The 241228-nt window shown below is 41.4% G+C and overlaps 2 protein-coding genes across 3 annotated transcripts; one reads left to right on the top strand and one right to left on the bottom strand.

Moving 5' to 3' along the window:
- Positions 1-52816: 52816 nt before the first annotated feature.
- On the top strand, positions 52817-113800 carry Prkaa2 (protein kinase AMP-activated catalytic subunit alpha 2). 2 transcript variants are annotated; one of them, XM_040757046.1, is made up of 9 exons: positions 52817-52957; positions 74519-74660; positions 90062-90155; positions 90725-90869; positions 92485-92572; positions 94470-94694; positions 101163-101667; positions 105995-106121; positions 106560-113800. In XM_040757046.1, exons 1-9 carry the CDS (start codon positions 52864-52866, stop codon positions 106796-106798), a joined length of 1659 nt encoding a protein of 552 aa, XP_040612980.1. In that variant the 5' UTR covers positions 52817-52863; the 3' UTR covers positions 106799-113800. The 2 variants fall into 2 exon arrangements, with proteins under 2 accessions (XP_040612980.1, XP_040612981.1); XM_040757047.1 differs by lacking the exon at positions 74519-74660 and having other exon boundaries at positions 52894-52957.
- Positions 113801-117678: 3878 nt separating this feature from the next.
- Fyb2 (FYN binding protein 2) lies at positions 117679-220886 on the bottom strand. Its single transcript, XM_013114976.3, has 20 exons — positions 220622-220886; positions 188583-189321; positions 185470-185628; positions 183219-183252; positions 155191-155291; positions 147870-147904; positions 145797-145828; positions 144903-145002; positions 143684-143843; positions 137078-137192; positions 136948-136988; positions 135008-135071; positions 133980-134078; positions 132206-132237; positions 130629-130689; positions 124058-124135; positions 121355-121448; positions 118917-119073; positions 118801-118834; positions 117679-118403 (listed from the first exon to the last, which is right to left on the bottom strand). The coding sequence occupies exons 1-20, from the start codon at positions 220628-220630 to the stop codon at positions 118391-118393; spliced, it is 2157 nt and encodes a 718-aa protein (XP_012970430.2). The 5' UTR covers positions 220631-220886; the 3' UTR covers positions 117679-118390.
- Positions 220887-241228: the final 20342 nt, after the last annotated feature.

The raw sequence follows: 241228 nt of genomic DNA on the forward strand, positions 1-241228 counted from the left end.
AGCACATAGTGTATGAATGTACAATTCTTTCAAGGGTCTTTATTCAGAGATGGAAACGGTTCTAGCCTTTGTTTTTATCTTTTGTTTATGTTGTTGTGGTGGTTTTTTTTGGGGGGGGGAAGGCAGGGTCTCTCTACATAGCCTTAGGTTATCCTGGAACTCACTATGTAAACCTGACTGGCCTCGAAACCACTGTGTTTTCCTCCTGAGAGCTGGGATTAAAGGTAACCTTGTGCAGTTGGTTCTAGCATTTTGAAAAGGTTTATTTATTCTGTATGTATTAGTGTTTTCCCTGCTTGTATGTCTGTCCACCGTGTGCATGCAGCGCCCATGGAGGCCATCAGGGGTGTCAGATCTCCTAGAACTGGAGCTACAGGTGATTGTGAACCACTGTGGGTACTGAGGATCCAACCTGGGTCCTTTGCAAGAACACTAATTACTCTTAATCACTGAGTCATCTCTGCAGCTCTGGGCTCTAGCTTTTGGGCACATAGTACAAATCACTGGCTGACCACATTATTGGACCATTCCAACCCTATATCCCACCTGCAACCGTCTTGATATTCCTTCCAACTGTACCCCGCTGCTATCCTACACTGTAGGTCTTCCTCCCTAGCTAGCAAACTGTTTCTGTTCTGTGCACCCTGACCTTTCACCTCTCTGGGCCCTGGCTTGATTTTTGCACCGAATTAATTTCACCATCAATATTTTGTTTAAGCTGCTCTTGTAACACTCACCTCAGTATAATTTGATCTGAGTTAGCACAAAATAGTTGTTTGTATAAATTATTATCCTCACTGAGTGTCTTTAGTGTTCAAGGTTTGAGGTATGCTGAATTAGGCTCAGACTGGGGCTGATTAACGATGAGACTGGCAAGGAAAGGCAAAACCCTGTCTTCTGAAAGCAAGATGTGCCAAAGAAGCTTGGGAGAGACATGTCAGCTGCTAATCCCCATTCAAAGCAGAGCAGGTAAAAGCCCCTGGCATCTAAGGAAAGTTCCCTTAACTCCCCGGTCAGGAGAAGCAGCATGGTCTCTTACCTGTTAAAACAGCAGTAGTGATGTGAAGCTCATGCCATGATTAATAGCATTCTGAAAGGAATTCTGGGTACCAGCGTCTTTTCCCTGCCCACCCAACCCTCTTCCATCACAGCCGTAGCCCTCCATGAAACTCAGAGACCAAACTTGAGAATTCCAATCGAAAAGAAAGGCAGCTTTTGCTAGCATTCTGCAGCCTTCTCTAACTTTTACCCCAAATGCTTGGGCCCCCAAATCATCCTGGGTCTCCATTTCCCAGTCTATCTGATTTCACATTTCACAAGGGGCTATAATATGCTTCTCCGACGCCTGAACCCCAAGGCCTATCTTGGAGAACTGAAGAAGCAGTGATGAAAGGCACTGCTCAAGTAATAGCTCAGTGAAGTTCAGATATCCCACTCTGGACTCCCAACCTCCTCATCCGGAAGATGAGCTGCATTAAGAGGAAATGCCTTTTAAAAGTTGAACTCCTCTGTCCAGTGGCATGATCACTAAGCCATCATTGCTGTTTTCACAAATTACTAAGATTGTTAACTTTTGCCCATACTAGTTTTGGTTCAAGGAACCTATGTTATGTTTTGAGGTCCTCTGGCTTAAACTCAATTACTTATTAGGAAAGATAAAAATCTGTTACCCCAAAAACAGATTTAAAAAGATGATAAATGGATGTTTAAATAAAAGCTTTCTATTTCCATTTACAGGGCTTTGTAGGCCATTACTTTGACTAACTAAAAGATCATGGTGTTAATTGATGCGTGTAGTTCTATGCAAACAAGATTATATTTGGATAGCTCTCGAGGGAACAGAATATTTGAAATACTCGTTAAGATTGACTTGAGCAAGTCATAAAATATAGTGTCAATCTGATTCTTTAGGTAATCAGATACAAATCTGCTTCATTGGATATATAAATCTGAAGCCCTCTTGACTTTTCTTTTTTTCTTATTCTATCCCCCTCCCCATCCTCCCTCTCCACAGCTTCAAACCTGACAGTTGAACCATCTAGCCGGCAAATAAAACGCAGTGAAGCCAACTTGATGATAGTTTACAATGGTGTCATTTCAAAGTCATTAAGTAATTAAAATTCCTGGTAAACATAGCTTACCCAAACTCACACATTAAAATGACAGCCAGTTCACTAACATGGCTGGGTAAAAGCTATCACATCAGCAGGGATAAATGCCTTTTTAAGAGTAACTTACTACATGTGGCAACAACAGCACGTCATTCTTAAACAACCTCCCTCCCAAGACATTTAATAGCCTTCATTTCTAGGATCTCTCCTTACCTCATAACTTTCTCTCTGTCTCTGTCTCTCTCCCTTTTAACCCCTAGTATCTACTTAATCATTTTTAACCTTGACATCCAGTTAACCATTTTTATTTTTATTTTTTTGATAAACAGGTGCGAATTGGCTCTGAAAATATTTGAGGGAGAAGTGGCAGAGTCCCTTTACAGAAACTTGTGGATGACAAAAGTCTGAGCCCTGTGCTTTTAAGTTGTGGAAATTAAGAAGCCAATGTAGCTGGAAAGTGCCCATCTACCCAGGTTCCTCAAAACTGGTACACTCCACCTGTGATTCATCTAATCAAAGCAGGCTGGCTTGCTACTGTGAACACTGCATTCGATAGCTTGAGTAACTCCACACTTACCTCCTTAGTCAAGGCAGGACGGAGCGGGAATGTAGGTCAGAAGATCTGGGCTCTGCTGTTTGACCTGAGACAAACTGAGGAACCAGTCCCATCTTCACTCTTCTCAAAACTTTTAAATGAGGCTGGTATTTTCTTCTGTGGATGACTTGAGTTTTAAAAACGAAAGAGCATCTGAAATCACCTGGTATAATGGGCAGGTGAATGTTAGGAAGCCTTGAATTTGGTCCCCAGCACTGCAAAAATTAAAATAAACAATGTATTAAGTGAATACTATTTCTAGAACACACACAACTTTAGTGTTCTTAGTCACATTTTATTGATGAGAAAATCTAGGCAAGGCAATTGACTGGATGGAACCAGTTTTCTTACTGATAAAGTGAAAGTGATTCTCACATTAGCTCCTGCAGTGCCAAGACAGCATGCTGTGTAATTTACAGAACAATTTCTCCCCTTTCCCTGGAACGCAGGACATATTGTTATGCTTGCTTCAGAAAGGCAGACACAGAATCCTGGAAAGATGAGAGCTTGGCTTAGGTTGGAGGTGAGGAGATTCCTGAAGCCCTGCTAGAAGCCAGATTTATTCATTTCTAAGTCAATATTGTCTTCATCCCACAAGGCCTTGTTCTGGAAGATGCTCAGAGGCTTCCATTTCCTCCCAGTGGTGCCCCAGAAGGCACTGCGAGCTCTCTTGCAGAGCTGACCTTGCTTTGTTTTTGTTATGAGACCAGGCTTTAATTGGTTTGTTGTTTCTTACAGGATGGTAAGATCACAATATCGTTTGACATCATGTCTTTGAAACAAGAGATTTGTGTTCATCATTTGTCAAGTGGGTTGTTGTTACAGAAAGAGAGCTGTAGGAATACCAAACAGGGTTGCTTGGAGGCAGCCTTGGAATCACGTCACCATTTTCCCCTCTCTACAGCTGGCACTCTTTTCTTTAGCTCAATGATAGAGCTGCAAAAAGTGAATATTACATTACTTCATGCAGTTAATATTGATGGGGCAAAACAAAAGTTCAGGGTGTGGGCCAGTTTGAGATACTGGAAATGAAGGTGCTGCAGGGCCTGCTTTAGACAAGGCAAAACCAGCCCTCTGCTCATACAAAAGGAGACTTATGCTGCCACCTTGTGACATTTCAGAAAAATGCTTCAACATGAGCTGATGAAGGCCTGGAATAAAATGATAAGCAGAGTAGGTAGATTTTGAAGATTGGATTACTGGTCATTTATTTGGTAACTATTTAGTGGATGTCTACTATGTATGCACCTAACACTTCCAGGAATGCCAGGAGCCATGCAACTTCTTTGAGGGACAAGATCTGAGAATCGCATGAACAAATTCTCCTTGTGGCAAGGTGCTGGAGAATCTGACCTATGTTGGCAAGGTTAATGGATGGTTTACTGCATAACTCTGGGCATGACCCCAGGAACATATGTGCCACCCACTCTCCTTGCTGTCTTTGTTCAAACCATACTGTTGGTTGCCTTTAGTTTCACTTTCTCAGTCATGGACAAAATGACAATTACAAAAGGAAAATTGTTTATGATTTATTAAAGCCACCGGAGATCAAAACAGCAAGGCAGCCATACTAGTTAGCTATAGAAGCTAGACAGTGGTGGTACCCACCTTTAATTCCAGGACTCAGGATTAAGAGGTAGACAGATCTCTGTTAGTTCAAGGTCACACTGACTACACGAAATTGATCCAGTCCTAAAAGAAACAGCGGACTTAAAGGTGAACTCAGCTCCAGGGATCACATGCCTTTAATCCCAGCACGAGGGAGGTGGAGACAGGAGTGATATGGCTGGCAGAGGAAGGAACATGATGAGGAGACAGGAATTCAGAGCCATTTTGCCTCTGAGGATTCGTGGAGACATGATTGCCATTTCAGCTGGGTAGAGGTAAGAGCTAAGTGGCTTGGCTGCCTTGCTTTTCTAACCTTTACCTTGAAGCTTGAGCACCATTATCAGTCTCTGGGACTTTCATTTTTTGTGTGTGTTACAAAAAACTTCCCCCTGATGACTCTCCCCTGGGTGAGCCAGAGGGGATGTTGTTAAAAATATTCAGTAGACCCGATTCTGCCCCCAAAGCCTTTGATGTTTCAAGTGTGACCATGAATTCAGGCTTTTAATAAGAACAAAATGTTACTTTTCCAGTGCACCTTGTGACTAGCTTGAAGGAGTCACAGTAGTTCATGATAATACTATAAATTTGCATAACTGCTCTTGAGGGAATGATGTTAACCACAAAAGTCTAGGAGAAATGCTAATAAATAGATGATATCAGGAGTTAATGGGAGCAGTCTAGGAACAGAGAATGGAGCAGAATCATAGAAACCCACAGTGCTCTTATTTCTAATAGCTGTGCCAATACTGCAGGAAGTTGAGAGGAAGGGGACTCGAGAACAAGGGTTAAGCAGTGTCAACTATTAAGAGTAAGTTTCCAAGTTAATGATGCTTATAGGATGACAGGAAAAAAAAACCAGGTATATACTCATAGGAGACAGAGTAGTACAGAATGACAAAAGAATTGATCCAGCCTTGACCGGTGACTGTAAGAACTTAGAGTTTACCAGAAGTAAATATTAACCACTAAAGACAAAACTCTCTGTCTTGCTTTGTGTGACGCAAATGTTGCCAACTGGGCACACTGTACTACCTGTAGGTGTGCCTAGTGAGAGAATTTCCTTTGTTGCTTGCAATACTGCTTATTCTTTTAACCTTAGAGCTATGAATCAAGCAGAAAATAGTTACTGGGGGGAAAGTTGGGGGACAGAAGGGGAATGAGGTAAAGGAACAAACTGGCTATTATTGTAACCATTATTAGAAACTTAAAGAAACAAATCTGATTGTAAAACTGTTCATGCAAACTACTGAAACAAGGCCCAAGTTATTCAGGGTCACTTGTTTGAAACAGGTGGCCATAGTTTTTTCACTGCGTGGACTTCACACATCTGTCCCAGGTTGATGAACCCATTTGGAATTAGGATTCCAACACAGGAATAAAGACTACACAAGCAAATGAACAAGCAAACTTCTACCCACATGGAGCCTCTAAGTATCCGGTTATTATATCCATCACCTCATCTTAAATTCTAAGCAACCACAGGAGTAAGTCTTTTCCATTTAAAGATGAGCGTCCTAAACACGGGAAGGTGAAGAAACTGGTTGCAGGTGACTGCCTGACCAGGGCTGAGTCCCAGACTTAAACCCAGGAAGAGAGGAGACGCTAAGATTTTAATCATTAATCAACACTGAATAAACTTTGCCCTCTGTCTAACTTGTAAGAAAAAGACAAATGTTTCTGAAGTGGCTGTTTATTTGTGTTTGTCTGAAAGGAAGTGATAGATGACTGTGTATGTGTCTATGTTCAATAAATTCACAAATATATATGTCCTGTATATACCCTCACTGCGTCTCTGTGTGCATAATTACTCGCTGTATCCATATATGTATTTATTTGCCACTTAATCATACATCAGGTTTTTCTGAGTACCCATGCTATGCCAGGATACCCATTAGGATTGGGGGATGACCAAGCTAGAACTCGGGATTGCTTCCTTCACAGCATTAGTTGTTTTCTTCAGAAAGACTATAATCACAGACACAAATCAAAGTATGTACTTTTCATTTTATATGATAAGGTCAGTCAGGACTAGAAGAGATTTATTATTCACCACAGGGGCCCCAGTGAATGGCCTCCAGCACATACAAATCATGGTTATAAACACAGCTGAAAGGATTTGTGACAACGTAAGTGCACAGAAATAAAAGTACCAGGTCTCCACCTCACATGCATCCTTGGCCATCTTTTCCTGCTTTTACGTTTTTGGTTGTAGAAAATGCACATGCACTATACTATACAAGTAATAGTTGTGAACCCTAAGGTCCATTTGCTGATCTTACACTATTAGCTTTTACACAAATACATGTTTGGCCATGAACTACATCCAAGTCAAACACCTCAATGGCTTCCCTAACCACCTCCCAGTTAATGACCCCTCATCAAAGTTAACCAGTCTTCAGAGTTGAATTGTTCATTGCTGAACTTCTTACAACCAGTATCCAGTATGCATGGTGCCTTGGGTTAAGTCCCCAGCATCCTTATGCTTCCGTATTCAATATGAAGTCTGAAAGGGCCATCCAAACTCTTTTGTGTATCTCTGTGTCTTTCTTTATCACTTACTGTATGTTACCCCACTTCCCGACACACCATAACTTAGTTGTTCTAAACTGTGTTGTTTCCATTTGTGATCTGTCATGGATAAAGCTGCCAATGAGCCTTCTCTTGCATGGGTCTTGCAGTGGGATATTGTCATTTTATTAGGCATACTTCACAGGATATCTATGTTTCCAGCTAGTAAATACTATTCAAAACTGTTTCAGAATAGCTACACCATCCTACGTTCTGACTGGTTGTCTTGATATTATCAAGCCTTTGGGGTTCAGCCATTCTGGTGGTTATACATAGGTATTTCACTGTACTTTTAATAGGCATTTCTTTAATGAGTACTGTATCATGTGCTCACTGGACATTTGTACATTGCTATGGAACAATGTTTGTACACTGTAAATGTGTATTGCTCTCATTGTTAATAAAAAGCTGATTGGCTGATAACTGAGCAGGAAGAGATTGGGCAAGACAGCCTGACACAGAAAGAGTGCTGGGAGGCATAATCAGAGGAGTCTCCAGCAGAATCAGGAAGAAGAAAGATGGTCATACCACACTGAGAAAAGGTACTGATTTATGTGGAAAAGCATAGATAAGAAATATGGGTTAATTTACATGTAAGAGTTAGCTAATGACAAGCCTGAGCTATTGACTGAGCATTTATAATCAATATCAATTCTCCACGTTGGTTATTTGGGAGTGGCTCCCAGTACAGGAAAATATCTACCTACAATATATATTACTAAGTGAGGTACATATTCAAGGTGTTTGTCCCTCCCTTAAATGTTTTTCAGGGATTATCTGTCTTCTTTATGGAGAATATATTTCCCCTATCTATAACTTATCTTTGTACTTTCTTGATTCTACACTTTAGAAGTCAGCAGAATTTTTCTGAACAGGGCCAAATTGTAGCTACTTTTAGGCTTTGCAAAGTATGTGATCTCCATGGCAACTAACCAACTTTGCCATTGTATTGCTACAGTAACTACAGAACCTTCCACTGAGTAATGTTGATGAGTGAACTTGGCTATGTTTCAATCAAATTTATTTATAGATACTAAAATTTGAACTTCATATACATCTCACATATTACAAAACTCCATCTTCTGAGTTCTCCACCTATATAAAAATAGAAAAGCTATTCTTACTTCACAAGCTGCTTGGTGGAATGTGGCAGGCTCGATCTGGCTGATAGTCCATAACTTGGCAAGCATCAGTGTATTTTATAAACATAAGCTCTTCATTTTAATGAATCCCAATTTATCCAACTCTTCATCACTAATTTTTCCTATGTAAGAAATTTCTGCCTATTGCAAGTGTTATGACTATATCCCCTTCATTTTATCCTACTAGTTGTATTTTATCCATTTTGTTGCTGTCCATAATCCCTCTGAGACTGAATTTTGAATGATAAGTGGATCAGAGGCCAGTACTTCTGTTTCTGTGCACTCAAGCGATTGGTCACCTTTTGCAACTATGACACGTATGCACTTTGGCTTTTTCTCTATGCTCCTACGTTAAATGAAATCTCAGAGAGTCATTGACTCAACAACTACTCATTTAACCTTGTTGTGCAACGTAGCTATATATGATTGTATGAGAAAAGGGCTAAGTGGAAAAAATTTCCCAGCTTACCAGAGTGTACATTTACCAATTTGATGTATGGTCAACAGAAAATAATTATTCTGGAAATTTAACCTAGTTTGTCATTGCAGTTCCACAGTAAATGTGAAACTAATCATGGCCTTGAATCATATTAATAATTATAGTCAGACTTTCTTTGGACCACCAGCTCCTAAAAAATGACATGGAGACTTCTTATTAATTATGAAAGTTTGGCCTTAGCTTAAGCTTGTTCCAAACTAGCTCTTAAAACTTAAATCAATCCATTTACATTAATATACATTCTACCTTTGTGGGTCATTACCTCTCCTCTGTACTGTATGTCTGACCAATCTCCCATATCTCACTGGCAAATTCTTCTTTTCTCAGATTCTTCCAAGTGTTCCTGTCTCTACCTGGAAATCCCACCTGCCCTCTCCTGCCTAGTTATTGGCCATTCAACTCTTTATTAAAGGAATCAGAAGGTGCCTTGACAGAGACACATCTTCACAGTGTACAAAAAGATTATCCCACAACAGATAATTGCTATGGTCACGCGAACATCTGTACCTTAGGTAACTCACTTGCTTCATACATGCACACACATGCACGCACGCGCGCGCGCGCACACACACACACACACACACACAGAGTTCTAACAGGCAATCTTTAATTTAGAAGGAAAAATATGAGTGTGAGAAATGTCTTAATAAAAGCAAAAGAAAACCTCATATTTTAAAAGACTCATTTACAAAACGTGCTTGAATGTTTTGCCTGCATGTATGTATATGCATCATGTGTGTGCCTGGTACCCTTGGAGGTCAGAAGAGTGTAGGCCGACTTTTCCTATCCTGCAGCTGCTCTCAAATAATCACTCAGAAACTTAATATAAATTATAAATGATTGGCTGATAGCACAGGCTTGTTACTACCTACCTCTTACATTTACATTAACCCATGTTTACTATCTATGCTTTGTCGCATGGCTCATGGCTTGTGACCTCATTTTCTACACATGCTCCTTCTTTAGCAGCTGCCTGGTGTCTCTTCTCTGACTCTGCCCTTCCTTATCCTATCATTATAATTTTGGCTTTTCCCACCTAACTTTATCCTTTTCAGCTATTGGCCAGTCAGCTTGTTCATTAAACTAATCATAGTGACATATACTCACACAGTGTACAGAAGGATTATTCTACAGCAGAAGAGAGCATCAAATTCCCTGAAATTAAAGTTATGGAAAAGTGTAAGCTGCTGTGTGGGTACTGAAAACTGAAACTACACCCTCTGCAAGAGCAGTGGATGCTCTTAGCTACTGAGCTATCTCTCCTGTCTAAACTTCATATCCTTTAATTGACTATAACAAACTGAAAAGAAACCTCTAAGAAAGGAAAGTTCAATGTTCTTAATAGCCAAAACCTGTGAAATTACCTTATTTGGAAAAGACAGGAGGCACGACTGATTCTGATGTAATTAGATTAAGAATTTTGTGATAAATTTATCCTGCATGACCAGGTGAGCCCTAAAGTCAATGACTGTGTTTTTACAGGAGACAGAGGAGGAGCTGGGTCTATAGCTCAGCAGAGAAAAACTGACCCAGGATGTACAAGACCCTGTGTTTGATCCCCAGGTATGAGGGGGGACAACAAAATGAAGACATAAGCACACAGAAACTCACAATAAGACAGAGGCAGAGATGGGAGTAGTGTGACCAGCAATGCAGACCCATTCCCAGAAGCTATTAAGAGATAAGCAACCAGGTCTTCCTAAAGACCCTTGAAGGAATCTAGGATATTTTGCCTCCAGAACAGCAAAGCCACACATTTCTCTTCAATGACTAAACATAATTATCTTCCCCAGACCACTCTTTTATTTCCTAAATCTTGTATGACAGAAAATGAAATGCAAGGGACACACTGAGGGGTGTGATGGCTATTCTTGGTTGTCAAGTTGACTCTATCTGAAATGAACTATAATCCAGAAATGGAGGGCACACTTTCGAACCAGACCTTGAGGCAAGCAGACAACATAACTTTGACCCAGAACGTGAGACTGGATGACACACACCTTTAAATCCACATCTTGAGCCTGGAAAGCACACCTTTCATCTGGGTCACACCTTCTGCTGGAAGGACAACAGAAGAAGGAAGGGGGTCTGTTCATTCTTCACCTGTTTGTCCTTGCCTTCTCAGAACATTCATTTTTCTCCATAAGTTCTGTGACTCTAGAGAACCCTGACTAATACAAGAGGCATCTGCCCTGGGTGTCTTTCCTTGACCATGTCTCTATTCACCAGGTCCACATTTCCCCAGTCTATGTTCTCCATAGAAGTTGGCCAACTCTGTATTTTTATTGGTTTTTTTCTTTATTATCTGTCTTCCTCCACTACACATTAAACTCTGTTAGGATAGAATTTTTCCTCCTAACTTATCTCTTTCTAATACCTAGTACTCAGTAAATGTTAAATAAATTAGAAGATAAACAAATGTATAAGTGAAAGCATGAAGGTCCCATGCCCCCATGCATAAAGACTACAGGGAGAGGCCATGATACTTTCCATACTGTCAAACCAGAGTCTTCACTTAAGGAAACCTGCTTCTTCACTGTTCATTAGATTAAAAAGAACAGCCATGAGCTAGGGAATTCATCTCACAGCATCCTATGGTTCAGAACAGCCCATTTCCCCTAGGCATTATGCTCTTGGTGTCTACACCAAGTTCCATAGCTTCCATTCCATGTTCTCTCTCTTTCTCTTTCTCTGCTCCCCTCTTCTCCTCTCCCTTGTCCTCTCTACATTCTTTTCTCCCTTTCTCCTCCTCAGACAATCTTCAGTGGCCCTTATCCCCCATCTCTAATGATTGGGAGATTTAATGGACTGTATCGGGGTTAACCTAGCATGAATAAAAGAAGCTGGACTGAGATAATATTTACATAGAAAAACAAGGAAATAAACTTCAGTAACATTTTTAAACATCTAATGCATGGTTGTTTTCGTATTTACTATCTCATCTCTTCATGCCATGATATCTGCCTACTCTGTGCCAGCCCTCTGTATTTTGAGTGTACCGTCTAATGGGTGCAGTGTATAATGACCCTATGAGATCTGTATTAGCTTATCTCTGCTTGGATATTATGAAACTCAACGAGGTTAAGTTGTGTTCTTAAGCTCATAAAGTATAGCCAAATGCAGCAACTGGAGGTTTAAAAATATATATATGTTACCTCTGTTTTATAATCAAAGGAGCCATAAAGAACATGTTTCAGTATCATGTGACTACCCAGTCTGAACCATGTATCAAGCTGGTTGTTTTCAAGCAAATCTCAAGTTCAGCAACTTCAGAACTATACCAAGGCTAACTGCATCAGAATTCAGTCTCCTATCCATAACCTCCAGAGCCTCGATCCATCAATGTCACAAACTTCCATTGATTATTTCTGTCCAATGAACCACAAAGCCCACCTCTAGCACCATCCTAAACTCAACCATCCTTCTCTCCTCATCCGCTGTAATAAACTCTTGACTTTCTTTCCTGTATCTGGACTAGTCCACAGCTCACTATCCAGGTAGAATGATGTTGAAATGGAAATTTTATTGTTTCATTTTCTTAATCTCTCCCAGTCCTCCTCTACATGGGACTAGAGAGATGACTCAGTGGTTAAGAACAAAGGTTGCTCTTCCAGGGTACCTAGGTTCAGTCCCCAGCACCCACATGGCAGCTCACAACTGTCTGTAACTCCAGGTCCAGGGGATCTGAAACCTCATGCAGACATACATGCAGACAAAACACCAATGCACATAAAATAAAAATAAATTTAAAAACTATGTTCCTTCCCAACTTGAGGCTTTTTATATTATTTTATTATGTTCCTTATTTTTCTGTTATCCAACTCTCCCTTTAAAAAAAGACTTATAGAAATGCATATACCACAAATATACCTGTTTGTGACATATAATTGATTGGCTTTGGTGTGTTTACAGAGAAGTATACCATACTATAGTCAATTTTAGATTTTTTTTATCTCCTCTAATTAATACTTGAGCTAACTGGCTGTCACTCCCTGTCTACCCTTCCAGTCTTTGGTAGTCACTAATGTACTTTCTATATGTATATGCCTGTGCTGGACTTCCTACAACTGGAGTTACATTGTATATCACCTATTGTTGTTGTCTTTTTTCAGTTAGGATAATACTATTAAGGTCCATCCAAGTTGTCGAGTATGACAGTACTTTCCTTTTTCTCATTGATATTATTCACCCAAACAAATAACTATGTGTTTTTGTTCATATATTCACCTGGAGATTTTTAGATTGTTCCCACTTCTTGAGTATTTTGAACAACGCTGTTAACCCTTCTTCTACATGAAATGCAGGTCTACTTTAGATGGGTCAAAAGAATTGTTCTGACTTGCATTAAAAGAATCACTCTTTGTTTTTTTTGTTTGTTTGTTTGTTTTTGAAAGTAGACTGGGTGTAAGCAAAGGTAAAAACAAGGACTCTGGAGAGCATTGTCCTAATAAAGAGAAAGGTGGCTGTGAATTGAATTAAGGAGGGAGGGTAGGTTAGGGAGGTGGTCAGTTTCTGGGTATAGTTTGAAAGTCGAACAGGACACATCAAAGGTAATTCCCAGCATTTTGTCCCAAGTAACCAGAATGATGAAGGAGTTGCCGTCAACAAGAAGGAGAAGGATTCCTTTGAAGTGAAGCTGGCAGGGGGTGGGGGTTAGAACTGTTTGGACATGCTAAATCTAGAATAATCTCTTAGATGTCAAATAGATAACTAGATCTATATTACAGATATCACTTAATTTTTCTTGATAACATCAAACAGTTTTACTAGTGTATTTTTTAATCCATTCAGTGAGTAATTACTGAGTGCCTGTTATGTATAAAGTGCCATTGTAGGCATCTAATATTTTTGGCCTGGACTGAGTTCTGTGTGTTGCCCATCATCAGTTAAAGCTGTGTGGACTATGGAGGTCTATTTGCTCTGTGTCAGGTCCACAGATAAAGTGAGGTTGGGCATTCATCACATATTTCCCATTACTGCCTCAGGTTCTTCAGCTTTAAAATGGAGGGTCATGCAAGATGGTAGCCAAAATCATCCCAGTCTTGACAACTCCTTCAAATTGCTTATTGCAATTAAAACTGGATTTCTCAGATGACATTTCCTTGGCCATTTACTAGGTTTAAACAGATTTCTGTCTTCTCTTATTTCACCAAGCAATGAAAACAGAAAGTATTCAATTTATCCCTGATTCTCTTTAAACAACAATTCTTTATCCCCTTATTACACAAGTAATATTCAAGGTAAGTAAAAATTTCTACTATGTTGACACTGTTTTCCTTCCCTAGCCCTTCATAGCATGGTGCCCACACCTCTGAGGAGGTATTTCTAATGTTCTGTCTGATGGATGTGGTTATGTGTGAACTCTGAAGTTGTATTTTTTCTGAGGGCAGTGATTGTACCATACACATCTTTACATGTTCTAAGAGTTCAAGTCAGTGCGTTGTCAAAAACAAAGATCTCCCAACACCCTCACCCTACCCCAAGTACTTTAAAACAGATAGAAACTCATAATGTGTAAATGTGACATGTGAATATTTAATGTATTCCAATATGTGGATATTCTATATTTTTTGACATGAGGTATTTATTGTGTATTTTTCTTTTTCTTACTTTCCTTTTTTGTTTTTTGAGACAGGGCTTCTCAGGGTAGTCTTGACTGTTCTGGAACTTGCTCTGTAGACCAGGCTGGCCTTGAACTCACAAAGAACTGCCTACCTCTGCTCCCAAGAGCTGGGATTAAAGGCATGTGCCACCACTACCAGGCTTATTGTGTATTTTTATGGTACTGAAGATTACACCCAGGGTCTTGTGTGTTCTAGGCCAGAATTCTACCAGTAAGGCACATTCCTTGCCCCCTTTTAATTTTTAATTTTGAGATAAGGTTTTCCTAAATTACCTGCTGTGTGATATTTTGATTGTGCTCTGACAAATAAAGCTTGCTTGGACTCAGAGGACAGAGCTGGCCACTAGCTAACCATAGAGGTTTGGAGGATTGTAGAGATAGAGAAAGGAGACAGGAAGTAGTAAGGAGGGGAGGAGAGAGGATCCCCACCCTATTGGACAGAGAAACTGAAGAGGTAGGAAGCAACTGGCAGCTGCTCCCTGTTCTCTGATCTTTCAAGTTCTTACCCCAATATTTGACTCCCGATTTTGTATTGACAAAGATTAATTAGATTAATGATTCAATTACCAGTTCTAATCTTGAATTTGTCATCTTGTTACCCAGTAGCTGAGATTAGTCTTTACATGCAGTCTTTAAAATTGTGTTTCATTGATAGATCCACTCATTTGTATAATTGAACATGTGTTATATATTAAGTCTTATGAACAAAAATTTGTTCTGTGAGAGACTCATTGATACTCATTATGGGTCTTAGTGCTGAGGCAAAACATAAAGTCAACTTTAAATACAGTGATGTAGAATACAGCAGAAGGGTGTTTAAAACAAAAGAGGAGATAGATAAAGGGCCATTCTTACCTGCAGGGAAAAGATGACAAGGCAGGTGCGTCAGTTTGTGACTCAAAGCTGTCATCTGACAGGAATTGTTGCAAGTAGGACGTTGACTCACTATCAATCAAACGGGTGTCATTCCTGCCATTTGAAGAAGCTGAAAACAAGACAGACATTGGTGGTGGTGCATACCTTCAATCCCAGCACTCAGGAGGCAGGGGCAGGTGGATCTCTGTGAGTTCAAGGCCAGCCTGGTCTACAGAGTGAGTTCCTGGACAGCCTTCAAAGCTACACAGATAAACCTCATCTTGGAAAAGCAAACAGACAAACAAATAAATAAGACAAAAAAAGCAGCAACAGAAGACGGAGGAGGAGAAGCAGTAGCTGAAAACAAACGTGTAATGGTTGCAAGGAGAAGAGCCCTTTTCTGTCCTCAGGTATGGCTGGTGTCACCAGCGACAGAAGAGACCAGCAAGAGCATGGAGACAAGAAGCACGGGAAACAACAGCAGAAGGGAGGGAAACTCCATCCAGGACCTGATGGGGAAAAATTGCACTTGGTTAGCCTGATGACTCTACTGGAAAAGATTCGTACCATTAAAAGCAGAAATAAAAAAGGAAGGTCACACAAGCCAACTCAGGTGTCCTTCAGTCTCTTAGAAGAATGAAAAGCTGATTTATCCTTTCCAAAAGAAAAAGAAAAGAAATATTCTTTATTACAACATGTAAATTCATTTTCTTCATTTATTGATTGTGTCGCTGTAATATGTGACAATTTTATAATTGAACATAGGGGAAATATTTTGTCTTAATTCTCTAGCCTGTAGACTGGAGTGAAAGTGAAAGTACACATTCCAAAGTTCATACATAAAAGTTCATTTCTGCCCTGGACCATTCTTTCTAGATTGTTCTTCATGAATAAACAGTAATTATTCAGGTTCCAGTATTTGGTCCACTTTCTCTAACCAATGACAGGAATCAGGGGAAAAATTCCAAGGCCCATGCTTAAGGATATGTCTTAGCTTTTAATGGGCATGTTTCTGAGTTCTCTTATATTTTTGGTTGTGAGCCTAGCCTTTAACGGCTGAGCCATCTCTCCAGCCCCTGAGTTCTCTTTGGAAGAGAGTGCAAGTCCTCGGGTTAAATTAGTCACTGATTTGATTTGCCTTGATGTTGCTTCAGCTCAGAGACAGGTAACAGCTGAAATCATGGGTAGGTTAAGTCACTTCCTTGTTCCTGCATTTTTCTATCTCTTAAATGAGAGGGAGTAGGTTCTGCAGTGTCACATACCTACTATTGGTAAACATTTTTTTTAAATTTAGGTTAGAAACAATCTTGTTTCACATGTCGACCCCAGATGCCTTTCCCTCCCCTCCTCCCCTGCCCTCCCCACCAGGTCCCCCAGTCCCCCACCCAATCTCCACTTCTATCACCAAGGAGGGTGAGGCCCTCCATGGTGGATCTTCAGTAACTGTCATTTCATCCAGGGCAGGGCCTAGGCTTTCCTCCAAGAATCCTGGCTGAGAGAGCCTCCCATATTGTGGCACTCAAAGTCTATTTTTATGCCAGGGGTGAATACTACCCAAGGCCCCATAGATTACCTAGGCCTCCTCACTGACACCCACAGTCAGGGGGCCTGGGTCAGTCCCATGCTTCCCACACAGCCACCAATCTGGAGTTCAAGAGCTCCCCCTTGTTCAGGTTAGCTGTTTCTGTGGGTTAAACCAGCCTACTCTTAACACCTTTGCCCATCAGTTCTCTCTTTCTGACACTGGATTCTAGTTCAGTTCAGTGTTTGTCTGTGGGTGATGCCTCTGCTTGCATCAATTGTAAACTTTTTTACACTTCGGCGTCACAGTTGAACTTTCGTTCTGTAACAGACGCACATTCTTCGTGTTTGACCATTGAAATGCTCAGATTTCTAAGACAGAGACAGAAGACGAAGACGTGCAATGGTATTTTAAGCCAGGCAAACATATGCATAACAAAGGCCTAGAGTTTAAAAAGTGATCGAGAGCCCATGTCAGCCAACAACGACAACAAAAGTGACCTCCATTTGGGAAGCCAGGGTGCTATGTAAACTCCTCCTGGGCTTTGTTACCTGGACTCTGGATTCCTTAATTGTCTCTGCAGTGAAAGACAGGAAATAGAATCCAAACTTCTGTAATTTACAGGCTGCAAAACTGGACTGAGTGTCCACTTTTGGTACAGAAAGAAGACACCTCAGCAAAATTATTCCTTTATATCTTTATTTTATGTGTATGAGTATTTTGCCTGCATGTATGTATGTGCACCATATATGTGCCTAGTGCCCACAGAGGTCACAAGAGGGCATCAGCTTCCTTGGGACTGGAGTCACAGATGGTTGTGAGGAGACCACATGGGTGCTGGGAATTGAACCAAGGTCCTCTGGAAGAATAGCTAGTGTTCTTAACGGCTGAGTCATCTCTCCAGCCCCACACTATTGCTTTAATGCACGAAACCCACCAAGTCTTAAAACCACTGAGACTGTGATGGTATCCTGTACCAACTCCTCATTTTATAGACAGATAACTAGTCTAGAGAAACTGAGGGGCTGATTAAGGTAGAGAAAAACACAAAATCTCAGATCTTAGTCCCAGTCCATTCCACTTTTCAGCACGCCACATTTTCAGGCTTGTTTTCATGTGAAAGACTTTGTTTCAACAAAAATGTAAGAAAAGGGAAACTTGGCCTTCATACACCCTCTACAGGTCCTTCCAATCTTCACACGTGGTTTTCAACCCAAAAAATGTGTAAATGCGTACATTGGTTTGTGTGTGTGTGTCGTCACTTGCTAGACTGGGAGTTGATTAAAGACAGGAATATCACATAACAGTATAATAAATGATCATGCATAAATGACTCTTTAGGAAAATAATTGACGCACTAACCATGTCCAGACATTGTTTTGCTGAAGGCTTAAACATCAATTTATTCTCACAATAAAGACAGGTGTTATAAGAATTTCCACATTGTAGAGTAGAAGACAAAGGTACTGAGCTATTAGCATATTTTATGACCATTTTTCAAGAAGTATTCAAGTACAAATTATCTGAAACATAAAAAGGGGTCATCATTCATTTCCTACAATATTGCTTATTAGTCCAATTGTATATTTTATGCATTTCCTTCTAACACTTTTTTATAATTTTCATACAGATTTTATTTAACATATTATAAGTGCCACATCTCTCACTGATTTATAGTTTTCATAACCATCTCCCTGTGCCTAGACTTCATTTCAGCCCAGCTCCAACCAGGTCCCAGAAAGTACACAGTGATTTAAACACAAAAGTCCAGTATACATAATTACCAAAGATATGAGCAGAGAAAGAGGTTATTGCAGCGGGCTATGGGCAAGCACTCCTGAAGGCTTAGCAGGTTGGGCAGCAGTCATGACTGGTGGGAGCACAGCAGAGCCCGCTGGACTATCAGAGAGACTCTCTACTGTCCAGCTGGAGCTGCTGGTTCACAACCACTGGGCAAGAAGGAAGCAAAATTATCTGGGACCCAGGCGAGGCATAGGTTTATATGCAAATGGTATAAGAGAAAGCTACTTTCTCACAGAAAAAAGCTGAAAGTTATGGATCAGAATTTTTCACTTTTGTACTTTATTTCTGATCCTGGTCTTGATACTTACGGTGCTATCATGCTGGTCAAACACACCAGACAGCTGAGTTTACAAGATGTGTTTCACCTTGTACTTTTTTTTTTTTTTTTGGTTTTTTGAGACAGGGTTTTTCTCTGTATTGTTTTGGAGGCTGTCCTGGAACTAGCTCTGTAGACCAGGCTGGCCTCGAACTCACAGAGATCCGCCTGCCTCTGCCTCCTGAGTGCTGGGATTAAGGACGTGCACCACCAACGCCCGGATTTCACCTTGTACTTTATCAGAGTCAACCACAAATTGACTAGTTACGATGCCATAGCATGCCACAGTGGGAAGAATACCCTTCCCACTTGCAAGATACACAGCACTGTATGCAAGCCCAGAGGTATGGCCAAATCAATCCCAAATCACAACTTCTAAGCATATATGGTAGTTATTTTCCTGTAGCCTGCAAAATACCATGACCAAAAGCAACTTGAGGAAGAAAGATTTTATTTATGGTTCCAGAGGGCTAGAGTCCATAATTGTGAGGAAGTCGTGTAAATATGAAACGGAAGCTGGCTGGTTACATTTCATCCACACACAAAAAGCAGAGAGAAAGAACAGGAAGTGGGGTGAGACTGTAAACTTTCAACACATGCTCCAATGGACATACTTCCAGCAAGACCCAAAGGTTCCCTAATCCCCCACCCCAACAGTGCCACCAACTAGGATCAAACCTATGGAGTTCTGATGACAACAGCACATATTCTGGGACCATTCTTTTTTTTCCCCAATATATTTTTAAATTTAAATTAGAAACATGCTTGCTTCACATGCCAATCCCAGCTCCCTCTCCCATCCCTCCTCCCTTGCCCCTTCACCAACCCCTCTCAGCCCCCCACCCAATCCCCACACCATTCCCCAGGAAGGGTGAGGTCCTCCATGGGGAATCTCCAGAGTCTGTCATTTCATCCAGGCCCTCCCCCATGTGTCCAGGCTGAGAGAGCATCCCTCATTGTGGGATGGGCATCCAAAGTTCATTCGTATGCCATGGTAAACACTGATTTACTACCTAAGGCCCCAGAGATTGCCAAGGCCTCCTCACTGACACTACATTCAGGTGGTCTGGATCAGTCCCCTGCTAGCCTTTCAGCCCTCAGTCTGGGGTCCAAGAGCTCCCCCTTGTCAGGTCAGCTGTCTTTGTGGGTTTTACCAGCACGATCTTGACCCCTTTGCTCAACACTCCTCCCTCTCTGTCACTGGGTTCCAGGAGTTCAGTTCAGTGTTTAGCTGCGGGTATCTGCCTCTGCTTCCATCAGTCACTGGACGAAGGTTCTAAGATGGCATATAAGGTAGTCCTAAATCTCATTATCAGGGAGATGCTATTAAGATAGTCCCTCCACTATTGCTTAGTTTGCCAGTTGGTGTCATCCTTGTAGATCTCTGGAAATCTCACTAGTGTCAGATCTCTCCTCAAACCTATAGTGACTCCTATTATGGTATTTCTCATCCTGGTCTCCTCTATTCTTCCCCCAACTCAACCTTCCTGCTCCCCCAAGTTTTCCTCTCCCCTCCTCTTCTCCTCCTCTCTTTTTCCCAGCTTCCTCTCCCCTCCCCCAATGCTTTCAATCTGCTCAAGAGATCTTGCCTTCTCTAGGGTATCATGCATACTCCCTGTTTCCCAGACTCACTGGCAATGGGATTGTAGGCTGGCACTCCCTGATCCATGCCTAAAATCTATATATGAGTGAGTACATACTATTTTGTCTTTTTGTGACTGGGTTACCTCACTCAGGATGGTTTCTTCTAGTGCCATCCATTTGCCTGCAAATTTCAAGATCCCATTGTTTTTTTTCCGCTGAGTAGTACTCCATTGTATAAATGTACCACATTTTCTCTATCCACTCTTCATCTAGGAAGCATCTAGGTTGCTTCCAGGATCTGAATATGACAAATAATGTTGCTATGAACATAGTGGAATAGACATCCTTGTTGTATGAATGGACATCTTTTGGGTATATGCCTAAGAGTGGAATTGCTGGGTCTTGTGGTAGACTGAGTCCCATTTTACTGAGGAATCTCCATACTGATTTCCAAAGAGGCTGTACGAGTTGGCACTCCCACCAGCAATGGAGGAGTGTTCTCCTTTCTCCACATCCTCTCCAGCATAAGCTGTCATTGGTGTTTTTTATTTTAGCCATTCTGACAGGCATAAGATGGTATCTCAGAGTTGTTTTGATTTGCATTTCCCTAATGGCTAGGGATGTTGAGCACTTTCTTAAGTGTCTCTCAACAATTTTCGACTCCTCTATTGAGAATTCCCTATTTAGTTCTGTCCCCCACTTTTTAATTGGATCCTTTGGGGTTTTGGAGACTTGCTTCTTGAGTTCTTTGTAAATTTTGGAGATCAGCCCCCTGTCAGATGTGGGGTTAGTGAATATCTTTTTCATTCTGTGGGCCTCCTTCTTGTCTTGTTGACTGTGTCCTGTGCCTTACAGAAGCTTCTCAGTTTCAGGAGGTCCCATTTATTAATTGTTGATCTCACTGTCTGTGCTAGTGGTATTATGTTCAGGAAGCTGTCTCCTGTACCAATTCGTTCAAGGGTACCTCCCACTTTCCCTTCTAAGAGGTTCAGTGTGGTTGGACTTATGTTGAGGTCTTTGATCCATTTGGACTTAAGTTTTGTGCATGACAATAGACATGGATCTATCTGCAGTTGTATACATGCCAATATTCAGTTATGCCAGCACCATTTGCTTTTTTCCTTTGTATAATTTTAGCTTCTTTTTCAAAAATCAGGTGTTTGTAGGTTAATATCAGGGTGTTCAATTAGATTCCATTTGTCTACCTGTCTTTTTTTGTGCCAATACCAGGTTGTTTTCAGGACTATAGCTCTATAATAGAGCTTGAAGTCAGGAATGGTGATGCCTCCAGACATTGCTTTGTTGAACAGGGTTGTCTTGGCTATCCTGGGTATTTTATTTTTCCATAGAATGTTGAGAATTTTTCTTTCAAGATCTGTGAAGAATTGTGCTGGAATTTTGATGGGGATTGCATTGAGTCTCTAGATTGCTTTCGGCAGGATTGCCATTTTTAGTACATTGATCCTACCTATCCAAGAGCATGGGAGATCTTTCCATTTTCTGGTGTCTTCTTTAATTTCTTTCTTTAAAGACTCAAAGTTCTTGCGATACAGGTCTTTCACTTGTTTGGTTTGCGTTACCCCAAGTTTTTTTTAATGTTGTTTGTGGCAATAGTAAAGGGTGCTGTTTCTTTGAGTTCTTTCTGAGCCCTCTTATCATCTGTATATAATAGGGCTACTGATTTCTTGAGTTGATCTTGTATCCTGTCTGGGACCATTCTTATTCGCTATCAGTTCAGGTCCAATCAGGACACAGAAGCCATGCAATAACGTAAAAATGGGATATTCAACATGAAGGACAATTAAGCTATCATAAAGACTAGCTACAAAATACAAGACTACCCTAGCAGTGAGGGAATTCCCAAGGAAAGACAGATGTATACAGGAGGCATTATCTTCAGAAGGCCATGGCTCAGACCTCATGGTAGAGAGCAGAGAAATGTACTGGTGTGGTATGGACAAGAGACTCCAGAAGGCATAAGGCCTGCACTCAAAGGCCTTTGGGTAATGGCTGTCAGGCTGAGCTGCAGTGAAACACAACTGATAGCTTCTAAGCAATGGCACAGTCAGAAAAGGCTCCTTCCTCTTCGAGCATTCTTCTAGCGTCCTCTGCTGGGAAAGCACAGTATTTTCTCACTGTGGGAATAGGTTATGCAATTCCACACCTCATCAAGCAGAAAGTATTGATAGGTACATTTGGAGCAGAAAGGTAACAAATCCATTACTGGCATGAGAAGAAGAGGCAGTCTTTCCCAGGGAAAAGGGACCCTGAAACACCACACAAATACACTGAGAATTTCTAGTTATTTTCCAAAGAGACCATTTACATGGGTAACTACCTACTGGGAAAGGCAAATACCAGTATACTTTCAAAATTCTTGGAGCAGGGTCTGACATTTTACATTCATACTTTGATGGCTAACTTCATGCCAACTAGGTCAGGCTATGGTGTGGTGGGTGTATGATCAAACCACAATCCAGATGTTGCTTTGAAAGCGTTTTAGATATGAATAAAATTAGAATTAGTAGACATTTAGCTAAACAGATTGCTCTCCTCAATTGAAGGATTTACTATAAAAGATAGATCTTCAGATTGCCTGTGGACTTGAAATACAGTATCCATTTTACAGGGTGTCTCTGGAATTACCAGTCTCTGCTATGACATGAGACAATCTCCTAAATTTCTTTCTTTCTACATGTAGGTACATGCATGTACACACACACACACACACACACACACACACACACACACACACACACACCACATATCCTGTTGGTATTGTTTTTCTTGAGAATTTAATACAGATACATTGAAATCAGTGTCATCATAACTCCCTGCATTCTAATTTTCTTTCTATTACTGTGAGAAAGGTTTGGTGGCAATGACTTTACCTTCTGAGCACCACGATGGCCCCTACAGTGACTGACAACCTGAATTCTATTCCCAGGACCTACAGGGTAGAGGGAGGGAACCCTCACCCACAGATTATCCTCTGACTTCCATGTGCATTCTGTGGCATGAACCTAATAGCCCCCATCCCATGACAACAGCAAGTCCATCATGACCTGAGCTGTGTTAGGACCATCAAGTCATAAACCTAGCATTTTCAGTACGAATTCATCATGAGATGGAAATGTCATGCTTGAGATCAAGCTCCAGCAAAAACAGAGGCACAAGTAAGTTGCATGATTAGGTGTCTTGAGCCATGTTGCTAAACCCTGGAGGAAATACTCCCTGAGAGGCATGAACTGCACAGAAAAATGGCAGAGTGTGCATGCCACAGAGATGTACCTCTGCATCTCTCAAGAAAGAACTTGGGGTTCAGCTTCAGTTACAAAGGGGAAAGTCAGTTGGCAGTCTTCATTTTCAGCTTTTTGAAGACTCACTTGGGTTTTGGGTCTGAGATTTTGCCTATTTGAGGCAGATTCAAGCCAGCACATAACCACAGTGCATGTTTCAAACTGAATGTTGGCACCCTGACCTGCAAATTCATATTGAACCCTAACCTGAACAGGCTAATGCAGTGTTCTGCAGGCTGGTTGCTTATGCCCAGTTGGGACTTTTAATCTTTGCTCCAGAACTTCTCAGATCCTTATTGGAGTTTTATCCCCTCTCTTTATTGACAAGAACTAAAAATACTGATGACTTGTTTTTCTGTGGTTTGGGCTTGTTATTTAGATTGTTGGTGTCATTATTATTTGTTTGGTTGAGTGGGAGGTAAACCCACTTTTAAAAAATTATATACACATACTCATATAGATATATAATAACATTTGAATCCTCATCTCTTTCTTTGATATACATTAATATAATATACATATACTCAATACTTTGCTTTCCACACTTAATGATATATACTAAATAATGCATACTTCTTGTTAATTTGCAGAAAATTTTGTTCCTTTAAAAGCTTTTAGTTATGGGAAGACAGTCACAGGCCTGCACAGCACCCTGCACAGGTGGGCAGGCGCCACTGTAATGAACAGATATGTGGTGGAGAAATGGGAGAGAAGGAGAAGTGGGGTGGTTCATGTGTGCTGTGGTGAGAAGAACATAAAACTTGATGGCAACGAGGAACAGGCTGTTTTGAGTGGCCAAGGCTGCCACCTGGGACCATATGGGTCCATGGCCCAACTGCAGCCAGAGTCTGTGATGATGTCCATGGCCTGTGTTACCACCAAAGGCTATGGGAGAGCTGGTCCCGGTGGTCTGGGAACCAGAGAACTGATCCAGCTACTCAACAGTCAGCTCAGCAGGAGAGCTGGCCTGGAGGGAGAGCTGACTCTACCCCTTGCTATGCTATGTGTGCATGAGAGCTAGTCCAGACCCAATCTCCATGGAGGCCAGGATTGACCAAGTCAGCTACCACCCAGACACACATCCAGGGCCCAACGTCTACCCCATCTATGAGCTGCTGGAGGGACCTGTCCCGCAGAACCATAATTTCAGGATCTTCATGACTTGGGGCAACAGCAGGATATACAAGAGAAGTTTTGGTGAGGGTCCAGTATTGATGGTGTACCAGAAGCCAGAGGCCTTGAACCAGACCAACAACTCATTGCCATGAACATTTGCTAGTAAAACTGCTGATCAAAAGGGTATACTGAGTGATACACCACAGCTCCCAAGGTCACTACAACAAAAGAATATACAATGGAGAGGCAGGAAAGATGGAGAAGCAAAATGATTTTCTTTTTCTTTTCTTTTCTTTCTTTTCTTTTCTTTTGGGGAGAAGGCTACAAGGGTGGAGGGGGGACATGGAATGACTGGGAAATAAGTGGGGTTGGGGTGTGTAAAAGGAAGCTTTTCCTTGAGAGAAGCCTTTCCGCCAGCCTGGTTCTAGAGCCGCATCAGTCCCAAATAAACACACAGGAGGCTATATTAGTTATGAAGCTGTTGGCCTTGCTTGTTTCTTACTGGCTAGCTCTGACTTAAGTAATTACCCCATAATTGTTAATCTAAGTATTTCTCTTACCAGAGAATGGTTCCGGGCTTCCTACACCCATGGCATTACATCTTGACTCTCTGTGTTTCTCCTTCCCAGAATCCTCCTGGCCTCCTAGTCCCTCCTATCTAGATTCCCTATAGGCTCAACAGTGCTTTATTGACATAAGACTTTCCCAACAGGGGTGCATATGAAATTCCCAAAGAATCAATTTAAAACTTATGTTAAAATTTTTATTTTATATGTATGAGTGTTATGTGACAAAACTTTTCCCGGAGAGACATAACACACATGTCTACTCACCCCAGGAAGGAATTCCATGATAGATCAAAGTATGAATACCACCAAAGTCCAACTTGGTAAACCAATGAGTTTTATTGGGGTTACTTACAAGAACTGACTCAAAGACAGCTGCATCATCAAAGCCCACCTCAGCATGGTTGACAACTCACAAAGCTGGGCACTTAGAGCACACTGCACAGTCTACAGGCAGCTCAACAGCTTGGAGGGTGTCCTTTCCAGGTGCCTTAGCTGTTTAAACGTCTTCCAGGCAGCTTAGTTGCTCTGGTCTTTGCAGTATTTCTCCTCTAACTGTCTCTTTTGCAGCCCAACCTTTCATTCATTCGAGAGGGATCTCAGCTTATATTATTTACTCTGCAGAGAGGGGCCTAGTGAATCTGGTCAGCTTCAGGGACTTCCAGAAACTATTTTGAGTTGTTTACTTTCCTGCTTAGGGAGCTTCCCTTCTGAATAGAACGTTTCAATCTTAGAGAAAACTGTTACACAACAATTAGAGTTTTGTCTGCACACACACACACACACACACACACACACACACATATTTGAGTTGTTTACTTTCCTCCTTAGGGAGCTTCCCTTCTGAATAGAACGTTTTAATCTCAGAGAAAACTGTTACACAACAATTAGAGTTTTGTCTGCACACACACACACACACACACACACACACACACACACACACACACACGATACTGGAAGAGGCTAAAAGAGGACTTAAGATCCCCTGGAACCAGAGTTACAAATGGTTGTGAGTTGCCATATGGGTGGTGGGAACTGTACTCAGGTTTTCTGCAAGAGCAGGAAATGCTCTAAATGACTCTCCCAACATCATCTCCTTCTCCCTCTGTTTGATGTTCTGTTAAACAAAGGTACTATAGAATAGCATGTTCACCTAATCCGCTATTAATGAATTGGACTCTTGTCAGTCTTTTTCTGTCAGCTTGTTTATTTTAAAGTAGTTTTAAATATATAATTGATAAGTCAAACTTAGCAGCTTTGGTAAATATTTACCATGATTGACACTTGTCAATATATTTCTTTTCTTTAATTTGCCCCCTTCCTCTGAGGACATCTGTCTATCCAGTCAAACAAGTTAGACACTTAGGAATTTCCTCCAACTCAGCTTTTCCTCTCTGCTACCAATGATGTAGACATAAAATTAAAATAACTTTATCTCATAATTACATTTATCTCCTAATTATATTTCAAATTGACTTCTGACTTTTAATTCCTAAAATGACTACGTTAAGTCATGACCTTGTGAACCAATTTTGGATGTGCTTCCTTACACACACTGGTTATCACTATCTTAGTGCACAGGAAAGAATATGAAATAGGAATTTGCTTGTATTGGAAATTCATGCCCCTCCCAAGAAAAGATTACTAAGTTTGTCTCCAAAGGCTGAAGAGTCTAAGTAGACCAAGAATATTCTACTGGAGAGGCAAATATTGCCTAGGGTACTGTTACATGAACATTTGGGAAGAATGGGAGAAACCTAAACAAAACAACACAAAACAAAAACAGAAACTCAGTGGGCTGAAAGCACACCAAGCAAAAGAAAACAAAGTTCAGAGGTGGTGTTGGGTTGGGTGTGAAACGCCCTCTAATTGTTTGAACACTTGGGTCCCCAGTTTGAGGCACTGTTTTCAGGGGCTGGGAGGCCCAAGGATCCCCCATGGAGCTGGACTTAATGGTCACAGCCTCTTTTGTGTTGGCCTGGTCTCTGTTTCCTGACTACTGCCCACATGATACAACCAGCTGCCTTTTTGAACCCCCAGCCAGGAAAAATCCTTCTTCAAGTTGTTTCTCTCAGGCATTCTTTCACAAGAATGAGAAAATGGTGGCTTCTGTAGGAAGCATCTAAACTATGCATGGTTTGAAGGCAAGGTTAAGCATGCTTCACTGTATTCTAATACATACAAGAGAGTCCACTGGAAGAATTTAAGCAACAAGGAAATGCAAACAGATTAGGGGATGGGAAACATCATGCTATCTGTAGGGTGAACAAAAACACATGCAGCCCAAGCGAGAGATATGGATACTGCTGCATTCTAGCAGCAGTGATGTGGCAAAGCAAACATTCTGAAGACATATCCTCAGATAGGTTTAACATTAAATTATGAAATCCATTTTCTACAATGGAAACAATGCTAAGAGGATTATTGACAACATATATTTAATACATTTAAATGTTTAAAAATATTTAGAGTGGCATTTAATGAAGGGGTCATTACAGAGGTGTTCCCTCCCTCACCCTTCTGCTTCTATGAGTGATGGGCATAGAAACACAGAGAGTAACTTAGGTTCAGGAGTGGGAAGGAGTCGAGTGGAAACAATATGCTGATTTGGGGGTCAGGCTATGACACAGGTATCCTTGAAATTCTAAGACAGGTTAGTGCCAGATGGAAAACAAGGGCAGAGAGAGGTGTCTGTTGATGGTATGTAGTTGTGAGTCACCTCATAGTGATTTAATTTGAATTCATGGGTGGACACGAGAAGGCCTCATTGTGTAACAAGGGAAGGAGGGGTCAGTCTAGCTCGAAGCCTGAGGGTTGATAACCTGCATAGCCAGAAGAGGAGGAGTGCCCAGAACCCGGGAGAAGAAGCCTCTGGGTGGAGCTTTAAAAGGAGGGCAGGGGAAGGTAGTGAAGAAAGGGAAAACTATTTCCTTGTGTTTGTTGCCCTTGAGATTAAGTCGAAAGGAAACCATAAAGATGACTGTTAGACTTTGAGTCTTAATTAGGGTTTCTATGGCTGTGATGAAACACCATGACCAAGAAGCAAGTTGGGCTTATACTTCCACAGCACTGTTCATCATCAAGGGAACTCAGGACAGGAACTTAAAAAGGCAGGAACCTAGAGGCAGGAGCTGATGCAGAGGCCACAGAGGGGAGCTGCTTACTGGCATGTTTCCCATGGCTTGCTCAGCCTGCTTTATTATAGAACCCAGGACCGCCTGCCTATGGATGGAACCACCCACATGGACTGGACCTTTCCAAATGTCTTAAGCCAGATCTTATGAAGGCATTTTTCTCAGTTAAGGTTCCCTCCTTTCCCTCCTTTGTTTATGTGTCAAGTTGACCTAAAATCAGCCAGCACACTGTGCAACAGTCTTGGATCAGGGAAGACTCAGTGAAGTAGTAGAGGCGAAAACCTATGTATAATGGGTTGAGTGAATAGTGGGGGAGAAAATCGGGACACACTTCTCAGTGTGAAGAATTCTCTGGAGGATGAGGTGAGGCTCGGGCCTTTTAAAGATGGAAGGCTATTTCACATGCAGATGCAATAACAGTCAAGTGAGAGGCTGTGCTGAAAGAGAGACAATGACAAAGGGGCTCAGTCTGAGAGGGCCTGGGAGAGTTAGAGCTGCATGGCAAAGTTAGTTGCAAAAATGCAGAATGTTAGCACACTCCTTTTTCTGCTTCCTGGCTTACTAAAGTAAGATTTGAGAAGTCCCAGCCACAAGCGCAGACCATAAACTCCACCATTCCTTCCCTGCCACGATAAGCAAAACCCTCTCAAAGCGTGGGCTGGCAGGCCTAGGCATGGAAGAAAGGCTGTTGCTGGCAGAGAGTACTACACTGTGGTGACTGAGCCACCACACTTCTCGAGGGGATTCTTGGGTGCCTGGATCACACCTCTCTGCTACCCAGGCTGGTCTTTTGCCCTTTCGCCTGGAGAAGTAAGGGTTCGGTGAGATGACTCAAGCCCCAGTCTTCCTGCTGTAGGACAGTGCCCCAACTGTCCTGGGAGGAAATCAGCTCCCTTAGCACTCAGCTGTGCCTGGTTCCTTGACCCCTGGGATGGCCAAGGGCCAGAGGCGTATGAATGCAGCCTGGAACACACAGTAGGCAAGCAATGACCGCTGGCTGAAATTTCTATTAATAGCAAACGTCCTTCTGGTCAAGGTCCTCCAGTGTACCAGGAACCTTCGTGACACCAGCTCCCTCCCAGGGTAGGGTTCATGTGAGAGGAACAGCGAGAGCATAGCTGTTCCTCACCCCTGCTCCTGCTGTTTATAGCCCGTGGGACAGTGTGGTGCATGAGTTCTGTCCGTTCTGTGACATGGAAGTGAGTGCTAAGCCCTATAGGGTGCTTGTAGGGGCATCAAAAACACTGACAGCTGGTAGGGCTTCCAGATCCCCTTATGTGACTATACCAGGCTGCCGTTAGTGTATCCAAAAGCATATTCTCCAGGTCTACTTGTATCTGGGCATCAGGGAAGCATCCCAGATGTAAGATGCCCAGGCTCTGGGGGAGGTCTGTATTACCTCTGGGTAGCTCCTTCATCAGCACCACCACCCAGGACTCAAGAGCAGGCCCTTGTGGGGGACCCTCCAGAGCACATGAACAGGAAATTGTGTTCTGTCTGCTCCAATGTCACCAGGATGATATTGCCTGGGGTAGGGTGCTGGAAGCAGTTGGGAAAAGTCAGAGAGGTATAAGGGACATTTACTGGAAGGTAGTAGCTAGCTGCCTTTGGTCTTGGGCTCTCCTACAGTCACCAGTAGATTGTGACAGAGACAAAGAGAGTGAAACTGGCGTCGCTCCCGGCTTTGGAAAGGTATTTCCTGAGAGTCCAGCATGCCTACAGCCTGTGTGTCTTCCTGGATGCGGGTGCTCTTCTCTTATGCAGCAGCCAGTTCCTGCTGGCAACTCATGCTATGATGAGAGACAAGAGGCCAGCCACATCCAAGGCCCTGGCCTGCTTGCTACAGCTGCTCAGGCATCCGTAGGCGATGGATATATATATGTACCCTCTTTTGTCAGCCACACATGTGCTTGCCTAACGAGCCTAGAAGAGGGCAACAAGATCCCTTGGAGCTGTAATCACAGACAGTTGTTCACCACCTGATGTTAGGTGCTGGGCATTGAATGTGGTTTCTCAGAAAAGGCAGCGAAGTCTCTTCACTGCTGAACCTCAGCCCTGGCTAGCACTTTAAGAACCACTGTCTGTTCTAGAAACTGCAGGCAATAGTAAGTTGACTCACAGGAATAAATAAATAAGCAAGGACACTTGCCAGATGAAACAGGAGAGTGTGGGGGGGTGGAGATTCAGCAGGTGCGGTTACATCTGTTGATCCTGTGGTAAGATTGGGAGGGAAGACCCGCCCGCTGGCTTCTCCTTTCTCAATTAACTTTGAAGAGAGGTTATCATTTGAACGTGATAGGGATAGGGGAGAGGACCTGTGAGAAGAGAGGCTGTGAAATCAATAGCTCAGAGGAGGGAAGGGAGCTCTAAGAGGAATGGCAGGTGGCAGTATGAATGCTACGAACTTATCATCCTGTTGTAGATCAATCCAGATTGATCTCCGAAAGAGATGGAAATGAACCAGCCAGGTGCAGGCTTCAGCTCTCCACTCTCTTGTATCTTGGGCTGGAGCTCCTGAAAGCAGGGCCTAACGCTGACAGCTTATGTTTTTGTTTTTGTTTTATTATTAGAGAGTGTAACTCCATGGAAGAAGAGTTAAGGATCAAGCTGGTTTGGGAAGGGTCCACTTGGAGCTAAAGGGAGCTGCTGCGAAGAGACACATTGCTGGAGTGTCACCTGAGGACCATTCACCTAAGTGTGGAGGTGGCAGGAAAGATGTTTATCCATTAGCTACAAGATTGTAGAGTGACTGGTCAGTGTGGCTCTGGAGACTAAGATAGGAGGGTTGTGTGTTGAGGAAGTCCCAGGCCCGCCGGGGTAATGTACTGGGTCCCTGCTTTACAAACAAAGCACAATATAATCGGTTGACGCCCTGTGCTTCTGGGTTGCACATGACTTAGTGTCAACACCTAGTATGGTTCAAAAGGGGCTGTGACACAGATGAAGGCCTGAGATTGGCTGGAAGGCAGAGTGGGAGGCAAAATGATTCCAGCTCAGAACTATGTGATCTTCGTCAGGGCATCTGGGAGAAGGAAGAGATACTGCTCTAGTGCGGGTGGCAGGAGGCTTTACACAGCAAAGCCTAGTGAGAGGCTGGAAAGGCGCCCTGGAGGAGGATTATGGGACACTGACATCTGCTTCTACCCAACCCCCAGGCCAGGCTAACAAGCTACCCTTGCCACACACACCCACAAGCCCAAAGCAACAGTTCAGGCTTCTGCATGAAGCAAACTTGAAGTCAGAGCAGGGCAAAGTCATCTCATGAATTCTGAATGCTGCTATTCTATTTTTTAAAACACATATCACAGAGTGATATGTTGTGCTCTAATATCTTGTGTTCCATGGTTTATTTTGAGACAGGTAAAGGACTGTTTTACCTGTCTCTGAGAGCAGAATGGGTTTTGGGTGTGAAGAACTGACCCAGGTATTTCAGGGTGCTGCACCCCTTCCCTCTACAATCATCCTCCACGTCTTCATATGCTCCCCTCACCCTGAGCATCATTAGGCACACTGCAGGGGGATCTGGCCTCTAGACCCTGCTCACATGCTGGAAACAGGGCATAGGAACCTGACAGGTCATATGACAGAGGAGCAAGCACCTCATGTCTCTTCTAAGCCCCCTTTCCTCTCCAGTGTGTCTTTAAGTAACTTTAGAACAGTTAGTGCATTTTTATATGACAGTTTGTGCAGAATCTGCTTCCACACAGAAAATGCATTTCATAAGATGAGCTTCATCTGAAAGACAGAGGAAAATCATGCGATACAGGGATCATTAAGAGGACCAAAGAGAGACCACAGTAGGGGATTTTAAACAAATTGGTACTCTTCCTCTGGAAAACCAGGCTAGAATTTGATGAGGTAACATTTGCAGGGCTGGCACACAGAAAATGCTGTACATAAGGGAATGAGAAATAATATTAAGCTAGTGTACACACAGCTTAAAACCTTCCTGGACACTTTCATATATATTATCGTAGATAACTTTATAGCATTGAGATGAATCTAAAATGTCAATTAATATGTATCTCATTATGTATACATGTAAAAAATTTCTGTCTTTTGTCATGTAGTAGCCTCTTTTAGAGAGTCAGTATAGCATAGTGGTTAAAGTCACAGGTTCAGGGCCACTAAGATGACTTAGCAGGTAAAAGCACTTATTGCATAAGCCAAATGACATGAGTTTGATCCTTGGAACCCCTGTCTAGGTGGAAGAAGAGAACTGAGCTGACTGTTGTCCTCTGACCTTCACACACACACACACACACACACACACACACACACACACACACACACACAATGGATTTGACTTCTACCTTGTTGATAACTGTTTTCTTTGACTTAGGCAAACTTCTTCAATGTCTGTATCCATTTCTCCACCAGCCAAGAGGATAGATATAATTCATGCCTGGGAGATGTCTGTGAGGATGAGCTCATGCCTGTACAGCCCTCAATGCTTAGTAGAGATTAAATGTTAGTCATTACCATTCAAAATTCAATTTCCCAGAAGGCAGGGGTAAGTTTCTACTTCTCTGTATTCTTAGTCCCAACTAAATAGGATGCTATAAAATGTCTCCTACCCAGTCTATACTTCGAGGCTTTAGAACAAGTGAGATGTGAGCTGGGGTGGAGAACTTGGATGTGGATCTTTGTAATGCACTCTGTTGTTCTTTGAGGTAGAGGAGGGGTGAAAATTTAGACTCAGAGGCTTGTTGTTGTTGTTTGGTTTTTTGAGACAGACTGGCCTCAAACTCATAGAGATCTGCCTATCTCTGCCTCCTGAGAGCTGGGATCAAAGGTGTGCGCCACCACCACCCAGCTGAGGCTCACAGGGTTTAAGCAACTGGCCCCAGTTTGCCCACCTGTGAAGGATGAATTAAGTCTGTGTCTGTTGGAGTCTGTCCATTGTACTTTGTACTGGAAATAAACATGAATAAATGGATGAGTGGATTTGAGGAGGATCTGGGTCTGTCTTTGGAGCCCCTCCTGTGTCTATTTATTTACCCCTGTACTCCCAGAACTTAGCACAGGGCCTGCTTCACAGGAAGAGCTCAATAAATATTTATCATTAACTGAATAAATAAATAAAGGAAGGAAGGAAAGGGCAAAGGAATGAACCAAGGCATGGGTGGATAAAATAGCTTCTCAAAATGGCATTTTTTGCCTCAATATTCAACCTTAAGCATTCAGAAGTTGCTGGATTCATGAGGATGCTTCTATTCAGTGCCAAGAGAGACTAGAGGAAGCAGTTCATTGCCTTTTTACTCTAAGTGCCAAGTCAGACCAACTGCTTCAGTCACCTGCGCTCACGTTTTTGTTTTATAAAGCGAAAAAGCAATGAGTTTCCAGTTGCATGAACATCGGTTGCATTTGTTTGGCTGAAGGTTTTCTTAGAACAGACCAGGGAATTAAAAAAAAAATCTGTGTAGTGCATCCCAAGCATGTTTTTCTTTTTCTACTCAGAAAATTTTGTAAAAACATTTTTTGTTTGTATTTTAGAGGACTGTATCTCCTGGCTCCTAGTGTTCAGGCTCGAGCTAGTAAAGACCTACGGGACTCCTGGAGGGGCTGTTACAGATGCTCGCTTCCTCTGCTTGAAATTAATCCCTCCTTCCTCTTAAGGGAGAAATGTAGTAAGTTTGACATGGAATGGGCTTGTTTATAATAAACTGTCAACATAATAAAAACACATTCATATGTCTACAGGGTACAATAAAAAACTATTGCAAAAATTGGTTGTAAAAATAATTTTGATGCCGGGCGTTGGTGGCTCACGCCTTTAATCCCAGCACTCGGGAGGCAGAGGCAGGAGGATCTCTGTGAGTTCGAGGCCAGCCTGGTCTACAGAGCAAGTTCCAGGACAGCCTCCAAAGCCACAGAGAAACCCTGTCTCGAAAAACCAAAAAAAAAAATAATAATTTTGATATAAATGAGAAACATGGAACAGTCGAGGGATGAGCAGAGATGCATATTTGGGGAGGAAAGTCCAGTTCACACTGGTGCTTATGAAGCATTCCACAACTTCTCGTGGCCGCATGATTTAGAGGACATAAGAATGCTCACACAGAAAATGACATCACTGGTGTTTGCGTGGTTGTATTTTCACTACTCCCATACAAATCTTCAACATTATAATCATTTGTAGAATGGAGACATTGCACAGAGAGAGTCAAATGTCTCTTCTATATGCTGTGTAGTGAACATAGCAGAAAAATATACAAATGAAGGGATGACCTGAGAAAGCTCTGCTTTGGGTAGAGGTTTAGAGTTTTAGGTCAAGACAGATCAGGGACACGTATTACACCCCATGCAAGGGTCCCTTCACACTCCACTGGCCAAGGAAGTCACACAGACAAGCCCTCCTTTAATGTAGAAACATATTTCTCAAATGGTGAGGGGAAAGAGATAGGACAGTAAAAAGCTGAAAAAATACACAAGCTATTCTGACTACATATCCCAAACTAACAAGAGTAATTACATAATAAAAATATAAATTTAAGGAAAAAATTTAAAATGTCTTTATTAACCTGTAAAGGAAATGACAATTTGGCAATTGTACTGGGAGTTTAGAAAGAAATTGAATACATTAATTCATACCTAACAAAACATAAAATGAAAGTTTATTCATCCTTTTGAAGCCTTCTTTCATTGATTGGGCTAACACCTAACATTTAACTTGTCATTATTCTTTCTGGTTATGTACTTCTAAAGATAGAGGTATTTTCTCTTATCAGTATATATTTAGAACCTAGGAAATCTCTGGCACAGACTAGGCACTCAGCCATTGCTTGTTAAACAGTTTAATAAACTTGTGAAAAATAAATACAAAACATGGTGCTATGTTTTAGTTCAAATTATCAATATTTTATTTGAATATATTTATTTTCATCCTGTAACACAGGAAATCTAACTTATTCTCCAATCTCTTTCCAATCTTCTTCTACCTGAGACTTTACACTTTTTCGCTTCCCTCAGTTATTTATAAATACATTTTAAATTTATTTAGAGAATTTCATACATGCATATAATATTGTAATTATATCCGCCCCCCAACTCTACCTCCACCTTTTCCTGGATCCCCCTCCCATAACCCCCTTTCCATATAATGTCTTCTTTTTGTTTTATATATAACCTACTGAATCCATATATACATGCTTGTGGGGCCATTCACTGGGGCATGGTCAATCTACCCAAGACTACATCCCTAAAGAAAATTGACCCTCCCTCCCCCAGACAGCTATCAACTGTCAACAGCTCTTCAGCCAGGATGTGGACTTTTGTGTCCCTCTCCCCTCCATGGCAGAGCCATGAACAGATTGATCTTGCAGAGGAATTGTGCATGCAGCCAGAGTTACCAATAATGCAAGAGCATGATTGTCCTGTCATGTCTAGAGGATGCTGTTTCACCTCAGTTCTCTCTGGCCTCTGACTCTTACAATTCTTTCTGCCTCCCTCTTTGCTGATGTTCTTGGAATCTTGAGGCTATGGGGTGTGACACTGATGTCTCATTTGTGGCTGAGCAGTCCACGGATGCTTGTCCTTTGTGTTTTCACCCCTTGTGAGTCTTTATAGTATTCACCATACTCCTCTGATTAAGACTCAGAGTTGCTAATCTCTGAGTGTAGAGATACATATTTACAAGAGAGTTTGATGTCTGTCTAGCAAAATGATACCATGAGCTTCCAATCTGTAGGTTCTCAGCCAGATTTACAACACCAGGATTGAGTTCCCTTCTGTGGAATGGCCTTAAATGCAATCAGAAAGTAGTTGGTTACCTCCATGACATTTGTACCATCACTGTGGCCATGGGTAGATCTCATTGTTATTGTAGCACCCAGAGTTCACAGCTAGGTATGACTGTTCATGGATTTTCTCCCCAAGCAGTTGGGTAGGAAAGAGAAAGGACTAAGAAAAGGGATAACTAACATGAAGATATCTCAAAATATCCATATGGAAGTTCAGTTTAATAAACACACACACACACACACTTAAATGGAGTTCCCTTGTATGTAAGATAATGATCTTCCCAGAAACTATAGGTCAGTAAAGAAAAAGCCTACTGCCAGGTGTGGGACACCTTCCCTCAAAATGTAGCTTGGGCATGGTAGCAGGAGGAACCCAGGAGAATAATAAAAGCTATTGTCATTGCCTTGATTGTCCATCAGAACATGACAGCTAGGCCCTATTGCTGAAAAAACTACACATGCCGGTCACAGGGCTTGAAGAAATCAAGCGCTGGAAATTAACTGGAAAACTCCTCCCTACTAAGTAACTTTACAATATCCGTGAAGTTACTTTACTTTAAATAAGTGAAGATGGGTATTCTTTGTTTGATATACATGTATTCCTTGCAGATAAATGCAGAGACAGAGAGCACATAATCTATACAGAGTCTTTCTACATTTGGAAATATCTCAGTGATGTATTTACTATTCATTTACTACTCTACTGATGAATATCAGCTTTTGAGTCAGATTCTTCTTACATTTATATCTTTTGTGATTTGTTTATTGTGGAAAGCTTTGGAGACTGGCATTATGTATTTATGAACTTGTCAGGAGAACTGTTATCCCAGTAGCGCTGTTAAAAAGATTGCAAACAGGCTCTGTAATGCAGTGCCGTCATGGTAAGGAGCAGATAATAATATAAAGGAATGGGAAAGTTGATATAATTCCAAAAAAATGAAAATGGAAATGGTAGGCTGCAAACTGCTTTCTATTACCATTCAACATATAATAAACATTTCAATATCTATAAAATGATTGCTGAACTTGCTTGGCTCAATTGGGTATTTTCATGATTTAAACTTCACAGTGAAGTCATGAAGTAGTTTATACAAAATTGCATCTTTTCAAGTCATCCAGAAATAATATTGAGGCATCCTCTCTGCAATTCCCCTTGCTCTCGCAGACCACAGCCTTCCAATTCTGCTGCTGGTTTTAGATAGATTACATAGCAAATATTATTTTAATGTAGCTACTCTCAAGGAAAACAGATTTTGCTTATGAATTTTACATGCTGTGTTATTTTAATACAGGAAACTTAATTGTTCATGATAACTTTTGAAGTTTCAGATGGATGTCATCTTTTAGCCAAGGACTTGTAAGTGGCTTTACTGTTTAATTTTTCTGATTCATAAAAATGTGGTAACAGTGTAGATTAAGTTACTTATTCAAAATCCACATGACTTGTCTCATGAACTAACAACTTACAACAAGTATTTTGATGTGTGTGTGTGTGTGTGCGTGTGTGTTTGTGAGTTGTTGTTCATGCTCTATGTGCACTCATGTGCTTGCATGTGGAAACATGAAGACAAGTGGGGTACCATCCTCAGGAATGCTATCTATCTCTTTTAAGACATGGTCTCTCTTGGCCTGGAGTTCATCAATTAGCCTAGACTGGCTAGTCATCAAGTCTCAGGGATCCTCTTATCTCTGCCTTCACAGTGTTGGGATTACAATAGCAGACCTCCCCACACCCCTGGAATTTTCATATAGGTTCTTTGGATTGAGTGAGCCATCCCCTACCAGTTCAGATAATTTTAATCAAGGATCTTAGCTATATCATCAGAAAAATACAGTTGATGTGGGATAATGCTCTTGTTCACTATAAAGATTTGTCACTCATATTGGTTTAATAAAATGCTGACTGGCCAGTAGCCAGGTAGGAAGTATAGGCAGGACTACCAGACTAGGAAAATTCAGGGAAGAGAAAAGGTAGGGACAAAGGTGCCAGTCAGATGCAGAGGAAGTAAGATGAGAATGCCACATGGCTAAACATAGATAAGAAATATGGGTTAATTTAAGTTGTAAGAGCTATACAGTACTAAGCCTGAGCAATAGGCCAACCAGTTTGTTATTAATATAATCTTCTGTGTGTTTATTTGGGACCAAACGGCTGCAGGACTGGACGGAACAGGAACTCCTGTCTACACATAGCAATTAAAAATAGTTTATGTAGCAGGTATGATGGTATGAGTCTATAAGCCCAGTACTCAGAAGGCTGAGGTAGGTGGGTTGCTTCAAATTCAAGTCTAGCCTGGACTCCATAGTGAGTGCTGGATTAGCTAGGGCTATATAGCAAGACTCTGTCTCAACCCTTTTCCAATAGCTAACAGCTGAAATCTTGGAAGTCTTGACTTATTGCTGAGAAATATTTGCAACACAATAAGAACAAGTTGTTTTGTCTGCAGATTGTCTCTATTAGGAGTATTCTAGCAGACACAGACTCAACTAAGACATGAGACAAAAAACTGTAACACTGAGTTCCCAGCAGCAGAGTGAGAACATACACATTTTTGTAGGGGATTTATTTTTAATTTATATTTGAAAAAATTTCCTTAACAGATGGAGAAAAGTAAAGGAATATTCATGCTCCGTTGATTGAACAGGAAATGAGGTGTAGAATGTGCTTTCAAGCAAACTAGGAATTGATTTTTCCAATTCATAAAAGCTAAGCATTCTCTCTACTGCCAGTGGGAACAGCTCCTCATCGGATACCTCTCAATGCTTTCAAGTCTTTAATGCAAATCCACAAATAAATGTTTATGCCACTCTCTTTCATGATGTAGAGGAAAGAGCATTCTTTCTTCAATGTTCGGAAACACTGTCAGTGGTTGGAGTTGCCAGTGTGACATGTTCTCTGTTTCTTTGACACTGTGGCAACCCTTTCATGAGAAAAGTTTGGCATTTTCTAGAAGAATCCAAACTTTATAAAAATGATTTTACACTTGTGAAATGAGCAGAATGTTTCTTACATTTTTGGATAGAGATGCAACCGGAAACAGGCAGCCCACAAAAATGCAGAATGGACTTCAGTGGCTAACTAAGAGGAAAGGTAAGGGGCCAGGAGAGAGAGGGGGTAGGGGAGGGAGGGAAGGAGAGCAGTGCAGAGGACCCATGTGACAAGAGTGGAAGATGAGTTTGAATTTGAGTAATACAGTCCAATGTTCGGAATTAGTTAAACTGACGGGAAGCATTTAGAAATGTACCCTTCATTCAAGGTAAGGTTGGATAGTTCTATCTCAAAAACCAGTCTTTATCTTACAGATTGACTCAATGGGCAACTACCCAATTTGGCCTTTGCTCTATGTGTATCATGAAGTTACTATTAGATTTTAGAATGGGAAAGTATCCAGCAGAATGGTGTATAATCATTTTTTGCAAGTCTGTTTATCAATGGAATTTGTCATAGTCAGTGAAGCAAAACTCAAGAGAGTTCTTTCCTAAATAACTTAAAAAGGTTTGCTGAAGAGGATAGAATTAGTAATTCATTTTAAAATTATTTCAGAGGGACACATCTGTTTGAGGAGAAGCCCTGAGACTATAAGCCATGGGATAGGTCTTTTGTACCTGTATTGAAAGAAGTAGACCTAAGTTTTCTGAATATAAATCAGAAAACACAATAAGAACCTTCCAAATCCATGTTTTTCATTGTTCCCCAAACATTTAAAGGTTTTAAACACACATACAGACATAGGCACAGGAACAGGCACAGGCACAGACACACACAGACACACAGACACAGACACAGACACAGACACACACACACACACACACACACACACACACACACACACGAAATCCAAGCACAGTGGCATACAGCTATAATCTTAGTACTTGGGAAATTGAGGCAGGAGGATGGTGGATTCAAGGCCATCCTAGGCTACATAGTGAGATCAAGAGTCTTGTCTCAAAAACAAAATGAAATAAACAAATAAAAAAAAATCCCTTCCCCTCCACCAAAACCCCAAACAACAACACCGCGAAGATATTTAAGAGTGACCCCTCTATTCTTCATGAGGAAATGTTAAAGGTATGTTTTTCACACTATGGCTGAAGACAGCTTAGACCTCTGTTGTTTGTTTTTGGAAAAGCTCAAGCAACGAGTTTCTCATTATACAGCAATTTTTAGCATTCTCCTGGTCTCTCTACCTATAATCTAGTATAATGGGACGTTTGTAATTGTTAAGTAATAGATGTGAATCATCAGGTGGATTCAATAATGAAAAAAAAAACCACTTTAAAACAAAAACAAAGCAGGACTGCTCAGGGATGCCAAACAAGAGGGAAATGTCACATTTGCATGAGGACCTCCTCCTGCCACACCTGCTTGTCCATCCTTCTTCCCACTTCACCCTGTACAACCTGTCTGAGCCCCTAGAGTGATAAAACCAGTGAAAAGAAAAGTAGGAGAAGGAAAAAAGCTCCCTCCAGTGCTTAGGGATGTGGAAGATGTTCCCTGAGACAATAGTAAATGACCCCGGCTGTAAGAGAAGACCCACACACTAGACTGGAGCCACTCTGTAGCTTACTAGGATGACTGCCGTGGCTGCTCGTAAATGACATCTTGAGAGTGGCTCGACACACTGCGTGGAAAAATTTGTTTCAGGTTCTGCATTGTAAAGGACTGACAAATAAAGGAACAAGCTGACATTTTTCATTGTTACAGTTTCAGATACCCAGTCCATCAAAGCTCATGATGCCACCAGAGGGCGCCAGATGGACAAGTCGCACCAAGGAACATCTAGTAAGTATGGGTCACCCGGTTCTGCAGAGGGCAGAGAAGGCAGAACTCCATCAAATCTCAGGAGAAATTCAGCTCCTGCCACCTTTCTGTTTGCCACCAAAGCTAGCATAGGGTTAGGGTAAAGGAATAATTTAAAATATAAACTTGCCATTTTACTTCGAATTTAGTTCATGAAGAACAGTATCTTTTAGTCTGTACAAATAAAGTATTCCTGGGTGTAAACAGAGATAAATTAGATAATGAACTAATTTTGTATAAGAGGATGGGCCTTTCACTTGACAGTGAAAATAATATTCTTCCCTTTATTCATTCATAAAATATTTAGAGAATGATTATAATATCGTCATTCTCAGCTGGGACAGGAGGCTGTTATAAATACAATAGAGTAAATGCAATAGCTTATTCATTGTTTAACAGAAAAATTATATCAAAACATCAGTTTGAAGCTTTTATAGCTCTGTCAGTGGGAGAGGGTAGAATTGTGCCAAGTACATGTGGATACAATGTGGCGTGTGTGTGTGTGTGTGTGTGTGTGTGTGTGTGTGTGTGTGTGTGTGTGTGTGATTAGGCTTTTATAGTCAGTTAAATCAAGGATTGGTCTAGAAAAGGATAATGACAAAAGTGACACAAATGTTCCTCCACAGGACCAAGGTTAATCTTAGGCAGGAATAATTAAGAAGTTCTCTGTGGGGGTGAGAAAAGACGGACATGATTGCATGATGTATGACTTGAAAAGGTAGTCACCCCTTAACTGTTAAACAACTCCTTGTTAGAACATTTATTGAGTAGCTTGACGCTGGAGACATAACCAGGATACAAGTCATGACCTTGAATATTTTGGGCAGAGGACATACATACCTGAAATAGGAGGAGGAAGAAGAAGAGGAGGAGAAGGAGAAAGATGTGGTAGAATAAACAATGTTATAGCACTATTTATTGCTGGAATATTAGATTAAAAGGAAGAAAGGGACAGGAAAGTTACCGTGAAGCCATACATGAGGTAAGACTTCATTATTTACCAGCCATTTATTTAACTCCTATGGATAAAAGACTATGTTTATTGTGCTTACTCTGAAAAGACTGACAGATGGTGACTGGACATGGAACAGGCAGATTCAATGGTGGGTTTAATTAAAAATATACAAGCAGATGGTATTGTTAAAGACAGGCTGACTGGTTGTGTGTGGGAGTGTAAGAAAAGGATTCACGAGGGAGGTGATCTTTCAGAGACATGCAGATATTTGTGAAGCAGGTCATGATGAGTCCAAAAGACTAAGGGAATTCTACAGCGATAGCAAGAGTAGGGAAAGGCGGACTTCAAGCGATGCCCACACAGAACCGAAGGAAGTTTGATACAGTTATTAACTATTAAATATCGCATTGTTAGAGCATCAGAGCTACTGAGTAGGAAAAATAAGGCAAGAGACTAGGTTGGTAGGGACCACATATCATAAAAATACATAAACTCAGACTTAAAACTGAGAATTATTTTGTAGAGTAGTGATATCTTCTTTTTTAATACTTTATTTTATTTATTTTTTATTCGTTTTACATACCAACCACAGTTCCCCAGAGTAGTGATATTTTCTTTTTTTTTTTTTTTTTTTTTTTGGTTTTTCAAGACAGGGTTTCTCCGTGGCTTTTTGGAGGCTGTCCTGGAACTAGCTCTTGTAGACCAGGCTGGCCTCGAACTCATAGAGATCCACCTGCCTCTGCCTCCCAAGTGCTGGGATTAAAGGCGTGCGCCACCAACGCCCGGCGAGTAGTGATATTTTCAAGCTGGATTCCACTATGGTTTTTGTTTTGCTTGTTTGTTTGTTTGAGTTATAAGGAAGTATGTTTAAGAAAAAAGGTAAAGAACACACCCCAAGGGCTGATTTTAGAGGTACATAGGCTAGGCTACCTAGCTTTAAATATTAATCATTCGGTAATGTAAAGCCTTTGAACACTGTTGGTGAGGGGAATGATAAATTACAAAATGTGCCTCATGTGATCAGTCCATCTGCAAGGTTATGCCTGAAAGCCATTTTTCTCCTTTAACATATATTTATTCCGTGTCTTTCTCAAATCCATCCTAATTACCTGCTTCCCTCCAGGGGCCTCCAGTGCTATGGGGTGTTACCATTTGATCTCTGATCAATTACAGGAGCCTCTGACTTCCTGTTCTGCACTGTACACTCAATCCTGCCCATGAACTTGTCACATCACTTAGAGCACAGGCTTCAGATTTACTGAATATACATGGCTTTCTGTTGTGGCCCATAAAGATTTCTCTGATTTATCTTGGCTTAAGGTCAGAGAGTTCAAAACCAGTATTGCTCTTTCAAGGTTAAACAACAGAATGTTTGGCCTAAGGTGTGGCACTTGTGTGTCTTGCCTTGACAACAGGATATTTTGTTTAGAGTTTAGTTTCTTCATGTTTTGGGTATTGAGAAGATAATTACACTTGCTTGTTCTTTGTCTCTTGCCTATTCCTTTCCTCAATCCACACTCCTCCTTCCAAGCACGGACCTGACAAGCCCAGACAGACTGGACAGATGGTCCCTCAACGTGGATTATCTACAGCTTTCACGGGAGTGTAATTTTCTGGAAAGCAGATAAATGGAGTCCTAGAAGGCTATCCAGTTGAGACGATTGCTAATGGTCTCCAGTTACTCATTCTCTTCCATGTCATCAGATCTTCCTTTCCTACGTGGGCGTTCCCATCGGTGTACCAACACGCTACATTTTCCTTCATCCTAAACAAAACAAAAACGACCTTTGTCTCCATCTATTCATTTGCTGCTGCTACGACCTTCATAGATAAATTCACATATGTGGGGCTGGGGAAATGGTTCACTGGGTAAAAAGTTCAAATCCCCAAATCCTACCTTAAAAAAAGTCAGATGCAAAGCACAAACATCTGTAATGCCAGCACTCCTACAGGGAGATGAAAGGCTGAAATAAGAGAATCCCCAGAAGCTCATGGGCCAGCCAGCCTGGCATATGCAGTGGGACAAAAACAGAGACCTTGCCTCAAACAAGATGGAGGGCAAGGACCAACACTCCTGTGATCTCCACACATGCACTGTGGCATGTACAAATGAGTACAGAGCACATGTACACACACACACACACACACACACACACACACACACCTCAAATATGTTTCTGCTCCCTTTTATAGCAAAGTTAATAGATATGCTTCTTTATTCTCCTTTTTTTCCAGAAACTAATTTTATTTAAATTTTTATCTTCATCACTCTTTTCAATCATTTGTCAAAATCATCAAGTCTATTAGCCTCTCCATTCTCCCCTTGACCTCTTAGCTGCATTAGATGCAGTAGATAATAGTGTCTTGAAATGACTGGTGATACATCATACTTTCCCCCCTAGCTCACTGAGTACCTCTTTCTTAGAGACCTTTGATAGCACCCTTTCTTTTCTTTCTTTCTTTCTTTCTTCCTTTTTTTTTGGGGGGGAGGGGGTTTTGAGACAGGGTTTCTCTGTATTGTTTTGGAGGCTGTCCTGGAACTCGCTCTGTAGACCAGGCTGGCCTCTAACTCACAGAGATCCACCTGCCCCCGCCTCCCGAGTATTGGGATTAAAGGCGTGTGCCACCAACGCCCGGCGTTGAGCAGAAAATCTTAAATTAGTTAAACAAGGAATTTCCCTACTTTCTTAGCAGTATTCCATCCGACAGTGCACTCCACCCACTTGTTTAGGTATCCACCTTTGCTCTTCTTTTAGGAACTTGAGTCAGATCTCTTTTCTGCTGCTAACCCTCACTGCAGCCACCCCGTGTGCCTAGAATGAGAGCACTAAATACGGAATGCTTTGCTGTCTTCCTGGAAGGCCTGGGCTTTCTTCAGCAGATGCTACCATTCCGAGCGTCAGGAAGGAAAGGTGCAGCACCTGGCTTTCTCTTTACTATGTCAACAATGTCCAGTGAATACGACCAGAAGACGGCCAATCAATATCGCCAAAGAACAAATGCATCTAGAACAAAAAAATAGTACACCCAGATAATCTGGGAACTCCAAATTGCTTTGACAGATAGTTTCATATTACTTTAATCATAACAGTATATTTTAAAGTTGTGTGTGAGATATTCATTAAGACAATTACCAATACAATTTGATTTTATGAACCCTGAGTCTTGAGACTTAAAAACCTTCAAATACGGCAGTTGGATTTCAAAAGCCGAGTTCTCTGGCAAGGCTTTAAAGTCTTTTTTTCTTAGATGGAGAAATATTTTGTTATTTATAAACATTTGGAATTACCCAACTTATCTTGTTTGCACTAATTAATCATGTAAAAGTTCTGTGCTTAAGGCTAACAGGATCGGGCTAACAAGGCTAACAGGATCGGGCTAACGTCCGAAGCATTAATACCCGTCTGAGGTCATTAAAAGTGTGTTCAAAAAAGCTTCAAATAATACACACACTGTTAGTTTAGACAGGGGTTGTTTTAATTCCAAAGGACAGCTGTAACAGAGATGATAATCATTTCAAGGTGCCAGTGCTATCTGCTTACTCAGCACAGAGATAGTCGCAAAATCCATGGAGGGGGTCAAGCTTGAACTCATCTCAAAAGGGTGCTGGAGCTTATCCTCACATGAGCTGTCAACACATACATGAAAGCAAGATTCCCAAAAAGCTGGCAAGATCCATAATGTTTACACAGCAAATCAAACAACCTTTGTTATTCCAATTAATACATCTGCTTGTGAAGAAATCCTGATCCAAACAGTTCATGTTCCCTTAGCTACATTCAGTATTATAATGTTGACTCATATTGAGGCAATTTAGAAATGTATGCAGTTACAGAATGGAAATAGATTATGTTGAGTATGACATTTACTACTAGGGTTCTTGCTAAAAATAACATCTCAAAGTTATCATATTTTCTTCAAAGATTTTTAGGTACCGCCATGTGCATCTGGTCCTCTTTAAGAGTTTAGGCCTGGCCTGGTGTTGGTGGCACTTGGGAGGCAGAGGCAGGCAGATCTCTGAGTTCGAAGCCAGCCTGGTCTACAGAGTGAGTTCCACAACAGGCTCTGAAGCAATAGAGAGAAACCCTGTCCCGAAAAACCACACTCCCAAAGAGTTTAGGCCTATGAAGTGTTATTCTTCAACCTTAAAAATAAGTGATAATAAATGTCAAGGGGTAAATTTTTAAATAATATATCAAGATTAAAGCATTTGTTGAGAAACTTTGAACTGTGAATTACTGTACTTTATAATAATCTTATTCTATTATTTATCATCTATCTATCTATCTATCTACCATCTATTTATTTTTGTCATACTGGGAACTGAATCTAGAGCCTTCCATATACTAGGAAAATGATTCACCAATAAGCTATATCTCCAGTCTTCCTTACCCTTTCAATTTTTTTTGAGCAGTGGTCTTGCTAAATTTCTCAGACTAGCTTTGAATATGCTTGTAGCTCAGACTAGTCCCAAACTCACTCTATAATTCAAGGAGACATTGATTGGCAATACTTCCGTCTCCCAAGTAGCTACAGATACAGGTCTGCACTTCCAGGCCTGGCTTCTTTTTCTTTTAATAATTCCATTCTAAAACAAGAAGTGAGATTTAGGGTTGGAATTCCTTAACAATGTAAATGTAATGTACAGGAAGTCTGGTCCAACACCAGTAATTTTACCAATGAAAAGTGAGAAAATCAGTTTAAGAACATACTGTTAGGTGTCTAAACTGGAACATACATATAGGATTTTTTTATTCTAAACACAGTGTTTTCTCTACTATATCTTATGATCATAAATAATTACTGGGCTAAATCTAACATGGTTTTGGTACATGAGACAGGTAAAATAACTGTAACTGTATTTTTTTTAAATAAATTGCCTCTCATAAAATAGGTGAAAACCATTGTAGACAAGAAACCTAAGAGGTATATCAACAAAATGCTTAATGTGACTTTTTAAAAAATGTCTTTCAGGCCTGGTGATGGTGGTGGTGGTGGTGGTGGTGGTGGTGGCAGCGGCAGTACATGCCTTTAATCCCAGCACTCAGGAGGCAGAGGCAGGTGGATCTCTGTGAGTCTGAGGCCAGCCTGGTCTACAAAGTGAGTTCCAGGATAGCCAGGACTGTTACACAGAGAAACCCTGTCTCAAAAATAAAAAAAAATCTTGTTCAGAATAAACAAAATGTAAAAGAATATTCTAAATACAAATAAAGGAAATTGGTTTAATAAAGAGCTGAATGGCTAATAGCTGGGCAGTAAGAGGTTAGGCAGGACTTCTGGGCAGAGAGAAAATAAGAGGAGATATCTTGGCACAGAGAAGACACCAGAGGAGATGGAGAGGAAGCAGGACATGCAGGAGGAAAGGTAAAAGCCATGAGGCAAATGGAAACATGTAGATGAATAGAAGTGAGTTAATTTACATTATAAGGGCTAGTTAGAAACAAGCTTCTTAAGCTAAGACTGAGCTTTCATAGTTAATAAGAAGTCTCCATGTCATTATTTGGGGGCTGGTGGTACAGAGAAAGCCTGTTACACATTACTGTACATTGACACGATAGTAGGGTTGACAATTACTGGAGTGGCAACATGAAAAATTAGCAGTGAGGTCCACAAAGAGAAACAGAAGAGAAAACTTGATCAAGTTTGGAGAGAAGCATGGGGCACTGAGTTCAGATCTCCAGCACCCAAGTAAAACCTGGGTGCTCCAGTGCACCTGTGATCCCAGCCCTGGGGAGCACAGACATATCTATCTGATTCTTGGGGTCTTCTGGCCAGCTAGTCTAGCTGAATGGGTTATCCCCTGGTTCATGGAGAGACGCTGTCTTTAAAATAAAAGTGTAGAGTGATTGAAGAAGATAGCTAACATTGATCTCATAGACACAAAGACATAGGTGGGAGAGTCTTTCTTGTCAGACTTTCTTTGTATTGTCAGTCCCCAAATAATAACATAGAGACTTATTAATTATGAAAGCTTGGCCTTTAGCTTAGGCTTGTCCTCAACTAACTCTTATAACTTAAATTAACCTGTTTCTATTAATACATGTTCTGCCACATGGTTCATTACCTCTCCTCCATACTGTACTTCCAACTTCCTCAGTGTCTCACTGGCATCTCCCACGCCAGATTCTAACCCAGAGTTCCTCTCTCCCCCAGAAGCCCTGACTATCACCTCTTGCCTAGCTATTGGCCATTTAAGTCTTTATTATGCACAAGCACACATATCAACTTGATCAATCCTTTTTTTTTTTAAGGAGAGATGAACAGAGAGGAAGCAAATCCTAGGCAGAGATGCAGGTCCCAGCAGGGGATGTAAGGAGTAGTGAGGAAGTGAGCGAGCCAGGCCACAATGGTCGGGAGAATCTTGCAGCCTGATTGACTAGCGGTCACAGTATTTATTTATACTGAAGTTAGTAAGTAGCAATACATTCATGTTGATTAAAACATAGATCATATTATTTTTGTTTATGGATATGTGTTTTACATCCTTTTGCTCATTTTCTAGTTACCATTAATAAACCATGACTGAACTGAGTTATCATTCCCAATCATTTTCCCTCAAGTTTTGACATCATTGATAAACAGAGTTATTATTGTCACTCATCAACTATGTAACTCAGAGCCTGATCTCAGGCTGGTAGCTTTTGTGGTTACAAGGACACTAGATCAAAACAAAAGCTTCAAGCTAGTGCAGGCAGATGGCCATGTTCTAAGCAGTGTGTTATTAACTCTTTTTTTTTTAATTTTAGAACAACCTTTTCTCATTTTACATACCAATCCCAGTTCCCATTCCCTCCCCTTTTCCTGCTCTCCCCACCTTCCGCCTACCCCACACCTATCTACTTCTCAGAGAGGATAAGGCTCCCCATGCAGAGTCAACAAAGTCACTTTGAGGCAGGTCCAAGGCCTTTCCCCTATCTCTAGGCTGAGTAAGGTATCCCTCCAAAAAGCAGGTTCAAGCACTAGAAATAAATCCTGGTCCCACTGCCAGTGGCCCCACAGACTGCTGGAGCCACAAAACTGTCACCCACATTCAGAGGGCCTAGTTTGATCCTATGCAGGTTCCCCAGTGTCAGTCCAGAGTCAGTGAGCTCCCACTAGCTCAGGTCAGCTGCTTCTGTGGGTATCCCCAAAATGGTCTCTTGAGAAAATTGGGAACATGGGGGGGGAGAGGTGAAAGGGGAGGAGAAGGGGAGAAAGGGACAGGGGTGGGGAGAAGACCATGAGGGGATGGGATGATGGATATGGGGGAAGGACAGAGAGGAAGAGCAAGTAAAGACGTCTTGATTGAGGGAGTCATTATGGGCCTATTGAGAAACTTGGCATTAAGGAAGTTCCCAGGAATCCACAAAGATGACCCTAGCGAAGACCCTAAGCAATAGTGGAGAGGGTGCCTGAACTACCTGTAATTATCATCATAGAATCTTTATCCAGCAGATGTAGAGATCTATACAAAGCTCTGGGCTGAGCTCCTGGAGTCCAGTTGACCAATCATTTTTAAGGGGAGAATTATCCAATCTCTCTACAAATTACAAAATTTGAAGAAGTAAAGAGAATACAGACAAAAATGTGAAATTTGAGTATTATAGATGTTGGATGGTTAATTTATTTTTAAAAATTTCCTGAACTTGGAGATGGCTTGCTGTATCTGGTAACACCAGCGAAATCTAGTGTAGTACTTCAGTCTAGTACAGTGGTTTTCAACTTGTGAGTTATGACTTCTTTGGGGACCAAATGGCCCTATCACAGGGATCATCTAAGACCATTGGAAAATGAAGGTATTTACAGTACAATTCATAACAGTAACAAAATTGCAGTTATGAAGTAGCAATGAAGAACTGTATTAAAAGATAGCAACATTAGGAAGGTTGAGAACCACTAGTCTAGTAGTATTCCTGTCTCCCACTCAGGTCCTACTTTAGAATATTTGAAGGAAAATAACGGCAAGGTTCAATTGGAGCGAGTTAAAGCAACAACAGCTAGACCAGTAGCCTGAACTGAATAGTTTCCTTGGATACGAATCTCAGCTATTTGCCCTAAACAACAGTGACCCTAAAACATCACTGGAAGATAATAAAAATGGGATATGTTGCATTTGCAATATTTTAGGTGAGATCCCTTAGGGCTGCAAGGAGATATAGACACATATAGAGCCATCTATATAGAGCATTTTGTATTGCTGAAGCAAACAGGGAATCGTATATGAAGTATACAGTGGGAAGGAAGATGGTATTGACATTAAAGACCTTTCTATTTGTCTCACCCATGTAGCTTTCCATTTTCCCACTAATAAAGCTCCAACAGGATTGAAAACGGGTCTGCTTTAGAAATAAAAAAGTGAGAACTGGTCTCTGGCTATGAATACATCAGCTTACAGAGTACCACACTGTTTTAGCTGTGATGAGGAAGATGGAAAATGACAAGTTGGTACTTGATCTGAGTCTGCAGCTTCTGCCTCTGGTTTTATAGCCTGGGGGTGGGGCTATAAAATAACTTTCCTTGATGGGAAATAATTGTGTTTAAATGAACTTCTTAATCAAGAAAGTATTATTTATGTTTAGAATAAAACTCCAAAGTTAGTGTAATAACAATGGCATTTTAATTGTTGGTGAATAGCTAATGCAACATGCTTTAAGATCTCAGTTTATAGCTTCATGTAGCATCACATTTTAGAGACTCTTCAACATCATCTACTGGGTGATTAGGACAACACAGACATAAATATGTGACCCTAAAGCACAATAGCTATACAGTTTTCTTACCCACTTGAATGGTTAGCGAAGGAATGACCTTTAATTGGTGAAAAGTTCAGTCTTAAAAATAGCTGGGGAGCTTTCTCGAATTGCCAGCTAGGTTGAGATTCTTAAGTGAGACTTCTTGTCAGCAAGAAAGGTGATCTGAAGAATGAACCAAAATAGCTTGTGTCCAACAGCTGTGATGTCTATAATTTATAAGCTGAGATCATCTCTCATCAGATCGCCGTGTACACACAAGCATGAGTTTGCCAGTTGGCTGCTTAGTAGTTATCAGAAAACGAAGTTTTGTTATACACCTTTCTTGGTTCACCATTTACATATGAACAGTGTGACTTGAACTTCATGTTTGAGGAATGTGACCACGAAATTCTATTGGCATGCGTAGTGTCACAAATGTTTGACTAACCTTTAATAATTTATCCCCAAATAGCAAACAACCCTTTTTCTGTCCGTTTTCAAGGGCAAAACTGCAAGTATTAGTAATGTTTTGAAACGTGTATGTATGTGTTCAGGCAATGGCTAACTGGAACTAATGCAAGTATGAGGCTTCATACTATTTCTGTAACAGGAAGCAAATCATCTTCAGATATGGAAAGATAGGTCAACGCTAAATAATGGGGGGCATTAAAGCAAGGAGAGAAGGATGAAAGGGGAGGGAGGAAGAAATTGCTTGATCATTAAATTACCTGCCATCTCTAATACTCTGGTCATTATGATTTGAGTTTCCTTTACTATTTTTTCACTTCCATCTCCAGTACACTTATCTCTTTAATTTTTTTCATTTACGTCATTCTCACGATTCACAATATTTTTATCACCTGCTTTGCATAAACTGGAACATGTAACTTATTTTTCATATTTCTTTTCACTATTTTCCCCTTGTCCAGTCTCTCGTATATGTGCACACACACACACACACACACAACGAATGTGCTCGAAGGTGCAGATATACGCTTAGGGTCGTGTCTGTCATTTATTGGGAATTTTTGTTCAAATTAGTTAAAACCAATAGTGCTGGAGTGGGTTCTTTAATCTATAAAACATGACTGTCTATGTAACTGCATGAAGAAAAGTGAGGACATAACTGCTCCCAGGTATGGTTAATGTGGGGCTTGTCGACTTGACACAGAGTTATCAGAGAGGAGGGCACCTCACCTGAGAAAATGCCTCCATAAGATCCAGCTGTAAGGCATTTTCTTAATTAGTGATTAATGGGGGGAGGACCCAGCCCATTGTGGGTGGTGCCATTCCTGGGCAGGTGGTCCTGGTTTCTATAAAAACGCAGGCTGAGCAAGCCACGGGAATCAAGCTAGAAAGCAGCGCTCCTCCATGGTCTCTGCAATCAGTTCCTGTCTCCAGGTTCCTGCCCTGACTTTGATGATGAACAATGTTGTGGAAGTGTAAGCCGAGCAAACCCTTTGCTCCCCAACTTGCATTTTGGTCATGTTTCCTCCTACTGCAACAGAAAACCTAAGATAGTGGAAAAGGTTTATAGTAAATAAAAAGCGAACAATACGGGCAGAAGCGAGGCAGAGACATGTGGGAGGGTCCAGAGTGAACAGGATCATACTGAGCAGGACCATGTGAGGAGAGAGGGCGAGGGAGAGCAAGAGAAGAGCCTGGACCAGTGTAGCCAAAATGGCTGAGGAATATGGGGGTCAGTGGCAGTCCAGTGTCTGGGCTGCATAGTTCAAGGTAGGGGGCGGGGTGTGGTACCCAGGAGGACCCTGTAGGGTGGGAATGGAAGGATGCTGGGAGAACCCGGCGGCCAGCATCACCTTTGATTGATTCATTTAATAGGCACCCCAGTTAGCCGTTTGTCCTTGGTTTGAGACCTAACCATAACATGATTAGAAACTACAAAACAAGCATGAGTTACAAAATAATTGGACGCTATCTGTAGAGGGCACAGACTAGAACGTTCCCAGACAAACAAGCCTTGGCCGGAGGTGCATCCCAGGGGGTAGGGGAGGGCTGCCCATTCCAGCTACCTGCCCCGAGGCAAGTCTCGCTGTCCACACCCCTGTCCCCCCCCCCCCACTTCTCGGCAGATTCTCCTTCCGTCTCTGTCGCGCTCAGATTCGTCCCTCCCATCTTCACTCCCGGGGGCTTTCCTCGGGGCGCCTGGGCTCTGCGCCCCACCGGCTTCGCCAGCCCCACCGCGCCCGGCGCCCCCGGCGTCCCCGTCCCGCCCCCTGGGCCCGCTGCACTGTGGGTAGGCGGCGGCGGCGGCGCTGAGGGCCCGCGGCTGAGGGAGGCCGTGTGCGGAACATGGCAGAGAAGCAGAAGCACGACGGGAGGGTGAAGATCGGGCATTACGTGCTGGGGGACACCCTGGGCGTCGGCACCTTCGGCAAAGTGAAGAGTGAGTGCAGCGGTGCGGGCGGGAGGCCGGGCGGCAGGTGGAGCGCCCGCGGGCGAGCCGGAGCCCCTGCACCTCGCGCAGCAGCCCGGGCGTGGGTCGCGGTGGGGTGGGGAGGACCCGCGTTAAGGACTATGCCTTGGCGGTCCCTGCGAGCCCCCGGTCCCTTCTTTACCCCTCAGCGCACTTGTCTGCAGAACTGGGCGACTGACCCAGTCTGGAGGGCCCTGGAGCATGGGGAGGATGGGAGAGTCACCGCGTTGGATTGGGAGTGGGTCTCCCACTCGTGCCAGGTGCCCTTCGTGGAGCGTCACCTGTGGCCTCAGTTAATCCTTCGTGTGGCACGGTCGGGGTATGGTTTTCACCTTAAAGGTGAGAGAACGCAAGCCCCAAAGCTCCAGCGGCACGCCCAAGGTCACAGAGAATTGGCAGATTCAGGGTCTGAAGTCTAAGATGTCCTCCAATTTTGGCCTTGCTGAGAGGTCCCTGCCTTCCCTGTACCAGGCCTTTGATGGTGGAGTTGACTGGGGGGCATGCCTAGAGCCAGGAGGTAGGGGGTTCCTCTGCTTGGGGTGTGAAATGCTGGAGTGCAGTAGGTTGTACTCCCCCCACGTCCCCATCTCTGCAGGTGGGTATGTGTGTAAAATGTTTGAGGAAGGCTTCTGGGGTCAGGGTTGCAAAATGATTTATTGTGATGGAATTTGTGGCCCTAGAGGTCAGGATTGCTTAGGCATGTGTTCTTGAGGTTTGTTGTTTTTGGTGAAGGGGTTGCAGTTAGGGTTTAGAAAACAGTAACAACAATGGTAGCAGCAAAACAAAACAACACACACACACACACACACACACACACACACACACACACACACACACACACACACACACACACACACACACACACGGCTTTGGAAATTTCACACTGTACTTTCTAGTTAAGTATTAAACTTTGCTTTCTTATTAGTTAATAAGAATCACGTGGGGTTTTGTTACCTGTCCTCTTAACAGCTCTTGTTAAAAATGCTTGGTAACAAGTTGGGAATTACCAGTGAAGCATTAGCTTTTTTTTACATTGTTGTTGCTGAATGAATGTTAGGTAAGCAGTCTAGAAATGTTATGCTGAGGAGGGAGAGACGCATCATTTCTCAACGACTGATTCCTGTTCTCTTGGTATATGTTATACCCATTTGTACAATGACAAAACACTGAGAGCTCTTAGCACACGTGAGGCACTGTTCCAGGCAACAGACTTCTAGGAAAGAACAAAACCTGAGCTTTCTTGGGGCTTACTTTCTACCAAGACAATCACAAAACTTGTGTGAAGCCTGAGACTAGGGGAGGAGAGGGCAGCTTCATGAGGTTGGCAGATTATAGTGAAGTGATCACACGTGGCCTCCCTGAGCGGGTATTTTTGTAACGACCTAAACTGTTGCTGAAATTCTTTGAAGTCTTGTGAAGGCTGTGAAGTTGAGATGACAATAAGTCGGGGTCTTAGAAAACCAGGAGATGGTCCAGAGGTTAATGAATGATGCTGAGACATCTTTGCTGAGAACTGCTTTGTTATGACATTGCACAGTTAAGCAGTTACTTTGCCATTTAGGGTCAGTTATATAACTTAGCCCCATATCCTTTCACATTCTGTTAAGTGCTTTTGTTTGCCCAGCCCATTGTCAAAGGATAATTTCAATCTATTTAGGTCACATTTTCTCTCTGCTTCTAAGCACCACCCTCCTAAAGTATAAACCTAACAGAAGAGACCTTTGGTTTATGAGGAAAATCCTTTTCCTGGAGAGGCCTGGTGGAATGAGCGACTGGTTGAAGTTTTCCTGACAGGATTTCATCTTCCCTAAAGGGACACTGTGGTGCGATAGTTAATTTTAATCATCAGATTCAGACAAGGTAGACTATTCTAGGAAGGGAATCTTGATGAAGGATCACCTAGCTTGTGGGCGCGTTTGTGGGAATCGCCTAGGTTGTATTACTTGAAATGAGAAGACCCGCCCATTCTGCGTTTGGGCCTTAATTGTACAAGTGTGGAGAGAGGGCTGAGCACTAGCAAACATGCTGCATTCATTCTCTCTCTGCTCTTGACTGAGGGTATGCCTGCTTCAAGTTCCTGCCTTGACTTTCCGGAAATGGATGGAGCCTGGAATTTGGAGTTGAAATATTCCCTTTCTCCACTGAGTTGCTTATAATCAGGGTGTTTTATGACAGAAATTAAACTAGGGCACGTGGGTCGTAGTCAATCCAACTCCAGTTGTTCAGTTAATTCAAGGGGCTGGTGAAACAAAGCATGTGCATTTAAAAAATACGTTTTTACTCATTTGACAATTTCATACTTTTATACAATGTGCTTTAATCAAATCCACCCCACACTCTCTCCCTTTCAACTCCTGTCATACACCACCACCACGTTCCATTCCAGTTTTATGTACTGCTTTTTAACCCCCGGAGGCCATGTGGTGCTGCCAATCTGTGTATGGGTACAGGGCCAACCACTGGAGCATGGGCAACCTACCAGGAGTCACATCTGAAGAAAACTAGCCTCCAACCCCCAGCCAGACGAGCAGCTGTCCACTGCCAGTAGCTTCTCAGCAATGAGTGGGCCTTCGTGTGCTCCTCTCTTATCCAGGGTGTATATGTATACATATATATTTAAAAACATCAAGTATGTTTTGCATATTATAAAAGCCAGTGATTGTAAGTGTACAGTTCAACAGTTTTTCTTTTTTCTTTTTTTGTGGTTTTTCTCTGTATTGTTTTAGAAGCTGTCCTGGAACTCGATCTGTAGACTAGGCTGGCCTTGGACTCACAGAGATCCGCCTGCCTCTGCCTCCTGAGGGCTGGGATTAAAGGCGTGTGCCACCAACGCCTGGCCAGTTCAACAGTTTTTAGTAATTTTGCCAAGTACAACCATCATCATTGTGGCTTAGCTATAGAACATCTATTTTGCCCATTTATAATTAATCCCATTCCTACCCATAACCCTGGCTACTACTAATCTATGCCTACTGTGTATAAAAATGTCTTTTCTGGAAACTTAGAATTGGTGTCATTAAATATGGAGTCTCTTATGTCTAGCTTTTTGAACAGTTTTTGAGGTTCACAGCTAGCACGACAAGTCACTGATTTGTTCCTTTTTATTGTTGAGTAATCTTCCATTGTATATATGTGGCACCCTGCACTCCTCATACAGTCACTAGCTGCTGGACATTGTCTTGAGTTACATGCAATTACAAATAGTGCCTCGATGCATTTTCATTTGCAAATCTGTATGTGGATGTGTGTGGTTTCCCTGAGGAAATACTTAAGAAAACAACTTAGAGGGGAAGATATCAGCTACGTTTAAGAGGTTTCAGTCCATGGCTTCCTGATCCCATTTGTCCTGTGTTGTAAGGAGGCAGAACACCATGGCAGAAGTATATGAAGCAAAGATACTTACCTGGTAAAAGACTGGTCCACCTCCTACCCCCAATAAGGCCCTCACATTAAGAGCACAGCAGGGATAGTTTGTTGTTAAAGACAGAACACTCATGGTCCATTCCCTTTTATGTGTGCTACCAACTAGAAACTTTGGGGATCAATTCATATCCAAATCTTAACAATGGGGACACGTCTCTCTCTCTTTTTAAATCTTGGTACTTAGGTACTTAGGAGTAGACTTGCTGGTTCCTATCATAGTTTTATTTTTAACTTTTTGAGAAACTGACAAACTTTTTTTTTCTATTTTTATATCCCTACCAACATTTTTCTTTATCAGTATCTGTTATAGTTTGTCTGACTTGTTACAGTTATTCCACTGGGTGGGAAATAGCTATTTGACCTTTTAACTTTGCATTTTACTATTGACTAATAGTATTGACCATCTTTTCATTTGTACTTATTTTCTTTAATGAAACATAAATATTACTTGTTCTGTTTTTTAGTGTTTTTTTTTCTTTTGAGACAAGGTCTCAGTATGTAGATATGGTTGTTATCTTGGAACTTGGTATGTAGACCAGGCTAGCCTGAAATGGCTAGAACTTAGTGTTTGTCCTGTATAGTAACTTATATTGGAATTTGATTCCCATACTGCATTGATGGTGGTGGAACCTTATGAGGTCTTTAAGGGGAATCAGTGCCTTCCTTTAGTGGGTTGAGTAATGGTGGGACAGAGTGTGGTTATAAAGCAACTTTGCCCTTTGTGGTCTGTGGCTTTCCCACACACTTGCTTATCCTGCTTTTCTGCTCTGAGTCACATACCATGAACTTGTTCCCAGAAGCTGACTAGATGCTGGCACCATGCTCGTAGACTTCCCCACCTCTGTCGCCACTAGCCAAAATAAACTTTGTCACTTAATAAATTACCTCCTCCCAAATATGCTGTATACCAGAGAAGACAGGCTAAGACAAGTTGTTCATCAACGGTTAAGCTGAATTAAAAGGATTAAAAAAAAATAAGCATTTGCTACAAGTCTCTTGCTGAACATGTATTGCAAAAAAAAAAAATTCTCTGTGCTTTGTAGGATTTTCCCTCCCTCCCTCTCCCTTCCCCTTCACTTTCTTTCATTTGATAGGAACTTATATATCCCAGACTGGTATCCAACTCAATAAGTTGCCAAACCTGGCTTAGAGTTTCTGATCCTCATGTCTCTACTTCCTAAGTGAAAGGATTACAGGCACGCACCAGCATGCCCTATTTATGAGGTTCTCAGACATGCTAGGCAAGCACTCTATCAGACTGAGCTACATCTTCAGTCTGATTTTCATTTTCGTAGTTGTTTCTTTTGAAATATAAACATTCTGAAGCTTTGAGTTCAAGAACAGCCTGGTCTACATAGTGAGTTCAGGGGGAAAAAGGGATAGGGGATCAAATATTTGATACCATTATTCAGCCTAGGAGGTCTGAAAGACTTGTGGCTTACTATATTTTCTTATGGATATTTGGTTGTTCTGACTTTTACATGTAATTTTGTGATGTATTTTTGAGTTCATTCTAGAATATGGTATGAGATGAAGCTAAAGGTTGACCTTGACCGTGTGGTAATCCACTTGTCTCAGCATGTTTTGTTGAAAACTCATACATGAATTGTTCTAGATTTACATGTTATAAAATTAATTACCACTATAAAACCTTAAAAATGGATTATTTAATTTTATGCGGCAATGAAGATGTGGAATAGAGGCGTGAGGAGCATTTTATGTACTTTCATCACTATTATGCTATTTAAATTTAATTTCAATTGTTGACATATAAATTTATTGATCAAAACTTAATAAGCAAAAATAGAGTATAGCTTTTATATAATAGCACAGTTCAAATTACTTTTAAAAGCATATAAACTCTTATTTGCTAATAGGTAATTAAAGACTTATTTAAAGTGAACTAAATTGAATTTTCTCCTTTATAGGGCTATAGTTTTGCTGGTTCTAGACAATGTCCTGGAAACAGATTATATGAGTTGACAGAGTTGAAAAGTAGTGTGTTTTTATCTCTTAAAAATTTCCCCTGAATTGATGGTTTAAAGCCACACCCACTTTGGGTAGGATAGAACTATTATTTGGAACTCTTATAGTTAGACCTGTCCTGTTCTTCTCTAACTCATCTAAAGGTGGTAGAACTAGAATAGATTTTTTTTTTAGTATGTGGTTTACAAAGACTGACTGAAGGAGATTTATATTTATACTGCCAATTATTCATTTAAAAAGAAGTGCTTGCTTTCCAGGTGAGCACTGCTAGGTGTGGCGTATGAGAGAGCTGTTACATGTGTGCAGCAGGAGATGCTTTGCGGTTGCAACAGTCTTTCTAGTCAGCACGGTGTCACCAAGAGCATTGGTTTTTCTGCTTCTCAAGTACTTGTCTATGAGGCCTGACTTTTGAGAAATTAAGTAAATATTTCACAAGTTCCCCATTTTTGAGATGGAAAATTTCAAAATGTAAAAAGTTCTAAATGGCCAGTTGGAAAGTTACAAGTTATACCTATGTTTTTCTTGATTTATTTTTTACTTATTGATAGTCTGAAAGCCCGGAACAGTTTGATCTCTGCCCTTGTTGTCTTTGTGTTCTAAAATAGAACATACATACTTATAAGGACCTTAATAACAAACTGGTTATTAAGCTAACTTGGAAAAGAAATTGATTTGAAATTGCTTGTGTTTAATTGCTGGCCTTGGTTTAATAGAAGTCGAATTACTTGAGAACAGAGCAGAAATGTAGATATGACACATGTAAGAAAAGGACAGTATAGCTAGGTATGGCGGTGCAATAAGCCTTTATCCCAGCACTCAGGCTAAGATGGGAGGATCATGGGTACCAGTCCAGGTTTGGCTACACAGTGTCTGCCTCAAAAATAAAACAAAAGGGATATACATGTGTAATTTTTCAGTGATGGAAGTCACAATCTTAAGTCTTTAAAAACTATTTTCTAATTACTACGCTATGTACACTTGAGTTTATTGCTCTCCGAGTAGTCTTCTGTTACTAGTGGTGGATACCTGGTGGACATGTCCGCAGACATGGCACTTGCACACCATCTGTAGTGTACAGATGTTGGAGTGTGATGACCTAGTGCAGAACTTGGCCTGTCATAAACCAGGTGTGGCCTGTGCCAAACTCATATGTTCCTTACATGGTTGTGAGAGGCACACGACAATATGAGAAGTCTGAGAATGGAACTTTATTTGATGAGAGGAATTTGTGAATAAAGATGCCCAGCAGTTCCTAATTGTGTAGATACTGCTCACTTTTCTCCTCTCCCACTCACCACTCCCAAGGCAAGTATAAGGCATGCTGTGTTCGTCTCATGGAGTATACTTGTGTCCCAGATTCCCTGAGGAAATCAGATATAGCTCCATGGACTTGGTCATGGTCTCGTGCTGACACAGCACTGTTTTCCCTCATTTTTGTTGCTGTCACTGCTTCTATAAAAACAGGGCAAAATGCTCACTTATCTTGTGGTTCACGTCAGCTTTGGCAATGCTCTGTATAGTAAAGCCACTCAAATATCCTTAGGCTCCTGTGGTTCCCTTAACGATAAGGAAAATATTTTGCAGAAAAATTAATTTTTGAAGTCAAGTAAGTAATTTAATTTGTTCTAGCAGAAAGATCTAACCTCAAATCCTTTATGAGATAATTAGTAAGTGGGTCTCAATGTTGAATGTTCTATAACAATGAGAGTAAACCTTAGCATATTTAGATCCAAATATGAGAGTAAGTTTGTGAATCAGGTCTATACTTTTCTATTTAAGCAAATGAGAAGAATATGCAAAGCGATGTTTATTTTGATGTGGTAAACCACCTTTATTTTTAGCATGGTGCTAGTGAGGAAGGAATTTCAGGCAGTTTTTATCTCTGCTAATAATAGACACTTTTCTTCCCTGCTTCAAGGGAGCAGTGCCCTTGCTTAAGTGGAGACCTGTTTAATAGTTCTCGCCTCTGGCAGATTTTCCTTTGTTTCTCTTGTGGTGCCTTTGCTTTTGAAACATTAAAAATTCTTTCTTTCAATGAATCATTCTTAGTTTAAAAAACTTTTTAAAAATTTAAATTTAGAAACAATCATATTTTATATATCAATCACAGTTCCCTCTCCCTCCCATCCTTCCATCCCCATCCCATCCCTCTTCTGCTCCATAGAAAGGGTGAGGTCTTCTATGGGAGATCATCAAAGTCTGTCACATCACTTGGGGCAGGGCCTAGGTGTTAGCCTGTATGTCTAGGCTGAGAGAGCATCCCTCTATGGAGAATGGACTCCCAATGTCCATTCATTCACTAGGTATAAATGCTGTTCCATTACCAGAGGCCCAATAGACTGCTGAGGCCTCCTAACTGACACCCAAGTGTAGGGGGCCTGGTTCCGTTCTATGCTGGTTTCCAAGCTGTTGTCGGTCTGGGGTCCGTGAGCTCCTCCTTGTTCAGATCAGTTGTTTCTGTGGGTTAAATCATCCTTTTATGTAGTTAAAAACACTAAGAAATTTGCATCTCTTATTCCAAATGGTATTGTGCTTAGTTATTAAAATATTTTGCTCATTAGGTTTTCATCATTTTATATATTATTAAAACCCAGCGGGCAGTGTTTTCATTCAGTACTGCTGTTTTTTCTAAATTGTAAATTAGCTATAAACCAATTAAATTTGGTTGCCACAGTGGGAAAATAATGAAATTGAATGTTTACATATACCCCCAATTCTTTTTTTCTAAATTCTTACTTTATTTGTACAATTCTAATAGTATGCATTGTTTTTGTTTTCCCTCTTTACTGTTTTAGAGTTGGTACTGTGTGGGATTCCAGAACTGATTTCAATTCTCCCAATGCAATTAATGCAATAATACCACCAGAATTTATTATGGATTTGCTGTGATTAATTATTGAATGCCAAGCACAAATATTATTGTTTTTTTTTTTTTTTGGTTTTTCGAGACAGGGTTTCTCTGTATTGTTTTGGAGGCTATCGGTCCAGCCCAGCCTCGAACTCACAGAGATCCGCCTGCCTCTGCCTCCCGAGTGCTGGGATTAAAGGCGTGCGCCACCACCACTCGGCTCACAAATATTATTGTTAATGTGGCTACAGACATTACTACAAAGAGCTGACTTACTAATTTCAACGAAATGAGAATGTTAGCACAATTTGCTTCAATGATTCTTGTTTCCTACTTATGATGTGATGAGCCCATCTTCTCCCAGATTCATACCAGGTCCTCTCTTCACAGCCTGTTTCCGTGCTCTGTGAATCATTAGATATTTTCACAGCTGTATTGCATACTATCAGTTGATTTCGGTATGAAAATTGACTTTGTTTTTCAGAATACCTTTGTGATTAAGATGAAATGTGTTCTGGATGGTTTATTGCTGCTGGATAACTGTTCTCAAAGAAGTTAGGTATGATCAGGAAGGGGATTCTCTGTCTATACTTGAATTGTCTTAAAGATTTATTTTTATTTTTAATCATATGTGTGTGTGTCTGTGTCTGGGTGTGTGTATGTGAGTGCAGGTGACTGCAGAGGTCAAAGGTGTTGGACCCCCCTGCAGCCAGAGGTGTAGGCAGTTGTGACCCGCCTGACACAGGTGCTGGGAAATGAACTCATGTTTTCTGGAAGAACAGTAGATGCCCTTAACCATTAAGTCATCTCTCCAGCCCATATAGTTGAGTTTTTATAAGTGATTTTGAAATGGACTCAGATCCAATAAGAGTTGCTGTTTAGGATGTCAAGAAGCTAGATGAAATAACTAGTAGACAAACCATAGAATCAGACTTTTAACTTAATAGAAAGTTTGGGTTGCTAGAAACCAGAAAAGTGAAATTCAATAGTGGCAAGTGTCAAATCTAGCTCTTAACTTAAAACCCAAACCAAAACACAGGTGGTATATAGCAAATAGAACAATTGGTAGTCGTTCCAGAGACTTAGAGTTTTAGGTGACCACAGGCTTAAGAACTATATTTTGAGAGCTTAAATGATAAAATTGTTGCCAGGTGGAAAATAGATGTGCAGAGACAATGTTAGTTGGTTGTGGTAGAAGTAGTTTTGTTTTATTATACTTTGTCAAGTTTGGGATAACAGGTTCAGTCATTGGTGTTACAGCTTGGAAAATAATATAGGCAGTTGTGATTTACTCTGAAAGTAAGATTTATCTTTAGGAGAACTCCACAAGTGTGCTGTGTGACCTTTTGTAGAGGAACTGTGATGGTTTTCACAGTCAAAAACCAGGTATGCCTGTGATTTAAGCAGCTAAAGTACCATCATCTGGAAGAAAGAGTCGTCTAGTGATGCCTTGGAGACTGATGCAAGGAAGTTCATTATAAGCCACAATTAGATTTGTTTCCAGGCACCCATACCATGCATCAATGAGATTTCTGTCATTGACCCACTTGCTCAGGTGTAGATGGTTGTCCAGCAGCACGGCTACTGCAGACTACATGGTTTACATAGAAGGTAGGCATCGCTACCCTATAATGATGTGCTTGTCAGCTTTCTAATTCTGTTTCTGGGCATCCATTTCCCTAGTGTTATTGACATCTGTCCTGGCTATAACTTGTGTGAAATCAGCTTTCTAGTTAAGAACAGCTAAGAAAACAGGAGAAGAAACCCCAAATAATTACACAACCATCTGTTTGAAGACAGCTAAAAATATTTCAAGGAAACTCTCTGAGGAGAAAAATCCACTGGAGTAAGCCTGATGTTTTGAATGGTTTGCTATGTTTTGAGGATGCTGAATGTGAGACATCATGCAGAGAATAATAGCCAGAAGAGAGATAAACTGAGCAGTTCTAGTTCTGAGAAGAAAATGGAATTATGTTTTTCAGAGCCAGTCCTTGGTAAGCATGTGAGTTTATGGTAGCAATACCTGGAAGATTAAAAAAATTCTGTTTATGGTCAGGTCAATGCCAGAATGACGAAGAATATCTACTTGTCTTCTCTAAAGGAAAGGAAAATCAAGTGGGGTCTCTACGGATGTTCATACACAACATTCAGCATTCTAGGAGAGGTCTGTGACAATAGGACAAGATGAAAAGTGATTCAGATTTTCAAGTTACCAGACATGAACTTTAACCTAATCATATGCTCAAGATCAAGTTTTTTTCCCCAGTAGTAATGGACAAAGAAAATTTGTAGAACTGAAAAATGCAGTAATCAAAATAGAAATTTCTAGGTGTCTTAACAGATTATAGTCTACTGAAAAGATCAGTGCACTGAATGATATAGGTCAACAGAAAACATCTGGATTGAACCACAAAGAGACAAAGGATTGAAAGAATGGCTATGACACAAATTGGAACACAGTGAAAGCCCACTATGTTTATTATTGGAACCTCAACAGAAAAAGTTCAGTGTAGGTCATGTGTGAATAGGAAAATAACCTTAGGTTTTCCTTTTTTAAAGTGATATTTTAAAACATTTCAATTATACGTATGTGTATGTCTCTGTAGGGGTTTGTGGCATATGGATGCAGTGTCCACAGAGACTAGAAGAGTATATCAGATTCCCTGACCTGGAGTAACAGGCAGCTGTGAACAATACCTTATGAGTGCTGGGAACTGAATTCAGGTTCTCTGCAAGAGCAGTACATGGTGTTGCTGCTGAGGCACCAAGACTTCAGCATTCTTAGATTTTCCTTCTTTAAATTTCTTGAATGTATACTAAGGCAAATAATGCAGTTTGTCTACCAAACATTTAAAATTATTATCATTTATTATAATCATTATTTGTGTGTGTGTGTGTGTGTGTGTGTGTGTATAGACATAAAAGTGTCTATGTGCCATGGGCCATGGTTTGGAGTCTGGAGGTCAGAAGACAATTCTTGCCAACTTGTCTGATGTGGGGAATTTTGAATTCAGGTCATTAGGCCTGTGTGCAAGAGACTTTATCTGTTGAGCCATCTTGCCAGCCCCTGATGGGGGAAGTCCTTCTGTGTATATGTTTGTCTTATTTGTTGTTAAATAAAGCACTGTTGACCAATAGGGAAACAAGATAGTTGGGACTAGGAGTCAAGGGGGATTCTGGGAAATGTAGTCAAGAGTAGAGAGTCACCATGTGATCCTGGGAGGAGAGGATACACGAACCTGGTGTTCTCTGTAAGATAAGACCTTATAGAAATATATATTGATCATGGGTTAATACTTAAGACAGAACTAGCCAATGATAATCCCTGGATATTGACCGACAGCATTGTAACAAATAGAGTCTCTGTGTGTTATTTTGGGGGCTAAAGTGGCAACAGGACCCAGGCAGGAATCCCATAACAAACCTCTAGACATAATATTTATGAAGATGGCCTGTAATCTGATAATTGATTGGGCTGGAGAGAATATGGAAAAAGTGTAAGGTGATTGTTTTTACCAGAAACATACTTCCAGCTTTCATTTAAGGTGTCTGTTCATAATGTATACACATGGTTTCCCACTCAAGTCTTTTTACTAGAGTCAACAAGGTCCACTTATTGAGTCTCACAACCTAGTGTGCCCTGTGTGAAGCCTGGGCAAGGAAATAACAGTTCCATGTTTTAAGGATGTGTGATCAGCTCTGGCTTTTAAGGACTCGAGTGATCACACTATATTGTTATTCTGTATCATCTGTATCCTAAATCCATCTTTGAAAACTAAGTAAACTGAAATCAACTTAGTACATTTACTGTCTTTTAAATACTGCTTTGGATTCAAGAGCAGTGATTGTCACAGGATGGGCATTGCACAGTTGTGAAGGGAAAGAGAAAGTGGACAGGAGTGATTTTTGAAGATAAGAGGTGAAAGAAATAAACTCCCAACTTTTGCCATTTGAAGCAGGGGGTGGGGGAACTTAAAAATAAAGCAACAATTTTTGTTTGTTTTCAATAGATACATTGAATTTGTTGCCAACATAAGCACAGCAAAGGACACACCAAAGAGAATTATCCAGTAACAAGAAAGTAATCCCAAATGAAAGCAAGAAGCCTGTCTTAGTTGGGGTGGTTTTATTGCTGTGAAGAGACACCATGACCATGGCAACTCTTCTCAGGAAACATTTAACTGGGGCTACTTACATAACTGAGGCTTAGTCCATTATCATGGTGGGAAGCAGGGCAGCATGCAGGCAGACATGTGCTGGAGAGGGAGCTGAGAGTCCTACAACCGGAATCGCAGGCAACAGGAAGGGAGAGCAACATTGGGCCAGGTTTTGGCTTCTGAAACCCCAAAGCCCACCTCCAGGGAGATGCTTCTCCAATAGTGCCGCTCCCTGTGACCCTGTGGGGACCATTTTCATTCAAGCCATCACAAAGTCCAAAAGGAAATAAAGGGCTGACAGAGCAATAACTAAATAGATGACTATTTAGATATAGATAATATGTAATAAAAGTCCATCCCCCAAGGTTTAAAATATGTATCAGAATTAAACACAAAGCAAAATGTGAGAGTAGACCAATGTGTTCTGAAGCCCTTGAATTATCTGAGAAAAATAAAACTTCGAATTTGTGTTCGACATTAGAGAGTCAAGGCTGCATATTACAACCTCAGGGGTAATCTAAAAAGTGAAACCTAAGGACTCTTGAGGTGAAAGCTAGTTTTGTGTTTCACATTTTGTAGAGGACTTTAAATCATCCCATAACTCATTATAAGAGATTTTATGGAACTTGAAATTATATTTATTCAATATATTAAAAGAAAATCATTTTCGCAGTTAGAGGTGATTCATGGAACTGGAGAGGAAAAGGAAATGAAGCTTGTAGAGAGAGCTGCAGGAGGACACAGACTCAGGCCTGGGGCTGGACAAACACGAGAGGGTGTGATTAGTGACTGGCGGTCATGTGCCTGGCAGCGTCTGCGTTTCCTGAGCTGTAAGGACGGTCAGAAAACTTAGATCCATTATCCATGACTGGAATGCTAGTGTATCTTCTAGCATTTTAAAATAGCCTCGTCTATGCTGATGGACTTTTTCTGATTATGATAAACATTAAACTAATCTTATGGAATCTCTGGTTGACTTACATTTTAAAGAAATATTTTAAAGTTAGTCTAAAGCCAGCATAAATAAAAAATTAAAAAAAATAAAGCAGAAGCCAGGTGTTGTGGCACACTTTTTTATTATTATTTTAATTTTAAATAGCTTGTTTTACATGTCAATCTCAGTTCCCTCTCCCTCCCCACCTCCCACATTCCCCCACCATCCCGCTCCCCAGCCTTCCACCCTATTGCCACTTTCTTCCACATAGGGGATATCTAGAGTTTGTCATTTCACTCAGGGCAGGGTCCAGGCACTTCCCTAAGAGTACAGGCTGAGAGAGCATCCCTCTTTGTGTTATGGACACACGATATGTGTTTGTATGCCAGGGATAAACACTGATCCACTGCCCAGGGCCCCATAGGTTGCCCAGGCCTCCTCACTGACTCTCACACTCAGGGGATCTAGATCAGTCCCATGCTGGCCTCCCAGCTGTCGGTCTGGGGTCCAAGAGCTCTCCCCTGTTCAGATCAGCTGTCTCTGCTGGTTTTGCCAGCCCATTCTTTGCCAATTTGCTCATCGTTGGTCTCTCTCTGTCACTGGGTTCCTTGGGTTCAGTTCAGAGTTTAACTGTGGGTGTTTGCCTCTGCTTCCATCAGTCACTGGATGAAGGCTCCAGGATGGTTATAGACATCAAGTTCATTATCAGGAATGGGCATTCGAGGTGGTCTCCCCACTATTGCTTAGCTTGTGGCACACAATTTTAATCCCAGCACTCAGGAGGCAAAGGCAGGTAGGTCTTTTGTAAGTTTGAGGCTACCCTGGTCTACCCAGTGAGTTCCAAGACAGCCAGGGCCACATAATGAGATACTGTCTTAAACACCACCCCCTGCTCAAATTAGAAATCACATACCTTGAGGTTAAAGAAATTAAGTTAGAATTTTCACTTAAAAAAAAAGTCCTCAGGCCTTTCCTGAAAGATTTAAAATAGCCTGCCTTTTCTCTGCCTCTTCCCTGTCTTTTTTGTGCCTTATTTTCTTAATTTATTGCCATTGAACCAACATTGTTTCATGTTTTATACTCTCCACAAAATACAATTTCTACTTATTTTCAGCATTCAAAGCAATTCTATTAAATTTTTTTATTTAAATTAGAAACAAGCCTGCTACATATGTCAATCCCTGCTCCCTCTCCCTCCCAGCCTCCCATGTGTCTAGGCCGAGAGCACATCTCCCCACGTGGAATGGGCTCCCAAAGTCCATTCATATGCCAGGGATATAAATACTGATGCACTACCAGAGGCCCCATAGATTGCCGAGGTCTCCTCACTGACATCCATATTCTGGGGGTCTGGATCAATCCCATGCTGGCCTCTCAGCCATCCATCTGGGGTTCATGAGCTCCCCTTGTTCAAGTCAGCTGCTTCTGTGGGCTTCACCAGCTCTGTCTTGACCCCCTTACCCATCACTCCTCCCTCTCTGCAACAGGGTTCTAGGAGTTCAGTTCATTGTTTAGCTGTGGGTGTCTGCCTCTGCTTCTATCAGCCACTGAAGGAAGGCTCTAGGATGGCATATAAGGTAGTTATCAATCTCATAATAGGGGAAGGGCATTTAAGGTAGTCAGCCTCTCCCCTATTGTCAAGGCAATTGTTTGCATACTTCAATAAAAAATATTTACTGATCAAAAGAATGAAAAATAAATGCCCACGCTCACATGGTCTTTTGAGATATGTGAACTCACCCTTTCAGTACTGAATATATGCTATATGTGTCTTCAATGAGAAAGAGCAAAACGTTGAGCAGAAAGATAAGAAAACTGAAGGTTGGGGAGGAAATGTATGTGAATTAAGTGTCAGGTTTCAGATAAGAAGAGTGTTGATGATAAAAAATAAATCATCTGGCTGGACAATGGTGGGGCATGCCTTTAATCCCAGCATTCAGGAGGCAGAGACAGGCCAGCTTGGTCGAATTCCTAGGCAGCTAGGGCTACTTAGAGAAACCCTGTCTTGAACAACAAAAACAAACAAACAAAACCCAACAAACCAAACCAACAACAACAACAACAACAACAACAAAAACCCCACCAAAACAAAGCCCCAAGCCCAAACATCTGTAATTGTTAAGGAGATTAGTGCCAGCAGAGGAATCTGGCACTCAGCACTGGGACAGCAGGAAAGGTCCTCAGAACAAGAACTCACAGAAGGCTTCATTTTACCAAAAATCAAATTTGTTTGAAAGGAGGGAGACTAAACTAAGAATGATACTGTAGGGGTCCCTCCCCCATCAAAAACCATTTCCTAGGAAGGTATTTCCCCAGAGTCAGCATACAGTGGCCAGTACATCACAGTTCCAGAGAGCCACAAAGGCTGAGCAGTGTGTGCCAGGGTCAGAGTTCCTATATGTACTTCAGGCAGCAGGGCTGAGGGATGGGGCCACCCAAACTCCTTGAGCCCAAATGATTCCAAGAACCCTCAAAGCCAGAGTGGAGCTGTAGGATTTGGTGTTTACCCTGATGAATTTTCTGTCTTGCTTCAGTCAAGTCCTTTCTTGCTGTGTCCCAGAGTTCCCTTTTCTAATGGTGATGTTTATTTTGTGCTTTTGTATATTGTAACAATGTAACTTCTTTGATTTTTTTAAAGTGGCTCCCAATTAAGAGATTACCTCGAGTCCCAGCAGAAGCTGGGATTTGGGAATTTTAAACAATGTGGCAATGAGTAAAGATTACAGGGACTTGTGAAATTAGATTGGATACATTATACATTGTCAGACGTCTCTGAGTCTATGAGGACAGGGTGGAAGGTTATAGCTTAAACTGTGTTTGTGTGTCACTTGGCAGTGAGGAGGTTGCGGTGGCTAGTCTTGTTTATCAGTTTGATAGGATTTAGAATCACCATGAAAACAGTTCTGAATATGTCAGTGAGGGATTTTCTAGAATAGCTTAATTGAGGTAAGAAAACCTACACTAAATGTGGTCAGCACCATTTCACAGCCTAGGGTCCTGGACTGAGTACGAAGGAGAGAGATGGTGGAACTACAGCGTTCAGCATTCATTTCTCTGCTTTGTCAGTGCAGATGCAGTTTGACCAAACACCTCAAGGTCCTGCAGCTATGACTTCCCTACTGCATTAGTCTGTGTTCTTGAACCGAGAGCTAAAGTAAGCCCCTTGCTACTTGAGTTGCGTTTTTTAGGTATTTCGTCACAGTGTGATGAAAGTGTTCTCCTAATTCCTAGTGTCCTCTCTGTCACCTAGACAGGTTGCCATCTACCGTCTGAGTTTGGAGTATTAAATATGCCCCTACAACTCTTAGTATGGTACTTAGTCATAATCCAAAAATAAAAAGTTTACTGCTTTCACAATCGACCTATCTTCAGAGAATTCAAGGACTTCGTAAAAAGGAAATTTGGAGAAAATCAGTGAGGCTGTTTCGTTTCATCACCAGCAAAGAAGAAAGGAGCCTTGTGCTATTTTGGCAGGAGCCTGGTGATTGTAGGTGTTAGAACATATATATGCACATCAGGTCACTCCTGCCTCCCGGAATTAAAGCTCTAAATATGCATGAGTAAAGGCCAACAAACAGGGCCAACTTCTGCACCAAGTTCTAACTTGTTGATAGATTTAATAACCTTTGGTTTGTCATAGTTTAGGTATTGATTCAGTGTCCTAGTTTTTTTTGATCAGAATCCCTTTGCATATCCCTGTTTGGCCAAAACTACTATGTAGACCAAACTTGGGGTGATCCTCCTCCCTCTGCTAGGAAGCAAGGCATATACCATTGTGTTCAGGGCCTCCAATAGTTCTCAATTAACTTTAAAATTACATATCCTGCCTTAGTTACTTTCTTGTTCCTCTGGTAAAATACCTCAGAAAAAATGCAATGTAAAGAATATCTTTAGTTACAAAGATATATAGTCCACTGTGGTGGTGAAGAGTATAGGGCAAGGGAAGATACAGTGTTGGAAGTCTGACTGAACACATTGTATCCACATTGCATCAGGAAGCAGAGAATGAACAGGAAGTGAGGCTGTGTAATAAAACCTCAAGAGCCATCCCCAGTGACTTACTTCCTCTGGAAAAACTCCAACTCTTGAAGATTCCACTACTTTCCTAACGGTGCCACCAGCTGTGTAGTAAGAGTTCAAGCATGTGAGTCTATGGGGAACATTTCTCGTTCAAACCACTAACACCCTCTATTCCAGAAAGATTCTCATCCTTCTGATCATTCTTTACATGACTACTGATAGTATAAACCCTCATCAACACTGCTTCCAAAAACTACAGAAATGACTCACATCCCAGGAGCTCCCTTTAGTCAATGTCTCCATTCTTTCTTCCCACTGAAGGTCACCTTCCATGTATAATTGTAGCCCCTTTTGAACTTTTATATCTTGCTTGTTTTCCCTGAGATTATGTTTGTGAGCTTTTTGTCTGTAGTTGCATATAATTATAATTTGTTCAGTCTCAATGATGCACAGTATTACATTAAGTCTGTACTACCTAGTTGTTGTTAATAGGCATTTAGAAAGTTTTTGTATTTTGGTTATTATGAATAACGCTGCTGTAAATATTCTGTGTTTTATCCATTATGTCATTTTTGCCATGTTAGACATAAATTTAAAATTCATTTATATCATTATAGAAATACATTTTTTTCTGCCCTATGTTAAATTTTGTCTTTAAGCCCATCTTATAGGGACATCCATGTCATATTCCCTCCTCCCAAGACCTAAAGACCATCATGCGCAGAAAGGTTGTAAAACTAGAGGTCATGGAGGACTGCTGCAAAATAGTGTCTTCCAGACATGACAGGGTTGTTGAACATAAAAACTCATAGTAGCTGTTTCTGTATTCATAAGATCCACACACGATCAGTCCAGCAAAAATCCAGCATGAATGGGAGAGGGGTCCACAAAGTCCCACTCATCGTCGCTGAGGAACTATTGGCTACTGGGGAGGATCAGTCAGTTTTCTTCAGGGATGCAGATCCTGGTAGCTGGCCCTTGCTTCAGTGAAATGGTTCTACACTCTCACACATACTGGCAACACTAACTGTACTAATGAGTTAAAAACCAAACAAATAGAAAAGTTTGTGTATTAAAGATGGAGAAGTAGTGTGAGGAGTGTGGGTTTGCTCAAAAACCATTGTATGTTGTTGGAGAGTTGGATCAGCGGTTAATAATGCAATGTGCTCTTGCTTCAGGTGGCTCAGAACTGCCTAACTTCAGCACTGTATATTTGTGAAATTCTCAATAAATAAATAAACAAATAGAGGGATTTAAGTAAGATGGTAGTATATAACTCTCTTGTAGAATTCTGGCAAGTGGTTCAAACTGTCATCATGTCTGTTAGTCTTCTCTTCCCTGTTGCTCCTAGACACACAACTTACCTTTAGGCTCAGACCAGAGGCTTTTAAGTTCCAGACTTTGAGATGGTGAAGCTGCTGAAACATTTCCTTGGCTACTTCTAGACACAGAGTTGTACATTGCTGTCTGTTCTTTTACTAGTCATATGTTTGTGTAATTTGGGATTTGTGCCTGGGGGGGGGAGGGCAAGTGCAGTAGATGTTGCTGGGCAACTAGCAGTGCAACAGAAGCACTCTACCCCAAGTGGACTGCCAGTGTGATTAGTACAATGCTTTCCCATAGTGGGCACTCATTATAAAATTGTTCAGTGGGTGTGTGCTCTTACTGTACCAGAAAGCAGATATGATCTGAATATTTGCTTTTGTAAAATCCTGTGGTAAGTTTGTCCATCCTGTTTTCAACTACCCTTTACAAAGTATATTAAATACCTTATAAAATTTATTTCAGTTATTTTATTGATGAAGTTGTTCCCCATTGATACTATGAAGCCTAATGGAATCTCTAAGTACATATGATCAACAAGCCATTGCTCATAAAAGATGCCTAGCAAATGTTTTAGATTTATTAAATTTTAAATTGATTAAATAACTGGAAATAAAGTTTCAATGAACGCAAATGTTTGATTTCCATAAAGGAAAATTTCTGTCTTGTACACACATAGAAGGTAGCTTTTTGGTCCTGTTTGTGTATTTATTAAGAAGACTTTTAGGATTTTCATTTGGCTTTCAGGGGAAGAATGACAGATTATTTGTATGTAATTAATTATAGTTAAGCACCAAGTCACTGAAGGAATTATCAGGCAAAAGGCTAGTGTAAATTATCAAAAAAGGAGAGTTCTCAATGCAGTTGATGGTTTTAACTGCAGGCATTTATTTATCTGTTTACTTAACCATTTCTAGGGAAAATGCCATTTCTTTTTCAGTGTTTCATTGTGACATTTTCTTCATATATAAAGATAAACAAGTCAATTTTTCTTCCATATAGGCAAAGCAATCATATTCTCTTCTGAGTCAGTTCACTCATGTTTTTGTTTGCAGATTAACCCTGTGTTAGTAAAACAAATGACTCAACTGCTTGACCAATAGACTTCATGTTAGATACCTTTACATCACGTGTTCAAAATACCTGGGAACAGTGTGTAGGGAGGAATTGTTTATTTTGGCTCCCAGTTTCAGAGGTGCCAACTCATCATGACTAGAAGGGCAGGTCAGAGCAGAGAAGTTTGTATTTTATCAGCCAGAAAGGAAAAACAGACTAGAGCCACTTGCAGCCTTAAAGACTATCTCTTTCCAGAGGTCCACCTTGTACCCCCCCCCTTTTCACCTGTATTGTGATAGTATGAATCTATCAAGGCATTTATCCATTGATTAGGTCAATGTTTTCAGGTTTTAATTATCTTTGGAATGCCTTCATAGACATACGCAGAGTGTACTTCACTAACCTCTCAAATATTTATTCAATCAGCTATTACAGAGTCCATGGCTTCTTTGACTTGGAAAGTTCCCTGTTTTCTCCTTAGACAGTACTTTTAGTTACTCTGTGGGGGAAGGAGAAATGGAGTCTTGCCCTATTGTAGTGATAAGGGTTGGCAGTTTTTACTTTGATCGAGGCCATAGTGGATTTGAAGACAAAGTCATACTGTTGGGCCACGTGGGGTAGTGTTATCAGGGTATGTGCTACACTCCTCAGGCATCAAGAAACTATTTAGGTTATTTCATTGCATAGTTCCTGAAATCAAAGTTTTCCTTAAGTCCTGAAGAATTGTGGAAAGCTAGTAAATTGATGTTGCTTGAACATGATTTCTACTAATTAGTTTGCCTTATATGTGAGGAAAGTAACTTTCAAACTTTTACAAAGTGATTAAAATGATTATGAAATTATGGTAGTAAAATAGTACCCCTCAACAAGAAATGCAGTTCCTAAATTAGTCCATTTTTTTTGTTTGCATCACTCTGTCACAAACACATGGATGGCATTGTTGAATTGTGTGGTTAAACATTTTGGCTCTGAAGAAAGACAACTCTTGGTTACATGTGGTGCTTCCAGCTTAAGCATGTGACCTTAGTTGGACAAACCATTTAGCTTTTCTGTGAGTTAGGTTGTATTAATTCCTGGAGAAGAGTAGTACTTCATAGTGTTGTTTTAAGTGTGGATGAGGATGCATGCAATGACTCAAGGGTCTACCATGAATGTAGGTGCAAAACCTGCAGATATTAGTCTTTAAAGAGCTAGTAGAGAACAGACAAGAGACAGCCTAGGAGTCAATAGTAGAGAGTGGTGCTAACCAAAGGAAATAAGAATGCTGCCTTAGCAGAACTTTTAAAACTGGAGAAGATTAGCATAGTCCCTGAACAAAAGGGCGTAAGGACTGGTATGTGAAGTAGCAGAGATTGTTGTAGCTTGAATTTTGAACAGTAATTAAATTGTTTTAAGTTTACTACAGAAATTATTTATTCTTCTGTAATAACAGTGATGTTAAATGGAAGATGAGGAATAAAGAAAAAATATAATGAATTCTGTTCTGTCTAAAAGATGTTCTACAGTGTTTTTATGAAGGGATATAGAATTTAGCAATCCTTTCCCTAGAGACTGAAATAGCATTTCTTTACTGAGGATGCTGAGATGACTAAAGCAGAGCTTCTGTGATGAAGGAATTCTTTTTCAAGTGGAAGAGGCAGAGGCAAAAGAAGAGCACTTCAGGTCTGTGTGCATCCCATGATGCTGAAGTACATCCATGAGTGAATAAGCTTCAGGCACAGTCGGAAGATGCACGATGATTCTGTTCTTATGACAGTCAACATTTCTCTTTCTCTTTTCTTTAGTTGGAGAACATCAATTGACAGGCCATAAAGTGGCAGTTAAGATCTTAAATAGACAGAAGATTCGCAGTTTAGATGTTGTTGGAAAAATAAAACGAGAAATTCAAAATCTTAAACTCTTTCGTCATCCTCATATTATCAAACTGTAAGTATTTTTGTGTTTGAAAATATAAAAAAGTCCTGAAATAGTTAAAACAAAGTTTTATAAATATCATGAGTTAATTTTAGAAAATATCAGTTTTCATGTTCATATTCACTTTTAATTTTCAATTCATTTCACCTCTGTCAGTTCTTCAATGCACATACTTAGTTTAGAATTCAAAGCCATTGCTTCAAAATTTGTAGTATTCAAGTGGTAAGCTAGCCTTGGAAGTTGGTTCTTTAGTATTCACTCTGAATATTACTTGGGCATTTGCTACTCCTAAGTTGGTTCTTTTATTTTATTTATTTCTTCTGTTTTTAATTTAAAAGTAACATGAGGCCAGGTGTGGAAACATATTACTGTAATCTCACTTGGAGACCAGGGCAGGAGGATCATGAATTTGAGGTCAACCTGGGCTACATAGTAAAATTGATAAATAAATAATTAGGTAAGTAAGTATAGAACTACAAGCTAGTAAAATAGAAAGACAAATTAATAAGATATATAGAAAATGTATACATTAAGTGTGCAGTAATATTCTGTAATGTTTAAAGTTCTAGTTTTGTAGAGAGCAATGTAGCATTCTAGACACAGAAAATTATCTTTATTGTACTTTAATGCTTGGATGCAGTTTTTATGAAATAAATGTTAAATTTACTTAAGAAGTAGCTGATGGTAGCCAGGAACCGTGCTGAACATTCTACATTTATAATTCCATATTGTCATTATGACAAGTCTGTAGGTAGGCTTACTTCATAGATAAGAAGACAGCATATCTAACAGGAATAAATAACTAGAAAAGTAAAATTGTGGCTCCATGGTTTTACCCAGTTAGATTTATATATTGTTACTCAGGTATGTAAAACAATAACTAGGTATAAACCCAATATGGTGCTTTGTAAAGCCAAATTATTAGTGAATTTAGTAGTAGAAATAGAGAGCCAATTTATGTCTTGATTCAGATAAGATTGCCACATAAGAAAGCCTACTTAAGAGTATTATAAAGAGTACACATGAACACAGTGGTCCTCCAAATTAGCACACAAGGATGAGTCAGAAAAAGACCTGAGCAAGGTTTTCATGAGCAGATGTGAGAAGGACTCCGCTTGCTAACGTAGCCTTAAAAGATGGAGGAAGGGGCTGTGTGACAACACAGGACAGCTTCCAAAAGCCAAAAATTCAGAGAAGAGGACTTTGCTCCTAGACTCTCCAGAAGGCATCTTAATTCGTGTCAGGTTTCTAATCCACAGAACTATAAGATAATGCATGTGTGGTGTTTTCAGCTTCTTAAGTTTGAAGTATGGAGGCAATGGAGACCAATGCAACACCATGCTGGTTAGTTTTTAGCAGCTTGGCAAACTAGAGTTACCTGGGAAGAAGGAATCCCCTTAAGGGATTGCCCTGTCAGTTTGAGCAGTAGGTATGTCTGAGGGACATTTTCTTCACTAATGACTGGTATTAGAGGGTCTAGGCCTCCGTGGGCAATGCCAACCCTGGGAAGACAGTCCTGGGCTGTATAAAAAGCAAGATGAATGAACAAGCCACAGCAAGTGACCCAATAATCAGTGTTCTGTCACAGTCCTTGCTTGAGTTCCTGCCTCCAGGTTCCTACCTTAAATTCTGTTAGCTACTTCTCTTCATGATTAACTATAATCTGTAAGACGAAATAAACCCTCTCCTCCCCATGCCACTTTTGGTCAGTGTTTTATCACAGCCAACAGAAAAGCAAGCGAAATAAATAGTTATTTGTAATTTATTCTCTCTCCAGAAAGGCTGTCCTGGAACTCACTATGTGCAGAGCAGGCTGGCCTCAAACTCACAGAGATCTTCCTGTCTCTGACTCCAAGTGTTAGAATTAAAGACAGGTGCTACCTAAAATTTAGGTGAATTCCTAAAATTAGTGATTGGTTCAATTATTACAGGCTTTAAAATATTTAGTTTTTAATTGTTGTACTTTTTGTCAATGAACTATTGCAAATTAAAATATTTGGTGATGGAGCTCACACAGTGCCATCTGGCCAATATCAAGAATATGCCACTGACTGTTCCCACCTGACTAATGCTTGGTTTGGTGAGCCACTGACTGACATGATTGCCACGAGATTTCAGTTTTATAGCAAGCGTCAATGTTATGGGATACTTACGTTAGGTTCATTCCATCCTAAACAGAATTAGGTGGCAGTATTTGATTTTAAGACTGCTCTGTGCCAGGTGCTAGATGACCCTAGAATGTGCACATCAACATTTTGGAAGATTAGTATAAAATATAACCTACCAAGGACAATGCACCTCTCCTCCCCTTCATTTTCTAACATTTGAATGGGGGTGCTTCAAGTGTTATGTAAGAAGTAATTGTTGGCATTGGTGGAATGCCTAGTTTATGATAAGCATTGGCACAAAAGCAGACATTGGCCTCCTGGGAGCCTATTCTCCTTGACTCCAATTAGTTCTCAGTTAACTGAAACAGTTCATATCCTTTTTTTTTTCTTTCTTTTAAAGGCAGTCTTGTTGTATGACCTGGGCTGGCCTAGAACTGCTGTGTAATTCAGGAAACCTTACAATCAAATTCATAATCCTGTGTTTGCATCTCTAACGCAGAGGTTCTAGGCATGTGACTCATATCTGACTTGACTTCATGTTTGTAATGATGTCAGTGGTGTGTAAGCTAAGTCTCGGGTTTTTGTTGCTTGGTAACTATTATGTATGAGAAATGGCCAGACTTTATGCCTAAACTTCACTTTCAGAATGCTAACCCTGAAAGCTCCTATTTGGGGTATGTGACCTAGATTTGTTCTGCTCTTGAAAACATAGATTGTATTTGCCACTGTTCTAGTTCAATTTCTGTTGCTGCAGTAAAATATCCTGACAAAAAACAGTTTAGGGGAGACAAGGGTTTGTATAATTACATGTTAGTCTGTTGTTGGGGGGACATCAAGTCAGAGCACAGTAGCTGTCACATCATGTCCACAGCCAAGAGCAGAGAGAAATGGATGCACCCCTCCTGGCCACCTGCTGCATGCTTATACTCATCAAGACCTTTTCGCTCTTAAGCAGTTCAGGCCCTGCCCCATAAAGTGGTGCCACCACAGCAGGCTGAGTCTCCCTACAACAATTAACAACACAGTCCCCAACAGACATCTCATAGTCTAATCTGATCTAGATCATTTCTCAAGTGGGTGATCCTTCTCAGATGACTCTAGGTTGTGGCAAATTGACGCTTTAAACTATCAGTACAGTCAGTAAAAATCAGTGCTTATCATGGAATTTAAAATCTTATTTCTGACATAATTTCAGAGTTGTCTTCTTCTTGTTTCTATATTAACACTTGTCTCATTCTGATTTAAAATTAGTTATTGTTATATTGTTCTAAGTAGCTACAGAACAGCCTCATAGTTGATTGGCAAGTATAATTAGTAAAGATGAATGCAGTGCTTAAAGCTCTTGAGTTTTCAGCCACGAGCTTATGTCAGGAGCCTAAGTCTTCCACACTGCTTCTTTAATTGCAAATCTGAATTTTTAAACAAGAAAAACACTCATGTTTTCTTCCTACTGAGACTTATTGACATAGCCTCTAATAATGTTAGTATTAACACACACACACACACACACATACACAACCGGGGGAAGGGGTGGGGGGATGTGTATGTGTGTGTGTGTGTGTAAGTAGGTAATAAACCCATAATAGTCAATTATGAATTATGTCATATGCAGTAAAGATGTAAGGAACCTGGAAGAGCAATATTATCCTCAGAAAAACTAACAATACAAAGGGCTTAAAGTGGAAAATCCTCCACTCCAGTAATTAAGGGAGCAGAATGATCTAAGGCAGTGGTTCTCAACCTGTGGGTCATAACACCTTTGAGGGTCACATATCAGATATTTACATTATGATTCATAACAGTAGCAAAATTATAGTTAATGAATTAACAATGAAAGTAATTTTATGGTTGTGGTCACCACAACATGAGGAACTGTATTAAAGAGTCACAGTGTTAGGGAGGTTGAGAACCACTGATCCCTAGGGGTTTGGGGTGATAAAATCAGAGACATAGAGGGTAGTCAAACTAGTGTGTTATCGAATATAGTTAAGGACTTTAACTTCCACTCTTGAGTAAAATGAAAAGTCACTGAAATACGTTGACCAGAGGTGAGATGTCATATGACTTAACACATAGACTGTATTTAGGCAAATACCGAAGGAAAGAAAAAAGATAGGAGTCAATTGCAATAATCTTGGTGAAAGGTGATGGTGTCATAGAATACGAGGTCATGTGGTAGATGCTGAGCAGTGTGCCTGTTCTGTGTATGCTTTCAGGGTGGAGTTAACATTTACTGAGAGAAAACATAGATTATGAAAGAAGACTAACTCCAAGTACCTGGTATGGACAAATAGAAGAATATTCTTGCCAGTGACTAACTGGGAAAGGTTATATGAAGACCAAGTTTGAGATAGGGTGTTAGGAGTTAGTATCAAACATTTGACTTTGGTTTTATGAAACTGAAAGGAGGCATCCTAGTAAAGATGTTCTTGAATAGCTGAATCTGGAATTCATGGGAAAGTTAGATACAGATAGACTCTTAGTTAGGGTTTCTATTGCTGTGAAGAGACACTATGGCCATGGCAACTCATAAAGGAAAACATTTAACTGAGGCTGGATTACAGTTCAGAGATTTAGTCCATTATTGTCATGACAGGGGGCATACAGACAGACATGGTATTAGAGAGGTAGCTGAGAGTTCTACATCTGGATCCACAGGCAGCAGGAAGAGAAATGAGACACTGGCCTGACTTGAGCATCTGAAAACGGAAAGCCTGCTCCCAGTGACACCCTCTTCTGGCAAGGTCACGCCTACTCCAACAAGGCCACACTTCCTAATATTGCCACTCCCTATGGGCCTATGGGGGCCATTTTCATTCAGACCACCACAGATAGTATACCCTAAGATTGAATAAGAATACTGAGAACCAGCGAGAACCTCTGTATAGGAGAACAAGTCCAAGGACTGAGCTCCAGGGCACTGTGTCTGGACATAAGTGGGAACCAGAAAATGAATAGTCTATGAAGGTGGAGGACAGAAGAATCTAGTGTTTTAATGCAAAACAGGTGAAATATTTCACAAATGAGATTTTTGTCATACCTTGCTGTGCCAGAAACCTAGATGGGCATTTTTGTCTTTTTATTTGTCAAAATTATTCAATAACAATAATTCACAAGGTACAGCCCTTTTAATGGCAGCAGTTTGCCAGATAACCCTGTCTGTTTTGGTAATCTGGCTGATGCTAATATATATGCTTTTTGTTTTGTTTTTGTTTTCTTTTTTTCTAGATGGGATTTCTCCATGTATCCCTGGCTGTCCTGGAACTTGCTCTGTAGACCTGGCTGTCCTCGAACTCACAGAGAATCCTCCTGCCTCTGCCTTCAAAGTGCTGGGATTAAAGATGTACACCAACAACACCTGGCTGTTTTTTTATTCTAATCTTAATCATCCATATTAACTCACATTGTATTAGTACACAGTAAATCTTAATCCCCCCCCGTGTGTGTGTGTGTATGTATATATTTATAGAATGAATACTAGTTAAAGAGGCTACTATAGAGTTCTAGAGTTTCAGAATTGGGCTAATAGAAATGCAAATGGAGTGTATATTAATAAGACAAAGGAACTCAAACCAGCTCCCAGATGGAGCTGTTACTGAGGCCATAGGAGAGTCAGGGTTAAAATCTAAGATTTAGTCAACTATACCTAGACTGAGAAAGAATAGCAAATCTAGGTTCAAATGGCCCATCAGGTAAATCAGTGAATAAGAGCAATCGAGTAGGCCTCATTCACAGCAGCAGACCAGTTGAACTGAAGTGCCAGGGACATTCATCCTTGATGTGCATGTTGGTGTCAGATGATGGGCTTTTGGACTTATGACATAGCTGTGCTAGGCACTTACCACTTTATGGAATCCGGGTGAGGGAGCTATACACTTGGTCTGGTATGTTGCCTAAGTTCCCACAGCCCCTTTCTTTTAGGAGTTGTTTATTTTTAATTTTGTGTGTGCGTGCGTGTGTGTGTGTGTGTGTGTGTGTGTGTGTGTGTGTGTGTGCGCGTGTGTGTGTACACATGTGATTGTAGGTGCCCTTGAAGTTCAGAAAACGGTTGGATTTCCTGTAGCTGGAGGTATATGCAGTTGAGCTACCATATGTGGTGCTGGGAACTGAGCTCAGGGTCACTGAGCAATATATATATATATATATATATATATATATATATATATATACATATATATATGTATACATATATATATGCCCTTAACTGCTGAGCCATCTCTTCAGCTGCCAAACTTTTTAATATAATATGGAGTAACTTAGGTTGTAGATACAGATTATCAACTGTTTTTACTGCTAATATTGAGTAAGGTGAAAACTGAGCATTGACTTAATAGATTTGGCAAAGTGGAGGTTATTGGTTATTAAAAACTTTTATTAGGATGTTAAAGGCAAAGTAAGATGAAGAAAAATATGTGATGAAAAGAAACAATACTGTAGACAGGAGAAGAGAGAACATTGGTATCTAGATGGGAATGTACAGTCTAAACGGGGTGTTTTTAAAGATGGGTAATGTTATAGATGTTTGTAAACCACAATAAGGAATGATTAGATCAAGAACAAACTAGGGATGCAGGAGACAGGGGGGCTAATTGTAGGAGCTAAGTTGCTTAGCGCAGGTATGGGGACAGAATTCATTACATAATTGGGAGAGTTAATATTAGAAAATCTATGGCCATGGAGGTGGCTGTATGTAGAGGGAGGAAAGATAATTAGAAACGAGGAAGTCTGGGAACTTAGAGGCTATCTGTTACACAGATACCATAAATGGGTGGCATCTGTGTCCCAAGTAAAAAAGAATAGCAGTGAGGAAAAAGATGGTTTAGAGAGTTAGCAAGGAGATTCTTGTGTGGTACTGTGTTATAGTAGTGTATGCTACAGAGACTGTGGGTTTTGTTTGGTTCCCGTTGCTTGTTTGTTTTGAGGCAGGGCCTTACTATGTAGCCCAAGATGACCTTGAACTTATGATTCTGAGCAAGATTAGGCTGAAAATTTCCATTGCATCACAGTTTATTGCTAGATTGTTCAAATATTCAGCACTTAAGATTTAATTAAATGGGCTGGAGAGATGGCTCAGTGGTTAAGAGTGCTGGCTGCTTTTCCAGGGGTCCTGGGCTCACAACTGTCTATAACTGGAGTGCTGTAGACTCTGATGCTTGTTTCTGGTATGCAGATAAAATGTCCACATACATAAGAAAGACATAGTTTAACATTCAACTAATGAATTGATGAATCTATGCTCTAAATAGCAATGGGTGCTTGTATTTCAGAGATGCTTTTTTTTTTGGCAAGAGGTTCACAGTATCATGTAGTCTTTAAGATAAACAGATGAGACACAAATCTGATCAGTTCTCCAACTCTTAAGAAGAGTTAGGAGGGGTGGGCAAAATTGAAGGACTCCTCTTGAGGATAAACCAACTGATTCCCTCTGGGAAAAGCAAACAAACTATAAACAATCCATAAGTTAAAACAGACAACTAAACCGATTGAAATGTATGGATGGTATTTGAATCAAATTCTTAAAAAAAGAAAAAGATTGTAATTAGGAAACTCTATGATTAGATATTTGATACTCATGGTTTTCTAAATGTGTATCTGATGGTGATTTTGCATTCTGTGCATATGCATACATATACATGTATAATTGCATTTTAAAAAAAGTATCCACTAGAAAATATTTAATCTGTTTATAGAGAAAATGAAAGCAAATTCATTTTGATTTGTTGGTCAAAGGAGAAGTAGATTCATCAAAGAAAATATCAAGTCCAACAAATCCCTAACACAAAATATTCAGGAAATATGGACACTGTGAAAGACCAAACTTAAGAATAATGGGTACAGAAGAAGGTGAAGAAACCCAACTCAAAGGGACAGAAAACATTCAACAAAAATCATAGGAGAAAACTTTCCCACCTAAAGAAAGACATGCCAATGAAGGTACAAGAAGCTTACAGAACACCAAATAGAGTGGAGCACAATAAAGTTCCCTCACCACATAATAATCAAGACCCCAAGCATAAAGAATAAAGAAAGAATACTTAGAGCAGCTAAGGAAAAAGGTCAAATAAAATATAAAGGCAAACCTATAAGAATTACACCTGAGTTCTCCATGGAAACTCTGAAAGCCAGAAGGTCCTGGATAGATGTGCTACGAACACTAAGAGACCACAGATGCCAGCCCAGACTACTATACCCACAAAGCTTTCACTTACTATAGATGGAGAAAACAAGATATTTCATGACAAAACCAGATTTAAACAATACATATCCACTAACCCAGCCCTACAGAAAGTTCTGGAAGGAAAACTCCAGTCCAAGGAAGTTAATTACAACCAGAAAAACATAGGAAATAGATAATCCCAATTTACCAACACCCAAAAGAGAAAAGGAGTGGAAATCCACATACAATTCCACCACCAACAACCATTCCAAAACGAATGAGAATGAGCAATCAAAGGCATTAATATCCCTCAATATTAATGGTCTTAACTCACCCATAAAAAGGCACAGGCTAACACAATGGATTCGAAGACAGAACCCATCCTTCTGCTGCACACAAGAAACACACCTCACTCTCAAAGATAGACATCACATCAGAGTTAATGGTTGGGAAAAGATTTTCCAATCAAATGGTCCCAAGAAACAAGCAGGGGTAGCAATCTTAATATCTAACAAACTAGACTTTAAAATGAAATCAATCAAAAAAGATGGAGGTCATTTCATATTCATCACAGGAAAAATCTACCAGGATGAAGTCTCGATTCTGAATATCTTTGCTTGAAATACAAAGCCATCCACGTTCGTAAAAGAAACATTACTAAAACTCAAAGCACACATAAAACCTCACATACTTATAGTGGTTTTCAACACCCCACTGTCACCACTAGACAGAACTGCCAGACAGAAACTTAACAAAGGAACTAATAGAAGTTATGACCCTATTGGCTTTGACAGACATCTATAGAACATTCCATCCAAACACAAAAGAATATACCTTCTTCTCAGCGCCACATGGAGCCTTCTCAAAAATGCACCACATACTTGGCAACATAGCAAACCTCAACAGGTACAAAAAAATTGGACTAACTCCATGTATCTTATCCGACCACTATGCTTTAAAGTTAGAGTTCAACAACAACACACATTGCAGAAACCCTACAAACTCATGGGAATTGAATAATGTGCAATTGCACCACTCCTTGGTCAAAGAAGAAATAAAAAAAATTAAAGACTTCCTAGAATTCAATGAGAATGAAGACACAACATACCCAAACTTATGGGACACTTTGAAAGCAGTGCTAAGAGGAAAGTTCATAGCACTAAGTGCCCACATGAAGAAACTGAAGAATAGTTACACTAGAGAACTAACAACACAGCTGAAAGCTCTAGAACACAAAGAAGCAAACTCCCCCAGGAGGAGTAGATGCCAGGAAATGATCAAATTGAAGGCTGAAATCAATAAAGCAGAAACTAGGAAAACAATAAAAGAATGTAACAGAGTTGGTTCTTTGAGAAAATCAACAAGATGGACAAATCTTTATCCAAATCACCAAACGGCAGAATGTGAACATGCAAATTAACAAAATCAGAAATGAAAAGAGGAAATAAGAATGGACACTGAGGAAATCCAGAGAATCATCAGGTCATACTTTGAAAACCTGTACTCCACAAAATTCGAAAATTTAAAGGAAATGGACAACTTCCTGCATAGATATCACCTGCCAAAATTAAATCAAGAACAGATATGCAATTTAAGTAGACCTATAACATCTAAGGAAATAGAAGCAGTCATCAGAAGTCTCCCAACCAAAAAAAGCACAGGGCCAGATGGCTTCAGTGCAGAATTTTACCAGAAATTCAAAAACCAGCTTATACCAATTCTCCTCAAAGTATTCCATGCAATAGAAGCAGAAGGGTCTTTGCCAAACTCTTTTTACAAGGCTTCAATATCATTGATACCCAAGCCACACAAAGACACAACTAAGAAAGAGAACTTCAGACCAATATCCCTCATGAACATTGATGCAAAAATACTCAAAAAAAATGCTGGCAAATCGGATCCAAGAACACATCAGAAAACTCATCCACCATGATCAAGTAGGCTTCATTCCAGGGATGCAGGGATGGTTCAACATATAAAAATCCATCAGTGTAATCCACCATATAAACAAGCTGAGAAAATCACATGGTCATCTCACTAGATGCTGAAAAAGCCTTTGATAAAATCCAACACCCATTCATAATAAAGGTCTTGGAGAGATCTGAGATAACAGGAACATACCTTAACATAATAAAAGCTGTATACAGCAAACCAACAGCCAACATCAAACTAAACGGACAGAAACTCAAGGCAGTTTCTCTAAAATCAGCAACAAGACAAGGCTGTCCCCTCTCCCCATACCTCTTCAATATTGTGCTCGAAGTTCTAGATAGAGCAATAAGACAACAAAAGGAGATCAAGGGGATACAAATTGAAAAGGAAGAGGTAAAACTTTCACTATTTGCAGATGATATGATAGTTTACTTAAGTGACCCAAAAAAACTCTACCAGGGGACTCTTACAGCTGATAAACACCTTCAGCAAAGTGGCAGGATACAAGATCAACTCAAGAAAATCAGTAGCCCTACTATATACAGACGATAAGAGGACTGAGAAGGAAATCAGAAAAACATCACCCTTTGCAATTGCCACACACAACATAAAATACCTTGGGGTAATGCTAACCAAACAAGTGAAAGACCTGTATTGCAAGAACTTTGAATCTTTAAAGAAATTAAAGACACCAGAAAACGGAAAGATCTCCCATGCTCTTGGATAGATAGGATCAATGTAGTAAAAATGGCAGTTCTGCCAAAAGCAATCTACAGACTCAATGCAATCTCCATTAAAATACCAAATACCAGCACAATTCGTCACAGACCTTGAAAGAACAATACTCAATTTTATATGGCAAAAAAAAAAAAAAATGACCAGGATAGTCAAGACAACCCTGCTAAACAAAGCAACATCTGGAGGCATCACCATTCCTGATTTCAAGCTCTATTATAAAGCTATAGTCCTGAAAACAGCTTGGTATTGGCACAGAAATAGACAGGTAGACCAATGGAATCAAGTTGAACACTCTGAGATTAATCCACAAACCTATGAACAGGTGATCTTCGACAAAGAAGCTAAAATTATACAATGGAAAAAAGATAGCATCTTCAACAAATGGTGCTGGCATAACTGGATATTGGCATGTAGATGACTGCAGATAGATCCATGTCTATCGCCATGCACAATACTTAAGTCCAAATGGATCAAAGACCTTAACATAAATCCAGCCATACTGAACCTGTTAGAAGACAAAATGGGAGGTACCCTTGAACTAATTGGTACAGGAGACAGCTTCCTGAACATAACACCAGTAGCAAAAACACTGAGATCAACAATAAATGGGACCTCCTGAAACTGAGTAGCTTCTGTAAGGCAAAGGACACAGTCAGCAAGATTAAAAAGGCAACCCACAGAATGGGAAAAGATATTCACTAACCACACATCTGACAGAGGGCTGATCTCCAAAATTTACAAAGAACTCAAGAAGCTACTCTCCAAAACAACAAAGGACCCAATTAAAAAGTGGGGGACTGAACTAAGTAGGGAATTCTCAATAGAGGAGTCTAAAATGGCTGAGAGACACTTAAGAAAGTGCTCAATATCCCTAGAAATCAGGGAAATGCAAATCAAAACAACTCTGAGATACCATCTTAGTCCTGTTAGAATGGCTAAAATCAAAAACACCAATGACAGATTATGCTGGAGAGGGTGTGGGTAAAGGGGAACACTCGTCCATTGCTGGTGGGAGTGCAAACTTGTACAGTCACTTTGGAAATCAGTGTGGAGATTCCTTAGTAAAATGGGACTCAGTCTACCACAAGACCCAGCAATTCCACTCTTAGGCATATACACATAAGATGCCCATTCATACAACAAGGATGTCTGTTCCACTATGTTCATAGCACCATTATTTGTAATAGCTAGATCCTTGAAGCAACCTAGATGCCCCACAATTGAAGAGTGGATAGATAAAATGTGGTACATTTACACAATGAAGTACTACTCAGCTGAAAAACAAAAAACAATGGAATCTTGAAATTTGCAGGCAAATGGATGGCGCTAGAAGAAACCATCCTGAGTGAGGTAACCCAGTCACAAAAAGATAAACATGGTATGTACTCACTCCTATATGGATTTTAGACATGGATCAGGGGAGTGTCAGCCTACAATCCCAATGCCAGTTAGTCTGGGGAACAGGTACGTTCCCAAGATATATGCATGATACCCCAGAGAAGTGGAAAGAGGAAAAATCTCCTACCAGAGTGGGAACATGGTGGGAGGGAAGAGGGAACCAGGAAAAAGAGAAGGGAATAAGAGGATGGTAGAAGACATGGGGGGGGAGGCGGGAAGGTTGAGTCGGGGTAAGAATAGAGGAGACCAGGATGAGAGATACCATAATAGTTGGAGTCATTACAGCCTTGAGGAGAGAGCTGACACTAGTGAGATTTCTAGAGATTTACAAGGATAACACCAACTGGAAAACTAAATAATAGCGGAGAGACTAATTAATAGCCCCTACCTGATAAGGTTGATGACTACCTTGTATGACATCCTAGAACCTTCATCCAGTGACTGATGGAAGCAGAGACAGATACTCACAGCTAAACACTGAACTAACCTTCTGGAACCCAGAGATGGAGGAGTGAGGAGTGAGGAGCAATGGGGTCAAGACTGTGCTGGTGAAAACCACAAAGACAGCTGACTGGACAAGGGGGAACTCTTGAACCCTTCCAGACTGATGGCTAAGAGGCCAACAGGGGACTGATCCAGACTCCATGAATGTAGTGTCAGTCAGGAGGCCTCAGAAATCTCTCAGGCCTTGGGTAGTAGATCAGTGTTCACTATGGCATACAAATGAACTTTGGGAGCCCATTCCACATGGAGGGATGCTCTCTCAGCCTGGACACATAGGGAAGGGCCTAGGTCCTACCCTGAATGAAATGACAGACTCTGGAGATTCCCCCAAGGAGGGCCTCACTCTCCCTGGGGAATGATGTGGGGATTGAGCTGGGGGTGGGAGGGTGAGAGGGTGGGGGGTTGGGGGTGGGGCTGGTGGAGGGATAAGGGGGGAGCTGGGATTGATATTTGAAGCATGCATGTTTCTAATTTAAATAAAAAGCTAAAAAATTTCCTAAAGCACATTATTTTTCATCTCATATTTCTTGTAATATTTTCATATAATTACTAGAAGTTACCTTTTAATAATCCAGGAATTTCCCTTTCCTACCAACTCTCTAATATGAAGTTGTTTTCTTAGGACTCTTCTTTTTCCAAAAATTGTTTCTCTTTGTTAACTAAAATCCTATTGGTTGAACTTTTGCCAGTTTAAAAAAAACTTTCAGGTTGTTCTGATATTGATCCAAGCTATTTATATTTTTTAAAGTGGTGATTTATACATTAATTTACATAGTTTGTTGTAAGTACTTTACCGGATGCAAACTCATTGATCAAATTACCATCATTATGAAACATGTAATTATAAACTGAGAGGTATGTGTTGGAAAGCCAAGGTAAATATGTCTGTGCAAGCAAATTGCCTCTTTTACACTGGGAAGGTGGCCTGTAAGCTAAGTTCTTAAGGATAAGTAAAAGGGAGGTGCTAAAGGATGTACCTCCAAGAGAGTTATACCTGTCGGTAGAAATAGCCTGTATAAAGAAGCTATAGTAGGGGAAAGTAGAGCATGATTAATGAAAAGTAGAGGGGCTGCCGTTATAGGGATCATTATTTGAGAAATAACAGAGGTAATGGGGCCTAATTAATTTGGAACCTTAAGAGAGATAGAAAACTTCTGGCAGGGGTTGGAGAGATGGCACAGCGGTTAAGAGCACTGACTGTTCTTTCAGAGGACTTGGGCTCTATTCCAAGTACTCACATGGCAGCTCACAACTGTCTCTAACTCCAGTTCCATGGCAAAACACCAATGCACATAAAAACATTAAAAAAAATCCTAAAAAGGGGCTGGAGAGATGGCTCAGAGGTTAAGAGCAGTGGCTGCTCTCATGAGTTTGATTCCCAGTGCCCATATGGTGGCTTACGACCATCCGCATGCCAGAACAATGCATACATAATGAATAATAAATTTATAGAACAATCTTTTAAAAAAACCCCAAAACTTCTGACCCCAAAGCTCAGATATGTGTTTAAAGATAATCTTTATTCAATGCCTAAACTACAGCTAGACTGCAAGTTCTTTCAATAGATGATCCAACTTCTAGTTTCACACAGGAGCAATACAAGGAGGTATTCCATAAGTACTAAGATTCCTTATTTGATTGATTATGCCTGGCACATAGTGAGTGCTCAGTCATGGTAGCTGCATTTTTTATTGCTATCATTTGGCCTTTGATGTGTGATAGCATATTCTGTGAAGTTAGAGGCTTCATAAGATAATTCAACCCAGCAGCATCCTATGAAGACGTAATGTATTTCAAAGCATCAGCAGCTAAGATTGGGTTTCATTTTATTCATTCATGCCTAATCCAGAATGGATAATCACAAATGTGTTTGGTAACAATAAATCATATCAGAAAAATGAGTTGATAACAGTAGATGCTTCTACCTACTCTATTCAATTTGCCTGATCACTTTGATGCCTGTCAAAAAGCCTTCATCAAACCTTTTCTGTCAGAGTTCCTAAATAAAATTACCTTTCCATAGTTCATGTGAAATAGTCTCAACTTTATTTCTGTTATAGTCATTTGGTTTACACAAAATGGGATACCCTGCCATTTGTGTCTTTGAAGACTAAAGTTACCATTAGAAGTATTTTTCCAAGCTAGGTATGGTGGTAGACACCTGTAATTCCAGAATGTGGGAGCCAAGGTGGGGAATTATGAGTTTCAGGCAAGCCTGGATTCTATGTGATGAGCATCTATCTCAAGGGAAAGAAAATCCTAAAAAAGAAATATTTCTACAGACAATTTTTATGTGTTTATTTTGTATACAGTGTTCTAGTATAGTTTGTGAGGATTTCAAAGATAGCAGAAATCTGAAAAAGCGAGAATCTGAAGGGAAGTCTGAGTCTCAGGAAGTTTTGTAATGTTCTTCCATGCATATGATGCTTGGATTAGTTTGCTAACATTGTAAATCTGTTGCCCTCCTACAGTATTATGCAATATCGGAATGTGAAATTGTAGCAAGAATAACAGATGAGATTGATTATTGTGGAAGCACCATTTTGCATTAACCCCCTTTTTTATTTATGAAAAAGATACCAGGTGATCAGCACTCCAACAGACTTTTTCATGGTAATGGAATATGTGTCTGGAGGTGAATTATTCGACTACATCTGTAAACATGGGCGGGTGAGTGATAAACCATCTAGTAACAGCCCCCACCCCCAAACTAAGAACGTGGAAAGCATTGGAAGTAACCAACCACAAAGATATTTTCAGTGCTTTACATTGTTTCTGTAATAATGTCAACTGCATATACAGGTCATATTTTCTTTATTCAGAATCATGCCTTTTAGGATACAGATTTGGGAACTGTATCCCACTTAATGGCCAAAAAATTCTTGTGCTTTTCACAGTCTGTTCTGTATATAATTGGTTTGAGGCTTCAATTATTTTCTTAGAGTTTTCATATAAGTTCTGTTTTAGTTGGTCTTATTGATTCCTTAAAACACTGTGCACATTTACTATTTTTGAAAATTAAACATTGTCATTCAGCAAAGCAAAACCTATCAAATTATATTTTGTGCTCTGACAAAGTTTTGGCTGGTTTGCTTTGTCTGACTTGCAGAATTTCTAATTAGCCAATCCTAAATTAGCCTGCTAAGTTATATTTAGACTGGTTATGAAACTGAAATGCATAATAAATAGATGTCCTAGATAGTCTTGATGCAGTTTCTGTTTTTTCTTTTGCATGCTAGGTTGAAGAGGTGGAAGCTAGGCGACTCTTTCAGCAGATTCTGTCTGCTGTGGATTACTGTCACAGGCACATGGTGGTTCACCGGGACCTGAAGCCAGAGAACGTACTGCTGGATGCTCAGATGAACGCTAAGATAGCTGACTTTGGTATGCTGCTCCACGGTTGCTCAGAGCTATGCAGTATCTTTCCAATGGTCCAGTAACACTCTTACAGAGCTAAGAACTTTCCATTCCACCCGCACAAATCCTGTGACATGAAAACGGATTAATTATTCCGTTTATTCAAATCCACATAAAAACTGCTGAGGTTTCTAGAATATGTTACGAGGCCATGTCAAGACAGATCCACACAGTATTCCTTTCCTCCTAAGGAAATGATAGCTGGTTTGTTTTTTGGGTTTTTGTTTTTTGTTTGTTTGTTTGTTTGAGGGGATAAGCTGGGGTTAGAAAGGAGTCCCAAACTTCTTTGAAAATTTTGTTGTTATAGTGGATGCATTCCCTGGTAAATGAACATAAACAAGTGTGTGAAAATTTGTATCCAGCTGTAAAGTCTTTTGCTCCCTCAGAACCAATGATGGAAAGGCTTCTAAGTCTAATAATCTATGAGAGAACGGGACTTTGGTCCTGGGTGAAAGACAATGTGTGTTTTTATATTCCATACACTAAACAGACCCAGAAAGGCAATAGCGGATGTCCAAGGAAAAGATTATGATGTAACCCTAGGGAGAGGCAAATGGGAGATACAAAATCAGTGTTGCAGGTTATAGGTTATTTGCTTTGTACCTGCTTTTAAAGTAGCTTCACTCATTCCATTTACTCTTCTAGTAAGGGTTCAGCTGCAGTTTGATTCAGTAGATTATGTCTACTATGTTGATCAGAGCTCTAGATTATAAACCTTTCCCAGGAAGTTGAAGCAGGAGGCCCTGCTGTTTGCCTGTGCTCAGCCCCACCTGAACAGCAGTGAGATGCTTTCCCTGATGGACATAAACAAGTCTCACTCCACAGAAGCAGCCTGCTTATCAACTGAAGCAGTTCTGCTGCCTAATTACAATTAAAAAAAAAGATTCACTGTGTCACCCTGACTGGTCTGGAACTTGCTCTCTAGACCAGGTGGCCTCAAACTCCCAGAGATCTGCCTGCCTCTGCCTCCCGAGTGCTGGATCTAAAGATGTGGTGCCCAGTTATAACCTTTTAAGAAAGACTTTTAAAAGCACTGTTTTTTTGTTTGTTTTAATTAGCAGCTGTTTAATTTCTTCATATACAGAAGTAGATAATATTTGGTACTTACATTTTGCAAACAAATATAATTTCAAATAACCTTTTTTTGTGAGGAGTCAAATTTTTCAAGTAGTGAGTGACGTTCATTCCACTTATAGATATGGTTCTTTTGCTTTCTGTGTGATGATGATAAGTTTCCTAAAATAATCTCTTTCTAGTCTTACAGTGCTTTCTGTTACTTTAAAAATGTGTGTGTGTGTGTGTGTGTGTGTGTGTGTGTGTGTGTGTGTGTGCGCGCACTCGTGTGTACTCTAAAGGACAAGACTCGGGAGACAGTTCTCTCCTGCCTCCTTGTGTGCTCCAGGAATTGAACGCAGGTTGTCAACTTTGCTCAAGTATCTTGGCCCACTGAGCTATGTTGTCACCATTACTCTTTAAAATAAAAAATATGGTTTCTGAAGCATGAAATAGTTGAGAGTTTTCATCATAGTTTTTACCTGTATTTTCAGTATTCAGCATCTGAGAAATTGCATTTATTTTTCAGGATTATCTAATATGATGTCAGATGGTGAATTTCTACGAACTAGCTGTGGTTCTCCAAATTATGCAGCCCCTGAGGTCATCTCAGGAAGGTAATAGTTTATTAGTGATGAGTAAGCTTTTGTGACCTTGCATTCATCCTAATAACATTTAACTCTATATTCTTTAGAAGAAGACTTTTAACATAGTATAAAAACAAATTGTTCATTTATTTTTTTATAGGCAGAATAGTAATTTTTTTTGAAACTCCGTGTAGGCATTGTAATGTGTTTATTCATTTTGTTCATTGGCAATGACTGTAACATGTCTATATTCTATTATAGAAAATGTCAAGCAGCAGTAAGAATTTGCTAAAATTTAAGCCGGTGTCTTTACTTAACAGTTATTTAATAGTATTTTTGCATATGTAAGAGTCTGAAGGCAGTTGTTTTTATTTTGGAAGAATGAAATTTGGGTAGCAATATGATTTCACATGTAAACTAGACAGTGACTTTCAAGTTCCTCATGTATAATTAGCTCATTGGTACAGTATAAAATACTTAGGGAGGCTGCAGAGATGTAGTCAAGTCATTGCACAGTGGCTAGTGTCTGGTTTTACAAGTTAGCAGAAATGAGCTGGAGAGCACCATACATCACACCTTATAAACAACAGCAGTCCGTCCCATAACGCTGGAGCTCCACAAAGATCTGGTGTGTGGAGAGCCTATTCCTCACAGTGCACTGTCCTCTAACTTGAAGCATGTGTAGTCAGAGGGAATGGGATCTCTCAGGGGTAGTCTTTTATCAGGCACTATCCTTCTTTATGAGAGTCCCACGTCAGGGCCAGATCTCCTTAAAACCTTTACTCAATTTCAGCTGATGAGTGCTGGGTGATACAGCCAATGATGTAAATTAGAGGCAGCACTCTACATAAGCAGATTGTGTTCTTTCCACGGGAACTTAAGACATTTGTTACCTCAGACCCAAGTTTGCTTTGGTAATGTGCTGCTGGGGATTGGTATTATAGTAGAAAGGTAAGACTTAAATAGTGAGAGGTGTGTGGTGCAGACATAGGTTATCTAGAGCCAAATTGTCTAAGTACAATAAGTTAGCAAATGATTTTGAAAGAAAGTAGTAGGAACTCTGTTATACAGGGGCTGAACAGATGGCCCAGTGCTTAAGAGCGCTTGCTGCTCTTCAGAGGACCCATGCTGGATTTCGAGGACTCACATTTTGGCTTACAACTGCTCGTAACTCCCATTTCAGAGAATCAGCTGCCCCCTATGGCCTCTCTAAGTATCAGATACACAAGTACTACTACACAGACACATGCAGTCAAAACACTCATACACATAACAATAAAATTTAAAGAAAAATAATCTTTAAGAAAAGATAATGCTATACAAGTTAAGTGCTGCCACTATTGAACCAGTTAAGTATTTCAATGTCTGAAATTTTGTTTAAAGTGTAGGCTAGGAGCAAAATTTTTGTTATATATGCATTTTCTTTCTTGAAATAGTTCTGATTTATTATTTTTTTCTAGTTTGTAGTTATCTACTTTGATGTTTCTTTAAAGAAATAAAACACAGTGTAATTTTTGGTGGTGTTGATAGTTGGCTTGTTTTTGAGATAGAGTCTTATCCTGAATGGCTTGGGGCTCTCTAGACCAGGCTGACCTTGAACTCAGAGATCTGTTTGCCTCTGCCTCCCAAGTGCTGGGATTAAAGGCATGTGCCATCATGACTGGCCTGAAATTATAATAAACTTTAATTAGACCTTATAAATATTTTTAACAAATAAAAATAACAATCTTCTGGCAAATTTGTGTAGCTAATTAGGCTGGTTATTTTTGATATGTAATTATTGATGTTTGGGAATTGCCACCTTTCATTGATGACATTAAATAGCAATATATATCAAGTTGGTTTAGCATTTATCATGTATAGAAGCAGGACACTAACAATGAGGGGAAATGGCACCAACACTCAGGCTTGTGTTATCCTGTCTCAGGCTGTATGCTGGTCCGGAGGTTGATATCTGGAGCTGTGGCGTTATCCTGTATGCCCTTCTGTGTGGCACCCTCCCCTTTGATGACGAGCATGTGCCTACACTTTTTAAGAAGATCCGCGGGGGTGTGTTTTATATCCCAGAATATCTCAACCGTTCTGTTGCCACTCTACTGATGCACATGCTACAGGTGGACCCCTTGAAGCGGGCAACTATCAAAGACATCCGGTGATTATGGTTTTTGCTGTTTTGTATATTTTTCTCATTATAGTAATAGTGATACTAGAATATTTACTTCATCTATGCTTTATGACACTTTATTTTGATGAGAATTTTAAGGCCAAGTGTGTGGTATGTGCTTGTAATCCCAGCACCTACCCAGGAGGATGAGGCAAAAGGATCTCAAGTTCAAGGCCAGTATGGGCTACAACGTGAGACCCTGTTTCAAAGAAAAAGAAGTTTTAATATTTGAATGTATTATACAAACCTGATTATGTCACTTGTCCTTCAGATACTTTGCATTGCCTTTATGCTTATTAGCATAAGCAGCAAAGCGCCCCCCGCACTCTATCCACGTTCTCCTTGCCTTCCATTTCCCACTGTACCCTTTTGCTCCCTGAATTCCCCTTGCTTCTCTTATGTTTCATGTGTTTGGTTTCCCACCTTTCTCTATTGAAACCTTATATTTCCTCCTGTCTCGTGGCCCTTTCTAGTTTCCTGGCCTCTAACCACATTATCATTTATATGCTAGAATGTTAGTAGGAGAAAACATTGGCACATTTGTCTTTCTGAGCTTTGCTTAATGGTTACCTTACTTAGTATATTTAAGAAAGTAAGTTTTGTTAGGTTTTTGATCCAGTAGCCACTAGTGGATTGATTGTGGAGAATCCCTTGATTGTTGAGGAATTAAGTAGCATACTAGCAGAAATGATGTAATGCTTCCTTGTGTTATGTATGTTTCTACAGGAGTGATGTAATACCTTCTACATGTTATGGATGTTTTAGAGGGTTTCAAAGGTTGTTTAGAAGTACATTCTTTTGATATCTTTTAGAAGTTTTTTTTCCTTTTCCCTAAAGCCAGAATAAGTGTTTTGACATGTACATTCTGCGGAACATTCAGAGGGTAGCTGAGGAAGTGGTTTCTGCTTGGCCCTCTTAAGCAAGGAGTAGATTCTTTTTACATTTAGGCATCACTCTCCTCCTTGATGTGACTAAATACCTGGCAAGAAGGAACTTAAGGGAGGAAGGTGTAGGAGGAAGTCTGATGCCGCCATTAAACATGTGACTTATTAGAGGCGCATACAGATGAGGTAATAAAAGGGCGGTTTACCACACCGCTAACCACACCCATTTTAGGCAGGACTAAAGACATATACGGCTGGACGTAAAGACGTATACATACGTAGGCAGAACTACGTCACTAGCCAGGCCCACTTTTGGGCATGGCTAGGGGGCGTTACGGGGGAAGGTATAAAAGACAGCACACAGGAAGTCTCGCTCTCTTTTCCCGGAGTCCGGCTTCTGGTTCGAGCGGGAAAACTGCTTGTCTCATCTGGGTTACTTGTTTGGTATCTTGTGAGTAATTTCTACAATAAATACTTAGTTTTACTTCCAGTAAGTGTCGCTTATCGTTACAGCATCCGTTGAAGCCTACAGGAAGGACTTAATTTGTTTCAGTGCTTGGGGAGATGTAGTCCATTATAGTGGGGAAGACATGGCCACAGGAGCCTGGGGTGACTGATCACATTGTGTCTGCACTCAGGAAGCAGAGTGGATAGAAATGTGCTGGTCCCTGAAGTCCACCCCTGGTGACCCACTTTGTCAAGTGAAGCTCTACCTCCTAATAGATTCCATATCCTTCATAAGCAGCAACACTAGCTGGGAGCCACATGTCCTACCAGAGGCATTTGTGGGGGGCATTCCATGCTCAAACCACAAGGTCATTTTCTTTCCCTGGCCTGTTCTGGGCCTCATTCAAAAGAATGTAGAGCTATAAAATTGCTGCTGGATTTAGTTATGGAAATGAACCAACAGGGGGAAAAACCCCTCTGTTCACAATTCTTTAGAATAAATAGTTCTAATTGGGTTTTCCCCAAAAGAAAAATTAGACATGCTAATATACTTGTACTTGCTTATATAAGTACTTGTGAATTTAGAATAGTAAAAGAATTAACTCTCATATTTCAAAGTAATTGTTCATATATTTATGGACATTTGAAGAAAAATGTAAATAAATCTATTAAAATTGAGTTAATTGACCCATAGGAAGTGCTGTAAAATAGTGATATTCTGGGCTGGTGAGATGGCTTAGCCATAACAGGCTAAGGCTCACACAAAAGGACAAAATAATGGCAACATTTCTATATTTAAAGTGATAACTTGGATTTATAGTTCTCACTATTTTAAGTTTATGTTCAATATTTCAATATGAGAATTCTTAATTTGATAAAATTGTACTTCAATAGGCATAAATATTAAAACTGACAGTTGATAAACATCAATCATTATGCCATACATTTAACCTATTTTACTGTACTGACTTTTTCATAGGTAGCTGGTACAGTTCTCATTTTTCCACTTCCATTCCATATGTCACACATGGTGCATTTTAGTCTGAAATTCAGTCCCTAATTTAAAGTAGTTTATATTCAGATAGAAGCAAAAGTCATGATACAACCTAAGTTTATTGTTATAAAATGAGAATTGCCCATTTTTACCATGATCTAATTCCAGAACTCCATACCCGTTAGTTGTTCTGAGTTTCTTTGTGTCTCCTGTGTCTGGCAGCCAATAATCTACTTTCTGTCTTTGCTGAACATTTTACATAGCACATGATCTTTCATCTCTAGTGTCTTTGATTTAGCATGCTTTCAAGGTACTTACATGTGTAGTATTTACCAGTATTTCATTGTTTATTTACTTACTTATTTATTTACCTTTCTCTGTCTCTTTTTTTAAATGATGGATGTATTGGTGCTGAGAATTGAACCATGGTTCTCTGAAGGAGCAGCTAGTACTCTTAACTGCTGAGCCATCTCTCTAGTTCTTTTTTTTTTTTTAAGATTGTTAAATTTTACATGACTCAATCTGTGATTACCCTTCCCTTTTCTCCCTTTAAGCCCTCCTATATAACCCTCCCAAATCTCCTTCAACTTCATGGTCTCTTTTTCACTAATTGTTATTGTTTTCAGTGATGGCTGTTTGGCAGTGTACGGCCAGTTGGTGTGTTCATCCCTGGGGTGAACCACCTCTTCAGCTCTCAGTTTTACTCACTTACCAGAAGAAAAGTTCTTCTTTGTGTATGATTGAGACCTATGGGCTTTTCCCTGTAACTTGGGCATGCCCATCGATGTTGTCCTTGTTCAACTCATGTTTAGGCAGCCATGTTGGTGAGACTGAGACTTATGGGTGTAGCTTCTCATATTACTAGGAAGGACAATCTCACAGAGAATTCCCTGATCTCTTGTTCTTACAATCTCCAGATATAGTTTTAATACTCCATTATTTTTAGCTTAAAAAACACTCTGTTGTGGATATATACTATAGTTTTGTTTATTCTTCCCTTGACGACATTGGGATAGTTCTGTCTTGTGACTTTGGTAAGTAATTTTGTTATGAACATTTACTTTTATATTAATAGCCTGTTTTCATTTCCCATGTATGTACCAAGAGTTTATAATTGTCATTTAGCGTTGTTGATATTCCTATTTGATTAGTGATTTTTTTTTGACTAATTCATTAAAGTCTATACTCTTGTTACATATTACAACCAAAGATTCTCCTTGGCTAGCTAAGTGATGAGCTGCAGAAACAGAACTTTTTAAAGATTCCATGATTTAGTAAGTCTCCCCGCCTTTGAAAGTGGTGCTGTGTTTGTATCTCTACGTCTTTAATAGGCAGCTGATAGCTCTGCCTTTGCTTTCATTTCCTTCTTGTGCAGAGTCTCAAAGCCTCCCGGTGATGACAAATTAGGGTCTTGTCAGTTTTTTCTTGGGCACACTTCTGACCTTTGTGAGTCTCAGGAATAAAGGAAAACTTCTCAGACCTTTTGTACTCTTTATTTCCCAACCTAACTTTATAGGTGAGGTTCTTGTTACACAACTCTCATTACTGCTTCACACACCTATAATAGTAAACAGTGGCCACTGGTTTTGTTTGTTAAACAAATAGTCTGGTGGCTTTCCGTAAGTGAGCTCTAAGTCACATCAGAAACAAAGCTGTGCATGGAAATAAACAGGAAATTGCTTGATGTCTTAGACTTTCTACTGCAGCACTAAAACACTGTGACCAAAACCAACTTGGGGAGGAAAGGACTAATTTCATTCTGTACTTCCAGGTGACTGTCCATCACTGAGGGAAATCAGAGAAGGAACTCGAGTAAGGCAGGAAGCCTTGGAGGAGTGTTGCTTACTGGCTTGCTCCTCATGACTTACTCAGCCTGGTTTCATATGTAACTTAGGACCACCTGCCCAGTATGGCACCACTCACGATGGGCTGGGCCCTCTCACATCAGCCATTAGTCAAGAAAATGCTCACAGACTTGCCTGCAGGCCAGTCTTAGGCAGACATTTTCTGAAATGACATTTGTTCTTCTCACATATGTCTAAATTTGTGTCACCTTGACAAAAAAACAACCAGCGCACTAGATGTCAAAGAGTGGCTGTTCTTGTGGGTTGGAACTGTAGGGAGCTCCAGTACTGTTTCTCCATCCTTGTAACTGCTGTGATTTTTCTCAGCCATGTGATTGTGAGACTTGTAGGTTTAAGGCTTCTGTGAAGCTGAAAATTAGAGATGCTTACAAAGGGCAGCTTACAAAGAACTTCTACTGAAGTTCAGCCAGTGTTTAAAGTCCCCCCCCAGATTATTACAAACTTTGAGAAATTCCTATAGTTATAAAACGTTATTTTGAATGCTTTTGCTACAACTCTCCACAATACCTGATTTCTTTTACCACTCCATCCTGTGTCTCAGGATGATATTGAACCACAGCAGTTCTTGTAACATGACAAAACCCTTTATTGTCTGAAGACTTTACAGATATTATTTCTTTTGCTTCAATATCTGTTTTCTACATATTGTTTAGCTGACTTCTGATTGTTCTGGTGTGTGCTTAAATGTTAACTTGAGTGGCTTCGCTGCTCGGCCTCCCATTCTGAATCACAGGCTCTCGTTTACTGTTTTCTACTCCCAGGTTTTGTCAGAATATTTCTGTATTTGTAACAGATATTATGTCTTAATATCTGTTTATATCCATCTGGTATATAATCTCTGAGGACTATTTGATAGTAGTCATAACATCAGACACAAAGGGACAGAAAGTTAGAGGAAATGAGATTACAAGAGCAGTTTGCAAAAAGTTTAGTTTTAATATTTCTTTACACTCTCGTTATTGAGGACTGAAATTATTTTTTAGTGAATAATATACCAATAATTAGCATATAATAATTAAAGTTAGTACTTAATTTACTTATAAATCTGTTCATTTAATTGAATAAGCAACCTAAGGATTTGACCTAGAGACTTGAACTTCCTAGGCAAACATTCTACCATCAATTTACATCTCTGATCCCCTCCCCTATCTCCTTTTATATTTTATTTGAGATAAGGTCTCACTAAATTACACAGGATGGCTTGTAATTTCTTTTGTAACTAAAGTAAACCTTAAACTTGAGATTCTCCTGAATCGCCTTCTGAATAACTAGGATAATAAGTGTACACCACCAAGCTTTATAGTAATCTCTGTTATGAAAGGGTCCCCAAAACATTGTAAAAAGCATCATCTTACACTTTTATGAATGTCCTCAGTGTCTAGTTTAATCAAATATAGCTAGAATCTCAGTCTACTTCTTCATTTAATCTTGCACCTTTGTTTGTTTGTTTGTTTTTCGAGATAGGGTTTCTCTGTGTTACAGCCCTGGCTGTCCTGGAACTCGCTTTGTAGACCATGCTGGCCTTGAACTCACAGATATCCACCTGCCTTTGCCTCCCAAGTTCTGGGATTAAAGGCTACACCACCACCACCCTGCTAATCTTGCAATATTTTATGTTAGCTGAAGTTTCTGAACTCAGGTAAGTGGCTGAAAAATAAAGGAGTTTTTAAAAGTCACTCAGATAATAGTGATATTCTTTGATACTAAGACAAAGCTTAGCATACTAGCTTACAGTTTGCAATATCAAAACTTTTGTATTTTGCCAAATTATAATGATATAATATGTTTTAAATTTTAAGTGACTCTCTTATGCATGTATAATTCTGTCATACCATTGGGAAATAATGCATTATTGAAATATACATATTTCCCAAATTTCATTTTATGCTATCAAAAATCATATTCATTATTATCAATACTAGCTTTACCAGAACATCTTGAGAAACCATCAAACCCCAGGGGATAGGTACATATTTCTATACACCATCTGGAATTTTGCTTGGGAACTCATATATTGCTAGTTGTTTTCCTTGATGTTACAGACCCACTTTGTTCATTTTCAAGGAAATATCTCAAGTCTGAATATCTGTATTTTTTTTAAGGATACAGATTATTTAACTGGCTCCAGAGTCACTTAGCCAATAGCTGCAGAGCTGGAACTAGAGACCAGTATTTTGGAGTCTTTATGTTGTATTGCCCCATGTCTGAATTATTTGGGACTGACTAAAGCATGTTCTTATAATAGTGTGCATGGTGTTTTTCCTAGAGAACATGAATGGTTTAAACAGGATTTGCCCAGTTACCTATTTCCTGAAGACCCCTCCTATGATGCTAACGTCATTGATGATGAAGCTGTGAAAGAAGTATGTGACAAGTTTGAGTGTACAGAATCAGAAGTAATGAACAGTTTATATAGTGGTGACCCTCAAGACCAGCTTGCAGTAGCATATCATCTTATCATTGACAATCGGAGAATAATGAACCAAGCCAGTGAGTTCTACCTCGCCTCTAGTCCTCCAACTGGTTCTTTTATGGATGATAGTGCCATGCATATTCCGCCAGGCCTGAAACCACATCCTGAAAGGATGCCACCTCTTATAGCAGACAGTCCCAAAGCACGGTGTCCATTGGATGCACTGAACACAACTAAGCCCAAATCTTTAGCTGTGAAAAAAGCCAAGTGGCATCTTGGAATCCGAAGCCAGAGCAAACCGTATGACATTATGGCCGAAGTGTACCGAGCTATGAAGCAGCTGGATTTTGAATGGAAGGTAGGAAACCACAATGTACTAAGGCTGTTTGTAGAAACGATTTTTCTTATATAGTAAGTTTTCTAAGTCCATATAAACTTGTTTTTGATTTAGAAATAATTGTAGTGGGCTTCATGTTTTTGGTTGACATGGCTCATTCTTTTAAACTATATCACACACAGTGCCAAAGCATAATAAATAAAGGATAAAGAACTGTTGATACTGGGAACATATTTTTAGTTACAGAATAGCAGCATTCTTGGCTAAGAATTGAAATTATCTGAGAAAACAGCCCATCTGTTTCAACATGGTTCATAGCAACATTTCTGAAATCTGAAATCTTGAAAGGCAATTCTCACTTTTTTTCAAGAAGCTTGCTTTCTTTTCATGCTTTTTTTTTGGTATGAATGGTTGATGGCTATGGCAGCTAGTGTTCAATATATATATTATGCTGTCAAGCATGTTCATTTTATCAACAAATACTTTTCTTCAAGTTGAGAAATTCTCTTATCTGGGACTTTTCATTCTTGGTATGTTACTTTCCTCACTGCTGTGACAAAATCCCTGACACAAGGAACTTAAGGGAGGAAGGAAGGGTTAATTCAGACTCACAGCCTGAGGATCTAATCTATGCGTGTGAGGCACATGATCGGTCACATGTTCACAGTCAGGAAGCAGAAAGCAATGAATGATGGTGCTCACTCACTTTCTTCTTTTTCCTCAGTCCAGAACTCCAGCATATGAACTGGTGATGCCCACATTTAGTGTAGGCCTTCCCACTTCAGCTTACCCCTGTAGAGTATAGTTTTCTTTGCCAGTCACCTGGGCCCTGCTGTGCTTCTGAACCCCCAAATAACACACAGGACACTATATTAATTATAAAGCTGTTGGCCGTTTGCTTGGTTTCTTACTGGCTAGCTCTGATTTAAGTATTTAACCCATAATTGTTAATCTAAGTATTTCTCTTACGGGAGAAAAGGGTCTGGACCTCTTACTCCTCTGGTGCCTACATCGTGTCTCTCTGTGTTTCTCTTTCCCAGAATCCTCCTCGACTCCTAGTCCCACCTATCTTGCTTTCCTGTTGGCCAACAGTGCTTCATTCAAACCAATCAGACACATTTTTACAGAATGACATCTCCCAACATCTCCTCTTTTCTGTCTAAAATAAAAAGAAAGGTTTTAACTTTAACATAGTCAAACTATATAAATAACAGAGTAGTTATCAAGTAAGAACTATAGTTATAATATTTAGTCCATTAGCATTTAGTAAGATCTAAAGAAAATACCATCTATCCTATCTTTGTGAGTCTTAAGGCTTATATGTAACTTATCTTTTATCATAACTAAGGAAAACTATAACTTCAACTACCTGTCTTCAACTCCATCAAAGACCACAGAAGGATATATAAACACTAGAATTGACAGAGACATCTTGCTACCTGGACAGTCACCCAAAGTTCCTCTGTAATGTTAGGGCATCCATCTTCAGCCCATAGGCCACAATGTGTCTGGAAGACTTCTCATCAAAGCAGGAAATTTCAAGGTGTCCATCTGCATTGGCAGTCCGTTAGTTATTTCTTGTGTCCTGCAGAAAGTCTGGCAGACTCTTCCATGAAGCAGGAACTCTGTAGGACTCCTATGGGTCCTGCATGTCCAGTTTATACAGTAACAGTCAAGCAGTACAGGCAAGAGCAATTTCTTGCCCAAATGGCTAATATTGCCATGTTGAAAGAAAACTCCATAAGGAGTTTCTTCGATGCCCATCTTCCTCTTAGATGTAATTGGTGCTGGCAGGAGCAGACATTTCTCATTGTCAAGAAAAACCTTAAACCATTTTAAATGCCATTTTTTGAAGGTCTTTGAATGTTTTGAAGACTATCTATCTCAAATATATCTCTATATATCTAGAAAACCTAACTTACCTAACCATAAGTTTTGACTATTATAAGTAACTATCTATAGTCTGTATTTAATTGTGCATTATGTTTTAAAAGATCATTATAAGCACAATATTTAATCAAGAAGAGAAATATACATATCACAAAATTGACCATGAATTTGTATCAATAAATGAAAAACTATACCGTTACAAAGTATTCATTTCCATAGCATATTCCCTTTTACCTTTAAAAAGAAATTACTTATGATCATTAACCAATTATAAGCAACCCCATTCAATTGAAAACAAAGATTTATAAACAATATTTGGGAATTTGGACGTTGCTCATTCCAAGCTGCTTTCTGCTGGAAGGGGTCACTGTCCATACCATGGGGATCATGACAAAACACAGAAACCTGTATAAGTCCTTATTTTCGTGATCTGTAAGGCTGCATCATCTTAGCTGTCTTAATTGTTGGAACACCTGGCCCACCACTTCCGGGGGTCTTGGTTCAACAAACCACAGAAGCCTGGAAGTAATCCACAGCTTTCCATTTTCTGTGAAAACAGAAATAAAATATCTTCTCCAAAGTAACATATCGTTATACTTAAATTTTGAAATCAAGGCATTTTTAAAAGATATAAGTTGAATTAATTCAGCAGCATTTATAGTCAAGTGTACTTTAGCAGTTGTTCCTTCTTTAGCAATCAAAAAACTGAAAAACACAATAGCATACAGTATCCAGACTCTCTGTATATTTTCCATCTTTACATGACTTATTTATCTATTATTATTACTCTATTTCTTTTACTTTTATTTTTTTCTCTGAGACAGGCTTTCTCTGGAAATCTACCTGCCTCTGCCTCTGGAGTGCTGGGATTAAAGGCATGTGCCACTACACCCAGCTACTTTCTTTATTTTTACTTTTTTTAATAAAAAATAGAAAATCTCTCACATATACCCAGCGGTTTGTCTTCTAGGTTGTTGTAGACCTTGTCACGTTGGCAGTATTAACTGGCCCAAGTCTACCTCTGTCAACTTGATACCTGATCTTATCATTTCAAAGCTGTAGCCTTCTGTCTCTTCTCCCCATAGAATCATGGCCATGTTGTGGTGTAAAATGCATTCAGCACAACTTCAAAGGACCCCATAGTCTTTAACAGTGCCAACACTGTTCACTTTCAACTATCACATTTGATTATGGCGTGTTTTTTTGATATCAGCACACATTTTACTTTTTCAATTTAATATTTTGTTACAGTTCAACTTTTTGAATGTAAATGGGGATATTTTCAAAATTTAAGATATCCCTTTAACTGTTATTCTTTCTTGAGAGTGATGAACATTTATATACTTTTTATTTTATCTGTTTGTTTTTTACAAGCAAGACAGGGTTTCTCTATGTAGCTGTGGTCAGATTGGAACTCATTATGTAGACCAGGTTGTCCTGGAACTCATCCACCTGCCTCTGCTTCTAAGTGCTGATATTAAAGCCGTGTGCCCCTATAACTGGCCTATTTTAACTTCTTAAAATTCAGACAGTTCTTTAACAATTTCATACATGTATACAATGAATTCTTGTTATTCTCCCAACTCTATTCTCACACTTCTGTGCCCCAGCTCTTCCCTACTTGTCCATTTCCAGATCTATGAATTGTTGTGTGAGTCATTAAAGGGAAAAGATCAAATTGATCATATAAATATTCAACACATTTTGATCCATTTTAATTTGCTTTCTACTTTTACATGATTAAATAAATAACATTTCCTTAAACTAAGGCTAGTTTTTTTTTTTCTCAAGCAAGTTCATTTAGTTAAACAGAATTTTGCTGGGCATAGTGTCTCATGCTTGTAACACTAGCACTCCAGGAACTTGAGGAAGGAAAATTTCTATAAGCTCAAGATCCAGTGAGAGACACAGTCTCACTTTATAAGCATATATATATATATATATGTATATATATATGTATATATGTATACACACACACATATATATAGTATATGTATATATATATGAGAGAGAGATGCCAACATTTTAAACTATCTAATGGAAAGAATCTAGAAACTAATCTAACATGTTCTGAAAACCCAGAATCTCTTTATCTGAACTGCAGTTTTATACCATCCTCAGGATATCTTGCTATTGGGATTTTATGACTCTACGTGATGTAAACCACTAACTTTTAGTTCTGTTATTCCTTCAGTGATCAAAATCACTGAAGCAAAGGCTACTAAGATTGTTACTAATACCCTAGAGCAGATCTGTATCTGGGTTAAAGTCTAGACTATAGGATCTGAGTTTTTACACATGGTATTGTTAGTAGGATTAAATATGCTAAATTACTTGTGACATAGAAGAATCAACCATACATCCTTCTCTCTCTCTCTCACCCATATTTGCTTTTGTTGTTCTTTGCTAAGATGGGGGACACTGTGTAGGTTTAATTTTTCATGATTTCCTGTTTCAGGTAGTGAATGCCTACCACCTTCGAGTAAGAAGGAAAAACCCAGTGACTGGCACTTACGCGAAAATGAGCTTGCAGCTCTACCTGGTTGACAATCGGAGCTATCTTTTAGACTTTAAAAGCATTGATGGTAAGAAGACTAACAGGGATGAGTTCTGAGAAATAGAACTTGGCACCATTTGACTTAGAGTTAGAGTCATCTCAAAAACATGGTGGGTGGATTCTCTACTGTTTAAAGTAGACCTCACAAAAACATAAGTGAAATTCAATGTGCAGTTTCAGCAGGAAATAAATTGCCGAGGATGGAAGGTATTTTCAAGGATGTAAGCATGCTCACTTTCAGTATAAATGCTGTGTCCTATATTGAGAAGGACTTAGGGGCGCTCTAGCTGTGGAAGTGTTAATGAGTGATTGGTAACGTGTTAAGACTGTGAGAAGGACGAGATAGTGCCTCCTCTGCTCCCAACACACGGACTTCACAGTCTTTACCAGGCTCTCTCAGTGCAGCGGCTTCAGGGAAGACTCGGGCAAGTGTACTTGCTATATTTACTGTTGTTTGGTCTTTCAGATGAGGTGGTAGAGCAGAGGTCTGGTTCTTCAACACCTCAGCGCTCCTGTTCTGCTGCTGGCCTGCACAGACCAAGGTCAAGTTTTGATTCCACCACGGCTGAGAACCACTCACTTTCTGGTTCTCTCACTGGCTCTTTGACGGGAAGCACGTTGTCCTCAGCTTCCCCCCGCCTGGGCAGTCACACCATGGACTTCTTTGAAATGTGTGCCAGTCTGATCACTACTTTAGCTCGTTGATAATCTACCACTGGTTTCTGTCTTTCTGTTACTGCACTGTGAAAATCACATACACTCTTTAAATTATTATCTCACTTTTGGGTATTACATACTCTGCAATATAATTTGATGTGAATATTCCCAGGTGACACGCAGTGTATTGGAATTACCGAAAACATAAAAGTCTGTCATTTTGTTTACTTTTAGAACTATTATTCTACTGTGCCTATGATAAATTCGAGTAGGTAGTAGTACCTTTAATGGATGAATGTTGATGTTTGCTAGTTTATACTTGTGAGTTCACTAGCACACTTCACTGATGAACCAGCTAACTTAGGAGAGGTTTGGTGGTACCTCCTTCCTTCATGTTTAGTGCATAGAAATTCAGTTTGCTTCCTAAGTTTCAGAAGGTGTTAGACTATCTAGCCACCCAGCTTTCTTGCACAAAAAGATTAATAGAATAAGTGTTAGTCAAATATTATTTAAGTGTAGAAATCTGAAAGCCCTGTCCCTCTAAATACCAGAAACTAGGTTCTTTTAATGGTTTCTGCAAATACTGCCTAATATTAGCCAGGAAGACTGTGTTTCTGTTAACAGATGCCCAGTCTCCAGGCTTCTTAACATTTGTGCAAGGCCTTTCGTTAAATCCACCACCAAGCAAGACAAAATCATGCAAAAATAGTACACAGTTAAATGAAATAAGGCAAAATACCAACAGCCCCTTGAAGGAATTCTACTCTGACCCTCTGTTTCGTGTCTGTGAGCCTGGGGTATGTTGGGAGGGCCAGGAGGCTATGGCCCTCTGAGATCTTTGCTAATCCACCTAGGTTTAAGTTGTTATTGATGCCTCCTCCTTCCTTAATAACCATTGTCTTTGTTCATTGTTTTTTAATCTTTTGGTTGAAAACCGTGCTTTGTCCCTAGGACCTGTGTGTACTTCCAAAGCATATCTGCTGTGACTTTCTCTATTGAATCTGATTGGATAGGGAAGCCTTAATCATTTAAAAGTATAGTCTCCTAGAATAAGTGTATGTGTTGTTTACATATATACATGTATGTATTGACACATCAGTGCTTTCAATCAAAAAGAACCAAACTTTTTTGTGCAAGTTTTTAAATTTAAGATAAAACACTATCTAGCAGGATAAAGTTAATTGGTTATATTTTATTTTAGTAAAAGTATTTTAAAATTATGTATAATTTATCTAATAATGTATTTATTCATTTATTGTATTTATGTTGTGATTAACAAATCATTGACCTGCTTTACCCTAGAAAATATTAAGCTCTTGATAATGAAAGCAACATTGCCTTGACAGGTTTCTCTTCACCAAAAATGTTTTGTTTTCTATCTACCAAGAAGAGCAAATGATATAGCATTAGACTAAATTTCTCATGTGTTTGTGGAAGACTAGTTTGTCTCTCTTTAAATAGCTTTTTGAATCATGAGTTTACATCATAACACATCAGATAATTTTGTAGGTTTTTTTGTTTGCTTGTTTTTAGAAAATGATGGTCAGTACTTATCACTCCAACTTCTCAATACCAAAATAAAAGACCTTTGTTCTCCAGTTTGAGAAAGTGGGTGGTGTACAATTAAGGTAGCCTAGGTTTTTAATCTTTGAAAGATTGCCATCTTGTGGCAATAGACAGTAATTCTTAGTAGTTATTTTAATAGCAATACTTAGTCCTGTTTTGTCTAATGGTTTATGGATGTGGCATAATTTTGGCTTCTCCAAATGTGTACATATCCCTTTTTGTGTGTAAGGGGGAATACCACTTCATAATATTTGCCTAATTATAAATGAAAGACTTTGAAATAAGGAACTGATTGGATTCCTTACCTCTAATAACAACATCCACAACAGTTTGAAGGCAGGAAGGATGCCAGAATGCTCTCTTAAGTCTAGTGAATTTGATGTTAGAAGCTTGCAAATAGCAAAATTATTTTCTTTGATTGGTTATGATGCTATTCAAGAGCAAAAAAAGATTTACTATTTCTTATTTGTTCCAGTGTTTATGAATACCCAGGTTGACAATTACCTGTTGAATTTCAGGAGAACTGAAGGTCATCATTTTGTTTCTTTTAACATCTTAAAACATAATTGTTTTGTGAATCTAGGTGATAGAGTAAATTGGTTTGCAGAGATAATTAAGTGACTCATCTAGCAAAATAGAAGCTAGGACTTTGTCATAGCATGTTTTTTTTTGTTTTTTTTTTTTTTTTGTTGCTGCTCTTGGCAACAGAGAAGGAAAGATTTCTCTCCAAATTTAAAATTTCCACATTTCAGTCAACGATGGATGTAGTAGGCAGTGAGTTAAGAGCAGGCTCTCCCCTTGGATCCCAGGGGGAATTATTGTTAGGTTATAGGTGTGGGCCTTGTTTATGCCCTGGGAATGGATCCCCACTTGGTTCTAAAATAGTATTTCCTGAAACAAAGAAATCCCATGGAATAATTTTTGGAAAACATGTGTTCTGCTCTGCACCTTACAGAGGACAGTGGGCATTAGCACTAAAGACTTGGGTAAGTTCTTTCACAAAAAGCAAGCCACATAACCATGTGTAACCCTACATTGCCCAAACCAGTTTATTGTTTGAAACGATCTGCTGAATATGGCTGTTACCTGTAATTCCACTGGGGAGCATGAGGCAGGGAGAGACTTGGAGGCCAAACTAGACTAGAGGGATAGCAAGACCCTTAACATTCCTTAAGAAGGTGTGGAGAACAATTGTCCCTGAGGGCCACAGCCAATGTGACACTGAAATCAGCACTTCTCCCCTTTCATGTGCTGTGGACAGCCTGATTCAAATTTGGAACCACTCCATTTACCATGCAGACATGTTCATCCTGAGGCTGCAGCTTGTATCACATGTTGGGTTTCTTAATCAGATTGGTATTTTTAGGTAGAACTTCTTTTTTTCTCTTAATGGATGACTAAAAAGTGTTAGACTAGGTTACCAGAAGAATAAGAGACCAGTGACTTGCTGTTAGGGTTCCATGGAGAACCAATCAGCTTTAAATCATTCTTCTATGGCCACTGAACATTTTCTAAGTACTTTTATCGAGGAAACCAAAATTGAAGCTGTCTCAATTAAATCCACAGAGAGAGACAAAAGCAAACCATTCACAAGTTAGGGTTTTGTTCTGATGAAGAAACCATTTTAGGGCCCCTTGCAACATCTGGTCATCTGCAGAGAGAACCCAGGGGCCTAAGCTAAGCAGAAATATATGTGCTTGTGTCAGGGAATTGGCTTATGCAGCACAGAAATTCTTTACTTTATGCAAATAAGTCTTCAAAGATCCTTATGTAAGTCTCAATATACTTTTTCCTTAACTAGTTTGTACTCAGGGAATATAAATTTAATACTTGAGATAAAATGAAATATAATTGGAAAATAATCATAAACAACCAAATCAGACTTTTTAAATACTGCTTTATCTGTTAATATGTATGCATGCTCAGTTAATGTGGGCTCCACATTGATGTTTATAAGATTTAACAGCCTGGAACATACCTACCACAGACACTGCAGTTCTGTCTGTCCACTGGTTAATAAGTTAAATTCCTGGTGTGGAGTCTCATATCTAAATTTGAGATCTGCTCATAAACCAGACATTTTGTTTGGTTTAAAGGTCTGAAACTCTTCAGTCTGGCCTATCTCTGCCTGTTACCTTTCCTTCAGTTACTCCATGGCTTTCAAGTAGGGATCAGGACTTCAGTACTTCTCAGCAACTATGTTGAAAAGTTTGGGTGAAGGCTATGTTCATCTCTTAGTAAGTTTAATCTTGGATTTGGACTCAATTTCAAAACCCTAAAATGCAAGGGATAGAGAAAAGAGCTTAGTTTCCCTTTGAGCTTGAAAGTTCTGACTTGTTTATTTCCTCAGAGAATTTGTGTTAGTGTCTACTGTTTATGTACTTGTTTTTTTTTATATCAGTATGAATGTTCTTTCTTAGTTTGAGGCATTTTAAAGGTGTATACACCTGTATTATTCTAAAAACAGCTACTTGGACTACTGGAATGCAAATGGCAAAAACATCAGCAAATCAAAAGCATCACATGAATTTAGCATTAACCAGAAGATGGCTAGCTAATACATAGTGGTGGCAGTGCTAATACACTTCCTTCCAGTAACCAGTCCAGTGAGCAGGAACAGCAGTCTCTCCATAAGTCATGAGTGCCATACATGGATTCATTGGTGACCAAGCGTCCTTTGTAACACTTCACCTTTCTTTTGGGCTGAACAGTTTGAGTTTGTGAAAATCTGATAGGCAAGTAATAAAAATAAACACTGGTGTATTGCTTATAAGTCCTGGAGTGACATACAGTAGTTGTGATTGAATATATCTAGTTTAATTATAGCAGCTAGTTGATTACACTAACTAGATGTAATTATGTGAAATATTTATGATTATATTGATTTTTGTAAGTATTTATAAGTTATTGAGGGTGCTTAAAATCTAGAAAAATCTAGAACATAATTTTTTCTTCAATTTTATTTATGTGATTTTGGGGGTATGGGGAGTTTTGTACTGGGAATTAAACCCAGGACTTCACATGTGAAGCAAGTGCTTGTCCACTGACCTAAATCCCCTGTCCTTATTTATGTGATACTGAAAATTCTCCTGTAAAGAACCAGCCCAGTCCCTATCTAAATGATCATAGTTTGTGACTGTTATCTGAAACAGGCTTATCTAAATTTCATATTGGTAATTTTTTATTTTGTACATAAATGATAGGACACTATTTTCATAGAGTGTGTCTCTATGAATTACCTAATCACTATTGGCTTGATAGAAATTCTCTCAAACCTTTTAAAACTTGCAAATGTAGCTTAAGGTAGTGAGCTTAAACTCACTCATGTATGTATATTTAGATATACATATATGTTATTTAAACAAGTAAGATGCTTCTTTGCCTGCCTTTCCTTGAATACTTATGATGCAGTCGATGCCACCAAACAGTTATACCATGAGAAACAGGACCCACAGTCTAGACTGGATTAAGTTCTGATTAAACTTCTTCAGCCATAACCTGATGAGAATCAGGTCCATATAGATGTTATCAGACTGGGAGCCTGTATTTTGTGAGCCAACGTTAATGTTTACTGGCAGCCTTGTATAACAATGCTGTTTGTGACTGCATGTGACTTTTGGTAACTATAGTTTATATTTAAAAGCAGTTCAAATTTTATAGTGGCCATTCATGATAATTTGGATAAGCAGGGTGGGTAAATTGAATTATATTTAAAGTGCAATTAAGGAAATTCTAGGGTGTAATATTCTCTCCAGTTTAAAAAAAAATAGTTAAGGATTTGTAGAATGTCCTAGAATGAAGAAAACTTTGAACATAGACTTTAAAAAAAAAATAAGGTTTATACAGTGATTTTTTTAAATTCAAGATTTGCTACTTTGTGTTAATTTAAAGTTTCAAAGCGAAACAGAATCTTCCTAGGAAAGAATTGCATTGTTATTTCTCGCCTGCTAATCTAAATGTGCATTTTCACAGCTGAAAGTCTCTTGTAAATAAGTTTTGTTACCAAATGAAGCCCATTTTTGGAGATGGCGAACATTTTCCTAGAATGGAAGAGACATAGACCCACTGTCTACACAAAGAAAGAAACAGTACCTGGTGCCTTCTCAAATAATTGCAGAGTAAAAGCAAACACACAAACTCCATTTTCTTTTGAGTTCTCTGTCTCCCTGTGACCTGCCCCACAAATGATCACAAATAGTGATTTGCTTCTGCCTTTTCAATCCTGCTTCACACAGTCACCACCGGCAGTTGTTCACTGAATAGAGTTTCTGTTTCACTTATTTCACCTTTTAAAGCCACCTGGGCAAATATTTGGCTGCCGTCTTGTGCTTTTAAAATAAATGCAATTATATTTTAAAGTTTATAAAGGAAAGAAATGCAGAGCTAAAGACCTAATCTAATTGAAATCCTGTTCCCTGTTTGCTACTGTAGCAGCACAAGTTATGTAACCTTGTGTAATTTTCTCTTGTACAAAATGTGGATAATAACCTACCTCACAGATGTGTGTGAGAAGTCGTTTGAAAGCCCGGAAGTAGGGGTTTATAGTCCCATATTCAATGTCAATCTTTGCTGTTTTACTAGACACCTTTGATACTGGTAGGATGAGTACCTTGTTTTTAGATGTATGTAATAAGAGCGTAGTGCTGAGAATGTTTAAGACACAATTTCATAAATTATAGTGTTCTTGTTGTAAGACACTTAAAATTTCTTGGAAACCTCAAATATTTAAAGCCTGTCTTTTGTTTCAATAAATATTGTTATTCAGAATGTTGGCTGAAGCTGCCTTAATGTACCAAAATACAGATTTCTGTCAATACTGTCCACAAATACCCATGGTTGTACTGTTTTGAGTGTTGACTGTGAAGCTGTCATAACTATGACCTTGAAGGATAGTATTTTGGGAGTAATGGTGTTGTCATCATGTTTAACGATTATACAGTGATTCTTGAGTGTAAACAATAAAATTGAAAGTTGGCAGATACTAGGTTATGTGTATGATCATAATATATCATGATTATTGGAAAGTAATTATTTGATTTGTTTTCAGGAACACCATGCATTCATTCTTAACCTGTAAAGTAGTCCCATAATGTATTAATGTATTAGCTCATTGGTACACTGCTAGAGTATGTTTCTATTGAAGAACATTGTTAAATTGTTGAAATGGAACTACATTTGTATAGTTTGTTTCAGAACAGAAGACAACAGACTCACAGTGATTTTGTTTAACTATAGATTCTACTTTCAGTTTTATTTGTTATGCATTTTTGTGAGTTAAATGATTGGTGGGAAGGATTTATCTTGAATAACCATGTAGAAAAGATTAGTGAATTGCAAAGCATTTCATATTTGCAGGTTCTGTCTAATTAATGTTTGCACTGTATGGAACTCATTGGCAACAAATGCAAGAGAAAAGTGGCCTATCTGATTATGTGTCTGCATTTTCCACAAAGTCAAATTAAAATCTGGTTAATTTGAAAGCTATTTTTGTTTCTGTTCAGTCATTAACCGCTGTTCTGTGTTTCAGTTAATAATTCCTAAGGAAGCTGTCTTAGAAATTGCTTATGACTCATTGGAGATTTTGCACCATTGTTATACACTTTTGTCTTTGTTACTGTACACTGTATTTTTAACCTGAGCCATATCTAAGTGTTCTATTTTTTTAAATAACAAATTGCCACAATTTTAAGAACTTAGCACAGATGTATTGTATTCTTGGAAGTGCCACAGGTATTCTTGGATTTTCTCAGGTGACTGAACACAAGTTGTCTACTACTACTGCACATTTATTGTTAATTATTACTATTACTACTAATAGTAGTAATATAACAACTATGAGTAGTATTTCTTCCTCTTCATCTTCCTCTTTTTTAATTGACCCTGTTCTTTCTCCTTCCCCTTCTCCTCCTATTGTTTTATTGTTTTGTTTTGTTTTTGAGACAGGATCTTATGTAACACAAGTTTACCTCAGACTCACTATGGAGTCTCAAATTTCTGATCCTTCTATGTCTACCTCCCAAGTGTTGGGATTAGAGGCATTCCTGTTTTAAACCCAGAGTCGCATGCATACAAGGTAAGCAATCTACCACCTAAGTGGTTTTTCTTGTTTAATATACTGTTGTTTACAGGTTTGTCATTTGTAATCTTTTAGTTTGTAGAATGTTCTATCCCTAAATTCTCCAAGACTTTTGTTATGAAGACATGTTAAATTTTGTTGTCTTTTCTGCATCAATTGAAATGATCCTGTGATTTCTGTCCTTATGATGATTCATCTTGGTGAACATCTTTACTGTTAGTTAAATGGAAGCAATGGAGCTTCAGTTACATGTTTATTCATTTCTGAGGGATTTGAATGAGATGGCTCTCCATAGATTCAGATATTTGAACCCTTGTTCCTCAATTGGTGGCACTATTTTGGGAGGTTTAGGAGTCAACTTGCTGAAGGAAGTTTGAGATGTGTATCTTTGCCTGCTTCTAGTTTACATTCTCTGCTTCATGATTGCAGTTCAAGATGTGAACTCCCAACGTTCTGCTCCTGCAGCCATGTCTACTGCTTGCTGCTATGCCTCTTCATCATGATGGCCTCTTGTCCCTCTGGAATGGTCATGATGTTTTATCAACAATAGAAAAGTAACTGGTACAGAAGTTGGTACCAAGAATGAGACCTTGTTTTGAAGAACCTAGTCATGTTGGATTATTTGAATATTGTCTATATTTGGACATTCTTTTTCAGCAATAGAAAAGTAAGCAATACACTTATCCATGTGACCCCTGGAACTGGAGTTACAGATGGTTGTGAGCTTTTACATAGGTGATGAGAATTAAAGTGGGGTCCTCCAGAAGAGCAGTGTTCGCAACTATTGAGCCATCTCAGAAGCCCCATTCCAGTGACACAGGTTAAAACACAGTGAGTTAATAATATATAAATTTATGAATAAATATAAAAAACTAGTAAAATATTAACAAGACAAAACCAAAAATGCAACAGAACACAAAAAGACACAGGATGAAAACACGTGCTTACTAATAAAGCAAAACAAACACAAGGGGGATAACTCTCAACCCTGTCTAGTTTTCACTAGCAAATATCGCGAGTCCATGTTCGGTTCCCAGTAGCTAAGGGTTGGGCCCTTCATTTCCAATGCTACACCTACGTGAACTGCAGCTGTGAGGACTGGAGCCAACAGGCGCTTACTCACAGGCAAAGTGGCTGCAGTGATCTGGCCTTGCTTAGGTGACAGCAGGACTGTGGGCATGGCTGAAGCCTTGGTGAGTGCAATGGCCTCCCTGGTGATGGGGACTGGAGGGGGGAGCCCTGGCAGCACATGTGTTGACCTCCAGGGTGATTGGCAAGGGAAAGCCTTGGGAAATATGCACTGACTTCTGAAGTGACAATATGGCCAAAACCTTCGGCTACTCATGACAATACTGAGATGAATGATGGGACCAATACCTTGGGCTACATTTTCAGTTTTATAACCACACACTTCCCACTGGAGATTTTCAGAATATAGCACAGGTTCTGGCATTTGAGTTCTAAACATCCTGAAATTTATCCCCCCCCTTTTTTTATAACTCAGTCATTGTTCAATAGTTGTCCTATCTTCATGAGTTAAATACTCTTATTTCTAGTTTTAGTCATTGTGTTCATATAGAATACAAGAAATTCAGTATTTTCTAAAAAAATTGTTAGGACTTGCTTTGTGTTAAAAAATGTGGTCTATTTTTAGAGTGCTGAAAATGTGTACTCTGAACTCTGCAGATGAAATATTAAGTTTACTTGATGTTTCCTTGCTATGTCTGGTTGACTGTTGGTGAGAGCAGGGTGTTGAAGTCACCTACCCATATTACTATAGGGCTTTATATCCAGCTGGGTCTGTTTAGTGGGATTAGGTGCACTGATGTTGAATGTATGTTTACAATTGTTCCTGTAATCAAAATGAAGTGGCCTTGCCTATGTCTTGTGACTGCCTTCAGTCCTGAGTCCAATGTGTCAGGCCTCAGTAGGGCTGTACCTGCTCGTTTCTTTTATTTACTTGTGATGATGTGTTAAGGCTGCATCTGTCTTTGCCTGTTAAGGTTCATTTCCAAAGGCAAAAAAATAGATAAATCATACATTTTTCTTTTAACCTAACGCTTTTTCTTTGAAACTCCTGTGAGTACTGTAATTGTGTCATTTCTGCTACTCATGACTCTCCTGTAATAATTACTGTCACCCCCCCCCCCCCCCGAGCCTATTTAGTGTTCTTCCTATGTACATGTGTTTAGAGCTGACTCCTTGGACTTGTATAATGAATCAGGGAGCATGTTGCTATAGAAGACAGAGTTTCCCTCTCTCAGAAGCCATTGATTGCCTGTAGCTCTTCATCTAGGTGTGGGGTCTTATGAACTTTCTTGTGAATATTGCAAAGAAGTCTTTTTTTTTCTCGGTAATTTGTATCCCTATCTCCATGAATTCCTTCCCAAACATTGGCATTTCGTCTTAGTCTAATCCTTAACTGGGTCCCCCTGTCTTTAGAGGAAGCCATTTCTACCAGGCCTAGTGCATATCATTTGCCTGAAGTTTTTCACAGTGCAAGAAGAATATAGATTTTTCATAGTTTGTGTCTTTATTTCAAGTTGTAGGTGGAATTTTCTGTCCTGCCAGCTGCTCCCAAATAAGCACACAGACTTATTAATTACAAATGCTCCATAGCTTAGGCTTGTTACTAACTAGCTCTTACAACTTAAATTAACCCATATGTTTTATCTATAGTCTACCATGACTTTGGTACCTTTTCTCAGCATGGCATGTTCATCTTGCTTCTCTACTAGTATTCTGGCAACTCTATCCTTTTCATACCAGAGCTCTCTCCCTGTTTGCAAATCTGCCTAACCCCTTCCTGCCTGGCTATTGGCCATTTAGCTCTTTACTAAACCAATGAGAATAACACGTCTTCACAGTGTACAAGAAGATTGTTCAACATTTAGTGCCACTTTTGCTGTAACACTTTTCTTAATCCTTTGGTCATTTCACGTATAATGTGTTTAGTTTTGCTAAGCTTTGATTCATGTGTTTTAGAATGGAAACATCCACCTGAACCATGTAGAGGAAGATGGAAGAACATGGTAGCTCAAAAGTAGCTTTGAAGTAGAAAGGATGAGGCTGTCAGGAAACGCCTTACACCGTGCCTGCTACTTAAAGAGCCGAGGAAGACTCTCTTCATGTGTGTTTTTGGGAACATAAGCCACATGACAGCAGGTACCCTGGAGGCCAGAGGAGGGTGTTTCATCTAGAGGTATTGTGAGCTACTGCATGTAAGTGCTGGGAACTGAGCTTTGGGTCCTCTAGAAAATTAGGAAATGGAAAAAAAATCGAACAGTTGAAAGTATATGTAAAATTTATTATTAGCATACAGTGTACATCAGGTAGAACCAGCATGTTATTTACAACTCTGCAATTTCTATGAATTATCATGGGAATGTAATATATTTGGATATGTTCTGGGCATAGACAAACTAATTTCCCTATTTTAAGTAGTATGAAGTTTTAACATGATACATGTATATATTTTCACATTTTCATTAAATGTACTTAAACACTTCTAAACAATACTTCAGGTTGAATTTGGAAAGGATTTTTTTTTCCTCAGCAAACTGTTTCCTTCAGTAGTACTTATCTTAAAAAAATGATTATGGCTCAGGTGTGGTTTTTTTTGGTTGTTAGTGTTGAAAGTGCCATGGTTACACTATTTACTACTTAGGGTTCATATGAAATGTAGATGTGCACCCAGAAATCACATTCGATGTGTACTAACATCAGAAGTTGACTAATCATCTGCACAGCTCACTGGTGCCATAAGGCAAGCGCTCACATACTAATGCTCTGTCTCACAGTCTCTTGAACCAGCAGTAAACTAGACACTGACAGACAAACTTTTCTGAAGTAAAGCCAACATTGAGAATTTTCTTCCGACTTTCTGACAGAAGTGTCCACAGACCATCCCATCTCATTGGACACAGGAACTGAGAGTACTCTAAGGCCGGACTCACACTTGGGGCACATCCTGACTTATGCATACTTTCCTAATGGGATCATCCCTGATGCCTGGAACACAAAAGAGAACATGCAAACACATGAACTGGATGGTAAATGCAACAGTTAGGAGATTTCAGATGATTTTTAAAAACTGTTACAAATGAGTTCTGCATGTTAGTTTGGTTAGTATACTCAGGAGTCCAGGGTTAAGACTTTCTCTGATGTAGTTTGAGAAATTGCACTATATAGCTAGGTTTCAATGGACAGGGTTAATCTATGTAGTCCTGGCTATCCTGGAACTCACCAGGCTGGCCTTGAACTCAGAGATCCTCCGGCTTCCCAAATTCTGGGAAGCTAGTTTTCGTAGCTTCATAGTGGGTGTGAATCTACCACATCTGGTATGCTGAAAACTAGCTGCATACTTAGTTTCCTAATAAACTTGGTAGTCCTTTAAGACTAAACTTACTTGAAATGTAGATGTTCAATGAGCACATATCCATCTGTAGAAACAAAACTCACATTACTAACCTGAGATTTCTAGAGAAAAATTTTAACTAAAAGAAAAAAGTTCAACAAACTCACATTTGCCTTTGGAGTTACGACATATCACTAGGTTTTGTTCAGTGGTGTCGATGACTTCCAGCTGTTCCCCAGGAGTTATTGGCAGATCAAATATTCCATTTCGTGAGTTGCTGGAGCATGCCACTGCTCTGTTAATAACCACGATCTCTTTACCATACTAAAATGAGAAATTACTCTAGTAAGGGCATGCCTGCATAGTTATTACAACAGAATTAATGAAAGATACAATATAGTAATCTCAAAAAGGGATGCTAGATACTGACAAAATAAATGATAGGGCATTACAGTGAAAGTCCCTTAATAGCAAAATCCAAACCAAAACATTTGTCTAATGTGCTCATATTTTACAACTGTTTTCATATCACTGATACATATTAGAACAAGTCCTGGTGGGTGTGAATATCCCACACCTGGCATGCTGAAACAGTAACAAAGCTACCTCCTAACGCAGGAGAGGAAACATTTAAACAAAACTGTAGAGGTAACTTTCTGTTTCAGGATAATGGTCCGTCCTCACCTGTGAAGAGCATGTGTATGTTAAAATGGTGGTAGTTGGGTATATGCGGCAGGGGGATGCCCACTGTGTATGGTGAAAGACAGGCATTTGTGGGGGAGCAATCCTTGGTGGGAAATTCAGTTCCTGATCCCACTGGATTGCTTCCTAGTGAGCTGGCCTACGGGGTACTTCACCTTCTCATGCACTGAGCAGGAAAACAAAAACTAGGTTAGGTAGCTTCAATCATTGGTGTTTACTTCAGCAGATTAGGATGACCTGTAATGTCACCTCACCTGACTAAGAGCACCACCTGCTACCCTCACAAACCCCTAGCATCTCTTCCTCTCTCTAGGCCATTGTTTTGTTTGGGATGAATTCGCAGTGGCTTTTTAAAAAACAAATCTGAAGTTGGCCTCCTTCCTAGTTACACAGTTCTGAAGTCTCTTTTGCCTTTAGGAAGAGGTCCACATTTTTTGGCTTGATATTCAGGGTCCTTTGTACACTGTTATTCCTTGTCCCTTTATCTTTGTCCTTACTGAAACACCTGGAAGTCCCATGGTGCGTTGTAAACATATACTTCCCATAACTCCAGGCCTTGACTTATGTGAGCTAGTGTGCTCTCTCTGTACTTGAAATACTCTGCTGCTCACAACCTCTTATATGTCTTTGTGACTACATGAACAACGTACTACTGTAACTGTACTAAATATATTCCTATTGTAGGATGTAGTAAACACATTGCCTTTTAAAAAGAAACTAGAGGCGAGTGTTCCTCGCCTTTGTACCCTCAAGTTCTGTCAACAGTGATGTGTACATAATATTTTTTAATTTGAGCTGGATTGAAATAGAATATATTTTCCTAAAGATAACTGGAAGCCCACCTCAGGTAATAAGGGACAGACTCATAAACATAGAGGAGATGGGATTTCCGTCCCATTTGGGACAGACAAAGAAGAAAGCCTTGGTGGATTATAAGGGTCTTTTCAACCAGAGATCACTACACTGTTTTTGATCTAATGTGTAGTGATTTCAGATAATAACTTCCTTAGCAGCTTTGGCCAAATAAATGACATTAGAGGTTAAAGGATTTATGTATAGTCTTATGTAAAGTTCACTTTCTAAAACAGTTTGGGATGTTTATGGAGTGTGAGGTAGTGTTCTCTGCTGAGCACGTGGTTGTGAAGATAATCTGTGTCTCCTAGAAGTTCACAGTTCAGTATTATGAACTGCACCAGGAACTGGTCTGTAGGTAAGCAGAAGAGCAATTTCCTTAATCGGAAGTTTGAGCAGGTCTTTCTGGAATGAGAAGATGCCTCAACTGGGTCTTGATAAGTGAACACCTCAGATGGAGAAAGTAGCGGGGGGATAGCAGATGAAGAGTAGACCAAGCTGGTGCCTGGAGGAAGGAGGCCACAGGGAGGGAGAGGTGCAAGCTCGCTCAGAAAGAGTGTGAGCATTTGTTACCAAAGCAGAAAGAGCAGACACAGAATGTGAGGAGAGAAAACAGACCGGCTGCTGTCATGACTTGAGGAAACTACCAAACATTTCTGGTCACTCTGACTCATTGTTTAAAATGTTTCCTGAATTCAGAAGTTCTCACTTTGGCAGAATATGAAATCAGGAAGGACCAGTTCGACTTGGGAGCAGTGGAAAATGCTCCACTCACTCCCTCACACACAACACATCCACTTTTACACTGGGAACTGAAATATGAAAGGGTCTCCTTATAATCAGTATTGCACAGATGGGCTGATGCAGTGAGATTTGAATAGAAGCTTTACTGGATGGAATAGCAGCGTACAAAGGCATGCCAGTACAGGTGTGTATCTGACTGTTTTAGTCAAAAGATCAGATCTTTATCTCAGCAAACTAATGGAGCCTTGAAGAGTGGAAAATTTTAATTGTCGATAGTGTTAGTTTTCACTTTCAGAAGAGAACATACCTGAAATCTTTCTCTGAAAAGTTTTTCTTCTTTTTCCATTCTATTCTTTTCTAAGTTGTGCTTCTTAGTTCTGAAGAAATTTCTGGGAGAAAAGCTGGAAAGAAATAACATGGGTAAGATTAAGTGTAGCATAACAAAATCCTAAATTTGTGAGTCTGAAGTAATCCTGCCTTGGGATAAACTCAGGTGTAATTTAGTGCACGTATAACTTTATATAATATATACATGTATATATTTCATCTATCTATACATACCCCTCTACTAGAGCAGATTTTCATAACTACTGAAAAAGGTAATACCAATTATTTTTCTGTTTCTTACATACATATGTTTTTGTATTTTTTTTCAGTGCTGAAGATGGAACCCAGAGCCTCGTATATATTAGATCAGCATTCTACCACTGAGCTATATCTCTAAGAATATTTTTGTTAGCAAGCATGAAGTAAAATGAACTTGATATGGAGAGAACATTGAGTGCAGGAGGAGAAGTGGGATAAGAGAAATAACGTTTTATAGAGTAGGTGTATCAGTTACTTTTCTTTTTCTATTGCAATGAGAAAACACTGTGACTAAGGCATATTACAGGAGGAAGTGTTTATTTGGGCTCATTGTGGCAGGGAACTGGCAGACACAGTGACTGGAGCACCAAACAAAGACCACACTAGAAACGACATGAGTCTTTAAACTCTCATAGCCCACCCTCAAGTGACATACATTTCTTCAGAAAGACCGTATCTTCTAAATATACCCAAACGGTGCCACCAACTAGAACAAGGTATTCAAATGCCTGAGACTATGGAGGACATTTGTCATAAAACACCTCAATAAGGTAACTGGTTTTGGCAACATTTGAGTGCTTTCACTGTAAACAATAAGATCCAGGGTGATGGGTTACACCCCTGAACTATGAGCCAAAATAAACGCTTTCTGTCTGAAGTTGGCTTAGGGGGATATTTTATCCCAGGAAAAGTAAGAAATAGATGGGTGAAGCATGAAACACACAAAATGGACTAATAATGTACACCAGAAGCTGACTGAGATCCCTCCTGCTTTACAAATGATGTTTGGTTCTACTTCTTAGCTCTTTCAGTGAGGAGTATCTCCCATATTGGGGTATACCTTCCCATGGGTCTAGTCACAGCCACATTCTTGCAGATTATTGTGGCAAGCACATTTAGCAACTTGATACCCTACACTTTGTAGGGCCTAAAAATGCACTCAACAGCTTGAGACTTGCACATCTCTGAACAAGTCTGCATCATACTGCCTATACCTTTCACTATTACCCAACTCAGATTTTTGTATTCAGTTGTACTGCTTATATTTTACTACAGAAATGGAAAGACCTTACCTGGCTTTGGGTACACATGTGATAAAGAAAACCATGTTCCCAAGTGAACTTTTAAGGGAGAATCCCCCAGTTACCATTTTATAGTTACCCATAACTGGACACACACATGATTAAAATCAAGTGCATTATGGGATGGGACATGATTTTGTAACCCAGTCCAAGAGAACCGCTCTAAGTTCACATGTGAGTAATTGGCCCCTGCTTTCTTGGATCTCATAGGAAGCAGCCTCAAACAATAACCTGTGACCCTGCTGCTCTCTTATAATGTATTCTGACCTGTTCTAGCTATTTGAATAAAGTTTCCTAAATACTTTGTAGTGTGTGTTGGTTATTATTCCTTTCTTGAATAAAAAGCCAGGAATCTGGAAATGTCCATCTCAGACAAAACCATTTCCATGCCCACAGAGAATGTCTTTCTGAAATTAATCACTCCACTCTTGTTTAACATCCTTCAGTGTCTCTGAACTACCTACAGCAAAATGCTACTTCCTAGCAGCATACACAGGTGTTTGACTGTTGGACAAAGAGTCAGAAGCCTTCCTGACACCGAACTTCTTGGATTTCTCTTTTGCAGTGCTATGCAAACAAGTATGATGTTTAATGTAAAAAAAAGAAAATCATCTGCTTTTCTAATCTGAATACCTCTTTCCAAATTGAGAAAAAATAAATGTAAGGGAGGGGTTGCCTTTGCCACTCTGAGTTGTTTCAACTTTTGTTGTGGACAAATGTCTGACTTCTGAGATACACTAGGAGAAAACCGTTGGTTTCTTGGTACAGCCAAAACCACTCACTGTTTACTAAGGATTTCCCCAAGAGGTTTGTCAAAGTGCCTGACCCTACCTCATGCACAGCAACTGGAAGAGGAGAACATAGCTAAGTAAGCACATACCCTCCCCAGCAGCCAGTGCAGTCCGAAGCACTTGGATGGAGGTTAAGATCCCAAGCGGGTAACGCATTACGATTGCATTGTAACACTAACTGTAGTCACAGCTAACCTTTCATCTTAGCAGCACCGATCATTCTTAATTGCTATTCTAGTTAAGCTCTGCCCATCTGGAGGAACACTGCTATGGCCTAAAAGACAAGCAGTCTGGAAGGCCTTCGTTTGCTAAGAGCTGCCTCTCGTGCTAGTTTCTCATCAGTGGAGAGTAGGGATGGGGTTGGAAATGAATGTAAGGAACTCTGTTTATACCTTTGTCTTTGAATCCCCTCAACTGTACTATGAGGCAAGTGCTGCTATTCTCAGGTGCAGACAAGGTACCTGAAAATCAAATTTAAGGACTCGCCTACGGTCGGCAGCTGGTAAGGCGGGACCTGCAGCAGTGACGCTGTGAGCACACTTGTGTTCTTACCTTTTGGATCCGTCACCGCTTCTTTTCCCTTTTGATATCAAAAACTTAGGCTTCCACGTTTTTAGTTTATCTTCATCTCTGAGGAAAAAATTGTCTTGATCAAGTAAATGAAGATTGAAGCAGCAAACATTTACAGAGCCACCAATGCTTTCGACTCACCCAGAAATCTGTTTTCTTACTCACAGCAAGGATGTACAGAGAACACTTCACCCAGAGATCTGTTTCCTTACAGCAAGGATGTACAGTGAGCTCATCACCTAGAGATCTATCTCCCTCCTCACAGCAAGGATGTACAGTGAATACTTCACCCAGAAATCTGTTTCCTTACTCACAGCAAGGATATACAGTGAGTTCATCACCTAGAGATCCATCTCCCTCCTCACAGCAAGGATGTACAGTGAACACTTCACCCAGAGATCTGTTTCCTTACTCACAGCAAGGATGTACAGAGAACACTTCACCCAGAGATCTGTTTCCATATACGTGGCAAGGTTGTACAATGAGCATCTGGGCTCTACAGGCTGCATTCTCTATAGTAACTATTAACTCCACTGTTGGGACTTCATTTCCTGAAACAAAGAGCAGGCCACACTGGCCCACAGGCCTGAAGCTGCTGACCTCCCATCTGAGTGACCCAGATTTGAAAGCAGAAACCAAATTAACCAGCTTGCAATTATACCTATTTCCTTTCTGAGCTTCAGAATTTTTTTTTGTCTCTAAAGTATAAATAAATCCTACTAGTAAACTTGCAATTCACCAGTGGCTAAGGATGTACCTCTCCCCGGTAGGAACAGCAAACATCACCAAAACTTAATGCTTATGGGAGTGCAAATTAGCATAACTTATTGTAGAAATAAGTCTGAAGTTTTCTAAAATGTTAAAAATAAAATTACCAAATAACCCAGGTCTAGGGCGTATCCCCAAATGGCTTCCTACAGTGGTATTTCCACATCTACTTTCATTGCTGTAGCTCTCACAGTAACAAGGAAATGGAATCAGCCTAGATGCTAAGGGGTTAAGAGCGTGTGCTGGTCTTACACAGAACCCAAGTGTAGTGCCCAGCACACAACTGCCAAGCACACTAACTCCAGGGGATCCAGCACCTCGGAACTCCAAGAGCACCTGCACTCACATGCACACACATTCACATATTTAAAAATAATCCTTTTCCAAAATGTGGTACATAAATGCAGTGGAATTTTAGCTCTAAATAAAAGTGAAATTTGTTGGGAAAATGGATAGATTTGGAAAGTAATATTAAATGAGGTGACAAACTTTGTGGGTTTTTTTCATGTGGATCCCAGTTCATGATACGTGTGTGTGTATATATATATATATATATATACACACACACACACACATATACATACACACACACACATATATATATAGATATATATATATATATAATGGGAAAGGTATTATAGAACAATTGGGAACATTTGAGCACCTATTAGCTTTTCTGCTACTCAGTTTACATATGATAGCTCACTCGATTGTCATACTGACTACTTGCTAATCTCTTGTCATTCTAAGTATTCCCGAGAAGTAAAAGGGATGATCAGAGTGCTGGACAACTTGTCATGGTGACAGAGGAATTAGTGCTGTTGAATGTAGGTATGGATTACTCCAGAGTCCATAGGTTTTTCACCATACTACCACTTCAAAATATCTCTTCCCTAAGTTACTGGGGTGTCCATCACAGATACAAGAAAAGGAAGGAAGGAAGGAAGGAAGGAAAGAAAGAGGAGGACCTCCCCCCACTTCTACTAACCATCTAGATGTCTATAGTGTTGATATACCCAAATACTTCAGAAACTGCACTGGAAAAACAATAAACACAAGGACACATGGCTGAGAAACTATACATTTTCTACATTTTCGTAGACATTATGTTATGATTACCTTAAGAGTGTGCAGTCCTGGGGACTGAACTCAGGGGTTTGCACATGCCAGGGAGGCAAGTGCTCTGTCACACAACTATATCCCAATTTTCAAACAATGAGGCCCAGGTAGGCCTTGAACTTGCTACTTGCCTGCCTCAGCCTCCTTAGAAGCTGGAGTTACAGACCTCTACCACCAAGACCACTTTCCTTCAGATGCTGGTCACAGGCTCCACCAGGAGAGGAAGGATTCAGCTCCTCAGTTGCTGTTGAAGCTGCAACTGAGAAGGCTCTTAGGAGGCCTCTGGACTTGCTGAGACTCCCCCACTCTCTCTTTTCACCATCTGTTACCTTTGGAGCCTGGAGGAAGACCCTAGGAATCACTTCTAAGCCTGCATGCATGCTCATCGTCTCTGCTCCAGCTCAGAGGTGGGACTCTGACACTGTCCACATGGACCTGCTAAAGCCATGCACAATCCTAGGCACACAACGGGCCTTCATATGAGCTGTGTGTGAAATGGTTTAAAAGGAGCCACAGCATGAGTACAAAAAGGGAATAGACAGGGCAAACACCCACTTCCAAGTTTATTTTCTTTACTAAAACAATATACCCCAAGTCTTTAAAGGTTTTGGAGCAGCAGGAAAGAAGAGGAACTAGAGAATGCAGCTACTTTCACACTGTAATTAGGATAGAAGTGACCATAGAAGAAAACAGAGAGCCTGGAAACAGACCTTCAGCTACTGAGGCACTTGACGTGACAAAATGGCATTGAAAGTTGCTGGGGAAGATAAGAGATCATTCAATAAATCATGGAAGGGGTGTTTATCCATATAGAAGAAAACAACTGGCTATCATGTTGTTGTTAACATAAAACTCAGTTCACAAGCTACTTGATGCTCCATGGTAGTCTAATGGTTAGGATTCAGCACTGTTGCTGCCAAGTCAGGTTTGATTCTGTGTCAGGGAAACCTTTCTTCTGCAGGCCCATGGTGGCACATGCTTTTCATCCCAGCACAGGAGAGGCAGGGGATTCAAGTTCAAGGCCTGTGAGTTCAAGGCCAGTCTGGCTTATAAAGCTAGTTCCAGGACACCAGGGCTATACAGAGAAACTCTATCTTGAAAAACAAGAAGAAAGAAAAAAAAAACCAGGTCAAGTGGGTCTAAACATTAAGTTTAAAAGGTAAAACTGTAATTTTTAGAAGAGAGTATAGGAAAATGTCATATGAGCTAGGAGAAGGTTCAAAAAAATTGATAATTGAAAATACATTAAGAATTTGAAATTCTATCCATTGGAAGACTAGATACGAATTTGAAAAGGCTAGTCAACAGTTGGAAAAGATATCGTAGGAACTAACATGAGAGTAGGAAAAGAACTGTGTCCAAAAACTGTTTTAAAACCCAATATGAAGAAAAATATCAGCAACAGAACAGATATGCAATCAAAAGATATGGGTAGACTCTATAGAAGGACACGGGTGTGAGTAACTCTGCACTAACGCTTGTTAGTGGTGACAGTTACTGTAATGATGTGATACTATTTACAGGCACTGACTTGACAAAAATGGCTTCTCTGTCCCATGTGCTAACATGGGAATCAGTGCAAACCCTTATGTGCTAGGCTGGCACTCATGAGTTTGTATTCCATGCATGGTCTGTGTTTCCCCTTCCAAGTGCCTGCAGGATACATGCATCTGTATCTGCAGAAACACTGATCACAAATGCAAAATCACTCAGGAACTAGGGACCTACCCAGCAAGAGAATGGATGAATTAATGTCACACACACATACACACACTGGTATGTCAATCAAAGAGCAATACAAATGAACGAATCATGGTAGCAAGACAGTGGGTTTGAGTAAAACCAAGCACAGAATTTTACATAAAGGATGAAATCACTTTTACAATGAACCAGTATTTTTGTCATCTATAATTCAATAAACCTGGGTTTTTTTTTTGAGGAGAAAAAGAAAAGAACAAAAACAGGGAAGGAATTCACCCTGGGGGAGGCCAGTGAGCAGTGAGTATGGGGTGGGGGTGTGGGGGTGAGGAGTATAGGGGTGAAGAGTATGAATATGGTGATAAGGACAGGGTTGGCCATATTCTGGTGATTGGTTAATAGAGATGGGGTGGCTGGCTTTATTGTGCTTTATAATTTAACAATTTATTTTTCATGGAAAAAGTTTCATTTTTTTAACTTTGTATTATAGGGCTGTTGCCTAAAAGTTCCAAAGCCTTCTTCGAATCTCATGTCATGCTACATCTACTTCTTTTCTGCTAATATGCCTTATGCTCCAACAAACGTTGATTATTTTCCTCAGGCAGAATCTTACTGTGCAATGCTGACTGGCCTGGAATTCACTGTATAGATCAGGCTGGCCTCAAACTCACAGAGATCCTCCTGCCTCTGCTTCTAGATTAAAGGCGTGTATCACCACACTTATTGCAGAAACTTCGAAAACAGAGGTTTTCATGCATACAGTTGTCTACCAACTGTGGCCTGTTTCTCACCTCTCCTCTTGTCCCAGCCCCCATCTGTCAACTGTTACTGTTTTTCACTGCTTCGGTATAGACGCTGACACTCTAACGGACACTAAAGCTACCGTGTTGAGAGTCCAGATTATTTTTTTTTTTGCAGTTTTATATTAAGATCAACTTAACAAACTGTATTTTGGAGTCAGGCCACATGATTTAGATCTGAAAGCCAAAGGCATAGAATCACAGAGTTCTGAGACTACAGGAAAACATGGTCAAGAAAATGGATTCTTGCATCTGTGAGGATAATGGTCTAATAAAAAGGCGGTACCTAACCCAAGTATTTAAAGTCGCAGAGGTGAACGAGCTACTGTAAGTTAATATCAACCACTTCCTGACGCTTACCCCACCTCAGAAAAAAAATCTGACCTTAAAATATAAAGTTTGATATAATTTCCATCATGATTATGGAAATGGATGAGAGAACATTAAAAACTACAAAGAAGCCAAGCCTGGGGCATCACACCTGTAATTTGAGCAGCTTGGAAAGTTAAGGTAGGAAGTTCAAGGTAAGCTTGGGCAATTTGGCAAAATTCCAAATAAAACAAAATAAAATAAAATCAACAACCAAGGGCCATGTAGACTGCTTTCTACACACCTTCATCTACTTTCAGATATTCTGGTCCAATACAACCAAATCCCAACACATAACTATAGATTTGTTTTTTCATTATTTACTGGACAAAAATCACAAGCACATCCCATGCCCTATCCCAAATCTAGGTATTCTATCTTGTCTGTGAATTGCTTTACAGCCAATATCTGGCACTGAGTACATGATCAGTAAGTATTTGTTGAATGAATTAATGATGTTTGACCACTTGAAGGCTTGAAAAACTGGAGAATTTTGGAGTTCAAGGAACTCCCAGTAGTATAGAATAGGGGGAGTGAAGGTGAAGCCAAGGGGTTTCCAGGAGCAGTGTGTACTTCATTTGGAGGATATTGCATAACCACTGAATGTTTAAAGCGAGAAGAGTTTGAAAGACAGTAAAAGAAGAACTTGGGAGGGTGGGCAGGAGATTTGAGATCAAGGACAAAGCATAAGGATGACTGTGTTTATAATCTTGAATGTAGAGATTACAAGAGAAGTGTGGGTAAGAAAAACTAGTATTCTGCATTATTGTAAACCTGCTGAGTTTAGGTAGTGTGACCTTGCAGGCTTACTGAGACTCAGAAAATATTCAAAATTTAAAACATAAATTTTGATGTTTTGGTTATAATTGAAATCTTGTGTATAGGTGAGATAACAGTAAAAAATATATAGGAGTGAAGATTAGGGGAATCACACCTGTAACTCAAGATACTTGAGAATGTACGGCAGGAAGATTCTAAGTTCAAGGACAGCATCGACAACTTAGCAAAACCCTGAAATGAGATAACATAAAGAGAAGGATAAGGGCTGTGTAGAGTGCTTGTTTAGTATACGTGCAATCTTGTGTCAATCCTCAGAAAAACAAGGAGTGTATGAAGGAAAAATAGAACTTTTATAGGACATCCTAAGATTATACTACACTTATGAATGTGTGACCCAGAACTCACACCAAAAGCTTAAGGAAAGTCAAGAGGAGGAACTTGAAATTGTTGGCTGGAATCACAGGGGGGGGGGACAAGATACTTTTCCTCTTTAAGGATGGCATGACCAAAATTTTAAATACTGTAGAAAAATCCAAGTATGTCTCTTGAGTTTAACAAAGCATTCTTGGTGGCTTTCCCAAGACCCTAGCACAAGTCCAAGCAAAGTGAGCAGGGACAGGTAGATGAAAATGAAAGGCCTCCATCACCAACTGCTTGGTGGAGATGGAAAGGAAGGAGCTGTGAGGGGTACCGAGGTAAGAATAGTGACTTAAACCTTGAAAACGGTTCTACCAAACAGCCCTTGCTATCCTGCATTTTGCAGTGCACACAAAAGATTACTCCTTAAATGTGTTGACAACTTCAAGTCTCTAGACTCAAAGATAAGAAACAAACACCCTTTAGCTCCAATGCCTTTGACTTGGTACCACTGTTCGGATGCCTGTGGGTGCATTCGTTGTTTTCTCTTTGGAGATGTTTGTTCGGTCTCTCAGGATCTGGCTCTCCAAACGTATTTAACAAAGCATCAGGCCTGCGTGGCTGGCTCCAGCAGGGATGACCAGTGAAGTAAATGGACTTACTTTGGTTCTTTCTCACTTGTGTCCACATCATCATAGATGATAACATCCTGAGATCTAAATCCTAGGGCACAGACAGGACCGGAAAAAAAAAAACCGATTACGTATGCTTTATACACTCTAGCTTTCCAAATTATACACAAGAACCTAATTATCCAGATGCATCCTCAAGCCCTTTATCTGAACAAAATGAGTCTCCTTGGGGAAGAAATTCAGCTGAAGGAATAAAAAGCAGTGAGCTCTCTGAATATCTGACCTGCATGTGCTAACCAGATTTTGTTAAAATGTAATGAAATTGTCCCCATTTTCTGGAACTGAAAAATAAGTTATATCGCTAGCATTTTGAGAGGGCTTTTCTGAATATTCAGTGGGGGGTGGTAATGTCTTTGCTATCTCCCCCAATACATACAAAGTTGTATTGGTTTGAAATAATTGTTCCTTTGCAATACTATTGTATTACATTGAATCTTAGTTAGTATATAATGATAGCCAGACATTTCCAGTATGCAGTGTTCCTAATACCATGTAATACAAAATTCTATGATTTTCAGAGGACTTACCATTTCAACAAGTTTGGAATAGTTTGATAAATTCATGTTCAATATTTCATAATTACTCTTAGCCTTACCAGTTTTCCTCAATATCTTTAAGCTCTGGGCGGGAGTATAATTTCAACATCACTTATTTTGAATACTTTGGTATAGAAAAAATTCAGACATCAAATCTTTTTAGATTTCAGGGTATTTACATATAGGCAATAAGATATATAGAGATGTATATTGGATATAGGAGTCAAATATAAACTTGAAATTAGTTAATGTTTCATATACACTTAATATATAATTTTATACAGTAGTTTACTATGTGTAATCTATCTGTAAGATGAATCCCTATTCAAAGTTGCCTTTAAAATGTTTTATGACAGTATTTTGGAGAGCTGCAATTTTATTAGGTCTATAATAACCTCTGCTATTTATCGTGGCAGCTTATATTTCTGAATTCTATTTTTGAATCACTGAGTCACAGTTATAAATAAAAGCAACTTTCCTGATAGTGTCCATGAACAAAAATCACACAGTCCTCATTTGTTGAAAAATTCCATGAACTGAACATGTATTGAGAGCATCCTATATGTCAGGCATTGTGGTAATTTATACAGTGTTGTTTTAATAGCAAATGTTCCAGGAATCTATTCTTATTTAGTTAGTATGTGAACCTTAGCATGTTCATACTCAATTTATCATATGTTAATCTGGCTATCAAATCCATCAGAGGCATGTCAATGCAGAGTGTCTAAGTTTCATAGTCACAGAGTCTTGGGTATAGATCCCAATCACAAAGATGAGGATCCTAGAGCCTCCTATAAAAATAGCAACGTCTACTTACAGAAGTGCCAGAAAAATATTTCTCTTTGTCTCTCCAAAGCAGGAAGTACCATTGTTTAAGATATCTTTCATTCTGATGGGCCCAGTTTTCAATAGTAAAGCAGGAAAGATTACCAATGCTCTTACCCTGCCCCTTAACAAACCAATCCTGAAGACAGCAATATCAGTGGACAACATCAAGTAAACGTTACTTACCTAAATCAGGCAGTGACATGGAAAATCCATTGCTAATGAAGAAAAGATTTTAAAAAAAGGTCAAGGAACAAAGTCATGCTCATTAGCAGATATATCCAAAATATCATTCTGGTGGCAAGTGTCCTGATCCGGATGGTACTGAAGCAGGACTCTTGCAGCTGTGTTCTGATTGGTTCTACCACATTCCAAATGAACTCACATTCATCCCTGCAGACTGCCTGTAACTCACTTCCTAACTAGACCACTCGGGCTGCCTTGCAACCTTCTACGATACAGTCAGATCTGCTGAATGTGTATAAGGATTGATGAGAAAGAACAGTGTACAGATGGACTCATGGGGACTCTCTGCAGACATTGGGGTCCATCTGTGTTTTATAAGCCAAGGGGAGACTTCCACAGAGAAACACAGGACTGGTGGAATGTAAGATGGCAACTTGCTAAGCAGGAGAGGACATGCAGTCCAGCTAGATTTGGTTCTCTTCCCTCATTGCTAATGAGGCCACGTGGATGTGCGATAGGAAAAGGGAGAGGAAAACATAGAAAAGAAAGAAAAAGTCTATTTGATGTCTTTAATTTAAATTCGGTACTACAGGTATTTTTTGTAGTAGCCGTGAGCCAGACCCTTCCTTATGCTAGGTAAGATGATTGGATACAGTTTCTGTTCTTAAGGGAGAGAGAAAATCAAGTAACAAAGTCTCTCTACTGTGATCCAGACTGTGGTGCCCACACTCCTGTCCAATGGGTCTCTTGGGAGATCTATCTCCAGCAGACAACTGACTTAAAAATCACAAAATTTCAAGGCTTCGTAATTGGGAAGAATTTTAAAGGAGAATAGTTCATGCTATCTCAATGCAGGTGATGATCTTGGCAAATCATTTTCCAGTGTCCTCCCAAAGCACAGATCTAGACATGTCTATCTGTGCAGAAAGAACTGTCCCCAGAGACAATATAGTCCCCTTCCATTGCATCCATGAGGGAACTACAGTCCTGTAAGCACAAATGAAAGAACATCCTGCCTCTTTCATTGCTGGCGGGTTTGGAACCTCTACAAAGACTAACAGTGGAGGTTACACGGGGACCTGGCCTTTCTAAGTCCAGGGCCTTGAGATACACAGACCATTCAGCAGATCAGGTTACCCACATCAGCGTGATACACACATTGCTGTTTTCAAAGAAGACAAAGTAAATGTGGATGTGTACACAAGTGAGATCACTGGAGATTTGCAGCCAAGACATCATGAAACCACTGGAGAATGTGTGTCCAAGAGAACAAGAAACCACTGGAGAGTGTGTGTCCAAGAGAACAAGAAACCACTGGAGAGTGTGTGTCCAAAAGAACTTGAAACCACTGGAGAGTGTGTGTCCAAGAGAACAAGAAACCACTGGGGAGTGTGTGTCCAAGAGATCATGAAACCACTGGAGAGTGTGTGTCCAGGAGAACAAGAAACCACTGGAGAGTGTGTGTCTAAGAGAACATGAAGACCACTGGAGAGTGTGTGTCCAAGAGAACATGAAAGGATGTAACCACTAATGTAATGTTTAGTGACAATGACACGAGAGGCCAAGGATGACTACAAATTTTCCATTCTGGATCTTGCTTGCTGATACTGGCAATTTTTTCCCACTAGTTTTTTTGGGGTGTCATGTACTGGGGCCGTTATAGCTGTAGATTCTCTTGTCACTGGTGATGAGAACTGGATGGAAAACAGCAACCCGTGTGCCTGCCAGGCAGTGTTGCTGATACCCAGGAAGAAAGGCTAAAGGGACTGTTTACCTGATATTTTCTTTTGACTTGGTTTTCTTTATTCTGAATATTCCCCTTTCTTTCCTGAAGAGCTGCTGCAATCTTCTCAGTGCTGCTCTTCCATCTGCTCTAAGAGGAATGAGGAGACAAAAAACATGGTGTTTGAGACAGTACTAGAACTGCGATAGAGCGCTGTTGGATTATCAAGCACCAGAGACCTCAGCCTCAGGTCCAAAAGACTCCCTTGAGAAAGTACAAGGCAAGGTCTCAGCAATTAGGAGTGAAGTCTACTGAGATTATGAATCAAAATCTTCCTTTTCGAGGAGAAAATAACTTGGGGAAACATCCCTCCAAATGGTGATAGAGACACATCAGATGATTGCTGGCTCCTGGAATTGCCATCACTGGTTTTTAACATATGTTTCAGGAACTGAGTGTACAGCAGTAGTGACATACCAATGGGTCAGCCGATTATGAAACTCTTAAGTATCTTCTTGGTACAGGAGGATGTAGTTATAGGGTACCACTGTGCCCTTCATCCTCAGACTCCTCACTAGTGACTGTGCTGTTTTCTTTTCCTTGATCTTTGTAATTCAATTTGACCAATGTTGATCATTTGAACAAACACCATTTGCAATATCAGTGAGTAAATTCCAAATCCCAGAGTCAGTGTGACTATCTCACAAAGACAAAGACTAAATTATGTTTATTGCTTTGATCCTGGAAAAGCAACTACAAAATCAAGCCAAATTCTATTGTTATTTACTTCCCCTGTCTCAACTACTTCTTAACACATAATATTAAAGTTCTCTACTCTGGAAAATGGACATTTTTCTCAAAGGAGAAACCAATGAATCTTCAATTTTATGATGTATGATTGTACACACTATGAATATATGCTACCAGTGACAATGTAGTATTTCAATAGCTTATCATCACCCCATGTAATCTTCCCTCAGGGATGGTGGTAGAATGTGGGGCCATGTCTTAAACCTTGACTTACTAGGTAAACAGTAAACACTATCAGCCTACAATCCAAATCCAAGAAAGAAACTCACTCTGTTTTTTGGTCATTATTCTTTGTTTTGTAGATATCTTCATACATTTCTTCACTATTTTCTTCTGAAATTAAGAGGCACACAAAAAACAAACAATTAATGACTAGGAATTGCCAGGTACTTTCAACTTTCTTTTGTTAAGTGGTTTTTGCTGAAATATATGTATGTTTTTATAAGCGTGTGATAAAAATTCATAAACAAGTATAAGGTTTTGTACAAATGAAAATTAGGTGTTTCTTCTAAGTTTGATTCCATATAGGATCTGGTTCAGCCAAAGGCAGCTAATTTCTCAACAGATATAATCCTTTCACCCTCCATCCTTCCCACAGTTAGTGGAGAACAGCTGTAGTTTTCTATGCATGCTAAACGCTGGGGAAACAAAGGAAAACCCATGTATGCTAAGGATGTCTCTCTTTGCGCAAGCCTAACATATAAACTTAATATACACAGATGGATGGCAAGCCTAACATATAAACTTAATATACACAGATGGATGGCAAGCCTAACATATAAACTTAATATACACAGATGGATGGCAAGCCTAACATATAAACTTAATATACACAGATGGATGCAGGTCGTAGCCTGGAAATGGAGTCTAGAGGAAACAGTATTGGATTCAATGTATAAATGTTAACGTTTCAAACTTGACCGAAACACAGTTGAGATGCAGAGTTCTTTAACTTTCCTCTGTACCTCTGTTCTCTCATTAAAAGGTGGGTATTGGATTTAATGTTTTCTGAGGTTGTTCCTACGTGTCAGCCCAGAAGAGTATTTGATTAGCGCACGCGCGTGTGTGTGTGTGTGTGTGTGTGAGTGTATGTGTTATATTACAAAGAGAGAGACTAACTCACTCTTCTGCCTAGGCTATCCTGGAACTCACTATGTAGTTCTAAGCAGGAAATGGGAAAGAAGATAGGAGAAAAGGGAGAAAAGGGGGAAACAAGGGAAGGGTAAGAAAAACTATGGATATCTAAAAAAGTAAAATAAGAAAACCTATTATTTTAAATACTACCTTAAAAATCCTCTGTAGTATCCTCTATAGTGACTTGAGGATAGCCTCAGAGGCTCCTATATTTGAATGCTTAGTCACCAAGTATCACTTTAAATGGGGGTGGGCACCTGCAAACATCCTTCGTTTGGCAATTGCAGAGGTCGAGTTGACGTGTGATCCCCTTCAAAGAGAAACTGAGTACAGTGTGAGATGGAGCCAGGCACACAGATGCCGAGAGAGGGGCAGGCCAGCCAAAGCCTTTAGGGAAGTGCTTTTAAATCTGTGGGACGTGAATCTTTAGAGTTCAGGCAATCCTTTCACTAGGGCAACTTATCAAATATTTTGCATATTAGATACTTAAATTCTAATTTATAACAAAAGCAAAATTATAGTTATAAAGTAGAAATGGAAATAATTTTATGGTTGGGGTCACTACAATATGAGAAACTGTATTAAAGGGTCACAGTATTAGGAAGGTTGAGAACCACTCCTTTGTTGATATTGATATTAAAAGCACTAGGAAGTTGGGGCTACATACTCTTCAGAGGATCCAAGTTTGGTTTCCACACCCACATCAGGTGGATTAAAAAAAAAAGCCTGAAACTCCGCCTGGCCTCCACAAGTACCTATACACACATGCACACACCATCCCCCATGCCCACATTGCATAATTAAAAACTAAGAGGCACTAGGAAGCCCTGATGGTATTTTAACTAAAAACATGCACCACTTACCAGATTTGCACTGTGACACCACAAAAAGAGCAATTTCGTGTGGAGAAGCTTTCTGCCATAAGAACGCCCTCCCTCCTCTAAACACACCTCACCACTACTGCTCTTAGCTTAGTCTTGACATCCAGTTTTTAATGATTAAAAATGTGTCCAAATAAAAGTCCATGATCACTGCTCAGCCTCAGCAGCATTCAGCGATTCCAACCAGCACTTACCACTGTCTGAGGTGAATGAGCTGGAGAAGTCCCATTTTGGTCTGTGAAGGAAGATGTAGAGACCATTAACCCAGTGCACTGTCACAGTCGTACCTCATCCCTCCTTCCGGGGGGGCAAGAATACACTTACAGCTCTTCTCTGGAGCATCCCACATCATCATAAGTCTTCTCTGAAGAGGAGTTTGACCTAATGGTACTTAGGCTTGGGGTTTCTTTGGTCACCTCCAAAGCCTCCACATACCCACCTGTAAGGGAAGTAGGAAATCCCATGAGCCAATGCCACCAGTTATTAGAGCACATCTGCACTCATCCCGTGCAAAGGAGCAACAGCAGGAAAGTAGACTAACTATAATGAGACTGGAATGCTGTCTTGGCATGTGCTGATTTGAGCAGGAGATGTCCCCCAAGGCTCATGTGTCCAGTGTTCTGTCTTTAGGAGGTGGAGGCTGCTTAGAGGAAATAGTGAGTAGGGGCTAACCCTTTAAAGGCTATCTTTATCCCTCCTTTGCTTTCTGCTTCCTGCCCACCATGACCTACCTCCTCCCCCACACGCTTTCACCACCATGCTCTGCCCTACACTACAGCCCTAAAAGTAGCAGAGCCAAGGACTGTGGAGTAAAACTCTGAGCCCAAATCAGACTTTCCTCTGTCCTGTTGTTTAGTCACTGCACCAATGAAACTGACATGGTCTGCACGATCTTGGAGAAGTCACTTCATCTTGCAGATGAACTGTGAAGTTGGGCTAGTTGGGATAACTATGTGACTGCCCAAGGATCACGTGTATATTCATAGTGAGTGCACATTCGCCAGCAAACCAAAGCTCTTCCCCAATGGCTCTTCCAGTTGCTTCTGGCTTCCTGTGTTGAAGTCCTTCAGCCCTGGAGATTTTCTGCACCATTTAAATGGCCTTTTCTAGTCTTTTGGTAGTGTTTTTCTTTCTTTCTTAAAGTTTTGTAAGCTAATTGAACACATAACCACATGTATTATTAGTCATAAAATTACCTAGAAGATAACATGCCAATCTGAAAGTCCATAGGGATTGTTTGCACAGGTCGCCAGCCTGATAAATGCAGACAGTTCTCAGCTGTAAACTTGTCATAACCATAAAACTGTCACCTCTTTATCAGGTAGTGCAGCTTCCTATTTAGGCTATGGGTGAGTCAGAGTTATTTTCATTTCAAACATGAATTACTTATCATAAGAAGTCTATCTAAAAATATGCAATGAGCAAAGTGACTTGTATCTATTAATTAAATGAACCAAATGAGGAGATTTTATCCTATTGCAAGAAGTATGTGACCCTCAAACTATTTCAAAGAGGGTCAGTTCCCAGAGGAAGGTGGCTTACATTTTCTAGAGAAGTTAACAGAATAGTTTCTGTAAAAACAAAGATGCTAAGCACATAGTTGGGCACTTCTTTCTTTTTAAAAATGTATTCTACTTTGTAGGTTTTGAGTATTTTGTATATGTGTGTGTATAGCACATGTGGACCTGGTACCTGTGGAGGCCAGAAAGTGGTGTTGCATCCCCTGGACCTGGAGGTATGGATGACTGTGAACTACCATGTAGGTGCTGGGAACCAAACCAAATCTTCTGAAAGACCAAATGCTCTTAACCACGGAGCAATCTTTCCAGCACCCCCTCCCTTTTTTGAACCTTTATTGGCTCAAGGAAAGCATTATGGAATCATCTTAGAAACACAATTCACAAATGTATATCTTCAACAGACAATTCCAGATCCACCATAATCCTTCATGCCATTTCCATTTGGTTATCCTAGGCATACTGGATTTCAAACCAAACCCATGATTTCATTTGTAAAATTTTCTAGTCTTTAAATCTACCCCTAAAAAAGTCAACAATACCTTTTCTATTACTCAGGTAACTCAGGACACAAGTGTTGGAGACATACTTGATTCTTTTCCTTCATATCTCGCATCTAGTCAACATTTGCCTGTCATCTCTAACAAGGTTTTATGGTAAATTCAGGTACACCTCCACAGTTCTCACGGAACCTTCCACAAACCTCTCAGCTAAATCACTTTGATAACAACAGATACCCTGACTTAGCTTATATTCTATCTATTCTCAGTCAGGTTATTCTTTAAAATGCAACTCCAATTATGACTTTTTGTGTGTGTGCTGGAAGTTCTCGATGGTTTAAATCAGTTGTGGTCTAGAAGTATTTGTTCCCTTTTCCTTTCTCCATAGAATATTTTTGCACCAGGTACACACATGCCTCTACTATTTCTATTGCTATGACAAAACATCTGAAAGGAGCAGTTCATGGAAGGATGAGTTTAATGTGGCTCACAGCCCATCACGGCAGGGAGGTCATGGCAGTAGGCGCCTGGGGTGGCGGTCATGCTGCATCCACAGTCAGGTAGGTAGCGGACAGAGATGGAAGTTGTTACTTAGCTTGTTTTCTCTTCTTTCCTGACTTTTTTAAAGAATTCATTACTAACTTATTCTAAAATATTTCAACAAACTAGGTACAAAGGGTTTACCAACTTTTCAAGTTGCGTACAAATTAAGACAATGACACAATATATACGCAGATAAGTATGTATATACATATGCAAGTAGATAATACAGAAAATTACAATGAACTTGTCCACCCAGATGTATCTCTATGTATCATTCTATCATCTGTCTGTCTACTTATGTATCTATGTATCTATCTATATTTGTCTATATCATCTATTCAAATGCACACACGGGGAATTGCAAATAACACTCCAGTAACCATGAGAATATCTCATCTCCTTTACAACAATGCTCCTGGGAGAATAAGCTGAATTATGAGATTAAAAGACATGTAATGTAAACATTGTAGTATCTTACAGTTATTCTTTCCTGCTTTTTATTCAATCTAGAACCCTGGAACGTGGGATAGTGAGGCCCACATGCAGGGTGGGTCTAGCCTTCCCAGGTAATTCTCTCAGGAAGCTCCCTCACAGACATGTCAAGAGGTATGTCTCCTGGAATTCTTTATTACTATATATTAATGGTACATTAGAATGTACTTCATTGTGGCATTCTCTTTCATTCAGTTTATGTACTTTGATCTCATCACCACCTCTATAGTCTTGTCTTCCCACTCCCTCCCTCCACATGGACCCTTTCATCTTCTTTGCTAGAGTCTTCTCACATGAGAGAAAACATGATTAATTCATTCTGAGTCCACAGGTCTCAGTTTCTCTCCAATTTCATCCATTTTCCTGCAAATTATAATTTCATTTTTTTTTTAGTGTTCATGCGTATTGCATATGCAAGCCAGCAGTCAAACTTGGGTGTTCTTCCTCAGGCTCTGTCTATTTTGTTTTTTGAGACAGACATTCTCACTGGCATGAATTCACTGTGCTGACTCCCAGTGAGTCCTAGGGATTTTGCCTATCTCTGTCTCTCCAGTGCTGTTATTATAAAGCATACCATCATTCTTGTTTTTGTTGTTTCTGTTTATTTGTTTAAACACAGGTTATGATGATAAAATTTGAATTCTCATGCATACAAAGGCAAGATATTTACTAACGAAGCCATCTCCCCATCCTTCTCATTCTTAATAATAGCATAAAGTGTGTGTGTGTGTGTACACATACTCCCATACATGTGTGTCCCATTTTCTTATCTATTCTTTTGTTGAAGGTGACTCTATAACTTGGCTATTTTGAGCAGTGCTCTGATAAACTCAGGTGGGCTGATTTAGTTCCCCATCTTCACACACTCATCCCTGGTATAGCTGTGTCATGTGGCTGTTCCATTTTTAGTTTTCCAAAAGACTGTCATATTGATTTCCATAGCAGCTTCCCTAATTCACATTCCCATCAGCAGTGCTTAAGGATCCCCTCAACATTCTCTCTAGAGTTTGTTTTCTTTTGTCACGATAACCATTCTGAATGGGTAAGATGGAATCTCAGGAGAGTTTTGATTTATATATGATTGAGGATGTTGAATTTTTTCATGTCATTTTTTTTGTACGACTTTTGAGAAAGTCTGTTGTATTCATGTGCCCACTTAATGATTGGCTTATTTGATTTTCAATGTTGAATTTTGAACTTTATACATTCTCGATATTAATAGTTATAGCTAGCAAAGATCTCTCCTTATTTGCCTGTGTTCTCTTGTTTCCTTTGCCATCAGAAGCGTTTGCACAGCCTCATTTGTCAGTTCTTGCCATTGCTTTGTGTTAAGTCATTGCTTAGACCTACATTTCAAAGGTTCTCCCCTCGTTTCCTTCTCGTGACTTCAGGGTTTTAGTTGTTATACTTTTGATCCATTTTGAGTTGATTTTTTTTTTGCAGAATGAAAGAGAGGGTCTTCGGTCCTCTGTGCATGAATGAGAGGAGAAATTATTTTGTTATTTCTTTTACTGCTAAATCCTCATCCCTTGAAGAGTACAGGGCATGCAAAGAACACTCACGTACTTTGAGTTTTGAAAAACATGAATGCATCCTCTAGTTAGTAAGTTTAACTTGCATAGAATTTACTGACATTGGAATGTTTATGTATTTTCATTTAACATATTTAATTTTTTTCTCTGCTTTTTAAGTCTCCTGATTAAGGTGTCTGCTCTTCATAACTTTCAATTTTCTCATTTTAGAAGGTTATGTTTGTGTTTAATAGTTGCCTACTTTTTTAAAAACCTTTTTGTATTTTTTGCTTGTTTGTTTGCTGTTGTATTTGTCTTTCTTCTGCAGTGCTGTGAATCAAAAACCTCAAGTCTTGTACATGCAAGACAATCACTCATACCTGAACTGCATCCCTAGTCCTGTTTTAAGATTTAATGACAACACAATACACAGGGGAACATATCACAAAACCTCAGACCAAGGATTGTCTCAACCTGAACATCTTCACATACACAGATCAAAACAAGCAGTTCCCGTGTCAAAGAGCACCTCTTTGGGTCTCTCTGCTCCACATTACTCCCCACCACAGGTAACTGCTGACTCCCAATCACTTGACAATAGCAGAGAATACCGGGGGCAGGTGTGTGGCACAGGTGAAGCCCAGGAGGGCTGGAGTAGATTTTAAGGGATGATGACTCCATATTTGATCATGGAACTAACCCCATTCTGTCTCTAATACATCATATCCATGACTTTCAGTGAACTAATGTGCTGCCATTGACTTTTTTTTCCCTTTTCTTTTTAGTTTTCAAGACATGGTTTCTCTGTGTAGCCCTGGCTGTCCTGAACTCACTCTGTAGACCAGGCTGACCTTGAATGCAGAGTTTTGTCTGCCTCTGCCTCGTGAGTGCTGGAACTAAAGGCATGCACTACCACCTGGCTGCAATGGTCATTCCTTTCCTTCATCTATACAGCATCTTCTCTTATTCTCTTGATAACAGCTGTCTTGTTTTCCTTCCATGTGATGGTGTCTTGTTTTGAATGAGAATGGCCCACACAAGCTCATATGTTTGAATACATGGTCCCCAGTTGGTGGAATTATTTGGGAAGGATTGGCTGTGTCCTTGTTGGAGGCGGCATGTCACTGGGTTGGGCTTTGAGGTTGTAAAAGCTCATATCATTCCCATTAGCTCACCCTCACAGGCCTCATGCTTATGGATAACAAATGAGCTCTCAGCTGTTCCGGTACCATGCCTGCTGGACTGCTGCCATGTTTCCTGCCACGATGGTTATGAATTCTAACTCTTGGAATTGTAAGCCCTCGTAATTCTTTCTTCTATAAGTTGTCATGGTCATGGTGTCTAATCACAACAACAGAAAAGTAACTAAGACATGGTGTGTTGTTTGGTACAAATGACTCTACGTACTCCTAGATCAATGGGAAATGACACAACTGGTCCAATCAGAGCATCATAGGTCTTTAATTTGTGATGGCATGTGACTCAATCAAAGTCAGTGTAAGACCCATGTCTTTTATCTTTGGAAAGACAAAAACTATAGGTTTTCCTTTGGGGCGTATCAGAGAATAGTTTGTTACTCTATCAGTGCTTGCTGCCAGCTTGACTTTATAGGAACTGACTCTGCCTGAAAAACAGGGTTGCCTCAGAGGAGAACTCAGGGTACTGTGTCCTTGTGATATCATCTGTGTCCCTGAATCCAGGCATGCCTTGATTTTCTGCCAAGTAAGCCTACTTTAAGCATGTGGTTTAACCAAGTATGATTTAATTCTTGTTTATAATCAAGGGTTCTGACTACTGTGAAGGAAGAAAATGCAGCTGAAATAGTCTCTTAGTGATGCTGCATGACATACATTTGCTAATGGTGACAGACAAGAAAAGAACGAGAGTGTCACATGGCATGCTGTTGGCTCTGGTCCTCATAGCTCCTGTAAGGTCCGTGCTCAGATTCCTTTTTTTTCTAGACAGTGTTTCTCTGTGGCTTTGGAGGCTGTCCTGAAACTAGCTCTTGTATTCCAGGCTGGTCTCAAACTCAGCGATCCACCTGCCTCGGACTCCCGAGTGCTGGGATTAAAGGCATGCACCACCAATGCCAGGCTCAGATTCCTTTTTTTAATGGAGAAATTGAGCTACTGCAATACAAACTCACCACACAGCTGCTAAGTTCACACTTGTGTAGACTTCAACTCAAGCCAGTTGCCTCTAAATCTAGTGCTCTTTCCATTACTCTGGGGGAGACAGCCCTTACAGTCAAGTTACTAGGTACATAATAAATGTCCATTATATATCTGTAAATAAATTATGATTGCAGCCACACTCCCCTTTAAAACAATGTGGTAGTGAAGAGATTCCAGGGGAAATGCCACTTACCCCTGTCTTGGGAGTGCCTGGTCAGCAACACATCCTCAGGGAAGAGCCTGTTCTGATTGATGTCGACCAAAGCTTCCTGATTTCCAGCTGGAACACTCCTTCTGTCCCCATGGACTCCAGCCATCTCGACTTTTCCTGGTGTCTCTTCATATACACCTACCTAAACACATGAAGCAGGGAGAGTACTGCTGGGACTGATTGTCAAATCCATTTCTTGCTCATGCATTCTGGTCTTTAGATGTGTTCCTTAGCAAGAACAACTCTTAATTGTTCATGTGGTTAGGCACCATCTTACTAGACCCTATATCTTACCAGAATACAGACCATGCCCTTCATTGATTTCTGAGAGCCAATGAATGCCTGTGGGATTGCAACTCCAAATCAGGCTCTTTACTCATCTCAACTGTGACATCCTGTGAGAACAAATACCACTATTCCTCTTGATGAAGAATCTAGGCAGCTCAAATAACTGATGATGGGTTTTATTAGTAGTATTCTGCAGAGAGAAGGCTTAGCCCTACATCCCTGCTCTCATCACCTGTAAGGGGGCTTCTGGGTATCCCTCCTTTCTTCCAGTCTTCTTGACATTTGTCTTTCTAGTCACTACCTCATGTTCCTTCTCAAATCTGCATTGCCTTATCTATGAGACCTGCATTGAATACAAGACAACCCAAAAAGTTCTGGAAGTAGGTCAGTCAGTGGACACTCACAAGGAATTAGCATGTAATACGATATCACTTATGGAAGTGTTCACAGCCATAGAAACAAAGGATGGGGAGATTTTTTTCTTTTCCATTGGGAAAATGAGTGTGGGAAATCTTCCAAAAGCAGAATCCATCAAGTTCTATCTTTTAAAACGTAGGTAGGAGATTGATGGGAGGGGACAGGAATATCTGGCAGATTCATCAGAATGAGCAAAGGCATGGGTTATTTGGGGAAGTATTAGTGACCTAATAGTATGGAAGGGGTAGTATGGAAGCTGTGCCAAGAGCTAAGCTAAAGGAAAAGGGTGGGGGAGAAATAGGAGAGGAAGACTGAAGACAAGACTCAAAAGACAAATGGGGTGGGGCTGGATTATGAATGGTTTTGTATACACAGGAAGGAGCTTAGATTTTATTCCTTAGTTTTGAAAGGAGAAGCAGTAGATGATACTGATCAGATTCAGACTGGAGAAAGATCACATGTCTGAACTACATCATGAGCCCTAGGACACAGATACCTTAGAAGGATGGTTCGGATGTGAATCTTCTGGCATGGGAGGTTCTAATTCACGTGGCTCTTTTTCCTTCATGTTGTTGCCTTCGTCTGTAGGTGTAGGTCTGAAACAGGGAGACACTGAGGTGAGTAAGGTCTTCCATGTAGATGGTAGAGTAGCCCAATCCCAATGAGATGACTGAGAAGAGTGGATCTTTAAGACGAGGAATCAGGACTAGATCAACCAGGCGGATAGCTTATATGAGTGTCTGCCTATTCCAATCAGTGTAAGCATCAATTCATGCTTAAACTCTTTTAGTTCTCTAGTACCTGTAGGATGTAATCTAAGTCCTTGTGTAGTCTGCCACTTTTCTTCCTTCGCCATTCTGTCTCTTTGTTCCTTCCCTCCACATCTGTTTGGATGTAGATTATCACAATTTCCCCCAACCCACCAGCTTATTTGGTCACCTCTTTCTTTTTATTACCTACTAATGTTTCCAAACATGCAATTTGCATCTTACATTGCTAACAAATCTAAGATCTCTTCTGTCTAAGTCATAATACTTGCCAGTCCTCCACGGATACCCTGGAGTAGCCGTGTTGTCTCCCTATCCCCAACACTTTGCCTGTCTTGGATTACTGCAAGTTGTCTATGGCTCTATCTTCAATCACCCTTCTTTGCTTTGTCAATTAGAGTTAGAATTTGCTGCCAGCAATACAATATGGGCTAAGCTGACAAGATCAAGGAAGGCCACACAGGGTCACTGAGAACCTGCTTGGCACTGGATACCTTACAAGGTCCCGGGGAAACAGAACCAGTTCATGCACTGGGAACATGGCCAGCCCACAGCAAGAAAATGAGTTCAGTCATGAGTCATAGGTGGCTAGACTATGCTTCCCTTTTAGAGGCAAAACTTACCTCGGTTCTAGATGGAGAAAACTCCTCCAAGGCTGAAAACAAAGAGGAAAAGTCACTTTTTGTGAGTTTACCCAAAGCAGCCTCTGTTGTTGGTTACAGATCATCAGGCGACTTGATCAAATGGGAGGTGAAGTCTTGGGACAGGGCACAAGCAGACAATGGCCACAGAGAGTTCCATGTGGGACTGAAGCTCAAGCAGAAGAGAAACCACCATTTCTGAAGGTTCAGTGTGTGTGAGTTACAGCACACAAAAGGATTCAGACAGTTTCCTGCATCCCTTTCCAGGCATGCTCCTGAAGGAGAAACACTTCTGGGTGTACAACATGTAGCATCTAGGCAGTTTCAGTGGCCAAAGGTTAGTGTGTGAGTCTTGCTTGGATTGGACCATAGCTACACAATCTCTGATCAAAATTCCACTCTTACAGGGCAGAGATGTAGTTCTGTTAAGATTACATCCCAGTGATCACAACATGACACGACCCCCTTCCCCTCAATCGACTGTCCCACTTCTGATGTCATTAATTGTTTGGAATCTAGCCAAGAAGCCTGAAGAAAATAGAAAACAAGAATCTGAAAGGCTGCCTCTAAGGCCAAGCATAGCAGCTCCCAGACAGCCTTAGAGGACCGTCCTGCAGGCCTTCGTTCAGTGCCTAGTAACTCTTGGCAGAATTCTAGTAAATCAGCACCAGGAAACAAGTCAGATGGACCCTCTTTAATGCCTTTGAATGTTAATTACTGTATTATTTAGTAGCTCTGAATACTCATCATTTAAAGTGGAAGCAGGGGTACTAACTCCCACGGTAATCTTGGGGATTGAATGTTGTGTAATTCCTGATCAAATAAAAGTCTTACTGCTAGACACCAGAGTGCCAGCAGGAGGCAGACAAAATAACTACCAGAAAGGATGACAATCCCAGAAAGCAGCCATGAGCTCTGATGTGAGGCAACTAGGCCTTAGCAAAGATCCAGGAGTATGAACTGTGCTCACACAGCCCTTCAGCCAAGTCATCAAGAAAGATGAAATCAGATTGTGCATGTCCAGCTTAAAAATACAGAATGTGCCCACCAAGGGTGGACTAGACCCTTAAATGACCCCATAAATGTGCTTGGGAAGCACCTACTATGTGCCAGACACTGTACCGGGAGCTCACACACTTCATTGTTTTTTGTAATGTGAAGATGTGCCAGTCCTCCGTTTACTGAACATCCGCTATAGCAGGCAGGGTGATAAACAAGCTTCCTGTCTTCATGGGGGAATACTCCATTTACAGAGAGTGTGGGTTCAGGGGCCTGAATGCCAAGTTCCAGGTACTTCTCAACACACTGTTCCATCAGTGCCTGCCTTCTGCTCCCCCTCACAAGGGCTCCAGTTGTGGGGTTCTATTTTTCCCATGGCACAGGTATCCTGTACAATGTCCTTGCTGACAAACATTCAAGGTCATAGCCAGGCTCTATGACTAAGGCTCATAGCAATTTTTCTTGGGGCCTCAACTGAATTGCTACGCCCGTCACTTCCAAGGTGGCACTTAACACCACACCAGCAGAATCCCAGGAAGTATGCCTTCCAGGCCCCGGCTGTTTTCTCGGTAGCCTAAGACATATAAATTTGTTTTGGCCTGAAGGACATTTCTCTCTGAAAGAGATGGTTATTAAAGGGTATTTTGGCGCAGACCATATGAGATGAGAGTTCAGGAATCAATTCAGATCATGACTGTCCATCTCAGTACACACATTCTTATTCTATGTTAAAGGCTTGGGGCTCAGCCAGACGGTGGTGGTGCACGCCTTTAATCCCAGCACTCAGGAGGCAGAGGCAGGCGGATCTCTGTGAGTTCGAGGCTGGGCTGGACCGACAGCCTGGAAAACAATACAGAGAAACCCTGTCTCGTAAAAACCAAAAAAAAAAAAAAAAAAAAAAAAAAGGCTTGGGGCTCAGAATCCTGACCACTAGAGGCTAGAAGAATCCTGTTGTAAGTAGGGAGCTTTCATCTTGCTGGAAAGTTCCCTAGACTCACATCTGCAGGGAGTGTGCTACTCTTATTCACACATCTGTAAGGACAGGAGGAGTAATACCTTTTGGAGTTCTTCAATTTCAATTTCATAAGTGGCTAAAATAAACAAAAGATATTTCAAGTCAGTTTATCCACTCATTTCTTGCAATATCCAGGCTTAACACAATTTACGTGATTACAGAGTCCAGTTTTCTCACCCTTCAAAGCATCCATCTATGACCCACTCTGAGTGGGTAGGAAAATTTCTAAGGTCAACGGTCAAGGTTTGAGTTCTGTGGGGGATTTCCAGGGTGGAATTTATAGCCTATTTTGAAAGATAAGAAACCCTGGGTTCTGTTCAGTGAAACCATATCTTAAGTTTCCTGGTTTAAATAAATAGATACTTATATCCTGCTTAAAAGAAATCATTGAAAGTCAGTGGTAGCACTTGGGAGACAAAGGTGTGTGTGTGTGTGTGTGTGTGTGTGTGTGTGTGTGTGTGTGTGTGTTGGAGGGGGGCAGACTAGCAGGAACTTGGGTCTAATTCAAGAGATAAATGCCAGATCTTGCCCCAAGTGCTTTGTTTCCTAAACACAGCTTGTAAAAGGAGCCCAAGAGGACGTAAATATCTCCTGACTTTCCCGATGCTTCTGCGGATGTTGTTTAATGATATCATGACTTCCTCAATTATTAACAAATGTAAGTAGTAGCAAGAACTGGCATAAAATTTGAGTTCTGCCACTTTCTTCTTGAGGGATTCAGAAGAGTCCTGGGCTACTCATCTGTGAAACCGGTCCATCAGTACCTCCAAGATGGCGACTAGCAGGATGCTGGGCATTGTATGAAAAGTGTCAAATTTCCCAGAAAATTGCTCCTCACATGCTTTTTGCTTAGGAAACATCTGTGAAATTTTGAACTGTTGACAGAAGTGTGAAGCAGATGGGGCTTCTGCTATGTTTCTTCTGCTTTTGTCCCGAAATTGATTTAAAAAAAAAAAGCCCCATTTCTCAGCTCTTAATGGAAACATATAACTCACTGACAAAATAAATGTAATCCTAGTTTTTCCTAAAATTTAGGTTTTCTTAGATCTAAAATTCTACATGCATAGTTAATAATGTAGTTCCTTCTAGGTAAACCAGATGTTCATCTTTACTGACTTTTAGAGGAAGATACTTTTGCCCCTTATTTTTATTTTTTGTTTAACACATACCCCTCTTTTTTAAAAAAATGAATCTCTTTATGGGGCTGGAGAGATGACTTAGCAGCTAAGATCTACTTCTGTTGCTCTTGCAGAGGATCTACGTTTGAGTTCCAGCACCCACATCATGGCTCAGAACCATCAGCAACTCCAGTTCCAGGGACTCTGACAGCCTCTTCTGACCTCCTTGGGCACCAAACACACACATGGGCAAAACATTCATATTCACAAAGAAAAATAAATCTAAAAATGTAAATCTACTCACGATTCAATTTCCCCCATATTGATTCTGAGTATTGACTCGTTTCCACTTTTTAAAGACAGTCTTCTCTTTTATGTGTCTGTCTGTGCTCTTAATAGAATTAACAAATTATGATCTCACTTGTTTCCCTTTAAACACCATGGAGCGTATCAGTGCATGTGATACCTTGGAAACTACAAAACCAGGGCTTGCAGATGCCCTGGGGATGCTTGCTCCAATAAGTAATGCAAATCATACACATTCAGCTAATTATGTCCTTGCAATGTCAAAGTGAAGGCTCTCCATTGGGAGCTTCGGGAACCAAACTTACGCCAAGGTAAGAATGCAAGGCTTATGTTTGTTGATAGTCATGGGAGACCTGCCCTTTCATAAACAGAACCTTAGGGGGTGTAGACTTGGGGGGGGTGGAAAGAAAGGGGGCAGGGGGAGAGGAGGGAGGGGAAACTTCAGCCAGGCTGTAGAATGAAATAGAGCAAGAAGGTGCAGATGGGGAGGTTCAGAGGAAGGAAAGGGGAGGGAGAAACGATGTAATTACAATCTTAAAAATAAAAGAAAGGGAGGGTGGGCTATACTCCCCCCCAAAAAATCAGCGGGGACTAGGAGTTGAAATAAGATTTGACCCACAGCTTTGGAGTCCTCTCTCAATTTCTGTGCAGGTGTCTGTAACTTTCCACCTCTGACGTGGCTTTACCAGATGGCAGAGAGAGAGAAAACTCCAAAAGTGTTTCCTCAGCCATTTTGCAGCTGCAGAGGTTCATGGCCTGGAGAACTTCCACTTCTCCATGTACTACATCCCATGAGCTCTTAGACACGTCTGTCTCTCCATCAGGAGCTGACCATTGCTAACATTAAATAACCCAACAATATACAGCAGCAAGCATCTTCATAGTGTAGGCAATATGCTTCCTTTTGATATTAAATATTTACCCATATGGAAGCCACACCGAGGGAAGTGAAGCAGCTTGCCCAAGGCCACAAGAGAACAACTTCCCAGTTTAGAACTTCCTGGTCTGAGGGAATCCCCAAGGCTCTACGATGCCCCAAGAATTCCCTGGCACCAGGAGGCACAGTCACAAGGGTACTGGTCTTGATGACCACTGGGGATAATTATGTAATTTCCAGAACACCCTGAATCCTGTGTCCCAAGACTGAGCTCTGTGTAAGCTATGCACCTGAAGCTGTTGGGTTTGTTTCAAGGGGCAGAGTCACTGATGGGACAATAGACACTAATCACTACATCCTCCCTTCCTGTCTGCTCCCTGTCTCTCCCCCGCCCTTTAAAAAGAAATTAGATTCTTCACTCGAGAGAAACATTAAATTAAATTTTGTAAAAGTTGTGAGAATTAGGTTCCTGTTTGACTTTTTTTTAACCTATGGATACTAATATACACTCTACCACTATTTGTTAGAAGACTATCTTCACTGAGTTGCTTCTACATCTTTGTAAAAGGCGAGAACAGAAAAAGAATTGTTTTGTGTATTTCTACCTGCCTGTCTCTGGTTTCTCAGTTTCATTCCTTCACAGTAGGTCTCTTTACCGAAGCTACGTGATCGTGATCACTGAAGTTATCAGTCTTACAGTCGGGTGGCTGGTCCTTCCTACATTTTTTTTCTCAAAATTATCTGCAGCTGTTTTAAGTCCCTCTGCATTTCCACATGCATTTTAGAGTAATCCTGTCTATAGCTTCAAAACCCCTTGCTGGGATATTTATAGGAACTGCCTTAAGCCTATGAGCCACTTGGGGAGAACTGATATGTTGTTTTTTTGCTAACTGTCAATTTTGATCTATTGGGTCTTCTAATTCGAAAACACATTATGTCTTCTCACTCATTTGTGTTAGATTTGATTTTTTTTAATCCAAATTTTTGTATTCTTTAACATTTAACTCTTATGCATGCTGTAACAAAGTCTACATGTTTACATTTTGGAAAGAAAACTTAAAGGATATTGTACTTTTCCAATTATAGCAACCATGTGCATACTGGTAGTACATAAAAAACCACAACTGTGTTTACTAGTTCTTGGTGGCAGGGTGTGGGGGTTGTTGCTCTGATGGGTTCTTATAAACCCTTAGGAATTTCTGCAAATTAAGATGCTATCTTTCTTTGCCCTTTCATTTCCTGGTTAGAACCCTTAGCTCTACATTGAAAAAGAGCAGTAGGTGAGGACATTCTTGTCTTGTTTGGAGTTTTGGAGAGAAAGCAGTCCCTCTTTACCACCAGGTAGCTAGCTCTGCAGGCTCCCTGTGAACATCCTTTATCAGAGCCAAGGAGCTCTTTTTCCAAGAATCATTATATTGTGAACAGGGCAGAATGTTGCCCAGTGTCCTTTGAATCCATTGTGTGATCTTACTGCTTCACTCAGTCACCATGATGGGTTTTGTTGATTGATTTATGGATACTGGCTTTGCATCTCTGAAACAAACTACATTGGATTATGCCACTGCATACTATTGCCAATATCCCATGTCAATGACTACTCTGAGACATCTGAACGGCTTGCTGTACTAGTCTTGTTTAATTTTAGTATCCGGCTCATGCTAACTTCATGAGATGAGCCAGGAACTGGTTGCCACTATTTTTCTCGAAGATACTACAAAGCCTGGGTGGTAGCTGTTTAAGTGTTTGCAAGCACGTTTCAGTGAAATCACCTGGATGCAGACAATCTTTGGGGAACTTGTTTGTATGAGGTGTGTGTGCATTCATGTATGTATGTCCTTAGGTATGCAATGTGTGTTGGGGGTGTGCATTTGTGTATTCATGCTTTCTTGTATGCGGACACACAAGTGTGTTGGGAGTGTGCACTTAGAGGTCAGAGATTGGTGTTGGGTATCCTCCGTAATGGCTATTCATTTTACTTTCTGAGGCACCTTCTCTCTCTGAACCCAGAGCTCACTGATTCCCCAGGGATCCCTGCCTCTTCCTCCCAAATGATAGAATTATCGGTAGCATTTACACCTCCCAGCTTTCATTTGTGTCCTGGAAATTCTAACTCCAGCCCTTATGCTTATATGGGAAGCTCTCTACCCTCTGGGCCAGCACCTTAGTCCTAGTACCTTAGGTTTTTCCCAAGGGTTATGGAGCAACTCAAATCATTTTGGGTGATCCGTGGTAGTCTGCACTTTTAAAGGGATTGCTTCATTTTTGTCTAAGTTGCCAAATTCATGTATGTACAGTGTTTTATAATGCTTCCTTATCTCTTAGTGCCCATGGGGTCCATGAGGCTATCCCTGCTTTATTCCTGAGATTGTTCATTTTCTTTGTCAGTCTTGCTAGAGCTTTGTCAATTCCATTCACCTTTGGAAGGGGTGGGAAACATCACTGAAATCCTCCTGACTGCTGGCTACAGTTTCCCAGTTTCAGTATTACCTGGTCTATCCTTGTCTACTATAAAGTTGCCCTACTATCAGGGATAGGCTTAGCCATCTCCATCCCCTCCTACCTGACTCCTTACTGCTCCACACAGGGAACTGGACCAGGCCTCACTTTCTGAACCCTTTCTGACTCTTTAGTCATCAACCCTTGCCTGCTTGGTGGCATTACTCCTTAAGTTCAGCAATGGACCCTTCAGAAAATACTGAAGAGAGGCTTGGGTTAGTAATTCCTTCTATAGGTACCTCAAGTGGTGTCCCTGGAAGGCCCACCTTTGAAATTTCCATAGTCAATCCTCAGCTTTACCTACTAGCATGAGTAGCCCTGCATGGGTGAAATATCCACACACTCTCCCCTGAAGCCTAGCTCATCAAAAGGAAGATGGACCTAGGCAAAATCCCTAACCAGGATTTTGATGAGGCATTCCCATAATGGTAGGTTCCGTGTAAGGGAGTCTCAGGGGTTCAGAGAAAAAAAGAGAAGGCTCAGACTCAAGCTTCCTCTCAGCCCTGTGAGCCTTTAGTCCTGGTAGAAATTCATTCAGTGAGAATTCTGCCTACATGGGGCCCTATCCTCTCTAGTCACAGTGTGTGGGACAAACTAGCAGTGTCACATAAATGGTGAACTTGTTAGACATGCAGGCTCCAAGGCCACATACCAGATCTGTGATCAGAATCTGTATTTTAATATTTCCCAGGGATCAATGCATATATTAGAAAGTGAAAATCCCTGCTCTATTCCTATGGGAACATCAGATTTTTTTTCATGGGTGATCTGATTTATCCCAATTCACTTTATCAGGTACAAGGACAACTGTGTGACTTCTTAGACATTTAGAACCCCACTGTAGTAGGGCGGGCAATGAATGAAAAACAAAACAGAAAGCAAACAACAAAATCCTACACCTATGGCAGACATTAATAATCAGTTGCAGAACTTTCATCCCACGCCTGAATCTGTGCTCTAAATTGTAAGTGTTCAACGCAGCCATCTCTGACCCAGTAGAATTTTTTTAGTAGTTATTCAACTTCTCACTCCTGGAAAGGAAAGTGCAATGTGTTCTGGGTTATTATTTTAACTGTGTAAAGGTGTGTTACATTTGTTTATGCTCCATTTAAATTTCGTACAGATGTGTTGCATTTGTTTTACCTTGCCTGCCTAAGGGACTTGATCGGTCTAGTAAAGAGCTAAACAGCCAATAGCTAGGTAGAGAAAGGATAGGCATGGCAGGCAGGCAGGCAGGGAGAATAAATAGAAGAAATCTAGGCCTGGGACAAGAATGAGAAGAGGAGAAGAGAGGAGAGAACAAGGGAGATATGGGGGAGGGAGGCAGCCAAGCAGCCACCAGCTAGGAGACATGAGAAGTAGTGAAAGTAAGATATGCAGGAAGAAAGCAAAAAGCCCTGAGGCAAAAATTAGACAAAGAATAACAAGTTAATTTAAGTTCAAAGAGCCTAAGCTAGGCTGAGCACTTATAACTAGTAAGTCTCTGTGTCATGATTCGGGAGCTGGTTGGTAGACCAAAACAAAAAAACCTGCTACAGAAATGTCAATATGTGTTCATGACTTAAAATCATAGACTCTCTATATATTCCAGAACAATGACTTCTTTCCTAGAACCTAAGTCTTCTTGTCTGTACAGCAATAGTTGAGCCAGAAGATCTTGTGGAGCCTCCTTGCAAGGGAGATATGCTCCCCTGGGTAAGATGCAGCTTAGATTGATGGAAAGGGCATGGAGTGTCCAGACAGGCTGAGCCTGTTCTGCATTGTTCTACCACACACTGCTTGGGTCACTATGTACAGCTCAGCCTCTCCAACTTCAGCCTCCTGTCTCTTACAGTGGGGTTGGAAGCATTCAAACTGCAGGTATCTTTATAGAGGATCTAGCAGAGAAATACAATCCATAGTGCTGGCTCTGTAAGCCCTGGAATTATTGTAGCACTGATATGTATTGCTTCTGCAGAGAATTGAACTGTGCTATAGGTAGAACAAAGACATTGAACCTTGCAGTAGTGTTGCCTCTCTGCTTCTCGTTCCTTTTATCTGGGAATCTGCTTTGCACAAAGCATTCTTAGCATCATCAGAGGCTGGAGGATTTAACTTTGGACTCAAGAGCTACTACCCAAAGCCCCCTTTCTTAATTAGATTTTGAACACAAAGTCTAATTCTTGTGGTGTGTCATCTCTTTCTCCACACATTAAGTAACTTCAAGAACGATATAAGAAGCAAGGTGATAGTTCCTTAGAAGTGAGAAAAATTGAATCACAATGTCTTGACTTTTCCCCCTACCCACCTACAAAGGGCAAAGCAGTTCAGATGATTGGAGATGAAATGGAATGGCAGGAAGGAGGAGGTACACAGTAGGGGTCACTTATTAGGAGTCCAGATCAGTGCTGATGCCCAGCTGGGCTGATATATATTGTTAAGAGACTAGATATGGGAGAGATAAAAAGGAAATGAGATGGCAGAGTGGGGAAAATCTGGACAGATCATTAGCTATAGGGAAAATACCATCTTGACACATTTTTACCCTGCATAGGGTTATAATATTAATTGGCTTAGCAGACTTACCCTCGGAAGTTTCTTCTGCAGCACACAGGTTAATGGAGTTGCTAGAGTGACTCAGATATGAAATTCTTGTGTCATAATTATGTAGCTCTTCAAACTCAGCACTGAAAAGCATAGAAGAGGAAACACATTGAGCTAACACATGTTTTGACTCCGACCAGGGAAGCAGGTAGGCTAACTACAGATCTTTGCCTCTCCTCCTCTGCTCCAAGTCCATTCTCCCAGTCTCATCCCCAGCTCTGTAGCAGACCACCCTCCCTGCCCTCATTTCCATGGGACTAAGCAGATCATGCTGGAACACCTTTCCTTCCTTCCTTCCTTCCTTCCTTCCTTCCTTCCTTCCTTCCTGTGGATTATACCTCAGAACCCCCTTCCTAGGGTCATCCACATTACTAAGTGTCAACTCCTAATACCTAAAACACATTTTACTTGGATCACCCTGAGGCCACATCTAGGAAGCTATCAGAAGAATTTCCTACCAAGGATCACAGTCACCACACCTTCCTAAGAACCAGAGAGGCCAACAGAAACCAAGGAGCAAAACACCCACCCCAAAAACACTAGACTAGATACCAGCACCTAGAATTACAATTTTCCCATACCTGGGTGCCTAGAAGCCAGCATAAAAACAAAACAATAAAAGTCAGGACATATGTTTCCACTAGAGCCCAGCAACACTACCACAGCAGGCCCTGAGTATTGCAACATAGTTGAAGCACAAGACAAAGACATTAAAATAGCCTTTATGAATATGATAGAGGACCTTACAGAGGAAATAAATATCTTAAGGAAATCTATGAAAAGACAAACAGTAGGAAGAAATGAACAAAATAGTTCAAGACCTGAAAGTTGAAATAGAATCAAGAAAGAAAACGGTATAATCTGGAAATGAAAAATTTAGAAACTTGAATAGGAACCTCAAAGGCAAGTCTCACCAACAGAATACAAGAGATGGAAGAGAGAATCTCGGGCATTGAAGAAATGGATACTTCTGCTAAGAAAATGTTAAATATAAAAACTTCTGGTCCAAAACATCCAGAAAATCTGGAACACTATGAAGAGACCAAACCTAAGAGTAATAGGAATAGAGGAAAGAGAAGAAACAGAGGTCAAAGGCCCAGAAAATATTTTCAACAAAATCACAGAAGAAAATTTCCCTAACTTAAAGAAGGAGGTACCTATCAAGGAACATGAAGCATACAGACTACCAAATAGATTGGGGCAAAAAAGAAAGTCTCCTTTGCACATAATAATCAAAACACTAAGGATGGGAAATGCAGATCCATCCTTCTACTGTATCCAAAAAATATACCTTAACATCAAGAATAGATATCACCTCAGGGCAAAAGAATGGAAAAAGATATTCTAAGCTTAATAAGCAAGCTGGTATAGCTATTTTAATATCTGATAAAGTAGACTCCAAACCAAAATTAAGCAGAAGAGATAGGGAAGTATATTACACCAAAAGGACATTGCAATTCTTAATATCGATGCACCAAACAAAAGGACACACAAGTTTATAAAGAAACACCACTACCCAAATAAGAAGTTGACTCTCACACACTGATAGTGGAGATTTCAATACTCCACTCTTGCCAATAGACAGGAAATCTGGACAAAAACCAAACAGAGAAATGCTGGAGCTAGCTGGCATTATAAACCAAATTGATCTAATGTTTACAGAAACACAAAAGAAGATACTGTCTCCTATGTACCTCATGGAACTTTCTCCAAAACTGACCACATACTCAGACACAAAGCAAGTCTAGATAGATACAGGATAATTGAAGTGACACCTTACACCCTATCCAGGAAATACGGAACACCATGAAAAGGCCAAACCTAAGAATAATAGGTATTAGAAGAAGGTGAAGAAATACAGCTAAAAGGCACAGAAAATATATTCAACAAAATCATAGAAGAAAACTTCCCCAACCTAAAAAAGGATATGTTTATGAAAGTATGAGAAGCTTACACAACACCAAATATACTGAATCACAATAACAAGTCTCCTCACCACATAATAAAACACCAAACTTACAAAATAAAAAAAAAAAACATTAAGAACAGCAAAAGAAAAAGGCCAAGTAATATATAAAGGCAGACCTGTCCTAACTACACCTGACTTCTCAATAGAAACTTTGAAAGCTAGAAGGTCCTGGATAGATGTTCTGCAAATGATAAGGGAACATGGATGCCAGCCCAGACTACCATACCCAGTAAAGCTTTCAATCACTATATATGTAGAAAACAAGATGTTCCATGAAACAAAAACAGATTTAAACAATACATATTCACAAATCCAGCCCTTCAGAAAGTTCTAGAAGGAAAACTCCAGCCCAACAAAGATAACTACACTCACAAAAAACCAACTTTACCAAACACCAAAAGAAAAAAAGGGGGAATCCACACACAATAACACCCCCACCAACAAATCCAAAATAAACAAAAATCAACAATCAATGGTCATTAATATCCCTCAATGTCAATGGTCTTAACTCACCTATAAAAAAGACTAACAGAATGGATATGAAGACATCTATCCTGCCGCGTACAAGAAACACATCTCAACATCAAAAACAGACTTTACCTCAGAGTAAAGGGTTGGGAGAAGATTTTCCAATCAAAGGGACCCAATAAACAAGCTGGTGTAGCAATCCTAATATCTAAAAAATTAGACTTCAAACTAAACTAATTCAAAAAGATGAAGAAGGGCATTTCATATTCATCACAGGAAAAGTCCATCCAAATACGAAGGCACCCGCGTTTGTAAAAGAAACATTAATAAAGCTCAAATCACACATAAAACCTCACACGATTACAATGGGAGACTTCAACATCACACTTTCACCACTAGACAGGACCACCAGACAGAAACTTAACAAAGAAACAAAAGAACTAATAGAAGTTGTGACCAAATTGGGTTTAACAGCCAACAATAGAACATTCCATCTAAGCTCAAAAGAATATACCTTCTCAGTGCTACATGGAGCCTTCTCTAAAATGGACCACATACTAGGCAACATAGCAAACCTCAACACAAACAAAAAAATTGGAATAACCCCCTGTATACTATTGGATCACCATGTTTTAAAGTTAGAACTCAACAACAACACAAATTACAGAAACCCTACAAACTCATGGAAATTGAACAATGCACAATTGTATCATTCTTGGGTCAAGGAAGAAATAAAAAAGAAACTAAAGACTTCTTATAATTCAACAAGAATGTAGACATAATATACCCAAACTTATGGACACTTTGAAAGCAGTGCTAAGAGGAAAGTTCATAGCACTAAGTGCCCACATGAAGAAACTGAAGAATAGTCACACTAGAGAATTAAAGAGCACAACTGAAAAGTTCTAGAACAAAAAGAAGCAAACTCACCCCAGAAGAATAGATGCCAGGAAATAATCAAATTGAGAACTGAAATCAATAAAGTAGAAACCAGGAAAACAATACAAAGAATCAATGAAACAAAGAGTTGGTTCTTTGAGAAAATCAACAAGATAGACAAATCTTTATCTAAACTCACCAACAGCAGAATGTGAACATGCAAATTAACAAAATCAGAAATGAAAAGGGGGACATAACAACGGACACTGAGGAAATCCAGAGAATCATCAGGTCATACTTTGAAAACCTGTACTCCACAAAATTCAAAAATTTAAAGGAAATGGACAACTTTGTGGATAGATATCACCTGCCAAAATTAAATCAAGAACAGATAAGCAATTTAAATAGAGCTATAACCCCTATGGAAATAGAAACAGTCATCAAAAGTCTCCCAACCAAAAAAAGCCCAGGGCCGGATGCCCTCAGTGCAGAATTCTACCAGAAATTCAAAGATCATCTTATACCAATTCTCCTCAAAGTATTCCATGAAACAGAAGCAGAAGTGTCTTTGCCAAACTCTTTTTTTTAAACTTGTGACCATTTGTTTATTTTTCAACAGAGGAAAGTAAATGAAATGGTGTTATATGAAATATTCCACTATTGACTTAAAATACTTGAATCAGGAACAGAAATAATCCTTCAATTTGAATAAAGGATTCTATTGGAGAGTTTGGTTTTCTAGTGCCTACCGACTGGCCTGGGAAACCATCCCTATATGCTTACTTCACTCACTGCTATCAGGATTGCCAAACTCTTTTTACGAGGCTTCAATAACCTTGATACCCAAGCCACACAAAGACACAACTAAGAAAGAGAACTTCACACCAATATCCTTCATGAACATTGATGAAAAAATACTCAATAAAATACTGGCAAATCAGATCCAAGAACACATCAGAAAACTCATCCACCATGATCAAGTAGGTTTCATCCCAGGGATGCAGGGATGGTTTAACATATGAAAATCCATCAATGTAATCCACCATATAAACAAGTTGAGAAACAAAAATCACACGATCATCTCACTAGATGCTGGAAAAGCCTTTGACAAAATCCAACACCCCTTCATGATAAAGGTCTTGGAGATATGTGGGATAACAGGAACATACCTCAACATAATAAAAGCAATATACAACAAACAAACAGTCAACATCAAACTAAATGGACAGAAACTCATCGTGATTCTTCTAACATCAGGAACAAGATAAGGATGCCCACTCTCTCCATATCTTTTCAGTATAGTACTTGAAGTTCTAGTTAGAGCAATAAGACAACAAAAGGAGATCAAAGGGATACAAATTGGAAAAGAGGAAGTCAAACTTTCACTATTTTCAGATGATATGATATGATAGTTTGCATAAGTGACCCAAAAAACTCTATCCTCTACCAGGGAACTCTTAAAGCTGATAAATACCTTCAGCAAAGTGGCAGGATACAAAATTAACTTTAAAAAAAAGTCAGTAGCCCTACTATATACAGACAATAAGTGGGCTGAGATAGAAATCAGAAAAACATCACCCTTCACAATATCCATAAACAACATAACATATCTTGGGGGTAATGCTAACCAAATAAGTGAAATACCTGTATAGTAAGAACTTTGAGCCTTTAAAGAAAGAAATTAAAGATGCCAGAAAATGAAAAGATCTCTGATCCTCTTGGATAGATGGGGTCAACATAGTAAAAATGGCAATCTTTCCAAAAGCAATCTACAGACTCAATGAATCCCCATCAAATCCCAACACAATTTTCCACAGACCTTGAAATAACAATACTCTTTATATGGAAAAACAAAAAATTCAGGATAGCCAAAACAACCCTGTACAATAAAGGAACTTCTGGAAACATCACCATCCCTGACTTCAAGTTCTATTATAGAGCTATAGTCCTGAAAATAACTTGGTTTTGGCACAAAAGTAGACAGGTAGACCAATGGAATCTAATTGAAAACCCTGATATTAACCCACACACCTATGAACACTTGATTTTTGACAAAGAAGCTAAAGTTACACAATGGAAAAAAGAAAGCATCTTCAACAAATGGTGCTGGCATAACTGGATGCTGACATGTAGAAGACTGCAGATAGATCCTTATCTATCACCATGCACAAAACTTAAGTCCAAATGGATCAAAGACCTCAACATAAATCCAGCCCCACTGAACCTCTTAGAAGAAGTGGGAGGTACCCTTGAATGAACTGGTATGAGAGATTGCTTCCTGAACATAACACCAGTAGTACAGACACTAAGATTGACAATTAATACATGGGACCTCCTGAAATTGAGAAGGTTCTGTAAGGCAAAGGACACAGTCAACAAGACAAAAAGACAGCCCACAGAGTAGGAAAAATCTTCACCAACCCCACATCTGACAGAGGGCTGATTTCCAAAATATACAATGAACTCAAGAAGCTAGCCAACAAAACACCAAACAATCCAATTAAAAGTGGGGTACAGAGCTAAATAGAGAATTCTCAATAGAGGAATCTAAAATGGCCGAAAGACACTTAAGGTATGTACTCATTCATATATGGATATCAGACATAGAGCAAAGGACTACCAGCCTACAATCCACACCACCAGAGAAACTAGGAAACAAGGAGGACCCCAAGAGAAAAATGCATGGTCCCACGAAGAAGGGGAGGGGAAAAGAACCCCTGAGCAAATTGGGAGCATAGAGGGGAGGAGGGAGGTGGGGAGAGGGGAGGAGAAGGGGAGGGGGTAGGAGAACAGGAGGATTGAGATAGGAGAGGAAAAGGGAATGGCAAGAAAGGAGTTACCTTGATAGAGGGAGCCAGTATAGGTTTGGAGAGACATCTGGAAAAGGAGAAATGTTAAGGAGATCCACAGAGGTGGCCCCAACTAAGAATCTAGTCAGTGGTGGAGAGGCTGCCTTTGATGCCTTTCCCTTACAATGAGATTGATGACTATCTTGGTGGCTGTAAGCTTTGGGTGCATCAGATGGGACAGGTATTCTGACACTCAGGAGTCACAGAATACTGAGTGTTACACAGCTCAGATGGAAAGGTACCCTGGAATTCAGGAGCCAAGGACTACCACAGGTCACAGTAAGCATAGCAGCTTACAGCCCTGTTTTAGGGGAGGCTTCCCCAGTGTATCAGCTCTGCTCCAGCAGGGAAGGGTTTCCCTGGCGAAGTTGTTACAGTTCAGGTCTCCTCAACAACTTCACTCTGCCAGGGGAAGGTTTCCCAGCAAAAGTATTACAGCCCTGCTCGCTTGGTCATCTCTGCTCTGCAGCAAAAAAAAAAAGATCTTCACCCAAAGCTCATCCAAGAGATTTAATGGGAGGGAAGAATCCAGGAGAGTGACTGCCTCTGCTAAGGTAGGGCAGCCACAAACTAAACAGACACAGGGTTTATATATGGATTCTTGGGGGGGGGGGGTTTCAGTGTGGGGGTTTGTCAAATTTCAGTCCCTGAGTATAGAATGGCTAGATCTCCTGATCAGGGATTGGTTAGTTTTCTGCACAGGGTTAGGGTCAGATTTGACTCTGGTTTCAGGGCCAAAGTATGTTTCTTTCTCTGGTCCTTTTCAGCCTTTTGGCTCTAGTTTTAGGGCCAGGGGGGTATTTCCTTCATTGGCTCTGATTCCAGGGACAAAGTGTGTTCCTTTGGTGCTGGTTTCAGGGTCAGTATATATTTCTTTGGTTCTGGTTGCAGGGCCAAAGTGTGTTTCTTTGCCTGGTCCTTTTTTCTTACAGTTGCCACTCCTAGAGCCTTCATCCAGTAGCTGATCTAAGTAGAAGCAGGCACCCACAGCTTAACACTGAGCCATACTCCTGGAATCCATTTGTGGAGAGTGAGGAGGGATGAGCAAAGGAGCTAAGACAGTGTTGGAGAAACCTGCAGAAACGGTTGACCTGACCTGATGAGAACTCAGAAACCCTAGTCATAAAGCTGGGAAACCAGCATTGGGCCCAACCAAGCCATCTGAATGTGGGTGCCAGCTAGAAGGCCAGGGCAGTCTATGGGACCTCTAACAGTGGAGCCAGGGCTTATCCCTAGAGCACAAATGGACTTTGGGAGACCATTCCCTATGGAGGGATACTATTGCAGCCCAGATACATGAAGGAGGACCTGGGCCCTCCCCCAAATGATGTGACAGACTTTGATGGTCCCCTGTGGAGGGCCTCACTATCCCTGGGGAGTGGGTAGGGGGTGGGTTGGGGAGTTGGTGGAGAGCATGGGAGGATGGGAGGGCTATGGAATGGGAGGATTGATACGTAAGTAAGAGTGATTCTAAAATAAAAAAATATGTAAGAAAAAAGCTAGAAATCAGGAAAGAATTTAAAGACTTTCTAGAATTGAATGGAATGAATATACAACATACCCAAACTCATGGGACACAATGAAGGTAGTTTGAAGAGGCAAGTTCAAAGCAATAAGTGCTTACATTAAAAAAAAGGAGAGATCTCATAAATTCCCCCATCACTAACCCAGAAGCTATCTTTAATTGATAACTACTTGCAAATGGAAATTCCATTTTATCCAAAGGAGTCTCACCAGGGAAACAAACTACTCTTAAGGGTAGCTCCCATGGCTAGCAGTAGATGGACAACAGAAAACATGGCATTTTTGGAGGTTCCTTCTCTCACAATGTCCTGTCAGGGCTTTACAATTTTTTCTCATATATTATATATTCTCTTATTACATGGCAGGTCCTCTGTGTATATATTGTGGCTTCTAGTTCAGTGTTTTTATGGGATTCCTGCATGTGTGAATAAGTGGGTCTCTATTTCTTGTGCCTTCTCTTTGGCTCTTTTGCCCTATTCTGATGTGTTAGTTTCTATATAGTCTTATTATATTATTATCCCTTAGAAGCATGGTTTTTTTCCAATGAGAGACATAAAGGAGGTGGATCTGGATAGGAAGGCTGAGGAGAAGAAATGGGAGTAGTAGAAGGAGGGGAAACTGGAACCAGGATACATCATGTGATTAAAACATCTGTTTTCAATAAAAGGAAAAAATAAATAAAACACATCTTCAAACACATTTAATAGCTCTTTGTATGTTTTTCCTCATTAGAGAAACCACACCGGGCTGTCTAGTGACTTATGCAAATGTGTAAGTGGGTGCCCTCCCCCAAAGTACAGGGATTCTCAATGAGATTCAGCCACACAATATATTACAGAAAGATCACAGAGTTTACAGAGAAATCAATGAGGCAGAATCCCGGTGCCAGATGTAGTGAGGAAATGCATAATAAGAAACTTAGGTGAGAACTGTTGAGACTCCCAGGAAACCCAGGACCAGATAAAGAGAGTCCTCACGCCAGGCAGCAGGTTGACGTCTAAGTCTGAAGGTCAAGGTGAGTCACTTCTCACTGGGAAGCTAGAACTGTGCTGCCAGCAGGGTGTCAGATGCTGCCTGACCTATGATGAGTTCTAGAAAATATCTGTGCACTCTCCCAAGGGAATGAGCTTTCTCTCTGTGGCCACAGAGCTGGAATATTTGGTTAGAAGAAACCAGAAGCTCAAAGCCCAGCATCAAGGACAGGTGTGGGATCAGCATTCATTTCCACACCTGTGATGCAGAGATCCAGCACTGATCCTGGAACTTGAAATCCAGATCCTCCTGTTACGAACCAGGTTTCCTAAGAAAGCCATGTCTGTGTTGAAGGACCAAACATGGGTGGTTAGAGCTGTGGTTGTGGGGAGGTCGGATGCTGCAGATTGAAATCCGAAATTATCATTTTGGGGTATCTATTAAATTTTTATCCCGGACAGGGTTTCTCTGTGTAGTCCTGACTGTCCTGGAACTTGCTCTGTAGGCCTGGATGGCCTTGAACTCAAGAGATCTGCCTGCCTCTGCCTCTCTGCTACTGGGATTAAAGGTGGGTACCAGGCACATGGGTGGCCCACAAACACACATGCAGGCAAAACACCCATACATATAAAATAATTATAACAAAAGTGAACTACCTTGGGTGTCTGAAAACCAAGATCAGCCACAAATGAGGGAACCTGTGTTCAACCTGGCAGAGTCTCGCACACACGCGCCCATGCACACTCACACACACAAACACACACACACACACACACACACACACACACACACACTTCTGAGCAGTACTTTACCTTGTGGAGATCTCCCTCCCTCGTCCCCTGTGTATTTGTGACACACTTCTACCTAGAACATCAGCCACCCCAAAGGACCAAATCTGGTGATACTCAAGAGTGGGAGAGAACCTGACCAATTCACAGCCCTGATGCCAAGCGTGGTCAGTAGAGGTCCCTGTGCACATAGAAGGGAAACAACTAAGTGGAGTCAGCTCTAGCAGACACCAGACATCTGGCTCAGTGTGACAGAGCAAACTCCGTTCCCTATGTTTGTGTGGCAGGTGCATTAGTCACGCAACCACCTTCTCAGCCCCTATTAACTTGGTTAAGAGAAAGCTTCAGAAAATAGAAACAAGGCAAAATTTCTAATTTTAAGAGGCTAATATAATTTTCACATAGGAACAATATAATCGAATAAAAGAAAATTGGAAGAGTTCAAATCTTATTTTAAAAAAATTCAACCCAGCCCTGCCTAGGAATCCCTAGAAAAATAAATGAATATGAATTAAAAGTACCTCAAGAGCAAATGAATTTATTCCAACATCACAAGAATGTCTCATTATTAGGGACTGTATCACACCAATTAATCACAATTTTAATGGGAAAAAGTCAGATTTTAATTAATGCAAAAAAAAGCATTTCACGAAGTTAAACCTTCTTATTTGGATTAATCGTCCAACAAATACCATATTTAATGACAAAGTACAACAGAGAGTTAATGTCTGTATAAATTCTATCAGGAACTTCAGCAATAGAAAAAAGGGTAGCCCATGGAAACTTGGATAAAATCATTATAGTCACCACAGAAAAATCAATTTGAAGACCATACAAAATTAAATCCTTAAACCCATAGGAAAGAGGAAAATGGAAAGGAGAACAATTTAGTTCACATAGTGAGATCAGTATGAATCCCAGCTTGAGAATGCCACCACATTTAGTGGGAAGAATTGAGAAACATCAAATCTTTACATTGTTTGGAAAAGCCTTGGCACAACCACTATGGAAGATAATATGTCTGCTCCTTGGCAAACAAATGGCTTTAAAGAATTTGCTTGGACTCATCTCGATGCAGCACTGTTTCATATGTAATTTGAAACCACATTAGCCACTCCCCAGGGAGGAATCTACGAGCAAATGTGAGATGTTCACTGGATGGAATACAACACAGCAATCAAAATCCACAGACTTACGACTTAGAAAACTGCTTTTCTGAACAAGCTGTGGAAGGGAGAGTAACCTACTGTGTGCATAAACATTTAAAGGTTCAGTTTTAACAAAAGTGAATTTGTAGTTTCAGTGTAAGAAAAAACTATATGGACACACTCCTAAGTCTACAGGTGTTGGCTCTATAGGGGAGAAGTACATCTGTGAAGTGAGCCAAAGGGGCACCATCACACCAAGTGTGGGGAGACTGGAGGAGACATAACACGCAGTCCTTCTCCCTGCACACTAATGAGGCTTCACACTTTAGTATATCTTCACACAGGTCACAGGAAATGAAAAGGAGGGCATTTCTCTTCTTTTGTTTCCTCCATGTAATATCATAATATCATAAGAACATTATATCCACATATTTTCCTTCATTCAACAATTTGGCTATTTTATTTCTTTTTATGTTTTTAGAAATTTATTTTTTTTTGTGTGTGTGTGTGTGAGTGAGTGTGTGTGTGTAACCGTAACCGTGACCGTGACCTGAATATAGCTGCCTGTGGAGGCCAGAAGAGGGTGTCAGATCGCTTGGAGCTGAAGTTACAGGCAGTTGTTAGCTGACTGACAAGGGTGCTGTGAACAGAACTTGAGTCCTCTGGAAGAGCAGTAAGTGCTCCTAATCTCTGAACCATTTCTTTTTTTAATCTTCTGGTCTTTACTTGCATACTATCTATAATGTTTTTAAAGATACAGGACTAGTTTCTGCCTTGCTAAAAAGGAAAACAATTATAAATTCTAACGCTTTAGTAACTTTTTCTTTCATATTTTTTGTTCATCCCTCCTGCAGGAGATAATTGAGAGAAATGTGACTAAATTAGAGGCTGTGCTGTGTATCTCACACTCTAATGCCTTGATGACCTCATCAGATCATAGGAAATTAACCTTACTAATAAGAAACAGTTTGTGGAGGAATTGAAAGAGGATATCTAATCAATTCCTGGTACAAATTTTGTCAGAAATGAGCAAATCTCTGACTTTAGATGATTTTAAAGGATTCTAACCTCTTCTTCTAAGAAGAGGAGGAGGGGAGGAAGAGGAGGATGAGGAAGAGAGAGATGGAAGAGGAAGAGGAAGAGGAGGAGGAGGAGGAGGAGGAGGAGGAGGAGGAGGAGGAGGAGGAGGAGGAGGAGAAGCAGCAGGGCCAGTATCTTTCAGATCCGTTTACAAGGACTATTACATACAGGTCCACTCTTAGGAAAGAGATATTGTGGGTGATACTTAAATTTTCTTCCTTGCTAAGAATTTGTTTTCCTTTCTTTTTCTAGGTCATTGGAGCTAGATCTAGGATCCACCTCAATTTTACACAGTGTGGATCAATATAAAGAACTTGAATAAGTAAGAACTAACTATGATTCAATTTTTTTATCTCCACATTTATGAAAAATGCTTCCAGAGTGGTCGAAGCATGGAGAGGCTGCACAGTGGCCAGGTCAGGAGTATGGCTGCAGATGGAGGGAAATAAAACCCTACCTCTCCTTGAATGCCAGTTAAAAAAGCATTGGACAAACAGCTTAAACTTCCATTTTCCACTCTGCAAAATACCAATAATGGAATATACTTTACAGCTATAGTATGACTATTGAATAAAATATTTTTCCTCTGCATAAGGGTGCCACAAAAGCATGCTAGTACTATTACATTGGTAACATTATATTTTAAAAGCTGAGATGTCTTATTAAGTTCATTTATTATAGACATAACATTAAATTTCACACTTTCTTATGGTGAAGCTCTCATAATTTAAATTTGGCATCATAAAGCTTTAGTGTTTCATTTTTGATTTTATGTGCACTGGTGTTTTGCCATGAGCATTGGGTCCCATAGAACTGGAGTTACAGACAGTTGTGAGCTGCCATGTGGGTGCTGGGAATTGAACCTGGTCTTCTTGAAGAGCAGCCAGTACTCTTAACTGCTAAGTCATCTCTCCAGCCCCAGCATTGCAATTTTTACATCTATGTGCCAAACACAAGGGTATTCAGTTTATAAAAGAAACACTACTACAGCTTAGACCACAAAGTGACTCTCACACACTGGTGATGGGAGACTAAAAAATCCACTCTCACCAATGGACAGGTCATTCAGAAAAACAAAAACAACATGGAGAAATCCTAGAACCAATGCTATAAACCAAAAAGACCTAACAGATATCCACAGTACATTTCACCCAAACACATCAGTACCTCATTGGACAAACCAATTTGTCCAAAGCTGGTCATATACTGGGACACAACACAAGACTCAACTGGTAATCTATAAAATAGAAAAAAATCATTTCAAAGAACCAATGAAACAAAGAGTTGGTTCTTTGAGAAAAATCATTACAATTGACAAATCCCTAGGCAAATTAACTAAAATGCAGAGTGAGAAGATCCAAATTAATAAAATTAAAAATGAAAGGTAGGGGCATAACAAAAAACACCATGGAAATCCAGAGAATCATAAGGACATACTTTAAAAACATGTACTCCAATAAACTGGAAATATAAATGAATGGATAATTTTCTCAATATATATAACATACCAAAGTCAAATCAACATCTGATAAATAATTTAAAGAGATCGATAATCCCTAGTGAAATAGAAGTCGTCATAGAAGTCCTCCAACTAAAAAACAAAAACAAAAACAAAAGCAAAGGCCAGGTGGTTTTAGTGCAGAATTATACCAACTGTTTCAAAGAAGAGTTGATGCCAATATTCCCCAAAATTATTCCACAAAGTAGAAAAAGAAGGAACATTGCCCGATTCATTTTGTGAGGTCAGTTACCTTAATACTCAAACCCTATAAAGATCTAACAAAGAAAAAGAATTACAGATCACTTGCCCTTATGAACACAGAAGCAAAAATTCTTAATAAAATACTTGCTAACTGAATCCAAGAACACAAGAAAAAGATCATCCACCATGATTAAGTTGGCTTTATCTCAGAGATGGAAGGATGGTTCATCACATGTAAAATGATTAATATAATCCATCATATAAATCAGCTGAAAGACAAGAACCACATGACCATCATATTAGATGCAGAAAAGGCCTTTGGAAAAAATTCCAACGCCCCTTCCTGATAAAGGGATACAAGGGACATACCTAAATATAATTAAATCAGTTGATAGCAAGCCAATAGGCAATGTCAACTTAAAAGGAAGGAAATTCAAAGAAATTCCACTAAAACCAGGAACAAGACAAGGCCATCTGCTCTCTTTACATATTCTTAATATAGTACTTGAAGCCTTAGTTAGAGCAATAAGACAACTAAGAGATCAAGGGGATACAAATCGGAAAGGAAAAAGTCAAAGTATTTTTATATCTATTTGCATGATGGTATATATAAGTGATCCTAAAATTCCACCAGTAAACTCCTACAGTTGATAAACACTTTCAGCAAAGTAGCTGGATACAAAATTAGCTCACAAAAATCAATAGCCCTCCTATATACAAATGACAAAAGACTGAGAAAGAAATCAGGAAACAACACCTTTTACAATAGTCTTAACTATTATGAAGTCTCTTGGGGTAACTGTAAATAGGGTTTCTCTCCTGCCTGCCAGTTTCCAAACAAACACTCAGAGGCTTAAAATTACTTATAAATGTTTTGCCAGTGGCTCAGGCATATTACTGGCTAGCTCTCACAAAATATTACCAATCCATTTCTATTAGTTTATATTTTACCACGAGGTTTGTGGCTTGTTACCTCACATCTTGCTTCTCTGGTGGCTACCTGGTATCTCCTTGCCTCTGCCTTTGTTCTCTCCATATCTTTGTTTGGATTTCCAGTCTGGCTCTATTCTGCCTGGCCATTGGCCAAATCAGCTTTATTTATCAACTAGTAAAAGCAACACATATTTGCAGCACACATCAGGTAACTTTAACCAAGCAAGGGAAAGTCTTGCATGGTAAGAACTTCAAGATATTAAAGGAGATATCAGAAGATGGAAAGATCTCCCATGGTCATGGATCAGTAGAAATAGCACAGTAAAAATAGTCACCCTATCAAAAGCAATCTACAGATTCAATGCAATCCCCATCAAAATTCCAACACAGTTCTTCATAGTTCTTGAAAGGACAATTGTCAGCTTCATATAGATACAGAAAACCCAGGATAGCGAAAACAATCCTGAATAATAAAAGACCTGCTAGATGGTGATCCCCAACCTCAAAATGCAGTGCAACACTATAGTAACAAAAACAGCATGGTATTGGCACAAAACAGACAAGTTGATTAATGTAACGAAATTGTCCGAAGTCTCAGACAAATATCAACACACCTATGGACAAATGATTTTAATGAAGAAGTCAGAAATATACATTGGAAAAAAAAACCCCACATCCTCAGGAAATGGTGCTGGTCAAGCTGGATGGTTAGATGTTAGAAAAAGGCAAATTGATCCACACTTATCACCCTATACAAAACTCAACTCCAAATGGATCAAAGACTTCAATATAAACCCAGATACACTGAGCCTGATAGAAGAGAAAGTGGGGAGTAGACTTGAACTCCTTGGCACAGGAAAAGACTTTCTGAACAGAACACCAATAGTACAGGTACTAAGATCAACAATTAATAAAAACAACCTCATGAAACTGATAAGCTTCTACATAGCAAAGGACATTCCGACAGAGCGACATCCTATTAATGGAAAGAGAGGCTATTATCCAAGATATATAAAGAACTCACAAAACTAGATATAAAACAAACAAATAACCCAACTTTGAGATTCCTTTTTACCCTAGTCTGAATTGAAAAAGAAATCAACGAAACCACCAACAGGGAATGTGGTGGAGGGCAACACCTATTTAGTGTTGTTGGGATTGAAAACTGGTGTAGCTACTCTGAAAATATGTGTGGAGAATTCTCAAAAAGCTATAAATAAATGTATCATATGACCCCACTCTATGACTCCTTGGCATGTGTCTAAAGGACTTGCTATCCAAGTCCACAATGCTTGCCCAGCCATGTTCAAGGACTGCTCTATTCACAATAGTTGGGAAATGAAAACAAACTAAATGTCCTTCAACTGACAAGTAGATAATGAAGATGTGATACATGTACACATGGAATACTACTCAGCTGTAAATAAAAATGAACTCATGAAGTGTTCAAGTAAATAAGCAGATGTAGAAAAGATCATACTGAGTTAGCTAACCCAGACCCAGAAAGGGCAACACTGCATGTTCTCTCTTGTCTGCATTTTATAGCTTGAAATTTTCAGGTGTAAATATAGCACTCACCCCTCATCAAAGAAGCTTCTCTTCACAATGGAGATCATTGCAAACAAAAACACAACTTGTCAAAACAGAACAACTGAATTTGAGAGGGTGCTCAGGGGAGGATTTGGGAGGAGTTGGAAGGAGGAAAGGGTGAGGAGGGTGAGAAAGAATGTTACGATATAAAACAAAGAGGATCCCAGGGGGATTGACCAAACAGTTATCTAAAGTCACAAGGGAGAGAATGGGTATGTCTGCTGCAGACATTCAGTGGCTGATGGAAGAAGAGGCAGACTCCCACGGCTAAGCACTGAGCTGAACTCAAGAAATCCAGTGACAGAGAGGGAGGACAGATGACCAAAGGCATTAAGACTGGGCTGGTTTAACCCCCAGAAACAGCTGACCTGACAAGGGTTAGCTCTTGAATCCCAGACTGATGCCTGGGAATCCAGCATGGGACTGATCAAGACCCCCTGAATGTGGGTGTCAGTGAGGAGGCCTAGGTAATCTATTGAGCCTTGGGCAGTAGATCAGTATTTATCCCGGGTATACAAATGGACTTTGGACTCCCATCCAACAATGTGAGATGCACCCTCACCCTGAACTCTTGGGGGAGGGTCTAGGCCCTGCCCTGGATGAAATGACAGACTATGGACAACCCCATGGAGGGCCTCACCCTCCCTGGGGAAATGAGGGGATATGGGGGGGGGTTGGTGGGAGGGCATGGGAGGAGGGGAAGGAAATGGAGAGGGACCTGGAATTGACATGTGAAGCAACCTTGTTTCTAATTTAAATTTAAATTATATATATGTAAAGTTGAGGAACGCTGCAATTCTCATTCAGTTCAGTCATACAGTCCTATTCATGTTCTGTTTAAGACAGGGTGTTTCCCAGACTCAAGTGATCCACCTGCCTCAGTGTCCAGGTCCTTGTCTCTGTGCTTCAAGCACTTTACAAACGAACCCTCCTCTAGTCCACTAGAGCTGTTTTATACTTTTTTTAGAAACTTAGGAGCCCTTTAAAGAATAAGAGGAACATGTCTAAGTTATATTTCTGGATCATTCTAGGTGCTATGTGGAAAATGGCTTATGGAAAGGTAAAAGGGAATGACAAAGACAAGGACCTGAGCTCAGCTCACCAGCACTCACATAAAATGCCAGCCTCGGGCCGGGCATTAGTTGCGCACACCTTTAATCCCAGCACTTGGAAGGCACAGGCAGGTGGATCTCTGTGAGTTCTAGACCAGCCTGGTCGTCTACCGAGTGACTTCCAGGACAGGCTCCAAAACAATACAGACAAACCCTGTCTCAAAAAAAAAAAAAAAAAAGCCAGATTCAGTGGAAAATGTCTGTAATCCAAGCACAGGAGTATCCCAGGGCTTGCTGGCCAGAAAAACTAGCTGAATAGTAAACTTCAGGTTCAGTGAGACAACCTGTCTCAAAAAGTAAGGTGAAAAGCAACCGAGGAACACATGTGTCATTGGCATCTAGCGCCCATACATATGTGCATTCATATATGTACACATACATAGAACGTTAAAAAGAAACTCCCCATCTCATCTCACTATTGGGCAAACTTTGACCTCGTGGGTCTCCATTCTACTTTTCAAGGGCACCATGTGTGCTGCTAGCTTCAGGGTTCTGAAGGGCAGTGCCTGAACCTGGGATGGTTTATTGAAGGAAAAATAAAAGACCCAGAGACTGATATTGGGGCTCAAGCTTCAAGCTGATGATCAGAAAAGTAAAGCAGCGGCCACCAGCTCTTACTCTACCTCAGAGAGAAAGGGCTGATCCATGAGCTTTCTACCAAGCCTCAGACTGCTACCTCTCCTCAGTGTGGCTGGAGAATCCTGAGACTTCACTGTCTTCCTCTCCTCAATGTGGCTGGAGAATGAATGCTCTCTCTGAGACCCTGTTCCCATCTTAAATACCTTCTCCTGAGTCCTGTGATTAAAGGTGTGTGATCCCACGTGCTTGGATCAAAGGCGTGAGCTCGGTTACTCTCTACTCTTGTGTAGGCCATGGTGGCCTTTAACTAGCAGAGATCCATCTACCTCTTAATCATGAGTCCTGAGATTAAAGGTGTGCACCACCACTGCCTGATCTCTGTAGCTTGAGGCTGACTTTGTTTTCTGAATCCTCAGGCAAGTTTTACTAAATCATAAATAATATATCACCACAATGGTTTCCGTATGGCCACTCCTTTCTACACCAGATCCCACCCACCCTTGTGCCTCCCCAGGTACCTTCTCTAGCAGCCCTCCTGCCACCGAAGCCTACATAAAACTATACTTCACTGTCCGCCTGTAAATCATGGACATAGTCTATAAACGATTTTCTGACTTTTAAAGCTAGTTTAGTTCGATCTGTTGCTATGGGATCATGTAACACCTTGTGTCATGCTGGGTCCCCAGTACCTAATCTAGTATTTGGCATGAGGATGACTGCCAGTTGACAAGTGTATCACCTTCTGGTATCCACAACAATAAAGTCTCAGTACATGTTATCAGAAAATCATGGGAAGAGATGGTTCCAGATTTCAATGTTTCTCAGATATTTTGATTATTTTCATACATTTTACCTGTTGGGTATCCCTAATGTGAATTCAAAATCAGAAGTGCTCTAAAATCTGAAAGCTTTGGGCACGGTGTCAACACTCAAAAACACATTGCATCGATTCAGACATGCCCTAGTAGGGGAAGATAATGTCACATCATCATGTTTCCCCACTTAGCTCCTCTTGTCTCACACTGTTCTAGAACATGAAGGCGAGTATTGCAAGGTGCCTACACTCAGGAACCTTATGATCTGAACAGCAGAGGAGTTAGACAGAAAGCAATAATAACTTATTTTTTATTTTTATTTAGTCTTTGTGTCTCTTACATCATGCATCTCTAGCCTATCTTTCCATCTGTGAGCTTAGTATCTTGGGTGAGGAACCTAAGATAGAGGCTGGAAAGTTTGTGTGGGCACATTTGACACTACCTTGTAGTATGCCATTATTGGCTTATTTGTCTTTCTTTCAACTGAAAAATAATCCTGCATGAGAGCAGAGTCTAAACAACGGCTGGCACATACTTGGATTTGATAATTACTGAATTACCTAATTAGTAAAAATAAGTCATATGTGACAAGTAGTATCTAGAAGGAAATGATGAGGAAGAAGACCCTTCCGTGCATAGCAGGAGGCTAGGGACTTCTGCATAACTGCAGCAAGCCTGCTTGAGTAGGTACCAACAGGCTACTCCATAGGTTGAAAGGCATCAGTCAAGGAAGACAGGAGCTAGGAGAGAAGCCTGGATAAGCAATGGTCAGAACATACAAAGAAGGAATTCCTGAACTCTGGCAAAACATTTGACATTTGCTTTTTTTTAAAGCTTTTATTCTTAATTCAAAATAGATGACAAATGTTTGATGACTAATTTTATAGTGTAGCCACAGAGCAATGAGTTCACAAAAAAAGGAGGAGAGAATCATGTCTACGATGAAAGCTGAAAGAATGAGGACAATGTCCTGGCAATCCACTTGAAGCTAGGCTCTAGACTGAGGACGACAAAAGGTTTCATGTGAACCCCATTTTCACACAGCTTCCAAGCAAAAACTAAGAGCGCAACTCAGCTATTCACTAAGCTCAAACAATAGGCAGCTATGACACTGGATATGCAAATCAGTGCAAGATAAAGAAATGAAATCTATCATCATTTGCCTAAAAGTTTATATCATTTAATCCATTCAACTGTCTTTCTTTCATTCAGTTTATCTGACATTCCCCTGGTCCATCATTTAGTCATTCAATAATTATTCCTTACAAATCCCTGCATGATAGGTACTGGGAAATAGAGATGAAAATCACAGATGATCCTTTTATTCATAGTTTGTAGTATAAAAGACTCCTCCAAAAACCCTTCCTGTTAGAAAGTCTGAGAGAATACAGTGCAGTAGAAAATCCTTAATTAAGTCTCAAGTTCATATCCTGAGCAACCTCCGTATATATCATACTTTGGATCAAGTCAAGAAACATCACCACCCCTAGTTTCTCATCTGTGAAACAAGACTATAAATAATACCTTCCTCGCATGAGTCTAATAGCTATAAAAAGTCTAAGCAATGACAGATGTGTGACAACATCTAAAAATTTACTTCCAGTCAACCTTACTGAATAGACCTATGCCCTACACCTTGCGTAGGCAACACAATACAGCCAACCCCATTGAAAGAGACATGGTCAAGCCAGCTCCAATGTTGTGAGCATGGCAGTGTTGCCCCCATTATTCATCTGCTTTACCTCCCCCTATTCTCCACCCATCATTGCCTGAGGCAGGTGGGAGGGCTGGCACTGGGGCCGTACGAGTGGTAGAGCTGTTCCTGCCCCCATCAGCTACAGCACTCAGGTAAATGACCCCTGTGCCATGCCTGGGCAACACAGTAGAACTGCCCCTACAGATATGTAGGGATGGGAGAACTGGCCCCTCTCCTTGCTCGTCACTGTAAGGGGTGGGCTAGCCAGGACAATGCAGGAGAGCTCACCCTGGTGGTGAGGACAAGGGAGAGCCAGTGGGCTGACCAACCCTGCAACTACCCAGGCTCAGAACCAGGGCTATGAGTTGGCCCACCCCAACATCCACTGTATCTGTGAGCTGCTGGAGGCACATGAAGGGGCCAGTCCCACAGACCCAAAGCTGCAGGGTCTCCATGACACAAGGCAACAGCACGATAACCAAGAGGAGTCCCAGTGAAGGCCCTGCATATAGTGTAGCAGAAACCAGAGGCCTCAAAGCAGAACAATGACTTTTTGCCATGAACACTGGCGAGTAAAGATGTATGGACTACAGGTTTACTGCGTAACTCCCTCTGTCACACTACAGCTTCCATGATTGATTTTTTCTTCTCTCTGTTTTTCTTTTTTCTTCTCTTAAATTTGATTTTATTTGGGGGGGGGGAGCATTGCAAGGGCAGAGGGAGGATACAAAGGGACAGGAAAGTGAATGGGATGGAGGTGCATGATGTAAAAGACACAAAGAATAAGTAAAAAGTTAAAAAAAAACGAAAAGTGCACTTAAACAAAAACAGGTTGCAGCCTGCAACCTGTCTATTCTTCTGTCATTCTCCAACTTCTCCCCTGAATGCCACTGACAAAAGGTGAAGAGTGTGTGGCTCCAAACCACGTAGTATCTCAGTGCTGCCCTTGCCTGCTCCTAAGTGAAACCTAAAGAGAACATTCGGAGTGGGCCCCGAGTAGCCCTCCTCGGCTCCCTTCGTTATGAGGAAGAGTCACCGGAACCTTTGTGCCTCTGCTCCAGAGCCACACTGGCCCGGGGAAGGCCTGGGTATCCCTGACCCAGCTGCATCATCGGAAAACATTTGACCTGACTCTCCAGGCCAGATATCTAGGAGCCATCAGAAACAACTTCTTTTCCAGGGTGACTGTGGATGGGAGCTTTAAAACAAGGGACAGAAGTGTGAGGTACAGGGCTTTGTAGCTGGAAAATAATAGTAGGATCTCTTTGTGAATTTTTTACAGGAGGAATTCTGAAAACGAGAGATAAGAGAAGCATTCTACTGGACCCATTGCTCCTGACACCACTGCCCTTGTGAAGAGCAGGACACACGGCAACCGTGTGTCCCCTGAAAAGGACGAGAAGTTTTGAAGTGATTTAAACTAAAACCATCAGAATGTTCCAGATCTAAGATTCTATAGGATATAAATTTCAAAAACTTCCTTCTCCATATTTGATTCCCCAAGTACTCAAATTAAGTAGACTGGGGTTTGTGGGGGTGGGGGGAGGGGTGGGGCCTGCATCCCCAGATATCAGGGCAGGGCAAGAGGAGTTTCTTTTGCTGATGGTCACTCAGATGGGTGCCTCATCTCGATTTCTTGCCCTGCAACTTCTCAGGGAAGAAACAAAGTAACTAAACAACTGGCCTCGAGAGTCCTGTCACACTGTCAAGGACACATTGACATGCTTTGTGTCATTCTTGCTACAAAGTACAAACAGTTCAAGCAGATTCCCCAAGAATCCTTCTTGCCTTGTGTTAAGCATGGGCTTTGTGCCAAGTGCCTCATCTAGGTTAACGGCAACCGAGAGGGAAACAGAAAATAACTAGAAGTCATCCTAGAATCCCATCTGTCCCCACCCCACTCACCACCCCTGAGCCACAAATTGATGGGGTTTCTCTGGTATAGACCAAGTCATTTCTTTTATCTCATTTCTATCCCCTAGTCCAGGTCTGGTTACTTGACCTCTCTGTTACTTAACCTTCTCATCTATGGGAAGGGATTATTGGCTACCCAGTATAAAAATGGACACAGAAGGGAAGCACTTGAAACAGATTCGATGAATGTTGCTACTTGTTTTAATGACTTCTTGGGCTACCTTCCTATTTCCTTTCTAAATTTATACAACATTAATAGTAATCTGTACAAAATAAATGTCATTCACATCACTCCTTAGTTTGAAACTACCCCTTGGCTTGTCAGGATGTTTAGGGCAAATGCTAAATTTATCCCCAGAGTGATGAGATTCTCCTGCATTAACCCCTTGCTCATTAGGCTGCCATGATCACTTCCTGCCTCTTGGTCTCCTTTGAGACCCTGAGTCTTTGAGAGCACTTCCTTCTCCTGGAGTGTGTCTAAGAGTGGACAGGATTCTCGGTCACATATTAAGTTAAATGTCAGCACTTATAAGAGGTCTTTGTTAGTCATGCTAAACTTCCTTTGGTCCTCTCAATTCCCAGTTTTATGCTAATACTCTAAAAGCTTTCTTTATGGCTGTTCCAAACAAAAAGGGCTCTTCTGAGTGCTGCTATTATCATTGTCTTTACCTTCTGACCCCAAGTAAGGCACCTGCCCCCTCTCTATGGCATGGGATGACCCACTCCCTGTTCCTAGTGCAGAGTGCCCTAGATACTGCCAAAGAGCTTCCAACCCTTGAAAGCTTTGTTTCACTCTCCGTGGGGTAGGCATACCAAAGCACAGAAACAAAAGTATGTTCCAAATACCAGGTATGAAAGAGAACCACCACATGACTTGAAATAAATTGATACCAGTATTTTAAACTTTGTGAAATGGAGGCATAAACAAGTTCTCTTAGAGGCTCAATGGTTAAGAGCATATACTGCTCTTCCAGAGTACCAGGTCTGGAGTTCAGCACCCAGGTCAGAAACTGCCTCCAACTCCAGGGCGATCTGACCCCTCTAGCTTCAGAGGATACCTGCATATAGTGGCACATACCCACACACTAAGACATACATATACATAATTGAAAACAATAAAAATAAATCTTAAATTTTTTAAAAGTTCTATTGAGAGGTAGAGGCAGAGTGGCCATACATTCAAGGCTTCCTTGAACAGGATAGTAGGATATTGTCTCCAAAACACGTACACACACACACACACACACACACACACACACACACACACACACACACAAAATTAAAGATTCAAGTGAGAAAATGGTAGTTTCATATGAACACACCTGCAGGCTCTTCAGATGATGAGGGATGTCCTTCTCTATATATGTTTCTCTTACTGGTTGATGAATAAAACATTGATTGGCCAGGAGCCAGGCAGGAAGTATAGGCCAGACTACCAGGTGAGGAGAATTCTGGTGGGGGGCGGTGGGGGGCAACTCAGAGAGGAGCCACCAGAAAGAAGCCATATAGCTGCTGGGAAGATAGGACTCTGGGCATTCTTTGGTAAGATAAGGCCATGTAGAAATATATAGATTAGTAGTTGTGGGTTAAAAATTAAGAGAGCTAGTCAGTAAGAAGCTTAAGCCATCAGCTAAACATTTTATAATTAATATAAGCCTCTGTGTGTTTATTTGGAGCTAAATATCTGTGGGACAGGCAGGACAGAACCTCCCATAAGTGAGCAATTTCTCTACTCCTCAAGTAAATACCCTCTCTCTCTCATCGAAGTCAGACATTCCCCGAATCAGGATTACCCGCTGCCACTTTTTAACAGAAGAAAGCCATATTTATAGCACATGAATAAAACATTAGACAACCCTGCTAAGTACTGACAGTGACCTAAAGCTAACTGTTGCCCAGGGACCAACCTGCTTTGCTCACACAAACTCTGACTGCTGATTCAAGAGGAATGCCAGCCAGCTTGGTTTGCATGAAAGAATGATGAGAAGAAACATCCCCTAAAGATCTCTATCACTGTTGTGAGCTAATGAGGCATTAATATTTCAGATACAAACAAGGGTGGTGAGGTTGTGTTGAAGAATTAGCTAAGACTCACTGAGCATCATCTATGTACTGATTGGTGTATACACTGGTCCTAACAACACATTCAAAGAAATACAATCGTATGTCTATTTGTAGATGTAAACAGCTCAGCTCTGCAATTTGCCACTTCCCTCAAGTGTGGAAAAGGGGATTGATCTTATTGTTCTGACTCTGGAAATATACTTGTGTCACATACCATTGCTTCTCAGATTTAACACAGGGTAGGAAGAGGTACAGAAATGAAAGATGGCCACCTAGGATGGCATTGAGTTCATATCAAGATGATCATAATGTGTGTCCCCCCAAATGCAGCAAAACTACAAAGACTTCATCAACAAGGGTCAAGAGAAAGGCGACAGTCTATGCTTTAAATGCGGTCCTGAGGAGGAGGGCTAAAGGTCCTGTCTGTTGTACATAAGAATCAAGTTCAGATGGTACCAATGGTTGAAACGTTGGGGTATGGAGGCCAATTTCATTTGAAAGAGTGTTCAGTATACAGAATATAACTGGAGAAATATATATTAAATGAATTAAAATCTGATCAACAAAGAAAGATATGTACTGAGTATTCTAGCTACTGAGTTCCCCATCCATAGATGTTTAGGAAGTAGTGGTCTCGCATTATTCTTACCATCCTTGGGGATGTTATATAATAGCAAAATGAGCTACTCTCTAGATGCCAGACACTATAATGAAACACATTACAATTCTCATTTCACTATTCCCCAAGAACAGAAACAAGATTGCAGAGGTTAAGGCAGGCTCAATATTACAAATGTTAAGTGGTAGTGCTGGGATTCAAAACGGAGGCTCTCATTATCTTCATGCTCGTGACCTGGCTATATCAGAAAACTGCCAGGTTATTTTCCAGTTATGATAAATCTATGCCTAAATCTTATATCTGTGTTGAAGGTTAGTGCACGAACAAGGAAGATTTTTCTTCTCCAGCAAGCACCAGTTTCCATGGAAATTGTATCCAAGGCTACTGGGCATTATGACAGTTATATGTTCAAGCTAACACCTGTCCTGTCATTGACAAGACATCGGCCAAAATCCTTAGCATGATACTTAATATACAATTGCCTGCCCCTCAGTATCTGTGGGGAATTTCTTCTGGAATCCCTTGCAAACACCAAAGGCTACAGATGCCCATATTGCTTTATAACACACTTAGTATTTATGTAGAACCTACACACCTCCTCCCACACACTTACCTCACCTCTATCTTATTAGCATGCTTAGCATGGTACCAATACATATAAATGGCTCTTACACCATGTGCTCAGAGTATAAGGATAAGAAAATGTTTTTACATTCTGTCTCAGCAGACAGAATCTATTCCATACTCCTCTTCACCTAAGGTTTATTTGAATCCATAGATCAGAACCCAGAGGTATAGATGGCTGGCTGTATTTTATAATCTGAACATATTAATTATTTTTCCACATCAGGGTACTTTCTGTCTGTTTATCCCTCTTTATTACCACCTATACTCAACACATTTTTTTCATCTTTAAGTTTTTGATCCTTCTTTTTTTTTGAGACAGTGTCTCACTATGCAGCCCAGGCTGTCCCTGAACCTGTGTCAAGTCTCCTGTCTCAGCCTTGTTAGTGTTTAGATTACAACCATGTGCTGTTGTATCCAGTTATATTTCCATGCTGACTATTCATCAAGTCATCCATCCATCCATCCATCCATCCATCCATCAACCAGTGACCCATCAGGGCTGTGTGTTACCAGGAGGAACCACCCTACTCATATCTCATTTCTATATTACAGTATCATGAAAGAAATTAAGTAGACCTAACTAACCCCTGCTTATGGTGTAGGGTAGACCTCAGATTAGTTCCTCTTCCATTACCCCACTTCTGAGTACTGTGGTCCCTCTTTATCTCCTTTGCTTTTCATTCTTATCACATACACCTATATCATAATTCACATATGACAAAAAGTTCAAATGGGAGTTGTGTTCTAAAGCCAGTGTGGCAGGGGAGAATAGCCAAAATTGCCTTCATAAATCCTGTAGGAAGATAGTGCCACACAAGAAACTGTCTCCCAAAGGACCCTCACAGCTCTCAACATCAAATGACTTTCTGTTGCTGTGCTTACAATGTCAGAGAAATCTTCATCTAGTGCCAATATGCCCAGTATAGTTACACTCACTCTGAGATGTTTCCAAAATGACAGCCGTGAGACCAGCCTGACTCAGAGCACTGCAGAGGTGCACTGCCACTTCGGTTGTCACTCTGTGACACTGAGTGGCCAGTGTCAACCACTGCTAGAACCTTCTACACTGTTGCCCTTTCACAAAAATAACTGTAGCTTCGCTGATCCACCTGGCACTCAGCTCTTTCAAATGGACATGACACCAGGGATTTTGATCACATGAATTATGTCTAGTACAACACAGCCAGAGCCTGGTAGGACAGGGCCACCTCAACAATCCCTGGATGTACAAGGTGCATCACAATGCTCCTGTCTGCTCTTCAATCCCATATCTATGCTGTCCACATTCTGATTCCACTCAAATCTCTTGTTCCATAAAGACAGGTTATGTCACATGCCTCCTGCCCCCTCCTATAGCATCTCTTCGCTAGAATTATCCTGGGAAACATTCATCCTCCACACTGGACTCAAGTGTTCTCTATTCACCAATGGGTTGAGTGGGTTAATGTCCCTGGTTACCACCCTCCCTTCAATCTCATCCTTCGGCATTCAGTCTTCAGTGCCCCTCTAGTCCGACTCTGGACTCAGCCCGTGATGTTCTTTGAGTAATAGATCATTAGTGAAAGTGACCGGGGAAAGGCTGGAAAGCGCAAGTGTTTATGCTACTGTATTGCTTGTCAGCTGGCCAAGAGAAGAGAGCATTTCTATCTCGTGATGATGGTCACCACCAAGTCAATGGATCCAGCTCTAGGGCAACTCTCAATCGGCCAGCTTCCAGCTGAGCTGCGGACATGTGAGCAACTCCAGCCAGCATCACTACTAGTCTGATAACACATGAGCTACTGTGGAGTCCACATCAGCTGTCCTCAAGGACTCTTGGTAGTAGAGGTCTGCTTTCCCTAAGAATTACTAATGTTGCAATAGGGGAACACCTTTCTAAAGACTTCCTGGTCCTCCTGAGGAAATTTGGCTGCTCTCTCACTGGTGAAAACTTTGAATCACGTGCTCCCTTACTGTAGGCAGCATGCTTGACTACTATGAATGTCTGATGGAAGACTTAGAATAGTCTTGTCTGCTTTTTTCTCCTAAGACTGTCCCTGCTAAACACACCTCTGCCAGGGAGTGAGGCTTAGGCAAAATAGTTTGGGTACATCAGGATTAATCATGGCTTGGCAAGTGGGACATTTCTGAAGCTGGGCATCTGGGGCCATAAAATGAGGGCTGCAGCAGCAACTTTGCAGCCCTCAAGAGACATGCAAAAGGGCAAACCCACCAAAACTAGGTGGCTCAAGGCAGGTCACTTCAAAGGGCTCAAGAGATATTATTTGGCTAGGTGAATTAATGACTTGACTGTTCCATAACAGTATTCGCAGGAGGAGGCACCGGAAATAGAACATCTTTTATCCCATTTCTAACTCCTAACGCCGCAGCCACCCTGAGCAACCTTTAGCCTCTTAGTTGATTTGTAACTAAGAAGGTCAATGTTATACTAAACCCACCTGTACAATTAAGAGGTACCAAATACTTCAGAGGATGCTGTTTGCAACTTAACATTGATGCAGTAGTTAAATGCACCTTACTTAATCTTGTATTTAAAACCAAGAGTTACTGTTTGCTTTGTAAGTCTGTTCTTCCTGTAGCCTTTCTGGGGAATACTGGCTTTGGGCTTCTTGCCTATGCTTGAGAAGGCCCATGAGTCTCCCCAGTGGGCTGCACCCCTCCAGGAGAGGAACACGTACTCACCCATCTGGAGGCAGGGGGCCCTCCTTCACAGTCACTGCAAGAGCAAGAGGCAGAAGGAAAAGTGGGTGTTGGTGGCAGGCTAGTTAAAGTGAATGATGCTCCCACCCTGGTACCCAGAGGACTGTCTGTCCCTAGACAGCCACACATCTCTACACTTCATAATGTTATTTATGTACGCTTTGGCCTCCTGAAGGACAGGAACCCCTGTGTAGGTTTAACCTCTCAATTACTTGCTTTTTACCATGTGACCTGGTGGAGATAACTACTTAACATGTGTTGTAAATGACACTTGATTTACTGAGCATGTGCTGTCTGCCATGCATGGTCAAAATACTTTCTCACAAACGATTCCACAAGATTAGAAGTACCGTGGTCGTCCCCTTCACCAACAGGAAAATGAGGCTCAATGAGTACCATGTTTAAACTGAAATGGCTACTGGTAAGGGAATGAGATCCACAAAGCCTGTTTTATTATAATAGACTTAGAGTTTTGTTCTAGATAGCCATCTCTCTTTGGGGGCAACTGTTCGAAGCATGAGTTCTTTAATGTTTATAAAAATCACCGCTGGGCAGGGTGGCACATGTCTTTACTCCCACCACTCAGGAAGGAGAGCAAGGCAGATCTCTGAGTTTGGGGACAGCCTAGTCTACATAGTGAGTTCCAGGACAGCCAGGGTTATACAGATAAGCCCTATCTCAAAAAGGAAACAAAATAAATAAAAACAAATCAACAATCTTCTCTGATGCGGACCTGGCCACATCACCACTATACACCTACAAAAGCTCTGTCCCTTCTTGGGGACTTTTCTTAAAGAGTGAGGCTGCGTGTGATCTGAAATGCAGGTTCTCAATGTGTGGTTCCCTTGGCCAGTATGCCACTGTTCACTTAAAAGGCCAATGCTCGGGCTCCCGGAAGATGAGAAGCTCTGGGAGTGAGTATTTGAGAACCTTCAGGTGATTCTGATGCTGCCTACAGTATAAGAACCACTGAGTGACGGAGACTCAACTGTGAAGTTGCTCAAAGCAGACAAATGAACAACTGAATCCTGTATCAGCTCTGCTGCCACACCATCTGCTGTACTGATAGCCACGGCAAAATAAACAGCACTGTCGGGCACCGACGACACAATACCCCGAGAGTGCATTCCCCTCATGTTCACTCGGGGAACAAGATGATGCTGAGGTAGGAACACAAAGGTCCAGAGGCATTCCCTTAAATAGCAGAGGGAGAGACAAAGAGGACACAGAAAAATAGCTTCCATAGAACCAGAGATTCACAGCTAAGCACTCACCAAACTCCTGGAATCCAGTTGTAGAGAGGGAGGAGTGATGAGCAAAGGTGTCAAGACTATGTTGGGGAAACCCACAGAAACAGCTGACCTGAGAAAGTGGGAGCTCAGGGACTCCAGACTGACAGCTGGGGAAACTGCATAAGACCAAACTAGGCCCCCTGAGTGGGGGTGTCAGTTGTGGGGCTTGGGAAGTCTATGAGGCTGCTGGCAGTGGAACCAGGATTTATCCCTAGGGCATAAACTGGCTTTTTGGAGCCCATTGCCTATGGAGGGATACACTCTCAGCCTAAATACAGGGGGAGAGCCTCTGTCCTGCCCCAAATGATGTAACAGACTTTGATGATCCCCCATGGGAAGCCTCAATGTCCCTAAGTAGTGGATGGGGGTGGGGGAGGGATAGGGAGATGGTAGGACAGGAGGGAGAGGGAACTGGGATTGCTATGTAAAATAAGATTGTTTTTAATCTTAATTTAAAAAAAAACAAAAATGGCTTCCACAGGTGCATCCCATCCTACAGAGGATGCAGGGCCCAGGGGCCGCGGGGACGCTTGTAAATGTGTCAGGTCAAGCTTACACGGACTCTGCCCCTGTCCTTTCTTCTCCTTCATCCTTCCCTGACTGTGGACAGCACAGGTTGTGCCTGTGCCGCACACACAAAGGTTTGCCGTTTCCTTGCTTGGAGACTTTTCATTTTCTTCCTCTTTGACAGATCCCCAGTGATGCAATGCAGCCTTCTCAGGGGGAAGCGGACTGGCTCAGGAGTGATAAGGGACCAATTCCTACACGTGTCATTCCATGGGCAAGCTGCCCCAGCTGTGCGAGCAAACAGGGGTAGTGATGCTCAGCTCCTTGGCAGAGCAGCTTGTTACGTGGAAATAGGGTGGAGAGGGAAAGGCATGTGGTCCAGGCACCGGACCATGACTCTGGCTGGTGTGGGCAGGTCCTGTGCATCTTCTTACCTTCCTTCAGGGTCTTGGAGACAGCAGTTCGTTGCTTGTGGAAGGCCTGGAGGTTCACAAATGGGGGTTTTGAAGGCTTTGGGGGAGGTGGCCCGAGGGTTTCAATGGATGGCAGTGGCTTTGTTTTGGGAAGCTGGTCATCTCTGCTCTCTGGCTTTTCTGAGTATGAATAGGAAAACATGTACAGCATTATTTACTTTTGTTAGGTAAAACTGACCCATTTGCTGGCCTCAGCCTCCCTCCCCTGACTAGTCCCCAATCCAGCCGTGAGATCACTCAGACCCAAACACACACCTGCTTACATCACTGTCTTGCTGGTCATCAGCATGAACCACTTACTGATGTACTATTTCCACACAACCTGGATTCATAGCTCCAGATCCTTTGCTCAACAAACGACCCTGTCCTACTTCTCAACCGTCAGTGCACACATCTTCTGCTCCAGCTCTGGCTTTAAAAACTGTCAGTGACTCTCTCATATCTGCTGAGACTTTGTGTCTGCCCCTCCTGACTGTGGGATGCTGACTCATTTCTTAACAACATCCACTTGTTATTATGAGGCTGAACTCCAGTGTCAGATCCCCAGAATCAAGGCTAGGACTCTCTAATCTGCACGTTCTGGTGTATTGCTTCTATGGGGACCCTGTGATACTAGTCTCCTTGCTTAGAGTGCAGGGACTGTGATTACTCCCTGGAAGTACAGGCTGAGCAAATAGCATGGGACTATACAGCAGAGAAGGAATTGATCTCAGAATTTCTAGGGCTCTGGCTTCAAGGGTCTTAGAATCTGAGAGTTTTGGGTCTGAGGATTTTCTAAACAGTCTCAATAGCGTGTATTTCTGCTTTCTGTATTCATGAATACAACTCCAACAGAAAGTTCATAATTATACATAAAAATCATATTTGGCATTTGATGAAAAAGGACACAAAGTTTTTAGTAAATATGGTATCTTCATCCTTGGCTCACACAATGCAGTAGTTGTCTACACAGGCCCAAACTAAACATGTAGACTGGGTTTCCCATGAGCCTCTGAGAAGTCCGTGCCCTCTGCAGGCTGGGATGGGAGAGCAAGCTTCCTTCTTGCCCTCCCATTAGATGTCACATCTCCAGAAGTTCAGGGCCATATTTCTCTCTTCTTAGGCTTTAACTGTAAGTTTGCCGAAATCTTGGGAATTGGCATCATAATAAAACCAAGAAGACAACATAGTGAAAACTAAACATCAATCATTATCAGGATACTCACTTCAAACCCCCAAGCTTTGTGCTAAGCTGATCTACATGGTTATCTGATGGGGGATGCCCTTCTGTATATGTTTCTCTTATTGGTTGATGAATAAAACCCTGTTTGGCCAATAGAGGCAGGACTAGGAGACAAGGAGAACTTTGGGAAAGGCAGTCAGAGAGCTCCTGGGAGGATAGCATGCACCAGGCATTCTCTGGAAAGATAAGGCCATGTTGAAATACATAGATTAGTAGAAATGGGTTAATAATTAAGACAGAGCTAGTCAATAGGAAGCCCTAGGCATTGGCCAATAGTTTTATAATGAATATAGTGTATATGTGTTCATTTGGGGCTGAGATGGGCAGCAGGACTTGGAGGGATAAGAAACCACCAGCAACAGTTATCTCATTAAACTCTCCACATGGTCACCTGGGAGATGATCCACCTTCTTTATTTTTTCCCATACATCTTTTCCATTCATCTTGTTTTTCATCCTTAATAAATACATTTTTATTTTCTGTATTTTATTTCTGTGTTATTATGGGAGCTGGAACTGATAACAGAAACAAATGTAGTCCTGACTTTAGGAATGTTCATCATAATAAGATGTTAATCAGTGATACAGCAGGAACCAACAAGGAAGAGAGTCCTGGCATGTAGACCATAAGCTGGTGAGTTAGGGGAAGAGAAGCCAGAGATGCAAGAATGAACATGTGAGGCAATTAAGGTTATGTATAGTACTTTAGCCTCTATTCTAAGTATAAGGAAAAGCCATAGGACTGTGTGTAGGTGATCCATTCATACACTAAGCCACCTGTCCATCTGTCTGTCCATCCAGTTAATCAATCACTAAATAAATATTTTTGCGGGGACTGAACTTGATCTTGTTCTTGGGTGATAAGGTGGTGAGGAAGATAAATTTTATCCTCTGAAAATGGGACCTTATAGAGGCAAACGAGTGTATGACAACTTACTGGGGAGAGGTAAGGGTCATGAGAAAACCAAAGAATTGCAAGAAGCCCAAGAGCAACAGGGACAGTGGAAACGATTTAAAGAGTCCACTCAGAGCAAGGGCCACTGCAATAGAGGCTGTGAAGGAGGAAGGGACCTCAAAGCAGAGTCTCTGGGTGGATAGACTGATCTGTGCTAAGACCTAGGGCGGAGCTGGCATTTTATGTCTGAAGACTGTGTGTCCAAGGAGACAAGGAGGATGGAAAAGCAGGCAAGCACCAGGCACTGTTGGAAGGTCGGGTAGATTTTGAGCCATGATGGGGTGATGTGATCTGACTCATTTAGAGGCTCACCAGGTCTGTGGAAAGAAAAACAGAACACGAGGTGTGGGGGGGGGGTAGTGGCACGAGAGTGTGGGAGCAGGGAGAGCAATGGCAAGGGCCCAGTGAGAGAAAAACGTGGTAGAGACTGGAGCCCAGGGCAGAGACAGAGTCTGAGGGATTCCAAGCATACTTCTAGGGTCGAGTCAGAGGTCGTTGACAGATTCAAAGTAAAGGATAAGGTCAGAAGATTGGAGTATTCCTTTTAGGTTCCTACCCTGAAAATGATATTTTGTGCTGTTTCCCACACAGAGAAGGCTGGTGATGTTTTGATACATATAGAACATACTGAGCTTTAAGAAGCTTAGAACTCACCCATGCTCATGCAGCTTGTGGTAGGTAGAGCTGGGATTCAAGTTCAAGTGTAGCCAAACTGTGCCACAATGAAATTCTGAACTAAACACTTATTTAAACCTGAGACTACAATTTAACAGATACGCCCACCACAGTCAAGCTTTACTTCTATTGCAAAGGCTACATACATTTCAAGTCTGCAGGCCTGGGATGAGAAAAAGCACAATGGTCTTGTCTCCAGTCCCGCGGGAACTCGATTTCTTACCTGGAACCGGGCTGGTAAGCTCACACTCATAAATAGGCTGGTACAGGCTACTCCTGGGGCTCCCATCAGCAGGGCTTTCTGTCCCTTTCTTGCCATTCTGAGGAAGTGGCAAAGGAGGGTCTTCAGAGGCCACAGGTGATTTTTCCTGGACCATCAAATGGCTCTGGGGAGGAAGGGTCTCTGTTCCTGTTGCCTCTGGGCTCGTCTCTGGTTTTATCTGAACAAGAGCCGTGGTTTTCTGCCCTTCCAGATGGAAAGTCCTAGTCCCACAGTTGGTAAGGGGTGAAGCTGGGGACACCTCACTCTTCTGAGAAGAAAATTTCTCCCAGTTCCAAAGTTTGTATTTGAAGCTGCTGACGATCATTCCTTTCTCCTGGTTGGATGTCTCAGCTCTCGATTTACTCATATCTGATGGCATGGCAGCTTTCTGGGAATTTCCTGCAGGACACTCAGGAGATTTTTCTGGCGGTCCCGAGGAATTCTTTTGATTCTCACCTCTCTGACCTGACTTCATCTTCTGGTTTTTAAGAGGCTGGGACACTTCGGTGGAAGAATAAGAGAGGGGTAGATGGTGATGGGATGACACGCTCTTCCTGCTAGCCACACTCTGGGCCGGCTGTGTGTGTCCCCTGTCATCCTTTCGAGAAACACCAGCCAGCAACTTGATAGCTCCTGGAAGAGGTGGGGCATCAAACTTTTGAAATTTGGCTCGAAGTTCCTTGAAGTTTTTTACTCCTTCCTAAAGTACGAAGAGGAAGAAAAAGTGTCTGGTTACCCGGGGAAAATGAGCAGCATGATCAGCCAGATTCCTTGTACCTGTTAAAGGCCTGCCATGGCTGGCATGACAGAGTTGTCCCCAGGTGAAGAATATTAGCCTGAGTTGCTGCTGTCTACGAACCATTTCTCCCTCTTAAGTTTGCTTATGTTGGATGCTCTCACAGCATGGGAGGATCGATTAGAGACAGTACTAGCAATTGATCCTAAACCTTTTTGGTGTTTTGGTAAGACAGGGTCTCACTACAAGAGTCCTGCCTGGCCTGGAATTCTATGTAGACCAGGATCACAGACATCCACCTGCTTCTGCCTCTAGAGTGCTGGAACTAAAGGCGTGTGCCACCATATCTGTCTGATAAGCTATTTGATGGCTCCTCTCTTTAAAAAATAGTTAAAATCTGGTTTGACATTGAGCAATGCTCTTCATAATATTGCCTCTGTTTGCTCAGGAGATAATGAAATATTTATCTCCTACAAACAAATAAAACACGACTAGTCTGACACCAAATGGGTTGTTTACAATTGACCTGGAGACCTTGCTCTCTCACCATCCTGGCCTACTTGGGTCACAAAGTACCCTCCCTCCATCTGCTTGTCAAATGTTTCCTTGCACTTCCCAGTTGATTTCAAGCTCACTCTCCACCCATCAAGACCGCCTCGATGAAGAACAGTAGGGCCAGCAGCCTCACTGCTCCCTTGATGCCCTTATAGCTCTGTATAACATGGCTATTGACTTTCACACTTTGTAAGAGAAAACTTTAGAAGGCTCACATCCAAATTCTGACTCTGCCCTTTCTCGTCCAGGAAAATCCTATGTGCTACCCTGTCTGAACTTCACATGCAGTTGTATAGTATTACAAACACTAGAAGGATTGAGGTTACTACACAGAAAGAGTCCAGTAGGAGGCCCAACACATAGTAGGACTATGACAAAGAAAAGCTGTAAGGGGCCAGATAATATTCTTGGGTTTGTGGTTCCCTTTGAAGCACAGCTCAAATCCAGCATATGAAAGGGCTTTGGCAATGTCAGCCCAGGCCTGGGGCCAAAGGTAGGGGTGGGGAATAGTGAGGGAGTGTTAGGACTACACAGGGAGCTGGTTGTTAGTCCACATTCTCCTATTACTGCTCATTTATTTTGGTAAATAATCTGGCATCTTTTGCCTACATGGGAGGTAGGAGGTCACTTCAAACAGCAAGAGCCATTATCCTCTCCTGATCACATTTTAAGTCTTTCTTTATTTCTTTCTTTCTTCCTTTCTTCCTTCCTTATTTCATGCACACAGACCATTGCCATGGCAGCGACTTTGGATTTTGCCAGCTGAGGGAACGCTGTGCGACCTCTCTTTGCCTGTTTACAGTTGACTCACACCTGCTCTCTGCGGGCTGAGGAAGGCAGGGAAGTTGAAGGCAGGTGGCTGCAAACTGGCTGGCGAGCTATCCATTGCTACTTTCCTCATCGCACTCCCTCTACACAACTCCACCCAGCACACGCTCACACTTCTTTCTCCAAATTGCCAACGGTTCATTTCTTATACTTTGGTCAACAGGTCATCTCTCTCTGTCCCCTCTCCTGATGTGGCAGAAGCCTGTACTGGGAGCGGCATCAGGGATCCTGAGTGCGACGCCTCAGCTTAGTCCTTCTCCAGCCAGGTGCCCTGTGAGATCCTTTGTATGACTCTAAGCCTATTTTCTTTACTATAAATTAGGACTTATTCAGGGGGCTGAGGTAGAAGGGTTAGGAGTTCAAGGCCAGCCTGCACTACTCAAGGAGACCTGGTCTCATAACTAGTACACAGGCTGGTCGTGGTGTGGAAAGACAACAGTGTGGGGTAAAATAAGATACCAGATATACATACTTCATGATGAATAATCTTAACATAAAGTACACGATCTTAGCTATTGAAGGATTTCACTTTAGTCCCATAAAAAAATTGACACTGTTGTGCAAACAGTGTCCAGTACTCTCCATCTTACAAAATGAGGCTCTCCACCCAGCAAACAATAGCTCCGCATTCCCCTCCCACTTCATTATTTGACTCTTTGAGTTTGACTCTTGTGGGTATTTAAACAAATGAAAAAACTCCACAGCATTTGTCTCATGTGACTGGTGATTTAACTTAGTACAATACCCTCAAGGTTTAGCCATGATATAGTAAGTGTTGGAATTTCCTCCCTTCTAGTCAGACAAACTAGCAGACATGTGTACTCTCACCATTTGGTGGGTCATAGCAGGAGGACCCTCTGTCCAAGCCAGCCTGAGTTATCTACTTAGGTACTTTGTATATTTTAGTTAATGGGAATTAGGCTGCTATAAAACACCGTTTTGATGTCCTGCTGTCAGTTCTCTTGGGTATGTCCCCAGATGCTGAATCGTTGAATCATACAGCAACTCTATTTTTAAGTTGTTAGAAACCTCCATACTGTTTTCCGTGGCAACCGCATCATTTTACAACCCCACCAATGGCACTCGGGATTCTTATTTATCAACATACTCACCAATTCTTTTCTAAAAGATCAGCCATCCAAACAGGTATGAACTGGCCAGTGGTTACTGGTTTTGAAGTAATGAAATCATGATTTTTTTCTTTACTATCTGAAGCCATGTGAACTATAGAGCTGTTACTTGATAGAATTTAATCTTTGTTGGAGAGATTGTGCAAAGCATTAGTAAGAAATAGAATTGTGCATTTGATAACCTTCAAACCAAAGACCTCTGCAAAGATCACTGGTTCAGGGTGGGGCAAACCTGATTATACTTGGTTCACTTTTTCTTTCAATAAATGTTCATTAAGTGCCTACTATGGAGACAAGACATGGTTCTCAGCAGTGAAAGTCTCTGTTCTCAGATATTATAGTGTACATAAAGTATAAGTCAGCACAAGAGACAATCGTAGAGGCAGGGACTAGATGCAAAATTAGAAAGATGCTGCAATGGTGTGTGGTAGTCCTCCTGATCTTCAGTGGTACCACAGAAAAATCATTGTTTGGCTCAGTCATATACAAGAGTGGGTCCTGGCCTCGGTGGTCTTCAAAGCCTCTTCAGCCCTATGCTGTTTCTTTCTCACTGTTTATCACTCTGAGATTTCAGAACTGAGGGCTGAGGCATTCGGCATAGGGTGGACTGGGACCAACAGTGGGCTAGAGCCTTCTGACTGAAACCACAGCCCATGTTTATGGATCTCACTTCCTAGTGGGCTTAAGTCATCTTCAGCCTACAAGGTTTCCCTGTGTTCTTGCTATTGCCACAACCTGGAAGCCTTTCCCATCGATTTGAAATGACTTAGTTATGGCCTCTTTGCGTTGACTCTGAGCTGTTCTAATCCTTCATTTACTCAGCTGTTAGACAAATCTGTTTAACAACACAAATCTGATCATGTAAGACCCTTACATGCTGAAAATCCTTTAAATTGGCTTCCTCGGGCTCTCAGATCAGCTCAAATACATTTCCTGAGCATCACGACCCATTCTGATTCCTTCCCTGAACTCTTGGACCCCACTGGACCCCTCCCAAGCAGACTGCCCTGTTTCTCACCTCACCACATTGTGTACAGTGCCCTCTCATATCTCCCCACTTTCAAATGTACTATTGTCTCTGCCTGGAATGCCCATCTTCTCCTAATTCCTCGAATTAACAAATGTGATTCATGTCAGTTTAAAATATGTATTGCTTGCCTTGTAGGAGCTAGACACTGAAGTTATAATGATACCTAGACCAGTCCCTTTCTGACTCATGAATCTAGGGAAACAGACATCCGTGGATCACTGCAACACCCTACAGAAAATGTTTGTACTCGTGGCACCAGAGAGGCTTAGAGATGCAAAGAAATCTTCCTGGAGTTGACAACAGCCATCATTGGGACAACAGTGGGAGGGTGTCCAGAAAACAAGAACCACAGTCCCAGAGGTGTGGATCAGCCTGCTGCAGACGGAAGAGTGAACACTGTTTCTCCCAGTGTTAAGGGGTGAGGCTGCAAAGTCTAAGAGTACTTGACATAATCTTTAGAGCAGGGAGCATGACTGATGGTTCTACCACTGACGAGACAAACGCGATCTACAAGAGATACACCTTCATCTCCTCTATGCAAACCAACAACACCACCTTCGCTCTCTGCCTGATTTCCCCTGAATGTAGCCCGACACATCAACTCAGAGCAGCGAACCCATCCCTCATGCAGAGGCTGGAAAGGTCCTAGTTACATCTCCAGGCTGATGGGGGAAGTCCTTCTGTGTATATGTTTGTCTGATTGGTACAAGTAAAGCACTGTTGGCCAACAGGTAAGCAAGGTAGGTGGGACTAGGAGTCGAGGAGGATTCTGGGAAATGTAGTCAAGAGGGAGAGTCACCATGTGATCCCGGAGAAGAAAGGACATGTCAGGAGGGCGTCCTCAGAAAGATAAGTCCTTATAAAAATATATATTAGTAGTCATGGGTTAATACTTAAGACAGAACTAGCCAATGAGAATCCCTGGACATTGGCTGACAGCATTGTAACTAATAGAGTCTCTGTTTGTTATTTGGGGTTGACGTGGCTCTGGGACCAGGCTGGAAGGAAGAGTCTCATTACACCAGGAAGTCTCTCTGCTACAGTTTTCCAAGCAGAAACATTCACCTTTCCGAGCACAGGTGAGGGAAGTGAGCACAAGAGCCTATCTTTGGGGAGCCAAGTGTGGCAGAGGTTGGTAGCATTCCTGGGCTCTCCCAGATAGCATACAACATCTTGCCCACCAAGCCTGGTAATTCCCAGTACAATCTCTGATAAACCCCTTGCTGTTTAGACCAGTAATAACAGATTTGGTCATCTGCAATGGAAAGCACTGACATATCCTTCCTGCTATGCTTTTCTCCATAGCTCATCTGAGCTCGCCCATTTCCTTCCGTCAGGGTGGAGATTCCATAAGGACAGGCCCCTGCTTGTATTTTAGTTTTTGATCACTGCTGTAATGTCAGAACCTAGAGGAATTGTAGTCTTATGATAGTTGGTCAATAAAATATTGGAGAATTGATGAAGATTCCCAAGTCTTTCAGAATCTAGATGATGCAAACGCAATATCTCCAGTCCTGTGGTTCACAAACTGAATAAATGAACCAGTGAAAGTATGCTTGGAAAAGTTATCAAAAGTTCATGGGATATACAATGGTAACTGTGGCATTTTAAACTTTCCTTGCACACACATCTTTGTGAGGTCAGTTTCGGATGTCCATAGAAGCAAACAACCCCTTATAATGCCATTAGATAGCACTGAAAACAGCTTTGGAAAACATCCTGGGTGCTTCAGGTCTGGATGGACCAGGTGAGTTGCACATGCCTCATCGTTTAGGAAGCACATGGCAAAGCCATGCCAGAGATATTGTGGGAACAATCAAAGATAAAAGGCGCAGTGTACTCTAAACAGAAGAGGCTTTATCTCTGATGTGGAAAGGAGGAACAACCAGCCACCATAAACAAAGAAAGCACTACTTCATTGGAGGAGGCAGCTACAATCAAACACTTTCGAGTCCAGCTCCCTGGACGTGATGTTATGACATCTCAATTTAGCCTAACTCGGAGAACATCACTCGGGCGTCTCTCACTCACCTTTCGTTTTATAGAATCATGAAGAGTTAATGACAGCAATAACACAAGAGGCAAACACTTCGCCCATATGTGCACACGCCTCACACTGACCTGAGTTGTTCACACACATTCACCTCTTCATATCTGTTGGCTTCCCAGGTACAGACACACACAAAGCACGGAAAGCCTAAGTGACCCCCCCTCAAGGTCACAGAAGGTCAAAACTGGCATCTGATTCAGGCAGCCTGGCTTTGGAGCTCATGGCCACCCCTGACTCTATGACCACACGTGCCCCTGTGCCTTTTGCACACTTCAGACACATTTGACAGTTGTGTTTTCTGTCCTCTTCAGCCTCATCGGGACTCCTATGCACAGGGACTTGATTAATCTCTGCAATAGCCCCACACTGCAGGCAAGCTTACTGTGCCACTTTACAAAAAACTATTGCATAAAGAGAGGTTAACTCTCCAGCTTGTATAGACCAGTGGTCCTCAACCTTCCTATGCTGAGACCCTTTAATAGAGTTCCTTATGTTCATTGCTACTTCATAACTGTCATTTTGCTACTGTTATCAATCATAATATAAATATTTGTGTTTTCCTATGGTTTGAGGTGACCTCTGTGAAAAGGTCCTGGTCTTTTGACCCCCAAAGGGGCCTCGACCCACAGGTTGAGAATCACTGACATAGAACGACACAGGATTTTGAACCCAACGCTGTGTAAATCAGGATTGCTTTCAACTCTGCTAATGTCCTTATAAATTTAGAACCAGCTTATAATCTATTGCTGCCTCATAGAAGTTCTATAACTAATTGTATGTGTGTGTCACAATTCCATTAGAAATTGTTCAGTAACCACAGCCAGCCGGATGGCTCTGTGAGTAAACAGGCTTCCTGAGCAAACCTGAAGACCAGAGTTTGCTTCCCAGAACCCAGGGCAGGAGGAGAGAACCCAGCCCTGAAAACCATCATCTGACCACACGCACACTGTGACACACATGGGCCTGCACTCACATACATCATGCACAAACCACACATGCAATGACAGTAAATAAAACAAATTAAAACAGAAATTACCTAGCAATTATTTTATGGAAGCAAATTAAATCTCGAAAAACCTATCTCTTAACAAAACCCTTCTAAATTTATATTTTAAGAGCACGAGTGTTTTGCCTGCATTATCTGTATAAGCACTATGTGTATGACTGGGCCTGAAGAGGTCAGGAGACACTGCAGTAGCCCCTGATCCTGGAGTTATGGTTATGAACTGCCACATGGCAGCTAGGAACTGAATTCAAGCCCTTTATAGAAGCAGCCAGGACTGTTAACCACTGAGTCATGTCTCCAGCCCCCAGGAGCCCAATCTTCATCTGCTTGTTGTTGTTTATATTGATAGGAACACGGCATTTTCCTAATAAAATTGAAATTACAAAATTATAAATGACATAGCAAATATGCTCATGTAGTCTTGGATTTGTAGGGTGGCTCTAATTTAATATAACTTAAAATATAAACATGAAAAACTAAGTAACAAAATGTAATTTGGTGATATAATTTAAGTTTACAAAATGTGGGATGGAGGCTACTTGACCACATTTCTTTGCTCGGCAGAGTATCATGGTACTCTAGATGTCCATCCATGATGCCTACATCACGTCACACCACAGCTCAACATGAGAAAGGACTGTGGGTTTCCAATGAATTCAGCAGTGTCTCCATGTGTGGAAGCTGACATACAACCCTGCCACTCAAACACCACTAACTCTTGAGTTTCTTTAGATTGCTGAGTATAACTGTTCACCACAGGGATAAACAAGGTCAACATGGTGGCAAAAGTTTATCATGACCCTGAAATTGTCTCTCCTGAAAAGCAAATGCAAGGATCCCTAGGAACAGGTAAGCTAAAAACCCAAGGTACAGGAAAGCTGCAGAAACCAAGAAATTAGGCTCTAGTAAAAGAGGTAGTCACAGCTGCCAGGTGCCAGCTAACATGGACAGAAGGAAAGTCTTGCAAATGGCATGGGGTCACCTTTTAGGAATACAAGCTTCACCACTCCAAGAGCTGGAGAGTGGGGAGATTGCCTGTGTTCCTGGTACCAGGGATGGACACCCAAAACCCCTAGGAAAGGGTGTAAACGGCGCGGAGCAACCTGATGGCCTCTCACCTCAGCCTGATGGCCTCTCACCTGCCCTGGGAATAAATTGATGGGAAACTTAAAGCTTCATGACATTGGAATAAGGACTGGTAATTACTTCCTGTCCTCCTCATGTGTCTGGGCCCTAAGGAGGCTTCCCACATGAGCCTAGGAAGGGATCTAGAACTTCTTGTCCTGTCTCCACCCATGCAGACAGGAGGGCAGTTGGTTTCCAGTGTTCAGTAGTGTGGTCATGTGTCTCTGGGCACTCCCGGGTCAGTTCTGCTTGCTTATCGCTTTCTAACTTATCTCAGCTGCCCTGGGGCCTCTCTCAGCCTTCTTTTCTTTATAATGCAGAAACTCAATTCATCTGTTATCTTCAGCTGATAGCTGGGCCAGCTAAGCAGAGCAACCCCAAACATTCAATGTCCATTCAGGGAAGGCAGTTATGGAAAACAGTCACCTAACCACAGGGCTGAATGTTTTGCCAATAAATATGCAGTGGTATCATGAATTTGGGCACTTGCCTCATTAAGTCTGATAGCCTGAGTTCAACCTGCTGAACTCACAAACATCACAAAGATGTGGTGGCTTGAATCTGTGATCACAGCACTGCCACAGAGACATGGGAAGCAGAGACAGGAGTTTGCTGAATGGCAGAAATTTAAAGCCCACTGGAAGTGAGATAGAAGGGTTTTCACTGGAGGGGAGGCTCTGAAGTCATTCTGGGCTGGTGGGGCAGCAAAAACAAAATCAGGGAGGCGTGCAGGTTCTTTGCATTTCAAGGAGCAGCGAGAACATTGCAGAGGTGATTGAAGAAGAAAGAAAGCCATTCTCACTGAGGGTCTTCAGAACTTTTACTCAAGAGATAATCATGGTTACTTTTGTAGAGCAAAAAGAGAGAAAGGGTATTTTGGTGCCGAGAGTCTTTCAGTGGACATAATGTTTAGTCTATTATCTATGGTCACCTTTCCTTTTTAAAATTTATTTATTTATTATGTAACACCTTTTCTTTAAGAAGGTCTTTCTGTTATCAACAGCTAGAGGAAGTCTAGAACTAGAACTCAAGGTCCAAACAGTACTTGGTACAATATACATAATCATTTCTCTGTTGCCAGAAATGAATACTTAGGAGCCAACTTTCCATCATTAAACCCTGTCCATCCAAGTCTTTTCCAGAACCCATGCTATATTTCTCTCTCTGTCTTTGGGAAGTTGCTTGGAATCCTGTCTTAGTTAGGTTTCTATTGTTGGGCTGAAACACCATGGCCAAAGCATATTGGAAAGGGTTTATTGGACTTATACTTCCATTTCACTATTCATTATCAAAGGAGGTCAGGCAGGGACTTACACAGGGCAGGAACCTGGAGGCAGGAACTGAGCAGAACCCATGGAGGGTGCTGCTTACTGGCTTGCTCCTCGTGGCTTGCTCAGCCTGCTGTCTTGCAGAACCCAGGACCACCAGCCCAGGGATGATACCACCCACAATAGGCTGAGCCCTCCCCCATCAATTACTAATTAAGAAAAGGCCCTACTGGCTTGCCCACAGCCAGAGACATTTTTTTTGCTCAGTGTAGGCTTTCTCCTGTCAGATGACTCTAGCTTGTGTCAGGTTGACATAAAGCTGGCTAGCACAAATGCTAACTAACTCCTTCAGCTCCTGGATCTGGTCTCAAGCCACTGTAACATGTCCTTCTCTCTCCCACGCTCCCTCCCACTTTCCTTAGTGCTGTGTAATCCAGGAATTACATAATGCTAGACAAGTGCTCTAACACTGAGTCCCTGTTATTCATCTCTCTACTCTGTGATCGCATAGACCTGCTGGGCTTCCTGAATGAAGACCATGTTTTCCTGCATCCTCATAGCCTCTGCTTCACCTGTCTGGAGTGTCTTTGCCAGACACCCACCCTTCAAATCACACTTATCTTTTACATCTTGCTTAGAAACTCCCATGAGGTTGTTACCACTGCCCCTCCAAACCTCTCCTCAGACCTCTTTCTGGCAACTGTTCTCAGTCTTGGCTATGTCTTGGAATGCCCTGGAGACCCCTGGACATGCCCCCACTCAACAGAATTCTCTGTGTGTCCAAAGTGCTTTTTGTATGGCCATGTCAACCTCTCATCCAACAACACATCTGGATGCAGAGCTCTCCAGATGCCATTCTGTAACATGATAAATAAAAGACCCAGAGACAGATATTGGGGTTCAAGCTTCAAGCTGAAGATCAGAAAAACAAAGCAGCTGACACTAGCTCTTAATCTATCTCAGACAGAAAGGCCATCCTGGCTCCACCAGACCTCAGACTGCTGCCTCTCCTCAGCATGGCTGGAGAATCCTGAGACTTCAATGTCTTCCTATCCTCAATGTGGCTGGAGAATGAATCCCAGCTCTGAGGTCATATTCCTGTCTTAAATACCTCTCATGAGTCCTGGGATTAAAGGTGTGAGCTGTAATTCTCTTTTAGACCGATTCACTCTAATGTATCCCTGGGTGGCCTTGAACTAACAGAGATCCATCTGCCTTTATCTCTTGAATCCTGCGATTGAAAGTGTGTGCCACCACCTCCTGACCTCTTGTGGCTGACTTTGCTTCCTGAACCCTCCTGGCAAGCTTTAATAAATCATAAACAATGTATCACCACACCATTCTCTTTCCCTCTTACTCTGTATCACTTCCTAGGTCCTACTGCAATTATTCAAATGGATCCATTGTTTCCCCTAGGTTCCCTGAGCTCATCCACAGCAATAGAGGACAACACTCATTTCAGAGCCTACAGGTTCTATGGGGAGTGACTCCAAGTGCTCGATAAACATTTACCAAAGCATCTCTGAGCAGAGTGTATGAACAGATTTAGGATAGTGGCCCAGAGGGGATTCTCATTTCAAAAAGGGCTTTCTCAGAGAACTACCAATTAATTTCCTGTGAACAATGCATCTAAATTGCTCTTCTAATCATGGCACTCCCCTTATTAAAATCCTTCAGTAGTCCCCCATGGCCCGATGCTAACTTACATATTTCTTAGCAACACACATAAGGCCCTGTCTGCTATTTTCTTGCCATCATCCCCATCTCCTTTCCCTAGTACTTCCATTAGACTCAGTCCCCCACCCACCCAAAGAAAACTGAGTTGCGACTCTCCATTTCTTCATGCCGTGCTTCTGCCTGGAATGCCCTCCGTTATTTCCTGAGCTCATAGTCATCATTTGAGACAAGTCCAAAGTGTCCGTTCCCAGAAGAAGAGTCTTCCAAGCTCTGGTCACCCCAACCTCTGCTTGTTCCTGTGTTTCCAGTTTCCTCATTGTATCACTGTCACCCGTACATGTGTCTGCCCTAACCCCACCATCCGCTTCCAACTGAGGTCTGTGGAGGCGAGGATGGCATTGTTTTTCCAACTCGTGTTTCTGTCACTGTGCTTAGGCATACAGAGAGTATACAGACAATACATGTCTTTTTAATTATGCATTTATGGATATGGAGACTGAGAACAATGAGGCTTCATTCTACACAGAAGTAAAGGTTGCTGTGGGTTCCTACTGCATTACATTGGTTTATGTTACTGCCTTTCCAGGTGTGCATGGCAATATGTCTCTGCTGCCGGTTTCCGTAGCTCCACCGACAGGCTTCTGAGCTTATCCCTGAAGAGGATGGAGCCAAGGGTCAGAGCTTTTTGAAGTTCCCTCATGCCACCAATGAGCCCTGGAGCCAGGGTCTGACCTAGCAACAACCCGAAGCCTGTGTTTGGAAAGAACTCTGCTATGCACACCTTTTCTTTAATGGTATGGTTGCCCATTTTCCCTGAGCATCTAACACTTCAAGGAATTGAGCCTCCCCGCCACCATTTTCTTGTGGAAGAGGCCACATAATGTAACACACTACCCCCAAGGACACTGCTAGGACAGAGCAGTAGGAGACAGGTTGGACAGGACAAATGTGACTGCTCAGAGAAAAGGAAGCCCTTAGGATATGGAAATGACAAGTTGTTTACAAGCTGCCAAGCAAGGAGTTGTGACTTCAAAAGGCCTGAGGCCTAGAGAGCCCAGCAGGCGGAGACTCCTCACCTGAGAGGATTATTATACTTATATGCCTGCAGTGTGAGGTGAGAAATGGGCCTGGCCACACCCCCAGCTATTAAACAAATGTGCAATTCACCTTCTATCACCTTCAGAGATGACACTGAGATGTGTAGCGAGAGTGATACTTTCTGTGCTTGTTCAAAGATCCAGCGTTGACTTTGGTAGTCTTCCTCCATCACTGTCTATTTATTCAGATTCGCGCTGGACCTAGCACTTATCCCAGGCATGCCTTACTTATCTCTGCCTGTTGGTTTGGCAATTGGCAGGTGCTGAGCCTGCCTGCTTTTCTGTGGGTTCTGGGTAATCTAAATATCAGATTTTACAACCATGCAGCTAGTGTTTTATCCACTAAGCCATCTCCCAAGAGCAAGAAACTGATACTCTAGAGCCAACAGATCCCCCTTTCAAGACACAGGCCTGTAGAGCAAGCCCCCAGAGCAGACAGACGGGCAAAGCAAACCGCGGCTCACTGAAGGCACAAGATTTACGGTGACTTTTAGGAAAGAGCCAAGCAGCAGCAGCAGCTCGGCATTGCTTCCAGATAGCAAACTGTGGCTGAGTGGAGGCTCTGTGTTGATGTTGAGGGTCTCTGAGGAAAAATTCAACCATATGCCTCTGAGGCCAGTTTCAAATAGAACCCCCCAGCAAAGCAGTCCGGGTTTTAATTATATATCAGCAGACAGGAGGACCAGAGCCTCTAGTTAGAATTTACAGTCTGTGCAAATGTGCTGACCTGCCAATTGCCCCGCTACTGGCCATTTACCAACCACCTAAAGGAGAAGGGTTAAATAGCTTCCCTGAGTCACTTTATTGCTTTTACCCTCCACTCTATGATGTGAATACCTCAGCCAGTGGGGCCATTTTAAATTTCCTAACATTTGCTTTGTGTATCGGAATCCCAGCCAAATGAAGAAACTTTGAAAGAAACCAAACCCCATTGTAGCTCAGGGGTGTTAGGTGTGTTTTAAAGAAGGAACACATAAGTTCCTCCAGGTTTTCTGTCTATTCCACATCTCCTTTCTGCAACAATTCCAGAGAGCTTGAAGTACCAGTCACCTGTATCCTGATCATCATCTGCTCCATCATCTCTCCCTCCTCCCCCTCCTCCTCCCTCTCCTTCCTCCTTCCTCCTCCACTCCCACTGTTGACACTGGTGTATAAACTGCTGCTGTTTAGACAACCTTTGTACCCCTTAGAAAGCTGGTGATATGTGTCATTCCCTTCATTTTAGAGCTTTAGCAGCCGGCTCAGAGAACAATTTAGTCAAGGATGGACTTGGGAGGTAGAAGGGTTGTGTTTGGCACCCTTCAGTTGAATCTTTGTCACCTCAGTGGTATATTAATAGTTATTCAATAGCCAACTAACTCAGATAATCCGTGGTAAGTGTTCATCCTGGTGCCTGGCACTGACTAGCTGATTCTCACTGGTTTTGTCAGCTTCCACTGTTATCAAGGGGCCGTTTTGATTTAACAACAAAGTCTTGTAGAGTTTGAATGTGTGCCCCCAAGCTTCATGTGTCAGAATCTTAATCACTACATTTATATATTGATGGAATTTAAAGTGGGCCTTGAGGAAGCCATTTGGGTAAGGTTGGGTTGAAGTCATGAAGGTGTGACCTCCTGGACCACATCAGCAGCTTTGTAAAATGAGGATGAGAGATCCGAGCACTCATGCTCTAACTTGTTATATTATGATGCAATAAAAAGGCCCTTCACCAATGCTGATTTGAGGCCAGTGCCACGATCTTGGATTCCCTGCTTCCAGAACTTGAGAAGTAACTTTCTCTTTTTAATAAATTACTCAATTTCAGGTAGCTTGTTATAACCAAGTCACAAGGATCAACAGAAATCCAAGTCCCAACTTCCAAACCTTTTCTCTATCCCACAGGTCTTTTTCTCAACATTCTTTTGTTTATTCTGACTCCAAGTGGCTATGGAGAAGTAGTCAACTCCATTTTACAAAAGAGGAAATTAGAGCTGCAGGGGTCATGACTCCTTGCCTAAGATGGAAGACCTAATAAATGATGAACCTCCTGAACACCATCTCCCAGTTTCTCACTACTCACTAACACAGCCTCAAGTTTGGCTTTGAATAGACAAGGCATGCAACTGAAGGTATTTGAAAGTGACAGACGGAAGCAGAGGCAGACACCCAGGGATAACACTGCACTGAACTCCTGGAACCCAGTGGCAGAGAGGGAGGAGTGAGGAGCAGAGGGTTCAAAACTGGGCTGGTGAGACCCACAGAAACAGCTGACCTGAACAAGGGGGAGCTCCCAGACTGATGGCTGGGAGGCCAGCATGGGACTGATTCAGACCCCCTGAATGTGGGTGTCAGTGAGGAGTCCTAGGCAATCTATGGGGCCTTGGGTAAGTAGATTAGTATTTATCCCTGCCTTACAAATGGACTTTGGGTACCCATCCTACAATAAGGGATGCTCTCTCAGCCTGGACTCTTGGGGGAGGGCCTAGGCCCTGCCATGAATGAAATGACAGACCCTGGAGATGCCCCATGGAGGGCCTCACCCTCCCTGGGGAATGAAGTGGGGACTGGGGGGAGCTGGGGGGCCTGGGAGAATGTGGTGGGAGGAGGGGAGAGGGAGCTGGGATTGACATGTGAAGCAAGCTTGTTTCTAATTTAAATAAAACATATAACACGTGCCAAAGTCAATCAACCTGGCACACTCAGGTGGGAAGATCATCTATCAATCCTGATAGGTGCGTTTTACTGTCTAGTAACAATGATGCGTCAGTCTTGGCTCCTCTTTCTCTGCACTCACCACAGCCACTCTTCCTCCTTAATTTTAAATGTTCTAGTACTACTATTTAATTACTTATTTTATTAGCATTGAACACCACAAAGCAAACTTTATTTTTTCTCTAAAACAACTGTTACCCTAGGAGTGAGAACTCACATGACCACGGAAATAACGAAATAGGAAATGAAGACAACTTGTTAAGACATGTTAACAATCACCACAGAACAAAACATAAACATCCAGCATGTTTCCTCTTCGTCTCCCTGGTGTGAGGTGCTCATGCTCTTCTGGGTTCTTACCACTTTGTTAATAAATTGCTGCATAGGATTAATGTACCATGATATATGAATCAAGAATCCATTTTGAAATCAAATTTTAGTACAACAGTTCTCAAGGGTGATGCGACAATTCATACAACCTAGATTTTAAAGGTAGCGACACTTAGCTTCTTATGAGATGTGCTTAAACATAAATGTACTCACAATTAAAAATGAATTATGACCTACAGGGAAAAGGAGAGTGATGCTTATTGTTGACTAACTGGAAAAAATATAGGGATTATGTCGCAAGAATTTTCAGAAGTATTTTTTAAATTTTGACTTTGAGTGCTGTGTGTGTGTGTGTGTGTTTGTGTACGTGTGTATACACACATGCAGGAAGATGGTCATGGACACTAGAAGAGGGTTGTAGATCTCTTGGGGCTAGAGATATAGTGGTCGCAAGACTCCATGTTGGTGCTGGGAACTGAACTCCAGTCCTCTACAAGAGCAATGAATGGTCTGTAGCTGGTGAGCCACCTCTCCAGGCCTTCTGACCTGTAATCTAGATCAGAATTTTTCTTTTATTTTTTTGAGATAATTATATCAATTTCCCATCTCTTTCCTCCCTCCAAACTCTCTTATCTATCCTTCTTTGCTCTCTTTCAAATTCATAGCCTTAGTTGTTGTTGATATATATATATGCACACATGTATACACACATACATATACATACACACATACACACATATACATATTCCTAAATCACAAATGCAACATGTTCAGCCTGTATAATGTTACTTGTGTGTACATTTTCAGAGCTGTTTGGTATTGGTTGATGTGTGCTCTTCTGAATAATCCATGTGTTCTTCCCCGGGAAAGACTAATCCTCCTGTTTTTGGCATTCCTCAGTCGCCCATAGTTCTTTATGTAGGGTTGAGGGCTCATGGGCTCCCACACCCAGTCCATGTTAGCATGTCTGCTGTTGTCCGTGTTCAGCTCATGTTTAGGCAGTCATGCTGCTGATCGACATATCTTACCACTCCACCTCAAATCTGTGAAATTACCCTATGACCTTATTCTCATCTCCTATTCTCTTTTCCCCTTATACCCTAGCTTGCTAATTGTGCTCACTCAGAGCAATGGCACCAGATCCCCACTGCAAGCCTGTATTCTGTCCATTTCTACTTTGTCCTGGGAGTCCCTGTTCAAGTGTAGTCAGTGAAAAGTGGGGAAGACCACAGAGAGCCCTGAGAGGAGAGACTCTGACCAAGCCACCAGCTGGAGGTGGTCTTGAAGTTTCTCACAGGTGCTGGGGCAGATCTGGGACTTGGCTCAGAGACCAGCTTGAGGTAAATGGTCAGAATAATGGGCGAGTGGAAATGACACAGGTAATGCCTGTAGCCTGGATGACCTCAAGAGTGATGGCTGGGTTTTTCTGTGTGTTGAGAGACAAGAAGAATGAATAAGACCTTTGAAGTCACAGGAAACCGCACAAATAAAAATCACAGGCAATCATTTAGCTTTGAGAAAATAAAAGGTGTGAAGTAACAGCTTTCTGATTCTGTGGTATTTATACGCTTTAGTTTCTCCAGGAGGATCTGACTCCCTGGAGGCCAAGCTGAAAGGAGAAATTACCTGGAGTAGTATCTCAGAGCCTCTGTCTGTTCATCTACAACATGGGCTCTCTGCTAGTTTAGGAAGTCAGGGGTAGGGATTAGAAACCCCAGGGTCTACCATGACACTCGAGTAAAAGTCAATAGGTTCATGTTAATTAGTTCTCATAGAATATATCACATCTTGAGGAAGAAAGCTAAAATATTTGTTGGCTAATTAAACATCTATAATCTATATTTTGGTAATATCTAAAATGGAAATAATCATATTTATTCTTTTTCCTTACTAAACATCAAATCAAGCAACACAGGAAGACGCTTTGGATAGAGTGGCAGGCCACACAGGGTCAAGGCACTCTCTTTGAAGGTGTACAGTGATGTGTCTCACACAAGAGGATGGTCTGGGTAGAAAGGGCAGAGTGTGTGGACCTAGCTTAGCAGAGACACAGTACAGCTAGCCAAGGACACCAGTGTCCATAGCAGCACACGCTACCTGTCTACACTCAAAAATAACTGTGATCTGATGAGCGGATGAAGAACAAAATCTGAAGAACGAAGAGAAGGCTAGCTGAGCATAGGACCCCTAACGATTCTGTGAAACTGTTTTAAAACTGAAAACCAGGCTCTAACCACCTACTTACGAGCTCACGACCAGCCTGAAGAGGACAAAGTGAAGGGAGAAAGACAGTGAATTCGGGATCTGCTAGGATCGCCACCTGCTCCTCTCACTCTTCACCCAAGAGTCTTATTCAGACTTTAGGTGGGTTGCAGCCCTCAACAGAGGTCTACAAGTCCCCATGTTTCTGTTCTGCACCACCCAACACTGTACACTGCAGTCATACACACAGCCTATGGCTCCTCAAGGCGCCCTGTTTCCTGCCACAAGCCAATGAGATACACTGTCCTCTATGGCTACAATATATTCTCACTCATGTCCTCCATTGCCTGAGCTGTGTCATACTTCCCTTCTGGCATGCTGGCCATCACTTTCATCAAAACAGTCATGGCTACTCATCTCAAGAGACCTCAAGATTGGGCTTGCAGATTGCTGACATTCTTTCATAGAAAAAGGGGGTGAGAAACAGAGGAATTGGATCCTTACCTGTAATTCAGCTACTTTCTCCCACACCCTCCTACTATTACATGTAATTCTGTCCTAATTATATAAGGTCTTATGGTATCGCTCATGCTCTGTGAGCCCTTTGTAGGCATTGGTTCCCCAGGTTAGACTTTGGTAGAGTTATACTTTGGTTTATTGGTGTACCAGAGGCAGGGTATAGGTAGATGCATGTTTACTTCTCATTAGGTAAGCCTTCCTGAAATAGTGTTTCATTCTTTAAAGCTCAAATCATAATAATCTCTCCTTCTCTGACTCACCCGAGTCCATTCACTTAAATGTGATGTCACTGTCCCCACTGTGAAAATATGAAATTGCTTTTGTGTATCTTCCTTACTAAACTCCAAACTGAGAAAGGCCTACATTGTTTCATTTTATGAGCTCTTGGCACCTTGCCTAGTAAATGAAGGATCTCTGGGATCACATAGACATAGTTTCCACCCCTGGACCCATGATTAAGCTGCTGTGTGGTCTCAGGATAGAACTATTTAAACTCACTAGGGTTCACTTTTCTACTTGACAAGGACACATTGATCACTGATCCCTGTCAGATTGCCAGGGGATGCAGTTACCTTCCTCACAGAAAGAAAACAGTTTCCAGACCTCCAAACATACTTGGTACCATTGTAGCTATCTATCATCATTTTTATTGATCACATAAATTAGCAAACAAGATAACAGTAAGAAATAAACCTTGCTTTTACAGAGCAGAATTCAGAATATGAAAAACATAATGTATAGTGTACTGGCTGGTTTTGTCTTAACTTGGCACAAACTGGAGCCTCAGTTGAGGAAATGCTTCCATGAGATCCATCTGTAAGGTGTTACCTCAATTGGTGATTAGTGGGGGAGGGACCAGCTCATTGTGGGTGGTGCCATACATGGCCTGGTGGTTCTTGGTTCTAACAAGAAAGTAGGCTGAGCAAGCCATGAAGAGGAAGCCAGTAAGCAACACCCCTCCATGGCCTCTGCCTCAGCTCCTGCCTCCAGGATTGTGCACTGTCTGAACTTCTATCCTGATTTCAATAATGAACAGCAATATGACAGTATAAGCCAAATAAAACCTTTTCTCCTCAACTCACTTTTTGATCATGGTGTTTTGTCACAGCAATAGAAACCTAAATCGCATATAGGAAATGAATAGCTATTTACGTGCTTTAAAAAAATTAGCCTGGTGGTGATGGTGCACGCCTTTAATTTCAGCACTTGAGAGGTAGAGGCTGGTGAATTTGTATGAGTTTGAGGCCAGCCTGGTCTACAGAGAAGTTCCATGATAGCCAAGGCTACACAGAGAAACTCTGTCTCTAAAATTGGATGACTACTGATCTTCACTGTCACCTAAAAATCTACCATGCAGCATGTTACATCTCAACAGCTAGGGCAGGTTCATAAGGGAAAAGAGATTCATACCCACATGCAGGTGCCTGGCACATCACTTCCACTCACAGCCCATTGGCCAGCACTTGTCACATGACTCCATATAATTTGAAAAGAGGCTGGGGATTGTTAAGAGAGCAAAGGGATGACTTGTCAACCCTAAGCCTTGTTGGCCATAGCTGGTCAGCCCTAAGACTTGTTGGCCACAGCTGGTCAGCCCTAAGCTTTGTTGACCACAGTGGGTCAGCATTAAGCATTGTTGGTCATGGCACTAAAAGGCTGACTAAGAGTTTCCCAAGAGAGGGGCTTTTAAAGTGGCAACTAGTGAACAAAGAGGTATGCTAGGTAAAGAGAAATGAACACAGGCCACCTTTGTACAAACTTGTGGAGTAAGGTGAAAAGTGGAGAGAAGGGGAAAATTGCTATAAAGTCAGATGGACATGAACATTCACAATGCATTTAACATGTGCTTGTCAAATGAGACAAGCCACAAAGGCACTAAAATTGTACTTTTGCATCAGATTTCTGATGTGCATAAAATCTCATCTAGTTGTGTGGTGGAAAAGTTATTGATATCTTTCCCATTTTTTCCCCAAAAGGATTCCTGGGTGGTCTTGAGATTAATGGACACTTATATTTTTGCCTTATTCCTTGACAAGTCTTCCTATCTGAAGGTCAGGTTGGATGATATTTCCTGCATGGACATTTCCCTTAATGTTCCTACTTAACTTATAATTGGGTTTTCTAACTTAAAGCTACACCTTTATGAGCCTAGACCACACCATGACTGAGGACTAATCTTGACTGTTAACTTGATAGGCGTCAGAGTCGCCAGGGAAACAGAATTCTGGGCAGGTTTATGGGGGATTATCTAGATTAAGAGAGCTAAGGTAGGAAGGTACACTCCATTCTACTTTTATCTCGGTTGCTGTGTTAAAGCACTCTACATATACAAGTAAAGAGAGGGTTTATTTTAGATTACAGGATACAGACCAACGAGGGCAGCCAGAGCAGGAATTCAAACAGAAACATGAAGCAGAAAACATGGAAGAATACTGTTTTCTGTCTCACTAGCAAGTCCATGCTTAATTAGCTTTTTATGTAGTCCAAGACTACCTGTCCTGACCATGCACAGTACCATTCACAATGGGCTGGGCCATCCTACAATGATTAACAATCCAGACAACTCTCTATAGACTTGTCCAATCTAATCAAGGCAATTCTCTGCCACGCCTCCTGCACAGCCTGTATCCGAGAATGTGGCGAGGATTGATGACACAGAGACCGGTCGGTTGCGTTAAGAAAACTTTATGCTCCCCAAATCGGCTTAGGAGAACTTCCCAAGAAAAACGCTTCCCTTCAGAAAAAGCTTCTGCCATCCATACACGCACAAATCTCCAACAGCCCTCTCACACACCTCTCACAGCCTCTCCTTCCTCCTGGCTGGTGGTTAAATATCTGGCACCAGAATCTGGAACAGCAGGGAGTAGCTAGCCATCGGGAAGATCAAAGTCATGATGTTTCAGTGAGGGAGGCCTTATCAGGAGCTTATGGCACTGAATTGTTTTCAGTAAACATGTTTTCAGTAAACATTGTCTGCCTGCTCCCAGGCTGATTGAGGAGTGGGTTTCCGGCCAGGGTCTGTGATCCCCACAATTCTCCAATGGACTTTCTTCTCAGAAGACTCTAGACTGTGTCAAGTTGACAGTCAAAGTTAACCAAGGTACTCACTAAATGTGAGGGTTACCATTCCATGAACTGTGGTTTCTGAACTGAATAAAAGGGAGAAAGAAAGCTACACACAATTATTGGTTACTGTGTTTGATGGCTGTTTGGACACAATGTGACCAGGAGCCTTTTGTTCCTGCTGTCCTACATCCCTGCCACCTTGGATTGCATTCCCTGGACCTGTAAGCCTAAAGAAACCCTTTCTTCTTTAAGTTACTTTTGCCAGGTATTTTGTCAAAGCAATGAGATAATTAATATATCAGGTAACAACTTTGAGAGAAACACTTCAATTCGAAGACGTAACAGAGTAGGCAAGAGTTGTAGCTATGCCCTGCCCTCACCCTACCCTAGATGTTTATCGAGTCTATGCATCTATTCTCAATCATTAGTCATTATTTCTTCTGTTTTTATCTTGTATCATAGCTCCAAAAACCCTTTCCTCATTGATGTCATCTGATCCTCATAGTCATCTTAATGATGACGGTTGTGCCCCTGAGGTACTCCCCACACCATTTTTAACTATTCTCAGTGACACATCTACTACAGTCACAACACTGTAAGGCTTTCTGGCCCTGTCTCACTCATCTGATCTTTAGATTTCAGCTTAAAGTCTTCTCAACTCCTCCCCATCTCTTGACCTGTTTGATCATGTCTTTAATAGCATGTGCATTTATTGCTTTATTTACCACATCTGCTTTTCTGTTTCCCGACAGACCATGAGTTCTTTCATAGTGTGCCAACATCAGCACCAACTAACACTGCCTGGGCATTCATGGCATCAGGCACAGTTCTAAGTGTTCTGTAGAAACCCATGAGCTCAAGAAAGTCTAGGCACTGTCAACGAGTGGGTAAGGGCCCTCCATTGAAGAGCTTAGGGAAGCTGAAGATCATACAGCCAGTTGGAGGTCCTAGGATTCAGACTTGTGAACTTAAGATTGTTTGTTTTTTTGGGCCAGGGTTGGAAAACAGGACCTCCTACATGATTCCCAAAGCTCTGGCACTGGGATATAGCCCTCATATCCCCAGGGAAAAAGGTATTCAAAGGAACATTCTACAAAAGTTTCTCTCCCCCATAGTCCCTGGAACAGAAAGGACAGTCAGAGCTGGAAGAGAAGAGTCAATACCATGAAACACAAGGGCACAACTTGCCTATGGGTCTCTGTGGAAAAACAAAAGCAGGTTTGACTATACACCAGCAGGGAAACGGCATGGCCAAAATAGTCTCACTGTTCCTCAAATTTCTTTCACAAAAGATGTTTCTTCATAGTAACAAGACAATAATAAATCTCACAGAACAATGGCCCATTAACAGTTTCCATCTTAAAGAGTTGTGTTAAAGTATGGCTGTGGCTGTTTGAGTACTTTCCAACTAAGTCCTTGAACCATCAATGGGAGTCTATGTTCATCACTTCCTGGTGGTGTGTGAATCTCCCCATTCTTCCCAGCTGAAGAAATGCTGCTGTTGATGCAGTTTCACCAGACCCTACTCAGAAGAGGATATTTACCTTCAAGAGTCACCACTGGGAACATTTGCCAGGAAACTCCATGTTTTATCACAACCTAGGAATGTTCTGAATAGTGGGGACTGAAGGGGGTATAAGAAGGAACCCTACTTTCTGCCTGCCTCTCCTTGCAACCAGCATGGGGTAAGACCCAGAGCCACCCAGAGGGTGCTACAGTGCAGGTTGGGAGCATGAGCAAGAGTCCCAGAAATTCAGGTTGAAGTTCCATGCCTCAGGATTGTCCTTAATCCTCATAGCCTCTCTTTTCCTGTGAAAAGTTGGAGGTAGTGCTACTTAGACACATAGAACATCTTCAAGATGTACAGGCCTTTGGTCTTTGGTCCAGCACTCCCATCCAGAAAGATATGGGAAGCCTTAAAAGACAGTGTTGGTCCTGGCAGTTTTCAGAATCTGAATCTTTTCTCTGAAAAAATGGGTAGAGCCAAAGTCTCAATTTTCACTGTGACAATTGATTGACACTCCAAGAGTGTACAACTGACTGCAAGGAAGAATTTCTGGCTTACAGAGAAGTTAAGACAATTGGTGATGGATATTTTATTTCTTTGTAAATATACTAACCAGTGTTATCTAGAGGAACAAACTCATAAAATGAATATGTATTTACAGGGCCACTCACAGGAGTACCCAGTTGGTTGATTTGAGATTCAGTCAACTTGACGACCAAGATTATCACACTAAACATACTATTCTACTCCAAATGGAAATTTAAAGTCATAGCTCACAAGCTAATGTCTCTGTTTATGCTTTTCCAGATAATAAACTCAAAAAATGGTACCCTAGATACTGAGCATCTATAGGCTCCAAGTAAAGCATCTGGTTCAAAGGTTGACTCCCTGGCTGTTAGTCCATGAGACTTTGAACAAAACCAGGCAACCCAGAAAATCATTTCCTTGTCTGTAAAATGGAGATAGACTCATTCTCACAGGACTGGTGAGGCTTGAATGAAATTGTGCCTGGAAGGACTTGACTGAGTTCTGTAAATATCTCCCATCCTTCCCAGGACACTGAATTCATTAAAATAGTCACTAAGCAAGGAACTATGGTGAGTGCCAAAGAGAAGTGAGAACACAGAATACATATCCACTGGTATAATTTGTTTATGAGTGACACAGGGCATTCTTAGTCTATGATCTGAAGACAAAACAAGGCAGAAGACACATATGGTTAAGTATCTGTTACCCAAAATGTGTGGGCTCAGTAGTATATTGGATTCCAGGTTTCTTGAGAGCCTGGGATATTATGTATCTGTAATATGATATCAAATCTAAATATACACTTCATGTCTGTTTCATATATACCTTATTCGCATGGCCCGAAAGTAATCTAAACTCTGTGCATGAATCCAAATGCGGTGGTGTGAAAATCTACCTGTGATACCACATCAGTTCTCAGGCAGGTAGATATGGGAACACTTCTGATTTGGAGTTTTCAGGTCAGGACCACTCTGACTATACCACATTAATCAGCACCACCCCACGGCACTCAGACTATCCAGGAAGTTCTGCTGCTGGGTACTCTTCGCTGTCTCCTCTCCGAATTTAAATCCCCTTTATAAGCAATGAAGCCAAACGCCACAGAGATGAAATAAGTCACCCTCAGGCATCCAAGCATGAGAGGTAGCCATCACATTAGTCCCGAGACTCTGAGTCTCATGCTCTTTGTTCCCATCACAGATAACAGAAACTGTTCCAGTACACACAATTCCACACACTCAAAATAGCATCTTTGCAGGCCAATGTTGGCACAGGCCTATGATACGGGCTACTCCGGAGGCTGAGGCAAGAGGGTTGAAATTTCAAGGATTCCCTGGGTTGCATAGTGAGTTCAAGGCAACCTGGGCAACTAAATGTTAATGAGACCCCACCTTTCAAGAGAGACTAGACAAGAGACAAGGAGACAAGGAAATGAAGGTTTGATAGTGCTAGGTTCAACCCCTATCGCTCAAAACAAAAGAGTTTTTTTTTTTTTTAATGCAGCAACAGCAACAAAACCTAAGAAAGCCCCAGCTCTATTGAAAAAGAATACAATAGCCTTGGGTACTTTTTAAAGGGCACTTGAAGTTGGAATGTCTCCGTTCATTCTTCAAAACTTTAAATGACACCCCCAAAAAACATTAACCCTCAAAGTTATTAGAAACAAGCCTCCCCCACCCCTTTTCTTTTTCTTTTGCCTCCAGCCATAACTTATCTCTGAGACAAGCTATAGGCTAGTTCATCAAAGGTGGGGGGGGAGGGGGTTGGGTGTTCTTCAAGCACTGGTCTGGGTTTCCAGGTAAGACTTTGGGAGAATGACACAATCCAACTATAACAGCCACCCTATTCCTCCTGCAAGTTACTGTTATGTCAGGTATGGCATTATCTGCCCTTTGAGCCCAGTCGGTTGGTCCAAGTTCTTTATACTTATGAACATATTTAAGCCTCTGTGGAATGCTAAGAGGCAGATATTATTTTCTCTCCTTTACAAATAGGGCACCGAGAAATTAAATATCTTGCTCAAAACCATGAAGCTGGTATTTGTCAGAGGTAGGGACAAACCAGCCAGGCACCTCAGAGGCTTTAAGAGTCAAGCTTTCCTGTCCCTCACAGCAGGACAATGCATTCCTCCCTGGGGCCTCACAGTCTAGGATCTACTCAAAGGGCCTGGGATCTTGCAAGGAAAGGAGGGACCAATTTGGCCAAGTTGCTAGGGAGGGATTCTTGGGAAAGTGAGGCCTGATGTGAGTTAAGCCAGCAAGAGGTCATGCCTCACAGTGATGATGCTTATAGAAACACCAAACTAGAGCAGGTATAGCCCAAAAAGAGGGCACCAGGGCTGACACGAATGGGCTCCACCTCACAGGCATGGAGATCAGCTGGTAGGATGCAGCAGCATGACCAGTATTGCCCACTTTGGAACATTTCTCTCAAGAGAAACATCGGTGAATGATTTGGAGTAGGGGAATTTGACTCTTCCCTTTGTAACAATGATGGGGTAAGGGCAGGGCTAACTGTGAGGGATGAACTGGCAATGACACAGACCGTTTTCTAACTCTCCAGCAAGGACCAAACAATACAGTCCAAGAGGATGCTCTCCACAGCCTCCACGTCAAGAGAGATATAAACTGGCCAGCCTTTTATTTAGTGACTTATAGGGTGGCTTCTTTTCCCTCAGAATGTATCTGAGAAGTTCCTGAGCTTTTTAAAAAAATGTATGTTTTGTTTTTCAAGACAGGATTTCTCTGTGTAACAGCTCTGGTTGGCTTAGAACTTGCTTTGTAGACCAGGCTGGCCTCTAACTCCGAGATCCACCTGCTTTTGCCTCCTGAGTACTGGGATTAAGGGAGTGTGCCACCAACACCTGGCCTTTTTGCTTGTTTTTTTTTTTTTTTTCAATGATAGGTCTTACCCCATAACCCAGTCTATCACAGAACTCACAGCAGTCCTCCTGCCTCAGCCTTCTGAGTACTGGGATAACAGGTTTGCACCACCACACTGTGATTTGATGAAAACCTCCTAACCGTAGTTGTTTCTGCTCTCCACAGACAAACTCATTAATAGGAGACTGCTGTTGATCCTTGTGGACTAGAGACATAGAGAAGAAATAGTTGGCACCTCCACTATTTGGTAACAGATGCTTCTTTAGGACCTTCTCCTTAAATATCAGATTATTTAGGTAAAAAAACCAAACATTTCTCTGGAAGCATTACTAAATGATGTTTCCTAGGCATTCGGACCCAGATTCTATCCAAATTAGTCAAATGTCATCTTGGTACTACTATCTTACTGCTTCAGGACCACCTCAGGGTACGCAGCTCAGCCTTGAGTTTTACAGGAAAAGCCACCGCACTCACCCCCAAGGCTCTTTCAGCTCTCAGAATAAAATATGAGCAGCACCAAGGGCCTTTCAACCTCTGTCCTTTCTAAATCTTAGCATTCCATTCTGGCAACTTATTTTCATTTAAAAACTTCCCACCCAGTAACACCCGGCTTCAAGAGTGTCCTCTGACTCACCCTACCACACTGTGCACCGATGAGCCTTTGCCTGCTGGCTTCCACTCCACACCACCCCGCTCTTCCTCCTCTCATCCTTTGCTACCTACCCCTCCTCTGACATTCAGCTCAGATGCCACCTCCTCAATGAGTCCCCGTGCCGGGCTAGGTACCCAGCCACATGCTGCCACTGAGGCCCGGCTTCATCATTCCCCTTTACATCATTTGTCTTCCTTAACACTCTTCTGAAAAAAGACACAACTAGATGGCGAGTAAGACAGGTCCCTCTCAGAGGCTACTGTGAGGCCCAGCACAGGGAAGATGCTTTTTCAATGTCCATAAGATGATGAGGGCGGGGCCTAAGGAGCAGATCTTCCAACTCAACTTGAACAAGAACATTTTGGGGCATCCAAGGTACATGCCCTGGATGGGTGATTACAAAACTGCTGCCAACTTTCTGCCCTTTCAGATTTCCTTGTAAAATGGAAGTTGTTAAACTGGTTGGACTTTGAGAAATTTCCCAATTCCAGCACTTGTTCAAATTGCTTGGCTGCTGATGGGCCGAGGTGAACTTAAATGTGGTTTGATTCTTAATTCGGTCCAAGCTCATCCATCAAACATTCAGGCCCCATTTGGTGACACCTTGACTGGTAAGCCCTAACTCAAAAATGCTGTAATTCTCTCTTGCCAAGACTGGATCCCAGTGAAAACCTGACTGAGGATACAAGTTGGCTACTACTTAACTCTTGAGTTTCAAAAAGGACTTACCAACCTCTCAGTATGAGGATTTAAAAGTATTCCCCCCATTAGTGTGTGTATAAGATGTATATATAAGTGTACATGTTTGTGTGGATATGTATACATATTTATATGATGTAGATACCAGCGGTCAACCTCAGGTGTGGCTGAGGCGCCACCCAGCTTGTTTTTTGAGGCAGGCTCTCTCACTGAACCTGAAGCTCACTGTTTGAACAGACAGCCCTCCATCAAGCCCCAGGGACCCTCCAGTCTCTGCCTCTCCTGGGTGGAGATTATAAGTGTAAGACACATAACATGTGACATTGTTGATACAGGTGCTGTGGATTGAACCTGGGTTCTTATGCTTGTATGATAAGTATTTTACAATTGAACCAGCTCAAAACATTCTTATAGAATTCTTCTGAACCATATATCTATAGAAAAAGTTTTTTTTACTGTTTTTGTTTTGTTTTTTTATTGTTTAAGACAGGGTCTCCCCTTGAATGGTCTGGAACCACTGTGCAGAAGAGGCTGGCCTTGAGCTAGGAGATTTACATGCTCTGCCTTCTGGGAGCTGGGATTGAAGGTGAGTGGCACCACCATCAACCCTAACTTTTTTTTTTTTAAGACAGAATCTCACTATGTAGCACAGGCTGGTCTTGAATTTACAATCCTCCTGCCTCACTTTTCCAAATGCTGGAATTACAGGTATGTACCACCATGCCCAGATAAAAAATAATTTTTCTCTCAATAACTGAAAAGAACAAAAGGTATCTATTTGTTCTTATACCTGCTAATACAGGACCAAACAACTGAAAATTGAGTGGCCTAAAACAGACATAAGCCCCACCTTCCTCTGCATCTCCCAATTGTGTAGGAGGGGAATACTGACATGGCCCAGCTGGGTGACATTTCTATCCACGGGTTGTTGATGAAAGTCATTCTGTGGTGTCTCCCTCATGCTGGCGTGGTCTGTGGGGCTCTGAGAGCAGCCTTCCGGGAAGGCTAGCAAGCTAGGCTCAGCTAGAGCTGTCAGTCAGGTATACATGAAGTTATCTTCAGCTGTGCAGAGGCTGCTGACCTGGCTGAGGGCTACAAGAATTAGTTCTCAGAACGAGGTAGGAACAGCATGACCTCTTAGGAGTCTCTGACGTCCCGCAGTGCCAAGTGTGGCAGCCTGCAATGTTCAAGGCAGCCTGCAACTTTGTCCAAATACAGTGCAGGGAGCATACTTTCACCTCCTGAGAGGAATAATGGAGAATGTAAGGTTAGCATTAATTCGGTGCAATCTTAAACACCTGCTCGAGGTCAGCATTCCTAGTGTAGACATAATCCTGATTATTTTCCTGCCTCAGCCTCTTCCTTGAACTCTGTATCTGATAACACCTCTGTATAATTCAATCATTCCATGTCTAAAACTGTCTCCTGGTGTCTTTCTAAACTTCTCAGTACTGAGTCATCTCAGAAAATTCCAACTTCATCCTTCTGAAAGCTCAACCTTCATGCCTTTGGGTGCTCAACATCTTCTCCCTTTCTCCCTCCCCCCTCTCATCAGTCTATCATGCTGACCCTACCTTTAACATACAAATGCACCTTGACTGGTCACAGGATAATGGTATGATAATCCCATGCTAAGTTGAAAATATCATATGCTAAAAATGCAGTTATCCGTCCAACCTACCAAACCTCAGTGCCTAGCGACAGAGAGCACATAGAATATTCATTGACCTACACAGCACCAGACATGGTTAGCCCAGGAAAAGATCAAAACTCATAGCTCAAAGTAGTTTTCACCAGCTGTGTGCCACTTCTGTCCATCATAAAGCCAAAACATCATTTCTTCAATCATCCAAAGTGAGGGACCCAGCATCTGACACTTCTATAACCACCATCCCTCCTACATGGCCTGAGCTGATTCTCTGCCTGATTAGATCCCTACACCTTCCCTCTACTGGGCCACACACAGCTACCTCTTTTATCCTTCTGGTCATTTGGTTGCCAAACTACAGCCACATGATTCTTAGGAAACGTAAGCCAGATGGTGCCATCTAGCTATCTGCCATCCTTGGGGAAAGCTGGTTCATACCGAGGGTGCCGCACCCTCATTGTGTGAACATTCACCCCCTACTTCCTCTGCTCCATTTGGCCACTGCTCGCCAAAGCAGCTTTTGTCTTAGTATCGGCTAGTGTCTCTTGGCAGACTTGTTCCCCCTAAAGCATCCATACAACCAACTATAACTTCCTTAAGTTTCTATTAAAATTCCCCTCCTTCCAGTGACCTTTGACACTGTGCCACTAAAAATGGCAGTTGTCCCTAATGCCTCAGTACCTCAGACCCTTCTCTGCTTTGAATGTCCACACTGTACCAGCTGTCACTTAACCCTTACACCTTTGTTTCTTTCTCCTTTCTTATTAGCATATGTACTTAATGAGTGCATTTTGTATAGCTATGCAGCCTAGTATGGTCCTACACTTTTGATCCTACCTCAACCTTTCAGATCCTGCAATTACAACATGTATCACCACGCCCTGCTAAAGCAGATACTTTTGACTGTTTGGTTCCCAACCGTATCCTTACACCCAAAACAGAGTTTGTCCATACAAAGGGGGTGCTCCAAATGTATATATTATATAAGGAATGTTTTGTTGGTTTTCTAAAATGATAGAAGAACAATCCTTTCAAGACAAGGAACTATATTTCTTTTTCTTTTTGGAGACAGAGTTTCTCTTTGCGCTCATGGCTACCTGTGACTCTGTAGACCAAGCTGGCCACAAAGTCACAGAGATCTGCCTGCCTCTGCCTCCAAAGCACTAGAATTAAAGATGTGTACCACCTACCACCTGGTTCCCACATTTCTTTTTGGATCCTTTCTCCTAGTCTTTCTGAGCAGAGGAAAGTGTGTACTTACTTCTCTTGTCCTATAAAATGCTATTAAGCAACAAATATTTCCTTTTGTACTTTTTTTCTCTAAACTGTCAAACATTCTGTTATGCTGGAGTAATTAATCCTTGCTAGTGCAGACTGGTTTAGAGCTGGCATCCAGCTGGTGTCACTAAAGAACCAGAGCCTCGGTCCCCGCCCTGCTTCTGACTGGTGCTGTTGTAACTATGTATCGGTCATGTTCTGGCCTCCAGCTTCCTGACCTAAAAAACCCGGGGCAATGACCTCCGGTTTCCCATCAGACTGATAAACAGAAATAGTCGACAGTGTGGATCCTGGCTAGGCAGAGAGGGCAAAATGTCAGTCACTTTCCTTCTCCCAAATCCACATGGATCAGCTCATCTTGGCAAGTTGCCATCATGGAGGAGGGTCCCAAAAGTCAATGAATAGAGTCCGGTACCGTGGCACATTCCTGTCATCCAAGCCTTTGAAAGGCTGAGGCCAGCCTGGGCTGTAAAGTAAAACCTTTTCTAAAATCAAAACACTTTTCCTACCCCACTGTCCCCCAAAAGAACACGTTTCTAAACATCATGACACCACAGACGGGATAGTAGAGGGGATTCCCAAGGAGAAGGAACTGCTATCCTTGGTTCACTCTTTTCCAGAACTCAACCAACTGGATGGAGTGAGAGGCCAGAGACACAGGTGTCCCTTTTTGTCCCTGACCAACCACAGCTGAACCTTGTAAACCAAACATCTGTGTGAGAAGTAACACAATCTCAGGAGTACCTAGTTTCTTTCAAATGTTTAATAAAGACATGGTACAGCACGTGCATACGTATCTGTGAAAAGGCCACCAAAAGAACAGCGGAGCAAGAGCTAGAGAAGGAAACAGGAAGGCGGGGTTAGCCAGGCCCAATCTCTGAATATGTGACAGTGCTCATTCAGCCATCCCAACCTTTGTGCTACTTTTGTCAAAACCAAAAACCACCGAGGGTCTCCCCGTGTGTCTCAGACTGACTTCACCCTTTCAAGGACGCTGCACCTGTTTCTGGGGTGCCACAGCGAAGCCTGGGCTCCATTTCTTCCCATACATCCAGTCTCACAAAACATCCACTCTGGTACAGTTCTGTTTTAAGGCTCAAGAGTACAGGCACTTTTCCCCCAGGCCACAGAGTTAATGGGGAGCAGCGATGTAAAGCTACAAGCCACAGGGCACCCAGCAATGCCACCTTTTCCCAGAGTCACGCTCTGTCCTTGGACCTAGACACCCACCTACCACCGCAAAGGTGGGACAGAGAGGGAAAGTCAGCACTGCAATGACAAGCCCTCTCTAACCCAGGACACAGGCAGCTAGCAGTAAAACCCAGGACACAGGCTGCCTGAGCAAGGCCAGCATGACAGGTCCCTAGCCTGAGACCTGACATTTGGTCAGGTCGAGGAGCCAGGACACACAGGCAGCTCTTTTCCCAGGGCTCCCTGGGAAGGGACTGAAGTTCCCAAGGTGGCACACAGACAGCATACCCAAGCGGGTGCCTTACCTCTTCCATTGTGGCCCTCCGAGGCAGCGCCTGGGAGACAACCCCAGCTTCCCAGAGCTGGATCCTGGGACCAACAGTGCTCTCGCCTCCGCCCGCCAGCTTGCAGCTACTTCCCCAAGCCTGGGACACTCCGGAGCTCTGGCTTTTCACCAGCTCCACCTGGGCTGTGGCTCCTCCCCCACTCGGGACTGGGAGCGGGGCGGGTCTCTATCCTAGCTGGACCTGCTGAGGTGGGGGCAGGAGGCTCTATCCGCGCTCCCCAGGCTTCGTGCCATCACTCCCTCTGCAACAGTTTCACTTTGTGCCCGCATCCGGTCCTCTCCCGCCACACCCCGCTCAGGGAAGTTGCTGAGAACATATCTTGTCCCTAAAGTTAGAATGAAAGGCTCAGGACATTGCTCTCCATTAGTGACACCCTGGCCCAACTCCTCCCCTGTTGATGGCTACTTAATTTCAGGAAAGCTGCTCAGGGCCAAAGAAAAGAAAGCCCAGAGTGCACGAACCAGGCAGGCGCGTTTTAGTGGGGGCGAGAAAGTAAGCTAAAGTAAAGACACCGGTTTTTGTTTTGTTTTTTTTCCTTTTTTAAAAAAATTAAGTTAGAAACAAGCTTGTTTTACCTGTCAATCCCAGCTCCCTCTCCCTCCCCTCCTCCCCCGCCCTCCCTACCAGGCCCCCCAGCCTCCCACCCAATCTCCACTCTGATCCCCAGGGAGGATGAGGTCCTCCATGGTAGATCTCCAGAGTCTGTCATTTCATCCAGGACAGGGACTAGTCCCACAAGAGTCCAGGCTGAGAGAGCATCCCTCATTGTGGGATGGGCACCCAAAGTCCATTTGTTCTACACCTGTTTTTAAGACAGGCATGGTCACTGTATTTGAATGTATGGCTCTCTCACAAGTGGTCCTGGGGACTGCTGCTGTCCTCTTGTTAGCAGGGCAGGAACTGGGGCTCAGAGAGATGGCCATAGCTATTCCAGAGTGATGCTGGTAGGAAACTGAAGCAAAGACAACTTTGTGGTCTGATCCATTTGCTCTTTTCCTAACAGCTGGTCCTGGCAGGAAACCCAAACTTCAGTTCCTAGATTTGGGCGGGTAGTTGGGGGTGGGGTGGGGTCCACACAGACGTTATGGGAATTGAAGGTGGGCAGAATGAATGACCTGTGCCCTGATTTATATGCAGCCTGTTGGGTTTTCTTGCTTTTTATGGACTAAAAATTCATTTATGTGTTTATTGTTTGATGCAGTGCCTTGCACTCAAACTGGTTTCAAACTCACTGTATAACTTGGAATGGCCTCCAACCTAACTATTTCTACTACTAGTACTACTACTACTATTACTACTACTGTTGTTGTTGTTTTGTTTTTGTTTTGAGACAAGGTCTCTCTACATAGTCCTGACTGTCCTGGAACTCACTCTGTATATTAGGCTGGTCTCGAACTCACAGAGATACCTTGTCTCTGTCTCTCTGTTGCTAGGATTAAAGGCATGCACTACCATACCCAGCTTCCAAGTTCTTAAAAATAAGATCGTCCTGTCCTGACTGAGGCAGTAGAGGATGACAGGTGAGGAAGTCACCTGCTTGCTTATCCCCTTAACAGGTGACAAACTGCAGGACTTCTCACAGTCACTTACACTCCCATTTCTCAAGACCCAGGGTCTTCTGTGACCTTCGCTCAACACTCTAGTTCATTCTATCAAGGATCCCGGGGTGGGGGTGGGAGGGTGGGAGGGTGGGGGGTTGGGAGGGGTGCTTTTAGGCCACCTGCTTCCTCATGCTTCCAACACCAGGGCTCCCCCTAGTGGCGTCAGGACAGCCCACAATGGCAGAGGCCTAAGCAAGGGCCACAGGGTCTCTCAAAAGCCCACCTAGATCTAGAGGGACTTCGAGGTAAGTTAGAGTGGTAAGTCCTAGTGTATACTAGGCACCGTTCATTGGTTGAGGGTGGGGACTATTTTGCCAGTAGGCAAAGAATTAAGCTTGGCTTCCTCCATCCCTTGGGCCCCTTTCTAGTTTGGTACTTTTAAAAAAATGTATTAAAAAGACACAAACATTTTTATGTGTGAGTATTTTGCATCCATGTACTTCTGTGCAGTATATGTATGAAGTTACCTGCTGAGCAAGAAGAGGTTTTGTTTTTTTAATCCTCTGAACTGGAGTTACAGACCATTGTGAGCCACCATGTGGGTGCTGGGACTCAAACCCAGGTCCTCTGCAAAAGTAAGTGCTTTTGACCACTGGGTCATCTCACCAGCCCCGCTCTAATGAGGGGAAGAGAGCATAGGGGAGATGATAGGAGATGGGGAAGGTATGGCGGCAGAGGGCATCTCGGGAAAGGGGTCGGGGAAGTAGGGAGGAAAGGATTACTAAACTAAATGTGTCTGAACAGTTTTCTTGGCATTACTTCAATACTGCATTTGTCTGTCGTTTACATTGTATTAGATCTCCTAAATATTAAAAAATGTTGCAAAGTAAACAGACAAAAAGAATTATGTTTGGAACCATATGCCATCCTGTTAATTCTCTTATGCTATACCTGCTAAGCACAGTTTGCCAGCTAACACTTGACCTTGAGAGGGTCCACAAGTCCCTGTGAGGTGCTCTTTGTCTTTAACATGAAGGCTGACAGGGTTAGCTCCAGGACCTATGGCCATTTGAAACCCTGGTATGACGCTTAACATTTGCAAGATCCTCATGCCATTTCTCTGTCCCTTTCTCCCTTTCCCTTAAAGCACTGGGCCAGTCAGGTGTGGCAATGAGGGAGCACTGTTTTAACCCCACCCGCAGTGATCTCAAAGTGCGCATGCGCCTCCGTCTTGTGAGCGGGCAGATCCTTGCACCCAGCTTGATAAAAAGGGAAACGGTGCATGCTGACAGGAGAGGGTGATGAAGGGGAGGGGGAACGGACGTGAAATTTGAATTTGAACCTGAGTCAAACTAGATCTCACTGTACCTTAGGAATGAACACAATTTAGTCAAAGATGAGGTCTGTCCAAGTACCTGGTATTCAGAAGATCTGCTTTAGCCCTGGGCCGGGAGGAATTTCCCCATGAGCTCAAGATAATCAGGGACAAGGAAATCGCCTGCTGCATGTCTCTGTCTATTGCCTGCCAAGAGCAGGACCCTGCAGACCTTTCCCTCTTATCTTTTTTATGAGCCCTACTTGCTAGCTGAGAATTGAGGCATGCAAGTTAAGTAGCCTCCTCCAGGCAAAACTGAGCAAAAAACGGAAGACCAGAAATTCCAATCCAGGCAGCCTGGCTCCAGACCCCACCCTCACAGCCAGTGTTCCCCTTTCTTTCGATCTTTAAGAAATGCCAAACAACAAACCCATATGATCTGAGAGCTTGAAGGTATACAGTAGTTCCCCTCATCCTGATTAGGTTCTGAAAGTGGGCTGTTAGAGCTGTTAACAGATAGGCTGAAGTTAGGCTCAAACTCCAGACATGTCTTTTAAGCCCCTTGCTTTGGTCTGCTTTCTCTATAGGGGAGATAATATGTGCCCCATTATGGTCACATCCATTCTTCGGGCCACTGCCCTTCAAGTAGATCAGCCATTACCATCTTATTCAGAGAACCCCTGACGACTTACGAGAGACAAGTTCAGGCTCGTTGACCTTCCTTTATAGAAGGAGGGGTTGGAGAGGGTCATTAGATCCTAAGCTAAAAATCTAGCTATTCCCTCCCTCCCTGCTATCTATAATTCTGCCCTAACTGCCTGTGTTCTATCTAAGGGATGCCTATAAGAGGTGGACATTTAATTGAAGCAGGGACTCCACCTTTGCAGTTCGGGGGAAGTCACCACTCATGCTGGGGTGGGACTTGCTATTGGTGAAACTGGGGGCCAGCCATATGCTTTCAAACCCTCTTACTTATGCATCCTTGAGTAAGCTCAGTAAACTCATTGGTTCACTGAGCTAGACTTGGGTGCAATCATTACTTTGATCCCTGGTTACAGCCTATTCATTCATGAATTCACAGGAAAAGATAATGCAAAAGGCAGTGAGCAACAGCCATCAGTATTCCAGCACATTCTTGATTGTTCCAAACCTTTCAGATATTACTTGAAACTTCTTAGTGTTTCCTATCACGTCACTGTTTTTCATTTCTTGGTAAATATATTACTTACATTTTGTGCAGTAAGTACAAATCCACAATACCCTAACATGAAAAAGGAATATTTTTTAAAATGGGGAAATGGGAAAGCCTGTGCATTCCCCAGTTCCCTGGGTAAACCTTGAGTGCTATCTGTCATGTGGCGACAAGGCTGGGGTGTGCAGATTGATTGTCGGAGTCAGGATGCTGCTGCTGGAGTAACCCGCTATTAATATTAACGCTATTATTGGTTACATTAATCATGTCTGAGGACTTTCAGCAGAACATATAATTTGTTTATGTATAATTTATATCCCTAGTACTTTCAAAAGGGAGAGAAGGAAAGAGGGAAGGAAGTTAAATTTATTGGAAGTCTATTGTGTAACAAGTGACACAACATCTATTTCATTCTATTTTTCATGATAATGTTTTCAGTATTATTTTCAGCGGGGCTCAGAAAGATCATAGCAGATGCCCTGGCTATACAAACACACAGGCTTGATTCTCCCTTTTCATTTTTTTAAACCTCTCTACCATGATGTGTGTGTGTATGTGTGTGTGTGTGTGTGTGTGTGTGTGATCCTTTTATACGTGTATTGTGTGTAGGTACATGTGGAAGCCAGAGGTTGACATCAAGTGTCTTTATCTTTATTGTTCTTCACCTTATTTTTTTAAAGATTTGTTTATCTATTTTGTGTTTTTTGAGTGCTCTATCTGCATGTACACCTTTATGCCTGAAGAAGGCATCAGATCCCCTATAGATAGTTGTGAGCCACCATGTGGTTGCTAGAAATCGAGTTCAGGACCTATGGAAGAGCAACCAGTGCTCTTAACCTCTGAGCCATCTCTCCAGCCCCTCTCCACCTGGTTTTTTGGTCTCCCAGGACTGGATGACAGATGAGCACTTGACCATTTGGCTTTTTACATGAGCATGAAGGATCCAAACTCAAGTCCTCATGTTTCACCCAGATATCAGTTCTCCCTTTGAATTGCCTGCCGCCCCCCCATGGCCTCAAAAGACTTTAATAATAAGATAGATAACAAGTAAAATAACATTAGTGTTCTATAGATGATAGGCATAGGCATGTGGATGGATAGGGAGGGACCGATAGCCAATCAGAAATACAGAATGGATTAATATATGATATACACGATTTATAGATTATATATATTTATATATATAAATATACATTATATATATAAATTTATATATATAAATAAAAGGATGAAATACCTAGAACTATCTTGGAGGTCTATAGACTTTTAAAGGTCTTATTTGTTCTTTGTCTGTTTGAGAAATGTGTGTAATCCAGTATTTTGTTACTCTTTTGTCTGGAAGGAAGCTCATGTTCCCATTTTCTGGTTATGTTATTCGTCTTACTAACAAGTGCTTTAGATTTTTCTTTAGTTTTGAGAATTTCATACTGTATACAATGAAATATGATCATATCTATCCCCCCATTAAAATGATTCTTAATGATTTATTGTTATACTCATAGATTGGTGCATCACTCGAACCCTCCTAAGAGAAGTTTCTTCTTGCAGTAGATGGCAGTTAAGATAACACAATGAGCAGAGAAGAAGAAACAATTATGGAGTGCTCAGCCCTAAATGGGACTTCTATATCACACCCCTTCTCCCAAAGCTCAGGGTCTTTGAGGAAGACGGAGAAGAGATGGTAAATGACTTTTAGGAAACTGATTTTCTTGACCAACTGGACAATTGCACATGTGAATTTTCAGCGATCATGACAGCATTCCCAAGACCTGCATAAGCTCAAGCCAGACAACATTCCAGCAGGGGTAGGGGCACTAAGGCCCAGCCAGAGATGAGGCACTATTGGCATTTGGTAGCTACTGAGGAAAGAAGTCTGTTTCCTTTAAGGATGTGACCCATGGTAAGTTGACTGCATTCCAGGGCAGGCAACCAAACTGGACCTGTACTGGTTTTATGACAGCTTGACACAGGCTAGAGACATCTAAAAGAAGGAACTTCAACTGAGAAAATGATCTGGCTGTAGGATATTTTCTTAATTTTTAATTGGTGATTAATGAGGGTGGTCCCAGTCCAGTTTGGGTGGTGCCAACCCTAAGCTGGGTTCTATAAGAAAGCTGATGAGCAAGCCATGAACAAGCCAGCAAGTAGCAATCCTTCATGACTTATGTGTCAGCTCCTGCCTCCAGGTTCCTGCCGTTTCAGTTTCTGTCCTATTTAAGTTCCTGTCCTGATTTCCTGCACGGATGGACTATGATGTGAAGAGTAAGACAAATTAAACCTTTTCTCCCTAGGTTGCTTTTGGTAATGGGGTTTCATTACAGCAACAGTAACCCTACGAGGGAACTTTGCTTTTGTTTGTTATTTTGTTTTGTTTTAAAGGAGGACATAAGGTTGGGTGGGTAGGGTGATGGGAGTAGATCTTGCAGTTGTGAGGGACAAGGAAGACAATGAATATGATTAAAGTACATTGTATGGAATTCTCAATGAATCAATAAAAATATTAATTTTTGCCTAGTTTTGAGAATTTCATACTGTCTTAGTTAGGGTTTTTATTGTTTGAAGAGATACCATGACCACAGAAACTTTTACGAAGGAAGCATTTAATTTGGGTTGGCTTACAGTTCAAAAGTTTAGTCCATTATTGTGGCGGGAAGCTGGAGAGGTAGCTGATCTACATCTAGATTGACAGGCCACAGGAAGTGAGAGTGACACTGGGCCTGGCTTGAGCATCTGAAATCTCAAAACCCATCCCCAGTGACATACTTCCTCTAGCAAGGCCACACCTACTAATAATGCTATTCTCTATGAGCATTGTCATTCAAACCACCATATTTACTATATACAATGAAATATGATCATATCTATCACCCCATTTTCCTCTCAAACTCCTTTCATGGTCCTCCCAACATCTCCCACCCAACTTAATGCCTTTTAAATTTTTATTTTAAAGAATGCTAAGTAAGTTGCTTTCTTTTTAATAGTCTTTTTTCTTTCTTTCTTTTTTGTCTTTTCAAGACAGGATTTCTCTGTATAGTTCTGGCTGTCCTGGAACTCAGTTGTAGACCAGGCTGGCCTCAAACTCACAGATGTCCTCCTGTCTTTCTTCTGAGTGCTGGAATTAGAGGTGGGCACCACCACCACCACCCAGCTTAATAATCTTTTTAAAGAGATTTATTTATTTGTATGTATGTGTCTGTATATTTTGTCTGCATGTATAGATATGGACCACATGTTAGCATGGTACCTTTAGAAACAAGAAGAGGGTGTCTAATGGTGTGAACTGACCTGTGGGTATTGGGAACCAAACCTAGGTCCTCTTCAAGAGCAGCAAGTGCTCTCAACTGCTGTGATGCTTCTCCAGCCCTGCTTTCTTTTTAATGTTCATTTAAGGGGAGTTTTAGCAGCTGTTTTGTAACAGGTGTCCTGCTTGGAGCTAGGGATGTAATAGCCCTTTGGGTTCTTGTACAGGAACTGCCTTCCTCCACTACTGCCAGTTACATTATGTATGCACTATTCAGATGAATTATTAAGATGTTTTCTGATATGCATGTCTTGTTGAGATCAAAGGAAGAGTATTCCCCTGTGGCAAGGAGATGCAGAATACTCGACTTCTAGGCAAGTAGGAAATCATTACTGATATCAATCACTCCCATGTTCCATCACCCAGAAAAGTGGGTCCTTAGTTAGAAAACTCAAGCAGAGAATTCCCATCTCTCCTTGGGTCTTGTTTACTTGGATCGGGACTTCAAGGCATAGCCATACCACATGACTGCAATACATAAAGGCTAGGAGTTATAAGGATATAGGCATGATAGGTCTTGCCACAGATTCCAGAGGCCAACTGATATCTCTGTCCGTTTGTGCTGTTAAAACAAAACCCGTAGACTGGCTGATCTATGAATGGAGTGACTTTAAGGATCACTGCCATGGAGGCTGGGAACTCGGAGACCAAGACACCAGCAGGTGTCTGCTCAGAGACTAGTCTTCACTTTCAGGATGATGCTTTTAGCACTGCCAGCTCTGCACAGGATCCTCATCTGGTGGCAGACAGAAGGCCAAAAGTCTGAGCTGCACTCCCTGCCAGACGTTATGAGGCCCTCTGAAAACCTCAACTAAGCTTCAACAAGAATCTTGGGAAGGATGCAAACATTCAAAGCATAACAACTGGGATGTTTCTCATCCCATAGTAGTTTTAACAGCTGACTTCATTTGCTCTAGAATGTTCTGTTGAAGTCTGTGAGGTAATATTGTTCTTCCCCTTGACATGGTGGGCATGGCTTTTCTCCAGCACTCATGTGTATAGGCCCTCTCCCCTTGAATGCCATACTTACATTTTATGGGTACAGGGTACACGCAGGCACCACCAGATAGAGAGAGCAAGATGGCCTCCAAACTGTGGCTTCAGGGAAGGGGCTTAAGAACATCCACGTTAAAGATCTATAAAATTGATTTTGAAAAAAAATGGAGCACTCTTTATTTGTTTTCCAGGCATCACCTGCAACTGTGCTATAAAACCCGCTATTGTCAGATATTTTATTTTAACTTCAACTCTGCAATAGCAGAAAAGCAAATGCTTTTGGTCTGTGATTGGGATGGAGTGTTACATAAAAGGAGAGTGGTGTCCTTTGAGGTCAGCGAGGCCTGCAATACTGATTGGTAAGCCATTCCCAGGGCTGAAGAGGTACTCAGACACAGCCAGCCTTCGTCATGCATCAGAGCTATGGGGGTTACTCTATAAATATAGGTAAAGAGGGAAGACAAAACAGTTTGTTCTCACCATATCTTACTTTTATCTCCTGGTCTTAGGTCCGTGTATTTCTAACCATCTTTGCAAGCAGATTTGAGAGCCTGACCAGGTTCTGGGAAAGGTATGTAGTAAAAAGAAATGAATATGACCTGTGGGACTGTTAAATTGTCTACCTTCCTTTCTTTTTGTAGCAATCCTGTAACACATCTGGTTAAGGTGGAACTGTCATAGAATCAGGGGAGCTGTGTCCCCAAGCATCAATCACATCAATTTCCCTGAGCATTGGAAAGAGCTGTGATACAGAATCTGGACTATAAGTCACATTTTGTTGTTTTAAGTTTCTAAGAATTTGGGATTATTGGTTACTGTGGCACAGCCTCTCTTCTCCTGACTAGTACAATTGCCTTACATTCATTATTGAATCACAGTAACTTTGAAATTGGTATGAAAAACTAAGACAATGGGAAGAACTGGGACAGGAGACACGGAAAACTCCCCTGATATGGGTGGGGTTAGTCAACTCTGTGGGGCATGAACTGACTGAAAATCAGATTGTAATGGTAACTGACATGATCTGGGCTACTGGGAATAACACTGGTTATTATATGTATCATGCATCATGTTAATACTTGTATCATGGTAATCAGGTTCTCAACTGTCTTACCATGTCAGTGTTATTTATCTTATATACATGAATAAACTGAAGTACAGAGCAGTCTCTAAATCACATAGCCCATAAGAAGCAGAGCCAAGTTTCAAACTCAGACCTGGTTGCTGAGGTTAGGAACATCAAATGCTGGTAGCCATAGCATGGCTGCTAACTCCACCAAAGCTCACAGCCCTGGCATTCCTCCCAGAAGGCATTTGAACATCAAGGTAGAAGCGGATGCCCAGACGGAAGGGCAAGGAACATACAACGGGGCCTGAAGACCCGGCAAGACATAATGACACTCTAGTAACAAAAGACTGTAAGTTTAATGTGCACCAGACCAGAGGAACAGTGACACCAGGTCTCCCTGCCAGTGAGATGCCACTACCATCCCAGCTATTAGACTAATGGTTTCTGGACCTGAAAGAATCTGGCCTTGTGACCAAGGTCTCCAGACCTGCCCAGGGTGTGGCTAAGAAAGGTATCAGGCTAGAATTGGAGAGATCCTTGCCCTAGACTAATGGGGGATGTCATTCTGTGTATATGTTTATCTTATTGGTTGATGAATAAAACAGTTTGGGCAATGAGGCAGGAAGATATGTGGGACTAGGAGACAAGGAGAATTCTGGAAAAGGTAGGCAGAGAGAGGTCATGTAGGGGCTGGGAAGACAGGATGCGCCAGGTGTTCTTTGGTAAGATAAGGCCATACAGAAATACATGGATTAGTAGTTATGGGTTAATTATTAAGAGAGAGCTAGCCAATAAGAAGCACTACCATTGGCCAACAGTTTAATAGTTAATACAAGCCTCTGTGTGCTCATATGGGGCAAATCAATTGCGGGACCAAGGATGGAAAGAATCTCCAGCAACACTAGACAAGACACAAAGAAAACCTCATAGTCTATGCTCTGTTGGGAACAGGGAGAAAGTGTGGATATTATGGATTTGATTTTTGCCCAATCCCAATTCAACTGCTTAGCAGCTCTGACTTTGACCAAGTGATCTTATCTGCTCCTCAGCTTTCTGATCTGTGAGATGGAGTTCCAATTTACTCCCTCATGGCTGTAACTATGAAAACTTAGAAGGCATAGAAGGAAGTATGCATAGTAGGTGACTGCTAACAGGAACCCACTATTTCCCCCTCCTCTCTCTTCATAGAAGGAAGGGGGCATATATCTCTGCCCAGAGAGACAAGACAGGCTTCGCAGAGCCAACAAGGCTTGACTCTGTGTCCTAACATGACTGACAATGGGGCAGTCTAGAGAGAGAAGAGCTTGGACAAAGAGCTGAGCTTGACAAACAACTCTCCTGAGCAGACCTTAAGAGTGTAAAAAGGGAGGAAGGCACTGGTATCTACTTTTAGGAGTTGTGGTCTGGCCACTGTCACCCTGACAGCAACCTTCCTGTGATGTCCCTGGCCCCCACTTACTAGTCCTGTTACCATCCAGTTGCCAAGAGTCACTGCAACAGCCTATAGGGAGCTGGGCTGCGGGTACATCATATTACGTCATGCTATCTGACACTGTCTTCCTTGTCTGGCATGGCTCCTCTTTGCTTCATGACTGCTGCTGCTGAGGAGGCCATGGTGACGTCACACCCATGTTTTTGCACATAGGATGAAGAACTTTCCACAGGTGAATTCACTGTGTGTTTGGACAAGGGGGAGGCAGGCACTAGCTCCCCCTACAGACGAGAAGGAACGTGAAAGCTTCACTGAGGGGTTGCCTGCTCGGAATTACGGGAGTCATTCTCACACAGAGCACCTGCTTTCCACTGTTGTGATAGGATACATAGGCACATCGGGATGCCACTCTCTCCACCAATCTGACTTTGTTCCTTTGCCCTTGTCTATCTACTCCCCTGCCCCACACACATAGGCAATGGGGCTGTCAAGAACGGGACCAGCTTCTTTGGGGAGCACGGAAGGTTTTGAGATAGGGTTTCTCTGTTTGGCCTTGGCTATCCCGGAACTGGCTCTGTAGACCAGGCTGGCCTTGAACTCATAAAGATCAGCTTGTCTATACCTCCCCAGTGCTGGGATTAAAGGCATGTGCCACCACCACCTGGCAGGACCTGCTTCTCATCTACTCCCTTCCCTTGTGCCCAGCTCAGGGCTAAACCTTACAAATGCTTATAAGCGTGCTCTTCTGGGTGAGACTCATTAAGATGTATTAGCCATCTTTTCTTTTTTAGGGCTATGTGTCTTCTCAATACTCAGTCATCATCCTTGACAGCCAAGCCCAGGAGTGGCAGTATGGGTTGAGGGCTGCACAAAAGTGGGCTGTGCCATCCTTTTCAAGTAGCTGGAATGCAAGCTGCCAGCTATTTCCAGATCCTTTCCAAATGCTTGGCTTCTACTCAGCCCAGACCATGGAAATATAATAATGTTTCAGGCAGCTTCAAGGCAGCCATCCGGCTGTGTGCCTGCCTCGGGCACAGGGGGACATTTAAGCATCCAGTCCAGTGTCCAAATCTGTCCATTTGGCCACAAATGTGCATCTTTCCTATATGTGCAAATTGCACTGGGCTCTGAGAATAACAGTAAATTGGCCTCATTCTGGCTAAAGTCACACATCAGACCTGGAGAGTGGAAGGGTACTTAGTCCTTCACGAGGTCCAGCCAGCAGCCTCGGCTCTGTGGGTCGGAAGCATTTCTGATCCGATGATTGCGCTCTGTACTCGGTGTCTTGACCATCTGTCAGGGATGCAAATGCCACACAGTGCTGGTTAACCTAAACAAGGGATTTGGGAATAAGACACCGAGCTAGGAAAAGTGGAACTTTTCATAAAAGCGAGTTAGAAAGGCTATTTCTGATAGATCCATAAAGGTCTTAGGGAGTGGAAATATAAAATTCATCTGTTATAGGTAAACATGATGGTGATTTATCCTTTCATTGGTTTTATGACTGAGCCAGCCTTCCCGGGATACTGCTGGATAGAGAGAGCATGGTGCGGCTATATCTGTATATCTGTCAGTGTGCAATTACAAGAACAGAGGGACAATATTGGACAGAGGGAATTTCATACAGAGAACTGGTTCTGCTGGAGAGCTACAAGAAAACCAGAGACTGATCAAAGCTGGGAGCCACTAGCCTGCAGGTGTGGACACAGAATGTGGTGTCATCAGTCTGAGATCTGAGAACATCCAGGGGAGAAACCAGACTCATGCGACTGTTGGCATGCATATCTCCCCAGGCTTCACAGAGAAGTCATACCCAGGCTTCTCCCTTTCCTCCTCCTGCAGTCCCCGGGCAGTGCCTCCTACTCACCAGCCAAGGCAAGGCTCACCTGAGTGACCAGGTGGGTATTCTGCTGGACGGAAGGGAGTAAGGCAGGAGGGAAGAACTATTCGGAGGGTGACAGATTAGATTGTAGGTGCAAGTGATGAACGTTTTGCTAGAGAAAAGAGCCCCACACAAAATTAAAACAAACAAACAAACAAACAGAACTACACAGTCAAGAGAGAGCAACCAGGTTCTTTTGTGAATGAGGAGGGGTCAGGACAGAGGGTAGCAGAGGAATCTGAGAGAGGCAAGATCATTTGAATGAAGCTAGGGAAAACAGAGAAAACAGAGGGGGACTAGACCACAGCTTTCTGCAAAGAGCTTGGTCTCCCCAGGGGGAAAGAGAGCTTCAGTTTGGCAGGAGGGGGCAGGGGTGTGTGTGTGTGTGTGTATGTGTGTGTGTGTGTGTGTGTGTGTGTGTGTGTGTGTGTGTGTGTGTGTAGGGTTTTAAATGCTACTCAGAGTCCAGACAAAGCTTATGGTTTGGGGGAATACTGTTGCAAGGAGTAGAGAGGGGTGATGTAAGACATTCTCATACCAACCTGCCTCCTTCTAGCCCTTCTACTAAACAAAGAAAATCTACACTTTATGCTGAGTATTTACACTAACATTTACCCTGAATACCAGGACCTAAGATATCCACAGACAACTGCCTAAGTGTTATTATCTAAGGGGACAACCTTTGTTTGGAGTCAGATTGTCCTTGGATTAAACTGCTCCAAGGCAGTGGTGATATATTATTTATGATTTATTAAAGCTTACCTGAATATTCAGAAAGCAGGGTCAACCACAAAGCCATAGAAGCCAGGCACACACCTTTAATCCCAGCAGCCAAAACTAGGATGTGGTCCTCTACACCTTTAATCCTAGGACTAAGATTAAGAGGTAGATAGATCTCTGTGATCCCAGAGGCCACCCAGATCCAGTCCTACAGAGGAACAGCTCACACAAAGATGATCTCAGCACCTGGGATCACAGGCCTTTAATCCCATCATTAGGGATGTATATAGGACAGGATCAAGGTCTCAGTATCAGTATTCATTCTCCAACCACATTGAAGATGGGAAGACATTCAGTCTCAGGATTCTCCAGCCACGCTGAGGAGAGGTAACAAGGTCAGCCCATTCAGCCTGAGGTAAGAGCTAGTGGCTGGCTACTTTGCTTTTCTGATCATCAGCTTGAAGTTTGAACCACAATATCAGTTAGTCTCTGGGTCTTTTATTTTTTCATGTTACAGAAACCTTTGTGTTTCCTGAGCTTGGGTACCTCCTAAATGTTTCACATACATCGTTTCATTGCATGACCTACAGTACTGCAAGTTTTAGATGAGAAATCTGGGGCTTTCAGTTGGCTTGACTGGCTTTCATAGTGGGGATAGCTGACCCTTTCCACTGTCACTCAGAGCTCTTCCCCTTCTTGGAGCTTCAGCAGTTTTGAGTGTGTTCTCCCTTAGGCTAGTTCCTGAGAGTCATGTGGCTCTTTGTTAGATGAACTCATTATCCTGGAGTGACTATAGAACCTCATAAAACAAAAAGGGAGCAGTGCTGAGATGGGGGAGCAAAATAGAGGGCAATATAAGGGTACAGTGATATGATGAGGAAAATAGGAGATGGGGCTCTAGTTAGGCAAGAGGAAGAAGATACATAAAAAGGATGGTAAAATGTCAGTATGGATGTCTGAAAAAGTCATGAGGAATCATATTAACTACCTATATAAAAATACCTATAATACACGTAAGTCTGTGTATAAATATGCATATATAGTTTAAGGGAAATTTTTTCAGATCTGCTGACAATTATTCCTGCTGTCAAAGACCATCTAACAAAACCCACACACTGGGCATGAAAAGCCTTCTTCTGAGTTGTTTGTTAGTTGAGTTGTCCAAGAGACTTGCAAAACATTACAGGCTATCGCTACTGCCCTTGGTTGCAACCCTCCCTCCTCTGAGGTGGAGGGTGAGACTCTATTGTGGAAACACCATGCACTTCAGACCTAGTGCTGAGAGAGTCTGGAGCTGGAGCCGACCAGAAAGCATTCTCCCTGAGAACTGGCCTTCATGGTACCAGAAGCTGCCATGCAAGCTTCTAAAGGAGGGAACTTACCAACAGTCCTACCCAGCTATGACACCTATGAACCACAACAAACACTGTGACATGATAACCCTAAGGGTGCAGTAGTGGTATACATACCTAGGTGGTAACCAACAACACTCTAATTGGACTTAAGACCTATTCAACAAGATCAAAATCATGTTTAGTACTGGAAATCTAGCCAACTACCCAGGGCTAGTGAAGTCTTGGATCTTGGAGGAAAAGCTGTAACTGCTCCTTTTCTAAATGAGCATAACTACATTGTAAATATTCGTCCTTATAGACATAGATAAGTAAGTGTAGTTTTCATCCCTCACCAGGGAATCTTCTCCTTGCAACAAATGGAGAACATTACAGAAAATCACAACTGATCAAAACACACAGTTGTAGATCCTAGTCTCAACAGATACATCTACAATACAACTCCCACACCTAAGACTCAGAGGTCATTGAGGAAGAGGGATGGAAAGATTGTAAGAACCAGATAACAGGGAGTTTGCTGTGAGATCGTGTTTCCTAGGAATGTCAGAAGCTACAACCAGGAAGTCTCACCAATATGACTGCCTAAACATGAGCTGAACAAGGATAACAATAGACATGCCAAAGTGGGCAGAAGAAAGACCGGGAGGCCTCAACCCTAGACAAAGAATGACAGGCAACTAAGGAATGCTGGGAGCAGGAGAAACAGTCTTCCCTAGGAAACAACACACCAGTTGGTTATCCAACACCAAATGGTCAATCCTGAAGACACATATATAAGTAACATTACACAGACAGAGCAGGTTGTAGGCATGTATGTATTTAGGCGTGTGTGTGTGTGTGTGTGTGTGTGTGTGTGTGTGTGTGATACCCACATACTTTTACTTACTTGTATGTGTATGTTTGTAAAATGACAATAATAATAAAAAGAGGCCATGAATTTGAGAGAGCAAGAAGGGATCTACGGGTTTGGAGGGAGGCAAGGAAAGAGAAAATGGTGTAGTTATATCAGAATCTCAAAAAAGAAAACAAATGCCTTCAAAAGAAGCGCTGAGCTCACTTTCCTCCTGTGATCCCGGTATCTTGGGATATCCCATTGCCGTTGATGTGGATACAGACAGAGCAGGAGACATCACTGGGTGCTTGAGGGCTAGGTCAGGAAGTGCTGCGGCTCTTCTGGAACTGCTGCATAGGTCCCCAGCTACCTCCAAGGAAATAGTGTCTCCAGGGAGAGGGAGCCTACCTATCTGATACACCTAAGAGGGCCGTCCCTCTTCTAACAGGTTGCAAGTGGACCCAGGATTCTAAGCTGAGCCACCCATTTCATAGCCTTCTCCGTCTCTCCATCTCCCTACTGAAATACTCCTTACATATTCACATTGGGTCATCCCCTCAACACACTCACCCTGATTCTCTGACAACCAATTTGTGTTTCTTTCCTCCCCGCTTCCCTGACATTTGATAGAACCAGGGAGGCTGTTCCTACCTCAGAGAGATGTTCACTGCCTGATAATGTATATGAGGAATAGATCATTTACTTACGCTCAAAGCAGATGGACTTTATAAGGAGTACTCTATAACGCAGAAATGGTTGGGAAGAATAAATCAAATCTTTCTGTGTACTTGTGGGAAAAGGAATTATTTAAATGTAGCCTCCAGCTTCAGGTGCTTTTACGGAACATGCAATCCTACATGCTGACCACCAGGGGGAGCGCTAGGCCTATCTCTACACAGGTTCTAATTTTAGAGACGGATAGGATGCTTGCCTCGAGGGAGTGGGGGACCCAAAGAAATAAGACTATAATACTTTTTTTAAAAAATCGGACCAACTTATAAATTATTTGCGAGTCCAATAAAAGGCAATTATCAACATTTCTTACTATTTCACGAGTAATATATTCTATGTTAGAAAAAGATTCAATTTATTCCTTGGCTGTGATTCAGATGACAGAAAACTGGAGGCAACTGCAACCAAAAGACGACTGCTCTCCTGTGTAAATCTCGATGCTTAGGAGAGTGCTTGCCATAACAGAAGAATTGTCTTCAAGGTTCCCGTCTTTTCTTCCCAGCCGCTTGGGCAAGCCATGCTCTTTCTAAGTAGAGGGGTATGGTGTAATAGGATATGTGTGAACAAAACCCAGTCTGTACCATTCTGGGTTCACAGCAATCCACACAGATTACAAGCTGTAATCTGAAGAACTTGGAGGTGAGACGCATTGGGCATGATTTGTAAGCACGATGCAAATTTCTGGAACTCTAGGGGTCAAGGTAGAGGTCTAGAATCCAGGAAAAGTGGATAGTTCTACAAGGAAGGACCCAGCACAAGGTTTGCTGTGAAGCTGCCAGATGGAACAGCACTGGTCTCTTAAGTAAGATGGGTTTGGCCAATCAGCTCTGCCTGCCCTTAGTTCTGTGTGTGTGATCACTGTGTGTTGAGCCGATCATGTTCAACCCTCAGACCTCACAATCATCTCTGAAGCTCATTCTCAGCTCCCTCCCTTACCTCTCCACCTTCCTCAGCCTTTCTCTATGCTGAGTCTCAGAGAACCGTGGTCTGGATGGTGCTGTCAGGGTCTCGTTGGGAAGCTCTGGTGTGAGGTCCTAAGGGGAGATAAGGCGGTCACAGCATCTCTTGTGCCTCCTCCCTCTGTGCTGTGGATCAGACAGTACCTGTGTCTCCTTGCACTTCCTCGTGTCATGGCTTTGGGGTGGGTCAGAAACTCCTCTGGTGGTAATGGCCCCGGTCATGACCCCATCTCACCGATTTCCTCAACCCTGACCACACCTCCCATAAGGTCCTCTTCTTAACCATTCTCCTTTTGATTCTTGTGCATCAACTATTTTCCACCATGGCCCAACTTTCACAATACCTCCTTGTACATACTTATAAACTGTCTTGTTTTTAAAGGGAACTTGCAATTTGTTAGCAATATATTAAGAGGAAATCTTGTGAGTTATAGTAATGAGAAAGGCACAACCTGGAAGTAATGGTAAAACTAAGACAGGTGACTGTCAGCAAGACTCAAATGGAGCCCCTTGTTTTCACAATGCCCAGATAAAGCATAGCATCAATTCAGTTCAGAGTCCATAAAGTACAACCAACCCAATTACCATGCACACATTCACCCGAGTGTAGCCGGGAGCTTTGGCAGCGTCTCTTTGTCCTAATGAAGGGTCTTATGTAGATGGTGCCAGGAAGAAGAGGCACACCGGAGGGGACTGCTGTGCAGATGCTCTTGGCAAAAGGGACATATGGTGCTCCTGGGCATCCTAGAATAGTATCCCATGTAGCCAGACCTCCCATCAGAGCAACTGCATGCATCGAGTCTAGCAGGATCAGCTAATGCTCGCTGTACCTGCACCCAGCGCTTGTGACTGGCATAGCCCACCAGCAGCTTCTTATTGGCACCTCTCTGCCTCTTTTTCTGCCAACAATCAGCTTCCTTCAATGCCTTCAGTCTCCTCAGTGCTCCAGTTACTCGGGTTTCCACTTTGTCGTGGTTTTGTTTGCATACAACACAGGTTATTGAGGGCTTTCATTCTGCCTACAGGCCATTTTCTGAACAGCCAATGTCCAGTCTGCAGCTAACAACTGGATTCTCCGTGGGCCCTCAGAGTGCACTATGACTAGCCACCTGTCTTGGGGCAGAACTGACCTTGTGTGGCTACGTGATGACAGCCTTTGGTAAGGTTCCTACCCTCATGCGACTGAAAGAATAATAGGATGGAAGTGCTACCTGCTCCTCATGGTGGCTGCGGGGCTGTGGTGTGAGCAGGGAGTTTCCTTTGGCGAAGGAACACTGACCCACGTGGACTATAGACTTGGACTCGGGAAACATGGAGTTATTCTTTCCATAAAGATGGCTGCATGGCTGAAAGCCCATGCTGATTTTGTTTGACTGGGGTTTCCTAGAAGTCTCTCCATGGCTCCATTCTCTGTAAAGGGCAGTCTACTCCAGCCTTGATAGCAGGAGCCAGGCACGCATGGGGGCCGGGAGGTGGATATGGCATAGCCCCAAGCAGTAGGAGTTTGAGTTTGGTGAAACTGCTCATCCCCAAGCACAGCAGAAATGGCACTGGGGTCTGCAGAGCAAATGCTGGGGAGGAGAAATGCTGTCTCTGTGGCTCAGCACAGCACCCGGTACTAAGCAAGGGCGTGGATGAGGTGAGCTATGCGTGGAGTTTGAAAGGAAACTGGCTGGCTACGGTTGGCAGTCTGGAGGGTGAACTCCTCTGGGGAGGACTTCCCTAGAGAGCTCAGCAAAGGTTCATGATGGCTGAAGTAAAGTTCTAATTCTGCCACATAGCCATGTATGCCCTAGGACAAATCTGACGACGGAACTCGTTTCTGCAGATATGAAATGTGAACAGTAAGGTCTGCCTTAAGGAGCTAGCTGTGGCATGGAATCATGATTGGGTGGTCGTTAAGTCCCAGCACTGATGGACTGACACCATTTTATGAGGACAATTGTTGGGGGCGGGGGTGAGCCGACCTGCTTTCTAGCATGTGCACTAGGATTTGGACTCCCAATAACTTGAGAGAAGAACAATCCTTCAAATCAGTCCTGGACACCTAAGTCACCCAGATGAGGTAGCCAGGTATCTCAGGAAGACAGGGCTGTGTTAGGCAAGCAGAGGCCAGGGCTACTTGTTTGTGCTTACTGCAGCTCAGCTGACTGTGGGTTGAATAATCTATTGCCAGGCCCAGATTTGAAAATAAATTTTTTAAAAAGGCAGCCATACAAGAACAGATAACAGCTCTCCCCAGGGGCACAGCAAGCTGGAAAGTGTTTCCTTGCGTGAAGGCAGGAGGATGGCTCAGTCCATCATAGCATAACCCTGCCTCTGAAATCCTGGAGGGGAGAGGGGAAACCCAGGCAACCTTGACCTCCTAGTCCAGTGTGCTGGCTCTTAAAACACCAGTCCCAAGCTTCTCTGTGAGCTTTTGTTCAGGTGAGGATGGAATTCTATCTATACCTGTACCTTCCAGGGAGGGCTGCTGAAGGCAGCTTAAGCCTAGCCTCTTTTGCCTGCTGGGGGAAGATGCTGTTCCCCTTCAACCTAAGGGGCCATCTCTCCAGCAGAAAGGAGGGAGCTCCTGTTCAGTTTTGCTGTTAGGCAAGGCTGAGGCAGAATTATCTTGCAAGAGCAATTGAAACCTACCTTGGCTGGAGTCAGTGAGGTTGTAAAATCACTTCCCTGAGGCACTCCAGCACCCAATTTGGAGATGAGTGGGGATTTACATGATTCAACGGAATGTTTCTTTCCTGTGTCAGGGCTCAGTCAGTCGTGAAGGGGAAATGTCTGAGCAAAGCTCAGCAGCTGTGTTGGAGCCTCATTCTCATCTGGATAGCTGAGCAGAGGCCAAAAGGGTCCAGGCTTTTGGGGAACGGTCCAAGGCAGGGTGCGGCAGCCCACTGTAACCCTCAGAGCTCTCTCTCCTGTTAAGGTCAGGTGGATGTGTGAAGAAAACTTCTCAGCCTAAACCCACCATGAAAAGGATACCCAATTTGCTGAAGATTTATTATGGGCTGTGTACTATGTTGCCACTTCCCTGACAACCCTTCCCCAGGTCTTCATTAAGACCTCTAAGAAGTAAGTCCTGTTACCCTCAGTACAGAGGAGGAAACCGAGGCTCAGAGTTGGAGGGAGGGTCACTCTGATGGCTCAGTCAGTGCCACCACACTCCCTGCAACAGTCTGGGATTTATACCAGATGAGTTCTTTTCCAAACACCTATCACTGAATCTGAGAAGGAAACGAGACAGT

Source organism: Mesocricetus auratus, unplaced genomic scaffold, assembly GCF_017639785.1.
Source record: "Mesocricetus auratus isolate SY011 unplaced genomic scaffold, BCM_Maur_2.0 Super-Scaffold_100014, whole genome shotgun sequence".
Lineage (NCBI taxonomy): Eukaryota > Metazoa > Chordata > Mammalia > Rodentia > Cricetidae > Mesocricetus > Mesocricetus auratus.

What these genes read in the sequence shown, in the direction of transcription:
- Fyb2 (XM_013114976.3), bottom strand. An exon ending in GCTTACCAGCCCGGTTCCAG is followed by an intron (nt 185,629 to 188,582) that starts GTAAGAAATCGA and finishes ATTCATACTCAG; the next exon opens with AAAAGCCAGAGAGCAGAGAT. An exon ending in AATAATGACCAAAAAACAGA is followed by an intron (nt 134,079 to 135,007) that starts GTGAGTTTCTTT and finishes CATTCCTCTTAG; the next exon opens with AGCAGATGGAAGAGCAGCAC.
- Prkaa2 (XM_040757046.1), top strand. Translation starts at nt 52,864, where the DNA reads ATGGCAGAGAAGCAGAAGCACGACGGGAGGGTGAAGATCGGGCATTAC. An exon ending in GCAACTATCAAAGACATCCG is followed by an intron (nt 94,695 to 101,162) that starts GTGATTATGGTT and finishes TGTTTTTCCTAG; the next exon opens with AGAACATGAATGGTTTAAAC. An exon ending in AGACTTTAAAAGCATTGATG is followed by an intron (nt 106,122 to 106,559) that starts GTAAGAAGACTA and finishes TTGGTCTTTCAG; the next exon opens with ATGAGGTGGTAGAGCAGAGG.